Here is a 267,824-nt window from a genome sequence, read left to right as displayed (position 1 = left end):
GAAAATTGGAAGAGGAAGGTATGTTAGATATGTTTGCCACCTTGAATTATTTGTAAAAAATAACAAGGAAGGAAGGAAAAGAAGCAAAGAAAGAAAGAAGAAAGGAGAGAGAAAGAAAGAGAAGGAAGGAAAGAAAGAAAGAGAAAAAGAGAGAGGGAGAGAGGAAGACAGGCTTTGACTGAGACAAATTTTTCTTTAGCTCCGGTTTCACACCAGTCAGGAAAAAGGAATTGCTGGCATGTTCAGACTCGCCCTCCCTGGGTGGCTTGAAGATGGCTTACTCTGGAGTAGTTTCCTTCCTTCTCCCCCCCCCCCCTCTTGCTCCTGCAGAAGGAGACAGGAAAGGAGTTTCTGCTGGGAGAGAGGGAGGCAGCAGCTGGGCAGTTGGAAACCAAAGGATGCTGTGCTAAATTTAGCCGAGGAGCTGGAGGCAAGGACACTCGGCCAGGCAGGGACAGGCCATCCTCGGCGCTGGGGAGACTCGGGATCTGCTGTGGCTTGGAAGTGAGGGAGGAGGGGGAGATGCAAGGTGGAGATGAGAGAATCCACTCGGGTTCCCTTGAAGAGTCCATTGGTGGTTTCCCAAGCCAGCGAGAAAAGTCAGTCAGTCTCCACTGAGTGAAGCCGGTGTTATCCAGCACATGTCATTTAATACGTCAATCACGTTTCTAGTCCTCATGAGAATCAGAGGGGTTTGGGAGCATCGTCAAGCATTTCATTGTTACCCGTGTTGGTCGGTCTTCCAGGTGCCTCTGAACTTTCTCGGAGCACCGTTATCCAGCTCTGGCTAAAAGCGCTGGTCCACTGCATGGCCTCAGTCAGGATCAGACTCGAGCTGTTGCTGGTTTTGAATGAAAGGAGAATTTCCAGCAGGCAACCGAGTCTAGTCTTTCCAGGAGACCAAGATAGATAGCCAAAGCTTTTCATAAAAGAGAAAAAAGATTTTCTCCTAGATAAATGCTGTGAAATATTTATCACTGTCTCTTTTCATGTCATCCTACAGTGCTGGCTGTTTTGATGTGTTTCTTAAGGGTATCAGAGAACTGTTTATCTGCCCTCTAAGATTTGCTATGCAAACAGATTCCAGGATAAAATAGGTAATTCACCCAGAACCACAAATGAAGAGAAGAAGCTGAGGTATCCAGGAGAGCTGAATGTAGACGAATGAATATAGACCTGAGGACTGTAAATAGTCAGGAAGATGAGGACTTTGGGAAGTAAGGCTATGGTCTGTTTAAGAGTGAGAACCAAGTTAGACATTTTCTAGGACCTTGGCTACTTTAAGACTGGTGGACCTCAACTCCCAGAATTCTACAGCCAGTATGGTTGGCTGGGGAATTCTGGGAGTTGAAGTCCACAAGTCTTAAAATTGCCAAGGTTGGGCACCCCTGTCTTAGAACGACATCCTCTTGGGATGGCAGTCTCCTAGTTTCCCAGTGTCCATCACCAAGGACATGCCATCCTGTCTTAGAAGGCATTTTGATAGTCACCCTGGATATCTTCAGCTCTCCTGCTCTAAGCAGTCAGTTTTGAACCTCCTAAATTATCCAGCCACCTTCAAGAATTGTTCTTAAAGTTACTGTTTGATGTTCAAAGAGCAAAACCGCAGTAGCTTCTCAAGATCATATCAGCACAACAGGTTCAGAAAACCAGCATCTTCCTGTTTCTTTCTTCAATTGCCAGACTTCCAGATTTGGATTTTGAGACGGGTCCTTCAGAGGCATGGTGCTCCAAACACCCTTGGCTGTTTTCATGGCCACCTTGGCTGACAATTTGTTCTGATATCCTGAGGCTTTATTTCAGAAATTGCCACTGTTTCGTTCTTGTTAATCCATGGCTTCGGAGCCTATTTTTGCTCCTAGTGTTTGTTGCTGCTTTGGTGATCAGCAAGTCAAAAGTGTGATTTTTTCCCCCTTAAAAGATGGGATTATAAATGAATAAGCCATCCATTTAGAGTTTTAATAGTAAGCATCCTGTTGCTAAGCTAATCTATGCAAAGTGGATTGTAGACTTAGTACTTTTATTTGGTGTTTTAATTAAATAAGAGCCAGTAAGGATGAGATTGGGAATTCAAAGACTCTGAGAATCTGAAGTTTGACTTTCTTTCCTAAATTCCCTGACCTTTCAGCGCTGCTGTTTCCCTTTATCCATCACGCAGCAGCTCTTTGAATCTGACCCCACCAAAATTGGTTTGTTCATTGAACATGCAAATAAATTACTTTCCGTGGGCTGAAATTTGAATTGACATTTTGGCTGGGGACAAAGTCTCTTATTAATTATGTAGAAGGGCCAGAAAACTCTCAGTAACCTTGAAAACCAAGTGATGAAAAGTGAAGTTTTCCTTGCAGCAGGAATTATTTTTAATCAGTTTTTCCTAGCTAGGCTTACCTGCATTAATACAGTAAGGAAACGCTGAATAAGGGACCTGTTGTCCCAAACTGCCAAAATTAATTTTGGGGTATAAAATAATTCCCGCAGATAAAAGAAATTTACCACAGCAGTAGCTGTTTCCACACATGTAAACACACACACTCTGCCAGTGGTCAAGGTTGGACTTGTGTAGAACATATCAGAGTAATCAAGGCTAATTATTCTTCTGAGGGATCTTTGCAGTGACTACTGTATAAACCGTATTTGGGGAAATCAAGGGATCCAAAACGGGGAGGGATGAGAGTCATTTTGTAAATATTTTCCTACTCTTTTAACTTATAGCACAAATTTATTATTTATTTGTTTCTTAAATTTATTTGCCGCTTACCTCACCATAGGGCTGTTCTAGGTGGCTTACAAGAATAAAAAGGAAGAAGAGGACAGCGGGGTGGGGGTGGGGGGGGCCTGCCACCAATCCAGAGTCCAAATCCAAATATAAGAATGGCAACATTAATAGCTGGAATTTGCTACTGAAATCCTGTCTTTGTATAAGCAGAAGACATAAACTCTTGGTAGAAGTAAAATACAAAGAGAACAAAACAGTTTAATGTTAAAGGAAATGTCATCTTGTGTAACGGGAGAACTTAGAGTTGATGGAGAAGAAATGAAGGCAGTAGGTAATTTTGCTTTCTTGGGCTGAAGTATGAAAATCAACAATGCCCTGAAAAAGGAAAGAGATTAATTGTAGCAAAGAAAACAGTGCCAAACTTAGACAAAATCAGGAAAGATAAGGACGTTTCAGTGATGGTAGAAATCAGAATAGTTAAAGCAATTTTGTTCCTCAGTGCTATTAGAGAAGGCTCTAGACCAGGAGAAAGAACAGGAAGTAAAAAAAATAGATGTTCTTGAATTAAGATTTTGATGATGGTTGCTAACAGAGTCACAGACTGGGTAAAGGCCAAGGAATCCATTTTGCACCAGATAAAGGCAAGGCCCTCTTGGGGAGGCAATGATCTGCAAGCAAAAATACACACATTTGGGACGTGATGGTCAAAGGACTAGAAAAAGAGGTTATATGTGGGAGGTTGAGTGAAGTTGGGTGGACAGGTCAAAATGCTAGGCAGTTGTCCATGCCATGATCAGAATTTGAAATTCATTTGGAGGCAGGTAACTAATTGGATTCATGAGCTCATCCATGAGCTTATTGGCTAGTCTTAGTTTCTGAACATACTTCAGTCACTTGAGAAATAATTGAAAACCCTCGAGGCTCTCAAAGTGAAGAATGCCTTAAGATTAGTTCCAGAAACCATGCTTCCCATCCCTATCCCAGTTGAGGTCTATGAGTCAATTGCAAGAAGGCAACTTGGACAGAAACTCCACCCTGACAAAATCTGGTTAAGATTGCAGAAGATGTTGACCATTGCTGGTGAAATGTTCTTCTCAAACAAGCTAATTCCAACAAATGACTATTTATTGCAGATCTTGAGGGATTGAGATAACTTGTGCTTCTGATTTACTGTCATTCTTTTAATGTCATCATGAATATTTGATGGTTGACAGTTTTATTCTCCCTTTTCTCCTTTTCCTGTAGGTCAGGGCTGATCTGTTTTGCGTTTTTCATCATCCCTTCCAACTGGGCTGCCTATTGAGATGCTGTCCTCGAAGCCTTTAGCTGGCTGACTCTCTGATTGCTATTTTGGCTTTAGATGAATTTTAATGATTTTGCTTTCACTATGCTTGGATTAAAAACAAGAAATAAAAAATAGGGGCGGCATCTCCTTTAAATGCATGGTGCCCCTCTCGATCTGCAGAGGGAGATTCTGACTTTGGGGGGAGCAGACGGTGGCCTTCTGAACCCGGATTTTGCACCCTTTCCCCCAACCAGTTAAAAAGAAGTGTTTCCAAGAAACCCAGTTCTGCAAAAACATGGAGTTTAATCCCAGAATCTACAAACATAGGCTAATATTCAGGAAAGGGATAGGAAGGCTGATTCTCTCCCCCCCCCCTCGCCCGCCGTCCCCTTGTTCTGCAGAGCGGATAGGATATGCGCAGGTCGTATTGAAGCTGACACATCTTCAGATCCGCCTCTTTCCATTCCCATCTCTTGCAAGGCAGAAGAGTGATAAATGCATCACTGGAGAATGTTTACTTGCTTGCTGATGGTGCCTCTCTGTGACTCCCGTGCATTTTTCACGCTGGGCTCCTTGATGGCTTGCATTCTTCGTATCTATTGGACTGTGAATAGTTCTGTGTCTCTTTTGGAGCTAGAGCTGGTGCTTTTTTTTACGTTTTGGTTGTTGGCTCTGAAGTTTGGGTGATTAATTTTGACAAAGGAACAAGCCAACCCCCCCAATGTCAATCCCTCCCCCAGAATAAACTTGGCTGCAGTTCCCTGCTGATAGGGAAGAGAAATGTTTATCTGGAAGTTTAATTAAGGCTTTCTGTAGTTTTAAGCTGCTGCTCCCTCTTATTAGCGTTTGGGTTGGAGGGGCATGGTGGGACTGGCAGTCCCCAGAATAAGGGATGAGAGCAAGATTTTTAAAAACCCCAAGTTTTATTTAATTTGCATATTAAGCATTCCATTACAGTTAATCTGAATTCTTCCCAGGCATCGGTTCCCATTTCAGTCAGATTCAAAGTGGCAATGGGAAGAAAAGTTTTGAGGGTTCCTGACCAGGAGTTCCTGGCCTCAAACTCCCACCTCCCTTTGTGATTTCGGGGTGTATTAGGCAGAAGGACTACAAATGGTCCTTGACTTAATGACCCAAAATGTGAGCCCAAAATTTCTGTTGCTAAATGTGACAGTTGTTAAGTGAGTTTTGCCCCATTCTACAACTTTTCTTGCCACCGTTGTTAAGTAAATCACTGCAGTTGTTAAGTTGGATGTTAAGTGAATCTGGCTTCTCCATTGTCTTTGCCTGTCATAAGGTCGCAAAAGGGGATCACGTGACCCCAGGACACTGCGCCTGTATCTGAAGAACTTGAAGAACCTCAACTGAAGACGTTTCTTGGATGAGAAGCGCAACATCTTCAAGGAAAAACAAAGTCCAGTTGTCTCTTGAAAAAGCACCTTTGGGACCACCAGAACCTGGAGGACGGAGAACCTCCGTGGACCTTCACATGGTGCTAACTAGGGCTGGTCTTGCCTCAGAAGCAGGCTTAATGTGAGCTTGAGAGAAAGCTGCTTGGCAGGAGAACTAAACTCTCTCATAGCCCATCCCCGGCCCTTTAAAAGCAATCAGCTCTTTTCACCCAGGCATGAAATCTTGCTTTGTTTTTTGTTTCATTTCGTTTTTGAGAAGCTAGAAAATTGCCTTTCCTTGGAGCGTTTTGTAGTCTTCGCATGCTTTGCTTTTGTGTGAATATTTATGATTGTTAAATGTTCACCTCATTTCCAGTCCATTTTGGTTTTTTAAAAAAGAAATGCACCACCCAGGGAGATCCACTGGGAATGATCAAAAAGGGTCAAGACTTATTTATCTGTTTGTCAAATGTAAATGACTGCCCGTCTCACAAGAAGTGAGACTGGGTGCCCTTCAGTGGTGTGACTGAAGCTCAGCCCATGCAATGGACATATGAGCCAGATTTTCATTTCGTTTCGTTTCGTTTCCTTCTTCCTTCCTTCCTTCCTTCCTTCCTTCCTTCCTTCCTTCCTCCCTTCCTTCCTTCCTTCCTTCCTTCCTTTCCTTCCTCCCTTTCCTTCCCTTCCCTTCCCTTCCCTTTCCTTTCCTTTCCTTTCCTTTCCTTTCCTTTCCTTTCCTTTCCTTTCCTTTCCTTTCCTTTCCTTTCCTTTCCTTTCCTTTCCTTTCCTTTCCCTTCCCTTCCCTTCCCTTCCCTTCCCTTCCCTTCCCTTTCCTTTCCCTTCCCTCCTTCCCTCTCTTCTTTTCTTCGTTGGCCACTAAATGCTCTGGGCAGCTTTAAATACACATATATGTTGTGTGTGTGTGGTTGTGCATTTATCTCCTTGCTTGCATGAGGCCACCTTTGCATCTTGGAATTTTTTTCTAGCCTTTTCAGTTGGGAGGGTGGGACGATTGGCTAAATGTGTGTTTAGGGGTTATAAATAAAGCCCCATTTTACTGACGCTTCCCTTTTTTAGAGCACTTGATTACGGAAGGGTGGCAGGCACTGCATCAAAAAGTAGAAGAGTTGAAATAAAATGTTTATGGTCGGGTTCTGACTTCTGCCAGGAAGAGAGCTTGATCAGAATTTTACAAGCAACAGTTCAAGTGGTAGAGATTAAAAAGAAGCCAAGATTTATGCAGGCTGGATACTAACCCATTAACTTATATAGGAGGGAGGGCTGCTGTTCACAGCCGCTTATACTCATGTGGGGGACCACAGGGATGTCCTCTAAGGACATTGACGTTGTGTGTTCCTCGCCTTTCTATTTACGGAATGTTTTCTCAGGATGATTGAAAACGCAGCAGGATTTGACCAACTTTTTTGGGGGGAAATGCGTCTTGCTTTTGAGCCATGTACAGCTTGTCCTTCTTCCAGCGGGATGCAAATGTTCTAATCCCCCCAGGAAGGGTCCGTGTCCAGCCCGGACCCTTCAGGTAGTTCTCCGCATCTTGGCCAAAGGTCTTTTTCAGCCTGATCTAAAACTGTTAGGAATTGTCCTTCCCAACCTAAGGTCTGGCTTCTTCCTTATCTTCTAACTAATCACATACCTCCAGAGGAGCTAAATGGTGGTTGGATGAAAGGCAGGGCAGTTGTTGGCCAAAGACGCAAATTGTTGAGGCTGTAATGACCTTGGAGTCAATAATGCTGTGGGTGAACTTTTTCGTTGTGGTCTGGAAACGGATGTAGGGTGAAGCCACAGGCACAGACCTAGCTATTCTAAACTCTAAAGGTGACACAGTTATGCATATTGTAAGCCAGGCTAGTATGGCTCGTTCAGCAATCCATGATTAGAGCCTGGTTTAGTGCAGTCTGTGTTTAAAGTATGGTTTACTGCAATATGTGAATTGCACTGAACTGTCTATCATTTTGTCAGTTTGAGTCATAATTTTTTCCTATAAAACTGGATAAATTTTAAATCCTTGCTATATTTCATTTGGATCTCCTTGGTTAGGTCTTCTAAATAATAGCAAAATAATACTTTTCAAAATGTTGTTTCCCTTCCCTCCCTCCCTCCCTCCCTCCCTCCCTCCCTCCCTCTCCCTTCCTTCCTTCCTTCCTTCCTTCCTTCCTTCCTTCCTTCCTTCCTTCCTTTCTTTCTTTCTTTCCCCCCCCCCTCTCTTTCTTTCATTCTGGATGGAAGTATGTCTTCCCCCATGAAAACACTGTATGGATAATCCCTCTTAACACAAGCAGGCAAAATAATGCTTGTCTTTGGGAGATGATTCCATCATTTGAGGCCATACTTACAGGAATGAGTAATTGCAGTCTACCATGATGGTGGACAATTCTGTAATTGCTGCTGTGAAGCAAGACGGTCCTTTGATCAAGACAGGCTGAAGCATTAAACATCCTCCACAATTCATAGCATCACCTGCAGGGGGGCAGCCCTCTCCCCACTCTTCTGAGTTCTGCTTTTCGTACATCCTTCATTCTCCGCAAAGTGCGGCGTCTGACATCCGATATTATTACTATTGTTATTATGTTTGCTTTGGATAACATTGGAATAGTGAGATGCTTGAAAATTACCCGCCTTGCTGAGCTCTAATAAATCAGCAGAAAATATATTGAAGTCTCCAGCCAAGCATTGGATACCAGGCAGAAGTAGCAGTTCAACAGTATTATTGTTGGAGAACAAAAGAGCTAAAATTGTGCTGAATTTGGAGCCAAGTGGTGGTTTTATTCCAGTTCTCTCTCTCTCTTTTCTCTTCCTAGCTGTTCTGAAATTAGCCTGAATTTTGCTGCAGATTGAAGGGAATAGGAAGAAGGTCTTGACTTCATCCACCTGGCATGAATTTCATAGGATCCCAGCCTCATGCCTCACCCTGGATTTTTCTGGTTGGCTTTCTTGTGAATGATCCTGGTTAAGGTTCTGTTAGCAGCAGAAGTAGTGTGAATGTTAATCAGGGTATGGTTTTAACCATGTTTAGAGCTCTTGGTTGAGAGAATATTGTATTTAACATTAGACATATTTCATGCCACCGCTAAAATAGCCTAAGCCATGATTATGGCATTCCCTTCTAGCTAGGCAGTATAGTCCCACTTAAGCCAAATGCACACATACCACCGAGTCACACGACCGTGGAAAAAGCTACCGTAGCTGGCTGGGTTCATTACAAAGCGATCAGCTCTACATGCCCATGACTATGTTTACCCATCACTCTAAGCCACAACAGAGCAACCACATTATGGCTTAGCCTGTGATATATAAACCCAATATGTAGCTCAGGGACTATTATTCTTGCTTTGTTTCTGAGCAGAGTCACGAGAGATTTAAGAGCTCCTATCTAAACAAGGAAGGTCAGAGGAGAGCTACATTGAGGACTTGACTACATGTGACGTTGCCAGAAATTACACAGCAAGAAAATATGCCTGGAATCTGGAAACAAGCTGGAGGAAGAGGATAACTCCTGGCTTGGCTTTTTTAGTGCACCAAAGACATGAGCAGACAGGTATCGTGTGCTGTGCTTCGCTGTTCTTTTGAAATGCATCCCTGCAGCTGTTTGGGGTTCACTGGACCTTGGTCCATGGGCATCATCGGAATGGATGAAGCTCCCGTTCTTTGACAAATGTAGTGGAAGAAGGATTCTCAAGTAGGCAAGCCTAGCCTTGGGAGCAGGGCAAAAATTACATTTCTCCTCCCAAGCTAGGAAAAAATAAGGGAGCCTGACGAGAAGACCAGTGGTCTAACCGTATCAGTATTCTGCTTCCATTGAAGTCAGCCAGATGCCTCCAGGGACCCAACCAGAAAGATGCAGGGATAGATAAATTGGATGCGGGTGTTTTGGTTTTTTTTTTAGATGCGGAAAGTTGTTGGTGTGCTGGAGATTCCATATGACTTTGGGTGGGATCAACTCAATTCAACATATGCATCTCATCTTCCCTGAAGCTCGCTTAATAATGAGTTTTCCAAGAGGAAGGGAAATGCTAGCGGGATCCCACTGGTTTTGTTGCCTCAATCAACTTGAATGTCTTCATTATCCTAGGAAGATGGACCTCCAATGCTTGTGGTCCCTGCTGTGTTTAGCCACACTGAGCTAGGGATTGCCAAGTTGAATTCTTAAAATTGCAGCGGGTTTTTTTAACGAAGGAAGAAGAACTGAAATGAGGAAACCACTGCTTTGTTTACCCCTGTTGTTGTGGGCATGAATCTTCTTAAGAGGCACCAAACTATGATTATCTCTCCTGGTTCATAATGATCCATTTGCATAACAACTCTCCATTCAAGCCCTATCCATACCTATGAAGGATTTATGTAGCTGCCTGGAATATCTCTTCCTGGTATACAAACTAAACAATGGAAGTAGAAGCCATCCCAGGGGCCTAGCATTATTTCAGGCAACTTGCATAATTAACCGCTGGGCTAATTGTTCAGCACTAGAAACTCCTTTTCCTTTGTATGGTTTAACTCTAATTCTGCCAGTGTGAGCTTTTCAGTCCCTTCACCCACAGACAAGGGAAGCAGCTCTGCAGTTCAGTTGTCAACAAAGGAGCCTGCTGTGATTGCATCAGGTCTCCTGGGGGGGGGAGTTGAGGCAGGGGACCAGGAAGGACAATAGGTGAAAGATGCCTTCTGATGCGGACCTCATTGTGGTGGGCTTTGATGGATTCCAGTCTGTAGAGGTTTTCACAGTTTCAAGTTTCCACACCAAGCCGGGCTGTGGCTGCAGTGTCTCCTTAAACATCAGAATAGCGCTTCAAGGACATTTTTTATTAGCTTTAGTGACGGAAAATCAATAGTGCCTGTCCTGAACACAATGGCATTTCTGTATGTCCGGAGTGGAAAAATTAGCCTGACCTAGAATCCAATGAAGGTTAGTAGGTCATCTCCCACCCTTGCTCTAATCTTCGTCTGCTGAATAAAATTCCAAATGGTTGGCTTTGCAATCTCAGCATTTCTCAACCTGGGTCTCTTAAAGGGTGGGTGGACTTCAGCTCCCGGAATTCCCCAGCCAGCTTAGCTCATGCAAAGTCCACCTGTCTCCAAGGGGCCAAATGCTACTCTAAGCCCTGAGCAAACATTCCCTCATCAGATGCCTCCAAGATTTGGACAGCTTTTAGAATCCTAGGATCAGGGCTGGCTGGGGATTCTGGGGTTTGGTGTCTAATACATCTGTGGTCAATGAGTTAGGAAAGATGGCTGCAGGTTGGAGAAGATGATGATAATGTTATCCATTCAGTCATGTCCAGCCCTTGGCGATTTCATGGACCCAGTCTCTCCACATCTTCTGATCTTGCACTCCTTTGAGTTGTGCTGTGGCTGGTATCCAGCTATTGTGTTCTTTGGCAGCTTGGTTTCCTTTTACTGCTAAGTCTTCCAAGTTGGAGGAGGCCACCATAAACCATAATGTTCAAGCCACGGTGGCTGTTATCATGTTCAGGGATTTTGGTTGTGGGGAAAATCAGCATCTCCCATGGGGGACCACCTTGCCAGCTGAAAGTCTCAGGAATCTGCAGAGGCACAGCTGTCTCTCCTAGATCTAGATGACTTGGCTTCCTTCTGGTCTCCTATTTCAGGGAACACAGATGGCCCATTTCAGCACAAAACTCTTAAAGCCGAATCAGCAAAAGGGAAAGCTGGGGTGTTTTTAAAGGGGGGGGGAAATCTGAGAACCTTGAAGCGAAGCAACCTCTCTTTCATTTAAGAAACAGATTGATTTAACATCAGATGAGCTGAACATCTATTTAAATGCTTGAGCAGGTTGCAGACGTGCATAAATAATTTTGGGGTTTCAGGCTTGGTGCTGTGAGCATCTTTTCAGCATGACTTTCACCCTCCTAATATAGGAACTATTTAAGGGGATTAACCAACCCTGCTGCCTTGCAATTGGATCGCCCATCCAAGGAATCACCAGGCCTGACCCAGCATAGCTTCTGAGCCAAGCAAGGCCAACTATAGATCAATATCAGTTCAATAAAATAAAATTATAATTCAGAATTAAACAAACCACCAGATACTCCAAATCTATTTATTTCTTCTGTTGAATTAAAAATTGTATTTGACTCCCCCCCCCCTTGCCATACGAGTTTCTAGAGCCTTCTTGTGAAGGCTGGAATGGGGGGGGCTTGAATGTTGACTTCTTTCTCCAAATTGATTCCTTTCATTGGGAAGACCTGGGTCTCCACAAGGGTCTAGAAGAAGCAGCGGATAATTTGGTGCTTGCTGAATGCTTGCCAAACTCCTGTTCCGTGGTCATAAAAAGAAGCAAAAGGCTTCTACAAAGCAGAATGACTCTCCTCGGTTAGATTAAAGGGGCGAAGGGCCGTTCAGCGTACACTTGGCTGAACCTCTGTTCCTTTTGAGTCTCAACATGGTTTCATAATTAAATGAAAAACCAGGGTGGCTGTTAACCTCAGCCATGGTGGTCATCCTCCTTGAGCCGACAGAAAGAAACCTTGCTTAGATGCGGTTGGGAAGGAGGTTTGCCAGAGAGAAATACAGCTTCAAGGTAATGCAAATTTGCTTTCGGTTGCTGTACTTCCTGTGCATCCAGATGATGTATTTTCCTGTTTTATTGGTCTTTGTTGCAATAAATAAACCCAGGAGGTCAAATATATTCTGGGGCCTATAAATATGGATTGGAGTGAAGAAAAATGCTTTCCAAATCCACTGTCCTTGTGGAGAAATTTACGAGGATCACATTTTCTGGAGCTGATTTCATGTGGTCACAGGCTGTGCTAAGGAGTGGCATCTGACATGCAGGGGCAGAGGAGAGATTGAAGGTGCCAGGTGACTCACTGGGTGCCTTAGGCTGAACAAGCTGTGGCTTGCAAACCGGGATCCTTTGCTTGAGATGACGGATCTCTTGTAACACGTGAAGACCTTGGACAGGACTTCCTTGATAAAAAGACCTTTGCCTGGAAGATTTATCTTCTGGAGACGTATTGAGGGCATGTGGTGGGTGGTTCCACAGAACGGTTGGCATGGAAGAAGAGCTTCCAAACGCCCAGTGTGGGGTGGTCATGGTAGGCATGACCAGTATCTAAAAAGGTTAAATCGTGGCAACTGGACCAAAATTTATTAAAACTGAGATGTTTCATTATTCATCCAAGTAACTTCTTCAGTCAAAATGAAAATTTTGGGAGACAGTCAGAAGAGTCTTTAGAATGAACCTGGTCTTGCATACAGACTGCAGGGGGTTTCTCCCCAAATGAAAAGCAACATGTAAACATAGCCATGACCAGTTACCAAAAAAAAAGCAAACTGGGTGAGATGATCTCTATCTTCTCAGCTGCCTTTGAATATATATTTTTCTGTGAGCAGGCACTTTTCAAACAAAGCCACCTGCCATTTTTAATATCAGATAATGTCTTGAGGGCACGTTTGTTGGGGGGAAATCAGGAGGACGGAGAGAGGGGGATGCTGTGCTTTGCAGCACGAGTTTCCTGTTCATATTTTTAATTAAAACTTAGAATCTTTGGGAGAGTCTCTGTTCATTCCAATGTAGCCTCCCCTTGCTCAGAGGACCAGGCTAGGGCAAACTCTTAGCTGGAGCTGTTGCTCCCAAACTGTGGGCCAAGAAAATTAAAGTCAGACAGAGCAGGGCAAGCTGTCCAGGATACCTTATTGCCACCATGTCCTCACTAAGTAAGAAGATTTGGGCATGGTCAGTCTAGAGAAAAGAAGGACCAGGGGTGACCTGACAGTAGTGTTCCAGTATTTGAGAAGCTGCCACAAAGAAGAGGGTGTCAAGCTATTCTACAAAGCAACAGAAAGCTGGAAGGCTCAACTCCAGAAATTGTGGGTTTTTAAGAAGAGATTGGACAGTCACTTGTCTGAAATGTTATAGGGTTTCCTGTTTGAGCAGGGAGCTGGACTAGAAGACCTCCAAGGTCCCTTCCAGCTCTATTCTGATTGATTGATTGATTGAGTCATGATGGTGATCCAACCATCATCCTTGCAGTTGTCAGCCAGAGGTCTCTGGGGCGAAGACCATTTTTGGTGAGGCCGAGGATCATCTCCTGCCATTGCTACACAGCATCTATTAATTCTGCATCCTGTTGCTGATAAATGCGGTTCTGGCAAATTTGTGGAGGGACTTTTCCATAAAGTTGTTTAATTCTCTTTGAACACTGTCTCAGCCAATGGCTCTCTTGAGTTATTTGGTGAGGAATTTTATAAATTAAACAAACGGTTGGTAGATAAATTTGCTCCATGCATACATAAATCCCTGCCAGATTTAGACTCGTAGCTAGGCATTTGTAATTGTGTGCATATATCTGTTTACAGAATAAGGCAAACCAATCATTTATTTTGGCTGTGCTTGTGTGTGAATATATGCTGGGGGAAGGAATTGTCTCTAAATAGACAGTTCCAGAAATGCCATTGGTGTCGAGCAGATTTTTGTGGTTTGTTTTTTTCCAGAAGCAATTAATGAATTAACCAATTACTCATGTCAATCAGTGCCTTCAGCTCGGATCCAGATGTCTGTTTGATGGAGGCACCAAAAGTCCATTCTTGGAAGTACAGGTGGAAATGGGTGTTTTTCACATGCACTTTGTAATTAATGTGGAGTGTGTGTCAGTGGGTTGCGTTCCTCTCTTCACGCAGCTGCAGGAACAGTGGGGGCCTTGCTTGGACAACTAGCCTTTGGGTCTGAGTTGTCCCCTGGCCAGCAGTGGTCCTCCTGTTTCTCCTGCCCATTTTTTGTTGGTGCAAGAGTGTCGAAATTGCATCCACTCCTCATGTTCAACTTCTGTGTTATTTGTGATTCTGCTGTGGGAACCAACTGGGGTGAATCAACAAACCAAGTTGAAAGAAGCCATCACGCCTTACATATCGGAAGGCTCTGCAGTCCCCCACCTGTTAAGTGCTCAGAGCAGAAGGGAAGCATAAAACAGTCGACAGCCATATATTATTCTTCAGAGGAAGATGGAGCATTCTTCTTTCTGGTTTTGTCTCAACTGGGTTGTCAGAAGTGCGAGACAACTGTTCTCCTTTTAATCGTTGTTTTGAAGGACCTTTGGAGGGGAAGCTTTGTCCCTAAAGCTTCTCTGGCTTTCTCTGCCCTGTGTTCGGCCTGGAGAGATTGGGTTCCTCTGAGCACTTTAGAGAGTCCATCATGGCGATCTTGGAAAGTTCTGAAGGGAAACCTTAAGAAAAAAAATCTGGAAGACAAATCCTGAAATGGAGAGCCTGTGTAGGGATAAAAGATCACCTGGTCTCTTCTGATCCAGGTACACCACCAGTTCCTCCCATCTAGATCATGAGGGTGTCAGTAAAGGGCCCCCTTTTAAAAAAATTTCTTTCCTTATTTGATTTTTATAGCTGCCCATCACAATGTGACTCGGGTCCACTTTGACGTGCTAGCTTTCTACCTTTGGGAATTAAGAGCAGGTCGTCTGGTGAGCCTAACGCCTCTGCCTGCCTGCGTGTGCTGTCTGAATGGGGCAACCCAGGTCAGTTTTCTGCTTTTGCTGAGCACCAGGCCCAAGGGCTCAAAACTTCAGGATTAGCCCTACAAAGCTAGCCAACTTCCTTCCTTCCTTCCTTCCTTCCTTCCTTCCTTCCTTCCTTCCTTCCTTCCTTCCTTCCTTCCCTCCCCTTTTCTCTTCTCCTTTCCTTTCTGAAAGAAACATGCTTGAAGGGGGCGAAACTGACAGCTGCAGAGGTGCGCTGGTATTAATTAACTTATCCTGCCAAGAGCATCTATTGATTTGTTTTTACAGCACTGTGATGAGCCTGATTAGGATTGCAGGGGGGAGCCCACCGTCCCAGCCCTCCCTCCGAAGGGAAGGGGTAAGCAGCCCGTCAGGAGGAGAGGAGAGGAGCTGATGGCTGGGCTGCCTTCTGCCTTTGGGAGGGAGGGATGTCTTGTTTGGACATTGCTGACAGCCTCCCCGAGTCTGTGTTTGTCAGCCTTTTATAATTTGCCCCCCCCCCGAACAATGAGTAGCTGTTTTTAATTTTCCATCCACCTTCCTCCTTTTTCCTCCTCCTCCTCCTCCCTCCCTCCCTCCCTCCTTCCTCCTCCTCCTCCTCTGCCTCCAGTGGTTAACCCTAAAGAGAGCCCAGATTGTGAGCTGTCAAGTGCAAGAGTCTGGATAAACAGCACAATAAACTCATGTACTGTACAGCAACAACAGCCATATTTGTGCAGATGCTGCTTCTGCTTGGAGAGAAATTTATGGCAGACATTTAGTGGTTTCTCTCTGCCTCCTGAACGTTTCCACCGGGTTCTCTTAAGGTGCCTGTAATTATGTGGTCTCCTCCTGCCTTTCTCTTAAATTACCCTCTGTCTGGGCAACGGTGCTGAGAACAGGAGGCTGTCTCTGGGTCCACCTTTTCCTTACCCGTCCTCCGCATCAGAAAGTGGGGAGAGAAGCAACCTGACCCCACAGGTACTTTTTCCAAAAGGCAACTGGACTTTGTTGTTTTCCCTCAAAGACTTTCACATCTCATCCAAACCGGAGTTCAGTTTTAACTCTTGCGATTCTGTTGGGAACAGATGAATTTTAGCACCTTGAATGAAATGTACTGACACAATGGAGCATTTTGAGTTAGGGATCAATCATCTTTTTAATAGGGCGACTGATGTGCCCTAGTATGACAACCACTCTGACTTTCCTCCCTGCAGGCTTGAGGATCTTGTGAATTAGAAATCCGCCAAGAGAGCTCTCCCTGATCCAGTAGGGCTTTCTCCAGAGGATCCCTTCGATTTAGTCCCCCGTTCTCTAAAATAGGGAGGACTGGAGGAAAAACCAAGGACTCCGGCATGCAAAAGGAAACGATGGGCTGCTTCGCTGGCTAGCAAAGAACTCCCCCATTTCTAGGGCTCCCCAAAACTCATAGCTTCAGTGGGAAAAAAGAGTCCAATTCTTTTGGCTAAAGCGGTGGGAGCTGAGGGCTCTTGTGCCATGCGGTCAAACCCTGAGGGAGGCTGGCTTTAGATCATTAACACCACAAGCCTCTGCAGTTCTTGCCAAACGGTTTTCTTCACGTGACTTAATCGGTACGGTGGTCGGCTGGCCCTGCTTTAATTTTATGGCGCTGATTAAGTTTCCTTAGCTAATATGGGTTGCTTTTTTGATTCAGTTAAGCGAGAATCCCCTTCCACTATGTGGAAATACCAGAGGGCTGTAGTTATATAGCTATACCAGTCGTGTGTGTGTATTTTTTTCAATTGATACCAACTCCCACGTCACCTACCCAAGCTCCACTAAATGAAATCAATGGAAGCTTAAATTAAAATCACTGGGGGACCCTGCTAGCCCCTGCTCTCGGTCCGAACCAGTAGTGTCCAACCTTGGCAACTTTAAGGCCTGTGGGCTTCAACTCCCAGAATCCCCTAGCCAGCCCTGAGCACTGATCATACGTCCCTTCCTCCAGCACTGTCGTACCTTCGAACAATCATTGAATGACTAGTCGTAACTCAAGGACAACCTCCACAAGGTGGGTCCTCCTTTCTGAGCCAAGGGGGTTAAAGGTCAGCCTTTTCACTAAAAGATTTGACTTTTGTAATGATGTACAGGTATTCTCGACGTACGACCACAATTGAGCCCAATACCTCTGTGGCTAAGTCAAACATTTGCCAAGTGGATTTTGCCAAATTTTCTTTCCACCATTTTTAAGTGAATCACTGCAGTTGTTAAGCGAATCTGGCTTCCCCATTGGCCTTGCTCGTCAAAAGATGAACACGAACGCGGGATGACAGCTGTCATAAATACGAGTCAGTTGCCAAACACCCTAATTTTGATCATGTGGCCCTGGGGATACCGCAAAGGTTGTATGTGTGAAAAATGGTCGCAAGTAACTTCAGTGCCACTGTAGCTTTGAACAGTCACTAAATGAACTGTCGTAAGTCGGGGACTATCTGTATTTCCTGGAACGGCTTTTATGGTTGCCTCTGTGAGGTTTGCAGGTTTTTGGTCTGCTCCTCGTTCTCCTGGTGTTTATTCCTTTTTCCTTTGTTGCAAAGACTTTATGCATCCACCAGTTTAATTTCAAAGGGAAGCTACAATGGGACACCCCCCAGGCATGAATTTGTGGTCCATGTGGGAGGGGCTAAATGCTGTGGCTCCGCCCCATGGCAGTCTCAACCCAGGGGTCACCCGCCACAGATAAATCAAGCGTTGGTTTTATCTGGCTTGGGCTGTGGCAAAGTGATGGAAAAATTGCAGTTTGTGCAAAAATGCAGCACCAGGATGATTAAATGGGGCTCAATGGAGAGTGACAGTTGTGGGATAGCTTTGCTACCGATGGAAAGCGCAATTTTTTATTAAAACACCCGGTGCTTTCACCTGTAATTAACTTTGGAACACTTTGCATTCTTCGGATGTGCTTAGATATTAACTTTTCTCTCTCTTCATTTCCCACCCTCCCCCTTTTTAAAATTTAAACAGGGGAAGGAATACTGCTGCATTGTAGGATCTTAAAATAGCAACCAGCGTTTCAATAAAAATGATCTCCTGCTTTGAATTTGCTCGCACATCCTATTTAAGCACACTAAGCTGCACTTTCTTTATTCCTTTCCTTAATCAAATATTTGAAAAACTTCTAAGACAAACTGTTTTAATGAACATTGCCAAGAGTGTCTGTTTCTGCATGCTAAAGGAGGACTTCAAAAGTTCCTTGCTGTTTTAGGGAAGGGTTGCCTAAGTGAAACGCCCAAGGTCGCCCTGGATGCCCAGAATAATTGGGGATCTTGGCCATCTTAACCTATGGAATGACCTAAGCCAGGGGTCCTCAACCTTGGCAACTTTAAGCCTTGTGGACTTCAGCTCCCAGAATTCCTCAGCCAAGCAAAGCTGGCTGGAGAATTGTCAGAGTTGAAATTCACCCAGCATCAAATGGCCGCGGTTGGGAAATTCTCTTCTAAGGCTAGAGAGAACCTCCGGTGCGGGTGGAGAGTCCAGGGAGCAACGGCAGGACCTTCAACAGATGCAGCTCTCCTACCGTTGCAGTGCTGGACAACAGCAGCATCTTGTTCAACCCTTTGCAGGAAAATTGATTCTAACAACCTCCAGAGATGGATGTCCAGGCTCTTCTTAAACATCTCCAGAGGTGGAGAACCCAACCCACAACCTCCATCGAGAGATTCTTCCCCCCGAGCGTGAAATGACACGAGTGCCTGCAGTGTGTGGCCATTAGGTCCAGGTGGCCACAGTGGCGTGACCAAACTCTGCCTATTTATAGGCATCACATCAAAAACAGGTGGAATTTCAATCACACCATTGCAGCTGCCATCTTGATTTTTTTACTGCCCCCTGCAGGCACCATGCAGTGAAGCATATTGTGTTACAGGTGTGTTGATGCGTAGGAGGGTGCATGGTTGTGTTTCTTAGGTGCCTGTTCGGTACATGCCATTTTACGGATAGCGAGCAGAGTAGATCGGTCAATACAATTTTTATCCATTTTTCTTTCTGCTTCAATGCTGCTTGATTTCTGCCACTCAGAAAGGAATTCTTAAAATCTCTTCAGTCAAAAGGAAAGTGGAATCTGCTACTCTCTGCAGATTTTCAGTCAGTAGAAGGAAAAACAAACCAATTTTGGGGGGATTTGATTTGCGGTTCTCATAAATCTCCATATAGTGATCTGCTTTGGGCACTCTGAAGCCCATCATGTGAAGCTTTTTGTGCATTTCAGCTTCTTTGCTCTTTTAGCGGGGGCTCTGTGAGAAATTTTGCTTTTTTGCTTCAGGTCTTAACTGAAAACTTCATGGAGTTTATTTGTCACCATTTCCTTCTGTTAGAGTTCTGCTTTCTCTCTTTTTGTGGAACAGCGACCTCTTGTGGCGTACCTGCGCCAGCAAAGGGAGCAACGGGGGATTGGAATTAAAGAAGAAATTTCATTTTTGTGAGTTTTGCAGTTATACTTTTGTGATGGGTGAACTTCTTTGGGCCTCGGTCTGGTTGAGGTCTTAGGCAGCGGTTCCTTCAGCCTCTCCTTTTCTGTCCATTGAGTAGCTCAGCTTGGAACTGATAAATAGAGCGAGTCCTCTACTTATAACCACAGCTGAGCCCAAAATTTCCCTTGCTAAGCAAGAGTTGTTAAGTGAGTTTTGTCCCATTTTACGACCTTTCTTGCCACAGTTGTTAAGTGAATCACTGCAGTTGTTAAGTTAGAAACACGGTTGTTAAGTGAACCCGGCTTTGCAAAAGGGGATCCCATGACCCCGAGGGACGCTGCAACCGTCGTAAAGACGAGCCAGTTGCCAAGCGGCCGGATTTGATCACGTCGTCATGGGGATGCTGCAGTGGCCATAAGTGTGAAAAACAGTCGTAAGTCACTTTTTTCAGTGCCGTTACAACTTGGAATGGTCACTAAAGATGAACTTTTGTGAGTCGAAGACTACCTGTAAATTAATGAACTGCATTTGAACTGGGCAGTGACTGACCTCAGTCTTCCCAGCTATGTTGTTCATCAGGGAGCCCCCCTGGGGCCCTTCGCTCCTTAACGGTGCTTTCTTGTTCTTTTCCTCCCTCAGGAATTACTACTACATCACCATCCTGAGGGACCCCGTTTCCCGCTACCTGAGCGAATGGAGGCATGTCCAAAGAGGAGCGACCTGGAAAGCCTCGTTGCACGTCTGTGATGGACGCTCACCCACCTCCGAGGAACTTCCTAGCTGCTACTCGGGGGACGACTGGTCCGGCTGTTCCTTGCAAGAGTTCATGGACTGTCCCTACAACCTGGCCAACAATCGCCAAGTCCGCATGCTGGCAGACCTGAGCCTGGTGGGCTGCTACAATCTGTCCGTAATGCCGGAAGAGCAACGGAACAAGGTCCTCCTGGACAGTGCCAAGGAGAACCTCAAGCGCATGGCCTTCTTTGGCCTGACGGAGTTCCAGCGGAAGACCCAGTACCTCTTCGAGAAGACCTTCAACATGAACTTCATCTCGCCCTTCACCCAGTACAACAGCACAAGGGCTTCCAGCGTCGACATTGACGAGGCCACCCAGCAGCGGATCGAGGCCCTCAATTTTTTAGACATGGACCTCTACGATTATGCAAAAGACCTTTTCCTCCAGCGATACCAGTTCACCAGACAGAAGGAGCACCAGGAAGCCCGCCGGAAGCGGCAGGAGCAGCGGAAGAACTCGCGGGCTAAGCAGGGCCACAGCAGAGAGCAGGACAGCCGAAACGCAACCACGGATTACATTGGAAATGTGGAACAGTGGCGATAATGAGGGCTCAGAGAGGATGGGCAGAGCCAGGCACTTCTCCGGGAGAGGCGGGGAGAGGGGTGGATGTGGGCGGCCTTTGGCATTCAGTGTTGTGCTGTAGGTAGGTGGACCTTTGAATCTCTGTGTTGTCTCGGATCTGTCAAGAAAGAAAGGAAGAAAGCCTGGCCTGTTGGGTGACCTGGCAGGCCGTCAGTCTCACTTGCCAGGGAGAACCCAAGTGGAAATGGCAAAGGCTTCGCTACAAGGACTCTGATTGGGGGGGGAGAAGGGGGGGATTCCTGAGATGGGGATCCATTTCCAGGGGAACCATTTCCAGATTTTATAAGGTGGGCCTGAGATTCTGGTAGTTTTTTATATTCCATTCAGGTCTCAGAGAGGAGAAAAGTCCCGGGCAGGGGATATTAAATTGGGCCATGGGGTGGCTGCAGATCCATTCATTTATTGCTTTCAGCCTTGCGTCTTTAGTTGGAGAAGCCAACCATTCCATTTAATGCTCTTCTTTGCAAAAAATGCCTTTTGGCCGCAGCCTAGGCGCGCTCTATTTCTTCCTGCCTTGGCAGGGTCTTTGCTGAGGGGATGGGGCTTCCCTTAAGCCCTACCCCTGACATCCGGCCAACCCAGGTAGGAGAAGCGTGACCAGCGGTGGCCAAAGTGAGTCCAAAGACAGGACTGCCTGTCCAGGTCAGCATTGCCACTCACTGTCATGTCACGTCAAGTCTCCTCCTGCTTCTAAGGTCTCTTACCCTATTGGGAGGGTGTCAGACCCCTCACTTCCCCAGGGGTGGAAGTTCAAGACCTAATTGTCACCCCTCCCCTCCCCCAGAAGTGATTTTCGAAACTCCAAAAAGAACATTTCAGACCCTTTTAAAAGAGTTTGGCGTTGGCTGCGTCAAGATATTTTGGAAGGCTGCAAACGGCCGCAAAAAAGACAAAGACCGCCTGGCTTGAGGCATAAAGGGGAAGAAGCCGTTGATGAGCGTCTGGTGTAAATTGGCTTTTAGCAAAGAGAGGAAGATTTTGCCTATAAATATTTAATCCCTTTTTAAAAAGAAAAACCTGACTGCCGCTGCTGTTGATGGATCTCAAGCCTGAGAGAGAAAGCCCCAACCGTTTGCCGAAGGTTGGCATCAGAAAACGCAACCATAGGCTTCTCTGAGGCGGCTGAATTTTAATGCATTTTAAAAGTATACGGGAATATTTTAACATTTTTGGAAAGAGAGATGGCCTTCCGTGCCCTCTGTCCATTTTAATAATAATTCTTGCAATGTGTGTATTCTTTTAGAAGGGAGGCGAAGCTTTTATCCTGGAAAAAAAAAATTCTGAATTATTATGGCAGATGCTGTTTCCCAATAGAAGCAGCGTTCACCAGAGGGGGCAACTCCAACGTTTATTTTGCTCTTCAGACACTTTTTATGACCCAGCATGACATTTGAGCATTTGTGGGGTTGGCTTCCAGTTATCATCAGATTTGGCGGGAGGGGGGGATGAGATAACGCTTGTACTTGGAGCCAGCTCCACAAGGCAGAGCTTTGCAGTTACGAACCTGGCTTGCAAGGATAGAGAGGGGCTGCTGTCCTCAGGATGCACTCACAAGGAGAACTGTGGTCTTGAGAAAGTCTCCTCTGCTCTTGGAGGGGTGATTGTTCCGATTTAGGTTGCAAAATCTGGGGAGGGGACAGTTGGGTCTTCTTGCTGCCATGGCGGGGTCCTCCAACCTTGGCAACTTTGTAACTTGTGGACTTCAACTCCCAGAATTCCTCAGCCGGCCATGCTAGCTGAGGAATTCTGGGAGATGAAGTCCACCAATTGTAAAGTTGCCAAGGTAGGAGACCCCTGTGCTGTGGGAATAATTTGCCAAGTAAGGTAGTTGGCTATATCTTGGTCGTACGCAGACACAATCCTGCATTTGTGCACCCAACACCCAATGAGTATGGGGTGCAAGAAATTGCACGTCCCATATATCTGTCAACAAGGGAGAGACAGACACCTGTGTGTGGTGTCCAATGGCACACAGCACTTTTTTGAGTAAAGGAATCCAGTTTTTCTGGTTAAGTCAGTACAGTGATGGCTGTCTTGATGGAAAGGTAGGAAGACGGAACTCCTGGAAAACCAACTAAGCTGATAAACCCAGGAAGGTGTCAGCAGAGCCTTCAGGTACATCGAGGCAAAGCTGTTACTAAATATCACAAAAGATTCTTAAGTGTCCAGCTGCGTCATTTCCAGTGGTCTAAAAGGAGTGGTCATCTTGAATAATGGACTTGTGATTCAGGGTCAGCCTGTGGGTTCGGCAGTTGGGTTGGACGACTCAGAGGAGGAGGAGGAGGGGGGTGTTGAAGAGCTTGCTGAGGGGATTGGACAGCTTGATGAGAGCTCCCAGCCAGGCCCCTCTCATCTGGTCACGACGCAGACCCAGCTGTGTGAGCCTGACAACGTGGATGAAGATGACCCACAGCTGGCCCTGTTCAAGGACGCCCGACGCAGGAGGCAGTCAATCAGGAGTAAACAGAGGAAGGCAATGGGGCTCCTCGGAAGGAGGCAGAGAGAAGCCATGCCCTGAACTGTATTTAAGGGGGAATGCGTGGGAGGGCTGGTTTGCTGAAGGCAACCGCTTGAAAAGCTCCTGTTTCTTCGTTTGTGTCTTGTTCTATTTGTTTTTGTAGCAATAAATTTGGCAGGCATAATTCCAGCCTCTTGCCTTCTTGTTAAAGGGGTTGTCCCTGCCTTTTCTTCAGGGCTGGTAGCAGACTGGTACAGAACAGGACTCATCTGTCTTGAGCTTTCTAGAGTTTGTTCATCTGCTCCACTCTTTATTTTACCATCCCAGGTGGTCGGCCAAAATACATCCGAGGGAGAAAATGCACCAACCTTCCTTGTGTTCTGGCTGAGGATGGTGGGAGTTGTAGTCTTCAGCACTGGAGAGTCGAAGTTTGGAAAGCTTGCCTGATGCTGTGAGGTCCCTCTCGTGGCTCTGCAGTTGTATCATTCAAGGCATCGGGTTTTAGAACTGGATCAAGGATCCCAGGGCCAGGGAGGTTTGCAGCTGACAATTGGCTTGTTTCCCTTCAGCCACGGTCCCTTTCTGAGAAATGGCCCTTCCTGTCCGTTGTGTGTAATGTCTGCTTGGTATTTGCAACAACGGAAACCAGCACACAATTCCCAAGGCAGGAATCCTAGGTCTACACCAGGGGTGTCCAACCTAGGCAACTCTGAGGCTTGTGGACTTCGACTACCAGGATTCCCCAGCCAGTATGGATGGCTGGGGAATTCTGGGACTCGAAGTTCACAGGTCTTAAAGTTGCCAAGGTTGGACATGCTTAGCCTACAGCATTGGCTCTCCATTGGCAGGTGGGTGTCTAGAATAGGGGCAGTAGCTGCAGTGCTCCAGATGTTTTGAAAGGGGTCCGGCATCGATTGAGGCCTTCTGTTCCTTAGTCCCTTCAAGAGAAGCTCCTGTTTGCTGGTTTTTTCCTCTCTCTCTTCCTGATGCTAGAAATAACCGAGAAAGTGGAGAACGGGGCTATTTGATGCACTTGGACAGTGTGAATCTCTATGCAAAACTCTTGTGAAGACTGCAGTGACATGCTCTGTACGTGCTCTGTGCTTTGAAGCATTTCTATCCTGGTGGCCACAATGGTTCATTTCAGTTTTATGAACTTCGTTGCTGTAGTTCCTTCTCATCTCTGGGGAGTGGAGAGACTTGTAGAAGGTTTCCTTGTTTCGGGCATACTGAATATTAACCAGCCCCCACCTTCTCTGGAAGACTTAAATCTTTTAAAATTGGGGACATTACATCATAATAAGCCTTGATGCAAAACACAGAGGATGGCCAGCTGCTCCTTCAGATGTGCTGGGATCAAAGTCCTCAGAATTCTGACCTGTATGACAAATCTGGAGGTCACAAAGTTAGCAAGAAACCAATGTAGAATTTTGGGCTAAGTTATCCGGAGTTTTTTGCAACAGTCATTCCTTTAGAGCAGCGGCTTCGACTCCCAAAATTCCCCAGCCAGCATATCTTAAAGCTGCTAAGATTAAGAAACACTGTTTTAGATCCCTAACTGAAGAGGAGTGGGGTGGGGCACATCTTGCTAAGAAGCACAAAAAGGGGGGATTGCATAGTGTTTTTAAATTGAAATAAATAAAAAGCCATTCTAGCATCTAGCACTGATTTTAACAGAGAGATACTCAGCTCTCAACAAAGAAGGTGGCCCAATTCTGTGCCCTTGAACAGCTCTTTATCAAGAGATGTAATTTTGTCCTTATGCTGTGGTGTGCATGGTTTACAGCAGTGACAACAAAACTTTTCCTTTGTGTATACTGTTTGTTGTATATAGGGGTTGATATGCATATAATTTTGTCATAATCATACAAATTCTTCTGGTTTCTGGTATAGGCCACTGTGCTACTGTATAGGTTTACAACTGGTGAACATGGGAAGTGGGGGGCTAGCCAAATTCAGCTGACCCGGATGGTGTAATTTATCAATAGAGTTGATGAAATAAACTTGAATTACTGTCTTTGACTGTGGGTTGATTATTGGAATTGCTCTGACTGGGTTTTTTCAGGCCCCCACACTGATGTCACAGAACAGATACCCGTTTGCTGAATCAACACCTTCATAGCAAATCCAGGTGGCCAACAAAACGTGAATCATTGTGGCTAAGAACAATTCATCACAACCAAGAGTTTCTAGTGTGCATCTTGAAAAAAACAGCACAACCCACTGCACTCTAAATCTGCGAGCTTGGAAACTGGTAAGACTTGTGGACATCAACTCCCTGAGTTTCCCAGCTAGCATAGTTTAAGTCCACAAGTCTTAAAAGTTGCCAAGTTTGGAGACCCCTGGTTTAGACAAACCAGAATCCCAAATCACGTGGATCCAAGCATTAGGCAGCTTTTTTTTTCTTTTAGTAACGGAAAAATTAGAAAATTAAACCTTGGCCAAATTTCTCTGTCCCATCTTACAGTAGGCAAAATCAAAGTGGAGATATCCTTATGTCCATTTCAGAGTGCCATCAAAGGGACCATCTTAGTCAATCCTCTCTTCGTGACATCCAGAAAGTCTTGCAACCTGGAAACATTCTGGCTCCTGCACATCTGGAGAACAGCTGTTAAATGAAACTGCACACATCTCTGTGGCCACAAGGGGGCAGGACAGCTCCAATCATAGATAAGATTTTATTACATCCTGTGTTTATTTTCTCCAGATGGCTAAATCAGTGGGTGCACTTGCAAAGAGCTGCATTGGGACTTAGAAAATTCATCCATGTGATGCCAGTCTGCATTTTTGTGTGTGTGTGTGTGTGTGTGTGTGTGTGTGTGTTCTGAGCATTACTCATGTTTTTCTCTTTCCAACACTAATATGTAGCCAGGATTTTCCCAAAGGTGCTTTTTGAAAAGGCAACTGGACTTTGTTTTTTCTTGAAGACGTTTCACTTCTCATCCAAGAAGCTTCTTCAGTTCTTCAGCTTCTTCCTCTTCAAGGAAAAACAAAGAAAGTCCAGTGGCCTTTTGAAAAAACACCTTTGGGACAACCGTGACCTGGATGACTGAGAATCTCCATAAACATTCAGCCAGGATTTTATTCCCAGGAAGGGAAGTTGGATATATTAGAATTTCTTTTGAACCCACTTTGATGGAAGCTTGAGGAAAGAATTTGGCAACCCACAAGAGCATTCCAAAGCCAATTCAACAGTGATCTCAGATATTCTCCCTCCCCACAGCAAAGCCCAAAATAAACAGAATTCCAAAGTGTGCAACTGAAAATAGGGGAGATGTTTTTAAGTCTCCAAATAATTTTATTGCTGGTTTCAGTTCATTCGATGAGCTTTAGGAGGGAAAATATATGTAATTATTTAAAACACTTCTTTGGCTTAAGGCGTGTCCTATAAACATATTTTATAAAGTAAAAATGCTTGAGGCATTCACTTTTTTGCATGGAAAGATTTTCTTCCGTTAGCTTTTTTTGGCAAACTGAAAACTCCCAGGTATCTTTCCCTGCTCCAAAGTTGTTGTTTAACAGAAGTGCGTATGTGTGTGACAGACTGTTCCCTGGTTTCAGCAAAGAATACACGCACCCTCATCCCTGAAGCTACATGGAACAGCCTGCAGGGGGCAGTAAAGCAAAGAAAATGTGGTTTACAGTATTTTCATACAGGGCACTTTCCTTCTCCCCCTCCCCGATTTATCTGATTTTAATCTCATTGCCCCAGAGATGCACGGATCCTGCAGCTGCTCCCAGAATTGCCAGCCTTTTACCTGAGGCTCTGACTTTCCTCTGGTCTTTCACAGAATTCTGAAATGCAGAAAAGGGCTGCTGGACCAGGGTTTCTCGACCTTGGCGACTTTAAGATGGGTGGACTTCAACTCCCAGAATTCATGAATTCTGAATTCATGAAATCAACCATGGCTGGCTGGGGAATTCTGGGAATTAAAGCTGCCAAGTCTGAGAAACAGTAGATTCTAAATCCTTGATCCTTACGGGGAGGGACTATAAGGTGTAACCCTTGACTTCCAAGTAGACTTTAGTCCTTCGGGATGCTTCGCAAGAATGACTTGGATTGTCTTCTTCACCCCAAGGGTGGAACTGAGAAGGAACTGCAGATCTAGCAGACGACTGCAGCAGTGTGAAGGAGGAGCAGGGCTTGGCTTGAAATGGGTTCCTTTGCAAGCAAAGGTTTGCTTCCCTACTTTCCAAAGTTCCCATTATTTCTTTTTTCAACCCTGTAGCTCAGTGGTGGGATTCAAATAGGTGAACCACCGGTTCTCTCTGTGGATGTCGCTTCCGGAAGTCCATTCTGGGCCTGGGCAACAAAAAAAGTAGCTACCGGTTTTGCTGAACTGGTGCGAACTGGCTGAATCCCACCGCTGCCGTGGCTTATATGTCACAATTCACCCATTGCAGGATAGTTGAAGCCCTGCTCTTGGAATGGAAAAAAGGAAGCAGCTAACAAGTAAGCGTATCTTAATAATAAACCAAAAGCTACAAAACAAACGGTAAGAAAGCAGTATAACAACCGGCGGCAGGGTTTAAAGCCATTATATGGAAAAGTTGCTCAAAATAACACTCTCTGGCACTGAAAGGACAAGAGGTTGGAAGGGAAGGATCAACGGCTTGTGAGGAACCACCAAGACTCCCCGGATGGGAGATGAATATTCAATGAAATAAATGCGGGAGGAGCCGGCAGTTCCTTAAATGCTGCAGCTGCAAACTCGGAGCAGACTTGGAAGGAGCCTGGGAACCAGTGCTGTCGACAGCAGACGGCAAGATGGAAGACCGGTTTTCAGCGTCCTGCCCCCGCTGCCTTTCCCCGACCGTTTTCCCGGCAGCCCCCACAACAGACGGCATCCTGCAGGCATCTCGCCCAGCCTTTTGCAGAGGCTGCTTTGCTGAGGCTGTGCAGACAGTGGCGTGGATGGAGGGTGCCACGCCTCGCCCTCCCCTCGTGAGCAGAGCAGCAGCAGCAGCAGAACCAGTTGGGCAGCCTCGACCTGCCAAAAGCCCTTCCGTCAGCCAGGCAAACGCACACGTGCAAGGCCAAGGCTGAGCTTCCCTTCCAAGGGAAAATCCTGCACGGTCAGCTCAGTTCCATAAGCTGCAAGTCAAGCTGGAAGTCATCACTAGCTTTGCCGCTTGAAGGCCTCTCTAGCCAGCCCCTAGAGCTTCTCTCTGTTGCCTCATTTCTCTGCCGAAAAGGGGCTAATTGCTTAAATGCTGGGCTTGCCGGCTCCCTGATTGTGCCAGGTCTCAGTCCCTCTCAACTTCAGAAATCCGTCCCCTGCGATCTAATGAAGGGGTTTGGAAGTTTTGCTTTGTTTTCCCATTTGCAAAATAGCCTGAATTATTCCAATAGGCAGCACGGTCCCTGCGGAGCTAAGGCCACCGATGCTTGGATGCTGGATGTCCTCTATCGCCCCTTTCTGCGTGGGCTGCTGAGCCTGGCAGTTTTGGGAATCAGTTTTGGACAGGCGAAGGAAGGCAGTTATTTCCAGAAAACTCATGCTGAGAAAGCAGATGGACAGCACTGACCCTGGAGGAAATGTGTTAGGGAAAGAACAGAAAGAAAGACCATTTTATTTATTGATCCACAGAGTTATTAAAGCTTGTGTGCTATCTGGATTTAATCAGTGTCTTGGTGCTTTCCTTAGTTGGCACCTGTCTAAAACATTGCCCTGAATTTCTGCAGTGACTTCCTGTTTGGAAGAGAGACTTGGGGTGCACAACATGCAAGAGAGGCCAAACTGAATTCCTGCCTTAATGTTGAACCCAGGATCAGTGGTCCAGAGATGCTTGCTAGGTATTCAAGGAGTTCTCTTTGAGCCTATCTCCTGCTTCATTAGGATCGGGACTACCGGAAGTTAATTAGCTGAAGCTGCTGGTTGCTGAATAAAGAAAGGAGAAGCTCCCATTATCTTCAAGCAGGGCTGGGAGGCTCTAGCTGCCCCCCCAAGGCCTGACTGTCTGGATTTTCCATGACTGACAGCTGCTGGTGAGCAGACTTTGCCGCAAGAGGTGGTGGCACCATCCTTAATTTGCCTGTTCCAGGCCACCCTGCAAGCCCTTGTCTCGCACACTCCATTGCTTCTCCTCCTCCTCTGGGTTCGGCCTCTTTTCTTCATCGGGCAGATGCCTTCCAGTTGTTCGTTCCTCTTCTGGCCAAAAGCTTGGCTACCTGTCAGTGGCAGTGAATACTTCTGGGTTTTGCTGAAAAAGTAATTTTTGCCTGCCCCAGAGTTGCTGCTGCCAGTCCATTCAATCCCGCCCCCTCTCTCTCACACACACAGAGTTCTAGAAATGGGAAATTAAATCTCTTCTTTGGCGCTCCCCAGTTGGCCCCGAATGGTCTGGCGTTTGACCATTTAAGCAAGTCTTTTCCATCCAGGGTTTCATCGGCATGTGGCAAAATTGATTTCCTTTTTCTTTCTCTTCTCTCAGCGTGACCCATTTTGCCTCTCTAATGGGTTTGGAATCCAACTGCTCTTTCTACGGATTCAGAAATCTTTTTTCTTCTCTCTGCACTGGTGCGTTTGTGCAGTCAATATTTCTTGGACATATGGAACATTCGCTTACGTTACAGTTTTCAAAACAGCTTCCGTTTAGGCTAAGGGATGCCTGGGAGTACACAGACAAGGCAAGCGCCCTCAAGCCTTCCATCCTTGCAGCAGAGTTTATGCACCACCCTGATCTCCCCAGAGTTGGATTAAGGCTGTACAATTCTATGCAACAGCCGTCTGATTTACAGGTAAACAAAATATTCTCTGGAGCCCTGGATCCCGTTGCTACCAACTCAGGGCCCAAATAACAGTCGGATGCCAAGTTGCCACTATGACAAACTTCCAAGGCTTAGGTGGCATCTTGGGAAGTTGCTTTGTTTGTGTATCCTTTATTCAATGCCCCCATGCTTTATGCAGTGGAGGAGATTCTCTGGTAGTTTATGAGAAAAGAGAAAAATGCCACATGCAGGAAAATCTATCTATCTATCTATCTATCTATCTATCTATCTATCTATCTATCTATCTATCTAATCTAATTAATCTAATCTAATCTATCTAAAGCGGGAATTCCCAGCCATGTCTCTTGTAATCACCACTGGGATTCAAACTTCTTGAACTGCTGTAAAAAAAAGTTCCAACTGATGCTGGATTCATTTTTTGCCCTCAATTAAATCAGTCTGGAAAGCAAATAGGATGTGAGACTGATTTACCTGAGCTCCTGGAATTTGATGACCAGGCGAAATAAATCTCTCCTCGTTGGACAACCAGGAACAGCTGCAGGAGGAGACGCCAGGAAGGCTCTTCCTTTCTTAGGCCCTGAAGAGGGAACAGCTGGCTCTGAAGTGGTCTGTCCTGGGACGACCTCTGCTTCTGTGGACGGGGACAGCCAAGCAGGGGCCAGGTTGGAGGGTACTGAAGGCCATCATGCTGCCGTACAAAGGACTGGCTGACATGCTGGTTTTGTTCAGACTTTTCTGCTGCTGTATTTAAGCCCGGTCTCACTTTTCAAACAAACAAACAAACAAACAAATCCTTTGAAAGGGATCAATTCATCTTCTGGGGGAAAAAACCTCCTGGCAAAAAAATGAGCAGGAGCCACTAAAGCTGGGCAAAGGCATCATACAAAGCTTTTTGGTCAAAGGTTTGGGAGGTTGCCCAATAAGTCAGTACAGTGGGTGGGTTTTTTTGTTTTTTTGCATTGCCGGAGCTGAGGTGGGCGCTGCCTCCATATGATGCAACCGGCCCATGGGCCGGCAGTTTGACACCCCTGGTCTAGGGTCCTTGCAGGGAGTGGTCCCCAAAGCCACGACGGTGCAACTGAGTCCACCTGCAATGCATCTCAAAAACAGGGGCAGTGTCGGTTTCACAGTTGTGGCTGCCATCTTGACCTCACCCGGCATCCTGGGAACTCCAGGCAAAAAAGCTGCCCTTTCCCTTTCACCGACAGAGAAAAAGTGACTCTGCCAACTAGCCACCACCAACCACCTTTCTGTTAACGAGGATCCCCACTTTTGCAGCCCTGCTCAGATGATACCTGCAGCTTCCAGCAGAGCTCCAGGCCAGCATTTTATCAGTGGGGAGAAGGGGGGGGGCGCATCCGTGAACATCTGGACGTGTTTTGCACAGAGGCTACTTCTGGATGGCCTTGGGGTGGGGGGGAGCAGGTGTAACTCCTTTTCCTGCCCCGAAAGGCCGGCAACGTCCGCAGAATCCCGAAGTTGGGGCGTGGCGTCCGTCCCTGGCCACGATGACGTTAAAATGACGCAACGCCCCTCCCAACGCGCGCGTCTCTAAACGAGGTTGCTTGGCAACGCCCCTCTCGACGTGCCTTGGCCTCCACCGGCTTTAGGCCGGGAAGAAGTGTGTGTGTGTGGGGGGGGCATCTTTCTGCTGAGTCTCTGCTGCCCCCCCACGCCACGAAACCTGAGGGGGGCAAATCCACTCCTTGAAGACTAGCCCGCCCCTCCCCGGCCCGCTCCGAAGGTCCGGCCGGGCCTCGCGGGGGAGGGCGGCGTTGCTATGGCAGCCTCTCCGCCGGGCCCTGCTGGGAGGGGGCGGGGCGAGGGAGCGGGCCCGCCCCGCCGCTGGAGTTCCCCGCCCGGCCGCGGGGCGCGCTCTGATTCGCTGCTGCTGCTGCTGAGGCGGCGGCGCGTCGGGCGGGAGGAGGGGGCGGCTCTGCGGCTTCCCCCGTCGCCTCGTTTCGCCTCGCCCGGCCCGGCCTGCCTCGCCTCGCTGCGCCGCGCCTCCTCCGAAGATGGCGGCCCGCACGAGCCCCTCATGCTAGGCGCGCGCCGCAGCCCCAGCCCGCCGCCCGCGCCTCCAGGGGCCGCGGAGAGCTGCTCCCCTGCCGCCGCCGCCTCCGCCGCCGCTTCAGCCGGCAGCAGCAGCAGCATCGGAGCGCCGCGCAAGGTAGAGCGGGCGCTGGCCTGGCGGGAGGCCGCTGACACGCGTCGGGTGGGTCGCTCGGACGCGCCGCCCTTTCCCCGCGGGGAGCCCGGCGAGCGAGGCCCGGCGGCGGCGCCCCGCCGGTCTGCCTGGAGACAAAGGGCGGGCGGGGGGCGGGGGGGGGGGGTCGGGCGCGCGGGCGGGGCGGCGGCGGCGGCGTGCTGAATCATGGCGGGACGGAGGGAGACGCGGCCTTCCCCGGGCGGGGCCTTCCTGCCAGGCGGAGGAAAGGCCGCGCTCTGCACCTGCTCAGAGGCCCGGGCGCCGCCAGCTGGCGGGGAGAGGCCGGGGTGACGCACGGGCGCTTGAAGACTTCAACTCCCAGCATTCCCCGGGCCGCGTGGAACCCTGGGGGGGAAGCCCGCCCCCCCTCGAATTAAGAGACCCGGGTGGGGAAACAGGGAGAGCCCTTCGCGCCCCCCCCCAGCTAGAGGGGTCCAGAGAGGCGGGCCGAAAGAAGCAGCTGCTTCGGCCAAGGTTGCCCCCAGGTGCTTCTGCCTCTCCGGGCCTGAGCTTGGCTCCCTCGGGCTTCCTTGTGGCTGGTCAAGGGGGGAGGAGGAAGAAGAAGAAGAGGAGGCTTTTCTGGGCTTGGTTTGGTGAGGCAGGACTACTCGTGTCCCTCCTTTGGGTTTATTAAACCAGGTGGTTTACTCAAAATATAAATAAAATGTAAAAAACCCGGCAGAATAACAGTGACAAATGCTTTCAGTAGAAACCAAGGTTGGGATGGCAAGATGGTGACTTGTGGGTTTGTTCAGTATATCCCCCGTGGATGGTATAGCAAAGTCAAGCTCTCAAAAAGGTGCCTCTCCACTCTGCACCTTCCAGAAAGCTTAAAATCAGGATTTTATGGAGGAGGCGACTGGCCTCTGTTTAATCACCCTCCCACTCCATTTTGGATGTCGGCATTACTGCTTTCTTAGCATTGCAGTGATGGAACAGGGAGGTGGGATGCCCTCCAGGGTGACTGTTGCAAGGAAAGAGCTGGGGAGCCCCAGAGTGGAAGCTGGTTCTCCCCAGTACAGTTCATTGAGGTTTTTTAATGTACAAAAGTTGTTATAGTGCAAGGATTTCAGCAGCCAAACTTTCCAGTTGAGCATCAATCTATCTGGGAGCCTGTTAAGGCGGAGCTTCCCTGAAGCTTTTTCTCAGAGCTTGGTGATGCCCCAGAGGGCGGGGACGTTTATAGCTGGTTGTTGCCATAACTTAACTTTATCCATCTGTAAACCACTTTTTGCATAGTCCAGGGCCATCCTGAGGTGTCTGGAGGGCATCCCTTGCCATCATTAGACTATATGTTTTCTCATCCAGTATGACCCAATCGAATGCCCCCTGGAATTGTGGGAATTGTAGCCAGCCACATGTGGAAGTTACCATAAGGGGAAGATTAGATCACCCTTGGATTGGGGGTGCCTGCATTTCAGACTTTTGCTAGGCGCTGCCAAGACAAACCCTGAATTTTCTTTCAAGTACTTGTCATTCAGCCCTGATTAAAAATTGAGTGTCATTGGTAGGATTATTCTGCTGTCAAGTTTCTTTCTTGTACCTCGCTTAAAAAAAAAGTTGCAGAAGAGGCTTTTGCCCAGATGCAATTCTAGTAGGTTGAATATCTCTCTGGAAGAAATAGATAAATAATTCTGTCTTCTTACGGATTGCTTTAATAAACTGTAGGAGAAATATTGGAAAAAGGGCAGTTCCAGCTGAATATAAAATTAAGGGGAAGTCATTAGAGGTGACTGGGCTAATTTTCCACATGTTCATTATCAGACATACATTTTTGGGAAGTGCTCCGCTGGATTTGTCTCAACAAAAAAGCGGAGGATAAATCAGCAGATTTTCAGGTGGCCACGTGGACATTAACATGAGGCTTGGGTGTCTGTGAAACTGCTGAAAATGTCACAGTGAGGGTGGGAAGCTTAACCTTCCCTCTGACTTGGCTTTGTGCATTGCCACATAAATCACAGGTGATTGGTTGTAAAGTATTTCAGGAAACTTTGGGAAGTTAAAAACAAGTTAGGCTGCTCTTGAGTTACAAGGCATGATGAGGAAGTTGCATTCTGATTGATCTGGGCCAGGTGTTATTTTCCCTGGGTGAAAGAGCCCTCGAGCACCAGTGCTTGTGGCAGTCAGGCTGGGGTAGACAGATTTCTCCTTGGGCTCCTGTGTCCTTTGCTTTCAGTTTGGACACAGCGGATGGCCATAGCTGCATTACATCTGGGGAGATTGTTACTTGATGCAGTGCAGACAGAATCTAGCGAAAGTTGAATGGGGGCTGTTGCACATGATTCCTAAACTCAGAAGCTTCAGATAGAGAGAGGACCCAAAATTGTGCAGAAAAAGACCATTCCGATCTGTATACATTTAGACAAGACCACACCTAGTCTGGTGTCTAGGATCTAAGAACCATTCTTCTGACATGTTTACAAGTCAGGCACAGATCAACAGCCTGAGATTGGCTTTTAGGGGCATGAATATTAATTTATTAAATTTCAAAACGGATGTAAGCAGTCTTTCTGAGTAAGAAACAATCTGCCATTATGCCAGAAGATTGTTTCACCTTAAGAGTCATTTCCATCCATGAGGGGAAAAGAAAAGGTGGGTTGCATCTTTAAATCCAGACAGTCACATAAATAACTAGTATTTGAATAGTCTTTTGCCAGGATATGTAAAGTAAAGTTGAGAATCAAAAGCCAAAATTGAAAACTAGCTTTGGCATCAGTTGTCTTCCAAAATATTCAAGTTCTGCTGATAACAGTAATACATTTTAAGTTCCTTAGCCTCCATGGTGAACTCTTGCTTACTATGTGAGTTTCTCCCCAAAGTGACCTCCATGAAGTTTGTGACTCTGTAAGGATGAGGGCAGAGTTTGTAAAATTGATATCTGTTACAAGTTCTGCCTTCCCTGTTTAGGTGTGAAGTATTCCTGTGCACCCTTGGCTGTGTATATTATGGGCAAAATATTCAACTGTATCTTCAACACACTTTTCATATTGGCAAGAAAAAAGAAAAAAATGCTTAATAACTCTGGATATAATTGCAAACTATATGTAATAGAGGTTTTTTGTCAGTTAGATGTTCTGGGCCTAGCTTATTAGCATAATTGTGATCATGTATCAACAGCAGGCATTGTTAGAGGCTTTATAGAGCTTTGTAAACAAAGAATTAGGTTGTGTGTATTGTGTTTATATGAGTTAGGGATATGTGAGGGTTGGCTTTAAAGACAGTATTTGAAACTGGTTTAGTTGAATCTCTGAATCAGTCTCCAGAATTCAGAAAAATTAAACAAAACTCCCAAATTGTTATTTGTGAGTCAGTCTATTATAGCAGGAGCTCTTTCAATTGATTTATTTATCAAATTTATATGGCTGTCTATCTCACAAAAAGTGATTATAAACAACACTGCAGTAAAAATTAGCAAATATATAACAATCATGATAAAAATATTAAAAAACATTAAAATAAAAATCAATGCCATACAGCTGGCATGCGATACAAATGTTAAAAAAGGACATATCTCTACTCTTGAGCTGTTTCTGATGGGCAAATTGCAACATCTCCTCTTTGCCTGGCTGTCATTATTTTACCTGACAGGCTATTCGTCTTTTTCCTCCAACATCTTTCAAACACATGAGAGAAGACAAATCTGCTGAGAAAGAGGCAGAACCCATGTTGCAAATCTATAAGGCTTTGCATATTAGGCTTGTCTGAACAGTTTAAGCCTTTCTCAGTGGGAGGGAAAAGAACCTGCAAGTAAAGTTAGGATCTGCCTGGTTGTTTCCAGATCTTTTAGGGATCACCATTCTCCAACACTTGTTGGTCCTTTCTTGATGTGTTGGGATTCCAATTCCCAGCATCCTCAGCTACGGTGGTCGAAGATACCCCTGAAGGGCTCTGTTGGGGAAATCTGCCACAGAACGTGACTCAACTCACCCCTTGAAGAAGGAACTGCCTTGGTGGCACGGGGGGGGGGGGGGAGAGTGGGTTGCTAAACCGAGGCCGAATGCACATTCGGGGGAGAGGGGTGCGATCCAGTGGCTTATCGAGTGCCCTGTGCATCACTTGGAATCCGAATCAGATTTGGATTCCTTTGTGCAAGCAACTGGTGATCAAAGGTTTTCTGTAGGGAGGGCCTTTCCTCCCTCCCCTCCTTGCAAAAGGAGTTGGGAATTTTGGCAGCCCTCCCAAAAGATTCTGGCTGCCGTTTGCACCAGTGCCATTTATTGTTCTGCTTTTGGCATCCCCTTTCCCCCCCAAAGCCAGTTCACCACCCACCGCCAAAGCTGCCAAAGCTGAAACCTTGGGCTGTGTCAAGAGTGAGAGGCCCACGGAGGGTTTGTGGAGATGCAGGCCAGGGAAGAGGAGCAGCTTCTGCTGGGAGGGACGAGGGGGTCAAGTTGGGAAAGACGAGGTGGGGGAGGGGGCATTTCTTTCTCTCTTGGGTGTGTGCCACCATGCACCAGGCAGACCTGGCACTGGAAGAAACTTCTTTCTCTGCGCCGAAAAATAAAGAGGCTCTGCGGGCACCTTTTCTGAGTTGCAGGTGCTAGTAAAATGCCTTTTAATCAAGTTTGTGAGTTGGAGAAAGCGTTCCCAGGATGGTCCTCGTTTTTTGACCACCGTACCTTAACTCAGCTCTCCTCTCCGTTTTTCTGACTTTGGTGCTGTCTGGCTGGGAGCACCAAGCCCTGACCTGGAATGGTGCACCATAGGCCAAATGCCCCCTGTGTGGAGTCACTGTTGGCATGAGCAGATGTGGGGCCGATGGTTGCAGACGTCCCTTCTCTTCCCCCGCTTTCCGCTATTGCTTGGAAGAAATTCATTTTGTCCCTTCTCTGAGAGAAGCCAAAGTCAAATTGCTCTTGTGATTTTTCCTGCATTTGGACGATTAAAAAGAAGAATTAATATGCACACGCAGACACCAAATGCGGCAGCTTCTCTACCCCCATGGGGAACAAAAGCAGCTAGTGACAGGAAATGCTGGCTTGGCGAACTTGTTTGCAACATACATGCAAGAGTGGAGCTGGTTAATTTCTTTTCTCTCTTTTTAAACTTCCTGTTCACAGTCTTGTTTGGATGAGAAGTGGATGTGTTTTTCCATGTAGCCATTCTGTGAATGTTCTACTGTTCAGCTAGCATAAATCTGACCATTTGGTACAGTACGTTCCTTACTATTACTTAACTTTTCTTTTTTAAAAAAATAGATAGCCTCCAACTTTAATTGGGGGAAATAATGTCGACCGCTATTTATGGCCGCAAGTTCTTTCTCTCCCCCCCCCTTTTTTTTCTTTGAAACGCCCTTGCTGTTGGACAACAGGAATTGTACAAAGCGCAGAGTAGAACAATTTGTATTCAGTCATGTGGAATCACATGGGCTTGGGCGCAGGCCTGGGTGAAAGAATCCTTGAGGATTCGTTTTCATTTTTATTTTCATTTCTTTTTTTGCATTCAAGGCTTGGATGAATGGGGCAGTAGAAAATACCCATGGTGGGCACATCAGCCAGTCATAGTTATGCATCAGCTATGCAGGTATGCTTGCATAAAAATACAGTCCTTGACAGAAATAGATTTCAACTTTCAATAGTAGGAGAAACTTACGAAATACCAAGTCTGGGTTTTGTTTCGGCACAATAGACACAGGTTGTTTAATCCCAGTTTGTTAAAGAGCTGTAATGGCTAGCTTGGCTTGCTTATGGCTCAGAAGATCACCAAAGGAATTTCAAATTTCCCTTTGTGGCTCTGGGTGCATGAAAACAACAGCCCAGGTTCCTCTGTCATTTCAGCCCCAGAAAAAGATCTGGCATCTGGGCTGTCTTTCAAGGACAGTATTCCCAAAACTCAACTACTGAACACAAATTATACAGGTTAGACGGTCTGAGAAAATCTAAAGTACAGAATCCCACTTGGTCCTTTCTAAATCAGGGGAGATAGCTTAGACCAATGTTTCTCAGTCTTGGCAACTTTAGTATGTGTGGACTTCAACTTCTAGAATTCCCCAGCCAACATGGCTGACTAGGGAACTGTGGGAGTTGAAGTCCGCACTTCTTAAAGTTGAGAAACACTCGTTTAAAACATTCTCTGAAATCTAGGGGTGAATTTGATCGGGTTCCCTTTTAGAAAACAGGATTGTGGAAATGGTGAGCCACCACACTCACACCTCCCCCCCCCCCCTGCTTTCAGAAGATCGGGAACAAGAGCCCTTACAATTTTTTTTAAAGTGTCAATTTACATAAAAAAATTTAAAGCAGAAAACCTATATTCTGTATTTCTGATTTTTAAGATTTTTAACGTGCTTTTTCTTAGAGGAAGAACTTTGATCGTCTCCAACTTTATCTGAAGATTTATGGACAGCAAACTCTCAGATCATTTCTGTTGGCCTGATTTTAGATTTTTAGGGTCATATGAAGTGGTAACGCACTGGAAGACAGAGTGGCAGTGCACATCTAACTAGCATCTTGCAAGCTCTGAATTCCATCTTGGGCTCCTCCAATGGTTTGATTCCTTCCCATTTTCCTGCACTGTTGTTCTTCCCATCTCCAGCTCTGATTACAGGATATTCACTGAATTATGGTCCAAGTGGGAATTCTGTATAGCTGGAGAAAACATGTGGAAAAATACATCCCTGCACACAAGTTGAAACTTGTGCAGTGTGTCTTCTGCAGCAGATCAAGCAAGGTCTCAGTAACCTTGGCAGCTGCACAAGGCAGCCGTTGCGTAAGAACAAATTGTGTTTAGTATACTGGAGAAATTGCCCAGGAACGTTCCTTCCCTTTTACCCTGCTGTGTTTTATCTGTGGCATGAAACTTGCACGTTGTAAATGCGACCGTGGAGAGAAATCCTGTCAAATGGTGGACCCGCTTCTGTGCTTCTCTCCAAGGGCAGCAGGGCCTAAAGAAAAGAGCAGAAAGAAATGAACTATAGCAAATGATGGGGCAAAAATGCCCCAGGATATAGTGTTGTCTCCTGTTGTGTCAGGCGATGGATTATACATTTTCTGGAAGGGAAACCATTCAAGTTACACTGAGAGACCATAACTAAGGAGAAATTTCCTGACAGTTAGAACAATTTATCAGTGGAACAACCTGCCTCCAGAAGTTGTGGCTGTTCCAACACTGGAGGTTTTTAAGAAGAGACTGGACAGCCATTTGTCCGAAATGGTGTACGGCAATGATGGCGAACCTTTTAGAGATCAAGTGCCCAAACTGCAACCCAAAACCCACTTAGGTATCGTCGGGCGCAAGGTGGGCGGTGCCTATTGGGTGGGCGTGGCCCATTGGGTGGGTGTGGCTGCAGTGGTAACGGCAGACTGGGTGGGACTAAAAAGTTCAATCGATTAATTCCAACTTTGTGAGATCTTTCTTTTTCCTGCAAAAAGTTGAAATTGATTAATTGATTGAATTCCACTTAGGGTTAGGTACCTGTGAAGTCATAGAGCAAAATGGACATCGCCAACAAACTCAGAGTGCTTGGCTATGGTTAGGAGGGCACTGACTTTTCTAGCCTGCCCTATCTATGTTTCCTGGTAAAATACATGGGAAAATCCCATTGGAGGAAAATTCCACTTAGGGTTAGGGTTAGGTCACCATGAACTCATACAGCAAAATGGACATCGCCTTTTTTTTTTTTTTTGCACACGATGGTGGAGGCCGAAAGCAAAAAGATTTTATAAAACCCAGCTGAAGGCCTAGGACTGGGGCGACTGCGCAAGTGCCAACAGAGAGGGCTCTGCGGGCCACCTGTGGCACCCGTCCCATAGGTTGGCCGCTGCGGTTGTAGGGACTCCTGCTTGAGCAGGGGATTGGAGTAAAAGACCTCCAAGAATAACTCTTGTTATTCTATTGCTGCAGAAGCAGTTGTTTAGTGTGAATCACTCACTGCAAGCCCCATCCATATATCAGGACAGGAGTTGATGCAGAAAGATTCTTACGTTTTTCTCCCCATTTCACTGAATAATTTCTGCCTCATCTACACCTAGGGTAGAAATCCCATCCCAAAGACATTTTTCCAAGCTCTGTTCCAGCATTTTTCAGTGCTCAGAAATATTTTTTTCCTTCCCATTATTTTTATAGGCCTGTAAAATGTCATTAGCAGGCTTTCCAAAAGCCCTGTGAAAAACAAATGTTTGGATTTCATCTGATAAGAAAAGGTCTGCATTTTGGGGAGGAAGCGATAAGCGAATGAGCTGATCCAAAAAAGCTGGAGGCTGAAGGACCTCGGCCACATTTTGGAGGATAGTCTGCTATTATTGTGATGGGCCACCTTCATCCAGAAAACCTTAATTTATAGCAATAATGCCATTTTGTGAGGAAAAAAGTACCCTTTGGCTCTTGAGTGAGACATTCTGTCCTAGGGCTGGATAAATTGATTTGCCTAAAAATTCTGGGAATTGGATCAGGGGTGCCAGCGTCCCCCCCCCCGCCCCCCCAAGGCTGCACCCATTCTCAAAGCTCAACTTTCTCCTGGCCACGACAGGCGTTGATGCCCAACATCTGTCCTTGCTCTGTCTTTGCTGGAATCTACTTTCCATGTCTTTCGTCTCTCTTCCCCCACCCCAACCGTTTTTTGGCTTTCCGATGTTCACAGTGTTCGCAACGCTGTGGTCATAAACAAGTGTCGCAATTGTGGCATTTCCTGCAGGATGGAAGTTTGGGCTGGTTGCCGCCCCCTGGCTTGCAGCTTTACCACGGGGGACAGCCTTCTCCCAAGTTCTTGTGTTTGGAGCTTTTAGAAATGGTCGTAATTGGGGTCATTTTTGTTCTGTTGAATATTCCGTTGTCCGGTGATTGTTTCAGTGTTTATGTTAGTGGGAGATTGCTTTCCTCTTATGGCCAGGCCGCAGTTCTTCCTTCATGATGAGCACACCAGACGCTGAGTTTGGTGGGCCAGGAATCTCCTTCAGAATTTGAAATGTGTGGCTTGCCTTTATGGATGGGGGAAAAAAGTTTGAAATTGTTCCTTGGTTAGAGTTGTGCTAGGGACTGTGGGAAGGAGAAGACCACCCCCCTTGTGCTGCTTTGTTTCTGGCAGTGGGGCAAACACGACTCCTCCAGATGGCCTCTGGGGAACCCCTACATTGAAAAACATTTAATTATTTATTACCATGGCCCAAAGTTGCAAAATCGTGACATTTGGGGGCTCTGGTTTGGAATGTTGCAAGATTTTGAAGATTGGGTGAGTTTTTAATTTTCAATTATGACGACTATTTGGTGGTTACACCAGTGGTCACCGATCTGAGGCTGGGAATTCTTGCCCGTAATTTATGGTTATACGCATGGATAGGAATTGATCCTCTTTTTCTTAAGCAGTCAGGAGCGGGGAATGCCAGCATTTTGTTTTGTTTTAGCAGATTGTGGGCTTATTTCATTCAAGGCAGACGGTGGCTGAGAATTGAAGTCAGGTCAGCTTCTAAACAAATGGGCTTTGGAGCCGCGGCTCTGGGGTGGTTTTTATTTTCCAGCCGGGTTCTTGGGCAAGGCTTCTCGACGGGCCAGAAATCTGCTGTATTGAAACGAACGGTGTTGTTTGTCCTCACGGCTGGGCCAGCCACGAAGAGGGTCTGTAGGACAGCCCCTTGCCCTTGGGACTTCCCCCTTGTGGGCGAAACGCTTGGCCAGGCTGGGCACGGTTGCTGGCAGAAGTCGCTGCGGGTGGAACGAATGGCATCTTGTGATCAGAGAGGCAAGAATTTTGAAACCCGGTGAAAAGTCAGCGGCCCTTGCCCAGTTGCCTTGGAACAGATACACATTTGTTGGGGTTCCCCGACCCAATCCAAGCTGATCCCCACATTTCAAATAATCTAAATAATTTATTTTAAAGATTTATAGGGCTGCCCATCTTAAACAACTCTGGACTGCCACATCACCGTAAGACCAGACGGTCTTACTACAGGTGATCCTCGACTTACGACCGCAATTGAGCCCCGGGTTTCTGTTGCTAAGCTGAGACAGTTGTTAAGTGAATTTTGCCCCATTTTGCAGCCTTTCTTGCCACACTTGTTAAGCAAATCACTGAAGTTGTTAAGTTAGCAACACGGTTGTTAAATGAATCCAGCTTCCCCATTGACATGGCTTGTCAGAAGGTTGCAAAAGGGGATCATGTGACCCCGGGACGCTGCAGCCATCATAACTATGAGCCAGTCGCCAAGGGTCTAAATTTGGATCACATGACCACGGAGATGCTGCAACGATTATAAGTGTGAAAAATGGTCATAGGTTACTTTTTTCAGTGCTGTTGTAAGTTCGAATGATGACTAAATGAACTGTCGAATATCTGTATAAAACAACCCTAAAGCAATAAAACTGCTGCATTCTGGACCAGTTGTAACTTCTGAGTGGTGTTCAAGGGCAGATCCATGTAAAACGCATTGCTGGGCGTGGCTTAAGGCATGAATGGCTGTGAGTGAGGCGGTTGACCACTGCCGCTCTGTCCATGCCCTTGACCCCCTTTAGCCGTGTTCTTTGAGCCCTCCTTTCAGGCACATACGGTACATCTTTGGGGCAGGGCCAGGTTAAACAGCCGGGGGGGGGTGCTTTTCATTTTTGTAGGTTGCCCAACTTTACCTTTTAAATTAAGTAAACTTCCTCGGAGAGGGGAAGCGTTCGCGAACGATATGTTCACGGAGAACTATTCCAAGTGTCTAGCCGCCTGGTGAAGTATTTGTGTTAATGGAGTAGCTCCTTCGGTTTTAAGTAGGAATGTGTTTTCTAGCAACGAGGAGAGGAAAGAGGGCTGTTATCTCCAGATGCTTCTACATGATCACTGTTTGCCCCTCGGTTGCTGAGCACTAACCCAACCTCCCCGTTACCCTGCATGCCAGCGGCTTAGATTTGCCCCAAACTGCATCATCCCTGCACTTCATCCTTTCTTGTGGAGATTCCTCAGAACGTAGGAGGTTAATCTGAGACAGAGGGGGAAAGAAAGGTTAACTTGGCACAATGTATTCATTGTTCAGTTAACTTTTTAAATTACCCTTCCTTTGTCGACTCCTGAATGGTGTGCACAGCCAAGGGATGTGACTTGGACCTTCCCCTCCCCTGCAGTCCTGTGAGGTGGGCTGGAGTAGGCAGTGAATGTAGAGATGGCCTTGAAGGACAGAAGATCTGCTACCAAGGCAACAGTCAAGTAAAGGTGTCTTGAGCCCAGCCAAAAAAGTGATTTATGAAAATAAACCAGACAGCCCTCCTGCTAATTCACATTTTTATCTTAATAAGGAAAAGGAAGCACATCTTTCAAAATTGGTGTCAGCCAGATAAGGTAGCCCAGACTAAGAAACAGACACGATTCAGACCTAAAGCTCATTTGTTGTACAGGGAGTCCTTGACTTAACGACCATAATTGAATCCAACATTTCTGTTGCTAAGTGAGACATTTATTAAGTGAATTTTGCCCCATTTTATGACCTTCCTTGCTACAGTTGTTAAGTGAATTACTGCAGTTGTTAAGTTAGTCACATGGTTGTTAAATGAATCTGGCTTCCCCATTGACTCTGCTGTTCAGAAGGTCTCAAAGGGGGAATCACGTGACCCTGGGATACTGCAACCGTCACAAGTATGAGCCAGTTGCCAAGTGTCCCAATTTTGATCACGTAAATGAATTCTTGTAAGTTGAGGACTAACTGTAGTGTGTCCTAGACCTAGAACAGTTGTACACACACAACCTTGCAAGTCCTGAATGTGCCTCTCTTGCTCCCTCTTTTACCTTCATGTGAACTGGGTGGCACACAGTAAAGCCAATGTTGAGATCCTGATGTCCTCCCCATGACTTATGGGTGTACTAGCCCCACTCCGCTGCTGGTCACCCAACCTATTTAGCGTTTATTGGGCTCTTTCCCTCTTATTTCCCTATGTCTTGGTTAATTCAAGCCTTGTGTTTGCTCTGGTTGCTAAGCGGCCCATTTTGACTGCCCAGGTATCGGCCTCCAGCTGCTCAAAGGCTGGGGAATTGAACAGGCCAAATGGCAGCTTAAAAGCAAAGCTCTTCCGCAGGCAATCAGAGAGAAACAAGGCCACGTTTAGGCAGTTACTGCCCAGTGGGTTTCTTAAATATTTTAGTAGCCAGCCATCTAGCGCTAAATTCCTTGCCTTGGGGTCCTCTGGATGAATTGAAGCGACGGCATCCATCATCCTGAGCTAAAGTCGCTAACTGGGAATCCTGAAAGGGCCTGGTGGTTTGTAGAAGGCTGGAAGAGGATCAGCCATGGATCCTGATTCAGCCGAGAAGTCAGTAAAAAGCTGCCCAGTTCTTGCTTGGCTTTAAATGGGTGTGATTCCTAGAAGAATTCCACCTCGTTCCAACCCATACAACAGCCTGTTGTGGCTTGTTTGCAGAGCTGCGCCCGCTTTTTTCCCAACTCTCCACCCCTCTCCCCATGTACTAGATGGAAAGAAGTAGTGCCAGAACCTCTAGGTGATAAAGTGTGCTTTAATGTCCCTCTCCCACAAGAGAGCATCCATCAGGTTGACTGTGCCTGAGTGTCTCTTCAAACCATTCCTGAACCGATTGAAAAGGGCCAGGATAACCATGTGCTCAAGAACATTTTCAGCTGCATAGACTCACCTTCTCTCCCCCACCATCTCAAAATGGAGTGTAATGGGCAGTAATTGGCACAATTCCTCTGGATCCAGTGAGGATTTTTTCGAAAGGAGATTACCTTCTTTAAGGCTGGGGATATCGCTGCATCACATCCATCCCACAGAGATGGATTCATGTCTCCATGGATGCATCCCGTCACCATCCTCAGTTTGCTGGAACGAGCCAAGGTGAGGAAGAGGCTGAAGAGCATAGGATAGGCCAGTCAACTGTAAGCATTTGGTCCAAATCTTGATGGGTTGCTTCCTCTGGTCAGACCGGCCATTTTGTCTTCAAAGATTCTCATAATCTATCACAGCAAGTCTGTGGGAAGGTCGACATAAATGGTGATGGTGGAGAACAGATAACAATAAGTCTTTGACCAGTTGGAAACTGTGGTGGTGGTGGAGTACTTGAGGAGGCAGTGGGGGTCTCGAGTTGTCTTTGCAAGCTTGGCTGTCAGCACTAATGGGCATCTGACTGGCACCATACTGAACTTTCCTCCTGTCTTTTGGCTTCTCACTGTGCTGAGGTCCCCGGGGGATCTGGGAGAAGCTGGGGCTCCAGAGCATTGAATAGGACTCTCGGGGCAGTCGTGTCGATGTTCTCCGCTTGTCCAACGGTGTAAACGTCTCAAGCTTCTGGAAATGGCTCCAGAGCATTGAGCAATTCATCAAATTCCAAAAGGCCCCAAGGGTGGACTTTGCTAATGGTTTCCTCACTCCCAGGGCAGGGGAAAGGAAAGGCACCACAAAACCAAGTGTCACCTTTGGCCACGTCCACCAGGCTTCTGTGAAGTTGTGCTTGGCCGTGATTTGGAACCAGGTCAGGTTGCTGAGAATGAAAGAGAGGAGGGCTAATCTTGCTGGTTTTGTTGATGGGCTTCCTAGAGACGTTTGACAAGGAATAGCAGCGGGTACAAGTGGACTCGCTTCCAGCCAAGGTTGCCATACCTGAGAGTTCGGCACATCCGGATGCTGTTCACGTTTGGGAAGCAGATTGGTCCTTGGGATCGTTCACACAAGCTTTTCTGAAGTCCTCTGCTGGCCGTCGGGGGGGGGGGGGGAAGAATTACCGACAGCAGCCTCCCTCTTTAGAAACAGCACTGTTTCCCCCCCCCTTTCAAAGTTTTGTATGTTGCATTGAGAGAAGAACCTGAACTCACGTTGTGTAGCCCAAAAATACAGCTGGAGGTGAGATGGCTGCTGCAAAATCCAGCTGTTCCAAGAGTTAATTTTTCGACAAGGAAAGAAACAGTTCCCTGAAATTTCAGCTTGCCGTTATGCTGATTTTTCCAGGAAAGTGGCAGGCGGGGGTGGGAATGCCATTTGATGGAGGATGGACCTTGTTACTTCTCCTGAAATTCAGCTTCTGCTTCAGCGGGAAGGTGTTAAATGTGAACTAGAGGACGGCTGGCCTAATGGTTATCCGAGGCTCCCTCCCTATGCCTTTTCCACGCCCGGGCCCTCCATCAACGAACAAGGTTGCAGAAGCCAGCAGCAGCTTCTCTTCACCGAGAAGGGCAGTTGCCCTTTCCTTTGTCTTCGGTGGCATCAGGGCTTCACCGCCCAGGGTTTGTTTGTTTTTTGTTTTGTCTTGCTCCAATCTGACCATTCTTCTCCCCCCCCCCAAGCTTGGATTATGGGGTTGGATGCGATGGGCGACAGGGAGGGGCGGGGTCAGGAAACTGGAGCTGTTCCCAGCTTGTCTGCCCTGGTGATGGCACCCCTTCCGTGTGCCAGGAGCATATTTGGATGGGGGCAGTCTGGAGGCTGCTTGCGGGTGCCCGGGGAGGGTGGCTGTCCATTGGGTCAGCCGGCCGGCGGAGGCATTTTGCATACAGTGGCAGAGAGGACGGAGGGAGGGGGAGGCAAGCACGGAGCCAATGTGTGCCAGGATGAGGTAAATATGGAACAAGGTCCTCTATTGGGCCTCTGCCCAGATATTAGGTTGCAAGGAGAACTGCAATTGGCTGCTTCCTCTTACCATGTGCAGCTTCTGGTAGGAAATGCCCTCCTTTCTCTCCTTTTTTTGCAATTAAAAAAAAATAAGACCGATAATCAGACAATGGCCCACTTCAGTTTCCTGCCATATCGGAGGAGACGGGGAGGCTTTCCCAGATCTGAGGCTCCTTCCTGGCTGAGCTGCTCTTTCTTCTCCTTTTCCCTGCAGGTTGCTGAAAAGTGCCTTCCCTGAAACTGGCATCGCTACAGCTGCTTCGACCCCCGACTTGGGCTTTCCCTCACCTGCACTCCGAAGGGCATCGAGAGCACCCACCTCCCAGCCCCCCCACCTGCCCCCTTCTTGGGAAAGAAGCCCCCCCCCCCCCGTCGCTGTTGGGTGTGCGTGGGGCATCTCGGCCAGCAGTCCAGCCGCCATCACTTTTCTTTTCCCTTTGGTTTGCTCCGTCATCTTTCTGCCCCCCTCCTTCCCGACTATGTAACAAACTCCTCCATTCTGTACAAAAAAGAGAAGAAGAAAGACAAGCACCAAACAAACCCAAGGGAATTTTTTTAAAAAAAGAAGCATTTCGCTCGCAGCTTTTGTAAATGTTTCAGGCGCAGGATGAAAAGATAGAAAGTTGCTGAACGGTTCTTTTCTGCCCAGAAACGAAACCATTCTGCTCAGTCTGGCCCGTTGCCGCTGTGGTTTCTTGGACGGACTTGGTTTTGTGTGAGGGTAGTTGAAACCCGCAACGTGAGAGCACAGAAGCCTGTGAGGACGGAGGACTAGAGGAATGCGAGTTGTTTTGAAATAGTTTTGGCAGTGGCACAAACATTACATAATATACGTATATATAAAAACATATATAAATATATAACATTTCTATTTTAACTTTGACAATTGCACTTTCAGGAGCTGGCCTCTAATTTGATTTTTTAGTTAGTTCTGATGAGATTTCTATTTTATGATTGGCTAAAAGTTTAACCTTTTCTTTTCGACAAGCATAATTTGAGTTCGATGAAACCTAAGTGCTGACGAATAGAAATTTTACCAAAGCAACAAGTTATTTCTTCACATTTTTAACTTGAATTTCCTTTTGATAAAGAAATCCCCTCCCCCCACACACACACGCATTTTCCCTTTCTTCAAAAGAAATCATTAGTATTCACCCGAAGAACATTGTGTTCCCCTTTTCCTCCCTCTTTTACCCCCTTTTGGAGGCAGTTTTTAAAATATGGCTCTGAACGTTTCCTTGGTTCGTGACACAAAATGGCTGACGCTGGAAGTCTGTCGGGAATTCCAGCGAGGAACCTGCTCTCGTTCTGACACAGAGTGCAAGTTTGCCCACCCTTCCCGGAGCTGCCATGTGGAAAACGGACGTGTTATCGCCTGCTTTGATTCCCTGAAGGTAAGGATGGGCTAACGCACCTGTTTTGCTGAAGTGCTTTCGAAACCGGAAAGGGTTTTTGTTTTGTTTTGTTTTAAAAAGCTTTCCTGGTGCACAATCAGTTCTTTCCCCAATTTTGGGAGCTCAGAGGTGAACAATGCAGGTTGTGTATCTGCTCAAATCCTGGCTCAATTTTTATTCTCAACAAGGAGAAGGAAGGACCAAAGGCCTTGGAGGGCAGCCAGTGCAAATATATAGGGTTCGTACAGAGCCAGTTTGGTCTAGTGGTTAGGCGCCAGGGTAGAAAGCAGGAAACTTCAGCTCTAGTCCCATCTTAGCCATGAGAGCCATCTAGGTGACTGGGCCGATCTCCAGGAGACTGGGAGCTCTAGGCATGAAAGCTGGCTAGGTCACCAGGAGATGGTGAATTCTAGGGGCAGGCACGTAGTACAGGCTGTCACAAAGTGGGCATGAACATAGTAAATACTGTTTTAGCAAAAGGGGTCCTCCTAAATGCCCTTGAATTGTCCAGCTGACTTTTGACTGTTGCTTAAAAAAAAGAAAAGCATCTCTTTTCAGAATGAAGCCATGCACTCCTTTTATTTGAGCAACAGATCCTGGTGAGTAGGGGAGTAAAATGTCTGGGCTGAAAAGATTGAAGCAAGCCCACAGTTGCGTCTGGGAAGGAAGGAGATGGGCTGGAGGTTTGTTCTCTTCAGCCAAATAACAACAACAATACAGGTCCCATTCCGCAGAACGGGGGCTGCAGGGACCTTGGCACATTGGCCAGAGCCTTACTTTGCAGAAAAGGAAGCTAGAGTAGAATACTCAGTGGAGGAGGAATTTTCGTCCCAGCTATTTTATGAGTGACAGTTGCCTTTGCCATCAGCCTACATGTTCTATCACCTTGTTACTTGGTACAGCCAATTTTAGCTGGAAACGCAGCTTCTCCTTGTACTTCATCCCAATCCTTCTCCTAAAAAATCTCTGGGAACCGCAGAAAAAACGGAGCTTTAAGTTGATAACTCCAGAAATGGCCTGCTGACTTTCTAGGCTAGCTTCACTGAACATGTCCTTCATCCAAGAATGTAAAAAGGGCCGGAGGTGTCATGTTGTTGATTTGTGTAAAATGGCTTCATGACTCCCCTAGTCCAAAAGAGAGTTCATTTAGTGGAGAAACAGAATGAAGGTGATCCTTTTTTAGCGACTGCCTCATTTAGCAATCATTTACAGCGGTGATGAAAAAACAACTTTACTACCCATCCTGTTAATGACCATTAATTCGTCTTACCTCTGTTGTGATGTATTTGGAAAGCGGAGGAGTTGGAAAGACCTGTCCTTTGCTTTCTCAAGTGGGCATTTCATAGCTGGTTCCCCAATCCTTGAGCAACATTGGGTCAACCTGTTGCTGCTTAAGGGTTTCTGAATATATTTCCCCGTTTTCTTTTGTACTGCTCTGTCCTTGAAAGCTACGAGCTTCAGCAGCCACACAAATACTTTAGATTTCAAGACTAAGGTGTTTACATTGCTTCTCTGTGACTTTATTCAGTAGTTGCATATTTCGTGTAGCAAATCAGTTTGATTTCTGTATTTGAAATGCAGCCAACACAATGACTGAACTAGAGTGGGTTTTTGTTTTTTTTTAAAGACCTGAACATGTTGGGTTTTGGACGCGAAAACAAATTAGCTCAGCTCACAAAGCAGAACTGATCCAGTTCACCTCCAGGAAGACAGCAGGGATTTTCCGTTGTCTCCTGTTAGATTTGGAGTTGCTTTGCCTGCTAGTTCTCTTTCACTCACTTCTGGGGATAAACTGGATTTATACTTACAACTTGGTGTAGAGCACATCTCTTCCTAATTGCATTTTCTGGCTAATGAGAAAAAGGAAGATGAATCTGTGTATCAGGGAAAAAGTCGTGGCAATTAGGATGTTGTAACCAGCCATCTCTTTACAGATCATGTTACATGGAGCCCAGTCATGCAATTAAGGTAATTGAACCGACAGTAATCCTTAAAAATGCACGCAAGGAATTGCAGAGAAATGCTGGAGACTTCTGTGGGAGCAAGCTGTGACAATAATTACAAAAGAAGGCTAAACCATCTGATTCCTGAAATTCATTCTTTCTTTTAAAGAAAAAAAATGGAGATGCCCTTATCTAAATTATGGCTGACTTATTTTGATGGTTCTTAGTTGTTGTTTTTGTTTTCCCCTCTCTGCCTCAAGCAAGTATTTGTCAGTATTTTTCCTTTCTCCCATCATGCAGGTGGGTATGATCAGAAAAGTCAAGATACGTTCATGAGAATGGAAGCTTGGATCATGCTATTGAGGGTGCCATCTTGATTTCTTTGAATAGGCCCTGTAGACGCTCCTGCCAATATTTATTACCATTATCATGATCGCTTAACTAGGTAGCTATGTCTACCCACTTGGGTTATCTATTCCAGGAAGGTAGATAGAAAGGATCTGATAGCTATGTTGGTACATTCTAGGGCAACTTCCTTGGAAGGACCTCCTATTCCTCTAGTCTTGGGGAGTGGAGCTTGTGTTTTAATATTCTGTGGCGATCTGTTCTTTCCAATCCTACATATTTCTCTCTTCTGCACCTCTTTCTGCTGGAAGGGTGTTACGTAGATAACCTTGCAAGCTGAAGAGCAGAGACACTGCCATAGCACTGGGCTTGAAGCCACATAAATATTTCTGAAGCTCTCGATAATTTCAGGCAGCATCTTCATGGCTTGCACATAGGAAGCGAGTGGCACTTTTTTGCTGATTGGTTCCTGTGGACCACCCTGCATGGCCGGAGCCAGCTCGCACCCGGGTCATCGGAAAGAAAAAACAGTGCCAGTGGGCCCCGCGGTTGCTCTCATTTGGCCCAAGCATCTGCAGCAGCCTTATCTGTCCTCTGCCTCCGTGGCCAGCAATAAAATTAGGGAATTTACAGGGTTGATGTGCGAGACGTTTCTTTCAACCATTTATTAACTGGCTGTGATTTTTTTGCAAACTGGGGTTTCCCCTCTCAGTTTGCTGAAAAGATCATTAATCTAAATACCTTTTCCCGGCATAGAAGGGACAAGAGTGAAACTTGCCAGCGGTTGGCCACCTCGCAGTTCCTCCAGCTCTTACTCACTGGGGTCTGCTAGAAGAAAGACCGGCTGAGAGACTTCTGTAATTGGAAAAATTCCCAAACTGTCCTTAAATGCACCAGTTCCTCAGGCCCGGAGAAATGCATTTGAAGGAGAAGAGCTGCCTTGGGACCACCCGTGGAGAAGGAAGTCCGGTGGTTGATTCCCAACTGTGTGGTTTGTTTGTTTTTTAACTTGAGTAGCTGCAAGGCCGAGAGGCGATTTGGCCCTTGTGGGGAACAAGAGAGATAGGTTAGGTTTATGCCTGGTTCTCCTTCAGCTGTTGTTCTTGGGGTCACAGCAAACATGGCAGCTTGCAGGTCACAGCTGGGTTCCCAAAACATTCAGCTAAAGCTCATCAGGTTATGCGGTGGCTTGGTGCAGCACGTGGATCTGACCGTTCTCAACTTCCATCTAAATTTGCCCTGACCTGCTATATTTCTGCTTGCAGGGAGGTTGTCTCCAAGTACAGGCAGTCCCTGGCTTACAGCAGTTTGTGAGATTCAGAGTTACAATGGCCCTGAAATTTTTCACACTTACCACCGTTGCAGCCTCCCCAGGGTCACGTGATCCAAATTTGCATGTTTGGCAACTGGTTCATACTTAAGAGTACTGTTGCTGTGTCCCGGGGTCACGTGATCCCCTTTTGCAGCCTTCTGACCAGCAAAGTCTATGGGGAAGCCAGATTCACTTAAAAACCGTGTTACTAAGTTAACAACTGCAGTGACTCACTTAACAACTGTGGAACGAAAGTTGGTAAAATAGGGCAAAACTCACTTAGCAAATGTCTGAACAGCATAAATTTTGGGCTCAATTGTGGTCGTAAGTCGAGGACTATCTGTAGAGAGGTGGTGGGGTCCAGGGTCCGAAGTTGACTGTGCAGGGTAATCCCCTTTATCTGTGAGTAAGCAAACCCAGGCGGGCCTGATTTCTCCTTTCAGCGGAAGAGGCTGGCCAGCCAGCAGAGGTGGGTGGCCTGCCGTGTTTTGTCCAGGCCAGATTTGGGCACAGCGGCCACCCGGCAATAACGGGCAGCACATTACAGCCTGGGCTGCTCGTGCTTGCTCTCGAAAGGTTAATGAGTTCTTGAGAAATAGAACTCATTTATCACACGTTCCACCGACTTGTTAAGAAATTAGGGTTGGGGTGGAAAACAGTGGGGCGAAATGAGGCAGAGGATATCACAAGGCTCCCCGATTGATACGCATCTTTTGGGTATCACAATGCCATCCTTCCGATTTACATGCCAGTAGAAGGACTGACAGAGGCATTGTATGTGTCTGTACAGTTAATCTTGTTAAGTTGTGATTGCCACTTAATCTGCTTCTTTGTGCTGGGTACAGAAAACGAGATGGGGAGCTTTGCAGGGCTGTGACAGCAGGAGGCGGCCAAGTGTGTTAGCCAGGCATTAGCCACACTCCCTTTGTGCGGCTGGAGTTGCTGGCCAGGGTTTGTGCAGCCTCAGCAAGACAGTTGGATTTGGAGCAAGAGAGGCTTCAGCTAAGAGATACACCCTGGTACAAAGGCTGAGCCAAAGCGGGCTAGATGGCATCGTCCCTGTTGGCATTCGGCACCTTGGGAAATATTTGGGAAGACCAGGCAGTTGTTCCTTTCCAATTCACCTGGCTTAATAGGACGTGATTTCAAGGAGTTGAAAAGTTGTTTACTTTTCATACTGGATGGACCTGTGCTTGCATTGGGGGATAATCTGTGAGCTTTGCAGCCTAGGAATCTTGCTGACATTGAAATTTGAAAGTTTGGCAGTTGGTAATTTTTTTACCCAATGTTGACTTCGTTTGACAGGAGAAGAACATTAGGAGAAGGAGCATCTGTTCTTCTTCTCATAGGAACTGTGATTTTGGCATTTTGTGCTGGAAACAGGTGGGCCCTATAGAAAACAAAAAAGTGTGATGTTTGTAAGCATCGGAGGACACGAAAGGCCAGGAGCCCTCGGTCTTAAAGCATCATTCAGAGAGCAAATGGGGCATTTTGCCATCTCCTTAAGCAATACAGGACAGTGGAGATGGACACGAAAGGCATAATTTCAGATCTTAAACTCCCGCAGGAAAGAATGGCAGCCTGGGCATGTATGGGGTTTGTGTGTTTGTGTGTGCAGAAGTTTGTTTTTATTTTTCAAAAACATCACTTATACAGGCAGTCTACATGTTGGCAAAGCTCATTTCTACAGTCTCATTTCTGCCTCAGGTATAAACCAGATTTTAAACTCGAGGATTTAATTCCTTGCCAGGAGAACTCTCCGATTCTACTTCTAAATCTCCCCGTACAATCCACTTCTTGGCAACCCCTTTTTGCAAGTTAGTTTTTGCATATTAATCTCTATCCCTTTCCTTCCGTCCAGCTGAATCAGCGCGATTAGAAAGTAATTTTAAGTTTAGCTTCCCCCCTGCAGAAAAGTTTCCTTGGCTGATTTTTGTGCAGAATGCCACTTCTTAGACGTTCAGGCTGGGGAAATTCCATTGTTCCCTCTTCTAGTTTGTAAATTCGTTGCTGTGGAGGGCTGTTTTGATTAATATTACAATCCAGATTTCTTTATGGTATTTCCAAAATAATTACTAACCTTCCAGAAGTTTTGTTATCTATTTATTCAGTCGTTTATAGCTATTACCCCAAACCTCCAAAGGAAACAGATTTTGTTCCCCCAAAGGAAGGCCGCTAGCTCTTTCATGCCGTTCTGATTTCTTCGAAGACTGCTTGCAGGCCTGGCTAAAATAAAAGGATTGAGCCACCTTTGTGTCTCTCCTTCTGTAATCTGAGGGAGCTATTTAAAAAATGCAGTACATTTCTTGGCGCTGATTTCTTTCCCACGTTGAAAACAAATTGTCAGCTCAGATGGGTTGTTATTTTTAAGTCCAGGAGCTGTTTGTGTTAATTAAAGCAGTTGATTTTTCTAAATTATGTGACAACACAAACACACATTGGCCCTTACCGCAACCTGTCCCTTCAATGAAATAGGGCTCCTTTGCACGGCCTTTCCTTCTCTTTCCTTTTGTCTGTTTTGGCTGGGCTCTTGATAGCTGAGGGGCTCCACGGGAGCTGAGGAATTAGCACCCCCAATTCTGCACGAGGAGTGAGCTTTCTCTAAGTTACGCCCCTTTGCATGTCCTTCCTCTGCTTTAAAAGATGCATTATCGCTCTCAGCTTAGTGATCATTAATAGGACACTTTCTCCAAAAGCTGAAATCACTAGGGGTCTGCCCTCTGGAAGCCAAAAACCCCCACCCTCAGTCTGTGGTGCACCCTGCCCTCTCCCCTCCAGCCACATGGAACCGCCAAGCCGATTGAATGTTCTGCAGAGTTGCCAGTTAAAACAACGGATGTTCCCAGTAAGATCTTGGCTTAGGAACTCAGTTGCTTGAAAAGTTGATAGCGGATTTTCACACATATCTAACCCCTCCCCCACAAGAGGGTTTATTCTAAATGGTGCTGGGAAGCCTTATTACCTGAGCGCAGGGCCAGGGTGTCCATGAGGTCAACCTTGACCAAATTGTATATTACTACTTAAAAGTTTTAGTTTATTTTTATTACTATTTTATTACTATTATACATTTTTATTACATCCTCCCTTTTGGAGTGTTTTTAATTTTTGTTAAATATATTACATTTTAAAAAAATTAAAAACCATTGCATCCTGTCATGTATTTTCTGTGCTAATATCTTGCATAAAATGCAAAGTAAATGGTGGGACACACTCCATTCTTCCTCGAGGTGCTGAATAATCCATTTTATCTTGGTCTCCCGGGAATTCTGCTTCTGAAGATCTGCTTTTCTTTTTTTCACAAACTCCTCAGGGTCGGTGCACTCGAGAAAACTGCAAATACCTTCACCCTCCACCACACTTAAAAACACAACTTGAAATCAACGGGCGCAACAACCTGATCCAGCAAAAGACAGCCGCTGCCATGTTTGCACAGCAGATGCAGTTCATGGTCCCCGGAGCCCAGCTGCAGCCGATTGTAAGTGGCAGGAATAATTCTCTGGGTAAGGTCCAATCTTGGGGGCTTCTTGGGACAGAAATGTCAGAGGTAAGATAGGGCCACATTTCCACCAAGATGAAGATGAACCGAGGTGATACCATTGAACAGCACAGATCGCATCTATCAGGGAGTCCTCAACATAAGCTCAAAAAATTGTCGATGACTTCAAGGTGGGAAAATGCATTGGAGCAGGTGGAACGTCAGCAGAATCCCTGACCTTCCCCAAAGACCCAACATCAGCATTCAAAATTGGCACTTTAGTGAAGAGATCTAAGGCTATTGTGCTCCGTTCGCCACCTACCCATCCAGGTTATTTCAGGACAGTGGTCCATGCGTTGAAGAAGTGGGACATAGTCCACAAAAGCTTGTGCCCTCATAAATTGGATGGTCCTTTGAGCACCACAAGATTCTTGGCAGATTTTGTTCAAGAGACCCAACATTCTGACTTTGTAGCCTTAGATGTTAATTTTCTGGACTGTGCTTTGTCCATGCAGACAAGACTACTGTGTGTTTCCAGTATGTGGCATCCATAAGAGCAGATGGAGGAAACAAATCCCCCCAAATGTAGGTGTCTGAGTGTTGGGTGTATCTTTTCAAAGCAGCATGGTGTGTCAGCCCTTCTAAAGAACGGGGAAGGAGTGGATGGTGGAGGCCCATTGACGAATATTGAAAGATGGCCATCTGCCCAGTGATAACAGCCTGTCTTTGCTTGCTCTTCCCTTACAGACAACATTTCCTGTGACTCCTTCGCTTGCAACCAGCCCCACCATGGCATTCAGCCCCTACTTAAGCCACGTTTCTCCAGGGATGGGCTTGGTGCCTGCAGAGCTCTTACCAAACACACCTGTTCTGGTGTCCAGCAACCCTGCGGTTTCAGTACCAGGTGGCTCCGCGGGGCAGAAACTCATGAGGACAGATAAATTAGAGGTATTTGCGTTGACTTGGGTTTCATTGCTGTATTTCATAGGGAATTGTTAGGAGAATTTGGGTGTAGATTGCTCTGTTTCTGTCAGCCTTGTGAGGTAGTCCAGACAAGAAGCACACCCGGGAGAATTAACTATAATTTTATTGTAAGGCTACATTAATAGAATTGTGCCATCTGAAAGGACATTTCTTCCCCCTTCCCCTTTGCAGTTCCAAAAACTTAAGAAGGGTCCATTCTGAGATGATTGCCATGCCTCTGTTCTGTCGGCAGGTTCAGCTGCCTCTTGTCCAGCTATTACCCCGTCTCCCAAGGCCATTTCCACATAGCATTATAGTTTCTCTTTCTATCTTGCAAATTGATATGGCCACCCTTTTTAAACAAACTGGGCAGACCAGTTGTCTTGAGCGTTACATCTGGGCCAGCAGGACATCCCAGTTTGAATCCCACTTCTGCCTTTCCAGGTGTGCCGAGAATTTCAGCGTGGAAATTGCACGCGAGGAGAGAACGACTGCCGCTACGCTCACCCGATCGATATTGCCATGATTGACACGAATGAGAACACGGTCACGGTGTGCATGGATTACATCAAAGGCCGATGCTCCAGGGAGAAATGCAAGTACTTTCACCCCCCTGCGCATTTGCAAGCTAAAATCAAGGCAGCTCAGCACCAGGTGAATCAAACAGCTGCAGCCGCAATGGTAAGGGAGCCGCCTCCGGCGATGACTTGGCTGAATGTTGTGTTGTCCCACAAAGTGGGGACGGGGTGGAGGGCTCGGGGGTGCCCCTTCCCCTTTTTAATAGAGTCACCCTCCCACAATCATCAGTTTGGCCCCAGGGTACTCCTTCAGAAGGAAGCGCCACTTCCTTTCTCTCCCTCTGTCAGCATAGAAAGTTTACAAGAAAGAGCCATGGAGAATTTTCTGTTTAAGATCCAACCTGGTCTTTACAAAGCCGATTTATGCCATTGTACCCATATCTGTATCACTCAGTTTCACGTTAAGATGCCAATTGTCCCAAAGGTGCTTTTTCAAGAGGCAGCTGGACTTTGTTTTTTGTTGAAGACGTTTCGTTTCTCATCCAAGAAGCTTCTTCAGTTCTGAATTCCCCACCATCCAGTAGAACTGAAGAAGCTTCTTGGATGAGAAGCGAAACGTCTTCAAAGAAAAACAAGGAAGTCCAGTTGCCTCTTGAAAAAGCACCTTTGGGACAACCAGGACCTGGAGGACGGAGAATCTCCATAGACTTTAAGATGCCAAGCATCAGCTCTGGGTTTTGCATGGGTCTTATCACTAAAAGAGAACACCTTGATGGTCAAGCTTCTCATCGGCGTTTGGAAGAATTGGCTCACACGTTCTTTGTTGATCAGGGCTGATTCCTGACATGCTACCTGTAACATTCGTCACCCCACCTCACCCCAGTTCATGTTGAATTCATGCTGTCCCTAGTCAGCATACACTTTATTAGCAGTGTGCCATTTAACTCCCCCACCCCACCCAGCCTTAAAACATTTTACTGATTGCTTATTTTCAGAGCTGGGTCATCCAAACTGTCTTGTAATATTCACTAACTCCCCACCCCACCCTCTCCCCAAGTCTCCCAACTTCTATCAGACAGTTTCACTTCTGGGAGAAGTTTCAAATGCAGCTGCCGACTGGCGCTGATGAATAGCAAAGCCTGCCCTCCTGCGCCTTTTAAGGTAGCGCAGTAATTGGTTGGTTGGTTGGTTGGTTGGTTGAGGGATCGACTGGTTGATTGATCGTTAGGCAAAACAGAGACAGAGAAAGAAACAGTCCCCGATGGATTTTCAAAAGGCATCTCTGGCTTGTTTCAGCAGCTGTAAGCAAGTGGCGTTCTATAAATCAGGGATTTGGAAGTCAAAGCTGAAAAGAAGGGGAGGCAGGCCTCCTTCACACTGACTTGTGTGGGCGCAGGGTCTTTCAGTCTTGTCTCTCCCCAAGTCACGGCATGGAAAGACTCCAGGAAAGTTGGTTTAGATGGAACACTTTCTTGGATCACGCTTGCGTTGGTCATCTTGAAGAAAGGCAGGGTGTGGTTGGAAACACCTCCAGAATTCCGGCAGGTTGTCTCAAAATTCTTTGAGAATAGATGGCTCCTTCTTAAGTTTGGAAGAAATCTTGAGATTTCAAATATACGCTAATCACCCATTTCTGGACAAGTGCTACTTACGCTATTTATTAATATTTCACACGCCCAGTGCATCCCATTTTTCACAGATATTTACTCAATTTGGCTGCACGCCTCCAATGGCTTGCTTACACAGAAGTAATCCTCACTGAAAACAGTGGAACTTGCTTCTCTGAATTAGATCCAAGAATTCAGCCCTGTTAATGAGCCCTAAAAACGAGAAGCTATCCTCAAAGGGCAGCTAGGCAAATTGGGAGCACAATTTCACACAATCTAGTCTTTATTGCCTAGTGTGCACTTTAAAAATGGAGATTTTTATCGAATAAATGTTTCAACCAGGAGTGCCCAACCTTGACTACTTTCAGAATTCCCCAGCTAGCTATGCTGGCTAGGGAACTCTGGGAGTTGGTCTTAAAAGTTTACAAGGTTGGACCCCCCCCCCCCCGGTTTAAAGAAAGGAGTGGGGGAGCATGGGAATATTTTTTTTGCACATTACAGAGACATTGTGTGAGAACCCAGGGTCTGTTACGCGGAATGGCTTATCCAGAAGGATTTGTGATGGAAGCTTCATCAGGACGGAAGCTCCACCCCTCGTGTTCCACTCACACCGTGATGTCATGCATGCCGTGAAAGGGGCGGAGCTTGTGGCGTGGTGCTGCTTTCATTCCCTCGAGTGAAGGGTCAGATCCTACCGGCCTTTCCCCTGCCGCCTTATTTGTGAAAATGGGAACGGAAAGACTTGTGCCCAAGCTTCACCCTTTTCCAAGGGAGACGGTGCCCCCCTCCCCCAGCTATTCTTTGTCCATTTTAACTGTTGCAGACCTCTCTGTGGTGCATGCATTGTTGTCTGGTTTTTTGTTTTTTCAAAAAAAAATTACTGTGATAATGCATTCATTTTATTTTATTTTTTTCTCTCCGCCTTCTCCACAACGTTGCTCTCCTTTTTGACACATCTCTGCTTGCTGTTTTTTGTGTTGTGCTTCAACCCCCCTTCCTCAATACCGCCATGTACTCGCTGCCTGCTAATTAAGACTCAGCCAGCTCTCCGATCACAGAAGCGACCCCTGGAGGCAAACTTTGACCTGGTACTTGGAGCTTTGCATGTAACCATCCTTTAGATTGCATGGAATACCTTAGTATTCTTTTTTTTCCCCTTTCCCTCCCTCCCTCTCTCTTTCTCCTTTCCTTTTCTTTGTGTCCGGAGACTGCCCATCATATGAGGAAAAACATATTTCCAATCAGATGCTTCGGTCTGTGCTCTTTTGCGCCCCCCTAAGATGGGGGGGGGGGCGGACTGCCACTCTGCTGGAATTGAAAATCCATTTTTGAACTAGCAGGTGTCTCTCCTACCAAAAATGTTTGCCAGGATCTCTCATTGCAGCTTTTTCCAGTCCGTCTGTTTCCAAGCAGTGCAGGATGCCTCTGGAGGGGCCCTGCCAGGCACTTCATGGGCAGGAAGGGGTGATGTCTCAATCAACCAGCCCTATGGCGCTGTTCTCCCACTGGGGCTGCAAAGCGACTGGCAGAGCCTTTAGCTCCTTGCGGAAAGATAGGAGGGCTGGGGCCAACCTCACATCACAAGGGGGCGGGGGGGGGCAAGATGTTCCAGAGGGCAGGAGCCACGGTGGAGAAGGCCCTCCTCCTGGACCCCGCCAGCTGGAATAATTGGGCTGAGGGGACCCTCCGTCTGCCTCCTCTGCCAGCACGGGTGGGTTGACACGGTCCCTCAAGTAACCAATGGGGACGTGTCCCGGTCATCCCCCCAAAAAAGCTCCGGAGTTCGAGTCAGAACTGCGGCAAGGCCCCCAGTTAGCTGTCTCTTTGAGAGCCCAACTCAAATTATTTTCTTCATTTCCCCCCTAAATTCTTAAAACCAGATAAGAATCTGTGCGCAGGGAATGGATTGTGACCTTCGTCTGACGTGCAGACTCCATTCCAAAGTTTGTGTTTGGGGCGGGGGGGATCCTTTTCCACTTCAGCTTTTCAAGTTTCATCCCCTTGTCTCCATTTCCATTGGTCATTTTTCCTTGCCTGTCTTCCCCGGGGGCTTCTGCCCCCCCCCCCCCCCCCCCCGTGCTCAGCTTTCAAGGTGTCCGTTTTCTAAGAAAGAAGATAGGCTGGGTTGCTTTTTGTTTACAGAAATAATAGGTCTTTTTTTAAAAGACAGACCAGACAGAAGGGGGGGGGGGTGGGGTGTTGTAAGAATGTTTGACTTCTGCTTGTCACAGGTCCTCAAGCGATTTGGGGGTAAATATTCTTAAATTGGGGAGGAATTAAGTGGGCAGTTTTCCTAAATAATAAATCCAGTGTAAATAGTCCTTGATTTACAACAGTTCACTTAGTGACTGTTTAAAGTTATAACGGCACTGAAAAAAGTGATTTAGGACTGTTTTTCTCCCGACTGTTGCAGCATCCCCAGGGTCATGTGATCAAAATTCGTATGCTTGGCAACTGCTCGTATTTATGACGGTGGCAGTGTCCCAGGGTCACGGTGATCCCCTTTTGTGACCTTCTGACAAGCAAAGTCAACGGGGAATCCAGATTCACTTAACAACCATGTGACTAAGTTAGCAACTGTGGCAAGAAAAGTCGTAAAATGGGGCAAAACTCGCTTAACAAATGTTTCACTTAGCACCAGAAGTCGATCAATTGTGGTCGTAACTTGAGGACTACCTGTAATACGGTGGCTGTTTTTGCTCAAGAAAGAGAAGCAGCCCTGCGCAGGGGAAAAACAGGAATTTAGAAGTGAATTAAATGCAGCGGGGGTTTTTTATTTTTAATTTTAATTTTAATTCCATTTCCCTGGGTTGAGGTGAAATAAATAAATAAAATAAAATAAAATAAACATGTACAGTAAGGAATATGTTTGCTTAGGGCCTCTGATGCATCTATTCTTGAGGCGTTTGGGGGGGCAATGAGTAACGGGCTGGGTGAAAGCCCCCACGGCAGGTGAGCGCCTTCTCCATTTAAGTGTGATGGTGAGACAGCTGTGAGGATTAGCGCCTTGTGATGCCAGAGGTCTGCCAGACAAGATGAGCTGGTTGGAAAGTTGCCCAGCCAGCCCAGGGGTAGATAATGCCAATGAAAGGAGCCTTTGGGCCAAATTCATCCTGTCGCCACATCCACTAAAAGGCCCACACCTGTGCCTTACGACAGAACGTGAAGGGACTCGGCATCTTTTGAGTTTTGCAACCTGGGAGAGAGTGTTGAGTACCCCTTGGGGCAAAAATATGATCCCTAAAATCATAGAGCAGGAACTAGCTCAGGAGAGGGCAACTACAGCATGGTTGGCTCAGGAATTCTGGGAGTTGAAGTCCACAGGTTGTAAAGGGGCTGTCGTTGCCCACCCTGAGCTAGCTTATACTGTACACCAAGTAGTGGATGTCAACTAGATGTCATATCTAGACAAACATTTGCCAGAAGTCTCCTTCTGGCTTAAGCGAAGGCTTAGCTTACCTTTGGGGTATGTTTTCTCTTTGTGCACCTGTCTTCTCTCAACCACTCGGCCCAGGTTAGCCACGTTTGACTGGCACCTCTCCCTTGCCAAACTCCCCTGCCACCCTTGGCCAGTTTTTAAAGTCCCTCCCCAAAACAAAAACCATCTCTTCCTCTCCTCCTGTTGAAGAAAATTAAGTCTTGCCAATTGTGTGGTTCTTCAGGAACTCAAGTGGGGCAGAGAAGCTGCTGCTACTGCTGTGGCTTGCGTGTGTGTGCGCGCACACACACACACACACACACACCCCAAATTCTGTTTTGTTCTGTCCCAGATGCATTCGCAATTTGGGTGTCAGGGTGAGAGGAAGACATGCCTGCAAACTGAGCACTCTACAAATTCTTTGCATGTTACGAGGAGAGAAGCCTTAAAACCTTACCACGCGGGGAAGTGTTCTTGTTTGTAAGCTGCCCAGAGTTCCTGAGTGAGTAGGCAGCCATATAAATCCTCTAAATAAAAGAAATAAGAGAATTGAACAGAGGCGAAGGTCAGTTGCCCGCAGCGTTGACGCTCACAATGTCCTCCAGCACCACACCGGCCCTAGAACCAGAAGCTGGCCCAGGAAGTGGGGTGACATTTACACCTGTAGCCAGGAGTCTCTGCATTAACACCTGGGCCTCCCCTGCTTCTGCTAACCCTCCCCTGCTAATAGCCGTATCTCTGACTTTAGCCGTCAATGTTCCCTGTGTGTGTGTCTTTCATGCTTGTCGCTTGCACACCTCTGCAACTGCTTCTGGGCAAGTGAAAATTGTTTTTGATTCCTCCCCCTTTTTTAATTCCCTCCCTTCTTTTTTTCCTTTGAAAATTGAACTGTTACCTACCACATTGATATCCGCTGCAGTCTGAGAATTCCAGCAGCATCCTTGATAGTTGAAATTTTGTGTAAAGAACAAGTTAAAATGTCAGCGGGTTTAAAAGTTACTTAGCTGTCAAAAATAACCCAGAGGAGGAGAAGGCAAACAGACCTTCTTCAGTTCTGGGACCTTTGCTTCTTTTCCTTAACTGAGTCTTCCTTGGCCCAGACGTTCTCCAGATGTGTGAACTTCAGCTCCCGGAATCCCCCCTGCCTCTGTGGCCTTTCCCGACCTCTTCGGAATTGAAAGGCCTCAGTTGAGGGAGACCTCAGCCATGGCAGTTAAATTTGCTTTAAAAGTAATCTGGGATTTGTGGCGATGATGATTGCTCGCCCGCTCGTTGATTGGCACAGTTTCACTTCTTTCGGCTGTCAAGGGGTGAATTCTGTCCCAGCTCCCGTTTCTCAGCAGTTGCAGGTGATTTGAAGATCACAGCACCTCTCCTGGTCCAGCCATGCTTCGACTAAACCTGGTTTTCCCTTTTTCCTCCCCCCTCCCCTTTCCACTGGCTGCAGGCATTGCCACCTGGTGCCCTTCAACCTTTACCAAAGAGGCCAGCACTTGAAAAAAACAACGGTGCCACCACAGTCTTCAGCCCGAGCGTTTTTCACTACCAGCAGGCCCTTGCAAACATGCAGCTGCAACAGCCTGCCTTTATCCCAACAGGTAGGTGCCTTGGCTCGGCCTCTTGGCTCTTCTTTCGTTGCGTGAGGCGAGCCCGTCTCTTCCGGGACCACCGTCTGACTCTCCAAGGGGCCTGCTCTCTGCTGAGCTTTTGCCCAGAGCAGCTGTGCGTGACTTCCCTCCCTGCTGTGAGCCTTCGGTTTGCTGGTGCTGCCTGAGCCAGGGGTGTCCAGTGAGGGTGTGGGAAGAGAAGAGGCCCCCTCCCCAGGGCTGGAGGACAGGGCTTCCTCTCTCGCTGCCTTCCCAGGATCTGAGACGGTTTTCCAGTTGAATTAGTTGGGGAGCAGCATGGATTTCTTTGGGAAGCGGATGGCCAGGAATGTCACCTCTCTTTTGAATGTCTTGCTCTTTCTTCCACAAGTAGCGTCTCCAGTGCACATCTAGATGCTCTCTTAGATTTCAAAGAGTAGCAATCTCTCCTGCTGTGAATAACCATCACGGACAGGCCTGTTTCCCTGCCTCCCTGCCAGTGTTTGATAGCAGCCCCTCTCTCCCACCCGGGGGAAGCCTTCCTTGCAGCTGAAAGCCCAGGTGTGAACGCTGCTCTTCACCAAATATTCAGGTGTTCCACCGGTTTTGTGCAGCTAGCATACAACACTAACGTGCGGCCTGTCGGAACTTTCCAAGAGGTTTAAGATCAAACATTGGCCAGTGGGCCGATAACGCCAGCCTGGCTAAGCAGATGGGGCACCCATCCTCCGTCCGGTCTCTCCCTTTGGGACGTGTCTTCCTGCGGAATTGGCAAAACAAGTCTGCAAAATCTGTCCTGAGAGCAGGGGGCTAAATTTTGCTGGGATTCAGAGAGTGGATTCAAAACTCACCCTGAACAAACCCGCTGCGTAAAATCCAAGCATACGTTTCCCCTCTGGCCACAGCGCTGACCTTTAAACGGTTCAATTACTGTCGGACCGAGTCTGTGCGGGCATGGCTGTGGGCACTGCCCCAAAGAGGACACACACCCCCTGTAAAATGATCATGTTACTCAGAATGTGTGCCTGTTAACCCACGAACGGCTTCACTAACTGAATATCCCTTCTGTTCATCTTTTCCACGCTTCACTGCATGACGTGCAGGGTCTGTGCTGTGCATGGCACCCGCAGCAAACGTCGGTAGGTTTTTCTCCACAACCTTTTCCTAATGCAAATGAGGCCTTTGGCTCAGTGGGGTCATTGGTGGGGAGGGAGGGGAGGAGAGTGGGAAGGTTTTTTGTGTGTATGTATGTGTGTAGCAGTGTCCCATGATATGTCGGGCTGAAAATTCACTCTCCCTGTAAAGGCTGAAATGGTTGTGCTCTTCTGTAGTGTGGCAATTGTGATGATGCAATCAGCGGAGCTGAGCTTAGATGAGCGTTAAAAACCAATCCTCTCCCTCGTCGTTTTCCTTCAGCGGTCCCCGTGGCAGCGTTTCCGTGGCCCCTTCTCATCTCCCTTACTTGCCTTTGTTCAGCTCTTAATTTCCTCCTGAGATAACCAAATTATTTTGGCTACAAGCTGGCACGATGTCATCAAATCCATTCCATGATCCTTGCCCTTGGACCCTTGCTGACATCTCCCTGTAGCCCAGTCTGATGGGCTACGTAGTGCTGTGATGTCATCTCTGATGTGATTCCGGCTGGACTACAGCCATCCTGTGTTCTAATCCAGAAAGGAGCAGGAAGTAGAAGGGGAAAATGGGCTAACAAAGGGGGTATCTTAAGAGCAGGGAGCTTTTGTATTTCCCTGCCCGTGGGAGTATTTTGGTATTTAGGATTCCCAGACATATTTCCTCTCCTCTGAAAGTTAACTCTTATTTCACTTGCTTACTGGGAGAACATTGGGTGGTGCTGTAAAAGGATGAAGCTATAGCTTTTCTGCTGGTTCTGTGAGGAGGAGCTTTAATCAAGCTTAGCCTTACGCTTGTGTGCCATCCATTACAACCGCTGTTTCCTTCACGTCCGTCCGTTTGCTTTCAGTGCAGACATTTTTTTTCCCTGGATATTCCCCCCCCCCCCCCTTGACTAACCTTGATGAGGGAGAACAGAAGGCGGGCCGTGGAAGTTGACAAACAAGTTCAACGGAGAATGTAAAATTGGGTCACTGAACGCAGCTTCCTTCCTCCAGACCACAAGGGGGAATGTTAGTCAATTGAGCCAGCAGTGACTTGCCCTACTCTAAACCACTTTGAAACTAGTTCCAGATGGCTTTGGGGCTGTTGATGTCCCTCCAACCTAACCTGGGATAAGTAATTTGGTGAAGATGTGGTTCCAGGACGCCCAAGGTCCTTTTTAGGCTCTGAAGTCTGTGGCGACCTGATTTTTCTACCTGCTTTGCTCCTTGGGGTAGGAGGTGGGCCTTTAAAGGGGGTGCTTGAGTTTTCAGCCAGGGCTTGGCGTTTCTGCAAGGGGCTTCCTGGGATCCAAAAACCAACCCTAGTATTTGTCCTCACCCCTCAGACCCCTCACCCTGTGGGCCAGAGAGAGACTCAAGGTTGGGGCCCTCATCCCTTGCAGACATCTCAGGACACCCCCCCCCTTTCCTTGGTCTTCCCAAATTGCAGCCCTCCTTATGCCTTACCTTGAAAAACCCTCAGAAGCAAAGACCAGAGTCCCGTGTTCCATTCAGATCCCCAGGCCGCTTTTAGTCTTCCTGTTTTGTTATCTTTGAAAGCTGTTACAGGCTTTGGGGTTTTCCCCCTCTCCTGTATTCTACTTCTGGGAGAAATTGGGGTGGGAAGATATACGGAGAGCTGAAATGGGCTGCATCAGCACCCACCACACCACTGGGACAGAACCAGCAGAAGTTTCCCCTGAGGCTTATGGGGTGACTGGAAAGAACGCCAAGGGAGTCACCAGAGGGTGCACAGAGGCAAACGAGGTCCATGAAGACCCTTACTCACAAGTCAAGTGTAGATTGCTGTTTTTCAAGATCGCTTGGGGTCCTGTGTGCCTGTAATTGCTATTTCTCCTTATTAGTTGCGGACAACAGACCCGCTTATATTGCCCCTCCCCCCTCGAGAAAACGTGGTTTGGTTATTCGTTCCTTTTCCACCCATCTCTGGAAATTTTGACCCCCCACCCCCCACCCCGAGTTCTCTATACATCTGCTTATAAATGTTTACTGAGTGTTGAGAATATTTTAGTTTTTTTTCCTTAATTATAATTGTAATTGGCCTTTTCCCCTTTTTTTCTCTTATTATTTTCTTGTTCTCTTCCCCTATCCCCGATGCTGTTTTGCTTTGCTCTGTGGTTGCATGCCGCATCCTGGTGTCTCCCTCCATGACGTCACCACGGCTTGTTGCTGTGACTCCCGACACGCCCCCCACCGCGTTCCATAAACGCTCCACCCTCCTGTTTTGTTGCTTCCATGGTTCCCTACCGAAAAGTTCCCATGATGCACGGTGCTACGCCCACCACTGTTTCTGCAGCAACTACACCCGCCACCAGCGTTCCTTTCGCTGCAACTGCAACAGCCAATCAGGTTTGCCCCCTTTCGATAGCTTTTTTTCATGGGGTCGGAGGGGCCAGGAGCTGGCCCAGGCCCACGTGGGGCCGGGGCTTTTTACCAGTGGTCACAGAGAGGTGGGGACAATAAGGGTGCTGCCCAAACCCAGCTCGGTCAGGGGCTGCCCCTCCTGATGCTCACGTTGAGGCCGCTGGACCGGTCTGGAAACACTCTGCCAACTGGTGTGCAGGGGGTGGGTGGTGTCCATTCACAAGGGCACCTCCCCAAACCCGTCTGCACCCCCACCCTCCCTTTATGAGCCGTGAGGAGAGGCCAGTGCCTGCATCCCATGAAGGAAGACGGGTCCTCGGAGATGCTGTGGATCTGCCATGGGGCAAAGGCCTTCTTCATGGATGTGGGTGGCATCACTTTGAAGCAAGGGATCGGGAAGTGCAGAGGATCCAGCTTTCCCCTCTAGATGTGCTGGGGCAGCGGTTCCCAGACCTGGCAGGCTAGGAGCAGCTGTTCAGGGGGCTCAAGTTTAACGATGAGGAGAAGAGATTTCTGCCAGCTCATCGCATGAAGGTGGCGTCCTTCCTTGGAAGTGGCTCTCTTCCACCGCAGAAGGAATGGAGTCCCCGCAAGGGTCAGAACAGGAAAGAGGACTGCTCTTCCTCTAGCCTTGAACTCTCTGCCTCTGTTCATACCTTTTAAAAAGGGCAGTGGGCTCCTTCCCTGGCGCAGCCTTTCCCAGCCAGTTGCTCTGCCCTTGGGGTGCCAGTCTTACAAGGGGGGGGCTCTTCCCAGGCTTTTGCTGGCACAGGGAAGCTAACCATCCTGTAAGAATTAGCCAGAGACAAGATGCCAAGCACTGAACTTGGGGCCATGCAAAATATATTGATTAGGAAAGATCAGCTCACAACCCATAACCAGCTTTCCTGGCAGTCTGCCAAAGCTTGTTGCTATGATGCAATGTTTTCGTGGAAGTGAAAGGGAACGAGGATAAATCTGAAATCTCCCCAGTGTGTTTTTAGCTCATTTAAATTACACTTTAAGATGAAGGTTTCTCCCCCCCCCACACACACACTTCTGGCCCTGGTCGTGCCCTGGAGGTGTGAGCAAAGCTCCTTGATCTTTCCTAGGGATCAGTAGCTGTCTGGAGGGACCCAGTGCCCGGGCAGGGGCAAGGACCAGTTTCAATCTGCTAAGATGATGGTGGTTTCGCACTTAATATTCCTGAAATTACTTGATGGCTCCCTTGCACCATTAATGTTATAGCCAGGGCAGGGTTTCTCCACTTCAACCACTTTAAGAGGTGAAGACCTCAACTCTCAGAATCCCCCAGCCAGCATGGCTAGCTGGTGAATTCTGGGAGATAAAGTCCCCACATCGTAAAGTTGATACAGTTGGGAAAGGCTGCATTAAAAGGGACGCCCAGCAACTGTAAAGCGATGCTTCCTTCAAGGGTTGTGATCCGAAAAGGCCCCCGGCCCTCTCTTTCCCCACCATCTAAGCCAGCCGGCTGTGCGTGAACCGTGGAGAGTGGAGGAAGAAGGGGCCATGAGGTCAGAGCAACATCACGTGCATTGTGATGTCACTGCACAAACGGTGCCGTGGTGTAATGGCAGCCGAGAGGATTAGCAGTGTGGCGCCCAGAGGGCGGCTTACCTCCCCTGCCGTAGAATTCCTGAGGGCTCTGGAACTTAGCGGAGAGCATTAACCGTCGAGGGCCTGTTTTAACGGGACTCCCTTCCTTCCCCCTTTGTTTTACTGCAGATCTCCCAGTTATCGGTCGATGAACTGAACAGCAGCATGTTTGTGTCACAGATGTAGAAGCAACACAACAGTAAGTGACGCTTCAGCTGTTTTTCACATGGCTTGCTTGTCTTTGCCAAATGTCCCTGTTGTCACTCTTTTCTTTTCTCCCCTTTTCCCAGCGTGCTGTTGGCCTCCTGAAGCAAAAACGGCGGAATTCCCTGTGCATTTTGTTTCCCCTCCTCTCTTGGTGGGAAGCTGGAGTGGGCTGTCTGTGCTTTCTGCCCCCGCTTCTCCTCCTCTCCAGCGTCGACCGTAATCCTACGGCAGCATCCATGTTAACCAAAAACTGATCTGTGGGAATGTCAAAACATTTTTTTAAAAAAAGCACTATATAAAAAGAAACAAGTAAGAAAACAGTACTCTGTTATATGAGACATAGAAGTAGAGAACTATAAAATAGACTTTTATAACACCTTACTTTAACACACTTTTCAAAAAGTGGGGTTTTTTTTCCTGTCTACCATCAAGACAAAGTGCTCTTGCACAGTGGACTTAACTAGGTTAATTGTTCTATTGTCAATGGATAAATGTTTGTCTGTTTTTCAAAGTGTTATCTTAATGTTTTGTTTACATCCTACTCTATATTGACTTTATTTGGAGAGACAAAAAGTTGTACATCCTTATCAAGTATATTCCACACCATTTTTTCATGATCATGATATCTTTTCATAGATGACAGTTATTTCAATTTCCCTTTCCCTCCCCCTTTTTTAAACGATATGCTAAAAAGGTTACAATGGGAAACAGGAAGGAGCTGCTTTCAAAAAAGACAACAGAAGATCTGAAGAAATTCAGACAGGCTGCAGATGATTTCTAATCCATTTCTGATTAGATTGATTTCTAAACATTGTAAATAATGCAAAAAACAACAACAAACTTGTCCAGAAAGAGACCATAAAGTAAAATGGACCAGGGACTCAATGCTGAAGAATTTTCACTGGAGCACAGAAAATACTGGCCAAAAAAAATCACTTTTCAGTTACAATTTTCTGCAGTATGTGGCCCTCAGCTTCTTAATCCTTTAGTGACCAGGTTTTAAAGAAATCATGTTGAAGAAGATTGATTCTTTTTTTAAAAAAAGGGGGGGGGGCTTTTTTACCCTCAAAACCAAAAGTTAATTGTAATATATACAGAACAAAAGAAAGAAAGAAAAGAAACTTTTCAAACATGCATAACCCAGCTCCATATCTTAGATCAGATAAGCAGCACCAAGCAGATGCCTCAGTTCTCCATTAGCTACTTCTCTTGCCAATAATAGTGTTCATTAATTAAAGGGCACTTCGAAAGTCTGCACATTTCTATCTGTCCATAGCAAAAGGCCACCCTGCTTGGGACCGCATGTGTACATGATGACATCCCAGCTCCTTGGGAAGATCTTGAAGGCCAGCATCAGCTAAAGAGCTGGCAGCTGAGATTTCACATCGCTGTGTATATAATAATGCATTTCCTTGCCTCCAATCATGTAGAGAAGCAAAACAAGTGTTAACAGCTTTCCCCCCAAAAAATCATTTTTTAAAATAGGTTAACGCTTTCCTGTCTAAGCTACTGATTTACAATTTAGGATTTAGGCTCAGGAAGTAATTCTGGATGCATTAGCCCTCAGAGCTTGCTTGGTTGATTGGTGCTCAGTTCTGAAGCATGAGAGACTTTGGCCGTTTTTACTTTCAGGTGTAAATCGGGGATATCCAATCTTGGCAACTTTAAGTTTTGTGGACTTCAATTCCCAGAATTCCCAAACTCCCAGGCTGGGGAATTCTGGTGGTTGAAGTCCAGAGGTCTTAAAGTTGCCATGACTGGACACCCCTGGTGTAAGTTGAGATGTCTTTCCAAAGTTGGAACCACATAAAATCCAAAAACAAGGACAGCCCATCTTGGATGACACCCTTAATTGATGGAAACATGGAGATAAGCTTCCAGAGAACTAAGATCTCTGGTGCTACTTTGAAGGCTTATCGAAATATTTATCCAGCCCCTTGAATTTGGCATCCTTGCCCGTCTGAATGTCCTTCAGTCCTGGTTGCAGACTTTCTGTTTCCCGGCTTTGTAACTGTTAATGGAGAAAAACAGGATTTGAATTACTCCTTAGGTGCAGATAGTTGTATATTTAAAAGATGGTGGCGGTGGTGATGATGGTGATGATATGGGATTTGCACAACCTGTGGCAGTGCCTCTACAGAGAATATCCCTGATCTCTAGTTGGAAAGATTAGACACATGCACACACACACACACATGCACACACACACACACACACACACACACACACACACTTGTGTACACACACCGGTGTTAGCTTTATGGTCTTCAAGCAAGGAGGTGGAGCATCTGTTTTCAGTCCTATCTGTGTAAATGGAGATTTGTGTAATCTTGTCACTTTGATGTAACTCTCTCTCTCCGGTTTTCTCTGAACGATGTTGAGAAAAAAAGAATTCTTGCGTAGATGTGCACAGAATGTAAGCCTAACACACTTCCACAGCATTCAATTTCACAGCTTTTAAAGTGTGCAAAAAACCGAATATCGGGGGTGCAATTTTTTCTTCTTCTTTTTTTTGGCAAAATGTAGGAGCCAACACACACACACATACACACACACACACACACACACACACACACACACACACACACGTAGGAAAACGTGACTCCTAGCTGTCATACGTTGTACTCCTGCAACAGACCACATTGAAACTGATTATATGGCCACACACATAGCACATCACACACACACACGCACACACACTCTTTATATGGCGATCCAGTGATAGGTGTGTCAGGGTAACTTTTCTAGGTGCCACAAGAATTTTTTTCTTCTTGTTTTTTAATATCAACTTTGCAAATTTAGTGTTTGTTTGTAAGAGAAAAAAAGTTTTGAGGGGGGAAAAAGAGCAAAGCTTGAAGCTTTGGAAACTTCACCAAATTTCAACCTGAGGGTGGGAATAGAAATTTCATTTGTGAGGGTAGCACTATTAAAGATTGTTGTGCAATGACTTCTTTATTCAAGAAAGAAAGAAAGATAACACAGTCGGCAGACTATAAATTCCTTAGGAGGAGCTGCATTCTGTCTACAAAGTCGCTGAGCTATTATTGGTGACTCTAAATCAAATCTCCCAAACCCGGATTCAGGTGTGAACTTGATTCCAGAGTTGTCTATAAAGATTGTTCAAATCTGTGTAAGTTTTAACGACTTTTTACAAGCCGGTGCAGGTTGATCCAAACCTGTGTGTTCCTTTTAATTTATCCAAAGTTCTTTCTCTCAAAAGTATGCATGTGGTGTACGTGTGCCCATTTTCTCTCAGCCTTATGCAAATAATATGCAAGAAATGCAGAAACTTGAATAAAACGGGTCATTGCAGAGGGAAAACGGAAAAGCTGATTGGTCGTTTTTGAGGGGGGAAATTTGTTAGCCATTCCATTAAAAAAAAAGACCTAAACCTTTGAACATACATGCACAAAAACAGAGAGGGATTTAGAAGTCGGTGGATCTGTAAAATTATGATTCTTATCTTAAAGTACAGTGTTCTGATGGATTAGATTATTTTTTCATAATCAACCCCGTTCGGTTTCTTTGTTTTTACAAAAATTGTTTAGCATAAAGGGATTTTTTTTGTAAAGTGGTGTAATTTGCAATACTGTGTGAAATTCTCTTTCCCCCCCCCCGTTCTCCCCCCCCCCTTTCCCAGAGCCAGCCCATCCCTGAACAGCCTTTCAGGGTCAACGGGCGCATTCTGCGCTTGAGGAATGTCTTGCTAAGCAGTTTCCACTCTTTGCAAAAGAGATCCCGAGTCTTGGCCTGACCAGGATGGCTCCAGATCCCCCCCCCCTTTCTATTTTTCAGTCTTGCTAGTCAGCCTGCTGTTATCCTGGCAAAGCCAGCAAACAGATTTGATAAGTGAGCCAAGAAATCACAAGAAATGTGATTTATTTTATTCTCTATTCCTTCCCCCGTGCATTGCCCCTTCCTCATACAGGCAGTCCTTGATAACCTCAATCGACCCCAAATTTCGGTTCCTAAGTGAGCCAGTTGTTAAGTGAACGTTGGCCCATTTGACGACTTTTCTTGCCACAGTTGTTAAGTGAGTCTGGTTGCTGCATTGACTTTGCTTGACGGAAGGTCACAAAAGGGGGTCACGTGACCCCCGGGATGCTGTGCAACCGTCATAACTATGAGTCAGTTGCCAAGTGTCTGGATTTTGATCACATGACCAGGGGGATGCTGCAATGGTCATAAGTGTGAAAAACGGTCCTAAGCCACTTCGTTCACTGCCATTGTAACTTTGAACAAACTGTTGCAAGTCGAGGACTGCATGTCTAATGTCAGGAGAGGACTTGAAAAGTCCATTTCTGAATTTGCAGCCAGGTTGAAACGCTGTGTGGAGTAAGGTAGTTTTCCAACAGGGGCAGATGCAATTTATTTTTTTAACTGTAGCCTGTCCTTGCTTGTAAGCTGCCTAGACCCGCTGTAGTGAGGATACGGCCGTATAAATTTCCTAAATAAATTCCAAAATGGCTTCCTCCCAAATTTTTTTTTTCCTCCGAAGGGGACAAACTGTTTGTCCCCCAGGAGCTCTGCAGACTGACTTCTCAACCCTGTTTACTTGGAGAGCAAGCAGCTGTTGCCTTAGCAAGATATTTGAGCCGTGATGTTTTTTTCATCCCGTCAGGCACTGGGGGAAAAGTACGTGGGAGCTAGTTATTGCTAGGGGAGGAAGAAAAACCTTAGAAATTAGGTTTATACCCTCTCTTGAAGGGGGCTTGCAGAGAAGCCACACCTGCAATCCTGGCCTTTCAAAGTGAGACCGGGGGCCTCCAAACCTGGCAACTTTAAGAATGGTAGACTTCAACGCTCGGAATTCTGGGAGTTGAAGTCTATAAGTCTTAAAGTTGCCAAGTTTGGAGACCCCTGCACTAGATAGTTAGAGAAACAGAGTGAAGCAATCTCCTGTATTAATACACAAAGTTTTAAAAACTGGAGTTTCTTTCCCCCCCCCTTTTTTTAAAAAAAAATCCAAAATACATTTCACTTACAACGGGAAAAAAAGTGAAACATATGAGGAAAAGTCTTAAATTTCCCCTGAAAGGACGTCCCGAAATTATTTTTACCATGTTGCCTGATCAAGGCCTTAGAATATATTGTATGTTTAAGACTGTAGTAATTTTTTAAAGGAAAAAATACCTATTATTAGTTGATAGCCTAAAAATAATTGTAAATAGAATTTAAAAGACATTGTTAATAGGCTACAACAAGTTAATTCATGTTGCATTACTTTCATTTATTTTATTGTTCGTTTTAACAGATTTTATTATTGCTTTCATATATATATATATATATATATATATATATATATATATATATATATATATATATATATATGTATGTATATATATGCACACAAACGTGCATGTATACATATATAAATATATAACCTTTAGTAACTAATGGATTTAATTTTTGAAGGAGAGTTAGAGAATGTTAAGATTTTTAAATACATGTATTCAACTCTTTTAGTTATCTTCTAAAAACAACAACACTGAAGCGCATGCCAAGATATAGAAAACAGAAAAATACAGTCCATAATTAGTTTGTATAGTTTACAGTTTAAGAACAAACAGAAGAATTAACTTTGTATGTAACTCCTTACAATGATAGATTCATTGTTAACTAATTATAATTAAGTTGTTGTTGCTATGGCAACAAAACTACAACATGGCTACCTTTGTATACATTATTTGTGAAATTTTCACATGTAAATTAAAAAAAAAGTAATGTGTAACAGTATGGGTTTGTTTAAGGTACAGTTCAATACTGTCGGAGAAATATATGACTGAATATTTTTAAAATCCCAAAGTCCCATGTGAATGCTGGATTTGTGTCTTTGATGTCACTTTTTCAGTCAAAAGTTTACAACACATGGATTTAGAGTCAGGTTTTATAGCTTGTAGAAATTGTTGTGTGGGTTGGGTTATTCCACAGTATTTTTCTCTTGGTGATCAAAATTAGAGAAAGGGTTGCCACGCTGTAGCGTTCGAAATGTTAGTTTCATTTCCAAATAGTAGATATTTTGGAAAGGTGAATACAGGATTTGGTCAACAGATTCCCAGAAGGTCCGAGCAAAATCAAGGGAATTCTGCAAAATTGAGTCCTTTGCTTTCAGTTGGACTTAATATCATTAAGTCTGCATTGAATTTTGCAAGCAGTCGCCTTTTTTGTCCCTTTGTGAGGGATTTTCCTAAGGAGAAACCCAACAGCTTTTCCCATTCTTGATGTTTTAAACCTCATCTGTCAATGTTCTAAGCCTATGAAGTAATGATGTCCAAATCAGGACCAGGGAAGAAAGAGAAATCTATATTTTTGTTTATAAGCAGAAAGAGGAAGAGTAAAATATGTATGAGAGACCACAAAAAAATACCGTGGAATAACTCTGTGACAGTGTTGAAGAAACCAATATGCTGCAGTTAAACTGATTCAGTTGGTGTACGAATGTGTGAGACATGTCTTTTTGCACTTATGTACATAGTCCACGAAAGAAATCCTTGGAACTTATTTTGAATATATTAAAAAAAAGTCTGTAATAATACAAGGTAAAGTTTGTAAAAGAGATTACTAAGGCTTTGAAAAGGAAGAGATTTTTTGCTATAAAACCTATCTGAACGCATGAAGTTGCTTTGCTGTTCTCCAAGCTTTGTAGTTTGCCATATAGTTTATAACCCAGCGGACTGGTCACTTCAACCTGCAGCTCAGAAGAAAGGTCAACATGGGAAACAAAGGCTTGACATCAAAATCAGGGTCACCAGCAAAAGTTCTTCAAAGATTTTCTAGCCAGCCCTTTGGGCCTCCCAAGAGAAGAACCTGCTCCAAAGCTGAGCCTTTTCCTAATTCATTCCAGGCCAGAGTTTGAAATAGCAGATCTTGCTGCTGGATAGATCTGTCCCAGCCTATCCAGGCTGCCTCTCCTGCTTCACCCTTAGCCAAGTCCAAATTGTGGGCCTGGCTCACTTGACCCTCTCAACTAAGGCCTCCGAAGGTCCAGTAGGGTCGTGCCAGCTGAGGAATTCTGAGAGTTGAAGTCCACAAGTCTTAAAAGTTGCCAAATTTGGAGACCTCTGGCCTAGAGCGGGGAGGTTCTCCTCCTAACCCCAAAGTCCTAAGAATGGCTTTGCACAGAATGTGGAGGGGAGGGAGTTGAACCCACGAGCCAGGTCCAGTTTTTAAGAAAAGGGAACTTGTGCATAGGCATGTAACAATCTCAGAGATAGATACCACATGCGTGGATGTGCGCAATGTTTACTTAAGAATCTGGAAAGATGCGCAGATGAGTATGAATGCATGTGCTAGCCAAAAATTGATAGATCACAGTGGGCTTAATACAGTTTTAAAATGAAAAGGCCCTCTAAACTAGGGATTGGGGGGAAAATAAATCTTGTTTCAAGCTGAGATGTGAGGTAAGGCTTTATGTGTGAGTTGGGCAGCTATCTAACTTTATTTAATAAATAATGAAATAAATAAAACGTGCCATTGAGCCCTCACCACCAGTGCCCGATATTAACCTCAGCATCGGGCTTTAAAAGTAAAAGAAACTTTGGCCAACTTAACACCCTCCAGTTGGGTTGACTTTCAACATTCAGAAGCGGAAACCCGGCTGGTTGGGGATTAATGTAGAAGAGCTGAAGTCCCACCTAATCAAAGGAGGACAGGCATCTCTTTAAGGTCTCTTCCCACAGCCAAAGGCCCATCTGAAGGTCCCACAGTTGGGGAAAGAGGCCTGCCTTGGGGGTGGGTGTTCTTTGATTGTAAATGGAGGGAGAGAAGCTGAACTTGTAGCCCAGGAAACCTTTGCTGGTGACCCTCGTAGTCACGTGTCCTACAATCAGAAACTTCATGCCTTCCAAAGAAGGCAATTGGAAACGCAAAATAATCCCCCAAACTGCCAACAGATAATAACAATTGAAATGTCAAAAAGTGGTCTTTTCCAAACACACAACAGAGAGAAATCACCTGACGTAGAATTTACATGGTTTCAGATCTTTGTTACTGTACACAGATGCTATTTGATAGTTGTGGAAGCCAAATGATTTTGTTGCCATGGCTCTTGGTATCCAAACAGCTGAGGGGGTGACTTGTTCTCTTGTCTAATATGGGAAGGGGGGAAGACTGGGGAGGGGAGGATATTCCTGTTAAATTTTGCTTTGTTTTGCAGTTACCGGGACCAAAAATAAAATCTTCCAAAATTCAGAATGCCAAATTAACCTATTAACATGGTGAGGGTGATTTTTTAGGAAGGCCCTTTAGCAGAAGAAGAAAAAAAAATGGAAAGCAGAATTGAAGATTTTAGTGCAGAAATGTGAATTCTGCTCTAAGGAAATCCATAATCAACAGATTTTTTTCAAGCCAGAAAAAAATCTTTGCCCTGGTTTCAGACTTTTGCACTAAATCAAGGGGGGGGAATTGGATCCTAAAGTGTAACTTTGTAATGATTGTATTTGAATTTATTTGACTTGGGTCTTCCCCCCCCAAAAAAAAACACCCCCAACCCTCCAATTTTGAATATTTGAAAATCCATAGTTAATAAAGAAAAGGCTAAAGCGGTTGAGTAAAAATATAATCTTGCAGGGACCAAAAGGAAACTCAGTAGAAACCAGTTCATTCACTTTCAATCTGGTTCCATCGTGATGCAAATCCCGATTAGTCCAGTCTGTTAGTTCAAGGCCAACAAGAGATCACTCACTCCCTCAGTTGCTATGGAGGAAATATATGCTTTGATGTTTTTTCCCCTTTTTGCCACATTTATATCGCTAGAGTTGCTTGTTTGTGCTTTCTAGAAACTTGCATAATGCAACTCATTTTACTATGTTACTTCTATATTGTTATTGTTTATTTTTTTCCCGGATCTTTTAATAAAGTGTATAAAATTCTCTCTTTATGTTTTTTTATGAATCTATATAAACACATTTAATAAATAGGACTTTACTTTTTAAGTGTCTGGTTGATTAGTCACAACCTCGAAATGGCTGTTCAATCATTTCATGTTGTAGAAGATTTTTTATTTTTTTGTTTTGAAAAAAAAAGACTAATGCTGTTTGGTGGTTGCCATGTAAATTAAATAGGACAGCTAAGCTCCATTACTCTCCTCTTTGTGAAGGGAGGAAAAATATTATTCAGTGCTTTGGCTTTTAATCTGGTACATTTTTTTATTTTAACTGGGTTTTTTATTATTGATGGAGGGTTTTGCATTTCAATTGTATAAATGGAAAAACGAAAGAATTTTGAGCATATTAAATTTCAGTGGGGTGTGACAGCAAAGAGACCATTTAGCTGATGGGCTTGATATCCATCTGACAAAGGAAAAACCCTCCCGCATTGTCCTTTGTGTACAAATTAGATTTTGAGACAGTGATATTATTATGTTTCCTTCTTCATGTGCAAAGCCCTGTTTTGAGTAAGGTCTTCCAATCAGGCTAATTGGCCTGTTCTAACCACCCACTTTTTAACTTTTTTTTTTTGCTAAAAGGATGCTCTAACCATATTGCACATTGAACAAAATGCAAGGTCACAGTCTAAAATGGTGAATCTGTTTACTTGACAAGCTAGAGTTTTTCTCCAGAAGATTCCATTTAATGTTACAAAGTGCTAGCAAGAGCTTTCATTGAGGAAAACCAAGAGAATCTTGCAAGTAAATAGAGCAAGAAAAGAAGGATAAAGTGATGCTAGAAGAATGTTGAGTAAACCCTTGGAACTGTTGACAGACTCCTAGAACCTTTAAATTTGTTGAATGGTCTTAATAAAAGGGAGCTTCAGTTTTATTTCAGTTTTTCAACCGAAGCATCTGCAGGACCTCGGAAAAAGTACAGGATCAGCTACTGCAGCATAATGGTGTCTGGCTCCAATTTCTGAATTGTGCAGCCAGAAAGTTACTGCACCAGTGGCTCCAGAAAAAATACTTCTGCTGCTGACGTTTTCCTCCTAACAATCTGAAAAGAGCAGCCGAGAAAATGCACCATTATCTCGTTTCCTCTTTGGGGTGGGAAAAAAACTGCCCATTAATTGATCCTGTTCTGCGGACCTTTTCTTGGGGATGAATCTGCCAAATGCAAGCTAAAATCAGCCCAAAAACTGAATTGAAATGCCGAGGTGTATCGTTGCGATCCTTTATTCATGCCTTAGATTTTAGACGAGAGTGCTGGAGATTGGAAGGAGATTTAGACTTCCGGTTGCTGACAGTACCATTAGAAAATTCAGCGCCCCCTTCTCCACATCTTCATCTCTGAGAAGGGCGGGATATAAATGGAATTAAAAATAAAATAAATCTCTGATGGCCAGTTCCAGAGTTCTGTAGAGGTTTTTCCACCATAGACTTCTAGGTAAGGATTGGTTGTTTCCTCTCACACTGGACCGTGACTGGAAAGTGACAGGATTGTAGGAGAAACAGACCAGGCCAACTTTCCCAACTTCTTCACACCCCAATTTGCCTTGGAGGGGGAATGTTTTTGCTCAGGGTTGCTGGAAAGGCTCTGCTTGTTCCAGAGTCACAAATTGCAACCTATTTTTTACCTCTTGAAATCTTACAGGGCCCAGTCTGCCTGCAGGGTCACAAACGTGGCACTCCTCGACACAGCTGCTTGGAGGTGTTGAGACTTTGGAACCAACCTTGACCCGAAGATGGAGAAGAAACGCTGGCATTGTTCACACCAAACAATCCTAATTCTTGCAGTGCAGTGGGGTGAAATTGTAGGTTGATTTAGATCAACTGTTGGCTGAATCAAACCACGTCTGAACCCAGGGCAGAGACTGTCACAGAACATCTGTAAGGATTGATCCATGGAATCGAGGTCAATCAGAGTTTATCTGTTTCTGTTTTTGGGCTGGCCAGTGACCGTCCCTTCTGCCAGCAGGGCTCAGTTACAAGAAATCCTATAAGCTTCCTGCGTTCGTGCATTATTTAAACTCGACTGTGTCAGGATTTGGCAGGGCACAATAAGCAAGGTGTCTTGTTCAATCAAGGTAGCCTTCAAGGCAGGGAATTGGACAATGGCTGCCAGGGAAGAAATGTAACTAACCACAAGGCCCCAGACATGCTCAGAAGGCTTAGAGGGAAAGTTGAAAAATTAGTTGGGTCAGGAAACCTCCCCATGTCATTCTCCAGGGAGGGATTCTTTCTGAGCAAAACATCCCCCCCCAGGTTCCCAGGGTGGGATCTGCAGGAGAGAAGGCTCCCCCCACTTGTGTGCAATGCCCTCTACCAGAGGGGCCCCTGTACTGGATTTTTTTTATTTTTTGCAGAAGAGAAGGGGGAAATTATTAAAAATATGGAGAGCAACTATTTTACTTAGGAAAGCCAATAAACGGCTGGGTCTTGTGATTTAGTGTTATTCAGGTATGGAAGAGATTCTGCAGCTGTGTCTCTCGTAAACTTGCTCTGCTTGTTTGGTGGCTTTTCTGCTTTCTGTGATCTGTAAATCCAACCTGCTTAGCTTATGATTCGCTGTGATGAAGATTTGTAGAAAATGCATCCGATCAATACAGTAACTGGGTTAAGTGAAATTGTGTGAACCCAGCTCTAGAACAGCCCTAATAAAGAGCAAGTCATCTGAAATTTGAACATAATCAAATCTAGAAATCAGCACATTTGGCCTCTGGGATTAGGACTCCTGTCAAGTAGTAGCCAAATTCAATTTAAACTGCATCCTAAACAAAATTTGCTATAGTCTTGGCCCCAGTCGCTGCTTCACCCTGACCAGTATGACAGGCTCTGATCTGTTCTTGGAGAAAAACGGTCTCTTCCCTGAGCAGAGAAGCTGGGCTGGTGACACTGCTCTGAGTAATTCCAGCCACTCCCGGCTAAAAATTGATTCATCCACGCCCTGCAACTCTCTGCCAGCCATTCTGTTTTGACAAGCTGATGGATGCCTTTGCAAGGGGGGGGGGGTAACGGCTTCACTTTGCACACCAGTCCCCTAAAGAAAAAAATCCCTGATTGTTTTTAGTCCAACAGAGGGGTGGGTGGGGTTGGAGATAAACAATGCATGACCCGACATCCGCATTGGGTCACCGGCTTCCAAAATAACTCCAAGCCTGCCCCGAAAGCCTGCAACCCTTGCTCGTCTGCTCCATTACTTTGCTTTGCTTGCATAGTTAAGCAGTCATTAGAGGATGAACTGAAGTGACCCCCCCACAATCTGTTAGCATAACCTTTCTCGGAAGTGCTCCTTCCTCCCCCCTCAACTTTGCTGGTCACTATCATTCATGCTTGCGTCAGGGCTAAAATTATATGATAAGCTTGTCCAGATGGGACTCAGGACAATCATTTCCTTGGCCTCCTTGAAGCTTATTTGTCCTGCTAATGTTCTCCCTGTACATGCTTCAGGCTCAGTTGTGTGGCTGTTGGAAAGAATAAAAGTTTTCCAGGAGCTTAGCAGTGACCAAGTCCCCTTAAGGAAAAATTAGGAATGATTTAACAATATCATGGTATAGCTACTAAGAAAAGCACCTTGTGCGTGCGTGCAGAACATGCTCTTAATTTCACTGTTTTCAAGTGAATCTCTTGCTGTGTTTCCATGTTCCTAGTGGAACTCCTGTACCTTTTATAAATGTATTTATAGCACATAAGAGTGAATCGTTTGTACCATTTCTACTTTGGCCTCATCCTTGGAGGAACACCCGGTAACATTCAATGAGTCCCAGGTATGGAACAGTAATAGGCTTATTGCAGTAATTTACAAACACCCCTAAAGCTCTGTCCTGCCTAAAGAGGTTTTTAGTATTATTTTGGAGGGTGTGTGTGAAAGCAGTCTTCTTCCCACCAAGTGACAAAAAGGTTTATTATGCCCTTAGAGCAAAGCTGAGCACACAAACCAGAATGGAGAGAAAAAGGAGTCACATATTTTCAGAAATTCACCAGCTTAACAAAAAATCTGGCCAGAGGCATTTAAGGTCATGACGGAGGCAGGTCTTGAGGCCAGGAGGAAACGGTGCGTGGACCCAGGTAGGAAGCAGGACTGTCAGGTATGCTTATTGTCATGACCATGTTTTTTTAAAAGGAATAACAATATAGTAATAATAATACAGTTATAGAAGGTCAGCAGGAAGGAGGGGGCAAAGCAAAGAGAAACACGGGGAACCATTAAATGGATTTTCAGGAGCAAGAGCTCTCGGTCCGTTGCCGCACAGCGCTCCCAGGGACATCACAATCCCAGGATGTGCTGCTGCCTCGCGGGGCGATGGGAGAATCGGCTTAACCCCCTCACGGCCTGTCGCAGAGCGGTCCAGCCACTGGATGAGCAGCCTGACTCAGTTTCCCTTCTGGGAAGGGCAGCAAAGGACCAGCGATGCGGAGGAAGGGGAGAGGGGACTCTTCATGGAATGGCCAGGCTCCACGGTTGCTGCGGGGAGGGAAAACGAGGAAAGGCTCTTCGTTCCAGAGGACTGCCCTGGGATCTCCTCTTGGCCTCCCATCCCTCAGCCTTCCTCCTGCGTCTGCGTCCGCAGTCCCTCTGGGCCTGCGCAGCGGCCTCTCCCTGCCAGGGCACCGCTTCTCCTCAAACGGGGCGGCGGAAAGCCGGACGGTCCGAGCCGCCCGGAGATGATGCGCTCCGCCTCGCGTGACGCTTTTCCCCTCCGCCCGTCCCACCCCCCGTTTTGAAAGTGCCCCCCCATCGGTCAAGCATTTCCGGGAGAGATCGAAATGCCGCTCTGGCCGTAGCGACTTCATGGTCGTCGAAGTCGTCGCTCTGTCCCCATCCCTCCCCGCTCCCAGTCCCACTTCCTTTCATCGGAAGCTCTTCGATCCCATCCCGGAAGGAGCGACCGCCTGCCCGCGTCTCCGGCCCCGCCCCCGTCGGCCAACGGCCGCGCACCCTTTGTTCGAGCTTGTGGCCTCGAGAGGCGTAGAGAAACCCCGCGGAGGGCTAGAGCGGCCCAGCGGGGACGAGCCCTGCGCGATCCGCGGCCTCGCCGGGTGGCGGGGCGCAGGCGCCGCGCGGCCCTCCCGATTGGGCGCCCTTCCCCCACGCCCGGAAGTGGCGTCAGCGGGGCCGCTGCCGCACTCTTCCGGGCGGGCGGTTCCCCAGCCCGGCCGTGGAGCGAGGCGGCGGCGGCGGCGGCGGGCGGGGCCGGGCGAGGGTCGGTCGGGGGGGCGCGCGAGGCCGGTCGGGGGGGCGCGGGAGGGGCCCGGTCGAGCCCCCCTCCGCCCCCCGCCGCCGCGCGGCCATGCGGGAGTACAAGGTGGTGGTGCTGGGCTCGGGCGGGGTGGGCAAGTCGGCGCTGACGGTGCAGTTCGTGACGGGCACCTTCATCGAGAAGTACGACCCCACCATCGAGGACTTCTACCGCAAGGAGATCGAGGTGGACTGCTCGCCCTCCGTGCTGGAGATCCTGGACACGGCCGGCACCGAGCAGTTCGCCTCCATGCGCGACCTCTACATCAAGAACGGGCAGGGCTTCATCCTGGTCTACAGCCTGGTCAACCAGCAGTCCTTCCAGGTGAGCCTCCCTGGCGGGGCTGCCGGGGAGGGGGAGCTGCAGCCGCCCGGGGCCTCTGGGGGAGGCAGGGGAGCTCCCCGGGCCGAGGAGGGCCCCCCCGCTTGCCTTTGAGCCCCCCCCCCGCCCTGTCTGTACCGGCCCTGACGATGCTGCCTAGCTGGGCTGTGGAACTCGGAGAGCGCCCGGGACCCCGCAGTCCAACCCTGAGCTACAAATCTTCCCTTTCAGCTAGAATGTCTTATAGCAAGTGTGGCTGCCTTAAACTGCCCTTTGGGACCTATTGAGCCTGGCCGGCTTTCAGTAAGATGCTCTGCGGGGCCCTCTGGGGAAAAAGACACGTTCTTTGGCCCAGTGTGTTAGCCTTGCAGACGTGGTGAGCCCCGCTCTGCTCTTGCGCCGCCCCTCGAAGTATGGAGAGCATTCACCGCTTTTGATTTCTTCCCCAGGACATCAAGCCGATGAGGGACCAAATTGTCCGTGTGAAGCGATACGAAAAGGTTCCTCTCATCCTGGTGGGGAATAAGGTCGACCTGGAATCGGAGAGGGAAGTTTTGTCAGCGGAAGGCCGAGCGCTGGCCCAGGAGTGGGGCTGCCCCTTCATGGAGACCTCTGCGAAGAGCAAGACCATGGTGGATGAACTCTTTGCCGAGATTGTGCGACAAATGAACTATGCATCCCTGCCTGAAAAGCAAGAGCAGTGTTGTACAACTTGTGTTGTCCAGTGAGGGAGAAAGCAAACTCTCCATCATGGCCATGCAGAGCAAGTAAGTGCCCCCCCCCCCCGAGAGACACAGACAGAAGAGCCTCTCGGCTAGGGATTGGGCTTGCAGCAGCGCCCAGAGTCTGTGCTTGAAGAGCAGCCCTTGGGCTCCCTGGCTGAGTTGGGGGCTGATGGGCGCTGCACTTGGGTTCCTCAAGGACAGTCTCCCACCCCCCCTTTGGTTCTTGCTGCCTGAATAGAGAGAACCAGAATCTGCCAGCTGTCCTGCTGGCTTAACTTTGGCGGACGCCTCCAAAACATGTCAGGCCGGAAGCCTTTTGTGAATTGGTTGCAATTGAGCTGGCAACAGCTCTCTTGAGTTCTTAGACTTTTCTTCTACCCTTCTGCCAAAATAATCTGAATCCAGGACCTGTTGCATTGTGGTGCTTGGTCCCAAAAAAACATGGTGGATTTGCCAAGTAGCAGGGCAAACAGTTAAACCTGCCTTAAATCCTCCTGGCTCAACATGTGATGCCCACAAGCCAGCTTCTCCAGTCTTTGGTAGAGAAAGTTCTATCGTGAGATAAAAAAGGGGTCTTCCTCTTGGCCATCTCTTCTCAGATTCTACTGCAAATCTAAGTAGGCCTGCTATAGTCGATCCTTCCCTGACGCCTTGTAGATAAATGTTGATTTTCTTGCAAGGGCAATTTCCTATTCTGAAACAGGCAAACTGCTTTGTTTCTTGAATCATTTGAAGAAGGGGGAAAGCTAACGGTTGATGACAAGCCTTGCTTCTTAATCTGAAACGGCCTATTGGCTCTAATGGAGCGGGAGGTTGTGAAAGTGTGGTTGTGTGTGTCAGCTGTCATTGAATTTTCCAGGCGCTGCAAACATGTTCAGCACACGGGTTGCATGAAATGAAAATAAAATGGAAGCAATGAAGTTTTTTCCCCAATTATTTTCAGCCTTCCCTCTTTTGAGAGGCTGAAAAGCTTCAATCTCAGTTTTTCCCAGTTCCTCTACCACGTAGCTGCCATCTTTTGAATTGCCTGCTTCAGTCACCAAGGTGGAGAACTTCATCAACTCATCAAAGCATTAAATTGTTGAGGAGTAACAGGAGAGGGAAAAAATCCCTTTCTGTAATAGACTGAGTCACAAGCTGTTCCCCCCCCCCCCAGCTGCATTACGTAATAAATCTTGTTCGGGGTCTACTGGATTTAATTTTAAAAAACAAAAAACAACCCCTGCTACTTCACTCTGTTCTGCTTGTATTTTCATAAAACAGGATCTCTGTGTGGCTTGGAATAATTTGTTTTCTCTAGCAGGTCCCCAGGAAAATCTGTAAAAAAATCTGCAGGTCAAAAATAAAACACTGTTGGGGTTTTGGGGTGATGGGAAAGTGGGTCCTCGTATTTGGTGATGCCATCGAAACAGCTTCTTGTGCCCCAGGAGGACCTGAGGCTCCCTGACAGATTCTTTGTCTTGCTTGCAGATAAAACTCAGAGGAAATTTGCACAGATGCTGCGTTGGAGAACCCTTTTAAGCCCAGGTTGCCGAACAGAGCCTTGTTCAGTCTCGTCTCTGTCTTCAGAGCACGTTTTCCAGGCATCCGGTGTGAAACAGGCAAGGAGCAGCCAGAGAGAGAGGCAGGGCCTGCTACAAACACTTAGCATGTTTACCATTTGATTTGGGAATCTGTTCTTGATCTCTTTGGGTGTTTTTTTATAGCTTTCTAAGTTCCTATTAATGGCTAATATGCAAAAGTTCATTTTAAACTATTTTATTTCTTTAATTGATTTCTAAATCTTGTATTTATTAAACTTTAAACTCAGTATTACCTACTCAATGCCTTTTTTAAGAGAAAAAAAAATAATGGAGAATAAAAGTGAGCCTTAAACACAAATGGTTACTTCTGTATATTACCTCACATTCGTGCTTGATTTGCAAAAAGAGAGTGAGAGAGAGAGAGAAAGAGAATGAAAACAAGGTTTCTTCTCCTCTAAAACGTCATTGATGGGAACTTTGAAACATTCTGTTTACATGTGATGGTGTCATAGAAGGATGTTTTAAGAATTGCCTGATACGTGAGGACATGGCATCCCTTTATCTCAGCAGCTGTGATTGGCCTGATGGGAAAGCTTGTTGGGAGGGGACTGGAGGCATCCAGCAATTTGTACGTGTGTTCTCTGTTGTTATATGGTATTTGGGTTTGGTTTTTTGAAAGACAAGGCTGTGTTGAAAATCACTTGTTCATCTTCTTATTGCATTCATCTTCCAAATGCTGAAAAATCTTTTCTTGGGAAACGGGCAGCGTGTCTTCTTAGGTTGTGTTCCAAAGCAAACGGGAACTTGAGATTCCCTGACAGGATTTAAGGTGACTTTGGCAAAGAAAAGAAAAAAAAACACTTTATGCTACTGTTTAACTATTGTCTCTGTCCAAGAACATTGAAACGATATATGAGCTGGCCTGGCCTGCTGCTCCGTTGCTTGCCTGTCATTTTCTCTGGGATGCAGCCGTGGTTGGCTTACTAAGCCAAGAGACAAAGCAACAGGAGCCTTGTCGCCCTGGCCTTCCACGGCCTGCGTCTCACCGAAACGGCAGTTTAGCTAATTGTGGTCTTTGAAGAGCAACACAGATTTTGAGCAGAACGAAGAGTGCATGAGTGGAAATGTTAGCACCATAACTGCTGTAGGCATTGGAGACCTTTTCCTAGCACTGATGTAAAAAGTGTCTTTTTTTCCCCCTCCAGGGAGGGAATGAACCTGCACCAGGTTTAAAAGCCCACCTGGAGTCATTTGACCATACATCTAATAAATGTTGACTTCCCTAGCAGCCCAAAACTTAGTGTTGACCAAATTTCATCCTTAAATCATCTGGGTTGGCAGATGGCACTAGCATGCTGTGCCTGAGCCTTCCCAGCGTTTTGATCTCTAAATTCAAAATTTGCAGTGAAGTAAAGGTTAGGCTTGCACTTTAATAGAAGTCTCCAAATGTAAAACCCCGTTTTGCAGTGCTTTTTACATTGGCCAAGTATCAGATGTGCCAAGGGAATGCAGAATTCACACAGTGACTGTACCTTATTTCTTCAGTGGTAGACATGTTGTGTTAACTTCTAAACTTCTCTGTTGGTTGACCTTTTTTAAAAAAAAAAAATTAAATCCATTCTTTCTCAATTGGAGTTGGGAACGGCAAAGAGTTTGCCATCTGACCTGCTTCAGCGCAACTTGGAACAAGGAGCTGGCCGTTTAAAAGAGGTGGCCTTCCAAGGTTCAGATTCAGGCAGCCTTTGCGCTGTAGGCCTTCCCGCCTGCTTGCCTGCTTCAGAAGGACTCTGGAGCTGCACAAGGCCTCTTCTGGTCCAGCTGAGAAGGTGCTGGTACACTTGTCCCACTGACCTGAATCATGCAGCCCTTGGGCCACCTTGCCAGGTGATTAATCAGGAAGAGGGAGGGCCTGGTTCTGGGACAAACCCCACTCCAAATGCCTCTTTCTCCACATTGCACAATGGGAAGCCAGACGGTGCTCCAGGGGGGTGGGGGTGGCCATCCAGGTGCACAATCCCAGCCATTGTCAGGAGTAATTACTTTCCAGGGCTACTCGTGGCATCTCCTTCCTGGATGTGGCACCACAGCCCCGTTCTGCCTGAATGTTCTCGCAATTTAGTTCAGTGTATCAAATGTACTGTACCTCTTTCTTGGGGAAAAGTAAAAAAAAAGTCTGGAAATTTGGCAAGTGCAAAACTAGGACAATGATCAAATGCTTTGTAAAGGTGAACCACCATTTTTTTTCTCTCCAGTTTCATTCATTCTTATTTTGTAAGACAGCCCTTACAGTCCAGCTGTTTGTAACTTTTTTAATAAAATAGATACTGTATTACCAAAAGTGCTTTCCTCTCTTTCCTGACTTATCTACTGTGGAAGAGTGGTTTTGTGGCTTTTGCTGTAATGTGTGTTAGCTTCCGTGCAGTATAATACAGCTGTGGGGAACACGCCCATGTTGTCCTTCAGCTAATGCAGCAATTGCTTGCGTCCCTGTTGCACAATTTCAGCTTCTTGAATTGTGTGAACCCCTCAGAAGTTGTCACAAATTTTACTTTAGGGAAAAGAAGGGGAAATGATGAAATAATCTGGGAGTAATTAGATTAAATGTTAATCAAGTCTTTAACTCACCTTCTTTTCCCTGGCCCTGTCTACTTTGGGGATGTGACCCACGAGAATGACACAAAAATCTTCTGTTGCCTGATTATTATTTGCAAAGAAGACGAGGGTAGAGATAAATATGGTTTGGGCCTCGTCCTGAAGGGATTCTGCAGTCTAGACCTCCCCTTCTAAGGCTTCCCAGCTACACTGTTCTGACACCCCAAGACAGCGTGGTGGCCAAGCTTTATCCCTCCATTGTGACGAGAGGAGGAACCGAGCAGCTTGGCTGTGGCTGTATGATCTTTACTTTAGATCTGCAAAAGATGAAGAGAGGAATCAGGCTGACTACCAAACGGAAATGTCATTTCCTTTGTCGCTTCTAAAAAAAACCCCATCTTCAACTTGTTCTTTTTCCGAGATCTCACACAAGCTCTGTGCCTTCATCCGGCTTAGCTTCACACCGGTCCTGTGAGATTGCCAGTGATCCACCCGAGTTTCTCCATCGTGAGTGAAATGGGGAGAAAAGACCTGCAAATGAGGAAAAAAAGATCTGAAAGGAATAGAATCTTTGATAGGATCCTTGCACTTAATCTCCCCATTGTACCAGAACTGACAAGGCCTTCCTGTCATGTCTACCACCCGGTGTCAAAACACAGATTATAGCAAACCATAATCCTTTTGCAAGCAAGCAGGAATTCCCTCGCACCACCAACAAAATTGTACTGAGCTGCTGTTGCAAACTGGCAGCTGGGACAATCCTAGCCTTGCAGCCGAGAGGCCCGTAGCTTAGGCTCTGGGCCACAAGGACCACGCGTGTCACTTTTCACGTGCTCGAAGGATTATGAAAAATGTAATCATTCTATGTACTGCATTACTTATTCTCAATTAGGTTAGAGGATGCTTATTTCTGCTCTTTGCTTCTGAAGTGGCGGGGCCCCTGCTTGGCCACCCAAACCCCCTCAAAGGCTGCAGGGCTCTTAGAGGTCAGTGGCAGCTCACATGGCCTGGGTGGGGAGGAGTGATCTGTAAACCCCCCCCCCCCCCCGTGGTTGCTACAAGAGAGAGAAGCGGCCTCCTGGGTTGTCTCCCGTCTTATCTGGATTGTGGTTTCTCTCCGACCTGCCAGGAAATGGGCACTGGCTGCCTTTGCTCCCTGGTGGGGCAGGGCCCAGGGTGGCCTGCCTCCTGCAGAGCAGAGAAAGTGGCATGCAAGGCTTCCTCTTCTATCAAGTGAACTTTAGATCTGCAAAGAGGAGGCAGAGTGGGCGCGACCTGCCTGCAAAACAGTAACGTGATTTCCTTTATTGCTTCTTCTAAAAAAGCCATCTTCAGCTAGTTCTTCTTCCAGACCACAGGCCAGCTCTGGGCGTAGATCCAGCTCATCCTCACAACCGCCCTGTGAGATAGCAAGGGCCCCACCTGATGGGTTTCGTGGCTGATTTAAGGCCTGATTCTGAAACTTCCTCTGGTAGGGCCAGGAAGCCAGGGCTGTGTTATTCTGATTCTTGAGATGGAAGCGGTGGAAATGGTGCTCACCTGTCCGTAAGAAAGAAGCAGAGATCTCTGCCAGTCGATCCAAAAATTGCCCTGCTTTCTTGAACTTTGATATCGTTGAGTGACATCCATAGAATTACTTCAGCAGAGATAACAAATCTGCCAGCTGAACTTGATGGACACATTCATGAGGAGTTCTTAGCAAGGATAAGAAAATGGTTTGCTAGTGATTTTTTTAAAAAATTCTTGGCCTCACCAATAACCCCAATCCCCAGCAGGCCCAGTAACTCCCCTCCATGTGCTAACTGGGACAGGTCCTGTTGAGCTTCTGAGGACCCTCAAGGGTGATCGCATGTTGCCCCCTGAACTGCCAAAGGTATCCGACACCTTGGCGTTAGCTCAGTTCCTGGTGAGACAAGGAGATCCCTCTGGGCCACAGTGCAGAAGTGGTTTGCCATTGCCTTCTTCCAGTCTAGCCTTCAGCTCTCGCATCCCCCCTGGTTTGTTACTCAGGGACCAACAACTTCACTGTGGAGCTGTTGTAATAAAGAACATGGTTGGTGTTCAAGCTCTGGAGGAGGAATTTGCCTCGTTACAGTTGGGTCAACCCTGTGAACTTGGTGCTATTAATAAACGCGGGTAGGGAAAATATTTCTTCCCAAAGTTTCCTTGAATGTAGGAAAAGCCACATCAGAATGAAAGCCCTTCGGACTTTTCAGGACTGGCTCGTTCTTCTACAAACTGCCCTTTTCCTCAGTCAATGGCTGGCTGCCTTTCCCTGGCATATAATAACAGGAGACCAAGCCGGTGAGGTACAAGTGTTGTCCCAGCCAGCACGCAACTCAATCACTGTTCAACACGACTGAAATGGAAAGGCCACCAGGAGATGGCGCTGTTTCCAAGCCAACGTGGGCCGTTCCGCCTCCAGGTGAACCGAGTGGGGGGATCTTGGCCTCCTCGTCCGCCAGAAAAGAAAAAAGCATTCTGGGAAGGAATTGATGAATGTTACGATTTTCGATTGATAAAAGCAAAACCTTTCCAGGAAAGACGTGGACCCGCTTTCAGGTAAGGAAGACACCTTTGCACGACATCTGGCTTTCTGTAGGTGTGTATACAGGTAGTCCTCAACTTACCACCACAATTGAGCCAACATTTTTGTGGCTAAGTAAGACATTTGTGAATTTTGCCCCATTTTACAACCTTTCTTGCCACAATTGTTAAGTGAATCACTGCAGTTGTTAAGTTAGTAAGATGATCCTTAGTGAATCTGCCTTCCCCATTGACTTTGCTTGTCAGAAGGTCGCAAAAGGGAGGCACTGCGACCGTCATAAATATGAGTCAGTGGCCAAGTGTCTGAATTTAGATCAAGCGACCAGGGGGATGCTGCAATGGTTATAAGTGTAAAAAACGCTTTTTCACTTTTTCCCAAGCCGTTATAACTTTGAATGGTCACTAAATGAACTGTTATAAGTTGGGGACTGCAAGAGAAAAGGCACATTTCCATAATCTTTTTGTAAAGATGCTTCGATCCTCCTGACTGATCTAATCACGAGGTTCAAGGATGTAACGGCAGGCCAGGCTGAAGTTTGGCCAAAATGATGACCCAATTTTGTGACCCAAAATTATTTCAAAAAACATTTTTCAGCTTAGGAGCAATATCTCAGAGCAATACTAGATCCTTGGACCTTCTGCATACATGGTTTTCTCTTTTTCTGGGGAAGTGAAATTAGATTTTGTACAGCTAAGGGTTTTGAGATTCCTCCCCCCCCCCAAAAAAAAAAAATTGTTAAAACCATGAAGTGAAATGCACCGCAGATATTGGGAGCGGATCCATTCCAACCACCAGCTGGATTGCAGGCATTGGTAGGCCCAATTGAGGGATAGGTTTTAAGGGGGAAACCAAAAGCGAATAAGAAAGGAAGAACGCCTCTTACTAAGAACCCATTTGGATACGTAGAGATGGTTCTCCAAGGGGATTCCTACACTCGGCCCTGCCCTATTTGACCACACACTGACCTAAATTTCTGGGGGACCCTTTTAAGACAGTGAAAATGCAGAAACCCTGAACCTTCTGAACCAAGAGCCCTGTACTTTAAAAATGGAGAGAGAAGGTCATTCCTGTCCCTTGCCATTGCTTGAGCAAAGTCTTTTCATCTTGAGTACCGATGGAGCAGGGCAGACCAGCTCTGGAGAAAACCTGGGTCTGGGTCTCGCGCAAAGCAATTTTTATTTCTTTGTTCTGGGGAGAATTTTAGCCTCTCCGCAAGGAGGAACTTGGAAAAGAGGTGAACACGGAAAAAGGCATGAACAAAAGAGAACTTTTTCCGGTTTTGTGATGGTTGACAGGGACACGTATCTGCTCCATCTTCCCTGTCGGTCTTATGCGCCTTTGCAAAAATCTGCACTCGAGGCTCCTGTTCTTATCCAACCAAGAATAAAATTCTGTCTGATTCGTAAGACGCCCTCCTTCTCTTCAGACTGCACAGAGCCTCATCCTGCCTGGCTGCTGAGCCACTCACCTAAGGATGCTACATCTCAAAGTCCAGTTTTTGGATGACTCTCAGAAGATCTTTGTGGTTGATGTAAGTATATTCACGGCTTCTTGTCTATTATTTTGCCTGCTGGAATATGTTTGACCTTCTTGGAGAGGGTGATGTTTTAATTTCAGTATTGTTCTGTTTCTTTTTAATCTAATTAGATGCCTGCATCTCCCCACATTTTGAACAATTGCTAATTCACAGTGAGGACTTGACTGTTTCTAAATATTCCTTGAACGAGACGCTTTCTGAGAGGTTTTATCTGACAAGAAGAGAAGTCATTTAAATGTTTAAAGAGCGTGTCCACAACCAAGTCTTCATCTTGAATTGTAATCACCAAATTGTTAAGAATTTTAAAAATAATTATTTTATAAATTAGCCCCTGCATCATTTGTTCTATGAAATTAATGTTCCAAAGAATGAATTAGATGCAGGTGCTGAAAAAACAGGCTTCCTGACAGCTAAAATCACAGAATTGTAGTGAGTCAAAATGATAGTTACCATTGAGACAACTTATCATTTTGGTAAATTTAGCCTTGCTGCACTTTGTATACATCGTATTTGCCTTATAGTTAAAAGTGGATTACCCAATATCTTTATCTAAAGGACAGATGTTTCTGTCAGAGAGAAATATCTATCAGAAGATAAAGGTGTCTGTTTCAAAATGAAATCTTCCAGGCAACAAAAACATACATTTTGGAATCAGAGTGCAGCTGAATTTTTGCTACATCCACGTGGATGTGTCTTTGTTTTTTAAGAAGCAACATAGTAAAAACAGCACAACAATATGGATGGTTTCAGTTGTAAAAGTACCCAGGATGGAGCATAGGTGCAACATTTAGCTTTTTTAAAAAAAAACAACCCTCATTGTTTAATTTCCATCTTGATAGGCTGTTCTTGATGCCAGATTTATAGTTCAGAAGCAGAGACAGAGACACATTAAGTCTACCTTGAAACTAGGATTTCTGGTTTGTAATCACGAAGCCCTTCTTTTGTGGAATTATCTCCAGCGCTGAGTTTCCCCCTTTTTTATTTTTTTTATTTTTATTTCCTTCCTTTCCAAGCCCCCCCCCCCCCGCCTCTTCGCTTCTCCGCTGTAGCTTTATAGGCCATCCTGCTTGCAAGAAAGGAGTGCATTAGAGCCCAGGGAGGGGCTTCCTTTTCAAAACCTCCAGAAAGCCTTCGGGGCATAGGGTGCATTTGATGTCCAATAGTCACAATAATGTCCTGGAATTAAAAAAAGAAGAGGGGGGGGAGAAAGAGAAAGAGAGACAGCCTGGGGGTCCTTTTCCAATGGCTTCTCTTAAACGGGGGGGGGGGGGGCTCTTGCTAGTAGAAGCAGAGGGATGAGCTGGAAGTCTTCTAGATGGATTTCAGGGTCAGTAAGCAGAAGGGAGTCTAATGAATTCTGCACGGAGAGGGCGAAAAGCAGAGGGACAATTGTGCCCCTTTTTTACCTTAATGATACGAAGGGGTTCAGGTATAGCTCCACGAGGAGGTCTGGGTGCTTCAAACACTCGTGCACAAAATACAAAAAAATAAGTTGCATGAAGGCAGGTTTGGATCTGAATGGCAGGAAAAACGTCCTAAAGTTGCAGGACAAGAATGGAACCAGAGAAGAGCAGGGTCCCCTCTGGTTAGAGTGGAAGATGGGTGGACTTCAACTCCCAGAATTCCCCAGCGTCCCTCAACCTTGGCGACTTGAAGATGGGTGGATTTCTGGGAGTTGAAGTCCTCCCATCTTCAAGCTGCCAAGACTGAGAACCCCCCCCCCCCGAGCACTCAGGAGCCACAAACATTAATGCATAATAATAATAATAATAATAATAATAATAAATAAATAATAATAATAATAATAATAATAATAATAATAATAATAATAATAATAATAATAATAATAATAATAATAATAATAATAATAATAATAATAATAATAATTTTATTTGTATACCGCCCTTCTCCCGAAGGACTCAGGGTGGTGAACAGGGCAAACATATAAAAAATACAAGAATACAAACATTAAAAGAGATTAAACAGGTGCCCAGAAACTAAGAACAATGAATTAAAATACATTAAAACAATATTAAAATCTAAACCCATCACCCATCAGGCCAGGCCGGCTTGTTCGAACAAGTAGGTCTTCAGATTGCGTTGGAAGGAGCGAAGGTCGGGCACCGTCCGGAGCTCAACCGGCAAACGATTCCACAATTCCGGCGCACCCACAGAGAAGGACCTCCCCCTGGGGGCCACCAGGCGACATTGTCTAACCGGTGGCACCCTGAGGAGGCCCTCTGTGGGAGCGCACAGGGCGGAGGGAAGTTGATGCCGGCAGCAGGTGTTCCCTAAGGTACTCCGGACCCATGCCATGAAGGGCTTTAAAGACCATTACCATCACCTTGAATCTCACCTGGAAGACAACTGGTAGCCAATGCAGCTCACGGAGCAAAGGTGTAACGTGGGAGTATCGGGAGACTCCCAACACGACTCTCGCGGCTGCATTCTGTACCAGTTGGAGCCTCCGAGTGGTCCTCAAGGGCAGCCCCATGTAGAGAGCGTTGCAGTAGTCTAAACGAGAGGTCACAAGCGCATGAGTGACCGTACGTAGGGCATCCCGGTCTAGATAGGGCCGCAACTGCATGCCTTGGATGGTGCAAACAATCAGGAGGAACAGCTGCAGTTTGTGCACTTTCCTCTCTTCAAATAAAGTGTGTTAATCAGAAAGGTGCTTCCAGACTCTGCCTCCTGATTTGGGGCTACCCTCACCTGACACCTGCAACACCTTGAATGGTGGCAGCACCAAGAAAAGAGCATCCTTCCCAGGCAAGGAAGCACCATCGCCTTAATTCAGGCTGTTTCTTTCCTCTGGGAAAAAGTCCCTGGCTCCCAAAACCTGCAGCAGGAGGAATAAACAGCGATAATTGCTTTAATTGCTGTTGCCACTCAGCTGTTTGTAAGGAAATAGGAGGCCCCCCCTTCCCCCCTGCAGAAAAGGCAATGATTACCCTGTCATTTCCCTAGTTGCCTCTTTGGTACCAGGGTAGCAATTTAAGCCTCCGTGACTGCAACAAGGGATTATCTGTAAGATGTTAGCATGCACGCTTCACACCGAGCACAATGCGCCGCGTGTCAGCAACCCCTCAATTTCCTTGGCAGACCAAAGTCAGAGGACAGGTGCCTCTGGATGGATGCCAGGAGCAATTTGCCCACCAGCCGGTCCAGCCAGAAACTCCGCTGGCTTTTCAAGAGTTGCTGGGGCTTAGTTTCCTGAATCTGGCTCAGCCCTGCAGAGGAGTTTAATCTTTATAAAACATCATTTCTAGTTCTAGTGTGGAACAGAAATGTGCAGATCTATTTTGATTCCACTCAGATTTTTATTTTTTTTTTGCAACTCTGACAATTTCAGGGTATCAATTTTGCAAATTTCCCAGTGGTTGGCTCTCCTCTCTCCTTTGTGAGTCTGAGATATTTTTAAAAAGTTTGCATTAAAATGCATAATGTACTGCACACTTCTTTCAACCTTTTAATTTTATTTAAAACCTTTATATAGCTGCCCCTCTTACAACCACTGAATATCGTCTCATACCGCAAGATGCACAGCACATAAATTCGATAAATAGAATAACCAACTGGGCAGCTCCCAATTATTTATTTACTTATTTAAAGTGTTTATGTTTGTTATCAATTTTGTATAATGTACACAATCTTTGGAAATAAGCTTCTTCAATAGAATACCTCGCTTATACTTTTCCCAAACAGTACCTTTGTACAGTATAGACTTTTGCCTAAGATACTTAGGTGTATTTTTTTATTTTATATTTTCTCCCATTTGAAATCTGGAAACAGAAATGAGTAGCATGAAACTAATTAAAGTGAGATGCCAATATAATTTAATAAGTGTTTAAAAGTGGACAGCATTGGCTTGGGGAGGGGCTGCAAGCATGCAACTCCAGTATAAACAGGAATTCTTGTATCTAAATAAAACCTACTCCAACTTGGGGGACTTTAGGTATGTGCTAAGCATTCCCACCTTTGCAATTTTGGAAGCTGCAACATGCCTGGAAAACAGGGTTGGGAAGATGGTGCCACTGGTTTATCAAGGATTGAAATGTTTATAGTTCTGAAATTGCTCCCAAATTTCAAAAACTCAAGAACAATTGAGTATTTAACTTTGTCACTTTTCCAGCTTATTGCTGTTTAATTAGCTTTAATTACTAATGGGTTTGTGTTGCTTAATTAAGATTGCCCTGGCTTTTTCCCACACTGGCTCATGTCATCTGAGAGGCCAGGACTGAATGCAAGATGGCAGAACTGAGTTAACAAAGACTTCTTGGTCAATTTTGGGCATCTGGCAATTCAGCAAATAAACTGGTTGAATCCAGGCTTGTTTCAAAAATCCAACTCTTGCAAGTATCTCTCAAGTTTAAAGACACAACTCACGCTATAATTAGCTCACTCTTGATGAAGTCACTTGGGAATGCTCTCTGCCCCACCACCAATCTTTAAGAGCTCCATAAGGAGACATCTGCTAGGAGTTTGGGTTCCCTCCCAGGGATTTCATACACCTGTTCATATCATTTTCTGGGCATCCCCTTTTCACCCCAACCCTTCTCAAACTCAAGACCCTGAGCACACTGAACAATGCAGAGCCTGTGGAAATAGGAGACATGATGCTTGTGCCTTTTTCTTTGGCAAAGAGCTCTGTTTATCTCTCTGCCTCTCTCTCTCTCTCTCTCCATTATTCCTTCCTTCTGTCAAGTTTCCGACGTTCTAATGTTATTGCTTGACACCTTCCTTCCTTCCTTCCTTCCTTCCTTCCTTCCTTCCTTCCTTCCTTCCTTCCTTCCTTCCTTCCTTCCTTCTCTTCCTTCTCTTCCTTCCCCTTTTTGGCCCTTTAGCAAAAGTCCTCTGGGAAAACATTATTTAACCTGAGCTGCCACCACTTGAACCTGGCAGAAAAGGAATATTTTGGACTGGAGTTCTGGAGCCCTGCAGGGCATGCTGTAAGTTTAGGAGGGGGAATGGCCACCTCTGGGGGTGGGGGTGGGGGTTGTATAAGAATGCCACATGGACTAGGCTGTGGGGAGTGAAAGTGCATTAAACTTGCTTTAGACACAGCTGTTTCCACGGGTCTCCCCCTCTGCAAGGGGTCAGAAGCTGAACTCCGGCAATGTCGCTCAGGTGGGCAGAAGCTAAAGGCTCGGGGAGGGGGGGGGTCTCCTGGCTTTCAGCGGGCTTTGTCTTCCCCAAAGGACCCAATCCAGTTTTTTGGGTGTGTGTGTGTGTGGGGGGGGGGCTCCTGGCTCAGTCAAGGTTCTGCAAGAGAAATTCTGAGAAGTTCCTGGTTCAGTCAAGGTTGCGCAGAAGGGGGTGTCTTCTGTTAGGTGGGCAAGAGGCCCCAAATTGACCTCTTTATCTCCCGCAGACCCTCCCGGCCTTTTGCTAGCGTCCCTCCGATACATTAGGCTGCCCTTGCTCTCTTTGCAGGCCTGGCTGGAACTTCTCAAGCCCATCTCCAAGCAGATTAAAAGTAAGTACCTTGGAGAAGGCGGCGGGGGGGGGGGGAGGTCCCATCCCCTTTTATGCCCCTCTGTAGAAAGCAAGGAGGGTAAGAAGCTGCTTTCCGGCCTGGGAACCAACCAGTCTTCCTGGCTGCTGGTTGAGGGGGTGATGCCCCCCCACCCCTCGTAGGGCAGGAGGGGCTCCTGAAGACTGGCTGGGGGATTCTGGGAGGTGAAGCCTTCAAGTCTTAAAGTTGCCGAGTTTGGAGATCCCTGCAATAAAGGATCCAGAGAAGGATGGGTGGAAACGGCTGGTCTGGTCTCTAGCACAAGGGCCGTTTTCCAAATGAAAAGATGTGTGTAAATGTTCCCGACAGACTTTTGAAACCAAACTTATGAAGATGTTGTGTTTTAAGATCCTAAGGACATTCTTTTCAAATTTATGGTGAAATTTTTCCCAGTGGATCCGGGTCATCTGAAAGAAGAGTTGACGAGGTAGGCTGCACGTTACTTTTCATTTCATTTCATTGTTTTTATGCACTTTTTTGCTCATCTTCTAAGGCGTTCCTTTTAAAATAAATGATTATCTTTTTTTGAATATCTGTTTAAAAAGAAGGCTAACGAGATAAAATGCAGCTCTCTCTGCTGAAATTGTTTGTATACAACTCAGCATCCATGCAAAGAAGTTTATTATTCTTACTGCTGTGTCAACAACAGGAGGCAGGAAGTATTTAAAGGCATTAAGTATATCTAACAGGGCATATATAAACAAACGAATAATACAATAAAAACAAGGGGACATTTTTGATACAGAATCCATGTCCTTAGAGAACAAACAATGCAGGACTCAGACTGGATTCAGGAATTTCAAGAAGCTGTTTCTCTCCCATTCATACCAGTCCTTTTAAATTCAAGTTTCTAGCCCTTAAAGCTGGCAATGATCAGAGAGGAGCAGAAAGAAGCATGTTTGTAAGTCCTTGACTTACAGCTGTTTGTTCAGTGACCATTCAAAGTCACAATGGCACTGGAAAAGCGACTTACAACCGGAATTCACACTTACAACCGTCACACCATCCCCACGGTCAGGTGCATTTGCCACAGTTGATACGGCCACTCGGGATCTTCCCAGCCGGTGTCCAACAAGCAAAGTGGGAAGCTGTATTCCCTTAGCAACTGTGGCAAAACTGCTGCAAAATTGGGGGCAACTCAGTTAATGACTGCTTGCTCGGCAGTGGAAATTCCAGTCCCAATTGTGGTCGTAAACCTAGGACTCCCTGTGTTGCTTCTCCAGAGGGAGGGGAGCCCGGTGAGAGTCCTGACAATGTCTTTCAGGTACCTCTTCACCCTTCAGATCAAGAAGGACCTGGCCGGCGGGAAGCTCCCTTGCAGCAGCAACAGTGCGGCTCTGATGGTGTCGCATCTCCTCCAATGTACGTCCCCCGTCCTGCGACTCGGAGCTTCCTTCGGCAGGAGAGGAAGAGGATGGCCACCCACGGGGCAAGGACGTGGCTGGGTCTCAGGGAGGGTAACACAGCTGCACCGCGCCATGTGGTGGGAAAAGACATTTCTTGCCCCCTCCGTGGCAATCCTTCCTGCCACGGGATCTGTGCTGGCCCTGATTTTGCTCCTGGCTTTTGTTGGTGGACCGGGCTATGTGTGCCCCAAAGGAAGCTGATTCCATTGACCAGAAGCATCTTAATTGTGTCGCTTGTTCCTGCAGCTGCACTTGGCGATTTCCACGAAGAAATGGACGGAAAACACTTGGAAACACACAAATACTTGCTGAACCAAGAGGATCTGAGGAACAGCATCATGTGCTATCATAAGAAGCACATGTAAGTCGCCGATCCTCTCCACGTGGCTCTTTTTAATTTTTTTAGGGCTACTTGGTGCTCTCTGAGCTTGGCTGTTTTCTTGCAGACGTTTCATTACCCAACTAGGTAACATCACCAGTGCTAAACTTTTTACTTTTGCTCAGGATCCCTTGGAGTGAGAGCTTAAATGAAATTAAAACTTCCGTGCGCGGAAAGTTCCATTTCACATGACTTTCTGAACTTGAAATCAGAAAGTTGAGAAGAGACAGTTTTCCAGTTTCCAAACTGGGAGCAACAGAACTGAGAGGGACACATACTGGTTGAGTGCAAAGGCAGGGGTCCGCAGCCTAGCCCTTCTCTCTACCTCAGTTGCTGACACCCCCCCCCCCCGTTTTCTTTCAGGGGCAAAACTCCTGCTGAATCCGATGCGCAGCTCCTGGACATAGCAAGGAAGCTGGAGATGTACGGCATCCGCCCCCACCCTGCGAGTGACGGAGAAGGCACCCAGATTAACTTGGCGGTCACCCACATGGGAGTCCTGGTGCTGCGGGTAAAATGATTTTTTCTTATGACACCTTTCCAAGGAAGATACCCAGGAGGTGAAGGCGTCAATGTGACCTCACAAGCATGAATTCTTTGGGCGGGCAGCACCCTGGTGCCCTCAGCATTAAAGCAGAGTTGTGTAGAGCCCTTTTGGCAGCTGTCAATCATTCTAGATGGACCTCTTTGATAATCGAATGGAGCCTTTGGAAGATCAGCAAAAGTCCTTTCTAATGTTAATTAAAAGCTTCCTGCTTTAAGTACAGCCTGGGGAATTGCCTCAGGGGAAACCAGGCTGGGTATTTGAGAAAAATCTCCATGGGGACTGTTAGGTCCTTTGCCGTTTGTGGTTTCGCCCAGCACCCTCTGATGTGGGCGCCTCAACTCCTGTCTTTCCTTGCTAAACCAAACTGCTGCCATGTCAGATCGCGGCGTTGCACAGTAGGGAGACAACTCTTGACCGTATAATTTTCTGCCGAGAATAGCAGTCTCAGTTTTGTGGCAATTACATGGTTCTGCAGCTCCCCGGCTTTGGTGAGCCTGTGCTGGGAAACGTGGGCGACGTGCTCCTCAACAGCCTTACCCTTCAGCTGGGGAAGAAGCGAGGGGAAAAGGGGTGGGACGCTGTGTTTTCTGGGTGCAAAAATGAGGCTTTTCTCCAGCAAAACTGTAGGGGGAAAGTGGAACGAGACAATAGATTTAACTCTGCGAGCACTAAGCAGTTGGTTAAAAAGGACCTCTAATTTTCACGTTCCACTGCTGCAAAAGAGGCAGTTAAGAAGAGGACTAAGCAGCAGTCAGGAGATCCCTAAAATGAAAAGAATATTTTATTTAAAAATTATAATCCCCGCTTGGTGCTGGACGTCGAGAGGCCTCATGCCAAGCAACTGAAAATGGCTCTCCATGAGCCACCTTCCACAGCTTGTCGTGTTCCTGGTGGTGTGTCTTCATTTACCTTGGTCGCTTTAAGATCTGTGGACTTCAACTCCCAGAATTCCCCAGCCAGCATGGCTGGCTCAGGCATTCTGGGAGCTGAAGTCCACAAGGCTTAAAGTGGCCAAGATTAGAGATCCCTGATCTATTTGCTTATTGGCTCTTAATTTTGCAGGGCAACACCAAGATTAATACCTTCAACTGGTCCAAAATCCGGAAACTGAGTTTCAAACGGAAGCATTTCTTGATCAAGCTCCATGCCAACGTTTCGGTACCTGGGGGTGGGGGAATTGGGATGTATGCGTTTGTGTCTGTGTGTGTCAGTGTCAGTGTGGGGGTTGGGTTGGGTGATATTTCTCTGGTCTAAGGCACACTCCTTGCAGTAATGATCCATCGAGGCAGCAGGCTAGCTGGCAGACCATCGCTGCAAGCAAGGCTTCGAAGTTCCAAATTGTTTGGGTGGATTTCAGGAAGAAAAAGGAAGGGTTTGCGGGGCCCTCCTGCATTCAGAGAAGAGCCACAAGCAAAGATGATTAGGGGGCTGGAGGCTAGAGCATACGAAGAAGGGTTGCTGGGATAGGGGATGCCGAGTTTAATGAAAAGAAGGACTAGTGGAGACAGGATAGCAGTGTTCAGATATCTCAGGGGCTGCCCCAAAGAAGAGGAGAATCAATTTATTCTCCAAAGCACCAGAAGGCAGGACAAAAAGCAACGGGTAGAAATTAATCAAGGAGAGAAGCACCCTAGAACTAAGGAGAAACTTCCTAACAGCGAGAGCAATTAATCAGGGGAACGGCTCATCTCCAGAAATTGTGGGTGCTCCATTACTGGAGCTTTTAAAGAAGAAATTGGACAGGCATTTGTCTGAAATCTTATTTGGTCTCCTGCTTGAGCAGCGGGTTGGACTAGAAGACCTCCAAGGTCCCTTCCAACTCTGTTAACAACATTCTGCTATTCCCTAGCCTCATTTTCCAGAAATATTGGATGCTGGCTGACCTTGAAAAGTTAAGCAGAGCATGGATGAGTGTCAGTGATGAAATTCCAGGCTGTAGGCTAGACTGAAAATGAAGAATTCTGAGAATGGCAGTCTACCTGTCTTAAAGCTGCCAAGGTTGAGAGACACTGGACTGGACCAATGCATCTTCCTTCTCCATCCCCAACAGGCTCTCTGCAAAGATACCCTGGAGTTCGCCATGGCGAGTCGCGACACCTGTAAGGCTTTTTGGAAGACCTGCGTGGAGTATCATGCCTTCTTCCGCCTCTCCGCCGAGCCAAAGTCAAAACCCAAAGCTTTTCTCTGCAGCAAAGGCTCCAGTTTCCGTTACAGGTAACTTAGGGGGAGCAAGCCAGCCAGCCACCTTCTCTAGTCTGGTGGCCTGCAGTTGGCTCTGTCCAGCACAAGTTCTTCCTCTTGATTTCCTGTCTTTTCCGGGTGTGAACTATTAAGCTGGGGACCGTTTCTCCCCAAGGGACAGCCTCAAACGTTTTGGTGGGTGCAGTTTGGGGTGCCTTTGGTGGGTACTGCAGAGGCAACCCTCTTTAACCACCTCTCTCTCTTTGCAACCACAGTGGGAGAACTCAGAGGCAGCTGCTGGAACATGGGACCAAAGGGAAGCAGAAGAGTCTGCCGTTCGAGAGGTATTACTTGTTGAAAGCACAGGCGATTCTCCCTGTCCCAGGATAATGTTGCAGGATCCCATCTGGGTCAATCGCCAGGACTAGAGGTTTGGTCTTCCAAGCTTCCAGACTTTCCATTCTTTCTCACCAGAATGTGTTCTTTGGGCTGTTCTGTACACCCTCATATTGATGTGGTGGCTGGTTGGGTGTGGCTTTTTATTTGTTGATTGGGGTGTCGATGGCCGGCAATTAAGTCATTAACATTTTTCCTCCAGTCATCCCTGCTTGCAGCTTCCTTCACAGGTTGCTGAGGCCTCCTCTGTCTTCTCCAAAAAAGCCTTGCAAGCTACTCTCAGGTACTCTGAGATTTTTCAAGTGAAAGGGCAAGACACAAATAGATTACCTGGTTGAAGGAACAGCTAAGCTTTCTCCAGAATTAACTGCATGAACAGCCCAGCAGAAATGTGCTCCCCTGCTCACTAATGAAGTCCCCAATCTTTGGTGTCGAGTCACAACTTGCTGGGCTAATAATCCCGCTGCAAACGTCTCTTTGCAGGATATAGAAGGAGAAGTCGCTGACCAGAATGTTGGAGAAGCTTCAGAAATGGAAAAGAGTTTAAAATACGGGCCACAAGATTTTTGGTTTTCTCTTTCAGGAAACACTATTCCTCTCGCTACCACGACAGGCAATGCCGATCGTCCCCGGATCTGCTGACGGATGTTTCCAAACAAGTACGTAATTTGAGTCAGGGGGATCTGTTGGGGAGGGGTGATGGAATTGTATGAAATAAAGACCAGGGATGATGTAGTCACAAATGAGTCTCACCTTTGTGCACCCATGTATTTTCCCATGCCTCTGCTCTTGGCCTACGTTGGACCTCAGGTCCCATAATTGCCATTGAGCATGGCTGGGGATTGTGGGCTTCGAAGTCAAAAACATCCGGACGTCTCCCATTATGAGGAGAGGTGCTCCAACTGCGTGACAAAGGACAGGATCTTCACACGATGTCCTTAAATTCTGTCCTTCTTTGAAAGAATTACTTCATCAAATTGAACAATTTCAGCCCATTTTCCTGGATCTGGTGTGGTTGAAAGGATGGAGCAAGTGGAGTTTGCATGGATTCCTCCTTAAGATCCAGCCCAAACAAGCCTAAAATTAGTTATTTGTCACCTCTGGGTGAAAAAGCACCATCATAAATGGCCTCCTGAGGCCTCAAGAAGGCAGGCTAAACCTAACTATACATTCAAGCATCTTAGCTTAAGCATTGATGCCTCACTTTTCCCACAGATGGAGGACCTGCGGCTTGTCTACGGCACCATGGGCGGCGGCTACTATGGCGCAAATGGCATCCACACTTCTGAACCCACACTAGACAATCGACGGAGGAACTCGGCAGTGGAAGTCATCTTTGCTGACGAACTGGAGCGGTCGAAACCAGAAGCAGACCCAACGTTGCTGCTGCTCCATTCCCAAAGCAGCTCTGCCTTCCCAGTTGTCTACACGGAGCTGGGCCATGAGTGGGAACCAGCCAGCATCTACGGGCCAAGAAGCCCCCTGACCTCTTTCCAGCCCAGCTCCAAGCTTGATGTCACCGGCAAGAGCCCCCCTCTGAGCAACGTGAGAGAGAGGAATCCAAGGCAGCAGCTGACGTACACAGATGTCCCCTACATGGCAGCATCCAGTCAGCCATTGGAGGTGGCTTCTCCTCCAGTTTTCTTCTACGTGGACCGGCCACCTCAGTACCCCAAAAGCCCTACCACTGACCGTGCTGAGGAAAGAGTTCTGGAGGTCAGCACCTGCGAGGCACCCATGAAGCCACAAAGGAATCCAGGCGCAGCCTACTCCAAGCTGATGGAGCCCCCGGCCACCTACGTGACCCACCTTAGTATGGAGGAAGAGGACGACGAGAGCGTCTTTGACTACGGTGTTCAGGAGGTCCCCAAAAGGTCTTGGAGCCAATCGGACGTCAAAGCCACCAGATTCCCTTGTGGCTCAGAGTTCCGCCCTCTTGGGCCTTGTCCTGTCTTGACCAGCAGAAAGATTGACCTCTTGCAGTGCGTGTTCACCCAGCCACCCTTCCCAGAACCTCCGCAAGTCCAGCGAACCACAGAGCACTACGTGGGCAGTGGGACCGAATCCAGTGACTCCGATTCAGACCTCCTCCCGGACTACTATGCCCTCTATGGGCGGGTTCTCAAAAGACCCCGGGTGCGAATTCACCTCTCCTCAGGGAGCCTCCAGCTGGAGGGAGAGGAAGCTCTGGTTCCTGCCCCCATTGATGATCCCAATTATTTTATGTAGGCAGCAGAACGACGGCACCGGTCAAAAGTAGGTGGCCCATTGCCGATTTGTGACTTGCCTCCTGGTCTGATCCCTGGCTCAGGTGTTTGGTGGGACACAATCACACAATGACCACAGAAGATTATAGAACTTAAATATTTATTTCTTTTTTTTTCAAACCATTTGACTTTTTGGGTCCCCCTTCCTCAAAAGTGTGTGAAAGAAGCTTAATCTATAAACAGATTTACAGAACTAAGAGACGCTGGGAAGAAGGAGCGCGACGGTTCTGCTCGGATGATATGGTTATTTTGTAAAGCTTCGGATCAACTCTATTTACAACTTGTACGGCTTCTACATTTATAAAAATATTTTATTTAATCCGTAACATTATTGTTTTCAAAAACTATGTCCAGACGTTCCCCACCCCCCTCAGATATAAATTTCTAATGGTGTTTCAGGTATATAAGCAATGAAACATTTTTTTTAAACAAACATTTCTTTAAAATTAAAACAAAGGAGTTAAAATTTCTTTGTGATTTTTTTTTACAGTGTAGGCACCATTGAAACTAATTGCCCTTGGCATTTCTATCCACCATCTCTTGCCAGTGTCTTTATATCATTTTGTTTTTTTCCTTAAAAAGAAAAGGTTGTAATGGCAACTATTAATCACAATGACAGCAAAAAAATCACTGCTTGTTTGCACTCTTATATAATAATTCAGTTCAATATTTGGCTGATATCCTCAAATTCTTTAAAATGAATGTTGTGCAAAACCAAAAAAAATGTGCAGATCTGAACTATAAAATTAAACATATCCAGACTTCTTATCAAAAATAAATTTACACCCACACTTCCACAACTAAAGACTGAAATACAATAAACTTCAGTAGCATAATATACATACTGGGTTGAAAAGGAAAAGGGAGAGAACCCATCTCAACAGTACCATAAATATATAATCGAAAGCAAGTTTATAATTTCTTCTACCTTTTCTGGGGGAAAAAATAACTCTGTACTGCACAGTACTATCTTTTTCGTGAAAGAATATCTATAACTCAATTATTTGCATATTAACTGGTAAATAGATATTTAAAAAATACACTTTGGGATGGAAGGGGAAATTAAACAGTTGTGGATTGCCTGTAAAGGACTTCAAGAACGTAAGTCTTATCAATAACTTACAAGGAAAAAAACACCCCCCCACACAAAAGGCTGGTGTCACAATTTCAACCTGCCTGGGAGGTACTGATCAGAAGCCCCCCAAGACCGAACAGGTTCTCCTTTTTCTCCAAAAGAAACAACTCGGTCGAATTGGGCCCATTATTGCCAAACCCCACCCCCACCCCAACACCTTTTAACAATATTGCTTTGAAATTTCTTACCACGGTGAAAGTTTCTTTTATATGGGGGCATAAGGGGATCAAGAGAACCGAAATGGCAGCTGCGTCCATCCAACTGCAGCCCACCCCTTCGTGTGCAATGCTGTATGTTTGAAGGAGGAAAAAAAAGAGGAGTGGGCTTCAGAGAGAATGGCCCCGGCTGCCATCTTGGCTTTCTTTGACACCCAGCCCCCTTCCCCTCTTGCTGCGGCTGCGACAGGTTGCTCTACAAAGGAATCCACAGAAGCCGCACACGGAGTTACAGGACAACTCGCCAAGCCATCGACGTATTGCTTTCAGACGGAGGTGACCCCAAGTGCCCAATTTCAAGCCGGCCGGTTCCTCCCGCTCAACACGGGCCGAAAGAGGCGACGGGGCCCAATCGGCGCCAGAGCGGCGTCCTACGGGCGAAGCGCTTCCGCACAGCCTCCGTTTCTAAAAGGGATTTGCCAAGTCTGACTTTTAGGGACGTCAGGAGACCTGCGACAAAGTGCTCCTGAAACGCCTTTTCTACGAACTCGAGTAGAAAGGCTGCCCATCCACTGATTTGTGGAGGAGGCCGATCCACCCTTGGCAACTGCTTCTAGAAGGAAACAGCACAAACTTTTTTTGTCTCATTTGAGCTGGGTTAAAGAAGTGGGAGCTAAAATATTAAAAGTCGCTCTGTACAAAAAGAAGGAGGAGGAGGAAAAAAAGCAAGTCCCGAAGTTACAAAAAGAAAAGCAAAAAGCACGTCTGCCGTTTACAAAAGGGTGGAGTTGAATCCTTTCCGATCCGCGATCACCAAAATCTATTGCGATGATCCCAAAAGGCACCAGGAACTCAGGAAAACGAGCACAGCCGAGCCAGAGGAGGGTGGGTGGACTGCGGGGAGGTCCATGCGGGGCAGCACCCGGGCACCTTCCTCAGGACTCACCGGCAGAGAACCTGGAAGGGGGGGGGAGAGAAAGGCCGGGAGGAGAGGCTCCGTCAGGGCATCAGAGCGGACGCTGATCCTAAGTGAAGGACCCCCAGTAATTGAAAACCAAATAATAATAATCCCACAGCCTACTTCTGAAATTTCTCCATCAGCTTCTTCACCATCTTGTCCGTGATGCCCGGGCTGGCAGCTTCAGCCAGGCTGATGCTCTTCTCCAGCTCTTCGATGGCCTGCCTCTTGCCGGCGCTGTTGGCGTCTTGCTGCTTCAGCTGAGCAGGAGGAGGCGAAGGGGAGAGGGTGAGGGGCTGCAGCCGCAGCTGCGCAGGGCTTTGAAGGGGTCTGAAGGGGCCAAGAGACTCACCTCTGCAAACACGGGATTGATTATCAGGGTTAAACAGCCCAAGGTTTTCATGAGATCTTGGTCCTGGAAAGTTAGAAGGGAGGTTTTCAGACATGCTTTGAACCTCAAGGGAATGTCGATCCAAAGCATCACCAGGTGAGTAATTCCAGCTGGGAAAGCAGGTAAGTCGAGGCTGTTTCTTTGGAGACCTCGTGCCCACAAACGACTGGCAAGTCTGTCTTAATTTGGGTATATTTTAATGGGAATGGTGGCATGGTTTTAAGGGTTATTTGAATATATTCTTTGGACTGAGGTGCAAATAATTTGGAGATGTATAACTGACAGTATGCAATAAATAAACCTCAGAGGCTCGTTCTCTCATCTAATAAAATTCAAATAAATCCCTTTCATCACAGCCCCTTTTGAAGTATACATGCTGACTAAACCTACTGTCCCATTCTGCACTTTCTTGGCGTCCGGCTTCTTCCGCACGGTGGTAAAACTCCATTCGGGGTGGGAATTGTTCTCCTTGTTGCTAGACTCGCTAAGAGGCAAGAGGAGGGAAAAGGCAAAATCAGCCAATAAATTAGAGAAGCCGGCTAGGTGGGCTTGTTAAAAGGTTTACAAGAGTGCCCAGGCCTTTCTGATCTGGACCACCTTGGTGCATTGAGACCCTCTGGGTCCATCTGCCCTCACAGCCCCCTCCCCACCATCTGGACTCACGAATCCGAGCCGTCCGAGTCCGTTTCATCGCTGCTGTGTCCTTCTGCTTTCCATCTTTTGAACCTGTCGATCAGCTCCGTCAGGTACGAAGTCTTCTTGGCGTTTTTCAGGATGAATTTGTGCTTCAGCAGCTCCTTGGCCGTGGGACGCTGGAAAAGATAGCAAGCGTCAATTCATTTTCCAGAAGAACCTCAAAGCGCTGGAGATGATGAGGGCAGGAGATCAAAACGATGGCCTCCTTCCACTAAGATCTGCTTATCAAATTCTCTTCCTCATCAACCATGGAAGGAAAGGCCTCCCTCTGGAGAAGAGGAGCTCTCCAGAACCCATTCAAGACATGGCATCTTGGGCAGCCTTCTAGTTGACTCCTGATCTTCCAAGCCCACCTTACTTTTCCTGCAGTTGTTTACCTTTCATTCTGCAAAATTCATTCAGCATCCCAAATAACATACAAAAATTAAAAGTTGATGCTAACCACTATTCCAGAAGTTCAGATCCCAACCTTAGAATGCCTTGAGATCTAAACAAGTCTACTGTTCGCGCACTTCAGAGCAATGACCCAATCTTTTTTGGCCTGAACAGTAAATTCTCCAACAGCAACGATTAGAATAAACTTCGTAATGTTCTTTCGCTGGCATTCATGAGTCAACACATGTTTTCTTGTGATCTTCAACAGCCGTCCACCTACATTAGCTTCCGAGTAATACTTGAGCTTTACAAATCCAACCACAGTCACTACAAAACTTCTACTACGTGTTTCATCTAGAATCTGACTCAAAGTTAAGCTTCAACCACCTCTGATTCATTCTTTGGCATGCTCCAAACATCCTGTGTGGTTTGAAACATCCTAGGTCAAGCCACAAAAATAACAAAATGCCTAAAAGTTATCCTGCTGTGTTTTGGGTGCAGAGAAGACTACATCCTTCAAAATCCTGCAAGCATAATGAGGCATCATGATCCATTTCCCTTTTTTTTTAAGAAGGCTGGCCACAAGATGGGCCTCCCTCCAGATCCAAGGGCTGGGAATAGCCAAAAGCACACTCACAAACGTCGGGTCCTTGTTCAGACAGGCGTCAATAAACTCTTTGAAGGGTTTGCTGAAGTCTCCGGCCAGGGTGGGGGGGTTGTTTTTAGGGATGAGGAAGAGGACTCGCATTGGGTGCATGTCTGAATTCGGAGGTTCCCCTTTGGCTAGTTCGATGGTGGTGATTCCAAGAGACCAGATATCAGCCTGCAGAGAAGAGAAAGGACAGAGAACCTGCCTGGCTATTTTGAACGAGGTCAAGAGTTCCCTCCACACAAACTGTGGGTTTTAACCTGAACTGGGTGATGTGGGTCAATGCTCTTTCAGGTTTCAGGAGCACCTTTATATTCTTACTACTCTTTCAGTTCTACCCTTGTCAGTCAGGCTTATGAGAAACTCTGGCAACGTTTGCTCCCGGGGAAGAACAAGCCGAGCTGATGGACGCCAAGGAGGTTATGGGAAAATGAGATCAACAGGAGGCCTGGAAAATGCACTATTACGACTCTGCTCTGGAGGAGGAGGAGGAGGAGGAGGAGGAGGAGGAGGAGGAGGAGGAGGAGGAGGAGGAAGGCCTCGCTCACTGCACGGGGAGAACTGCAAACCATCCTCTTGGTTCTATACCAGACTGGCTTTTCGAGAGGAGATCCAGTTCTTCTTCTTCTAAAAGCTTTAAGGCATGGATGGCAGAAGACAACAGCCAGAAGATGGAATGGGCATCTGGGCTTCCTTCCTGTTAGTCAGTCCCATCAACCATTTATTTATTATTTGTGTAACAATCACTAGGATGGGCAATTTCCTCTTAAGATTTAAGAGATATACAGGTAGTCCTCGGCTGACGACCACAACTGAGTCCAAAATTTCTGTTGTCAAGTGTGACGTTTGTTAAGTGAGTTTTGCCTCATTTTACCACCTTTCCTGCAACCGTTGTTAAGTGAATCACTGCAGTTGATAAGTCAGTAACACAGTTGTTAAATGAACCCGGCCTTCCCCATGAGCTTTGCTTGTGGGAAGGTCGCAAAAGGGGATCACGCGACCCCAGGACACTGCGACCGTCATAAATACGAAGCAGTTGCCAAGCGTCTCAATTCTGATCACCTGACCCTGGGGAAAACAGTCCTGAGTCACTTTTTCCCAGTGCCACTTTAACTCTGAACTAAATGAACTGTTGTTAAGTCGAGGACTATCCTATTAAAAAAAAATCTCACTACGAAATGAACTAGGATTCTGGACTGCAGCCACCAAGCTCTCCCCTTGTTCCTGCATGAATTGAAGCAACCCTTCAAGGCCTACAAAGGACCTTACTTTTGAGTCGTAGGCCGACTGCTGGATGACTTCGGGGGCCATCCAGAAGGGTGTCCCCACGAAAGTGTTCCTCTTGATCTGGGTATCAGTCAGTTGCCCAGCCACTCCAAAATCCGCAAGCTTCACGTCTCCTTGCTCAGACAGCAACACGTTGGCAGCTGGTTGGGGGAGGGGGGGGGGGAAAGAGAAGAAAAACTTCATTTGACAACAAAAGGAACTTGGGCTCCGAGAGAAGCATCTTCCCCCCCTCTTTGTACCCACCTTTGATATCTCTGTGGATTTTCTTTTCAGAGTGCAGGTAATCCAGCCCTTTGAGGATCTCCTTGAGCATCGTAGCAATCTGGAATTCGTCAAAGGGGCCAGCACGGAGCTTGAGAGGAAATAAGCAGAGTTTATACGCTTTAACGAAACCCCAAGTGCCTTGGAAGGCACTCACGTTGAAACACCCCTTTCGTTTTCTTTTTAAAGATCTTCGGACAATAGAAAGATTCAAGCTGTATTTCTATTTCACCAGAAACGGCTCTTCATCAAAAGTTCTAAAGATACCTGGAAAGGGAGCCAGGCCATTGTCACAAATACATCTGGGTGTTGTAACATGCTAGTTTCCTCAACTCATATCTTATCTCTTATCTTACTTTGTTACCAAGAAAACCTCTGAACTTGTCAAGATCAGGGGAAGCACTCAACATACAGTTGGTGTGCAAGACTTGGGAACCAGATCAGACTTCAAGGCAAGAATCTGTTGTCCACAAGCCACGTCTGTCCCCAGGTGAGCTTCTCTTGGCACTGAAGCCTATCAGAAGCTCCAGATTCAGAGCAAAACACACCAGGAAACATTCTCAGGATTCAGGGATTACTCTGTGGTGCATGCCGGATCCTGCCCATAGGAGAAATGAGTCCTTGGGGCTACAGTCTTCGGCTCTCTTCACATCAGTTCCTCCAGCTCAGGGCTCTCCAAGCTCGACAACTGAAGACTTGTGGACTTCAACTCCCAGAATTCTTCAACCAGCCATTTCTCAACTTCAGCTATTGTAAGAGGGGTGGACTTCAACTCCCAGAATCCTCCATGCTGGCTGAGGAATTCTGGGAGTTGAAGTCCAGAAGTCTTAAAAGTTGCAAAGTTTGGAGACTCCTGCCAGCCCAATGTTTCTCAACCTGTGGACTTCAACTCCCAGAATTCCCTAGCCAGCAAGGAGGATTCTGGAAGTTGAAGTCCACATCTCTTAAAGCTGCTGATGTTGAGAAACGCTGCTCTAGTCTACGTGAGCAGGTCTCTGCTTTCCTGGGTGCCAACCAAGAGCTGAACTGGGCTGCAACAGCAACGCCAAGCGTAAGCAGATGCTGACGTCCTCAGGAGACACAAGCAGGCTTCAAACCCCACATTTCAGGACCTCCTAGATGTAACTACTCTAGCAGAATTATCTCAGAGGAAAAGGGTGGGGATAAGGGAAAACCAGACATCCCATTCATGGCCCTCTGCTTTCTCAGCCCCTCCTAAGCTGCATCAGCAACGGGCCCTTTCAGGTTTTAAGTTTACAGGAACTCAAAATGAAAATGCCAGCTCAGTTTTAGCACTAAATATTAGCTGTGTTTGCTTCCACAGCAAGCTCTCCGAATCTCCTTCCAACAGAAACAACTCTGTGTGTTGAAAGTTTTTTTTTAAAGTCCACTTTTCAATTTATTAACTGCAGTGGATAGTTTTTCATAACTGCAAAGCTTCCTTTTCCTAAAAAGCGAAGCAACACACTCTTTATTCGAATAGATGTTTTTTACGGCCTTTCACGAGACTCAAAGGGAGCCACTGAGGTCCCTGCAGAAAAACCTGCGCTAACACAAAACATCTTTGACTTGGGCAAAGGAATTCCGCTCACTGCCGAAGGACTGAGTCACAAAGGAAGCTCAGTCAAGATTTTCACACCCTCCCTCTGGGCCTCAGTGGCAAAGAGAAGCCAGCCTTATTTGTTTCTGCAAGAGGTGAGCACTTATTGGCCCGGGGCTTTGTGATGGACCGCAACCACGACAAGGCCTCTCCCCGGAGGTCCTGCAGTCTGGAGAAAGTGGCAGCGAAAGCCTGTTACAATCTGCCATGAACAGAGCTTGAAAGACATCAGGTGTTTCCAAAATGCAAATAACCAGATGTATCTTTTAGTGCAGCACACATTTCGAAATGACCTCTTCACTCAAACATGAATTATATTTAGACTGCCTGAAATCAAAAGCATCTTCACCAAAAAGGCCTCATAGAGTGACTCGGGCTGACTAGCAATTCCAAAATTACGAAATGACACCACCCATAAAAATGGGAAAGCTTACAATGCAAATCAACACAATTCATACTGTAACTGGAATACTTACCAAGTCCAGGGCTGATCCCCCACCTAAATATTCCATTATAATCCACAACTTTGTGCCCTAAAAGGAAACGCAGGCGAAGAGTTAGCTTTTTCCTCTTGATTTCTCTGGATCAGGGAAAGGGGTAGGAACAGTGTGGAATTTGGGGAGCTACAGTGGTAATATATCTGGAAGCAGCATTAAGCTGGGGAACAATGGAACAAATGATCCACTGTGACCACAAAAAGAACAATCTGTGGGGTCTTTGGGGCTCTCTGAGCTGGACTGTTTGCTTGCAGACGTTTCATTACCCAACTAGGTAACCTCATCAGGGCTAGTGAGAGAGGAACCACACTAAGCCTGGCAGAGTATAAACAGGGACTAAACCCTGCACTCCCTTGCACTGGTGATGTTACCTAGTCTGGTCATGAAATATCTGCAAGCAAGCAAGCAAACAACCAACCAGAGTCGGAAGAGATCCTGGAGGTCTTCTAGTCCAACCCCCTGCTTAAGCATGACACCCTGCGCCATTCCAGACAAGTGGCTGTCCCTGCAGTGATGGAGCACCCACAACCTCTGGAGGAAAGCCGTTCCACTGATTAATTGTAACCGAGCTTGAGACCAGGTGTGTGCAACCTTGGGAGATCCAGGGATTTCTCCTCTGAAATTGCCTGCCAGCTAAAACAGGTTTGGGCTCCTGTTTGGGCCACATCACCAAGGCCTTTTATTTGCACGTTAGTTTTGCTACCCCACTTTGGCTCTCACCACTCTTGTTAACACTTTAAATGGCAGTTACGTGTTCTAAGCTGCCAGTTTTAGAAAGTGGTGCTTATTTGTACTGGGACGTTTTATTGGTTATATTGTATGATTTTTATAATTATATCTGGTGTTTTCAGAAGAACCACATGAAGCACCGACACGATAATTTTTGAGCCCTCTGTCGTTTGAACCAACTTGAAGAAAACCTTTGTGTACATTCCAGAAAGCTGCTCTGTGACTGGGGGTTATTTGTATTAAAAAGGTACTTTCATCTTTCCAAACAATGCGGTGATCCCAAGAAAGAGTTTCACCACTCAAGTATTTAGATCAGCAGCCAACCATGATATTTATAGCTGGGAACTTATCAGCCTCCCACTTTCCATTTAGAGATGAAGACAGCCGAGTTTCAGAAAAGGGGACTTCGGTCGTAAGCTAAACACCAATCCAAACATCTGGGTAAACAGTCCATGGGGGCTGTTACGCTTCCCCTAGTCAAGAGGCTGCCAATCAAGGCCTTACAACAGGGATGGGGAACTACTGTATGGCCCCCTTTATAACCTGTGGACTTCAACTCCCAGAATTCTGGGAGTTGAAGTCTAAAAGTCATAAAGGGGCCATAGTTCTCCACCTCTGCCTTTGAAGGAGAGGCCTCTGGGTGGAGGGGCTTGTAAGGCCTCCTACAGACAAGATGTCTTCCCCCCCGCCCCCATTAACAGAAAGCCCACCCTTCCTTTGTACCGTTTGCTCCCTGAAGCCAACAAATAATGCCAATTGGAAGATTTGAGTCAGTTTTCAACCCAGAGCCTCCATTACAGATGAGTTTTAACCCAACAGCATTTCCTCATGACGGATCAAAATCCAGGCACCGCCAAATGAGGCATGTTGTGGCAGACTGAAGACCAGCTCCTGAACAGAGCACACTTTGTTAGACAAACACACACTGCATTTACAAGTCAGAGGTTGGAAACTGAGATGTGAGGTATGTGTGCTACTTCTAGCACCTTCCATAAAGCTCATCTGTGCTAGTAGGGAAAACTGGAAACAGACACTCATTCTTTCACCTGGCTGTTGGCTTCACGGAGGCCTTTGGTGGCTCCAGGCTGACTTAGAAGGCCTGCACGGAAAATGCCACTGAGAATTTGCCAGTGTAAACCGTAACTGGGTGTGGACCATTTGCCCCTTGGCACCCAACAAGCCACTTGGCTAACCGTTACAGACCAAGTTTGTTTAATGCAGGCAGAAAGTAGGACATGCTTAGTCTTTGGAGGAGGAGGAGGAGGAGATGCGTTAGTCTATCATTCAGAAGCCTCTGAACAATTTCTGTTGGTCAGAAAATGTGCAAAAATGGCTTATCCTCCTGATTTTTTCCATCACAGTCTTGAATCCACAGCAGAACTCAGATGCAGTTCTGATTATGTTTTGGCGAGCATGACAAAACTTAGGCGTTAAACTCTTTGTATTGCAATTCCTGTGGAATCTGGAGACTGATAATCTAGACTGGAAGCTCATACATAAACTCTTCCATACAGGGTTTTGGATGGGTCATGTCTGGACTGAAACGTGCATGTTTAGACCATACCTGGAATAAAACAGGGCGAGAAAAAACGCTTGCCAGCTTCCGAGTTAGAAGGTAAAGTATTCGTGCTCACTCCTAACACAACCAACCGAAGGTGAACGGGGTGTACCACGTTCCACACTATCCATGGCTCCCATGTGCGCCTGGACCCCCCAACTTCACCCCTCCCTTGCAAAACCATCCATGTTCAACGGTCTCTGTTACCTTCAAATAGGAGCCGTAGTACTTGGTGACGTAAGGGCTGTCGCACTGGCTGAGCACCGTGATCTCCTGCTGGATGTCTTCAATCTCATCCTCGGCCTCTTCAAGGTCGATGATTTTAATGGCCACCACGTGCTGCGTCCGGTTATCAATGCCTTTAAAGACTTCTCCGAAGGAGCCTTTCCCGATGCGCTCCAGTTTGGTGAAAAGCTCCTCGGGATCTGCTCGGTGGTTCTGAAAGGGGCCAAGAGGACAAGCTCGGCTGAAGAGGTCAGGGACACCACTTCAAGGGGGATGTCACCGGAAATAAGGAGGTCTCTTCCTGAAAATTTGCAGGGGAGCTACTCCTAATCCTGGGGAAAATTGCGTGGCCAATCTCGTAATTTGTATCCAAGTGTGCAACTGCACATTTTTTAGTATGTTGAGTTTTATTTTACTCCTTAGAAGTTCGGAAGATAGACATACCCTGGGGTGGAGGAGAACAGGTCAGGTAAGATATGCTTTCAGTTTCTCTTTCTAGGTGTCACCACACAAATTACTCTTTTAATTGGCTCTCCCTAATTAGCCACGGGGCGATTGGTAGCTCTGGATCCCAGCCACAGCCCTGAGGGCACCGCACGCCTGCAACTTCCTTGACACCCACTGCAATGGTGGTTCCACCTGACATTTTCAGCATTCAGAAAGTAGGTTGTCATTAACCAGAGGTGACCTTAGTCAACGGCAAAGTCGGGCACAAAGGACCATCCGTAAGACTGAGCTCCAGGCAGTCCTCAACTTACAAGAGTTCATTTAGTGACTGTTTGAAGTTACAACACCACTGGAAAAAGTGACTTATGAACGTTTTTCACGCTTATGACTGTTGCAGCATCCCTAGGGTCACTTGATCAAAATTCAGATACCTGGCAACTCATATTTATGGTGGCTGCAGTGTCCCCAAGGTCATGCAATCCCCTTTTGTGACCTTCTGAAAAGAAAAGTCAACGGGAAAGACCAACTCAGTTAACAACCATGTGCCTAACTTAACAACTGCAGTGATTCACTTACCAACTGCGGCAAGAAAGGTCATAAAATGGAGCAAAACTCACTTAATAAATACCTCACTTAGCAATGTAAATTTTGGGCTCAATTGTGGCCATAGGCTGAGGACTCCCTGAGTAGATGATTTGTTCAAGCCTATGTACAAGAATGTGACCCATTAAAGTTCAACACCAGATAAGGGTCAATGGAATTCAAGAGGGGTTGTGGGAATGCAACAAATGGCTTATATCGCTGGCCTTTGCCAACATGTCCGTTTCCAAGCATGCCTCAAAACAGAAATGGTGGATGGTGGCAATTAAGACTCGCTTGCCCAGAAAAAGGACAAAAGAAAGCAAGGATCTTGATAAGGACTTTAAGGTCACAGGTCTGGGGATACCGAGTTGGGGGCTCAGTCTGAGATCACGTTCCAAATCGCAGAAAAAGATGGCTGGGCTAGAAGAACAGAATGGCCCACCAGGCAGTCCAGAGGAATTCAGAAGCTGCTATGTTAGTTAAACCTACTTCCAAGTAAGTTTTAAGTTGCTGTTTGAGTCTAAGGCAGGGCACTCCAACCTTGGCTGGCTGAGGAATTCTGGGAGTTGAAGTCTACAAGTCTTAAAGTTGCCAAGGCTGGAGACTCCTGGTCTAAGGTACTAGCCAAGGACCATGAGGTTTGTGGTCTACTCTATCCAGCTCTATTCTGGCTGACGACTGGGGGTCTACTGGTGATCCCACAGTGTTTGCAGAAGATGGATGGGCCTTGATGTTCTGCAGCTCAGGGCTTCTACAAAGCCTCAGGGATCCAGCCTTGCCGAAAAGAGCCGCTTTCCCAGAACAAGTTCTAAATTGTCCTTTTTGTGCACAAGCACCAATGGTTGTGCAACATTTCCCGCTTGCCTAATTGTCTCTCTTAAGAAACCAGCCAATAATTACATAGGCAGCAGCCTTCCTTTCTCGCTGGAAAAGCCCAATATCCTCATGGAAACTTCCATTTCTACATCTTGGGCTTTGGCTCCGCACTACTGGCCAAGGCTACTCACTGGACACAAACAGGCCATTGCAAGATGTTCTTACAGAGCACCTCAAACATCTGAGAAACAAGCACATTCTTCCAAGGCAACATCATCCCCCTTCTTTCTTTCCTTTCTTCTGAAGCAAGTCAGGAGGTGTCAATGCCCTGGGTTCCAGGCATTTGGAAGTCAAGCAGGAATTTCCAGAACCTGGTGTATTTTTAGAACAGCTGTCCCTGAAAATCCTGTTTAAAAGCGCAACAGCAGCTCTATGCAAAGATCGCTCCAGCTGAAAGAAACCTAAGCACATGAACTAATCCAGCATTCAGACCAGACCGATCTTGAAAGCATTTACAACCCACATTTGCATTTCTAAAGCTCTCCCAAGGCCCTTGGGACTCTGAGAAAAGAGTCAAACTGAGAGAGAAAGCAAGAGGAGTGATGGTGCTCTTGTTCTACAACAGGGGTGCCCAATCTTGGCGACTTTAAGACCTGTGGACTTCAAGTCCCAGAATTCCCCAGCCAGTCAGCCAAAACTTATCCTCTACCATTCTACACCCATGATGTCTGAATTGATGGTTTGGTTCATGCAATGTATTGATTACCCCGTATGATGAACCAGTTATTACCAAACCCTGGGTTAACCTTCTTTAGCATACTGTGTGAACCAGTTCTTGAATTTCACTGCCGTGCACCGTCTGAGTCACCTATAAAATCTTCAGGATTAATTAGATCGTTTATCGTTACCTCTGGCCCTGCAGAGAAACAACTGAACAATTTCATTAAGTCGCATCACTTGTTTAAAACTCTCCGGTTTAAAAACAGAAGTCTGACATGCACAGAAGTTCCTCCTCTGTTTTGGGTCTTCAAAACAGAAGGATTGTTAGCTGTAACTGCGCAGCCTACGCAAAATCAAGTTGGGCTCTGAAATTTAACATGCTAACAAGTCTCAGGATTACAGTGCCATCCATCAAACTAACATCAGACTGGCTGCTTCAGAGGCCAAACCGGAGCATAAAGCTGCTTTTCAGGGCTTGAAGTCAAGAACAAGGCGTTGTGTTTTCCAAGCTCTCTCTGTCTTTTGTAAAGACACACTTTAATCAACAGTGTTTGATCCTCCCAGTTATAAACGCAAAGTAATCTGGAACTCAAGAGGAAAAGTGCCTTTTTTTCCTGACAAAGCTTCATCGAGATGACAACAAAGCAAGCACAACAAGAAGAATCTTGTTCTTATAAAATGTACAACAAATCGTTGCCCATTAAAACAGCGCCCAGAGACTGCAAACTTAGATAAACAGGGATCTCTCCGCCAGTTAAGATTCTTGAGAAACTGTTAAAACACTATTTGGCTTTCCACTGTTAGTGGATTTTAGTGGGATCCATTTCTGAGTACTACTTTGTTTGTCAATGAAATGTCTTGGAATCTCAACAACAGAGACAAGAAAGGAAAGTGCTGAATGCAACTAATGGTCTCTGCAAACTGAAAATAGAAATGTTTACAATCAACTTGTGTGAAAGGAATGAATCAGCGGCTTGTTTTGCCATCATTTCTGCCTGAAGGTGCACGGTGGTGCAGGCTGAAAGTCCTAATGTCTTCTCATTCACATTTTTCCCACAGGGGAACTATTAAGGGATCTTGAATTTCAGATCAGTTTACGCTTCCTGAAAACAAGCCACAGGGACTTCAACACCATCCAGCACAAAGTAACAGGATAAGCAAACAAGCTTCAATAATGGTAATAATTAGAAGTGGCCAAATCCTTTCCTATCTTTTAATCATATAATGGTCCCTTTCTTTATTAGGAGCGTGGAGGAAGAAAGAGGGCATAAGGAACAATTTAAAAGCTTGGAAGAAGGGATTATCATCTGCCTTCCTTTTAATTAATAATCCAATCTACGTTAAGGATCTAATGACAACAAACAAGGAGATGTTTCATTAATAGTATTTTGTTATCTTGTTAGTTATGGCAGAATGCTTTGAAGGAAACCACCAAGTTATTCCAGAAATTCAGAAGAGCGCAAAAATAAAAATAATTCGAAAAGGGAAAGTTTGGGCAAAACAGATCAGATTTTAAAATCTGAACATCAAAGGGGTGCCCTGAAACTGTATTTATGCACTGGCAAATCCAGGAGGTAAACAGGAAAATGGGGTTTTTTCCCCCCTTCACCCATTCTTTTTTCATGTTGCTATACTGCCACAATCTTTTAAGCTAAAAGAATTTGTAATGAGCTATTCATTTTCTCGCACATTAAACATTAATTGAATTACACATCTCATTTTATATAAATGTAAATGTACATATACATATACATATACACACATATATATGTATATATATATATATAATGCTTTTTTGGGAAAGGGGAGAGAAATTTCAAGGAGAATATGAGCTTAATATCAGCCTGATCAAGTGACCTTGTCTGTGTCAAGTTCCCATATTCCTCAGTGTACATTTTAAGATTACAAAAACGTATTTTAACTGAATTACCTGGCTAACGCCGAACGATGCACACACAGAAAAGAGCTTTATACAGCACCAACATAAGACGGACTGAGCCTCAGCAGAGCTGATAATCAAGTTAGACTTCATCTGAGATGTCACACCATACATTACTCATATGTTAGTACATTCTTCCTAAAAAGGTACATAGTTCTAAGGAACTGGTGGGGGAAACCTGGGGGAGAAACATCGTGGCTCGCCAATCAATCTTGGTTATAATTAAAAGGGGCCGTATAATTGCTGTCTACACGTCAGAAAGCTCTACACCGCTCTCCATTTGTCCAACTTTGATAACCCAAGCTTTGCAATTCCAGACTCTAATCCATCAGCACGGCCAAGTGGAACTGCAGAACTGGGCAGAAGCAGGCCACAAATCTATGGGGCACCTGGTAGCTTCACCTTGGGGGACAGGTGGTGTGTAGAAGGCAAAGCTAAGTTGTGCAAAACTCAACATGCACAACCAAGATTAACCCTGATAAGACAAGTGGAAGCACAGAGATCAGCCTGCCCCGACTTGAACCGAAACGTCTACAAGTTAAAACAGGGATGTAAATATAGCCATGACATAAACCACCGCTCTCTCCCTGAAGGATCACGGAGCCCTACGAAATGAAGGCTTTAATGTTCCACAGAAAGCAACTAAGAAAATGTCTGTTTCAACACCTAATTCTCTGTGGTTGTTCCAGATCCTCCTGGTGGATCTCATGTCAGACGTTGCCCGCTGGAAAAGTTCTTGAGTGCTCAACGTTTGTGGCATCTGAGCAGGGCTGGGCACTCGGCACAATCGCTTCTAATCAGCAGCTTCAAAGGCCCTAATTCTCGGCAGAGAAGTAAACCAACGGGCCTTTTCTCAGTATTTGGCGCTTATGGCGTGGTACTTTGAACAAACAGAGAGCCGAATTGAGCTACACTTCCTGCACGCAGGGCTGTGATAAACTTGTGGCCAGCTCACAGGAGCCAGGAACATGGGGGGAGATACTGTAAGGCATAGATAACCTTCATTAAATACACGGTGGCTAATGGAGTAGAGAAGTATCCCATTCACCAGGAAGGCAGGGCGATTAATTTTATACATAACTTCAAAAATACTGGAAACACTCTTTTCAAAACAACATTAGGCTATGGAAAACAGGAGCCACAAACCAAGATTGGAAAACTGGCAAGTCACTCCCTAAAGTTCACATCTATTCAAAGAAGAGCAAGTACACTGATGTTTGGTGAATTCACATGAAAAACCAAACCAGACTGGGTTTCACTCATCCACTTCCTGCATTCGGATGAGACACTTTTGCTTTGTGTTGTGTTGGAGACATCTTTGCCTTTAGAAGAGGGATCCTGAAACATGCACCAATTCCTAAGAAGAGTGGAGCAGATCAGCCAATGATCTACCAAACTAAGAAGCAGCTTGCAAACTTTAACAGGGGTTTGTTTAGAGCAGATCCTGACAGGATCTGAACTTTATTTCAAGTCTTGATTCAGTAACTGAGCCATAGTAGATTGTTCCACATTTCTTAGACCTGATGCATATCTTCATCGGAGCAAAACCTCTGGCAAAACATACTGCATCGCTGGATTTATCAAACTAGATAAGCATTGGCTGGGTGGTATGCAAATTAAGTGAACAGTTAGGTCAAAAAGCACTCTTCATTAATCCTTCTTCCTCAGACCAGAAGGAAATACCATGTGAGATACCAAAAGGTTAAGTCTCAGGCTGTGCGCATTCTTATTAATCGCATGAAGGAACTGGAGGGAGAATACTTATCATATTTTTGATAACACAAAATTGAGGGAAGTAAGTAGTATCTTATTAGACCATAGCAATAAAATTCAGAATGATCTTGACAGATAAGAGAAAGGGCCTCAAGATGCAAACATGAAATTTAACAAAGACCCTGCTCCAAGTTAAGAAAATTGAAAATCAAAAGCACAGGTAGAGAAAAAGCGACACCGTACTGGATGTCACTTGTGGAAAATGTCTAGGAAAAGGGGTGGTTTACAGACTTGAGTATGAGGAAGTGATGTGGTATGGCTACAAAAAAGGCAGATGGAATTTTAGACGGCCTCAACAGAAGAACAGTTTTGAAAACACAGGAAGTCACTCTTTACGCTGCATTAATCAGACTCCATGTTGATCACTGTGTTCAGTTTTCAGCGACACACATAGGAAGGGTTCGGATCAACTGGAGTAGATCCAGAAACGGCCAAGAGAATAACCACGGAACTGGGAAATAAGACAGAAGAAGGGAGGCCCTAGAAATGTTTAACCTTGAGAGGAGAAGAACAAAGAGCAATTTAGCAGCAGCTATCAGGGTGTCACAAAGGGTATCAAATCATCTCCCCAAAGGAAATCAAAGCCTGTTCTCGGATCATCCCAGAACGCAGAACCCAGAATAACGGCCCGAAGAGACAGGTAAGCAGATCCCAAGTAAATATCCTGGAAAACAGTAGCGACTTCCCAAGAGACTGACAGTGGAGCCAACTATCAAGAAAGATCACGGACTTCCCTTCACTGGATGAGCTCAAGCAGAAGGAGGCCAACCATCTGTCAGAGGTGGTTTAATCTGAATTTCTGCACAGAGCAGGTCCTTGGCCTAGGTGGTTAAAGCTCCCAGTAGCAAATTATTATTTATAGGATGAAGAAATGATCTGGAACCTAAAGGCTGAAGAAGGGGAAGAGGAGGAAAGAAAATGTGACTTGAGGCCTCATCATGGCATGCCATGTATAGTGAAGAGTCCCTGACCTGGAAATGTCTAAATGCACTCCCTTAATTCTACCCCAGGCTAGCCGGGATAATGATAGTTTCTTTCCTGCCTTATTATAAACAATGGTTAATTCAGCTGTCCATCCCTTAAGAATCCTGTGGATTAAAGATGTATAAAAGGCTCCTAAACAAACTAATAAATACATTTCTGGTGCTGGGTTGCATGCAAAAACTAAAAAGCATGAGGAAAAATCCCTGTTCTTTCCTGCCTAAGCATCTGATCCTGTTTCATAATAATAGGATGCAAAACAAGATGGAATTAAGCGAGGATGAGAAGAACGAAACGTGACATTAAATGATTTAAACAACCTTTAACACCCAAGTTTAGAAATTAGCCTTGGGAGAATGTAATGTCTGGTTAAAAACAAATTCTGCAGGAGATCCAAAACAATCTGGAAAAGTACCAAAGTCTGAACTGCATCAAAACACTTTTGGGAGAGTTTCCAGCTATATTTCCAGGGTCCTTTTTGCTCATCAGCCCTTTTTTGGGGTGGGGGATGGGGTGAGGTGGGGCAATGGAGAAAATAAAACTCACCTGAAGGTTTATTGTGCTTTTGAGCAAGGGCAGATTTGGAAGTCAGGAAGGACCCAAGGCGGCCTTTGGCTTGGCTTTCCAAGAAGCCCCCAATTCTTTCCAGGGGAGAAAGAACACCCCCCCCCACTCCCAAAAGCACCAGCTGGATTTGGGCCCTTCCCCGGGCACCTGGCCTTTGCCCAGCGCGCCCCGAGGAAGCGGGGGCGGGCCATTTGTGACCTCTCAAGGAAGGGGGAGGGAGTCCGGCCCCGGGGTCCCCTCGCCCACCTGCCAGTCCCGCGGGGGTCCCGCCGGCGCCCAGCAGCCCCCCCCGGTCCGTGGGGACCCCAGCCCCCCCCAGGCAACACAGGCCCCGACAGGGCAGGCGACCCCCGCGGGTGGGCCCAGACCCCGGCCAGCCCCCCTCCGGCCCCGCTCACCTGCATGCCGGGCACCTGCAGGGCCACGGGCGAGAGGGCCATGGCGGCTCCGGGGCGGCGGCGGAGGAAGGCGGCTCAGCTGCAACGGGGCCTGCGGGGGAGGCGGCGGGAGAAGCAGGCTGGGGGGGCTCCGCGGAGGCCCCGCCCGCCCAGGCCCACCCCGGGCCCGCCCTCCGCCACTCCAGAGCCCATCCTCCTCGCCCGGCGGGCCCGCCGCCCGCCCTGCCCGGCGGGGCGGCGGCTCCGAGGCAAGGAGGGCCTCGCCGGGCCCCGGGCCTGCTCCCAGGGCGGGGGGCGCCGAGGCCGACCCCCGCCGTCCTCGGGGGGCGCCCGCCCGCCGCCGCCGCCCCCGCCCCGGCCCGCCCGCCCGCTCGCGCTCACCTTTCCGCCGCGCAGGGGAGCCGGCTCCCGCCGAACTACATCTCCCAGCGGCCCCCGCGCGGGCGCCGCCGTCTTTGCCGCAGGGGCTGCCGGGAGTTGTGGTGCGGACGAGGCAGCCGGCACTCGCAAGCATCGCCCGGAGGGCTCGCCAAGCGGACTCAGCGGCTCTCCGCCCCGCCGCCCCCTGCTGGGCATCCCCCCCCCCTCCTGTACTGAGCAAGGCTCCCGGGGGGCGGCGGGGCTCGCTTCTTTCCCCCCCCGCCTCGAAGGAGCAGCCGGAGCCGGGCTTCGGGCTCTTCCTCCGGGATAAACGGGGAAGGGGGAAGTTGGGCGGGGGGGAAGCTAAGCGAAGACTCTGCTCCCCCCTCCTCCGCCTTGGTTGCTGCCCTTTGGGGGCGCGTTTTGGGCCGCCCTGAGTCCGGGATGTGCAGTGGAGAGAAAACCACTTTTAAAAAAGAAAGAAAAGGGGGGGGGAGTTATAAAATCAACGAGAGAGAGAGTGAAAAAGAAGCTGTTTTCATTGAAATCAACTTTTGTGACACGCTCTGTATCTCAGCAATGGGCCTTGCAAGAAGGAAATGTAAAAAAAAGAAACAAATAGAGAATTCCCGAGAACTGCCTGGTCAATTCCAGGCCCCGATACCTGGCACGAACCCAGGCAGAGCCAGCTTTCTCCCCTGAGCCCAAAAGGAGAATGACAAGGATGCCAGCCTGGCTAAAAAATAGCATGAAAAGTTCTAATTGGTTCTGCCGACTTCGGGGGGGGGGGGTTTAGCACTTAACAACTGCCCACAGTAAAGGTGGGGCGACCGTCACAAGTACGAGTCAGTTGCCAAGCATCAGAATTTTGATCAGGTGACCATGGGGACGCTGCAAGGGTCGTAAGTGTGAAAAACAGTCATATGTAACTTTGAACAGTCGATAAATGAACTGTTGTAAGTTGAGGACTACCTGGGTTTATGAAGACAGAATGTTTCAAGTTTCAAATTCTGGAAACCTGAGAAGATCCGAGGTGCAGAAAGAGTCCATCTTAAAAGTGAAACGGGAGTTTCTCTGCAAGGCTCCACCAGGACAGTGATGGTAGACCTATGACACACGTGTGATAGACCATAACGTGTTGGGTGACATGTCAGCGTTCACCAACACCCAACATTATCAGTGGCTGTGAACATGTATGGAATTGTTTCCCTTTTGCTGTGTGTGTGTATGTGTGTGAGACACAGCAGCACAGTCAAGCGTTTCCTGAATTTTTGACATGCGGAGCCCAGAAGGTTCGCTGTCCGTGCTCCAGGACGTTTCCTCCTGCTCTCTCCAGCGCCCAGAGGTCTCCGCGGAAGGGTCTTCGTAGTAGCCTCATTTTCCCTGGAAAAAGATTGGGCCGCTCTGCTTATGCCCCTGGGGTTGGTCACATAATGGAAATAATGCCGTAAACTTGGATTTGGGCATCTGTGCATCAACAGCTGTGGTGGCTACTCAGCTGGCTGCTTTGAATTAAGGCTTCATCAGAACAGAACGGGGCAACCCACCACGGTCAACTGGCCATGGTCAACTCGCTCCAGGATGACTTCTTCCTGGCCAACTCATTGTGGGAAAACTCGCCATGGGATTCATCTGGTTTCTTTCTGTTTTGTTGACCATGTTTTGGTCAGAATTATTTTATCTTTTATATCAAAGGAAGACACTCCTATGACTACCAGATTTTGTGATGCTCTGATGAATAATAAAAGGAACTAATCCCGCATTGAATTGTCCTGCGGTGAGCTGGCCATGGTGAATTGGCTGCGGTGAGTTGCCAGCAGTCTCTGCAACTCAACAGAGTGTAATTCAGGGCAGTGATTGATCCAAGGGTACCTGAGGCCCAGGTGTTTCTTCCCTGTTTATCAGGCAGAAATCCAACAGGGAGTGTCTTTGCCTATCTGAACTTGTCTTGCTAGAAAACATAGCATGCTGGTCGCTTTTCAAACAACTTCCTGAATCCTCCCCCCCCCCCCCCCCCGCACAAGAGGTTTCTAAGTATGTGTAAGAGAGAGATTGGTTTAGTCATATGGGACTTCCTGCCTGCTTTCTCTGCTTCCTTTCATGAAAGCTTCACCTTCGTTCATCCGCTGCCTTTTGACCATCAGGGCATTTCTGAGTCACAGTAGTTATACTGACTTCCCTCTCCGCAGAGCAGATCACGAGAGATGCTTGTGAGGAATAATCCACCCTGTCTGGGATCCAGTTTGATGCTTAAAAAAATTAGCCTTTTGTGAACTGATTGGCAACATCAGCTGCCCTTTGGAACTCTTCCCATGCCAGTTTTTATAATATGCTCTCCCTCCTCTGTTAGTTCAATTTCTTATAGATTATGACAACGTCTGCTCTCATAATTGTTGAGAATTCCTCTTTTCGGCCCAATGTCCATCATAAAAATAGTTTCTGAAGGCGGGATTGTTTTTGTCATATGCACGCAAGATTTTTTTTTAAAAAAAATCATTAACAGGCAAGATATGTTTCACATGCAAGATAAAGTTTGCAAGATCTTAAAAAGATGCTGTAGCACTTTGCATCGCCCTTGCTAAACATTCTTTCGTTTGGAAGTTCTCCACTCATAATAAGTATGGGTTGGTGGGGAAGCAGTGTCCATTACTAATGGCTCCGTTCTGCCCCCTGGCGTCTGATGTTATTCCTATAAAATTTATATTTTAGGCCATGAATCTCTGCTGCTGGCTTCTCACAGTTAGCTAACAGGTAGTAAGTGGCGACTTTCCAACTTCATCACTTGTACAAAGCTAACAACATACAATATTGTAGCTCTTTCACAGAGATGGTTCAAAAGGGTTGAGAAATTACCTCTTTTTGACACCCTTATTCAACCAATCAGATTTTAGGTTGTCCTTCATTTTTTGCACAAGATGCTGTTTTTATTATCTGCAATCCATCCTGTGCAGATCTCCCAAAATTGCACATACGTTTTGGAATTAAAAAGAAAAAAGCCCTTCCAAAGTCTTCTTGAGGTTTCAACATCTCAGGATTCCCCAACATTTTTCATTTATCTGTTGTTTAGGATTGGAGCAATTAGTTGATCCTGTGCCAGATGCTGCTATTCCATTGGTATGTGACAGACTGCCTTGTTACCATATTTGGAAGCTGGATACAGATGGAAAACAGACTCCAAAAATAAATGAATAAATAAATAAATGGGATCATGTGGGAATGCACTGTGGCCAGTCTGAGGCACGACACCTCTTTCTTATAAAAACCCCCTTTGGGTTAGAAGTGGTGTGGGGAAAGATATAAGCTGCTCCAGTTCCTGGCAAGTAGGAATCACTAGCTTCTCGAAAGAAAAAAAGAGAAAGAAACCATAATGTGATTTGTACAGTTTTTGACTTTGCCAGCTCTGTGAACCAGCCATGTTTACACCATGGTTTATGGCTGAGTATGTGATAGAGGTAATTACCTGTAGCTCGGGTATAGGATGAGGGTGGAGGTTGTGGGTTGGTTTCCGAACATTTTGTTACCAGGCTAGGTAACGTTTTCGGTGGGAATTTAGGAAATACATTCCCTAAATTTATTCCCTAAATTCTGCTGAAGATGTTACCTAGCCCGGTAATGAAACATTTGGAAACCAACCCAGAAGCTCGGAGAATGAACCTCCACCCTCATGCTGAGCGTGTTAGGGAAATCCAGCCTATTGTGATATATTCAGCAAATCATGGTCAAGAAAACCAGGACATCATATGACTTGTGACCCAACCTGCATATCGCTCTGTGCGTAACTATGTTAAAGATGGGGATGTACACTGAACAATTTAGCAACCCCGTGGTGTTTCCATCTTCATCCACCTCAAAACACAACGCCTGAAAGAAGAAGAAGTATCAGGCGTAAATTCAGCCTGGCAGGTTTATGAAACAGGAAGGGGTCTAAAAGAAGCAGCAAGCAGAAATCAGAAAGAGGAAGTTACAGGAAATAGGTGAGTTTTGAGCTGGTGTTTCAACACTTGCTAAGCTATGGAGCAAACCTGTTGTAGGAGAGCTGGATTAGCCAATCTACAGCAGCCAAAAACCAAAGTCCGGTAGTAAAAGGCTTTGTTTTTAGATTTTTCTCCTGCCTTTTTAAAAAATAAATATCCCAAGATGGTAAACATACCTGACACATACCTGGTACGTGTTCTTCCTCTTCCTCTTCCCGCAACCAACCCTGAGAGATAAGTTGGGTCAAGAGGGAGCACAAAGTCACCCAGCCAGTTTTTCAAGCCTCTGGTGAGACTAGAAAGATGATAAGAAGGTGGATAAAGTACATCGGCTGGCAAAACAGCTACTTGGCTCCTCCTGATTTTGAGCAGTGCCAAGAATCCTGTTTCAGACTGAAAATCATAACACTAAGCCATTTGATTACAGATAGTCCTCGACTTATAGCTGTTCCTTTAGTGACAATTTGAAATTATGACCATGTTGAAGACAGTGACTTACAATCGGGCCTCCTGCTGATAATTGCCAATGTCACGTAATCAAAATTTGGGTGTTTGGCATCCGCCTATATTTCGGATGCTTGCAGGAACCCAAGGTCAGGTGGTCCCCATTGTGACCTTCCCTTTCAACAAGCACCTGTCATCATACAGATCTGAAGCCCAAACTGGAATCAGGGAGTGGGCCTTGAAGACCCTTGGAAAGCGAGAGACGTCAGAATTGCCTTGAGCCACAAGATGGGCAGCAAATAAATTTGATAAATAAAATAAAGCCAAAAAGGGAGAAATCTAACCATCTTGGGACTTTCCAGAATCCTTTCCTGAGTGTTCCTGCCACGTTCTGGATCAACAGCCGCTTGGTGCCTACGTCTTTATCCATCAAGGCCCTGAACTACCGTTGATGGCTGTTCAGCAGACTATCGTTTGCGAATGTGTTAAAAGAAAAGCGAGGGAGGGCACCACTTTGTTTACTGAGACACATTAGATAACTATTGTCAAAACCCACCACAAAAACCAACCCTTGCTGGCTGGCCTATGAACTCGAGAACAAATCAATGGAAAAAAGGCTCACCAACCACTAAGAACGTTGGCCCTGGGGGCCGTAACACAAGTGCTAACCCGCAAAGTATATCAGAAAATGAAAGTAGTTTCTTTTATTAGAAAAAAGTATTGTAAATACTTTACATAAAATGGTTCACGCATAACAAACTTTTTATAGAACCTGAAAAACATACATAAAAAACATAGTCTCAAGCCTTTTCAGAGTTTTCTAGGAAAAGAAAAGTTTTCTGGCAAAGATACATTCAGCAGTCAAAACCACCACTGTAAACATGGATTTGGACACGCACGCAAGTCCTTTAGCGTAATTTGCTGGCTTGGGCAATTCCTCAGCATTTGGGTTCCAGCCAAGCTGACAATGACCTTGTTCAGCTTCAGATTTGTGGTGTCATCTTATCATTTCCAGTGGTCTGAGTGGGCTTATCACTGCTATGGCATCAAAACCTAACTTAGGCAATTAAGATACTGTATGCATGAACCCCTTCCTAAACTTTCATGTACTTGTAACAAGCAAGTGACACGAAAACCAGAGAAAAAGGATGATAATAATAACAATGGATGCAAGCATCAACAGTTTTGTCTGCTATTTTGTCTCCTCTTGAGAAATTCTGGATTTATCCTGACGGGGCTAAGTTGCTACCACACCGTTTGTGTAAGGCTAAAAGAGAAGTCAAGCTTTGCCAGTTGGATTGCAGACAACCGTGTGGCTGTTGAACTGACACATTTGTATAAAACCACCAGTCCTTTAGAGCCAATGTTACTTCACAGAAGCTACCGTGTGGCTTGAAATTCAGTTTTTGATAACGTTGGTGACAAAGAGGAAGTTGACGGTGAAGATTGAATTTCCACTTCTCCTTTCTTTAAGTGAAGGCGTGCAAAGGTGCTTCTCCAAAGATGCTGTCCGTCACCTCTAAGATCAGTCCCTGCCCTGCAGTGTGGGGCTTGCTTGGTTTACATTCAAAAGTCATTTAATATAAAGACAGCAACCCGATTTTCTCGTTTCCTGTAGGCATTGCGAGTAGAAGCACACGGTTTTCCTTGGCTAGCTCATCTTGTGGTCTGTTTCTAGAACAAGAGACAAACACAAGGCCGATGAATGGGACAAGAGGTCCTGGCAGCAGGCAGAAGGACAACGGAAGATTCCTTAACTGCCCTCAAGTGCATGATAGCCCAACCACAGCCTTGAGGAACTAATTTCTGCTTAGGAGTAAACCTGATTAGATTCCCTCAAAGGTTGTTCTTGAAGATACTGGGTGGGACAGGCTGGGTCATGAAACAGACTCCATAAGGACCACTCTATTTATTACACTCTCTTAACTCTACTGTTAAGGGATAATTATTAAACAGTTTTGAAAGCCTAACAGAGTTTCTTCTTCTCTCCTCTTATACTTGAGAAAATGAAGGGGGTGGTCAACCTTGTGTTTCTTTCTTCTCTTTCAGGGCTAAGCTGGTGTTGATGTAACCGCTCTTGCATACTGTATTCAAGGTTATCTCTGTGTTTCTATACACTAACAGTTATAATTACACAAAGTACTAAGCTTGCCTAATATTACTTCAGTTTTGTGTTTCTGTGGCTTAGCACATTGAATGAAACCAGCCCTTAGGCTTCATTTCTGGGCCAGTGTCTTCTGTGAAATGGATTAATTGAGGGACCAGTTGTTCAACTTTCAAAGGTCAGTGTATTCCACAAAGAAACCCAGACCATCATCCCTACTGATACCCCTCGCCATTTTTTTTAGTCTACCTACTGATGGTATCGGGTTTAATGAGTTCAGTTGAATAGTCAGCGGGCAAATACTCCTCTCTTTGTTCTTCAAACATTCGTTTTAGAACTTTTTCAGGGTCAGGAATTTTTGGGAAGATCAACAGCTGAATTCTGCAGAGTGGAGAGAACAGAATAATTAGAATGTTCCAGAATGGAAGGTTTGGGTTTTTCCATCTCTTTTCCATGGGCTGGGCAAAGTGATGTAGGTCTTTAACAAAAGCCTTCATTTTTTCCGGCTTCATCACAAACGCCCAGCAACAATGCAGATTCAGCAGAAGGAAAGTCTCTAAATGTCCGCAGTAAGTTTCTTACCTCTTCAGATAAACGAGGAGAATGATAGTCAAGATTGCAGCACATAATGGAATCATGACAAACAAAACAATGTTCAATGTTTCAGACTTGTCCCGGTCATCTAAAAAGGCAAGGACAGCAACACTGTTTCTAAATGAAGCTAGAATGATGCGAGAACAGCCCCCTGTTGCTCCCCTCCTGTGCTAAACCATTTCCTTCACAACAGTCAAGGAAGACTGTGGAAACTTCACCGGGAACTCCAATTGAGAGTTCTGGTCAAGAAAACAGAGATGTCCTCAAAGGATGTGGTTGATGCTTCGCAGAGCTAGAAAAGGACACCTGGCAACATCCTGGGTTTGGAGGATGGACGCTCAGCGGATCCCTCAGTGGATCCTGGGGGTGGGGTGGGGTGTTTGCCACAGCAGCTCTCCCTGCTGACAATCCAAATAATCAGTTGGGTGTGTCCAAGCAGCCATGTGCATATATGCAGCTCTGATTTGCAAAGGACAAACTATAGTGAAAGAAGACAAGATTCTTATGCTGAAAGCATTTCCAATTAGAAAAGCTGGGAAGTAGTTAACGTGGAAAAACCTGTTTCCACCCAGTGACAGATTACAGGGAGGAGTAAACCAGATCAGAATCTACAAGCTCAGAGATGCGATGCCCAGTTCCTCGCTCTCATCCTAACAACCACTCCAAGGTCAGATTCCTTTGAGGAACCAACTGCTTTCATCGTAGGTGACCTCAGCAAAGACAGCACAGGTGAGGACCAAAGAAAACAAACTCACCCCAGGACACCGGCTTGCTCCATTCACTCCAGAGACCTCGTACGTTTTTGCACTGAGTGCTGATCTCGCCCAGCACAGCCCTCACTCTGAGAACGTGATACTTCTTGGGCTCAAGGGGGATGGTTACGTTGGTGCTGTCTTCTTTAGGCTTTAGAAGAAACGTGTACAGGTTTTCATTGTCTACCCATCAATCACTAGTATGTTGTTTCTCAAACTCAGCAGCTTTAAAATGGGTGGATCTCAACTCCCAGAATTACCCACCCAGCCATGGCTGCTGGGGAATTCTGGGAGTTGAGGCCCGCTCATCTTAAAGTTGCTGAGCTTGAGAAACGCTGCCCTAGAAGTTTAAATGGATTTGACAGAAAAGGGTCTTCGCATCTGTCATTGAGGAAGAGGCGGAAGAATGAACGCCACAAATCCGTAACCTGACTCCTTTGTGTGAAATAGGACTTTTGTCAAGGAACAGGATTAGGCTGCTTGAAAAAGAGACATTCACCATCTCTCAGGCCATCTTTTTCTTTAAAGGAGAAGAGATCTTTTCCCTCATGAATAGTTAGAGTAGGGTCCCATTAGGTCCCATTTTATAAACCAAGAGCTTTATGGTGCAGGGACCCCTTCCCTGGATCAGGGCAGAAGGTCTTCTCCACCTGAATCAAACCTGGTTCTCTCCATTTCTGTTGGGGATATTGACACCAAGAATTCCTTAACCAGAATAGCCCAAAGGAATTCTGGAAATTTCAGAGAGGATTAGAAGAAACCACCATGCATGATCCACGTTCCCCACGGTCTTCAGGGAGGATATTCCACCAAGGCTCTATTTTCAGTCTTCCTGAGTGGGATCTCCCTGGATGAGGTTGGTGATCAGACTGTTGTGGTCATTATCATCGTCACATCATCTAATCTATGTTTATATTGCTTCCTACAGAAACCACAACATCACCACCTACAATTTGCCTCCCAATGTTCTTAATTTCTTGCAGCATAAACCAATCTAAGGTGGCAGAAATTTTCTATCCAGGATAAATGTTATCCTCGCTTTTGCCATCCTGACTGGGAATTGTGGGGATTGGAGTCCCAACCCCTCTGGAGTGGTCACGATTAAATCCTTGTGGTTTAATTGTACCAGAGATGGTGCCTTAAAGCAGTTTGTAGACAACTCAAATGCCAAGATAATTACATGCAAGATATTTCAATGCTGCTTTAAAAAAGAAAAGAAATAAACACAAAGGCAACTTACCTCTTGTTTAATGCCATTGATTTCTACCTGATAGCATATGCCATTCCAGCTGCTCGGACGATGCCATGTTAGGAAATAAACGTTGCTGCTCTGCATGACGTTCAGATTTATTGGTGGGTCAAGTTTTACTGGATAATCTGAAGGAAAACAGACAACCAGGTGCTGCAGTCTTGTTTAAATGCCATATTTATCATTCCTACAAATACATGGAGATCAATCAGCTGTAATTTCCATTTCACTCTCTTCTAATTTTCTGCTGACCTGAAGTTTCATGGGTCTGTTTCTGTTCAATTATCCATTTGAATGTGCATCTCTCCTAAGATAAGGGGTTAATACACATTTATGCATCTCACCTAGAAATGCTCAGCTTTGTGTGGGCTCTCCTCAGAAGATACGTGTTTTTGTGCCTTCAAACACAGGGCCACCTTGGCAAACAGCAAGCACTCGGTGCCCAAATTCAGAAGAGTTTGCAAACCGTGACAGGAATGAACTCATCTCCCAGTCCCATGTAGTTTCGGTTTTCGGTAAAACTTCACCGGTAATGAAGCATTGATTGGCTTAACGATCACCGCAAGAAAGGTAATAAAATCCTGTTGGCCAACCTCTTTTTAGGACAATTACAGAATGCAGCCATAATGAGCAGGCTTCATTACTATGTTGAAGACTACCTGTAAAATGTACATCACAGGGTCTTCCAAGGGGTCCTGCACACCTTGTAAAGTGTAAAGATTTCCTCATGTTGTGGTGGGACACTTCAAAGGTTAAAGAAGGGGGGTGAGGACGGTCCTCTGCCGGATGGCCCCAGTTCTGAAGGAATGTCTCCTTCAAGCTCATCTTTATGGTTCTAACTCTAAAGGTTAGAATTGGGACCGTCAGGATGGGCTAGAAGGAGACCTTCCTTTAGAACTGGGAGCCTCCAGCAGAAGACCGTCCTCACCTCCCTTCGTTTCCTTACAGAGGCTGGACCACACCAACCTACCAGACTCTTCTCTACCTTCTTTCGTAAACATGCACACTGGCTGGACGTCTTCAGAATCACTACGGACAGAGAGAACGATGGTGCGTAATCCGGAACAGTTGATCGGAAAGATGCATCGGAAGGTGTCTCCATTGATGCTGTGATTTGTGCACGGCTGCCTTTTTCCCATGTCCTCGTGCCTGAGGGTAGCAGGAAAAACAGAAGTGAGCAAGTTGATCTGTTCTTGCTGATCAGAGAGGATAGACAGAAGCAACGACAAAGTGCAACGGGAGGAACTGAGAAAGGAGATGCTCACTCCATGGGGTTTTCCCCAATTTTTGGACCAGCAGATGTAGCCACAGAGTGTTAGCTTGGGTGATGCAGAGAGTCAGGAAGATGATCTTGACAGAGACATGTGGGAATTCTTGCCTAGACAAAGGGGACTGAACCTTCTTCTTAAGACCAAAGCGACAAGATAATATCCAGAAGCCTTTGTAATAGAGCTGTAGCAATATTTGTCAGCACTGTTTCTTTAAAATCTGCGGAATTCTGGAAGTTGAAGTCCACCCATCATAAGGTTGCCAAGATTGAGAAACATTGAACTACTACAAGGAGGAGGAGGAGAGCAGCACAGTCAGACTTGCAAGATTGTGCGAATACAGTCAGTCTAAACCAAAAGAGTTTATTAGCCTTCTAACACCAGGCATTTGTCTTTTACAGCTAAAAATCTATCACAACATCAAACATAAATAATATTCTAATATCCCCATTTTCTCCAGTATGGTTCAAAAATAAGATAAATCTTTGAGAAATATTATGAACTACTAAAACATCTGGAACGCAGATGTTCTATTAGAGGCAATTCTTCAGAAATGCTATTCTGAAATCTAGCAACTCGCACTTTGGACAAGCTGTGGAGATTGGCTGTCTGTTTGAAGACATACAAACAAAATTTTGACACATCATTAACTTTCCCTTAAATAAATAATGTCATCATTTCATTTAAATTTATCCAAGAGATTAATCTGCAGCATAATTTTAAGGACTGGGACAGGGCAGAAAACAAAGCAAAAATTTAAACCAGATTTTTAAAAAAACTTGAAGATGAAGCTGGCCGCCTCTGGCAGATGTGAAGTGTTGTGTTGGGAATCAGCTTGGAGGGAGTCACTAACAGTCCCAAGCTGCAGAAAGAGAGGACGTGTTTTTCTGCAATCTCTCCCTTGATTTAATCTGCCTCTTAATGGTGAAAAGCTTGGCTACTCCTGGGTCTTCTTTCAGTTTCCACTCGAGCATCCAAACGGATTTCAAGAGCGATAAACACTAGATTAAAACCTTTTTCAGTTCTGTCCTGGAACTCTGGAGTGTGGAAAAAAAGCAAAAGCCTATCGAGTACAGGTAGTCCTTGATTTACAGCAGTTCATTTAGTGACTGTTTGAAGTTGTAAGAGCACTGGAAAAAGTGATCAAAATTTGAACACTTGGCAACTGACTCACATTTATGACGGTCGCAGCGTCCTGAGGTCAGGTGATCACTTTTTGCAACCCTCTGACAAAGAAGGTCAATGGGGAAGCCGGGTTTACTTAACAACCGTGTTACTAACAACTGCAGCGATTCACTTAACAACTCTGGCAAGAAAGGTCATAAAGTGGGGCAAAATTTACTTAACAGCCATCTCTCTTAGCAACTGAAATTTTCACCCCAATTACAGTTGTAAGTCAAGGACTCCCTGTGGATTAAGATGGCTCCCTGTAGGGCTAAGAGAAGAACAGGAATTTGAAATACAAACCCGAAGTACAGGCGGTAGTTGGTGTCACGAGGCGCTTTCCTTCCTCGCTTCCAGGAACAGGACATCCATTTCAGGTTATGACAAACGCAACTGATATTCGTGGCTCCCGTCTCGGCGGTGCCTGCAAAGGGCAAACCGAGAAGAACGGTCTATCCCTCTGCTTATAAATTCCCACCTGCCCAAAAGCAAGGAGGAAAAGCCTTAACGTTCCCCGGTTCTGAGATTCCCAGCTTAAGCCCAGATTAAATTCACCTGCCCAAATGGCCTTTGCTCTATTCATTCATTCTAAGGCAGGGGTCTCCAACCTTGGCAACCTTATGCCTTGTGGGCTTCAGGTAGGGAAACAGCAATTCCCCAAATCCCCACTCCCACCCCCGGAGTTTTCTACTAGCAGAGACCGGATCTGTGCAGGGCAAAGCATTTGCACCAGCATCCAAGTACGTGTGGGGGTCTTGCTTGTGCTCCTGTCAAGGCAGCGTGCAAAAGGAACCTGGTCTCTGATCCCTTGAAGCAAGCCCACTTTTCCCGGGGGGGGGGGCTGCAGTTGCTTTAAGGAGGCTCCCAGACTCTTCCCCACCCCCACCCCAGGCTCTCATCCGGCACCCTCCCAAACTCCCTCGTGCCTTTGACCCTCAGGAGCTGCCCAGCCCAGTTCAAAGGCCCCCAGCCTCGCAGCAGCTCCTTTCTCGGAAAGTGGTCTGGGATGTTTACATCTGAGGAGGCTGGTGCGATTGCTGGAGACATCAATCTTACAGGGACATCTGCGTAAACCCAGCCGCTGAAGATTTACCATTTTGTGCCAGTGGGATCTTAAACCATTCTCCTTTGTACTTGTCATTGTCACAAGACGTCTGTAGCCCGAAAAACATATTTCTCCCTAGAAAAACCGCCATTTTCCTGGACAGCTCTTGGTTCCAACACTAAAGATGGGAAAAGAACATTCAGTTGTAACAGGATGATCCCAACTCAGGAGTCCCCTGCCCCGTTATGCCTCTTCTTTTCTTTCTTTCCCTCTCAGCTTCAACAGGAACCGCTAGATTAGGGGTGCTGTATGTGGGGTACTGGTGGTCCTTGACTCACAGCCATTGAAAGCCAGGCGCAGCCCTTCCCTGTGGCAGCATCCCCAGGGTCAGGGGACCAACCTCTGGGCCTTGGCAGCCGGCTGGGCTTACGGCCAGTTGTGAAATCAAGCGCAACTCACTTAGAAAGGGAAATTGTGGTCCTGATTGTGGTCATAAAGTGAGGACCGGTGTAAGCTATTCACCAGAGAGGGGCCACTCTGAAGAAGGCCCTGCTGGGGGGGACCTGGGGAGCTCCTCGTTCCCCTCAGGAAATTCCTTCTCGGATCTTACCAGAGGGGCCCACTCCCTCCCTCCCACCCCAGTAGCCGGGCCTCTTGTGGACCCTCAGCCTCTGCCCCACTGACCCGATTTCCCCCGAGACCCGAGGAACGAGAAGGCTCACCTCTTCGACCCACGTTGTGCCATTGAACAGACCAGTGTGATATTCCATCTCCTTAGAGCAATTCCCGCGGGAAATGGCTGGGTCCCACTGGACGCTTAAGATGCAGCTGCTCTCATCCAAGATGTAACTGATGTTTTCCGGGGGAGGAAGGTTTGGCTGAACTCCTAGACCTAGAACAGGGGTGTCAAACTCAATTTCATTGAGGGCCGCATCAGCATTGCGGTTGCCCTCAGGGGGCCGGGTGGGTATGGTCTGGGTGGGCGTGGCCTAATGGGTGGGCGTGGCTAGAGTGAGTATGGCCTACTGGGTGGGCGTGGCCAGCTCTACATCGTTTGCATCAAGGGTGCCTATGGGGGCCTGGGCAGGAGTGGGACAGATCTGAGGGTCTCTGGCAGAAGGAGGGTCTCTGGGCCAGGGCCAAGGCAGTGGGGGCCGTTCCCTCACTCTTTCCAGGATGGCTTCGCGGGCCGCATGAAACCACTTCGCGGGCCGGATCTGGCCCCCGGGCCTTGTGTTTGACATGTCTGACCTAGAAGAAAGGGGAAGTGAGAAGGAAAGACATGCCAGGACTCGCTTGCCACGGGGACCCTCTCTTCCCCTTCCTTCCTTCCTTCCTTCCTTCCTTCCTTCCTTCCTTCCTTCCTTCCTTCCTTCCTTCCTTCCTTCCTTCCTTCCTCCCTTTGCCTTTGCCTTTGCCTTTGCCTCCCCGCCCCCATTAAAAGGCAAGGCAGGGACCGTGACTCAGAGCAGAGTGATTCAGAGGCTTTGGTTTACCAGAAATCTCCATGAGGATCAACTTCAGAGACCTGATCTTAGAGGATTCTGCCACAGGATGGGTGGCAGGAAGGGCTGAATCCTCCAAGCTGAGGGGTGGGAGTGTCAATCCAGAAAAGCTCAGCAGAGCTGGGTGGGTGGGCTCTGGAATTGGGGAAGGGAGTGGGGTGAGGGGAAGTCCCCTTTCTGCTTACCTACATGGAACCAGGAAAATTAACCACCTTGAAAATATCCCCCCCACACACACAAACCACCATTAAAATAAGTTTAGTTTAGCAAGCTAGGTGAGTTTGTCCTATGAATCTCTCTGGTGACCACTTTCTAAGGTTAGGATCAAATAGCATCCAAGCCTAATTATAACTCTGTAATAAAAATTTACCTCCTGCCTTTCTGCCCAGGTCCTCTACACTCTGCATGCAAGAGAGCTGCTCTCCGCGTAAACCCCAAGATAACTGGCGGCTGGGTGAGCCCCAGAGTTGTGCCCTTGGCCAGAGCGGAGGCCGCCCATGACAGGAGCCAGGCCGATGCCAGAAAGGATGGGCAGGGGGCCTGGCAGGGATACCCAGCTCCTGCATCGCCTCCGGGACCCCCGACGGGCTCCAGCCCTGCCTTTCCCATTCTGAGCCAGAGGAGGACCCTTCTTATACAGGCAGTCCTCAACTTGCGTCCACAAGGGAGATGAAAATTCCTGTTGTTAAGTGAGACATTTGTTTAAGTGAGTTTTGCCCCATTTTACAACCTTAAGTGAATCGCTGCAGTTGACAAGTTAGTAACCCCATTGTTAAGTGAATCTGGCTGCCCCATTTGCTTGGCAGAAGGTCACAAAAAGGGACACAGCAACCGTCATAAATATGAACCAGTTGCCAAGCGGCTGAATTTTGATTGTGTGACCAAAAGGGGAGGCTGCAACAGTTGTAACCGTGAAAAAGGATCACGTCTCTTTTTTCCTGTGCTGTTTGAACGGTCACTAAACGAGCTGCTGTAAGTTGAGAACTACCTGCCGTTGCTGTCGGGTGAAGCTGAAGCCCCTTTGGGGGCGGCTCCTGCAGGGGCACCACTTGGGAAGGTCTTCCGCCCGTCCACAGCCAGGTGAAGCCTTTGCAAGAGCCAACTTGGGCACCAGCAACGAAAGGCTTTGCCCGGTGGCACCAAGGCAAGGGGGCCGTGTTTGGTCACTGCTGGAGGGGAGGGTCCTTCCCTCCCCCGCTTCTGGGAAAGAAGGGCAGGGAAGAACTGGGTGCCCTCCACGTCCCATCACCCCCATCAGGGCATCCGGGGACAGAGACTCCAACACACCCAGACGGCATCAAATTGGAGATGCCTCCCTCGCTCCCTCCCTTCCTTCCTTCCTTCCTTCCTCAATAATTAGGCGTTTTTTGATAGCCAGTATTTGCAGGATCCTCCCCACAAACGAAGCAAGAAGGGGGAGAGAGGAGCCCCCAAGGGTTCTCCGGGATGGGGGAGAGTCGCAGCCCTGCTCAGGAGCTGCTTCTTGTCTTTATTAATTTCCTCAATTTATTTGTCCTATTTCTGTAGCTCCCCCCCATCCCATTGCTTCAGGTTGGCAAACAGGATCACAATAATTAATGCCATAAAACCAGCTACAGCCCATCAAAATGAGTCTGCTCAGGGAAAGACACCTTTGCACTCTGGTCCCTCCCATCCCCGTCAGCCGGACATTGGACTACACCACCCATCATTTGGGAGAGTGGCCAGAGGCTAGCTTCCCTGGGGCTGTTTAGAGGGTGGGGTGGGGGGTTCTCCGGGGAGGGGTGGTTAACTCTTCTGTACTGCTCTAAACTGATTTGCCATGATATTGTTATTGTCATTACTATTATATTACTTATATTATTACTACTACTATTACTACCACCGTAGTACTGGAATTACGTCCTAGGGCAGCACTGAAACACACCCCTAGTAAATAAAATTACAGTAAGCTAAACCAGTCTTTGAGCGCCTTGGTTTTACTTCTGGGAAGCAGCGCACTTCAAGTGGACGCCTGGCGAGAAAAGGATGGGCTTTGTAGTCTAACCTCCAGCCCCGAGGACGGTAAGCTGAGCAAGGCTGAGCTGGACGCTAATTCAGGGAAGGCAGGGGATTATGGGAGATGCGCTCTCTCCCCGCGAGGCAGGCGGAGCCCGGAGGCGCCCCCCCCCCCGCCCTCCAAGCCCCTCACCTGCGGCCAGCATCACCCCGGCCAGGTGAGCCAGCAGCTGCGGCTGCCACGGGACCCCCATCGGCGCGCCCGGAGCTCCTGCCGGATGGCTCGTTCGCTCTGGGCTTTCGGGGCGGGTTCAGACGGGAAGGCTGCGGAGATGGGGCCGCCCCGGCCCGCCCCAGCCGAGGTGGGGCTTCGTTGCTCGGGGCGGCTTCCCCAGGAAGGGCCGCGAAGCCTCTGAGGGCGCGCAGAGCGCCGCCCCCTCCCTCCCCCCCCGGCAAGTCCGCCCTTGGGGCGCCCCAGGACAAGCGGCGGGGCCGGGCCGGGGACCCCTCCCGGGCCGGGTCTGCGGGGGACGGAGACTGCAGAGCGAGGCAGCCCCGAAGCCTGGAGCCGCCGGCCGGGTCCCTGGCCCACCTCTTTCTTCGTGGTAATTTTGTTTAAAATTGCAATTAAAAAGCTACAAACGAATGCAAACTAATCGAAAACAAACGAATCAAGAGAAAAACACAAACGGTAGAAAAGAAAAAAAAACATTATAATAAAGAGAAATAAACATGTATAGAATGTTATTCTCCTTCCTCTGGAGCATAAACAATTTTAGTAATTTATCAGCTTTCCTTGAAATACAGCAAAGGGCCTCTTCTTCCAATATCCCATCTTTGCTTTTATATAAAAGCAAATCTTTCAATCCCGATCAGTGAAAGTCCACTAGGAATTACCAGAGACAACCTGCTTTAACCTTGATCTAATAAACCAACTTTACGTTCCTTCTTTTTTACTTTTAACTATTATCTTTGATCCCTTCAAATAATTTCTTTTTCTTTGTCTCTTCTCACAAAATTCTTCAAAGCTTTAACAAGTCTCTTTTGTAAACCCAATTAGAAGAGTTATCCAGATCACACTTTTGATTTATCTGTGCATCACTTTTAATTATTAAGACTTCCGCTGGTTTCACTTGTGCATCCAGTATTGCATCTGTTGCCTGTCATTTTAAATTTACTTTTGCATAAATCTTAGACTTGTCCAGCGAAATTTGTTCCTCTTCCTTAATATCTTTGAAGCTTAGTCTATCTATAGAGGCAGAAATTTAAATTTTGGGTCTGTTGTTTAAACATAACCTTCAAGATGTCCATTGTTAAGGTGTTTTGCTCTACTCTGCATTTGTCAATCAAACTTAAGCATTCTTCTCCTTTAATTGTACTGTGTAGTTCCTTCTGTTTCCCTCTGTGTTCAAAGTCCCATCCTCCTATTTTATTTTTTAAAAAAGAATTCAAAACATGCTTATAACTAATTCCAGAATCTTATTTCAAATTCATCTGGTCTGTTTGTAATTTTCCAAAAGGAAAGTTCTGATCACCCTTTGGCTGCTTATTTCAAAAGAAAACAACTTTCCAATCCTTAAATTTGCGTTTATAACTTCTTTTGTTAAGGATTGAAAGAAACTCACCTGGTGTCAAACCTATTGATTGAAGGGCTCCCCATAGTTGTAAAGCAATTAAGTAATTTCCGAAAATCATTAGAAAAAGAAGAGTTATTTACTAACTCTTTATTCTGCTGTGGTCATCAGCTCCACTTTTACTGATCGGTCTTCACCAATTTCTCTACCTGGGGTGCCCTTGAAGACCCCCCCAAGGAGCATCTGCCAGACCAGACTGCAATGGCAGGGCAGTGATGGTCAGGTTGCACCCCTGCGGCCCAGTTGCTGGTTGGCCTCCAGGTGCCATCGAGGAGGTGTTTTATCAAGCAGAGTTGGCACGTCCTGGGTTCTGTCTCTAAACTTGTGCCATCTGATGGTACTCCAAAATGGGCTTCTCCAGAACAGCATCCCTCCAGGAATCTGTGCAGCTCCCACCTGCCTTCATAGTAAAGGTCCTTTAAAAAACAGCTTTTCCCCAGGTCATGGATTAAGATGGCTGATGAGCCTCTTCAGAGGACTTTTTCTGCTCAATGGGTTGGTTTTCTATGCTGAAAACCGTTCTGCTTTTACAGGCCTCCTTTCATGTTGATTGCTGTTAATGGGGCAGGCATCCTTACGAAGCTTACGAACCCATATGTGCCTCCATATGACCAAAGGGAAACATGGAAAGGACAAATGGCCAGGCCCCGCTGGTTGCTGAAGCACCCATGAATCATCTAAGGGGTTTTGCGGAAGTGAAGCTCTTCAGGAAACCCACCCACACACTTCAACAAAAACAACTCTTGTTACAGAGCTGTCACGAAATGTCAGGATAAACCCCCCCCCCCCAAATGGTGGTGTCTTCTGCATAACAGTCCTGGAAAACTCTTTCTGTGTGGCCTTTGGGAAAGGCTGCTTCAGGGGCATTTTCCCACACAGGACACGGCAGGTTGCACCGACTTCAGTGGGTGAAGTGTTCCACTGCAGAATAACTTCTGCCTACCTCACAGCTTAGCTGGAGGCCCCTCTTTCTTTCCCAGAAACCCCCACCCACCTTAGATTGCAACCAGAAGGCAAACACATCATTGTTATCAACTTAAAAACAAAGGTCAGCACATTGAAGTGCCAAAGGAAACTAGAGAGGGACAACTTCCCGAAAGACAATATATTCTTGGCAGCACATTGCGTCGCTGATCCTAAATGCAAACTCAGGACCTCGTCTACAGCCGGACAAACCCTGGCTCCCCAATTTCAGTTGGGCCTGTACTGACTTTGGCAGAATTGGGAACAACAGGCAAGGAGAAAAGAAAGCATGGGAATAAGAGAAGACCTGGAAAAACCATAAGCTAATTAGTAATGACACTTCGAGGAATCTCCAAACTCGTTTGGCCTGCAAGAAAACCACACATTTCAGGATACCTCCCTAGCTTACTGGTGTTCTGTAAAACCTCAAAAGTATCTGTCTTGTACTGATACACTTTCCCATAACAGTTCTCCCCTCTTGAGTTGCTCTGCTGTGTAGGAAGAGAGGGGCCAGTCTGCTCCTTTGGGGCTAGGAAATTTCTCTCTGTTCTGCTTCTCTCTTCCTAATCTCGATAGCTGGGAATTCCCAGCCTCGCAGGCAAAAAGTACTCTGCACGTGCTCAGAAGCTGCTTGTTTTTCCCCCCAGGACCACTCTGGCAGGGAGAAGTTGCTGTAAATTAAGTCAGATGTGGCTCTACCCTTTTGTACCTGCTGGCCCTGAACTTCTCAATCTCTTTATGTTCTGTGGCAGGGGTCTCCAAAGTAGGCAACTTTGAGACGTGTGGAATTCAACTCCCAGCATTCCTCAGCCACAAGTCTTTAAGTTGCCGAGGTTGGAGACCCCTGTGCTATGGCATAATAAGCTTGTTTGCCATCACGCTACTCTTTCAACTGCAATAGAGATATTATTATTATTATTATCATCATCATCATCATCGTCATCATCATCATCATCATCACCATTACAATCTTCATCTCTTCATGAAAGTGAATCCAGGCACCCTTGTGCAAGACCAGTGTGGGCTTTCCAACATTGGCTTAGCTGGCTGGGCACGCCTCATCATTGGGGTTTAGGACTCCGTCCAAAGTGTAAGCCAGCCAACTCTGACCTGCGATAAACCTTGGTTAAACAATTAGGTAAACCAAGCAGGGTGTAAATATCGTAGCTGTGGTTTTGCCCAGTACTTTTTATTTTTCATAATGACGATGTTATCTTCATCCCAACTGTGATAACACTTCCTGCATTTGACAACATACGGCCTCTGTGAGTTTACATAATACCACATAAGCTGTTTTAAAGATGTCACGAATGATCTTTGCTGCTTTGGGGACAAATTGTGTGATATTTCTTACTTCAATCGTGCAGAACGGGAAGGAGAAAAAATTAGTGTAGATTTCACATATTCTAGGCTGATTTCAGAGCATGGACGTGACCTGGGGACGTTTCCCTCTGTCTTGATGAAGGATACCTGGGCACTGGTGCAACAGGTGCCAGGAGTAAATCTTTCCTCTCTTTTAGCCTTTTAAAACTTTCCTTTCCCATTTTAAAACCGGTGAGGAAAAAAGTCGGAGAGCCCAACAAATGGCTGAGCTAGCCCAATATTTTTCAAACTTGGCAACTTTAAAATGTGTGGGCTTCCAATCCCAGAATCCTGGCTTTGGCTGAGTTGAAATCTTCATATCTCAAAGTTGGCAAGTTTGAAAAACATTGAATAGCTGCTAGGCAAAAGGTTCAAAGCCAAACATGGCAAGGAAGGAGTTTGGTGAGCTATTCTTGGGCAAGAATTCCACCCCACCTTACAAACATGTTTTGCTGCCTTTGTTTTTCTCATTTTTGACTTAAATTTTATTTCGCAGGAAGGTCCTCCCCGAAAGCAGGACTTTTTAATATGTTCATGATTTTAACATGTTAAAATCAAGAGTGCCCACAATCTCAGAGAGGGTGAGGCCAATTTCCCCCAATGTTCCTGGATTGAGCACAGTCACCTCTTGTTATTCGTGTGCTGGGTTTTGACAAGGTGTTTGATACAACCCAGGGCTGCCCCCCCCCCCCCGGGCTGCAGAGGCCTTCTTAGGCATTAAAAAGGAACTGATTCATTTGTACCAGGAAGTGAAGTCCCTCTGCCCCTTTATTTGAATAATCAGCTTTGGAACAAAAGAGCAGAAGAAAAAAGAATGCCCTGTTGACTTGACAGAAAGCGCAAGACTTTTGTATTCAGCAAGTTGTGGAAAAGCAGGGAGGTGCGATAGATCCAGCAACCCAGGAGGAGAGAACTTGGCAAGGCTTCTGAATTAAAATGTGGGTTGTCAGGCTAAAACTTCTCAAGAGCCACCTTCTCCTAGGGAAAAAATGCGTCTCCCTGGGTGGGCGTCTTTCTCTGATTATTTCTGGAGGGTTTTGTTTTTCTGAGCTGAGTTTTGAAGGCGAGGAGAGGAGGCTCATTCTGCTGCATCGCTCTTTCTGCATCGCTCTTTCTAAGGCACAAAGCCTTCTTAGATGCCCTTTTCCTAACCTTTTAAGGACCAAGTCATTCCTAAAAGGAGACCCTTCCCAATGTCTTTTTTGGGAACTGGACAGCAATGGGGACACTCACACAGGCTGCAAATTTTGGAAGGTTGCTCTGGTGAAAGATGGGATGTGCAAGGCTGCACCATCGTCCATCCCCAATCTCTGGTCCTTTGAAGCATGTTTCAAAAGCAAACAGAGGAGAAGTAGAGGAGGAAAGCCAGAGATGTTTTCAGCCCAGGGTTGTTTATTCAGGTTGGCTGAAGGAGTCACAATGGCTGGATCCATGGAGGGAGGGGAGGCTACCAAGATGCTCCCCTCTCTGGCCTGGGAAAGCCTTGGACCTGACAGCCAGGAAGACGTGCTGAAGTCCAGTAAAGAGGCACCGACCAACCTTGCCGCAAGCTAAATCTTCCACCTGTTCTTGGAGTCATAGTAGGTTTTCTGTAGAACTGCTAACTGTTTGACAGTTTGACCTAAGCACACCGTCAAGGCATGGCATTTCACAACCGGTGCTGGCTTTGCTGGTGCAAACAACTTTCAGCTGCAAAAACACCATGAAGTATAACAGGCAGCAATTGTGCTTTGCAACACATCCATGTTGGAAAACAAAAAGGCTGACCTTTAGAGCAGAGGTCCCCAACCTTTTGGGCACCAGGGACCAGTTCTGTGGAGAGAGGTTTTTCTGGAATGGAGGGTGTGTGGTTTTGTGCGCTGCCTGCATCTCATGGATGGGGCTTTGCTTGTTTGTGCGGCCTGGTTGCTGGCATGCCGCGGCCAGGTGCCGGTCCGCAGACCAGGGGTTGAGGACCCCTGCTTTAGAGGAATGCATGCACTAGCGTACCCTGAAGAGGATTGGTTTGGGGGACAGAATTTGATGTCCTCCAGTTGGTCAAGAAATGCCCCCTTTGCAGAACTGAAGGAGGGGAACGGGTTTGAGCAACTGTGGGACTAAAGGAAGAGGAGAGGAATGCAAAGCCGTGGCACAAAGACTTCTAAAAGGGGACTTCCTAAAACAAACTGCACAAATTGTTGGCTTAATACAGCAGTTGATCTTCAGAGACAATTCTGCTCATTGAAAAGTAGGAGAAATGAAGCCAGACATTTATTTTCTTGGTTGTTTTTCTAATCAATTTAGATAATTTTTGAATTCTGGGGTGATGAGGTCACAGCTGCAGGTCTGTACTCATCTCATTCTCTCATGCATATTAAAATGAAATTGCAGTTGGCAGCATTTGGAAGCCACTGGCATAGTTGAAGTATGACGACTTCACTTGTGCGTGTACACACCTAGCAGTGGCAGTTGTGCAACGGGGCAGGTTTGATTTAGTCTTTCTGCTTAGTTTATGGGCCAGTCTTGGATGCGAAACCAGGACATGAGCTAAGCAAGGAAAAGGTGAAATGCACTGAGTCATCCCAAAATAATTGGATTTCCTGGAAATAATTAACAAGGAATTAATTGCAGAGTAAGATCCGTCAAGGTTGGATAGATGTGGACGATGATTCCACATTGAAGAAGCGTCAGAGAGAACTAAGAGCCGTTAGTCACAGACTCTCCTGGCCCAAAATACCTGGCGCTGCGATGCCCACGGAGCAGCTTTGCGTGGGATGGGCAGAAGAGAGGAGGAAGAGGCACTATCTGGCCTTCATTTGGTTTGGAATGCTTTTGCACAGTTCAAAAGTCCCAAAACACACACACACACACACACCTTCCTGTTTTTTTGCAGCTACAACTTGGTTTAGTTGAAGACGCTGGCCTACAAATCAGGCGACGGCAAGTTCTAGTCATGCCTTAGGCATGAAAGCCAGGTGGGTATCTTTGGACCAGGTGCCCTCTTAGCCCCCAGTGCCAGGCTCTGGCAACAAGCCAGCTTGTCAAGGTTGGACACCCCTGCCTTAAGGCAATTGGGTGGTTTTGCCTTTGTGTGTTTTCCTTTTCAAACAGGAGGTTACGGATTCAGGCCTGATGCGAACCTAATTAACCAAGGCTTATTAAAAAAAAGTTAACTAACCTGGATAAGGAAACCACAGCTCAATGGCAGCCAGGCTAGGCAAACTGCCAGGAGGTTTGTGCCCAGCCTTTCCTTGCCTTGCGGCACCATCCAATTCCCTCTGAAGGAAAAGGCTGGTTTTGTGGGGGCTTCTCTGGCTGAGCTTTCTCTCCTTTGTGGGCTAATCCCCCATTTCAGGGCTCCAGCCCGGAGAGCAGACAGCAAGGCAGCCTCACCACTCTGGCTGGAAACCAAATTGGCGGCTTCAGCATTCCTGGCTGTGTGGGTTCGATTCTGTGGCTGCACAACACTCGAGTCGAGACAAGAGCCCGGTTCCTCCCCAGCCTCCCCCCCTCCAGGATTCATCTAAAGGAATCGTCCAAGAAAGAGGAGACAAATAGTCAAGCTGCCTGGGCTGACATCCAGGGCCAGATGCTGCTTGGGGGGTAAACAGAACAGCAGAATTCCCCTTGCTGGCGTCTCCCTCTCACTTCGAGATTAAAAAGCACACTTTTCATAACCAGGCATGTATGCGGAGAGGGGAATCCCTTGCCTGCTGCATCCAGTCCTGCAAATATCCAGAAATTTTGCTGAGTGGATTAAAGTCTCTCCAAAGCCGCCATCTACGGAGCAGCAAGCATGCCAGCAAAAGTTACTTTCATTTCTCAATTTTTTCTCTCTTTCATTTTCTCTTCCTCCTTAAAGTCAGGGAGGCTGAGCAGGGAATGGGGCCAAAGCAATTCAGGGCAAGCAACCAGGAACGTGGGTGGCCATAGGTGCATTTGCAGATGTTTTAAAACTGGCTCTTGCTAAATAAACCCCAAACCTGCTTAGTTCCAGGCCATACTTTGTTCTCAAGCACAACCACAAAAAAAATACTGTTTAACCTCACGAACAGACAGTTACGTTCCAACATCTCCTCCCCCCCCCCCTTTTAAGCAACCAGAGTAGGCAGGTTGAGCAAACGCAGGAAACGGCGAGAAACCTACTCAGGGCCACGTTCTGTGAGATCCTCTCTAGGTTTGGGGACCATCACGGTTTCTGCTTTCTCCAGAAGTGGAGGCTTCCAACTCCAAGAGCTGATTACAAAAACAGCTTCCCACTTTATTATATTCCATTGTACAGCTTTACAGGGCAGGAGGATCTGGAGTGGGACAGGGTCTGATCCATGCTTTCGAGGCATGTTGAGCACAATGCAACGAAGGACGGTACAAAAGAGAAGCAGGAGGCACTTTCCCGGTTCAAGTAAGTACCCTGTGAGGAAGAGGGGTGGAGAGGCCCCCGGTTAGGCATTGGAGGTTCCCCGGTTTCAGAATATTCCTGAGAAAGGTCTGGCAAGGGTCGAGAAGTTCTCTGGGCCCCTCCTGAAGCTCCAGGCGGGCTCAGAAGGAGCCGTATCTTTCTCCGGAAGTCCCGCTAATGGCACAGAAGACATGTAGGGTGTTCGGCAACCAGGATGGATGCCCGGAGTCTTCTTGGTAGATCTGAAAAGGGGAGCTGAGTTAGCACAGGCGTCTGCATCTCCGAAAAGGAGAAAAACATTTGCTTAACCGAAATGAAAACAGCGTGCTGTTACCCCACCTGGTCTTCAGAGCTGTTATGGCAAGGGCAGCATGGAGAAGGAAAGAAAGAGAAGGGAAGGGAAGTTATTGAAGGCATGAGACAGACTCTTCAAGGCCTGGGAGGTGGATTTCTAAATCCAGAAGGAGAAAAGAGAAAAGTTTCCGCTGGGGTCGCTTTGGGATCAAAAGGAAGGAAAGCAGCCAAACGGAGGCGTCTCCATGAAAAGCAACCCAGAAGGAACAGCTACGTTTCAGCCATGAAGAAGCAGCTTCTCCAAGGCTGGTTGGCTCCTTCTGGAGGACGTGGCTTGAAAACACATTTCTGAACACAGTCCGCTCTCTGATTCATCATGCATATGCACACACATAAACACACACATGGACATTGTTTGCTACTTGACTTTGTGTTGGCTTTCCTACTGCTTCTTTGTTCTTCACGGGGTGGATATTTTGCAAGGCCAGGAGAAGAAATCTGGAGGGTTTACAGCAGAGGTGTCCAATCGTGGCCACTTTGAGTCCTGTGGACTTCAACTCCCAAATTCCCCAGCGAGCTATGCATTGGACCACAAGTCTTAAAGTGGCCAAGGTTGGACACCCAAATTCGCAGCTTCCCAGCCCTTAATCAGACAGATCACCCTAAATTCTCACTAAGGCCATGATCTGCAACCCACTTCCTTGGCGCTCTGTCTCCTGGGTGTCTGCTCCTGCACAATTGACCGTCAACCACCTTTTCTGTCTCATTTCACAGGTGGGTCCTTGCTCAAATTGCACCCCGAACCTCCTTCAGAATTTCATCCAAGCCTTCTCTGGGCTGCTGCTCTGCTAGTTATTACCCTGGCCATCCTGTTCCCACTCCAGAGACACGTGAGGATGGTGTGCAGAGCAGTGCCTGACGGGGAATTATGGGAGGGGGTGCCTGCTCTAAAGGCCCCTCATCGAAACATCTGCACAGGACAGCAGTCAGTCTAACCGTGTCCCATTTGGCACCAACTGGCTTTTTCCAGGGATTGTGGGGCTTGATTCCCTGGCAGACTGCCACACTCTGGAGTTCAGTTGTGAAAAACGAGCTCCTGCAGAACAAAGGTTTCTTTAAAAGATAGTTTCACGAAGACCAAAAAATGCTAACTTGCTGGAGGGTCAAAATCATTGCTGATTTCTGTAGTGGGTAATCCCCTGTGCGGTTTTACCCTCATTCTGTTTTTGCTTTTAATAAGGTTCCGCTCCTTCTGTTCGCTCCGAGGGACGGCAGATCCCTCCTAATTTTACAATCGAGATTTTAGAGGTGAACTCCACCCGTCTCACTTGAACAGCTGCAGATGGCAAAGCGGTGGTGGTGGGGGGGCGGCTAGGAGAATATTGGGAGGCTGCCTGCAAAGCAGATAAGGCCCAGCCATTTCTGAGTAGCTTTTTCATAGCTAGGAGTTCTGGTTGGCTTTAGGAGGGTTTGAAAATAAAAACTCTGTGTGGTGGGACTTCTCCTGCACTCATCCCCAGTCAAAAACCAGATTCTCTCTGCCAGATTTCTTCTGGATTTCAGCCCTAGCATTAATCTTGCAGATTTTCACAAACTCCGAGAGAGATTCCTGCTACATGGGAGGGGGGGAATGAGGCTTTCAGGATTCCATGGCCTGGTAATCTTTTATTGAGGAATACTGCTGAATTGTTTGGACTACTACTACTACTACTACTACTACTACTACTACTACTACTACTCATCTAGTCCACCCCCCTGCTCAGGCAGGAAACCCTATACCATTCTGGACAAATGGCTGTCCAGTCTCTTCTTAAAAACTTCCAATGTTGGAGCATTCGCCGCTTCTGAAGGCAGCTTGTCCCATTCTTTGGCTCTTTAAATCTAGTTGGCGTAGGGTAGGATTGTAAGAGACTGACAATCAGTGGAGCTATAAATAGATAATGACTTAAAGGGCCTTGAAGAGGCTCCATCCTATAGCAGTGTTTTTAAAACTTAAAACCGGTGGACTTCGACTCCCAAAATTCTCCAGCCAGCTAAGCTGGTGGGGGAATTCTGGGAGTTGAAGTCTGCCTGTCTTAAAGTTGCCTGACTTCAGAAACATTCTCTGGAGAATTCCATCATCAACATAATGTTGTATAACTTATTTTTCTAAGCCCTGGAGAGTCACTGAAAGTGAGTGGGCAGCCATATAAATTTTCTTAAATAAATAAACATTATGGGATGTCCAGGCAACCCCGCCCTCCTCCCTCTGTCCCCTCCCATGACTTCATCCCACGGTTTCTGACTCAGATTACCAAAAGTCTTCTAAAAAGTGGACGGATCAAAGGAAGCGATTCTGGCCATCTGGGGCTTGGTCAACCCTGGAGAAGGCCCGTTGAGCCAGCCCAGCTTCCCCCCACCCCCAGAGCAAAAAGCAGGCGAGGAAGAAGAGCAGAACTGAAAAACTCTCAACCAGACCAGATCTTTCCCATTTGAATGGGAAGCTGCTGCAGTGGGGCCTTTGCCCCGTCTATGCAAATCCAGCCACAAGGGGGGAGGGCATGTAAATTGGAAGGGTTTGGAGGTCCTCCCCCCATTGCAACAGAGAGATAAGCTTGTTTTGATCCTATTTCCAATGACCTCAAACCTGAGAGTTGTCTGCACAACACTAAGCTCTGAATCCCAGTTTCGTAAGCAGCCGCGTACAGGGAACCCGACTTACAACCGGGCATATAATACTGTAAGCTGCTCAGAGTTACCGTGTGGTAAGACGGGTGGTTAATAAATTTTATAAGCAAACAAATAAATGCATTTAGCGACTTTAAACACCTGCGTCTTACCTGTTCGTGCAGGATTTCCGAGAGCTCTTTCACCATCTCCCTGAAGTTGGACTTCAGCTCCTCGTGATATTCTAGTTGGTCCTCCTTTATCAGCCGTTCATTGAACTCCAGGGCGATTCCGCAGGCTTGGATAAATTTCCTGGGGGAAGTGGAGAGGGGGGTGGAAGTGAAGTTGAAAAGCCAGGCTTTTAAATTCAGGGTGGAAGAGCAGATTTGGCAAGGCAAGCAGGACATTGTAGCTGGCCAGATCCTTCTCTGTTCCTTCAGACAATTGAGACAGTTGCAAAACTGCCAGTTTTTTGGGGAAAGGAGGAAGAGCATCCCTGTGCCAGGGAGGGCACTCCTAAAGGTGGTAGGCCTTCCTGAAATTGACGGCTGTTCTCTTGGCCATCCCTCTGTTCCTTGGAGCAGACAGAGCAGGACTTGGAGAGAAGAGATGAATTCCCATCTCTGATTCAGGATGAACTGCCCCCAAAAGCCTCTGGGGTTGAAATCCCAGCTGTCCCAACTCCTAGTTCAGCCACTTCCCTCTTACTGGTCCCTCTAATTTAGAAAGAATCCACATCTTTTGGGTTATCAGTGACATTCTAGGCCCTAGTTGGTCTAGTGCAGTATTTTTCAACCTTGGGAACTTGAAGATGGGTGGACTTCAACTCCCAGAATTCTCCAGCTAGCCATGTCCGTTTTCTCTCTCTGGAGTGGAGAGATTGCAGAAGGAGGGATTAGAAAAGAATAAGCAGGCATGCAACATCAAAAGGTATGCATTAATACCAGGGAATTCTGGGAGTTCAACTCCACCCATCTCCAAGCTGCCATGGGCGAGAAACACTGCTCTAGTGAGAGGATGGCAGTCCAAGGGTCTTGGGGAGGTGACTCGCAGGATTCTTCACACTTGGGTATGTGCACCTGGCATTTCCCTTTGACAAACACAGTTCTGGGAAGAATGTGGTTCCTTATTTGCCTACTTTGCTTGAACAAATGCAAAAGGGCACCAATCTAGCTGGGCTAATGAAAAGAAAAGGAGAATGGGTTTGCTCAGCTGGATGTTGAGCTTCTTAAGCTTTCTACTTTTAATTTTCCCTTCCCATTTTCAAAAATTATGGAGGACCCCAAAAGAGATTATATTTGTATGGGTTTTATCTATCAACATTATTGTATTAAAAATTTAAATGGATTGTTAAAATAATCATATGAACACCATTAGTAAAGTAAAGGTAAAGGTTCCCCCGCATCATTTTAAAATGTTTAAAATGAGTCCAGATGCTTCCATAAATCCTCTCCCCTTGATCTGCCACCATTAAAGGTAAAGGTAAAGGTTCCCCCGCACACGCGTGCTAGTCGTTTTCAACTCTAGGGGCCGGTGCTCATCTCCGTTTTAAAGCCGAGGAGCCAGCACTTGTCCGAGGACGTCTCCGTGGTCATGTGGCCGGCATGACTAGACGCCAAAGGCGCACAGAACGCTGTTACCTTCCCACCGTAGTGGTCCCTATTTTTCTACTTGCATTTTTACGTTCTTTCGAACTGCTAGGTTGGCAGAAGCTGGGACGAGTAACAGGCGCTCACTCTGCTACGCGGCACTCGGAATTCGACCCGCCAAACTGCCGACCTTCTAATCGACAAGCTCAGCGTCCTAACCCACTGAGCCACTGCGTCCCATGAACGCCATTAGATATTAACATAAAATAGGTTTTGTGGAAAAAAACCCTGTATTTTTAACAAATAAAAAATAATGAGAAGACAGACAGGGTTTTTAAATTTGGCAAGTCTCTTCAAAATCTGTCAAATAATTTCAATTTTGTAGACCCCGTGAGAGGGTCTTGGGGAGATCTCCAGAGGTCCTGAGATACACTTGAAGCAATACTGAACTTGAGAAAAATGTGAACTCTGTTGGGCTCCTGTAGCGAAGTTGTGTTAATTTCCTTATCACAAATAGTTCTGGAACAATCATAAAATTCTAACTGGCTTATACAAATAATCAACTACAGCCCACTGTTAAAAGACGTCAAAGGAAGACAGCCAATAAACCTCAGACCAAGAGATGATAAAGCCTGGCGATGATAAGGAATGTTTCGCCACCTTTCCGTGAGTGCTAACAGGAAGTGGGAAGCAGCCATTATTACCTGGGGAAGGGGCTGCTTCTAGGGGCAGGGCTCAGAAGCACCCTTCCCAAATCCAGCTGCAGGAGAGATGACTTCAACCTGGAGCGGATGGTTCCTGAGGTAACCTAACCAGGGCCTTGAAGGACTTCATTGATAAAGTCCAGCATTTTGAACGGTACCCAGAAATTCAGGGATCTCCGGTGCAGCTGGTCTGGTTTTGGTCGGTGCCTGGGTGGGAGACCACCTGGAGTTCCATCGCCCAAGAAAGGTGCCAAAGTCCACGATACCAACCTGAACATGTCCTTGAGTTCGGTCACCTTCTTCATGGGATATTTGCTGGGAAGCTTGTCATCCAAGAATGCCCGGGCGTATGCCAGGGGACCAGCATTGACCTAATGCCATGTCCCCCACAACAGAGGTACAGTGACAGAGAGATCAGGCGAAGAGAAAGAGACAAATGAAGAAGCTGGACCACAGCACAAAACCCAGGTACTCTGCAGTGCTGGGGATGCTTCAAGGAACGCCTCAGTGATCTTCAAAGCAACCGTGTCCCTCAGTGTCTTTATCCAGCAGCCCTAAGGGCAGGAAGCAAAGATTCCTCTTTCTACCCCCAGGAACTGGAGGAGCACCAGAGCTTAAAGATAAGCGACTGGGAGAAGAATGCTTAACTTTGAAAGGCTACATCTAGCCTTTTTTAGGCCCGACCCTGAAAGGGCAGGAATTGGTACCCCTGATTTTAAGCAGCCAAGGAATTCTAGGAGCTTCCTGTCCATCCCAAGGAGATTTGGGGTCTTCAGCTAATCCCCTTGCATTAAATCCATGAACACATACACATGGGGCAAACAGCGACACCTCAACAGATCTGCTATGATTCATGGAACAGCTGGGGAGGAATCCTAGGCCTTTTAGAGGAGTGAAAATTATAGGGTGGGCTTCTTGCCCATGAAAAACGTAAAGGAACTGGTTGTAACCCATGATTTATGGCTTATCTGTCATGTGAATCCTTTGTGGCTTATTCAGCAAACAATGTTTAAACTATTGGTAGTTTGCAGTGGAAAGACACCGAGGGCAGAACTAGAAGGAGCCTTCCAGCTAAAAGCTGTCAAATTTCCCTCCCCATTTCCAGCCAGGAAAATATTGACTTCCAGGGCAGATGTGCCCAGATGCTTACTTGCACTGAAACCGCCCCCTGCAGTTTCAACTGCAGCTGGATCATGTCCACCTCTGGCGAAGCACAAAGCTGCTGCAATTCGGAGGTCTTTCCTTTGATTTCATCCGTGGCCACGTCAATCGGCTTCAGGCTGACCTGCTGCTCGCTGCTGACGGGGATTCTTTTCTTAACATACGGGAAAGAGTTGCAAGCTAGGAGAAAGAAGCAAGTCACAGAAGCGCTGAGCAGGAGAATTACCAGTTCCCCACCTGCAAGCTCTAGCTCAAAAATAAATCTCTGCTTCTGAGAAAGGCAGCCCGGGAAGACCTAATCAGCCCCTTTGCTCTAACTTAATCTCATCTATCTTGAGGCAAAGAAAGAAAAGATGTCTCAACAGACCACAAACTTTACAATAATGCTGACAAGGAAACTCAAAGTCCATGCAAACTTTTCTATAGAGTGAATAAAATGCCCAGAGGTCATGATTAGGCAACTTTTTGAGTGATGACTCCCTCTGATTGTGCAAGACAGCTAAATCTCCTAATTTGGGGGCATCTCACTCTCCAGTGTCCAAGATGATGGAAGCCTTGAGAAACAGTGTGAGGGCTTCCTGGGCGTTCACACAAAGGTTTGTGACTTGACCTCAGTCATGGTTCAAAAGGTCTGTAAGAAGAACTGTTAGTGGTTAGGGTGCCTCTTCCCACATGTAGTCAGAATACTTGGGGGCAAATCAAGACAGAGTTCTCATTTGAGCAGAAATGACCAGGCTATAATTGTCCTCCTTGGGAGACATTATAGGAAGGCCCAGCTCTGTGGGACAGACTCCAATGCTGGAAAAGGTGGAAGGAAAGAGCAGAGGATGATCAGGAGATGAAGATTGCACTGCCAATGGATACATCATTGGAAGACCAGATTAGGGACAGATGTTCCTGGAGAAAACCTCTGTAGTACCACCTTAGTAGTCAGGTAACAACTTGACTTGACGGGCTATAATCAATTACTGGATTTCTGGCTTAGGGGACATTGAGATCAAATAAGGACCACCTCCTCTGAAGAAGAGATTGTCTTCTCCTAGTTCTGAGTGGTTTGCTCTTGAGATAATTCATTTATTTATTGGCCTCCATTTCAGCAATGGTAGGTGGTCTTTCCTTTGAGTTTCAGCAGTTGCAAAGCCTATTTTCATATTTGTATAACTAGATGGAGTCTTTATTTTTCAAACAAAGAATTAGGGAGAGGCGCAATCAGTCTCTGAATTACTTAACATAAAAAACCCATATACACCTATGCACCAAGACACACTCACTAGTGAGGATGGTCCGCCTCTTGCACTGCTCCTCCACATTTCCATGCTTCTTCCCAGACAAGGTGTACGGGGTCTCGAAGACAAACTGGTTGATGTTGTGGTTCCTTTCAAACTCCGTCTTCCTCTCTGAAAGCTCCTTCTCGTCAAAAAACGGCTTCAGGTAAGTCACCTGAATGTGAGCGTACTTGGCATCTAGATCTTTGGGGTTCACCTGCAGTAAGAAAATGGAAAGTTCAGAAAGGAACCAAAAGAAGATCAACCTAGTTGGATATTCAGGGATCTCTGGCCAAGAGACCAACCTTTCTGGATCCCAAGCCCATGACGACCACTGGGGAACCTCTTGAGATGATGACAACTGGAAGGAAGTTCCCCACCATGACCCTGCAGCAAGGAGGGGTGTATGGGGCACCCCAAATTTCCCTCACTTGTCTCTTTGACTCAACACAGGCAGGCACCCCAAAGCCAGCCCAATGTTCAGCAGCGTCCTTTGAGCAAGTCAAGTCTTCCTTGGCAAAACTGCTCTAAGTCAACCAGTTCACCCAGCAAACACTTAGGTGAGACTCACCAAAATTGGCCATTCACCTGAATAAGTCAGAACTCAGAAGCCCTGAGTTGGAAATGCCGCCTGAGGCCATCTAGTCCAGCCCCTTGCTTGGGGTAGGAGCCCTAATTAAAGCCTCCCAGGCCAATGACTGTCCAGCTTTTCTTCGAATATACGCAGCAAAAGGAAGTCCAGGAAGCCGCTTGGTAATGCGGTTCTACTCTGCCAGAATCCGAGCCATCCTTTCAGATTACCTTGTTGGAATCCTGGATAATTTTGACACTTTCAGCTCCAAATTTCTCTCCGTAGAGTTTCAGCAGCCGGAAGGATATCTCCGAGAGGCCGGTTAATTTGGGCTCCTTGTAGATATATTCTTTCCCATCCTCTTCTTCAAAGAAAGCCTGCAATGATTTTTAGAAAGGATTTGGGAGGGGGGGACGAGAATAGGGTTTCCTGCCTGAGCAGGGGGTTGGACTAGATGACCTCCAAGTTCCCTTCCAACTTATTATTATTATTACTTCCACAGGGACACATCAGAAGGGATGAACAAGGAACCCAGTTCAAGAGATTGGCTTTTCTCTTGTTCAGGTTGATAGTCCTCATGGTTCTCTTGCTAGCCTCCAAAGACGCTGAATTTGCAGAGGTCAGAGCAAGAACTGAGTAAGAGAGAGGTGGAAAACGATGGCCCCCTTATGACTTGTGGGTTTTAACTCCCAGAATTCCTGAGCTAGCCATGGAATAAGGTGTGTACTGGATGAGGAAGGGAGGCAGACAGACAGACAGACAGTGAAAAACAGATATAGACCGGAGTTCTATTTGGTATTATTGGAAGAGCTGTGGTGGCACAGTGGTTAGAATGAATATTGCAGGCTAACTCTGCCCACTGTCAGGAGTTCGATCCTGACCGAATCATAACTATGAACCAGCTGCCAAGCGTCGGAGTTCTGACCACATGACCATGGGGGATGCTGCAATGGACGTAAGTGTGAAAACAGCCACAAGTCACTTTTTCCTATGCCCTTGTAATTTTGAACGGTCACTAAATTGTTGTAAGTCAAGGACTGCCTGCATAGGTCTAAGTGCCAGTGCTACTCTAATAAAGGAGCAACAGCCAGGTGTCGGCCTTTGAGTCCCGTCGTCCGATTCTGCTTCCGGGACCTGGGCGCCCTTCCCACCCGCCGGGCACCCCCTGGGGCTGCTCTGGCTCTGCTGGGCTCTCCGCGCAGCCGGACCCGCAAGGCCTCTCTGGCCTGAACCTGGTGCTCAGCTGCCCTGCCTACGTCCCTTCTCTTTTACTGGCTTCTTTCGAGAGTGGGCGAGTCGTTTATTTTATGGGAGATCGTTTTATGTTGCTTTCATGCACTGCGCTGGACTCCTTCAGGAGGAAGGCCGGCATAAAGAAAGGAAACAGTAAAAAATGAATCATTGGTTACACAAATAAAGTCAAATATAGAATATGGAAGGAGGTTCTAGCCCAGGCAGGAAACCCTGTACCACTTTAGACAGATGGTTGCGCAATCTCTTCTTAAAAACCTGCAGGGAAAGGAAAGAGAAGGAAGAAGGCGAAGGAGGAAGGGAAGGAAAGGATAAAATAAATATAAAGGGAAGTAAAGTAAAAATAGTAATAACAATAAATGCAGGCCGTATTTTAAGACCAAGAAAACACAAAACACCCTCAAGGGAAAAGGGCCCTTGAAAATAAAACATCGATCAATGATGCTTCTCGAGAAAATCATAGATTTGTGTCTGTCTTGCTTGCTCAGTCTCAGAAGATGGGAAACAGCTGGAGAACTAAGAGAGAGACAGAAATTGCCAGGAAACTGAAGAATTGGAATGTCCTAACCTCAAGCGAAATGGATTTAATGCTAAGAATTACATCTGGTCCAATGTCATTTATAATTATGAAACGTGAATAGCATCCAAGGAGGCTGAGAATGTGGAGTTTTGAGGTGAATCTGGAGAGTCCTTTGGGGCCTCAAAAGATCAAAACTTGATAACTTCTCCAAAGTCTGGGAAAGCCTCTCCTAGAGGTGTCCAAAAGAAAAACCTCATGTCAGTGTTTTTCAGGATTGACCACTATAAGACCTGTGGACTACAGCTCCCACAATTCTCCAGGCAGCAGGAATTTTGGGCATTGAAGTTCACATGTCTTAAACTTGCCATGTTTGAAAAACACTGCTTTAGACAGTCCCCCCAACAAAGAAAATGGAACTGATTGAGCCACACATCCCAGACAGCTGCTTCAGAGGAAGGATTCTTGAAAGCATTGGGGGGGGGGAGGAAGGAGAAACTGGAGGTGCCAAAAACGCCCTTGGAGGAGCAGCAGACAAAGCAGTGCCTGGTAAGGGTGGCAAGGAAGTGGATGCCAACTGAAGTGAATCGAAGAAGAAACCAGGATACACAAAAAGGCTACTTTAAGGTCAGGACCCCATGATGGATTCACTCTCTGTGTCCATCATCCAAGCAATCCATGGGCTCACCTGTCCATAGAACGCGACTCGGAAGTAGGTGCCCAGAAGCCTCCTTTTGCTCTGCATCACCTCCAGGATTTTACTGTACGCCCCATGGAGAGTTCGGTACACCTGGGTCAATTTCTGTAATGGGCAGAGGGAGTAATCTTGAGGAACAGGAGGAAGAGCAGCGAGCAAGGCAACAATCAGATAAAAGAAAGCTGAGTCCAGAGCAGCACTGTAATCCGAGGAAGCGTCTCGGAGCAGACCTGCCCTAGCACTGATGTTGTTACCTAGTTTGGGTAATGCAAACTAGGTAATGCAAATACCTAGTCTGCAAGAAAACAAGCAAACTCAGAGCACCCCAAGGACCCCTCATTTTGATCCTGAACTAAAAATATTCGCTTTTATTGAGACCTGCCCTAAGACAGGGAGGAGGGGGAGGACATTCAGGCTGCAAAATTCTGTTATTATAATCTTATAAAAGTAGGGTTAGCATGCATAACTTGGGTTTTCTAGCCTGGTCTACCTTAAAATGCTGACCGTAAGGCTGACCGTTTCTGAAAATATAAAGAAGGCCAGAATGCTTTGGGGGAGCTGGAGGCCAAGGGTCAATCCACAAGACCCTCCCCGGCTGCCCCCAAGCCCCTGGGCTGTGCTTCAGTCTCTGGATCAACCACTTTTCTCCTACTGGCTAATTAGGTTTTCCTCTTTCTCCCTGCAGGGTGGGGCAGAAATGCTCAGGCCAGCTTTCAATGGGCTACCTCAAACTCGCGCCGTTTCTCGTAGATCGGGATGATCATCTTGGCGACCTCGGCGATGACCTCGTATCTCTCGGCTTTCCACAAGCCGTCGACACACTGCTCCAACAACTCCACCAGCACCTCCTGTGAGTTGCACGAGAAAACAGTGGATCACGAGAGAGCCAGTTGGGTCTTGCGGTTGAAGCACCCGGCTAGAGAGCGGAAGACTCTAAGCCCGGATGATCCGCTGAAGTGGGTTGCAAGCAAAACATGTTTTGGTGATCTGAGTCATGAGTAACTTCTGGGACAAGACAAGAACGAGACATGGCAGGCAGTCCAGAAAGTTCCTTGTTGCAGTGACGGAGAATAAAAAACTCTGGAAAGTCTGTCCCCGTTTCTCTCTGTCCCATGTTACACCAAACAAAAGAGAGGATTCTCTTTCTGTCTCCAACTTCATCTTCAGGCCCACCCTTAAGGTCATATTCACGCCTCTTGCAAAATCCGGTCTACTTTTCTTTACAGCAGCTGAGATCAAAACTGCAAAGATTTAGAGAATCCAACTTTCTCCATCTGACACCTTGCCCTGGGCCACTCTGACTACAGCTCTCAGCATTCCCAGCCTCCTTTAGCTACAGTAGCTGGGAATTCTGAGGGCTAGAGTCCCAATCGTGGGTGCCAAAGGGGAAGAAGGCTGCCCAAAACAGTGAAGGAGCACATGTGAGAAGCAGTTGCAGGTGTTGGGAAGGGAGGGAGGGAGGGAGGGATAGTGGAGAGCCCACCCCTTCAGGATCTGCAAAAGTGACTCCTGGCCCTTTTATCTCCTCTTTGGACCACCTGAACAGCCTTGGGACCCACAAAAGCAGCTGGGCTGGGCTGCCCTGGCTGGGCGATCCATGAGCTTGCAAAAGAAAAACCGGTTAGGCCGGCTGAGCCCTTTCACCATATTTGTTTACCTACTAAAACCTTGGTGCAGGGCTTTCCCAGCTGCTCAGTGCAGCTTATCACAATGGGAAAGCACTCAAGGAAGTGAGGCCTTGGCTTGAATAATGAGTCTGGAGAGATGCAGAAGAACTCAAGCAAATGCCAGTTTAAAAAAACAGTTGATATTTCCTGTCTCAAAGGAAATCAAAAAGTAGCTTTCCATTTTCAGAGCCTGTCTTGTCCTGACATGGTTTGGTAGAATTCCACTCTCCAAGGGTCATGCTTCAGACATCTGGCCCTTCAGGAGCTTCCCTTACCTCAGTGTAATGGACATCCATCATCCCAGCATCTTCCTTCATCGCACCTTCTTCGTCAATGTTGGGTGTAATTTTCCTGAAAGATGAACATCCGGTAGGAAATAACTCTACAGACAGGAGGCAAGAAAGAGAGAAGGCCTTGGAGATCAGTGGGAGGTTGAAACGGTTACAAGCTTTCATTTTTAATTCCTGACAGGTTGGACCCCTTCATGTCTGTCACCTTATTCCTTGGGACAGCAAGGATTTTACATTCCAAAACTGAGTTCTAATCCTTATTAGAATGGAAAATAGGACCTAAAACAAGAAGTAGGCATCAGCCTAGGGTTTTGGAGACTAGAGGGGCGGGCTAAGCTTTGGCTGAGCAACTCTGCCTTTTGAATTTCAGCAAGTAGGTTCCCCTTTTGTGGAAACTGTAGCATGCTTATATTTTTGAGGTGGAAAAGAGGACAAGTGTCTGTAGAAGCAGAAAAGGTGGAAAGGAGAAGGAAGGAGGAGAACATCAACCTGAGCGTAAAATTCATCTCCATCTGCTGAACTTCCACGGAGATTATCTCCAGCTGATAAACAGCCAGTCTTGCCTCAGATTGACACCCCAATTCAGGATCCCCACTTCCTGAGAAAATAACCTGATGTTCAAGAATCCCTGGCTAATGACCGGATACAACCCAATGATTTGATGCAATCAGATTTCAGCTTATCGGAAAGCTTGTAGGAAGGCAGGCAGGCAGGCAAATTAATGCATAAAACCCAGATGATCAGAGGGTGAAAATCTGGGTTTCTCTGAACAAAAGTAAGCTCTGTTGAAATGAAGCCAGGCTCTGACTTTCTAAGAGTGGGTTGAAGCATTTTTATCTGCCATCAAAAATTTGCTGTCCAATTAAACTACCCTTGGAAGTCCATCTTAACTCAGCACAGCAACCAGCCACAAACCACAGCAGGATTTAGTTCCTTTTTTAGTTCAAATACATAACAAGTTTGGCCAGGTCAGCTGATACCAACAAATTCCACTTCTTGGTTTTAAAAAACTAAAAGATGCAAAAGATGTAAACACCACTCCAAAACAGAAGTCCTAAGCAAGCAACTGGAATAGCCTCATAAATCTTGTAGCAAGTTCACATTTCACTGGTTTCTCTTGCTCCTTCTTCTGTCCATAAGGCTTAACCTGCCTCACACACACACACACACACACCCCACAAATGTATCAGAACTGTAACTCCCAGTATTCCCATTCATCCAGTGACCATATGGACTGGGAATTCTGGTTGTTGAAGAACTTCTGAAGAACTTTTGCCAGGAAAAGACTGCTGGTTTTCTTCTGCTTTCATGCTGCTCTTTGCAGATAAATTAATGGATGCAGTTAAATTATTTCCTAAACCCTCTGCCTAAGTTGCTGCTTCCAAGTCCCCCAACAAGTTTATTTGGGGGAAAACCCCCCCTGCGGAGGAATACTTGTCAACTCAACACAAAAATGCCAATCAGCAGAATCCCTGACAATGCGGGCGTCAACAATTCTTCCCAGGCTGAGAGCTAGAGAGTCCGGGAAGGGACTTGTCCAGCCTCTGCTTCCTGGTTCATCTGGGGAGAAAGTTCTTGGGAGTCCTGCTAGGCGGGGGAGGGCATTTTATGACAGCCTTGACTTGGCTTTTGTGGTTGAGGTTGAGCTTTCACCAGGTTTTCCATATAAAGGTTTTCTTCAAACGTACCACCATTTCTTTAGTGGTCCTTCAAAGTTACAACAACACCGAAAAAAGGGCTTATGAATGTTTTTCACACACTTAGCAGCATCCCGTGGCCATGTGATCAAAACTTGGCTGCTTGGCAACTGGCGTGTACTTAAGATGGTTTCAGTGTCCTCTTTAGCAACCTTCCGACAAACAAAGTCAGTGGGGAAACCAGATTCACTTAACAACCATTTTACTAACTTAACAACTGCGGCGATTCACAACGACTGTGGCAAGAAAGGTTGTTTTTGCTTAACAACCGTCTGGTTACAATTTTGGCCTCAGTAGTCGTTGTGAGTCAAGGACCATCTGTGCCCCTGCTCGGGGCTGCCAAGAGCGCCAGAAGCACAGAAACGGACCGACTTTTCTGGACAGCTACCCAGAGCCCTTAGGAAGGCCTGAAGGGTTGTTGCACCAGGCCAGCAAGGCACCATCTCTGCTTTCAGGGGCGAAAACGAGACATTTCCCATCAGAGAAGCTTTGCAGAACAGGAAGGAAGGCTTTCAAAATGAGTTCCCTGCCCCTCCCCACCCCCGGGCCTTCCCCAAATCAAACACTCACTTTTTCTGTGAAGAAACTCTGCCACCAAGGCTGCGACGTGAACGTGGCACATGGCTGCCTGTGGGACGAGAGCAAAGGTGAGCGCGAGGCCCTCAGCACTTCCCGGATGGGGTCAAAGCGCCTGGCGCTGGCCAAGTTCATTACCTCCGAGAAGTCCCCATTTTTGACGTGGATCTTGGCCATGCTGTCCAGCCAGGTCTTCCGCAGCTCCGGAGTGCTGGCGTAAGACTTGGCCAAGCTGAAGTGCAGGTCAACCAGCATTTCAGGATCCTTCTCATGTTCTTTCATCTGCGCAGTGGCCATTAGCACCGTGCGGATCCTCTTGGTCAGATCTTTGACTTCGGAAGGGAACGTGGTCGCCTGTCACAGAAGAGGACAGCCCTTGAAAGGGACCCATCTCCCATCTCCCTTCACCAGGAGGTTCCTCCAGCAGCTGAAGCCCAGAGGAGGGACAACTGGGTGAAGAGGAGGCCTGGGGACTCTTCCCCACGAGCCCTGGTTGGGTGGGCTTCTCTCCTCCCCCCATGTGAAATCTTCCTCCACTAAACTAAGCCCACCTTCACCGGCCGGTCACTGTTGGCGAAGTTATTGATAATTGAGAGCGATTCCTGGAAGCGTGAGCTGCCACCCAGCGCCACATCGGCTATCTGCTGGCTCACCGCAATAATGATCTAGCAGAGAAACAGAGACATTTTTCAAAGTTAGGGAAGTGACAAGCTGACTAGCTGGATTCTGGAACTCCAAAGAGTCCCACTTGACCCCTACAGTAACGACTTCGGATATCAAACTTCCTGGGAACCTAAATATTCGTCCACTACGACTTGTCTGCTAATTGCATCACGCTACGAACAGCCTCCAATGGAAATCCGATGATCTGACTGGGTTTTGATTCCACAGGGAAGAATCATTCTTTTGTCTCAAAGGAGTCTCACTTATTTGTGAATATCTCTGCGTGAGTCGCTGTTCTGGGCTGAACTTGCATTTAGTAAACATCCCCCAAACACTGGCTTAGTGAAAACTGGCAGTTAAATTTGTTCCCAGACAAGAGATGGAAATTCCCATGGACCCACGACATTTCCTTGGTGATCCAAGCCACCAGTTTCCCACAAATCACAAATGTGTCAACCAAGGAAGGCATGAAACATGGCAACTAACACAGCCCTCAACTCTGGAGAAACATCGGGATGAATTCTCAGATCTAGGACATCATGGAAGATGTTTTCAAAAAAGGAGCCACATTTCTCCAGAGGATGCAGTTTTGGTGAGATCATAGAGACACCACAGGAACACAGAACAAATTGTCCAATTTCCCCTCTTGCTTATTTCAAAAGGTACTGTGGATTCTGGTGTGTTTTCCCACCAAAAGTGGGGGGCGGAGATCACGGGCCTGCTTTTCAGCTTTTAAAAAGGCTGCAAACTGAGTTCAGAGGACCAGCTTCAGCCCTGGAGTCTTGTCCTGCACTGAAACGGCATGTGAGAATGACTTTGGGAGACTTTGGCCGCCTAGAAGAGAATGGTCAGATAAGAGAGACAGCCTGGCCCACGGCTGCTGAGCGGGTGGGGGAGAGACTCAGAAGGGACCCTCCCTACTTTCTCAGGGTGTATAGGAGACAGGAGGAGGTCTGTTCCTTAGCCGTAGAAGAAGGTAGAATTAGCTCATCTGCTCACGTGTCCTGTCTGGTCCGCCAGGTAAGGCTGACCTACAGCTTCTGGGGTCAAGCAGGGGATCGAAGTGAAATACAGACAATGCAGCGATCAAGAAAGAAATGAGTCCTCCTGCGTTTCTTCTTCCTCACTGTTTCAACCTTCCTCACGTTACCCCGTGGAGGTAACACATCCGGCATCTCTTGAAACAGCCTGCTCTATCCATCAGGCTGGTCTGATGTGATGTTTATAAAATCTTTAAGGTAATAAGAGACCACGTCCCCCACTTTCCTTCCCTGCGCAAGGGAGAGATACTTCTAAGCGCCCCTTTCCTCACCCTCTTAGAGTGAGGAAGGAGCTTGTGAAGAAACAACCGCCAAGAGAGCCAGCAAAGGTGATTGCGCAAGGCCAGCTTGTTTTCTTCCTCTTTCACTGACCTGGAGGTGAGTCCTTAAGAAGGTCTTCCGCTTGGTGAACTCAAAGTTGTTCCTCATGAGGAGGTAGAGGAGGGCAGAGGCCTCGCTCCGCGTGGAGCTGAGCTTGGACGTGCAGCACTTCAGGACCTCGTAGCAGAAGGCAGAGCACATGTTCACCCTCCCCTTGAAGAAGGCGGCGGGGAACTGGAGGAGAAAGAGGAGGAGGAGGAGGAGGAGGAGGAGGAGGAAGAGGGGGTGCCACCTGGTAAGGGCCTCTCCTTCAAACCTCCACCAGTGCCACCTTCTTGCCATCGTGCAGGAGGAGGCTGGGAGCCGGCAGACCCCGAGAAGCTTCAGGCTTGCAGGATCCCATCTGGGTCGGTCACCGGGACCAGAGCTTTCGGATTCGTGCTGGAGCCCATTCCCAGGGGGAACTCTGCCGGAGAGAGGTTCCCGGTGGATGGGCTCCAGTCCGACAGTGACCGACCTAGACGGGATCCTGCAACGTTATCCTGGGACCTGTAGAACGGCCTTTGTTCACGAGCTTCAGGCTTCACTAAACTGACATACAAAAGGCAGACGTTGTGAACAAGGACACCCTCCCTCCCCCCCCCCTGAAAGCACCGAAAGGAGCTCAAGCAAAATCGGCTTGGCTGAAATTAGTATTTTGCATAGTACACTGAATAGTACATTATGAGGCCGTGCCCCAAACAGAAATTTTTCCACCCCTGTAAATAGAGCAGAACAGAGCGTCTTTGTGGGGGGGCTTGGAGACTTCTTGCCCTTTTTTCCTACCCTCCAACATGCTTGGTAAAAATCCAGGACATTTTTTAAAAAATAAATAAATAAACCTGACCATGAAGAGGAAGCAGATGCCTCTTGGATCACTGCCTAGAATTGGGGAAGTTATCTATTTTCATCCGAGCAGCAAGGGAAGCGAGAGACCAGAAAGATGAATGGGGCAGCCGTGAAGGACTCCAAATTATTCCGCATCTCTAATTCGCTCACCTTGTTGATAAAAGCTCTCAGAGAGGCGAAGATGTGCTTCAGGGCCGCCTCTGACTGCCCGTTTTTGAGGAAGGCCAGATGGACATCAAACACCTTTTTCATCAGCGGGTTATGCCCGTCATTGTTCGAAAGCTGATTCTAGGGAGAAGGGGGTCCAGGTGACTTTGGGTGCAAAATCCCCAAAGGGGCTCAAGATACAGAGAATTTGCTGGGTTTTTTTTTTTTTAATGCCGGGCAAATCGCCAAGCTGGAATGGCCCCATCAAAGCAGCCCCAAACAACTGCAGAATGTTTGGGACAGGTAGTTCTTGTTTAGTGACCACACCTGGGACTGGCAACTTGATTGTTAAGTGAGACAGTCCCTCAGTGAAACCCTGATAGGGCTTATGGTCTGACTTCAGCTCTTCTTTCCTTTACAGACCGACAAACATTGTAAATGCAAGGATTGGTCGCAAAGTTATTTTTTGATCACCAAAAGTAGCTGCAAATGGTTGTTAAATGAGGCAGTTGCTAAATGGGAACTAAGACCTCAAGAGTAGGAGAGTAAATTCAAATGAGGATCACAAAAGTTGGTCTGAGGAAAAGTCAAAGCTGAAGGCTCAGTCAACCCAGAGCCCAGAAGTGTCCGAGTTCAGCTCTTAAAGGGAGGACCTTCAACAGAAAGACGAGGGGCCGAGACGGACCTTGAAGCACTGGGTGAAGAAGGCGATGGTGTCCAGCACCGTCAGGGTCACTTCTGTGGCCAGGTTGCCTTCCAGCAGGGCCTGGTGGACAATGTCTGCCTCCGACGTGCTGGCACCTGAGATCAGAAAGCAAAGACTGACCTTTCTCGCCCTCAGATTACCTGGTGAGGAACGGCCGCGCAGAGCTCCTTCGGGGGCTGCAAAGCTGCAGGCCATCCTTGCTTGGTCGGCCTTGAGGAGCAGAAGACGACCCCCCAGGAGGTCCCCAGGGCCTCCTGACCTTCTGCCGGCCACCTACTGTGGTTCAGGGTGAAGGAGCTGTCCAGGCTGCTCAGGTGCTGAAGCCGGGCCTGCATGGTGCTTGCCCGACTGCGGAGGGCGGGCATCGTCTGGGATTTCCGGTCAACGCTCGCATGTTTGGACAGCCACCCGTCCTGGACCCTGCAGTGGAGAGATTTGCAGCTCTGCCCTCCACGCATGGGTCCAAACGCACCCCAAACTGCACTGGGGCAACTGCAGAACCCGCCGTGGTCAGCAACTCAGCGGCAGGCAGCACAGCCTCTCTGGGCTGGCCTGGGGCCCCTAAGGAGAAGCTGTGGCTGGAGGGGGTTGGTACCCTAACAGAGAAGGCGCCCCACCTTTCCCCTCCAAACCCTGGGGGTTTTGTTCTGCTTTTTGTAATTTTAATCCATCTTTATGTTTATAATTGTTGAATGTTTGTTTTACCTTGAGGTAAGCTGTTAAAGAGTCACCTGAACCATCAGATGGGCAGTAAATAAATTTCATAAATAGGCCTGCACTGTCCACAGGACCCAGATGGTATATACATCGAATGAACAGCCCTTCCACCCACCCCCCACAATACCTGGCAATGTTCCTTTTCCCCACATATCGGAAGTGGAATAGACAGACTCTGCAGCGGGAGAGAGAAAGAAATTAATCAAGGCTAGGATCCAGCGTGGCTTCTGTGGCACCACTCACACTGGTTCCTCTGACACCCTGGGTCGTATCTTTGGATTGTGACCTAAGTGGTTGTGAAGCCACAGGCAGATTTCCATGACAGGTGAGGCCAAAAGATGTTGACAGGTGCCAAATTAGAAGATACAAAGGAGACTACTTTTAAGAGACTTCTTTTATAAAGAAGCTCAAAAGCAGCTCTGGAAAAATGTGCATTTAACAGTGCAGGAAGACATAGCTGTTTTCACTTTCCCCCCTTTTGAAAAGTGTATTCTGTAAGCTATTTTACCTCTACAGGGGGACCGACACACGGATCTTTTTCCAGGAAAGAAAAATGCAGATTGGGACACCTGCTAGTTGCCTCCCTGCAAGGAACTCGCTTTTCAGTACTAGAAAAACATCGTCCAGTGTTTCTCAACCTTGGCAACTTGAAAATGGGTAGACTTCAATTCCCAGAATTCCCCAGCCAGCTATGCTATGGAATTCTGAGAGTTGAAGTCCACTCATCTTCACGTTGTCAAGGTTGAAGAACACTGAGATCTGGAATCTTTCAGAACCTTTGGGCTGTGACCAGCCCGTGAACTGTTGAAAGCCTTGTCCATGGGCAAAATGTGGCCATCGTGAATTTTTCTTCCTAGAAGTTTCAACACGTGATCCTTCTTCCTCCCTTGAATCTCTTAAAAAAGGGTGGATGTAAACTTACTCTAGGAGAACCAAGACGTTCATCAGCTCCTGGGGAGATATTTTGTTCCAGTAGGACAACAAGGTGTCTGCAATTGAAAGAAATCTGCTTAAGACGCCTCCCGTCATCCCTCCAGCTCCCCCAGCCCAGGAAATGGGAAGGGAGATGGCTGACCTTCGGACAGCATCTTGACGACGTAAAGGTAGCAGACAAGGAGGCTGCGGATCTCGTACTGGTCCAGCCGCCCAAAGTGGGAAAGGCTGCTACGCGTGGAACTTTTCCGTATCTGCGTTGACCGAGAGGAGCCAAAAAAAAAAGAAAAGAAAAGGAGGTGGGAAGGGTAAGGAGGGGAGGAATCCAGGAAAATAAGGATATTAGCTTAATCTTTAAATATGGCCAGCCAGTTCTTTCCCCAGTCTAGCACAGTCCGACTTATGACTGATCACTTAGAGATTGTTCAAAATTCTGACAGACCCCACCCTCCCAAAGATACCTATGACCCGATTCCGAAGTTCTGATGGCTGCCCCCTCCCTGTGGTCAAAGGATCACATGTTGGGTGCTCAGCAACTGGCCATGTATGGCATCCTGTAGTTGTGTAACCATGTTTTATCATGTCTTTGCAGAAAACCAGGATTTGCTGCCAGTTTTTGACAAAATGCCCCATGGTGAATGACAGGACTCTCAAGAGCTTATGGAGCCAAGCAGTCTGTTCCCCAACTTCTCTGGAAATCTGAAAGAGCAACTTTACATTTTCAGTGGAGGAAGGCTGATCGGGGGAGCCAGCAGTTCCTTCGGAAGCAAGGGACCCTCGCGAGTCTTCCCTTTTCAAAAAAAGTCCATTCTGGAAGCCAGCGCCAGAAACTGCAAGAAAAGAGCCGAGGGCTTGCAACCAGTTGCACCAGAATGGGGGTCCCTGGCTGCAACTTGACCCAGAACGAGGATCGCCCCAATAGGGCTGTCCATGGGATTCCCTGCTAGTCAGTGGGGTCAGCCTTGAGATCCACAAGCTCTGAATCCCAGCAAGGTCTCCTTCCAGACTCAAAACTCTTCCACTAAGGTCTCGTCCCACTCTGTCGTTCTGTTATTCACCCCTAACCCGTGGCCAAGATTAGGGAGTGGGGGAAGGGTTCAAACCCAGCACTCCTTACGTGAGTCTTTGTCGACAATGAGGCTCGACCTGTTGGAAGGGGAGGTGAAGCTGGTCAGGAAGTCATCGCGCGAGGCCTGCTCAGAAGACAAAGAAAAGGGTTCAGGGAAGGGGGCAACTTGGCTCAAAGTCAAGCTCATGAGAATAGCTAGAAGACGAGACAAGCTGGAAATCTTGCAACAGTTTGCCTCTGGATGCTGGGAAGAGTTAAAATCCACCCAGCTTAAAGTTTCTCAGCTTGGGAAACATTGGACTAGAATCAGGGACCTCTAAGCCTGGCAACCTTAAGACTTGTGGACTTCAGAATTCTGGGAGTTGAAGTCCACAAGCCTTAAAAGATGCCAAGTTTGGAGACCCCCGGACTAGACCAGATGACCTTTCTGGTCCTACTGGCCTCATGGGTAAACAAGATAGGAATCACAACTTGATCAACCAATTCTGTTTTATTGTGAGGCTACCTTGACAGAACCTTGCAAACCTGAAAGCACAGAAGGACTCCTTGTCTCCTTCACCATCCGAGAGAGACGGTTCCTTCCGAGCCCCCTGCCCCGCCTAGTAGAAATCTGTGGTCTCTGTCCTCTCTCATCCGACCGTTCCCTTGGCTGCACCTCTTGACTCCGTGCCCCAAGCTCTTCCCCACATATCATCACAGGCGCCCTCCAACTTTATGTTTCAAGGCTCACCATTTTTCTAACCTTTTCCCTCCCAGCAGACTCTGTACGCCTGAACTGGGGAGCCTGTCCCACATCTGGAACGATGCAACTTCCTGCTTCAAAATTACTCACAGAGGTGGACATTGGGGCGCACAAGTACAGGTTGTCCGGGCTGGCCAACCTCTGGACGTTTTCCAAAAGGATCCCGGCAAGCGGTAAATACAGCTGGGCTATTTTGGCTTGCTGGTTCTGCAAGAGAGGAGGGGTGAATGAACCCCCAGATAGGAGGTGGTAAGATGAAAAGAAAGCTTTGGATCCGAAAGCAAAGAAGGAGAGATCTGGTGCTTTTCTTCTGCCAGAAGAAGCATCAGCTTTGGGGGTTATTCTTCACTCTGGCCACGGAAGGACGTAATCAACAGGAGTGCTGATTTACCCCCAGCCTAACAAGTACTTTGGGGGGGGGGGGGCTTGGCAGCACAAGGAAACAACAGCCAATGACTTCATAGACAGCCATCAACACCCCAATCAACAACTAAAAAGCCACACACAACCAGGCACCACATAAATACTACACACAGAACAGCCCAAAGCACATGCTCTGCTGGAGAGAAGTTTCCCGAGGATGGGGGCTCCAGCAGAGTCTGAAACCTCGGAAGACAAAAACTCGGTGACCCACCCAGAATGGATCCTGCCACGTCCCTTTATCTCCAGCCCTCCACGCAAATCTGCACACAGTTGTTCTTGTTATTTGTTAGATTCCTAGCTCGTCTTTCCTGCAGGGATTCAAGGATTCCCCACCTCCACCACTTGGGAAGGTGGACTTCCCAGGCTGGGGTCCTGGGCCTCTCAGCCCCCCACTCCTTCACTGCAGCTCTAACATCGCAGTGGCCAGATGCAAAGATGTATCCTGTCACCATTTTTAAAGCAGAAATGGTAGCTACTGCCTGTGTAGTCTGTGTCCCAACTGAAAACCAGGGGAAGATGCCTTTGTCTTCCATTCCAATATTTTTAGAAATTTATGCTGCAATCAAGCGAGTCATTCCAGAAGATCAGGGTTACTTGCAAACTCCAAGCCTCTATCCTCACAACAGCCCTAACTTGCTTGGGAGGAGACAGACAGAGAGACCCCTCCCCAGCTGTCTCTTTGCAGCTGAGGGCAGAGCTTCAGAGTAGCCTCCTTTATTCTTTACTTAAGGCATCAAACCCCTTCTGGGTTGGCACAGCCAATAGCTGCAAAAATAGCACAAAGGAAAAAAGCGCACGGTACAGAAGAGCACGCCTCAAAAGAGAGAAGAGCGAGCCACAGTTTTCAAAGCTCCAGCCCTGCTTGGCACCTCGCCAGCTCTCGGACAGTGGAAGCAGGAGCCCCTTCAAAGGCCAAGCAGGGGAGAGCCAGGCTCTGGAACGTGGGCAGAGGGAGGAGGGGGGCAGAGAAGTTCCCAGAAGTTCAGCTCCAGCCGAATGACGAGTTGGATACGTGCAGAACTGCAGAAAGGCCCGCGGAGCCTCAAGGGAGGCAGCCTGGCCAGCAGCCGCTTTGTCTTGGCTGGCTCCCAACTCTGGTAGTCATGAAAAGGGATCCCAGAACACATGAAAGAATCAGATGAAGAGGATGCTGCAGCTGACCGAGAGGAAGGCCAGATGTTGGCTAAGCAACCAGCCAGCAGAAAGAAGGTCCAGAGCATGCAAGATCCCGCTTATTTTGGCCCTCTCATCAGCCACAGTCAGCGATTCCACGGCATTAACCACTCCTGGCAGAGCAAAGTCAATCAATGTACATCCTATGACTTCTGACAATTGGTTGAGAGGCAGTTTGCACCTCATTTTGAACCAAACCCACATCTGTGGCCACGGCAGTTGGGTCCAGGTGAGCTAACCCACCACGCCGTCTGTTTAGTTTTGGCTCAGTGTGTGATGTGAGCTATCCAGCAAGCAAACCCAGAGCAGTCACGCAGTCTATGAACCAAGTCAAGGCTGCCTCAAGCCCTTCTACCTTATGCTGGTATCTGTTGTCAAAGGCGTGCTTGATGAGGAGGCTTTTCAAGATGCTGATGGCCACGTATCGGGCGTCAGAGTTGTCCTTTAGCGCGGCGGCGGTCTCTCGCAGGAGCACTCCCACCAAGAAGTGGTGGCGGCAATACTCATCGCTTAGACTGTACTCCAGGTTGATGTCTGTGGGGAAAAGGTTGGACAGGACTATTCTGACATTACCACAGTGACTCCGGTGACGAAGTCTTGGAGTCTCCCGCAGGTTCACTGAAGAGAAGGGGATGCCGAAGAACGGGCCCACCCCACCGGCTGAACCGTTTGGTCCTGCTAAGCTGGAGTTGGAGGCTGGGGGTCCAGGGAAATGAAAGAGACGGGGAAGAGCTGGGGGGAGATCTGCGGGGGGGGGGGAGGAATCTGAAGATACTGAAATAAAGCAGAACTCCTAGCATCATAGCCCGGATTATTTATAGCAACCATTCAAGACGGTCAACTAAAATTTACTGCTGAGACTAAATTTCTGCTTCTGGAAATGCGAAACTGTAGCTGCATAAACAGATTGAGATCTTTTAATGTCAACGCAGACATTTTTACAAAGAGAAGGTTTGCAGGTGTCTCGGTTGGCTGTTCCAACTCTGTCTGCCTTTTCTGATGAAACAATTGCTAGCCTCTGCTGGTCTCAGAGGCAAATTCAGATCGGGACCCTGGGTGCTGAATGCGAGGGAGCAAATAAGGAAGCCTTATAAGAAGCGGTTGGATGAACATTTCCTGAGCCCAAATCCTGGCTTATCTTAAGAGCATTTGATCTGGCAGAAAACATTTTCCAGCCTTTATTTCTACCCTCCATCTAGCAAACCTTGCAGAGATGAAGGGGCCCAGAAAACAGGAAACAGAAAAGAATAGAATTAAATTAGTTGGATTACGTTAGGAGGGCACAAGTAATGGAAACAACTGATGGGCACCAGAAGAGGCACATTTATGAATATTTGAAGAGGCCCAGAGTTTTCTCATTTTATCTTCAGAGCTAAAACTTTCTGTTTCTGTCCATGGCAGTGAATGTGCTCCACTCTGTGGGTGTGTATATTTTATCCCTTTGCTCTGACTGGGGGGCAAACAGGAAAGACATTTTTAAAAGTGCTTTTTAAAGTAGGTATTATCTCCCAAGTTAACTGATTTCTCACCACAATGGTGCCAGTTCCGTTTTTAGCGAAGCCAACTCCTAACTATCAAAATACCTGCTGTTACTTAACCCTGCAAATTTTATTTGCAGCTTTGCTGAATTTCTCAGGAAGTTTTAAAATGGAGATTCCCTGTCTGAGCTCCCAGGCCAATACTGGCTTAAGAAACAGGCAGAGGAATAATCTGTTGTTAGCCACGGCCTACTGGGAGTGTGAATCGCACAGCATTTCACAGACCTTGCGTTCGCTGAAACTTTGGCTTGGCAAAATTCATTGGTAAATTCAGCGGAATATAGTGCTCATGGTTACAGATGGTCTGCAGAAACTCAAACTTATATTCCACCAAGAGCTGTAGAGAAGAGAAAAAAAAATAGGATTATACAGGCGGCCTCTGCTTTCTATCCTCTGCAATGGCTCTGGGAAGCTGAGTATTTTACCTTCGGGTCTTTGGGGCTGAACCCAGAAACGTAATCGTTGATCAAGTTGAAGATAAATCCTCGGTCCATGAAGGTCAAACATCGCTGTGGAAGGGGATAAAAGGTGAACCTCCTGCTTCACCTTGACTGAAGGTGCATTCAGTGGGTATGAATGCTATTGATGGGGTAACCCTTGGGTATTTGGGGGCTCCCATCGACAGAGTTTCAATCCTAGAAGCGGTTCTCAATGTCGGCAGGCTGAGTCAGTCCAAGGGGAAGAAACATTTGGCCCTCTCTTTTGCTTTTAAACTAAAGATGGGGAAGGAAGGAGAGGAAGACTACACCACCTTCAAGAAGTTGGCCAAGGAGAAGTTGACATTTCTCGACTCTTCTGGGATTTCGCTGTAACGAATGTTCACATGTGGAATAATGGAGAGCAGCAAAGAATGCAGCGCATGACCGTAGGACTCCGGGAACCGCTGTGGCCTGGGAAGCTGAAGGGGCAAGGTGTGAAGTCCGGCCCAAGCTCCTTGCATTCACACAAGACCCATGTGGCTTGCCATGAAAGTCGCCTAAGGTGTGCTTCTGCCCTTACCTTAATCTTGTTTTCATCCAGAAGATAAAGAGCCATCGACTTCACCAGAATTTCAAAGAAAAACCACGAATACTGGAAGCCAGAGGAAGAGAAAAGAGAGGTGTTCCAGCCAGGTCAGGTCCCCACCTGTTCCCACAATGCAGGAGAAGCCACGATGTGCGTGAGGCCACCAAACGAGCAGTGTGTAGCCTTCCTCCATACCCTTGGCCTGATGGGCTTCAAACTTTGCAAGGGAGAGAGGTGGCCTTGAAGGGCTTCCCTTTCCATCTTTGGTCTCACCTTCAGCATCTTATTGATGGCCAAGAAATCTGCAGACTGCTTGAGAATTGTTGATATGGCTGCTGCCAAGATTTCGTGCGTCATTTTAGCCTGGGGCTGGCCGGGCTTCTCGGGCTGAAAGCAGTACTGTGGGGGAGAAGAGATGTTGGACGCCCTGGACAGAGCCTATGGCCTAGAACGGAGTCTTTTCTCCAACTCACCTTGACGAATGTCCGCAAATAGTGGTCAAGACTCCCCTCGTGGCATCTGGATACGATGTAGAGAAGAACCCTGCAGGAAGGGGTGGAAAAGAAGATCAGAGGAGAGCACATCTCGCTGTTACACGGAAGAGTAGCCCCATCTCCACGATCACAACTCGCTTTCCTATCAAGGCCCGGCTGTCTCGGCAGACGTAGAACAATGCTCAGTGTCCTCCTGCCCATCTTGAGTCGTTTCACTCCAGGGCAGCCCTCTGGCCCGGTCATGACAGAGTCACACAAAGTTACGACGGCTGAAAAAATTGGCTGAGGACCCTTGCTCTCAGGACCGAGGCAGCATCCCCGTGGTCATGGGATTGCAATCATGTGCTTAGCAACCAGCCCGCATTTATGACAGTTGCAGCATCCCTTGGTCGGTCGGTCACCATTTGTGACCTTGATGTCCAGCAAGCAAAATCAGGGAGGGAAGCTGGATTCGCTTAATGGCAAAAAAGGGCTGTAAACTCAGGCATGGTCACGTGATGACTTGTTGACCACAACCTCACTTACTGACGGAGGTTTTGGTGCCAACTGAGGTCATACGGCGAGGACTAGCAGTGTTTGGTTTTTCGCAGGGAGCAACTCTTTTGGAATTGCCCTGGGATAAATTTCTGTCTGAAAATCTCTCCTGCTTGAGCAGGGGGCTGGACCAGAAGACCTGCAAGCCCCTTCCAACTCCGTTATTCTGCTCTTCCGAGCTCACCAGGCGGGTGAGCTTCTGCAACTGACCCGGTCGTGCCACTGGGCTGCATCAGGTCGCCTGCGTGCTGAGAACATTCCCAAGGCAGAAAGGAAGTCAACCCGAAACAGGTCCATTGTCTGTGGCCAAACTCACATAGTGCTGTTGACGGCCACCTCTTCCTCTGCTGGGTGGCTGGTGAGGACCCGGAAGAGTTGCGTAAGAATCACAGGCAGAAACTGTATCATGACCTGGATCTCCATGGCGTGCAAACACTGAAACCAAGATCCGTGGTTAGACTTCAAGAAGGGGCAAAGAAGAAGGTGGTCTTGGGATCTTGGAGCCTTCGCTCGGTCCTTGTTTCCATGAAGGGGACCGCATTTGCACTCCTCCTCCTCCTCCTCCCCCACCCACCGTCCAGTCTCAGCTCACCTTCAGATACTTCACAAGTTCTCCTGGCACTTCTTTGGCACCCCCCTGAATCGTCTGGCAATAGTGGAAGAATTTATGCAGGTGACGATCCTGGCGTGACAGAACAACCAAACCTTAAGAACAGAGCGAGCCGTTTCCACTCCTGCCTCACCTGAGCTCACTGCAATCTGGTAGATTCTTAGCTTGGGGGTGTCTTCTCCTTCAGGCCGGGCAACACACCTCCCTCCTCACCTGGGTTTTGTTTTCCTGAGGAGTGGTTGGGAGTGGGGTGGGGATGGTCATGGCCGCCCTGTTTGAAAGGCTTATTGCTATGGGGTTGCAAAAGGGCCCCTGTGAAGGCCGGTCTTCCTTCCATGTTCCTTTATTTAAGAAAACGTACATGGTCGCCAAATTATGCTCAATGACTCCAGGTGACTTACAAGAATAAAAGTCCAATGCAAGAACAATAGAAAAGCAATCACACACACACACACACACACAAACACACAGACAGTGACAACAATCAAAGGAGCCACTTGATGGTCTCCATCCCACTCTAGGGTCTCCAGGCCTGTTGGCAGAACCAGATCTTCAGGGCCTTTTGAAAGAGCGTTGAAGTGGGAGCCGGTCTTATCTCCATGGGGATGATGTTCCACAGGGAGGGAGCTGCCACGGACAAGGCCCTTCTTCTTGGTCCCACCAGGTTGGACCTACTTGGGAGAGGGGACCCGTAACATACCTGGGTATATATGGTGGACTCCAAGTGTAGCCTCAGCTTGAAGAGGGCCTTGGCTCCATCCACCCACTTGAGGTCGGCATTTGGCTGGAGATCCAAAAGAAGAAAGAGACATCTTTGAAGCTTGGGGTTTGCCTAAACTAGTCTGGGGTACCTGACCAGGCAGTTTGGCCCATCTGGGGATGAAGAGAGCCATTTAATCGGCCCTCGCATGAGAGAGAAAATGTTTCTGTTTTATGTGGAAAGAAAAGTATTTCTAAGTATACCAAAATCCCAGTTCCTCCAATTCTTCAGCCAAGAAGCCATCCGAACAACACAAACAAAGCTGTCCAGTTGTTTGTGGGGTTTGCAGAGCACATCTTGCTTACACGAACACAGTTTTCCAGGAACTGGGACAAATGCTTGGCAGCCTGGGCATTTGCAACAGGGGGGATAAGTTGTACTCCTTGGCAATGCGCCAATGGCACAGGGGCTTGGAACTGGCTAAGAAACCAGGGGTACCTGCCTGGTTGGGTGAAACCTCTGTGGATGTGCTCGGCTTGAAGGGTGAAAAATGGCGTATCCAAAACCACATGTGGGTTGTCCTTCTTATGACGAATCCATCTCACAGCAGCCTTACCTTTCGTGCCTCGGTATCTCCGGCGCCCAGGTAGCCAGCGGGCAGGTTGGCTGAGACTGGGAGCTGCTGCTCAGAGGTGACAATCAGCCCATCTTTCAGCAAAGGAAGCCAGGCAAAGCCGACTGTGGGGACAGAAGAGAGACTGGTCTGCAGAGCGGCAAAAGGTTCAAGTGGCACCTGCGGATCAGATCCTGCAATCCCAGCTGGTTCTGCAAGGACCTTCAGCTAGGACCCCAGAGGACAATTCCCAGCCTGTGCTGTTCATTTAGGAACCTGGGCAGTCGGGCAAGTCCAGAACCGGGGGAAGGAGGGGGTTGGGATACCTGTGGTCTCCACGGCGTCCTGTTTCTTCGCTGTCCCCTTTGTGTTAATTTCGCAGCTGATGTGATAGAAGGTGAACAGCAAGTGATGCTTCTGGTGGAGCTGGATCGGAAGCTGGATTTTGATCTGTGCAAGAGGAGGAAAAGGGAGGCTGAATTCTCGCATGATTTCATTTCTTTAAAAAGATGATCAGTATTTTGTTTTGTCTGGCTGGGGAATTCTGGGAATAGAAATCCACCCATCTTAAAGTTGCCAAGTTTGAAAACATTAAAAGGAGGATCCTAAGCAAACTTGAGTTCCGTAAACAGAAAATAATCTATCTTCTCTCTAATGGAGCGGCTGGTTATTCTTTTCTCACCTCATCGTAAAAGTCGGGGCTCTGATTGTGGTGCAAGACACAGGCGTAGGCGTGCGAGGTGAACAGTGGCCCTCCGGGTTTGCCGTAGAAGCACTGCAGGATGAACAAGATCACAGTGAGGTTGAGAGGAAGAAGACTAAGAAGGCGCGATTATCTCCTTGGACCATCAAAGGTCCTTCCCTCACTTCCCCTGCAACCCTGCTCAGTTCAGCCTCATCGGAATTAGAAGGGGAGATGTTATCACACCGAATCCCACTGCCAGGATTCAGATGAGGGTGGAACAGATCTCCTGATTCCCGGCTGGCCAGGTTTAGGAGCCCAAGATTGAAGGGTTCCAACCTGGTCAACTGGCTCCCTCTAGTGGGAATTCTGGACAAGCTGATGGACCTTCTGTCTTCGTTCATATGGAACGGAGGCCCAATTGGGCCTCTTGGCCCAGATCTAAGCCCCCTCTGTGCCAAGCACTTGCAAAATGCAGTAAGCCCACCAATCAGCTGGCAGGTGGACAGAACCTCCCAAGGGGAAGGAGATCATTCATCTGGCCCAGAGTTTGGAACATAAAGGACAGGGAAGTTTTGGAGATGGAAACATCTCCAGAACGAGCCCCAGACGGCAGCAGAAACTCGACCTGGGGCCCCAGGAGGCCACCAGCCGCCTCAGTGCTAGGGGCCACAAGAGGCCAGAGGATTAGGACCGCCTTCTTGCGAGACGACCCTCTTCCTTGGGCCCGGCTCTGGAGTACCTTTAAGGCTTTGGCGTCTCCTTCATCCGAGTCCTTGAATTCCACCCGGATGGCGATGTTTCTTGCCTGGAAGAGTGACCCACGGTGGGGACAAGGGAATGTTGAGGCCCCCGTTTTTGCCAAGGAAGCTCTCCTCACCCTCCCGTGCGTCTCTGGCAGGAGAGGTCTCCCTGCTCACCTTGGCAAAAGTCTTCTGGCCGTCATACTTCAGGTGCAGAGGGTAGATGTAGAGCCGGTTTCTGTAGGTGGTGAACGGGCAGCAGTACTTGGCCACCTCGGGCACAAATTCGTCGACCTCGAGAGCCAGGCCGTCTCGCTGCTCCCATCCCTCAAAGGGTTTGATGGGGATGAAGGCCGCCGTGACGCAGTCTGGCAGAGGAGGAGAGCCAAAGGCACCCGTGGAGACGGCGCTCCCTCTTTGGACAAGCCGAGCCAACGGGGGAGGCCAGACTCCCGCAACAACTGGAGCGGCAACATTGTAAAATCTGACACAACTCACTTAACAACCGTATCGCTTGGTGAAAGAAGTTCTGGCTGCAACTGTGGTCATAACATGAGGACTACCTGTACATTGGATTGGCAGCCTGAAGGGGATCGACATTTGTCCCATCTCCAGAATATGCCAAGTGGACTTTCAAACCATGGTTTTTGTTACTAGCCATGGTTAAGGCCAAAGTGATGGGTTACTCAGTAGCTCTCTCTCTTTCTCTGGAAGCAACTAATCGATCAACCGATCCATCATTTTGTGCAGGGGTCGGCAACCTTGGCTCTTTTATGACTCGTGTACTTCAACTCCTGAGCGAGCATAGCTGAAGTTGAAGTCCACGAGTCATAAAAGAGCCAAGGTTGCCGACCCCTGATTTTGTGGCTTAGAAACAAGGTTAAACAAGGGGAACTCAAGCCGATGGGTGCCAGAAAAAATGACAGTCTCGCGTTCCTCCATCTTTGTGCCCTGCCCTTACTTGAGAGCTCCAGGGGGACACACTCCAGCGTCACATTCAGTTGACCAGGGATCACTTGCAGCTTTGTCTTCTCCGGTCTGCACAGGAAACAAACAACAACTCAGAAGACCAAACCAGGCAGTCCAACTCAACAACTCTGGGATGAAAAAAATTGGGGCATCTATTTTCTCTCCACTCTCGGCAGCCCAAGGCCCTCTCCCGACCCCGTTGTGCAGAAGGACACTCGTGTCCCAGCAGCCTTACTTCTTATACTCTGCCAAGAACTTCAGCAGGTCCTCCGTGGAGAGTTTGCTGCTCTCTTGCTTATAAAGAGGAGAGAACTTCCCATCCAGGTCCAAGGTGCCTTGGGTGTCTTTGAAGACAGACCTGGAAAGAGAAAAGGGTGTACATTTGGGCAACGTTCCCACCTGCTCATGGAAACCTCACAGCCTCCCAGGTAAATACCCAAACATGGAATTTATGGAGCTCCAGGAATTTAGGCCAGGAAGCAGGTGCTGAAACACAACCAGGAAACAGAATGCAAAGAGTTGGCTTGCTGCTCTTCACATATAAGCCATCTTCCACCCTTCTTAGCCAGATTTCTTTCATTTTAACAGTTCAAGTCAAGAGATCAAATCAAGTTTGGAAGACCTGCAGGCCAAGGAATGGCATTTTCCATACAACTGCCCTGACAAAATGAATCAAAGAAGAATCAAAGTCTGAGACAATGTCAAGGTCAATGTGCATTCAACCTTCTGGAGAATGTAAGCTAAAAAGGGAGACATGTTTCCTGGGGAAGTTGCTGGTGTTTCTTAGATGTGCTGACCAAAGAAAGTTGGTTTATCAAATACCAGTCACAGAGAAAATATTTCTCCAGCATTGTTCAGGGCTATCTGACATCTGGAGAGGTGTTTGGATGGCAAAGGAAGCACTCTGAAAGGCCAGTAAACTTCCAGGGATGGAGATTTCAACCAGGAAATGTCTGAGGAAGAGTAGTAGCAGCAGACTCCTGGAAGAGCAAGGTCAAAATAGGTGGTCTTCTATTTGAAGGTCCTTTGGAAAACCTTCAAATGCCATCTTCAAATGGCAGTTTGATCTGGTAGCTATGGGCAAACGACTTTAGAATAGAATAGAACTGGAAGGGACCTTGGAGGCCTTCTAGTCCAGCCTCCTGCTCATTTCAGACAATGGACTGTCTAGTCTCCTCTTAAAAATCTCCACTGATGGAGCGCCCACGATTTCTGAAGGCAACTTCTGTTCCACTGGTTAATTGTCTCCACTGTTAGGAAGTTTCTCCTCCTGGCATCTTCCACTCATGTGAAGGACAACATGTTGGCATTGGCCTCAGCACACAGAAGTAGCCTCACCTGACCGCCCAAGCAAAGGGCATCCGGTACTGTCCAAGACGGCTGCACACCACCTTCGCCAGCTTGTGGACCTTCTGCGCTGTCTGTGAAGGAAGGAAACAGATCAGATGTGGACAGCTGGTTGAAGTTGGAAGATGAATGTCATCTAAGAGTGGCGGTGGGCAGGCCAGGCGGAGCACCAATCTCAGATGTCAGCTAAGGCAAGTTCCTAAAACCAGAGGAGTGAGGTTCCCCCAAGATAGGCCCATAAATGTTCTAGGTGAGCACCGAGAACAATCACCAATTGTTGCTCAGCATCATTTTGCTCCTTTCCCTACCCAGGAAGAGAACAGGTGGGCAAAAGGGGGTATATGCAGCTCAGTAAGTAAATTCTGCCCCCTCTACACATCTCTATCCCCAATCCAAGATATGCTGCATGTCTTGTCCATGTTCAACTCTCAATCTCTTAATAACTTGATGGGAACATTCATAAAATACCTTCACACATTGTGCTAAGATATGGCTCATTTGATTTGGGTACGTAAGTTCAATCTTTCTTATTTGCCAGCCATTAATGCCTCTTATGTGCTCAACCACCGTTGTTATCTCAACAGGATGTTTCCTGCCTTCCATGGTGTAACACAAACTGAAGGAGCTTTGTGGGATGGGAGGTCCCGCCTTAAGACCCCTCATCGCCTTCTTTCCCATCCCAATGCAAGGCGAGTCCATCCCGTGGGATCTGCTGTACCTTTGCAGGATCTGAATTCTTGATGTACGGCTCCACACTGTGGGCAATGCTTCCTTGAAGCACCTTCTCCACCCGGGCAACGAGAAAAATTTCTGGGTGGGGGTTGGTCACAGAGAAGACCCCCTTTGTGTAAAAGAGAAGCAGAGCATCAGAACTTGCAAAGCTCCTAAAGATGGACAAGACAACGTGAAGGCCATCATTTGAGAGAGTCTCAGCTAGAAGCTCAGGCCTACACAAAAAGGAGAAGTGCAAAATATTTTAGGCCCTGTGGGTCTGTCCTTAGTTAAGAGAGAGTCCCAACTCCACCAACTCTCTCTTAAGCAAGGACGGAAGGCTCCTAGCAGGCGGGTGAGCTCACCTACAAAACGGGTGGGCTGTAAAATAGTTCCTCATCTCTGACTGACATAATCTGTATTTCCAGGATGTAACTCAAAATCTGATTCCTGCTGGCCAACCAGGTGTAGGAGTATCCACTGTAAGAAACGTCCCTGCCCTGGCTTTGCAATAGGATGCCATTTTTGTAAGAAGCTCCGCATTTGGATCCCCCCCCAAAACACAGACCAGTTGTTGGGAAGAAAGAATAAATCTGTGTTCCACTGTGTTTCCTCCAGCACGCAGTTGTTTACTGAGAACTAAATAGTACATTGCTGCAGGTTAGGTTTAATTTAGCTCTTATTTCCTTCGGAGGCTTCGTCCCTGTTAAATCTGAGATCTGGTGGAATCCACAGAGCTTCTCACCTGCTTTATGTAGCGCAAGCTGGACTCCGCCATGCTGTGGAGGGAACGGCTGTTGTCGGGGCTGCTTCCAGGCGCTTGGTCGGAAGAGTCAGGCAGCATCTCCCGCACAGGGCCAGGATTTAAGTCCACGTGGAAATCTGCTGAGATCTTGCAACAGCTTTTCAGATCAAAGAGAGCCAGGCTGAGGAAGAACGGTTCTACCTGGGAGCACAAAAGAAGACCCTTAGGTTAACATTAACTTGACATTCTACAGAAGGGAATAATGGATTTTGAAGAAGAAGAAGAAGAAGAAGAAGAAGAAGAAGAAGAAGAAGAAGAAGAAGAAGAAGAAGAAGAAGAAGAAGAAGAAGAAGAAGAAGAAGAAGAAGAAGAAGAAGAAGAAGAAGAAGAAGAAGAAGAAGAAGAAGAAGAAGAAGAATGGGTTACTTCAAACTTTGGCATTGGAAAAAGCAGGGTTCTCACTTGAGGCACAAATGACCAAATTATCCTACTTTGGACACGTGATGTGAAGACCCAGCTCGGTGGAGAAGGCTGTTAGGCTGGGAAAGGTGGAAGGAAAGAGGAGAAAAAGATGACTAGCAGTAAGGTGGAGGGACTGAGTTGCAGCAGTGATGAGTGTATTGGAAGGACCAGGTTGGGGACAGATCATCTGGGTGAAAATCTATCTCTATGGTTGTTAAGAGTGTCAACAATGACTTGTTGGCATACAGTTAATGCCAAAGTGGGACTGCCTTGGGGGAGGCATCTTCTGGGAGACTGGTGGGCTTCCACGTGCTGCTGGTTGGCTGCCAGGAGAACATCTGCTGGACCAGAGAGCCAGGGGCCTGATCCAGCAGGACACGGCTGATGTTCTTACGACACATTGTAAGGACCAGGAAGCCCTTTGGGAGTGAGTAAATAAAAATGTGGGGAAGGCTCTGGCAACAAAAACACATAATGGGTGGGGGCCTACATTTGAAGGGGGGTCCTTGGCGCTGTCATTCAGTTGGGCCAGGAGGTTGAAGGTCAGGGAATGGCAGTTCAGCAGGAAGCGTGGCTGTCCCCTTTCCTCAAAGGGACCGATGTCCACCTCTAGTCCGGAGAAATCAAGTCTCTAGGAGAGAAAAAGGCAAAGGGGATTCTTTTCCCACCTGCATCAGGCGGAGAGAGGCTGAAGATCTTCGTATTTGCAAAGGAGGGGCAAATGGCACATATTTCAAAAATATCTCCCTTTTCTCTTTCTTCTTTTCTTTTCTTTCTTTCTTTCTCTTTCTTTCATTCCTTTCTTTTTCCTTTCTCTTTTCTTTTTTTCTCTTTCTCTTTCCTTCATTTCTTTCTTTTCTTCCTTCCTTCCTTCCTTCCTTCCTTCCTTCCTTCCTTCCTTCCTTCCTTCCTTCCTACCTACCTACCTACCTGCCAGCCATGCTTTTTCACTGAGCCAAGAACCTCCAGCCCCAAAGGATCACCTGCACTTCTGGATCAAAGGAGAAGAGATTTTGCCTGCCTTCACTGCGGCTGAGTTTGCTGAGCTGCTCCGTTTCTCGGCCGTACTGAAAGAGAACAGACCCTGCGTGAGGCTGTGATCGATGGAAACTGGGGGAAGCAAAATAGTGAAAACTTTGATAGAGAGAAGCTGGGAAGGGGGGGGGGCTCTGTGTGGCAGGACTGCCAAACCCATAGGTAACCACCTATGCTGAAACAATTCTCCCTCCTTGCAGTTTGAGCCTAAAACAGACTCAGATCTGGCTCTCAATGCTCAAGTATGGGTAGGCGAAGATCTCCCGGAAGGGCTTTGCAAAGAGTGAGGTGGGCCGATCCAGCTGTTTCCCTGCTTCCTGGCAGAGAACGCCGAAGCCAAGGTTACCTTCATCAGCTCTGGATGCAGGCTTCTTCCTAAGCTTTCCAAGATGTTCTCCAACTTTCCATGGCTGCTGGAGTCATCATCTGCAAAGTCACAAAAAGCAGATGTTGCAGAGGTACCTGGCCAGAAGAGACAATGGCTTCCTCCGGAAGACCTGGGAAATTGGGACGAAGGGCCGGGAAGCTGGCCGGGAATTTCCTCTCCCACCAGCAGGGTCACGATCCGGCGGCTCACCGATGCCAGGGCGCAACCTGGCCTTTCTCTTCAGCTTCACCCTCCTCTCTTCTGGGAACTGCCTTGGATGCATCCCAGCAACCGCAACCCCCGAAGAGGCCGGGGAGGGAGGGAGGGAACGGATGCTGAACCAAACCAGTTTCAGTCAGGGAGGGGGACCTGTGCAGTTTTGGGCACGGTGACTCTGCTAAACCTGAAAGGATCCTGGGAAAAGCTTATCTTAAGCAAGCCTTGGAGGTGGGTGATTGAAAATAGAACGGGTGTACAAACAGTGCCAGATCTGAAGCAGCAACGGTGCAGCAAGAGATCCATCCACCCTCTTCTTCCTCTCTGTGTGTGCGTGTGTGCGTGTTTGTTTGTGTGCCTGCATGTGGTTGCATCAGGATCTGTCTCCATGGCGGGTCCTCACCAGGCACGAACTCCTCCTTCTTCTCTGGCCCCAAGCCCTCCGTGCTGGCCTGGAGGACCTTCCGCAGAGTGGCTAGCCAGTCTCCCATCTCCGACTCCGTTTCCGCGGCCAGGTAGTGGCTGTACTTGTCCAGCATCTTGAGCTCAAAGGCATTTCGACGCATCTTGGGGCACTGGGGGAGAAAGGCAGGGGACCTTTTGAGGCTGGGGGTGACACCACCCTGGACCCCCACTTTTCCTCCTAAAGCGCTCAAGCGGGGACAAAAGTTCCTTCCGAGACCGAGCGGGTGGCCTTTGACTTCCGGCCGCAGCTGAGCCCAACATTTCTGCTGCTAAGCGAAACAGCCGTTAAGTGAGTTTTGCCCAATTTTACAACTTTTCTCTCCACCGTCGTTAAGTGAATCACTAGTTGTTAAATTAGTCACACGGTCGCTAAGTGAATCCAGCTTCCCCCTTGACTTTGCTCGTCCGAACGTCACAAAAGGGGAATCACGTGACCCTGGGTTGCTGCAACCGTCACAAATACAAGCCAGTTGCTAAACGGCTGAATTTTGACCACGTGATGGGGGGGCCCTGCAACGGTTGTAAGTGTGAAAAATGGCCCTAAGTCGCTTTTTTTCAGTGCCGTTGCAGCTTCGAAGGGTGACTAAATGAAGCGTTGTGAGCCGAGGGCTGCCTGCACTCTGCCACTTCCCTCCTGGAAAGTCTGGGGCCCCCGGGGGTGCAGAGGCGGCCTCGGCCAGGCTGCGAGCCTGAATGCTGGAAGGGCCGTCAGAAGAAGGTGGCCCCCGATTCCCCCAGCAAGCAGCCCTCCTTCCGCTTCCCTCTCGGAGCGGCTCCCGAAGAGCCAGGCTGGCTGCAAAGCTGCAAGGTTTCCTCGCAGATTAATGTGGAAGGAAAAAAATATCTGAGATGTTCACTTGGAGTTTTGGTCGAGAGGTTCATTTTTCAAAATATAAACTAACCAACAAAACCCTTTGGTGGTTCGCAGTCCAAAGTAAAATAAGAAAAAATTAAGGAAGGAGAAAAGAGTAGTTGCACTCCGGCGAAGCTGAGAATCTATATGATTCTGGTTCATAAAACCAGCTGAGCGTTGCCAGTATTTTGTTCTTGCTTTCCTTTGCTTGAACTTTGGTTGAAAGTATTTCCCAATAACCAGTGAGAAATAAATTGACAGAAGACAGACAGACAAAGAGTAGATCCATACTAGATCCTCTCCAGCAAGAATCTGCCTATGGGCTTGCAAATTCTCTAGCAAAACCTTTTGCAAATCCTCACCTGCACAACGTCTATGCAAGAATCCAGGAAGATGCATCCTTTGGATTCCTTGGAAATCTTCTCATCTTTGTAGGAATTGAGGATGTAAGAGCCATCTGGAAGCTGCGTCAGGTAGAAGTACCTTTTCTTGAACACCTGCTCAGAAAAAGAAAAAAAAGCTCACCGTTAGAGATGGTTGATCTCCCGGTATGAATTCTGCTCCATTCTGCTCATTTCAACTTGAGACAGAATTCCAAAATCTTGAACTTTACGCAAAGTAGGTTGAAACCAGCAATTGTGGCATTTTCTATGCAGGGGGTGTATAGAAGCGAAACAGCCACGGCTGAGACACAGCATCTGTGGCAATGATTCTCAGTGTGGTCCACAGACCATCAACGATCCGTGTTCTGGGCCTCTAACTTCATCCATTCTCAAGCAGGCAAGCTCTTCCAGAAATTACAGAGGCATCTTTTCCACCCAAACAAACCTAGTTTGTTTTTCTCGGCTCCCTGCAAAATGAAATCAAAGTGCTCCGAGGAGTCTCTTACTTTCATGGTCACAGTGATGGTACTGTTGACGTTGGCCTTGTACAACCAGCCTTGCCTGATCACACCACCCTTTTGGGAGCACAGCGAGGAAGCGTCCTGGAAGAGAGGAGTATTCTGAGAGCGAAAATTATTGCAAGGAAAGGGGACCCAGTGATAGCTCGATTAAAGTTTCCATCCACAAATGTCTCCTATTTCAGTCGGGCAGGTGTGGCAATGATGGGATATTTGTGTTGATAATCCTTATCCTCTCCACCAACCGGCTCTGCTCCTTTGCCCAAGGGCTTGTAGACCACAGAGGAACCCTTGGCCACACAGGGCAAGAATCCCAAGCTCCAAAGGATGAGAAAGCAGCCCCTTTGTGATCCTGTAGGTGCTTCAGATCCTCTATTCTGTGTGAGCCCTTCTAATGAAACAGCTCCCTTTCAAACGCTGCAAGAGGATTTTCTGTTGTGTGGGTGTGGCGGGTGCCTTTTGCTCCTGCACATCGACCCTGCCTAAGGCTGGGTTGGCAACCAGCACACGGCTCAAGCTGAAAATTACATTATAAAGGCCGCTGGGCGGACACCCGCCAGAGGCAGGCCAGAGGCAGTGTTCTTCTCAAGAATGTTAAAACTAAAATCATAAAGACAAAACAGCAGTGCTATTTTCAGGTTTGGCCAACCGTCTGGCCTTCTTTCACCATCTCTGCAGGTGAGCTCTGTCTTCTAAACGAGGCTCAATATTTATTCTATGCTACAAACTTCTAGAAAGAAGGCAGGAGGATCCTGAAAATTAAGTGAACTTTGTGCATTGCGTGAAGGAGGCTGCGCTTTATTTCCTTGTGGCACCCAGTGGGAGCTCTTGTTGCACTTGGTGGGAACCTCTAGCGTGTGCTCTCACCTCATCTTTATCAAAGTCTTCATCAATTTCAAAGACGTGGCTTGGGACCTTCTCTGGCCTGAAGGATTTGCTAAGTGAAGACAACACGTTTTACTCAAGTTACATCATATTTTTTTAAAAAAACCATAATACTAATAATTAGCAAACAAAAAGGGTCCTTGAAGACTATTTTGGGGGCCAACTCACCCACAGGGCACCACAACTTTAAGGAATCCTGCCCAAGGATTCCTCCCCCAAGCTCAGTTGTTGGGTGGTCCATGGATTATACTAAACCCTTAATTGTTTCATTAAATCACTAAGATTCTTGGAGGCCGAGGAAAACACCCTGGCCTGGCCCTGCAAAACGCAGTGTTGTAAGATCCCGTCCGACACACAAGCCTGGGCATGCAAGAAACACCCACCCTTGGAGAAAGAAATGCTTACCATGGTAACATTCGGAAATCACCAGAATATTCGTCATATTTGTAGTTCACAACGTACCAGTCTGAGCTGTATGCTTTAATGCACTGAAAAGAAAATTAAACCTGGCTTGTTCAAATCCGCGCAGAACGAATCAGAGCAGCAGCTGCAAAACTCAGCCTGAGTGGAACTGCAGACTGAAAACTCACTGAGGAGCAGCTAAGAAATTAGATGTATAAAGATGTGTGTGTGTGTGTGTGTGTGTGGGTGTGTTGGCATTCTCCACTGCTCAAAGCCCCCCTGCTCCCTTGTTTGCTCAGTTGTGGCTGCCTCGCAGACAATGGCTAGACCTCTGGGGAAGGGGAGGCAGCTGCCTTGTGTCCCCTACTGAGATGGGGGATTCAGCTGGAAGACTTCGCCAAGGGGATGGTCCTTGACTTGCAATGGTTCATTTAACGACCGAAGTTATGACACTGAAAAAAAGTGACTTGTGACCGTTTCCCACACTTACAAGTGTTGCAGCATCCCGGGGTCACAGGATAAAAATTCGGACTCTTGGTAACCGGCTCGTATTTAAGATGGTCACAGTGTGTCCCGGGGTGACGCGATCCCCTTTTATGACCTTCTGGCAAGCAAAGTCCACGGGGGAGCCGGATTCACTTAACAACCGTGTGACTAAGTTAACAACTGTGGCAAGGAAGGTCATCCAATAGGGCAAAACTCACTTAACAACTGACTCGCTTAGCAACAGAAATTTTGGGCTCAGTTGTGGTCGTAAGTTGAGGACTCCCTGTCCTCCCCTGGGACTTGCAGAAATGATTTAAAGCTGCGGATCCCTCCCTTTGGACAAGGCAGGGCTATTTACGGACAGGATTTCCTCTGGAATTTCAATATTCAGGGTCTCCTAAGTGGGGCAGGTCATGGGGCCGCTTAAAACAGTAAAAAGGACAAGATGCCTTTAAAAGTAGCACAGGAAAGATAGCACACAATGTTGTAAATGCTGCCACGCAGAAAAATTGCGGTTTATTTGGATTTGTTTTTGCCTTGAGAGTTACGCAAGCGAGGGAGTTTTTAAAGAAATGAAACGTGTGACTTGCTTCCTCTTTTGAAAATGCTGAAGAATCGAAGCTGCCTTGCCAAAGCTGGTGCTTCCTCTAGAAAGACTAACTACAACTCCCATCCTCCTCCTCTAATGACCAATGGTCCAATCTAGGAGAAGAGAGTCGGGGGTCTCACCTCTTGGACAAAGAGACTCTGGGCCTTCTTCAAAGCATCTCCTGGCACGGAGGAATGGACAGTTCTCCTCTGGCGACTGATAACGGAGAGCTGGAAGGAAAGTGGGTTGGGGGTTCCAAAATGATTGAAGACCCTCCGGGTGGAAGGAAAGTTAGGGAGGGGTCTTCCCTTCCTGCCTGAGCAGGATCTTTCAGAAGCATCTAACTAGGCTTGGGGGGAGAGTAAATCCACCTTCTGAAGTTGTCTTATGGTTGGACTGGACAGGACCTCGCTTGGGGTGGCCCCAGGGCATGGGGACACCTTCTAAAGGAAGGCTGTTGAAAAAATCCCTGCCCCAAGAGCCTCCTGGGGTTTATCTGTGGGATCCTTCTGAGCTATCTCCACGGCCAAACACGGAACCAAACATGGTTCCAGAACAGCCACGTTTCTCCTGGCCCATTTCTTTGGTGTAGGAGGCCAGGTGAGCAGGTCGCAGCCTGAGAGGCCTCCCAGAAGGGAACTGGGTGGGGAGCGCCCGCCTGACACCCCCCTCCCCCAGTGATGGAGAGCAACTCACTGAGGCATCTTCCATGGGAAACATGAGCAGGTCTCGGAAGGGATCGCTGTAGATCTGCGCTTTCCGTTGGCTGATCACATTCTCGTAGTCCAAGGGTTGGCTCACCTTCGTTTTTTCCTGACGAGACACAGGGAAGAAGGCCTGGTCAGATCCACCGGAAGGGCCCCTGGGTTGGGTGGCACCAACGCCACGCAGAGGAGAAAGCAGGAGAGGAACAGACCCAAACTATGTTCCTGAGAGGAAATACGGGCTGCTCCCAAATGCCACCACGGATGTAGGAGATGGGAGTTGTAGTCCAGACCTTGGGCCAGGAGGCTACAATGGTGGCCACATTTTCTTTCATCCAATACATGAAGCCCCTTTGTGTCTACTCCAAATAAATACATATTCTGTCTATAGTTGCCCTGCCTCCATCTGCTTTCGTTTCCTCCGTTTTCAGCAACTGGGTCCTCCTTGGGGCAGGGAATTGTGCCCTATTTTTTTGTTTTTGCAAAGTGCCAGGCACTCTGATTAAGCCATGTTAAACCAACAAAGTGCATAGCAAGAATACTACGCCCTGATGCCGACAATTAGAATAATCTCCCATGGAAAAAGGAGCGGGTTCCTTGGTGAAGCAGGCTGAAGATTTTTATGCCAGGCACAAGGCAGGAAAAGGCCACCCCTTTGCCACCCGGCTGGTGCCCCTTCTGCTTTCCCCTTCTTAGATGAAACGTGATGCTTGCATTTCTTAAGGATAATAAATTTGCCAAAAAGCACTGGATTTGCCCATCCCATGCCAACTGTGGGCCAATCCTCTTTCCCTGTTTTTGGACAGGTGCCAATGCCCTGGCTGCTGTCCACTCCTGGCAAAAGAACAGAGCTGACCATGAGATAAACAGCTGCTATTTTAGCCAGAACGCCTTAGATGTGAATTAGCAGGACAAAGCAAAGGGAAAATTAGAGATAAACAAGAAGGGTGGAAGATAATTTGCTGAAAACCACCCTTTTCCAGCTGGGAGGTTTTTGAAAGTCTAGACCGGTATTTCTCAACCTTGGCGACTTTAAGAGATGTGGACTTCAACTCCCAGAATTCCCCAGCTACCAGCTGCTTGGCTGCTGGCTGGAGAATTCTGGGAGTTGAAGTCCACATATGGTCCCACCATTGCCAGCTAGAATGACTACTGGTGAAGTTCAAGGTCATCTGTTCAATATTCAGAAAATGATAGTAAGCAGATCCCTGGGAATTGCAGGGATAATCCTTGCCAGATGACAATTATACAGATGTTTTGAAAAGGCTCCATCAAGTGTCGGTCCTGGAACCTTTCACCATGAGGACTTTGGGGCTCGCCCTGGAGAACTGTCAGCCTGCGGTGGCCTCTGCCAGGATCACCTGTGCAGTTGCCTGCTTTCCGTTCTCCCCACAGCTCTTTGGAAGCCCTCAGGCCCTTCACAGGACATTGTTGGTCTAAACCCGTGTGTTTTTCAACCTCGGCAGCCTTCGGATGGGTGGATTTCAGCTCCCAGAATCCAATTAAAGTGGGCAAGGCTCCACTAAATGGAAATGATCATAATTCTTCCAATCTTCATTTTTCTTTTTCATTTTTTTTGCTCACGACGCTCGAAGCGGAAATGCTTCAGGAAGTGGCCAATGACAAAGCATCTTCTGTGCCACAGGAACCGATTTCAAAAGTGCAGCTGCTCGTCTTTTCAGCTGCAGCTTTCCCTGCCTCTGAAGCCCTGGGCCTGCCTCTGCCTCGTCAGGACCGCCCTTCTGACAGCATCAGCACCAGAGGCATTTTTAGTTCTCCACCACAAGCTTTCCAGCAGCCAATTAGTTCCTCTGGTCTGGAGCACAACCGAAAGATCCAGTTGCAGACCTCTGGGAGAAGAATGCTTTTACCGATCCATACCTGCATTTTTTTGCTTTAAGGAAAGGAGATGAGCTCATGCCTATCTTGGATCCAATGAGGGCACCTTCCATTTAATTCAGCCATGATGGGAAGGCTGATCTGCGGCCATTAAGGTGACCTGGATCTCCTTAATTAGCCCTTGTGCTATGATGGAAATCAACCTCGCCTCTCCCCCTGCATCAAACGAGGCATCCATCAAAACTCTTAAGTGGCGCTTTAGCTGCAGCACCTGAAAAGGTTCCTTTTTGATGCTTTTTGAGGCCGTGCAAGCTTTAAAAAAACAAAGCAGGTTGCATCGCAAAATCTCACTTCCATATCCTGCAAAGTTGCTTGAGCTCTGAGGAAAAAAAATGTGGAGGAAATGCAATGCAGAAATAATAAACATCTCAATAAATAGGGAGGCACTTTTAGCAGCCAACTATTCTCCACAAAAAGGATGCAACTCTGGTTCTTGAGGGAGGGAGGGAGGAAATGTATGAGCAAATCTAGAGGAGAGGAGCGTGGATCCCATTTCTTTATGATCCATTCACAGACATCTCTTAAATTCCCACCTCGAGACCTCGCAAATACAAGCAGTCCTCAGCTTACAACCACTTGTTTAGTGACCAAAGTTACAACAGCACTAAAGAACTTAAGACCATTTTTCACAATTATGACTGTTGCGGCACCGCCCCCGCCCCCCAGGGTCACGTGATTAAAATTCAGATGCTTGGCAGCTGGCCCATAGTTATGGCGGTTGCAGCATCCGGGGTCATGTGATCCCCTTTTGCGACAAGCAAAGTCGCTGGGGAAGCCGGATCCTCTTAACCACTGTGTGACGGTGGCAAGAACGGTAGTGAAATGGGGCAAAACACACTTAACAACCATCTCGTTTAGCAATTTTGGGCTCAGCTGCGGTTGTAAGTCAAGGACAACTATAGACTGAACCTAGCTGCCCCCCCCCCCAAGAGGAGGTCCCACCAGTGGATCCCCCACTGTGGGTCAAAAGAACTGCATCCAGGCAATAGGCACTCCCCTCCCCCCAAATCCTGGGTGGGTGGGTCTCCAGAGCCCCTCCAAACCATGATATTTGGCATGACCCAAGAAGCCACTTCTTCAATTCCGCTGAGCACGGCCCAGCAAGTGCATCTCATTAACTCAGTTTCACTTCGGTCTAAATTAACACCTGCTTTGCCATCCCTGTTCAGAACAATTATCTTCAAAGAACATCAAAGGGAATTCCACCCCAAAGTCATCGTGCAGCACACAGATCCCACCCCCCCTTCCTCCTCCCCACAGCGCTGCCCAGACTTTGATTAAAGCAGAGACCAGCTGAAATTAAAGCAGCAATGGATTTCTCCCCAGAAACGGGGTGGGGAAGGATATTTGAACCAAGGATGAGCAAAAAGGAAACCAGGATCCACCAAACATCCATAACAGTCTCAGCCATCCGGTCTTCCCCTTCTCAATAAGCGTTATGGGTCACAGCCAAGATAGGATGGATCGGGAGCAGTTTTGTAAACAGAAAGTCTTGGAGGGCTCAAAAAAGTGGCAGACCAGGTATTTCTTCCAAACCTGGAGGTGCAAAAGGGGGGCCTCAATTTCCCAGGCCAAAAAAAAAAATACAAAAAGAGGTTCTTTGTGTTGGACACACCAGAAAAGTTTTTATCCTCTGCTCCCGTCTCCGGGGGCAGCCACGTGCAAGGGAGGAAAGCTTTTCATTCAGAAGGCCAATTCTAGGTCAAAAGAGAAAGTTGGAAAGGGATATTAAGTGCGGGCTCTGGGCCAGAGAAAAGGAGTCATGGAACGGAAACGTGGGCGTTTTCTTCCTGTTCTAGAAATATGGTAATGCCAGAAAATATATTTATTATTTCTGATTTATATAGCTGCTTCTCGCAATGGAACGACTCTTGGTGGCTTACAAGAGTTAAAAACTGCAAAAAAGGACCAAAATCTTAAAACACATAAAGCCATATAAAAAAGCTAGCAATAAAACCCACAGCTGAGTAACCACATTCCACACAACTGTTGTATAAGCTTAACTACACATTCAGATCCTCCAAACTCTGTCTATATACGTTTTATGCGTGTTGTGTGTGTAAGCTCATCCTAATGTTAAGTGTGGCTAATACACAGTGCAAGCATCTGCTTTCAAACTCAGCCACATCTGTTTCATAAGCGGTCATGGGAAAGCAAGACAAACTGCACCCCACATACCGTAGGAACTCTCTCTCAAACAAAGAAGTTCTCCCCTCCAGCTGCTGGTTGTTTCCAAAGGACTTCAAAGCCCATCATTTAGGCAGAGAAAAGAGCCTAAGGACCTCCCATATCATTCTAGCTGGGGAATTCTGGGAGTTGAAGTCTACAATTCTTAAAGTTGTCAGGTTTGAAACACGCTGTTTTAGACCGTGCTTTGATCTGATTTCAACTGACCGGCATACATTCTAAAAAGACCCAATTTAAATGAAAGCGTTTTATTTCACACTGGTGCAAGCAAACCTCTCATTTCAGTTGCTTTCAGTTTACATAAACAATGTTCAAAACCTGTCCTCTCTTTTAGGACTGTGCTAGACAGTTTATCTAAAAATACTTGATGCTGTCTGGAATAGTCGCCAAAGGCAGACTTATTGATTACAAATCTTAAGCAGGTAACTTGCTTGCTTGGCTAAGTTCTTGGCAAGCCATCTGTTGTTTTCAAGTGATTTTATCGGAAAGCAGGGGGGGGGGGAAGATGACTGAGTGCAAGGCCAAAGAAACACCATCTGGTCCCCAAGTCAAGTTTGCAAGCATCTGCCCCATCAAGACAAGAGCTGGATTGAAACTTAAGTTTAGCTTTACTTAAATCCCACTAAGCGAAGCCTAGATTTATATAAGCATCCCTCAAGAGGAGTTTCTTTCATAGCATCTGCTTGGCACCCCAGGGGCATGTTGCCATCTGCCTCTCTGTTCCTCAGAGCCGAGCCGGGCCCTGACTCTGACTAAGATGCTAAATGCTCTCTGCACGTGGACGTAGGCTCTCTTGCCCTGACTTTGCAGGATCAGAAAAGCTGGTTCTTTCAGAGAAGAAAGGCTGGGGGAGTACCCAATCCTTGCACCCACCCACTGTAAAAGCAGAAGCTTCTCTTCCCTGGTCCTGCTGGCAAAGGACAACAACCACCACCACAGCTAAAAAGTGCCAAGACTTCCCCACCCACCTCCTGGCATCTCTGCAGGAAACATTTTCCTGCTGCTTCTGGTCTGAATTCTTGTTTCTGGATGCTTTGGAAAAAAGAACCTGCTTCAGAAGATGGCCGTGGTGATGCCAGCACTACCAACGCCCCCCCACCCCGGACAGCTGTGGCTACGTGATTCACTTCCTGCCTGGCAGAGCTGCAAGGGGACCTTTCGCAGGAACTCGGCCTAAAGGGAGCCCTGGGACTGGGCCTCCCCTGCCTGCCTGGCAGCCTTGTCCTCTCTGCTCTCAAGGCTCTCCCAGACACCCCGCTTAATTAGCTATTTGTGGGCTGGGGGTTGCCTCCCCTCCCCAAACCTGCCACGTGTCAGTGAGGAGCAGATGCTCTTCCGGGGCTGAGATGGTGCCCAAGGGGGGGGGCATGGAGGAGGCCGGGCATCCTTGGAAGCTGCAGCAGCATCCTCAGCCTCACCTGAGCACCTCCCTGGCCTGACTGCCTCCCAAGTTCCCTTTTCCCCCTTGGAGAGGAAGGCCGGGAGGGCTCCGAAGCAGCACCAGATGCTGCAGGTAGGGGCGAAGGGGGGCGGTGGAGGGATTAGCAGGTGCATGAGGGGAGAGAGAGAGAGAGACCACCTCCCCGCCCACTACGAGTCCAGGTTGCTGCAGATCGCAACAGCTTCCAGGAAGTGCGCGGGGAGGGGGGTGTCTTCCTGCATCCCTTTGGCTCCGGGATGCTCAGCGCCTCCAACTGCTCGGATCCGGAGACGGGCCGGGGGGGGGAGGCGCTCCGGGGAAGGAGGCTCCCAGGGAACGCGGCAGGCGGGGCGGGGGGCGAGAGCTTCCAAGGGAGGGGGCCGGGAGAGGCGGGTTGTGGGTTTTTTTTGAGCTTTCCCACCCGCAGCGCCCGTGGGGGGGTCTCGGGGCATCCGCGGCGCTGCCCCTTCCCCTCCCGGGCGCGGCGGCGCCTTCTTCGGCGGGCAGGGCGTCCGGCAGCGCGCTTCCTCCCTGCCTCCCGCCCGCCGTCCAGGGCGCGTCCAGAGCGCCGGCTCTCCTCCCCGCCCGGTCCCGCCTCACCTGCGCCGGGGAGCCGCGCACCGCCTCGGAGACGCTGTGCCGCAGCTCGGCCGCCGTGCCCGGCTTGCTCAGCCGCTTGGTGAACTTGCGCACCTCCGCCGCGGCCATGGCCGGGCAGCCCGCGGGGACAAAGGCAGCGGCGGGCGGGGCGCAGCGGGGCCGGGAAGCGCCGCGGCTGCTCCGGGCGGAGGGCTCTGAGCGCCCCCTGCCTGCCCGCCCGACCGCCCGACCGACGCCCGCCCGGAGCCCCGCCGCCGACCCCGCCCCGCCTGGCAGCCGGGCTCCGCGGGGCGGGGACGAGGAGGGGCGGCGCAGTCCGGCGCTGCCTTGAGCCGGGCCGCCCGGCAGCGCCGCGGGTCTCCAAGCGGGCCGGCGGAGGCTGCGAGTCGGCCCGCGGCGCCCCTCCCCGCCCCAACGCCGGGACTGCCCGCGAGGCTGCCGAGGGGGAGGTGGGGAGAGAGACCCCCCAACCCCGGCAGGTGTTTGCGCGGTGCGGCTATTGGGCGTTTCCCCGAAAGCAGCCGGGACCCCGAATCCGGACGTGGGCCGAGGCCGGGCCAGTTGAGGCTTTGGGGGAAAGCCGCCCCTCCGAAGTCGGGGATGGAAAAGACGGAAGACCGCGGACCGACCGGGGCCAAGCGAAAACCTTCCCGCCGCTCCGCGTGTTGTGCGATTAAAAAGCAATAACACCAACAGCGACGTTTTTCTCAGCGTGACCCATTTTTAATAAGACATCCTCTGTTTTCTTAAGCAGCAGCCACCGTCAACAGCCTTCCTGCAGGTTTTGCCCCTGCAAAACGGTTGCGTCATTGGTATTATTTTACAAATATTTACAAAGCCTTTTAAATTCAGTTTTAACTCTAAACAAGGATAACAAAAACAAAACTTAAAACTACAATATTTTAAAAATATGTAAACAGTTTTATTTTACATCGTTGTAAAATATAAGAATTGTTCCTAATGCAGCTTAAGTTGCTTTAAAGTGAGCGTAGTATCCCTGTGCCTGGGATTAAGGAATGAGAAACTCTTTCGTAGAAATATTGTGCTCCAGTGTGCAAAAAGGGAACAGGACAGAATCGAGAGTGCACAACAGTGAGAAGACCACGTTATAAAACACCGAAACGAGGTTGCCGCTAATCCATCTGCGGGGTTAGGAGTCAACGAAGGAGCCATCTCACAGAACTTAACGGGTCTGGCCAGAAATGCAGCTCGGTGAAGAGAAATTAAAAGACAGATCAGCTTTGCAGGGGCCTCTGGGCAGAGGGCCTTTAACTTTGTGCAACTGCAAGGAATTACAGGCCTGCCCCTATTTGGGCACCACTGAATCGACTAAATTTTCACCTGTGCAAAACTGTTCCTAGGCGACCCCCGGAGGAGCATCTCTGCGCATAAATATCTCGCTACGCTTTTTGTGCAGGCTTGTTCTGCGTCCGGCGCATTACGCAGCAGCAGAATTATCCAGAAATTGCAAGGGTCATTTTTCTTCTTCTGAGCGCGGCTGCCGGCGGTCTGCCCTTTCTAATCTAAAAAGCGGAGGGGGGGGGCTTAAGAGGTTGGGAGCGGTGCTGCTTTTTCGGGAGCTCCAGGACAGCAGCCTTAAAGGAAGGAGTTCAACGCTAAGCCGACCTCCAGCGCGAGATTATGCTCTGCGTCACCAAGCACAAGATTCACACCCGGGTACCATGATTGCGATGCTGCTGAGTTACTGGCGACTCTTCAACAGAGATTTTTCTTTTTGTTGATAAAGACTTTGATGGCTCCGGTGAAATCGGCAGAGAGAAGCACCTCGGCATGGTCCGCCTTCAAGGCTCCTTAAAAGACAGAAGCCGCAGCTTTAGAAAAAAAGGGCCAGGAAGTGGGGGGAGAAGAGGGGCGGCTTGCAAAAGACCCCCAGTCAGAAGCCTCTACCCGAGTGGCTGATTCTGCTTGGGATCAGACTAGGAACGGAGAGCGAGCGAGCGAGTGATCCCCCTTCCACACACTTTGCCAACCCAGAGACTGCTGGGGGGGGGGGAAGGGACACGTGTGGCCAGATTTTCGATTTTTTTCCCTGGACTTTGGAGAAGTATTTTGGTCACAACTAGCGGCCTCCCATACCATCAACCATGGTCTCCCTCTGGACCAAATTTGGGAATTGGGGATGGGTGGCCCTGAGCTGTGCTGGTTCTCCTCCTTCCTTCGGAGTCGTTCTTGGTGTGGGGGGGAATAGGTTCAGGCTGGGGGTTCTTCCCTTGGGGGGGACTTGGAGGTCTTCCAGTCCAACCCCCTGCTCAGGCAGGAAGCCCTATACCATTCCAGACAGATGGCTGTCCAGTCTCTTCTTAAAACCTCCAGTGATGGAGCACCCACAACTTCTGGAGGCAAGTTGTTCCACTGGTTAATTGTTCTCACTGGAAATTCCTCCCTTAGTTCCAGGTTGTTTCTCTCATTGATTAGTTTCCATCCATGCTTCTTCTCCTGCCTTTGGGTGCTTTGGAGCAGAGGTCTCCAATCTAGACCACTTTAAAACTTGTGGACTTCAACTCCCAGAATTCCCCAGCCAGCACGAGTTGAACTCCATAAGTCTTAAAGTGTTCAAGTTTGGAGACCGCTGCTTTGGAGAACAGGTTGGCCCTCAAATATTGGAACATTGTTATCATGTCACCTCTAGTCCTTCTTTTCATTAAACCCGACATATCCAATTCTAGCATTATTATTATTTAGTATTTCCAGAAGGTCAGAAGCTGCAGGGGCTGGAAAATTGGGGCTCCGTGGCCTTGTAGGTCCAGATCATGTTTGTGGGGCCTTCAGGGAAACTCTTCTGGCGCTGCTGAGAATTTGGGGAGCTGGACCCCCACCCCTGCAGAGGACCCCGGGCCAGAGAAGGCCATCCTGGACACCTACCAGACGGAATGGGGTCTGCCGCCACCGACTCTTCACTTCTGCTTTCTCCCGGGGGCTTCTCGGCTGCTTCGGAGACCATCAGGCTGGGGTTCGGGGCAAAGATGGCGGAGGTGACCACAGCATTGTGTGCTAGAAGGGGAAGGAAGCCTGTGAGGAGACGCAGGAGAAGAGAGTTCTGCGCAGTTGTGTGTCTTTGTGGACCGGATCCGAGGCAGAGAATCGGCAGCAGCAATTACGAGGGAGAGTTTTTGGCTGTGTTACTGTTGTGTACGGGGGTTTTATTGTGTGTATCCTTTAGGGAGGGCATCTCAGAGGTATTTTGGGTGGCTATTAAGCTTCTGCAGAAAACTTGCATTTATGGAAAAACGCTGCAGCTCCCCTTTCCCCAAACACGTCCCCCACCAGCTGGTTCCATGGCTGGGTTTTTACAAGCCGATGGTTGCAAACTGTTTCTTGAGGCCCCTGGACGGTGATCAGCCAGCTGTCTCCCCCCCCCCCGGCCCTACACCAAAACCCACCCTCCCCAGAGCAAATTCAGGGGGCCAAGGGGGGGTGCACGTCTGCTTTACCTTTGACCCCCTCCCAGAAGTCATTGCGATCTCTCCTGACGGAGGAGAATTTGCTCAGGTCGTGGTACGTGCTCCAGATGTACACATACTTGTCTTCGGAGCCACTGACGATGTAGGTGAAGTCGTGGCTGAGGAGGGAAAGAGGGGACCCCTTTGCTTCAAGATGACGTCTGCCTCCCCTGCCCCATCGAGGTCGCAAATCCCGAATTTAGGAGATACTTCTTCCTGCCCTTCAACCAGGAGTTCTGAACCAGCCCCGTTGCCTCCCGCCGGTTCACTTTCCTGGGCCTTGAGCCCCCTTCCTCACCTGAAGCTGGCTTTGATTTGGCTGCTGCTGTTGACGTAGCCCTTGTACTTCATCGAAAGAGACAGGTCCCGCAGATCGTAGAGCCTGATGCGCGAGTCGTTGGAGGTTACGAGGATCTAGCAAGGCAAGGAGGCGTTTTCCTTCGTATTTTGACCCAGACTGGCAGATGCTCCCGTGCCACACCTGGGATTAGCCGTCATAGCTGTTATTCCGCTGCTCCCTGCCTACGGCATGCTTTGCCAGCTTGACATCAGCAAAGGCGAAAGGGGGAGAGATTGGAATGTGGGGGGCTGGGGGGGTGTTGAAGCAGAGCCGGCCCCGATTGTGGGGAGCACCAATCAAGCGCAAGCTCAGCAAAAGGAATGTGGAGATGGGAAAGGCGCGAATGCAAGGTCCCTTTCCAAAACAACCCGAGGACTTTCAATTGGACATTGAGTGATAATGGGGGAGTGGGGGGGGGGCAGGGGAAAAGGGGAAAAGAACTCCATCATTTTGGAGCCAGGCCAACACTGCCTGCTCTAATCTGTAACCACTCTGTTCTCAGTAAAGTATACTCGGGGCTGGGGGGGGGGGGAGAGAAATGAACCAGGGGCTTTTCTTTGAGATGGATGACATTAGCTTCAAAAAAAGGAGCCAGGTGCCTTCAGATTGGCCTGGGTTTTAAATGTTGTCATGGGTGTCCTCAGATTTATGGCCCAAATTCCGCTGGGAAGTCGTGGGGTCTGGAGGCTGAGGCTCCTGCGTCTGGCGGTGGGCAAAGGCCCTGAAATCTCCTGCCTTCACTGCACGTAAAGCCACCCCATCCTCAGGAGGTCACCCCCCGAGAGTCAGCCCGGCCTGCTGCTACCTTGTTTTCACCCGGCAGGGGCTCGATCCCCGTGATCTTCCTCCCCACTCGATTCCGTCCTCTGGTCGACCGCACGTGGATCTGAGTGTGGTACTTGAGATGCTGAAGAGAAAGGTGGGAGAAGGGAGGAGACCCCCCTGAGACACAGAAGGCGGCCGGGGGGGGGGGGGCGGGGGGCCCCTGCGGAGATCGGCAGGGGGAGCCGGAAGAGGCCGGCTTCTGGGGGCTGAAAGGTGGGGGGGGTCCCAGGGGCTCACCTCAGTGTCGTAGAAGATACACCGGCCGTCGTAGGTACCAATCACGGCGTATTTGCCATTCTGGCAAAAGTTTGCCGCGGTGATCAGCTTGGTCTGCCCATCCACCTCATTCCAGAGGGCCACCTTTTTGTCAGGAATGTTCCAGAGCCGAAGTTTGCCGTCCAGCGAGCCGCTTAAGAAGTACCTGTCATCCTAAAAGGGGCCGGAAGAGCCCTTTTACCTCAGAACTGGGAGAGGCGTCTTGGCAGCCACCCTTGGCACCTGCCGGAGGACAATCCTGGGCCCGTCTGCTCCAAGGCCACGCCCGAGATGTCCTCAGCCACGTCTGGGCATGCTGGATCTCTCCTTCCCTCTCAGGACATGCAAACCCACTTCCCGTGCAAACTGGGTTGAAAATGCAGCACAGAATTTAAGGAAGGGGCCACCGGCACTGACCCTGGGATGGAAGGCGATCGCCGTGACAAAGTCGATATGCTGGAAACAGCACAAGCATTCCCGCCGGGATATGTGCCAGAGCCGGACGGTCTTATCCATGGATGAGGAGAGCAGGAAGTAATTCTGCGGAACACGAACCAAAGGGAAGAAATGGCACTTCTGGTGCACTAACTGAGAAGGGAGGATTCAAACCTGGTTTTGGAATCCCCAAAGTAATCAGGGCTGGAGTTAAACCACAACAGAACATTTTTGATGTCTCCCCCCTTTGGTTGGCGAAAAGGGAGGGTGCCTTGTCAGAATTTTATGGTGGTCCAGGTGTTTGCTGGTTATTTTCAGGAAGGACCACACAATACCCAAGTGCAATTCCCCAGCACCCGGGCATTGTAACTAGCTTAAAAGATAAACAGCCGGAGGAAATGAGGCCCTTACTTTAGACCAGGACAAATCCAGGAGGTCGGCCGTGTGCCCTTTGTACTTGCAGAATGGCCGCTGCCGAAACGGCGTGCTCTTGTCGTCGGGGTCTTCATCGGTCCCGCTACAAACCTGAAAAGCAGATGTAAAAGAATGACAGTCCCAACCTCTTCCTGGATGCAGGCAGAGAAAGCAGTGCCCCCCCCCCCAGGTGTTTTCACATTTGGGGGACATCAAGACCCTCCCCCGCTCCTGGCCATTCCCACTAAGGAAAACTGATTTGAGGCCCTGCAACTAGATGAGGGAAGTGTGGTGCACACTGAAGCCATTCCTCTAGGAAACCCTGTGTTGCTCGGCCGTGGCAACTCGCAGAGGCAGGGGTTTCAACCCCAGAATTCCCCAGCCGGCAGAGCAAAGCTGAGCAACCTGCTGGCGACTGTGGGGGGCTGCAAAGAGCTATTTCAGGGGTGGACAGATAAGGATAGAAAACTCCAGGGGGACCCCCAGCCTCGTGGGCACAGCCTCCTGACTCACCCCCATATCGTTATCTGACTTGGCCGAGTTCAAACTCTCCTGAGATGGGGAGGGGGAGACGCGGCCTGCAAGGCAAGAGAGGAAAGCAGCTGAAGGGGGCTTCTCCGGAGAACTGCCCACTTCCTGCTCCAGCTGAGCAGGCCGTCTGCCCCACTGCCCAGGCCCAGAAGCTGGAGGTACCTTCCGAGTTGTACTTCATCCGCATGTTGTTGAAATAATCAAAAGCCGTCTTCAGCACCCAGATCCGCACGAGGTTGTCCTGGCCCGCAGAGGCCAGTAGCCGGCCGCAGTGAGAAAACTTCATGGTCCAGACAGCTCCCTGTCCGGAACGGCAATCCTGGTTAACGAGCCCTGCGCTAAAGGCCTGCATGCGCCGCCCCTCCAGCCAGGCCACAGGGAGGCAGCTCACCATGTGCTCTCCGCTGAGATCCTGCACGACTTTCACTTGCTCAAAGTCGTAGGGCCCCTTGAAGCCGTGGGCGGCTTTGAATTTCACCGGCCGGGTATACGGCATGCCTTCGTCATCGCTGGACGACGGATCGTCTTGATCGGTGTGGAAGACTGAGAAGGGAGAGCAGGCGAGGATCAGAGGCGTTTCCTTTTGGGCTTCTCACAATTACAGCCTCCAGAGGTAGCCAGAAGGCCAGCAAGAATGAAAACCTTCCACTCCCCTCCCCCCATCCGTAATCCTGCCGTTTATACAGCACTTTTTTGGAGAGCTAAATGCAATGGAGTGTAATTTTAACGTATGCTGATTAAAATAGAATGAAGATTCTATTCCATTTCGTTCCATTCACTTTGGATGCAAAGAAATGGTGAGAAGCTGTTCTTTCCCCGTATCGACTCCCGTTTTGACCCAGGAATGCCAAGGGTGGAACACTGGGGTGGAGGTGGGGGGTGGGCTTGCAAAATCAGGGGCGGACACTTTTAGCAATATTTCAGTCATTGCTACAGACTTTGGGCAGGATGGTTTTGTCTGTGCGGCAGTGGTCTGGATTGGAGGGAGCAAAGGCAGCAGAGCTCGTAAATTCAAGCCTTTTGGATCAGAGCCCTCCGCCTCACCCACCTTCGTCTCGCACGCTCTTCACTTTGTTGACGGCACGTTCTCCGTACTCTTCGGCCAGATGCCGAGCCCTCTTGACTGATTTGCCCAAGAATTTTTTCAGCTGCGTCCTTCAGAAGGCAGAGAAACAGCAAACGGTTTTCCTCAGCAAAGATCTCCGACAGTTACACTGATTTCAGAGGCGCCTCCCCAACATTTCCCACCCTACCAATGCCTGTTCAAACGTTTGATGGACAGGCAAGGCTAACTCTGGGGCGATTCGGACTGAAAACCTCGGTGTCCAACTTCTCTGCAATGGGATGAGTCCACGACTGCTTCGAAACCCTGTCCTGTTCGGCTGCTCTGGGAAAGGTGGGGGGCAGGGCTTGCAGGGTTTGGGGGGAGCTCTGGCTGGAAGGCCAGACAGGTCTCCTTGCATCCTTGAGACAAGTGGGGGACCTTCCAGAAATCTCCGAGAAAGAGGACAAGACAGGGGGAGCAAAACGGATCCCTAAAAACAGATATCCTGGTTTGTCTGCTGAAACCGTTTCTATCAGTCCTGACTTCCCCCCAAGCCCCACTAAAGAAGAGCAGCCCCCCCTTCACCCTAAGAAGCAGCAGCCTCACGTTTTCTGCTTCAAGCGCCCTCCGTCGGTGTCGCTTTGCTGCAGCTGCATCTTGTCTTCATCGTCCGACTGGGCCCCGTCGTTACTGTGCAAGGCAACCAGGAGGGTTCAGTGTCAGGGACTGAGGGCATCAAAGAGGAAGGCCGCCCTGTCTGTGGTGTGCCAGGCTCGGCCTTTGGAGGCACAGATGGCGCTAGTGGCCCAGACGTGGCCCCTCTTGGCTGCAGTGAGTGGTACCAGGAGCTCCGAAGAGCCTCTCTGTGGCTCAGGCGCCTACGGCCATGCTCGGGGGCAGCCAGAGAAATTGGCAGGGCAGCACAGAAGCGACGCAGTGGATCCCCGCCTGGCTCCGTACCTGACATATTCCTTCGTCCGCCGCATGATGTGCAGCGTCAGGGGATTGATGCCCGTGGGCAGCTTTTCCTCCGCCAAGCTCAGGGGTATCTCCTCGCCCGTGTCCAGGTTCTTGATCATGACGCTGGCCAAGATCTCCTGCAAGGAAGGGCAGGAGAGACAACGGCGAGCGTCAGCTTTCTGGATCCTTCCAGGGCTGCAGTCGAGGACCAGAGACGGACTCGGGTCAAGATGCAGCAAAGGGGCAAACTGGAGGGGCAGCTTTGTCAGAGAAGGGCCCCTTCTGCAGCCAGAGCCGCCCTCTTTCGCCTGGAGGGGCTCCCAGCCGCTCCGGTGGGACAAAGCCACAGCTCAGCTCTGCAGAAGGACCGCTGGGAAGGGGCCTGCCTAAAGCCCAGCGCCAGCCACCTCCGAGGGGACAAGAAGGGGTACCTCATCTGTGAGTTCTCTGCCCGAATTAGACCGGGGTCTCTGGGGTCCAATCACTTCACCTGACACCACCTGGCCATCAGCCGATTTCCCGTTCTCCTGCAACAACAGGGTGTGTGTGTGTGTGTTTAAATACAAAACCGAAAGAGGCGGGAGACCCCAACCCACCTATTCTGCGGTGCTGCGCAGAGGATTGAGCCGGGGCCCAGACTAGAAAAGCTGTTTCCTGGGAGCAACAATTAATGCCTGCAATATGGTTGCTACCCTCGCAGAGGGGCTGCAATTCTCCCCAGGCCAGGGAGCGAGCACCCCTAACCACCGAAGGTCTGACCTCTGACCCCAAGAGAGCATGCACAGGATTGCAAGATATGACTCTAGATTAGAGCACTTTGTGTGTGGGGAGGGCGAGCCTGCTGGCATTCTCAGCTCAGTGCCCATAACGTGCAGCGTTCTCCAAAGACGCGCCTGGATCCAGCTGAGCACAGCAACAGCCTCAGCTATACTAGGGCCAGCTCCCTCCCCGGAATGCTGGCTTGGCACACGCAAAGAACTCCTAGTCACTCCTAAGGGGAAAATGGGCTCTTGGTGACCCCCAGCTCGCTCTCCGAGGCAGCCGGTGCGCTCTGGCCAAACTCACCTGAGCAGTGACAACTTTGTCGCCGCTCGTGGCACTCGCCAAGTCCAAGGAAGGCTGAGAGTCTTTGGCGACGGAGTCGAGGGAGGCGTTGGGCGTCAGGAGGCCCCCCAGGGAAAAAGGCTCCCCAGGAACTGTGGAAGAAACACGGGGGTTGAAGGGGACCGGACTGACAGGGACACCTCCGCGAGGATTTGGCTAGGAATTGAAAACTTGCCTTCCAGGCCAGGAATTTTGCTGGTCTCGATTTCCGAGTCGCTTTTTTTCTTCCTCGGTGGGGGGGCGGGCCGGGCAGGGGGGGGTGGCCTGGGGGGTGGGAGTCCCATGGGAGGCGGGGGCCGCGCTGGGCCAGATTTCTTTGTGCTGGCCACGATATCTGGCTCCATGGTCAGCTGTCGGGGGGGCTTAGCCGGAGGTGGCTCATCGGCAGCCGAGCAGCCTTGAGGGAGTGAGGGATCCGAGGACGGTGCCTGGTCCAATCCATCGGCGGTCTGGTGGCCTCCCTCCTCTGGCTGGTCTCCTCCGGCTGCTTTGCGCCCTCGGCTCTCACTTGGGCTTCCTGGAGAGACCGCAGCCTCTGCCCCCTCGTTGCTGGGAGGTGCCAAGGCCTCCTGGGGCGCCACCCCATTGGCCAGACCCGCAGGGGCTTCCGCGATTAAGAGTTCGGGAATGTGATGGAGGAGGTCTGCTCCGGAGACCCAAGCGTTTGCGTGTGATGAGGGGCTGGTCAGTTCCTTTGGGGAAGGAGCCAAGGGGTCATCCTCAAGCCGATGGGCTTTCTGGCTTTCTTCTATGATGTTGTCAATGATCTGGAGAGCAAATAAAGGCACAACTGCAATCAGACTGGTGAGTTCGCTTAATAACCACTGCAAAAAAGATCATATAATCAAGCTGGTCACATGAGTGATCCACTTTATGACTGTCATGACTTATGATGATAATGAGCAGGCTCTAAAATGACTGTAAGATGAGGACTGCGTGTATTGGTTTATAGTAGGTGGTTTCCAAACTTGGCAACTTTAAGACTTGTGGACTTTTAACTCCCAGAATTCCTGAGCCAGCTGGTCGGGGATTTCTGGGAGTTGAAGTCCACAAGTCTTAAAAGTCTATCCTGAAAAAAGTACTGCAAAACAAAACATAAACCATATCAACATCCGGGATTAAGAGGTGGTGAAACAGCCGTCCCGTATGTGGCTGAGAAAGGCTACTCAACAGTGCTCTGACATCTGCTCATCAGCAGTTTTAGGCCTGCAGAACAAACCTCTTTGGGGTCATCTTGCTTGATGTCCAGGTCTTTCCCTCCTTCACGGTCATCCACCAGAGAACCTCTGCCCGGCTCCTGGAAAACAGGATCACAGGTAACCAGGCCTCACCATAAGAAGTCGGGAGAGCTGAAGTCCAGTGGTGGCTGCCACAAACGATGGGAACTGCTGCCTCCAGCCGGATGGAGGGACTAACTGGAGAAAATGAACGCTGATAATGCGGATATCCTAGAAGCAACTAAACACCTTGGCAGCGGCTGCAGCTTCTCAGAAAGTTAAAAGCAGAGAGTGGCATCTGGGATCCATAACAACAGCGGCTCTACACCAATGTTTCTTAATCTTGGCAACTTTGCGTCAGGTGGATTTTAACTTCTGGGAGCTGAAGTCCACTGCTCTTAAAGTTGCTGAGGTTGAGAAACCCTGATCTAAGGCAGCACTGAAGGGGCTGAACCAGAGACAGACAACGCAGCCCCCCACCCCCTCTCACCCCACCCTGCCAGTCAGCAGGTTAGAGGACATCGGGTTGGGGAAGTTGAATTATGTGCTTTCAGAGAGGGAAGGAAGCACAGGCCGTTTCCTCTCTGCCTGTTGCCCTAGCTGGGTCGCAAACGGAGAGGACTGGCTGCCCTCAAGAGGTGGCTGCTGCACGGCACAAATATTGACACAAAGGGACACACCTTCAGTACTGATGGCTCCGTGACTTTGGTTGGCGACCTAGTGGAGAAAAACAAAGACACGGACCAGATAAGACCAGCAGTAAACCCCCACCAGCTATTTAAGAATTAAGCTTGCAAGATCCCTTCTCTCCTTCTTCTGGTCATGGCTCTTGCTTGTCCAGCCTATGCCGGGCCCTGTGGAAGATTACTGGAGTGTCCAGTCCATGACACGCCCCCCTCTGTGGTGACCACAAGCCCAAACGTCTCCCCTTCTTCCTTGGATCTTTTTCGGTAAGGTTCTGAAGGCCATTTTATTGGCTTCCATTTTGCTTTCACGTATTTTGTGAGCATAAGCCCCTGCCTTTCCCAAGTCCCTTGCCGTATGCATCCCAGCTGGCTGTCACCTCCGAGGCTCACAAAGAGAGCCAGCCCCACTGCTTCCTTGCCCTGTTCGGGATAGAGCTGGGGGGACACCTTGCAGGTCTCCTAGTCCAAGCCCCTGCTCAAGCAGGAGACCCTACACCATTTCAGACAAGTGGTTGTCCAGTCTCTTCTTAAAGGCCTCCAGTGATGAAGAAACTACAACTTCTGGAGGCTAATTGTTCTCGCTGTCAGGAAGTTTCCCCTTAATTCCAAGTTGCTTCTCTCCTTGATTACTTTCCATCCATTGCTTCTCGTCTTGCCTTCTGGAGCTTTGGAAAATAAGTTCTGGCAGCCCCTCCTTTACTGGAATTTCCCTGCACTGCATTAGGAGGACACGAGAGTCCAGACTGACTTCTGACTGCCCAATGCTGCTGGACCCAAGATCCTGAAGTCTACGATAAGGAAAGGCTCAGGAAAGAACCAGCCAGAGCAACAGCTTGCTGCAGAAAAGGGTTTGCCTTTTTTTTTTAGAAAGTGCATTTAGCTGCTGCTCTAATTTGGTTTAAGAGCTCTTTGAGAGATTAAAAAAAATGCTGATTTCAAATCTGCTGATTTCAAATATGAATCATCCCTCCTCTCCTGCACCCTGGAATTTTTGAGGCTGAAAGCAACAATTGTGTGTGGAAGAGGCTTATTCAGCACCACGCGACTTTCCATCGGACAGTCTAGTGCAGGGGTCTGCAACCTTGACAAATTTAAGACTTGTGGACTTCAGCTATGCTGGCTGAGGAATTCTGGGAGCTGAAGTCCACAAGTCACCCCTGGTCTAATGATAGACAAGGGCCCATCTTTGAGCTACCCACAGCTAATCCCTCCACATCCCCATCAGCAGCAGAGACTCTAATTCACTGATCCTGAGCAGCTCAACATCTTGCTCTGAGCAGTTGATCAAAAGTATCGGGCTGTTTTCCAATCACCCGCCAGAAGAAACTGACTTAACACAGAACAAAACACAGTGGGTATGGCGGGTTTGTTTATTTGCCCTTCTTGGGGGAAAATCTCTGGGTCGGAGAAAACATGAGTGCAACCAGGAAAAGGATAAAAAAGGAGGGTGGGATGGGAGCCTGGCTGAGGGATTCTGGGGATGGGCTCGTGTCCAGAGGTGTAACATGGAAAAGCAGAGAAAAAGGCAGAGGAAGAAGGGAAGCAGAAATGTAAGGAACGAAAAAGAGGGCTTGTGGAGCAAAAGCAGGTGCTGGGAAGTCTCAGGGTGTGTCTGCCCTGCCACAAGGAGTCCTGAAGGGACAGGAGGGAGGGGACACCTAAGGGCAACTGGAGCTCTGCTGGTAAAATGGAAGACGAAGGAACAGTCAGATCTCAGTAACTAAGATGTGTGGACATAACACCCCAGTTTTACCCAGCCAGCTTGGGAATTCTGGGAGTTAAAATTCCACATTTCTTAGATTATGTTAGGTTTGGAATCAAAGTCCACGTCCCTTCAAACTTGTTGCTCCCGAATTCTGGGAATTGAAATCCACTCTCTTAAAGCACGCCAGCTGGGAAATTCTGGGAAATCCTTTTAAAGCTGCTGAGGCTGGTCGGGGAGTGACTCGGCCAAGGGAAGAAGGGTGCAAAGGGGGAAAGCGGGAGCCAGGAGGCCAGACCCCAAAAGGCAAACGAGGGCTGCGGCTGGCGGCAACTGGCCTCTCTGCAGGGGCGAAGGTGCCGTCCAGCTGGCGATAGCGGGGCTGGGACCAAGAGGTGACCAAGGCTGCCAAGGGGGGAGGCCAGAGGTGCCGCAGGGGCACAGAGCGGGGGAGGGGGGTCCTGGGGGCCGCTGCCCAGGTGGAGACCTTCGGGGAGGAGGGGGGGGAGAAGCAGGAAGGCCAGTCGGCAGGGTCGGTCCCGGGGACCAGGGCTTTGGTCTTCCCAGCCTTCGGACTCGTGCTGGGAACCTCTCGGGCGGGGGAAAGACGGGATACGGGTGGGAGCATCTCCCCCGCCAGGGGTTGGGGGGCCCCACCCGCCCCCTTCGGCCGGGGTCTGCAGTGGGGAATTCCTGCCCGGGGGGGGCAGCCTGGAAGGAGATGCGGGGCCAGGAAAGCGGCTCCGCTCGGCGCCGATCCGAAGCGAGGCTCCCGCGGGGCTGGGCAGGCCGGCCGCCCCAGAGGCGGGTCCGCGTTCGCCCTCCTTGCCGGAGCCGAGAGACGCCGGGCGCCCCGCTCCCTCCCGCCCCCCCCCAGCCGCGAGGAGGAGCGAGCGGCGCCCCCGGCTCCTGCCCCCCCCGGCCCTAGGGGCGGCCGACTCACGGCGCCGGGCTCCCGCCGTGCTGGGCCACGTCTTCGGGCGCGTCGTAGAAGAGCTCCTCGGTATCCGAGTCGGACGCCATCGCGGAAGCGACAGCGGCGGACCGGGCTGGGCCGCGCGGAGATCTCGCGAGAGCCGGCGAGGAGGCGTGGCCGGAATCAGCCGGGCGAGACCGAGGCGCGGGAGCGGAAACGCCCGCCCACTAACTTCCGGCGAGGGCTGGGCCGCCGTTTGCGCTCTTGCCCACGCGAGAACTCGGCCCGAGGCAGATGGGGGATGGGAAGAGAAATTGGCAGCGTGACGCGAAGCTGAACGGAAAGCCAACTGAAGGGGCCGAGCGCCAGTCTCGCGGCTCATGTCGCTCGAGTTCCCCCGATATTATTTCCAGCTCTCCCGAGCTTTTCGTTTCATGACACGGTTACAGGGTCCGTCCGTTTGAATTCCCCCCCCCGCTCTATCTTGTTACAGCGCTCCGTGGCGTCACGCTGGCCACGTGACTGCGAAAACGGCCTTGAAACGGAGAGGAGCAGCGCCCCCTGGAGTCGGCAACGGCTAGCGGAGCAAAATCCGCGGAGGCTCCTTTTCCTTCTCCTCTGACTGAAATTCTGATCTCCTTTGAATCCCGCGATTTGACTGCATTTGAATTCGAACCCGCAACCCCGCACCGGCGCTCCTCCTCCCTCCCCCTGCTTTCTCTGAGCCGCGCACGCGCAGTGCTGCATCCGAGCTCGCCATCTTGGTGACGCAAGGGGGCGGGGACCTGGAGAAGGGGGCGGGGCTCCTAATTCCGGCCTCGGGAGGACTTTTGAAAAGCTCCCGCAGCCGCCGCCGCTGAGCAAAAGAGCGGCTGGCGGGTGTCCTGCCTTCGGGTCGCGCCACTCCGGGGGCCTCGGACAGGAACGCCGGCGCGGCGGCTGCAGGTGAGGGGCGGCCGAAGGGGCCCCGGGGCGGCGGCGGGGGGCGCCTGTGGGGGGGGGCGGCGGCGGCGGCTTTGTGCTCCCTCAGTGACCGTCTGGGGGCGGGATCGCTGGCGCGGAGGGAGGAGCGCACGAGCGCGCCTCGCTGATTGGGCGCCGGGAGCGCGGCGGCGACGCCATTGGCTGGCGCGGGAGCATCGGGCGGGGTCAGGGGTGATGTGGAGCGAGGGTGCTCGCGCGCCTCTGCTTCGGCGCCGGGACGACTACAAAGCCCAGCACTCACAGCCCAGGCAGACTTGGCAGTTTAGGACATGGCGTAGGGGCCCAGGTAGGGATTCCCCAGGGGCTGGGCTTCGTTGGGGTGGGGGCTGCTCTGCTTGCCCGTTATAACCGATACCTCGTGGGGGGGGCTTCGTGAGTCCTGGGGCGGGCAGGGGGAAGAGGGAGGCTGGTTCCAAGGGACTTGGTGGACCATAGTGCTGTGCCCGGAGTCCGAGTGTCGTTGAGAGGCAGGAACGGAAAGTTTGCCCCCCCATCGCCCCCGCCCCAAAATAGGCTGCAGTTTCAAACGGGGTTTCTCAACCGAGGAGGAGGAGGAGGAGAAGCCCCCCAGCTGAATACGGGGAGTCCTCCACTTACGACCTCAGCTGAGCCACAAAATTTAAGTGAGAAATTTGTTGAGTTTTGCCCCATTTTACGCCTTGTCTCACCCCGTTTGTTAAGTGAATCACTGCAATTCTTCAATTAGTCACACGGTTGTTAAGTGAATCTGGCTTCCCCATTGACTTTGCATGGCGGAAGGTCGCAAAATGGTCCTGGGACACTGCAACCGTCATAAATGTGAGTCAGTTGTCAAGCATCGAAACATAAATCACAGGACCATGGGGATGCTGCAAGTGTGAAAAACAGTCCTAAGTCACTTTTTAGTGCCGTTGTAACTTTGAACAGTCACTAAGTAAACTTGTAAGTCGTGGACTACCTTTATTATGGGACGAAGCATGCTTGTCCTTCCTCTTCCAGCCGACCCCAAATAAAGTTAAAATGCAAATGAAAAATTCAGCCGGGAAGGTGGTGGTTATTTTCCAGCCTTTATCCACATTTAAAAACCTCCTGTAAAGATAATGAATGTAAATAAAGGGATGGTGATTGTAAGCAAACTTCAGCAGCTGGATATGACTAAAGCCTGTTGCAAAGTTTGTATGTTAAATTTATTTGATCCTTTGGAGAAAGGAGAAAAGGGCTTTACTGTTATTAAAGAAGTTACTGTTGCCATGATTAATTGTGATTAATTGTCTTACTTTATAATCTCTGCACTACATTCTGGATTTGGGGTGGCGGGATTATGGCTGAGAGAATGATTTCCAAAAAGCCAGGCTGTAGCTGAATTGCATATTTGATAAGAGATTTCTTGGGATAACCAAAGGTCAGTTTTGTTTATAAACTTTAGTTGGTTTAACTGTATCAGGCAGTCCATTCTGACTTATTCAATAAATTAAGGTAAAAACAAACTAACTTTAACATGTTAATGGAAGCTTATTCCGTTAAACCGAGCTAGCCACTTCTCTGTGCTGAGGAAGTTTTCTTCCTTTAAAGTGTGTCTGTGTCTACACACACACACACACACACACACACACACACACACACACACACATCCATCCATTAAGAAGCTGAGCAAAACCAGAATTGTGCATAGTAATTAAGCAAGCACTTGGAAAAGTAAGAATTGTGCATAGTAATTAAGCAAGCACTTGGAAAAGTATTAAATGGAGCTGCAGCCCTTTTGCCAAGTTCTAAAAAGTTGCTCAGCAACTTCACTTTCTCTTTGCCCCCCTCCTTCCCCCCTTCGAGGGTGGAGACAGAACTTTCCCATTCAGTCTGTACTGGGGAATGTAATTCATTCCTTGACAGTCAGTTTACCTATGGGAGGTGGGGAAAGAACTGCGTTTTGAACTTTCTTTCGCGAGAGAAAATCAGGAGGCTCTGTTGAATTCTTTCAGGGAATACTGCTCTGCTAGCCAGGATTTACTTCCTTACAGAGTTCACACACACACACACCTTCCCACGGATGGACTCTATATGCAGCCACAAATAAATAAAGTAGTAAATAAGGCAAGTAAATAAATATATAAGTGTAAAAGCTGTTGCCAAAGGGAGATAATGAAATGAACAAGCACACACTGTACCAAAATGAAAACAAAGAGAAGCTATTTTGCTGTCTTCCTGATTTTACATGCTGCCCTAGAGATTGTTGCCACATGATATGTTATGTCTTGTCAGACAGTAGAAGCAGCATGTAGAAATGCATGGGGTGACCTGGGAAATCTACTAGCAAGGGTGTGATATAATTGCTGCATGCATGGTTATAATATTGGCAAATCAGAAGTACATGGTAATTATAAACCTCTCCCCATCTCCAGGAGGGCACAATTGTACTGAATGGCGGGAGGGATTTAGTATCTCCTTCCTGGCACCGCTACAGAAGGGCCCCAACTTTTGTCAGAGTAAAAGCTTTTCTATGACCCACATAAACGAGTTATGTAAGGTCCTAGCAAACACCAGCATAGCATAGGAATGGTATAAAGGAAGCTTCTCAATAGCCACGATTGAGGTAGTGGGCACCAGCACTGCAAGTGGGCTTTTAATATTTAAGAGGAAATAGTTGGCTTGTGGTTAATTACAGATGATGACTGTATTGCCTCATGATTGCTCAGTGTATTTGGTAGATTCCATAATGCAGTAATTTCTTAGAATCACCAGTTCCTCCTCCTCCTCCTCCTCCTCCCCCTTCTAAAGCAGAAGACTTGTGCAATTAAAAGACTCTTTTATAAGAGGTACATTGGCTTTTTCTGATGGTATTGCACATGTCACTTTCTGAGTGGGGGCAGGTACTTGGGGCCCAGGAGGAAGACTCTCAAATACAGGTCTTTTTTGACATCCTAGCAACACAGAGCAGTTCTACTAGAGCTGATGCCAGCTGGCTGGTAGATCTTTCACTGCCAGAAATCGGAGCTTAAGTGTTCTGGCTGGAGTGCCCAATTTTCTCTTCCTAAATCGCCATTAATTTTTCTCTCTCGCTTCCCTTCTTTCATTTATTAGTGGATATTTTTTTCCTCCTCTTCCAGCACAGACCCCTACAGACATTTGCTTTGAAGATCCAAGGAGCAATTTGATGAGCCACAGTATGAGGGTGATTTTGTCAGCACAGCAAGTTGTGGGTGCAAAGGTCTAATATCACTTGAAGGGAATTGGAGGAAATGTGGTCTCACGTGCTAGAGTGAAGTGATCCTACAATGTAATAGTTGGAAAGGAGCAGCTGCTCCACCCTCTGCCCAGTGTAGCTGATAAGGTGACAGAACCTTGATGAATTGTCTGGTCTGGTCAGCGCTGCACCATAGTGCCCACTTGGACATCCAGCTGCAAGATCCTTGCATGGATAATTGTGTGTTGCGCGAGGAGCCAGGAGAGATTCTGTGCATCGTGCAGCAAGATCTGGCATCCTGGCGTTTCCGACATTGAGAGCTCCAGCCACCAAGGTTCCACTCCAAGACTCTGATTCTCTGGTGGCAGAGAATTCCTTTCCAAGTTTACTCCTCTCTTGCTGGCATCCTTCACTGCTTGCTACATGCAGCTCCTTTGAGGTACATTGTTCCTTTTAAAATGAGTGATGGTAAATCAATTGGCGGCATCCCCTTACAAGCTCTAAGCACGCTTGGAGGAAAGAGTTACGGCTTGAAATAAGAGGCTGGAGGTTTCCCGGGGATCTCAGTGGAGACTTGTATCTCTTCCGCTGATACGGCAGGTGGCCGTTGTTTTTTGGTGTGTTTATTGCCATCATGTGTGGGGAAGAGGCAAGATTGGAAAAGAGAAGGCGAGGTGCCTGAGATGATAAAATATTGGTCTCAAGCCCCGTTTTGGGATTCCAGGAGTTCTGCCTCTCTTTTCTTCCTGAACCTCTGCAAGGTCAAATCATCTCACTGTTTGACTGGGGAGCATAACCGGCGTATACATAATGCACATTGCTTTGCAGTATTTTGGGACTACGTTTGTGGATATCTAGCCAGCTTGTTCAGTCCTTATTTTGGAAATATATGGCAGAATATTGTTTATTTAACTCCTTTATGGTAGAATCTATTCCTCAAGGGCCTTTCCTGCAAAATCTGTCACCTTTTGAGAAACAGCTACGTTTTTAGCTGCAATGGGTTTCTCTGGGTGTTTTCCTCTCCTGTATGCAGTACTTCCAGTATTAAAGGGGTCCTTTAATTGGCACACCAGCTGGCCTCTGCTGCTGTGAGGCAGCTTGGGAGCTGGGCCTGTAACACAGCTCATAAACAGTTAGGGGGAAGGTACAGTAATGTTTGTAGCAGGAGACATTTGTTTGGGGCCAAGGGGAGGATCTCCTCTCTAGCCAAATAACAATAAGTATTGGAGGGGTGGGGTATTAGTGTTATATCCGAGTAATCTTTAAAGAGCAACCGGCAGTTGGTTGGCATTAAGCTGTGCGTCTGGCAATGGTAAAGCATTGCCTGTTACTCCAAAGCCTGTAATAATCTTCTGCCTTGGCATGAAGCTAGCTAGACTTGGGTAAAATCCTCGATTCTTTACACACGTAGTGTTAATCTTTCTCTCTTCCCCTGTGGATCTTTTCATAGTAGAAAAGATGGTCTGTGTTTGAACTCAAGTCTAATGCCTGATTTTGCGGATAGCGTTTTCGGGTGTCTTATTAAGATACTTGGAAGTTCATAGCTCAAAAATCTAAATTATGCCAACATGTTCTGATTAGGAGGAACGATTGCAGCAAAAGTATAAAGGACCCATTCCTGTCCTGATTGCAAGAAGAGCAGTGAAAAATGTCTTTGTTGTGGGAAATTAATAAATCGGCCACTGATTCTTTCGAAAGCCGTTGAGTGTTCTTTAAAGATCAGCAAATATGCATCACTCCTCTTCAGTTTTCTCACCCAGTTTGTGGAGGGTAGAGAATTTGAGAGGGAAGCCATGTTCAGCAGGACAGTGATTAAATAACACTGTATTTGAAGTGTGCTTCTCTTTGTGGTTTCTGGACCTTCTTGGCTTATATGTAAGGACCATCTCTGAATGATACCCCAGAAAGGGTTCCTACTAAGAAGGAAACGTAAACCAGCTGGCTTAAGGTATTGACTAGCTCCAGTTTTCCAGAAAAATAGCTAACTGGACAAATAAAATTCTCAGAGTGGAGTTTGATTGAACTTGAACAGCTGAGAAAGGTGGAGTGGTGAACACTTCAGTTTGTGATATTCCAAGGCTGTAGGTTGCACTGGGTGGTAGAAAAGATCTCTTAAAAGAAAACACTGTGATGGGGAGAACAACCTCTGCTCCATTGACAAGGAAATCCTCAAGGACGTGTCTCCAGAGTGTCACCAACAAACTATCCCCTTTTGTGAACACTGGAAGCCCAGGGCTCGATCATTTTTGGCAAACGGGGGCAGCCAACTTTCACAAAATTGGATCATCTGAAGCTGCCCTAGAGTCTTTTTTCCTATATTTCTTTCTAGTATCCCATTATGTATAAATTAACCATATTAAAAGGCACACAGTCACTTAGGTAAATGGAGGGTATTTTAGCAGATCCAATGTGATTGTAGAGTGTGGCACACTTGTTTTTCAAAGTGCCTGCAGCTAACTTGTTTCAGGAACAAGTGCTCGTGAAATAATTGAAATGGCTGGCTGGGGATTAAGTTATCAAGCTAAAACTGTCCAGACCTGTTTTCTTTTGCCTTCCCACTTGACTGTAACAACTTGCTGTGCATGGAAGAGTTTGTTTCAGTGTTAAGATGACGCAGTTGGTGTCCTCCCAAGTGGGCTGCTTGGGGAGTTTCACGCAAGCTCTTCATGCAGAGAAACCCACCAAGCTGGCCAAAGTGGCTCTCTGTGCATTCAACATTGGTGGCGCATTTGTGAAATGTGCCACTCATCCCATAGTTAATGGCTCAATCGAGCCCTTAAAAGAGAGATCCAGATTCGTCCTCTGGCAGCTCATTTGGCTAGAAAATATTCAAGGAATACTTGCAAGAAACCTTTAAATTGCCCAGAAGGATCAGCTTAGAAGAAGCTGTGCGCACAACTCAGCTAGCATGTTCAGTATCTGTGCTCGTAGTTAGTGTGGTCCGAGACACCAAGAGGGGTTTTTAAGGTAGGAAAACCTGATTTCGGCTCCTGGTGAACTCTCCGTTTCTACCAGTGTGGATAATATCTTTTGATCTTCTGTGTTTTGGGTGCTTTCTAGTCAATCTGGATTCCTGTCAAATCCATGGAGATTTGTTGGCAACTTTTGGGGAAATGGCTTGCCCTTGCCTTCTTAATCTAGGGCTTAAGAGACTGTGACTAGTCACCCAGGTGACTTCCACACTTAAGGCAGAACTAGAACTGGCAGTCTCCCAACTTCTAGTCAGCTGCCTTCAACCATAGTGCTGGACTGGCTTCCTTTTTCTCCCATCTCTTAATTGAGGGTGTAGCAGAAGTAGCTTTGAAAAGATCAGCCTGAAAAGGAAGCTCCTTTAGCTCAGACTCCAGTGATGCACGCAGAGACCCTTCTGGGTACAGGTTTATTTGGACTTGGGTGAAAATGTAGAAGGGGGTTCCATGCTTGCCAATCTTGGCTCAAGGGGAAAAAGCTCCATATGACGGAAGGGGGCTGGGGAGGTGAAGTGGCTCTTAGCAGAGCAGTCTGATTCCAAAGAGCCTGAACCGCCTACAACTTCCCAGTGGGATTGCTTGATGCCCTTTATATTCCTGCTGGCTCCAGCCTCCCCCTGGAGATGTCTCTCCAAAGGGTTAAACGCTGCTGGAGGCACCCAGGAGTTGAGATTGGGCACTCTGGGAGGAGGGCAGATTCAGAAAAGCCAAGAGAGGCCTCCAGGCGGTTTTCCAAAGAAAGTCATTAATGAGAGTTTCTATTTCTTGGTGTGTTTTTTTTCTTCCAACTTGCAGGTGCTCAGAGAGCCGAGAAGGCATTGTATTGTGTCAAAGATGATGTGGAGAGACAGTCTGTGAGTATTACATAAAATGGTGACTGTGTGAAACTGAAGTGCTTGGCTTTATCCTTATATTGCTAAGAAATTGCATGCATGGATTTTATTTATTTACAAAATTTATGTGCTGCCTGCTCTCAACAGCTTTAAGCTAAGGGCAGAGCAAGCCTGGATTGGATTATATAAAATAGTGGGCTTTAGTTCTGCCTGTCTCATTCCAGCGTAACGCATTTTAAGATGAAGATGGAACCTTTTGACATTAGATTCATTTTATATAATGCTGTGCAGCAAACTGCTCAACCCAGTTCAAAATACCCACAATACATTTCATTCCATATCAGCACATTAGTAAGATATTTTCAGTTACAAAACATTTCAGCAGAGTTTTGAATGAACTCGAGCAGTAGGTCAGCAGAAGATTTTCAAGTTTAGTGTTAAAGGTATTCAATTAAGTGTTCCTCTAGGGTAATTTTCTCAGCACAAACACAAGCTCAGCCCAGCGGTAGTGACCCCATGGCTTGTTTTGTGTATCCTTACTGTTTTTAATGACACATAATATGGTTTTCTGTTTTTATTGTCTGTTCTCACCATCCACAATATCCTTTTTTGGTAACCGCTGTTTGGGGTGATTTTCAGTAACAAAGCAACAATTGGAATTTGGTAACATTTACTGATAACTCTAAAAAAAATCTGCTAAGTGCTCTCTGAGCTTGGTTGTTTGCTCACAGACATTTTATTACCCAACTAAGGAACATCATCAGTGTGAGAGTGTGGGGTTTTCTCCCTGTTTATCTACAGTCGCTTGCCCTGCCAGTGTTGTGAGCGTATATTTTTCTCCTGGGCGGTTCCTTGATTAGGGCATTGTTTTCTGTCTGATTGTTTGTCTGCTGTTAATCCTTGCTTATCTGGGTGTTGGTTGCTGGAGGGGATGTCTTCTGGTCTTAAACAGAGCAAACCTGACATTCACCAGCACTCATGATTTCCCTACTGCAAGCAAACAACGAAGCTCAGATGGCAGCAAGGGCTTCACAGTTCAGCTCTGAGCTACAGATACCCCCTTTTCTTTAAACTCTCGAGTGAAGCCAACAGTAGCTCTGAAGATGAAAGAAAAGCAGCAGCCAGATAAAGGAATTTGAGAATGACTGCACTTAGAAAATCTAACTTTTATCATTCCAGCACATCTTGCACTTCACAAAATACAACCGCAGCCAGCCCAGAGGCAAATCCCATTGAACTCAGTGGAACTTCCTCTGAAGAGCTGTGCCTTGGTTTGTTCACTAAATAAATGGCTCTCTGCAACACGGTCTCCTTCTGTGTGTCTTCCTCACTGAATTGCTTTTCCTTTACATCAGATGGATTGTTTGGGGGATTGATTATGTCAATGAAATCAGCGAAGTTTTTGGCCAGTGAACTGCCCTGGTAAGGTCTGTGGCTGAAACACGTGGAAGGGCCTCTGCCCATAAGAGGGCAGATCTCTTGTGTTTAGGCAGTGAAATGACCCTATTTTAGCTCAGCCCTGGAAATGTTATGGCAGACTGAATGCAAATTGCTCTGCAGCAGCTGGGTTTGTCCAGAGCAGTTTTGAGATTAGAAGTTCCAGGGGGAGGAGAGGGCAGCATTCTCCTCTTCCTTCTTTGTTCGCCTTAAAAAGCTTCTGAATATTCTCTGTTGCCGGAAGCATTCACTTACTTCACACACACACACACACACACACTTTTTACAAACAGGGCTAGTAGAGTTGCCCTGGAAAGGGCGTTGGTGGCAGACCTTGAAGGGCATTGTTTTACAAGCAGCACAAAAGCTCCTAGGAGCAAAGGAACTGCATTTCTGGTGCTTTTCCTGCAGTTTGTACTGGCCCTCAAAAGCCTTTTCTGTAACAGTTTCTTCTTCTTCTTCGAATGAGACGGGAAGATGGAGAGGCAGGGACACCCTCGTCTCCCTCCTCTTTGAAATTCAGATCCACTCGCTAATCAGATTAGCAGCCAGCTATGAAAAGCAGCTTCAGTTCTGCCTGGACGGCCTCCAAATTGCCGGTGGATAAAAATGGGGTTCTTGGGTTTGGGGCAGAATGCATAGCCAGTCCGAGAAGGGATGCGTCCCGTCCTAAAGAACCAGCGTGGTGCTGGAGGGGCTCTGTTCACAAGGCCTTTCCAGAAACAAAGCCGGCGATCATCCCAGGGGTCACCGCAGCAGACAGGGAGCCTAAGCAAAGCTCCTTAAGCTGCTTTGACGCGGGGATGTTGGGTGCTGCCCAGGGATGACAGTTTTTCCCCTAAGTGGCTCCCCCACCCCACCCGCAGGGACATCTCCTCTTGGAAGTCCGCTCATGTGCCGGGCTGCCATAATGCAGAGGGAGCCCTCTGCCCTTTTAGTGGCCAGAGCCCGTGCGAGCATGTCAGGAGGAGGAGGAGGAGGAGGAGGAGGAGCAGAGAACGAGATACAGTCGTGGCTTCCCAGCATCCTCCCAGTGAATAGGGCACTTTCCGCCCTGCACCGCCTTGTCCAGAAACAAAGGCCGCCTCTTCCATCACGGAGAGGAGGGTGACTGGCCCCACTGGTGAACCATTATCCTCTTCCAATCAGCTCTGCTCGTGTGATCGGTTAAAATGCGGTGGTGCTGTGGGGTACCAGGCTTCCTAAATTTTGTGTAAAAGAGGGCAAGCTTTGTAGTCTTCCTTTGATTGAGAGGGGAGTCGTTCCATAGCAGCATGGATCATTCTGTTCTCAGAAGGGAGAGGCCTCCAGTGCTTCACGACAGGTATGTGTGTCCCCCCCCCCCGCATTGCTTTTCAAGCCTTCCTCCTCCTGTTGCAGGCCAGCTGACCTAGAGCAGATCAGTAGAGTTATTTTCCCTTTAGCCACAGTAGAAGTGGCAGAAGAATTTGGCCACTAACTTTATCAGGCTGTTTGGCTATAGCTGAAATCCGGAGGTTTAGGTCTGATGCGACCTTAACACAACTGGACCAAATAGAAATTAGTTTATGGGTTTGAAAGGCCTTAAAGGCGTGATTTCAGAAAGTCTGGCATTTGTTTACTGGCCTCTAGCAGAGGGAGAGACCTAAGAGACACTTTGGGCAGGAGTGTAGGGTGGTGTTTTGTATGCCAACCAGCACTGAGTCAGTCGCTGGCATGTTTGATCCCTAATCTGTTGTGATTTTCTTGCCAAATCAATTATGGTCGGTGTGATGTTTGTTAAAGCCTGATCTTGAAAGGGGAGGTGAAGTGGGGTGAGCCGGTGAGGGGCTCACGGATGTGAGAACCAAGGCACATGCCTGTGATTCATATAGGTCAGTAGAGGCTGAAGGCTGCCCATCTATCCCTTTTGGCCTTTTTTGTCCATGTTGCCATAGTACTTAATATCAGTAATTTTGGCAGCCTTGTTGGGAAAGGTTCCACTTTCTCCCTTGATTGCATTTTGATTGTCTTTGTTGAAAATACAGCTCCTATTTGCCAATTATTTCAACTTAGAATGTCACTGGAATTGCAGCTGCCCCTGATTATAAAATGGTTAAAAGTCCTCTAAATGGCCTCATTTGTTTTAATCGTGCTCTGCAGAGGCCCATGTGTCTTATCTTTACTTCCTGCTCTTTTCTTTGGCCCCTGCCTAGAAAATCAGAGCCTCCAGCCACATGGCCATCAGGTTGCTTCTGTGTAAAATGCAAGAATTTTAAAAGAGGTTTTCTTAACAAAGGAGTCACATGAGCTGATCAATTGCACCTTTGAATACTGTTTTCTCCGCAAAGCAAAATCTGTCCGTTATTTGCACCGATGCAGTGTGTGCCCATTGGAGCTTCCTGCATTGGTGGCAGGGGCAGCTCCACAATGATAGCCACGCAGACTGTCCATTCGTCATGTTCCTGGACATGATGCTGGTTGAACTTTCCAATGTGGTGGTGGCGGGTATAAAGTCAGCCAGGAGACAATGCGTGAATTAGTTTCTGGGGTCAAGTTTCAAAGCATCATCAGTATAACTGTCCCTCAAACCCTACGTTTACCATGAATCTCTAATCCAGTGCTTCTCAACCTTAGCAACTTTAAGATGAGTGGACGTTAGTTAACTCCCAGAATTCCCCAGCCAACCAACCATGTCTTGGGTCTTCTTCCTTCTTTGATTTCAAAGTAAGGCGATTGTGGCTTCCCTGTAGTTATCTGTGCAGCTAATCAGGTTACGTTTTTCCCAGTTACAGTTTAATAAGAAATTGGGATTTATTTCTCCTACTTATTAGATTTGCAGCACTCCTTGCTTCTATGCATAGCTTAACCTTCTTTAGTTTTCTCCCTCCCGTTGAAGTATCTTGTCCTGTAAAGAAGAGAATGGGCCATGTGTCCTAGCCAGCTTTCAGGGTTGTAGATGACTTGAATTCTGAGTCTTGAAATTAACCAAGATGAATTGGGAGGCCGGTCACTGGGCTAGGCAGAAGCTGTATGGTCCAGTGCTTCTTTGCAGGTTGTTATGATAGGCCAGTGTTTCTCAACCTTGGCTAGTTTAAGATGGGTAGACTTCAACTCCCAGAAATCCCCAGCTGCCCATGCTGGCTGGGAAATTGTGGGAGCCCATCTGTAATAAACTTGCCAACATTGATAAACACAGCATTAGGCTGGGATAATTGAGTGTGAATTGGCAAATAAGACATTAAACTTAACCGTGGTCTTGTGTTTGCATTGAACCCACAAGTCCAGAAGATAATTTCAAATTCATCCTGTCGAAAATAACATTTTCAGACGAGGTGCATAGTTCCTAATCTTCTGTGTAGTAAGAGAAAACATTGGAAGCTTTCCTTTGTTTGGAAAACCAACAGCTTTTAAGACCCGGCGGTTATAAGGCAATAGATGAAAAGCAGGAACAGATCCATGCAAAACACAACAAAACAGAAGCTGCTTGGAAAAAGAGAATTTATCCCCCCTGCACTGTTAGGAATGCAAATATTAGGGTTAAAACCGTTGTCTCCGGAAAAATGGGAAAAGGCAGTGGAAGGAAGTTGCTCTTTTGCAACTCCAAGCGAATCCGCTTTGCGATTGGCCTTGTTCCTCTCTTTCAGTGAGAGTTTGGAGACCCTCTTTCTTACAGGAACACGTGCTGCTGTGGCGACGGCCTCATTCTCTGTTGCCCTGTTGATTTCATAAAGTATTTATATCCCATCACTTCACTGCATGCGCCCTGGGCACAGTTCTTAGAAATGTTTGAGCGACAAATGTTTAAACAGCCAAAATTCAACCTGAGGTGCTGCGAATAGATCGAATCCCAAGCCAGTTTGCTGCAAGTTGAACCACCAGGTAACCCTCCCCTCCCCGGGCCTTTTGGGGGGAGAAGATTGCACCGTCTTGTCTAGATTGGTAGCTGAAAGGTCTCTGGCTGGGTTGATATTTTGCTAAATTCGAGTTTGCATTGCCCTGGTTTGTTGAACTAGTCACAACTAGTTCACGACATGCGCTCTTTACCCCCCCCCTGCCTTGAAAAGGAGGGGTGCATATAAATGTAGCTGCCTGGAGGCTTCCAGATGTAATTTTTCCTTTCTTATTTATCAAGTTTGGGTACCACCCATCTCTGTCTCAGAATGAGGCTGCTTCCTGGCGTGGCTGCCCTCTGCGGTTGGGTTCTTTTAAAGTGGTTGGCATTTTTATTTACCATACTTTAAGAAGCAGCATTGAACTACCCTGGGAGAAATGTTGTTCTCTCTTGGAAGGGGGATCTCTCTGGATGTTTGAAACTTTCTAGGAAGGCTTTGTTGAACAGAGGGATTTAAGCTTATTGGTGGTTGGCTGGTTTTAGTGTAAGGATTTTAAAGGCAAGGTGTGAAGTCTTCAGAACACTTCTGACACTAGTGACTAGTGTTGTGCGATTGATGCTCAGTGTTATAGTGACAAAAGGTATCAAATGAAGTATGTTGAATTGTTTTCATAATAAAAAGGGTACTTTGAGCTTAGTTACAAAGTTAGTTCTTCTGTGTTGTCCACTATTTTATTGTTTATAAATATATATACTTTTTTTAAAAAAAACTTCCCTGGGAACAGCACAGATAAAGATTTCATTGTTGACTTGCCCCTTCTTTGTTTTTCACTGCTTTGCATTATCTATTGGGGTAATAACTTCCAGCTCATTTGATTATTGCATTAGTGTTTAATATATGGAAATGCCAGTCTGTCGAAATTAAGTCTATACTTAGCAGCTTTGAAGGTTTTCTTAAACTGAAAGTACCTGCTGTTCTCTTCCATGGGGGCTGGCTGAACAGCTTTGCTTCCCCCCCCCCCCCCGGCCCAGGAAAACAGTTTCTGAATGCTTCCTCAAATAATTGGGAAGAGGAGGAGGCAGCGGTGCCCTCGCCTGTTCCCGATGAACGGGCTTAATCCAGGCGCCACGTCTTGCTCCTTTTGTCCTCCTGCTGTGCCAGGGCCGAAGCCCGGCCGCTGCCTCTTGCAGCCTTCCTGTGAAAAGGGAGCCCGGGAAACATCCGTTTCAAGTTCCTCCAGTTAATCTCTTCGCATCATCGCCAGAAGGTGGCATGACTGATTCTGAATAAGCATTAGCTCGCTTTTAAGTCTTTCAGAAACTTCATTGTGTAATAAACGCCCCCGTGGGTGTTTCAGGGCTCCTGGCTGGCACGGAGTGAGCAGCCAGATTGATGAGTTTTAATTCAAGTTGCCATGTTATTAATTAGTACTCAACGTGTAGTCTTCAACAGAAGTACATCTGCAGGGAGGGAAGTAAGCAGTGGGGTACCCCAAGGTTCTGTCTTGGGCCCAGGACTCTTCAATATCTTCATAAATGACTGGGATGAGGGAATTGAAGGGGAACTCATCAAATTTGCAGGCAACACTAATCTGGCAGGCATAGCCAGCACCCCAGAAGACAAGCTCAGGATCCAAAAGGATTTTGACAGACTTGAACAACGGGCCCTATCCAACAAAATGAAAATTAATGTGGAGAAAAGCAAGGTTTTACACTTAGCAGGAAAAACCAACTGTATAGGTACGGGCTAGCTAGGTGAAACTTGGCTTAATGCCAGTAACTGTGAGAGGGATCTCGGAGTCCTAGTGGACAATCGCTTAAATATGAGCCAACAGTGTGCTGCAGCAGCCAAAAAGCCTTAGTAAGACCACACTTGGAATACTGCATCCAGTTCTGGTCATCACAATATAAAAAAGTTGTTGAGACAAGGAAAAGGGGACAGCAAAAAGAACGATTAGGGGGCTGGAGGCTAAAACATATGAAGAACAGTTCCAGGAATTGGGTATCTAAGCTAATAAGGAGAGAAGCAGCCTAGAACTAAGGAGAAATTTCTCAAGACTGGGAACAATCCACTAATGGAACTTTGCCTCTAGAAGTTATGGGTGCTCCGTCACTGGAGGCTTCCAAAAAGAGACCGGGCAGCCATCTGTCTGAAGTGGTACAGGCCAGGGTTTCCTGCTGAAGCAGGGGGTCGGACTAGAAGACCCCACCAAGGTCCCTTCCACCTCTATTATTCTATGTTCTGCATTCTAAATCCTATGATCTCATCAGGAATGTTTCCTAGTTTTTTAAAATGCAAAAGTGGTAGCTAGCTCAGTGAGGGCTGGGCTAAGAGGCACCCCTTTCTTTTGGAAAGCTGGAGTTCTGGGGTTAGTAAAGATTGATAATGGACTACCAGATTGCTGTCAACTCCTAGAGAGATTCTCTCTGGGATGATCTGGCCCTAACCTGGTCCTTCAGGTCCCCCAAGGGTGCACCCATCGCCCCCGTGCAGTTGTCCGTCCTCCTTGCTGCTTGTCCTCCTCTTTCCTTTCAGTCCCGCAGTCAGTTCTGCGCGTGGTAGAAGAGGACGTGGTGCCGTGTGGGACATGCAGCCCACCGTCTCCCTGTTGCAATCGCTTCCTAAAGAAAGATGAGCCAGCAGCTGTCTGAACTGAGGCGGGTTTCGGTTGAGAGCTGTAGAAGGGAGAGGAAAGGGGAGGCTGCCTAGACTGCCCCCCTCCAGAAGACAGGGCCCAGTGACATTTCCTTCACACATACCCTGTGAATGGCTGTTTTTCAGGGGTAGAACACGCTACCCCAAGCCGTAATGTGCTTGCGTTGGCTCTTCCCGTGATATGACCCTCGAAACAAGAAAGCCCAAGGTACTTTGATAATTCATTTTAGATAGCTGGGACAAATATCTGCTGAGTTTCTTTGGTCACAACTTTTGGCTAATTGTCTGGCAAAATAATTTGAATGGCTCAGAGGACCGAGCCAGATGTCCTACCAAATTATCTCTGATAGTCCAAACTCAAGAAATTGTCTTCAGCCTCCCGATGCCTAAGATCTCGATCCTCCACAGTTGAATGTTCAGTATTATAAGCTTCTTTCTTATTGAAAAATACAGTTGAGAAACTGCTGTTCCAGAAATGCCAGATAAATGTCTTTCCTTGATTACTTCTAGAGTAGCAAGAAAGATGACTGGCCCTCTTCCACCCTTGGTGATTTTCAACATCGGTTATTTATCTTTGGTTCTTCCGAAGCTCTATCCAAATCACTTTGCTGTACAGATTTATTCAGTGGTAGTTTTCAAAAGTTAATGTTCATTTTCTGAATTCTTTCCGTTATGTATTGAAGATGGACAGTGATTAATATGTATGTTACTTATATGTAAGGGTGTAGGTCTATACATATGTTGTACATAGTACGTTTAAATGTGTGTTATGTATGTATACACTTTGAGAGCAAGCAACTAAATTACATTTTTAATGTGTGCCATTGTGCCCACAGTAAAAAAACGACAATAAAGGTTACCTATCTATGTAGAGCGGTGAGATCTGTAATGCTCTTGCTGGTCAGATTGAAGGATTTGGCAGATATTTAAGTCTACAGCGGTGGAGACGCATGAAGAGAAAAGACACCTTGAAATCCAGCTTGATTCCTGGTGGACTTCATGGACAGTTTGTGGCAAGAATAGAAAAGAGGTTGGATGTTGACCTCTTGGGCTTAGGAGCTTCTGAGACCAGAAGAAACTCGCCCTTGAGGGCTCAGCCGTGCCTTCAAGGATTCAGAACTGATAAACACAGCCCCCAGTCCGTAATCTGGGTTTTCCCAGCCGTTTCTCGTAGCAAAGAGTCAGCTGGGAGCTTTGACTGACCTAAGTTGGCTCCAACATGGGTGGAGGCTTGAATGCTGCTCCTTGCACCCCTCTCCCTGCAAGCTGATCCTTGGTAGAACTAGCTTGTTCTCTTTGCCCCTAAGCAGGCCGTCCAGGGTCTGCCGTGAGGGGCAGGCAGTGCATTAAGCTTGAACAGCTGATGACCCCATTGTCCTTCAGCCTCTGTGGTGTGTGCTGTGGGAGCGGAGGCACCCATTGACTATTAATGACGCTCATTCGCTCTGATTGTTCTGAGGCTAAAGCAGGATAGGGGGTGGGGGTGTTGCTGAGCCCACGTCTCCCCAGGACCTGAGGTGGCTCCTGGAAGGCGGCAGCCTCCATCCTTTGTCAGCAGCCCGCCTCTTTCAAAGTAGGCGAGAGAAACCCAGTTCCCCGCAAAGACTCTCCTGGGGGTCTCAGGCAGAACTGGTCTTGGCAAGGAAGCCAGCCGTATCACGGTCTTCAGCCGGATTTGTCCACTTCTTCTTCTTCACGCTTAAAGGCCAGAAACAAATGATTCGGTGCCGTCCGTATTAGCTGCTTCTGCTCTCGTTTTCCTACTCCCCCCGCCAGGCCATTGGCATGGAATATATGGCTAAGTCTGGGTCAACTTGCCTCCGGCATCAAGCCATTGTTCTCCCATCCTCAGTGGCCGGAAGAGAGCTTCTTGGATGCTGAGCAGAGCCCTCCCCAAGTTAGGATGCTTTTATTTGCGTGACTTATCTCCTCAGTCTGGAGGGACTTTGGGCAACGATTAGGTGAATGGCCAGGCATTTTGGGGGGTAGTGCTGAATATTTTCCTATTCTGTGACCGTAGACTTTTCAGCACAACTGGGAACTTGAAAGCAGAAAATTTAGAAGCTGCTGCTTCTCCTGGTGTTCCTCCTTGCCTGAATTACAAATGAAGAAACTGCAAAAATTCAATAAAAAGTGCTCCATTTGTTTTGCCTTTAAAGATATGGTCATTCTGGGGGTCCAGAGCCACAGGGAAGGAGGGTGTGCGTCGAAGTCCCTGGAAATCCTCCGATCTCCCTCCCTCCCTCCCTCCCTCCTTTTCCGGCAGGAGAAGCTTTGTTCTGCCACATGGCAGCTGTGCCTCGGTGCTCCTTCACACGGATCGAGGCGCCTCCTGGCTTGGGATTAAACTGTCGGAACAACATTTCCATAAAGTGTCGCCGTCCTTAAATTGGCCCACCGTGTGCTGCTTCAAGGGCGCTTTGCAAAAGGGGCGCCTGCCCCTCGGTCACCCCCAGATAGGCCAGAGAATTGTGTGACACCTGCAAGCCGGCTGCTTCCTCAAGATTTCAGGCAATTTATGAGCCGGGGAGGGGGAGGTTGCTCTGTCTGAGTGTTGATTGCATCCCTGTGCAAGGACAGATATTAGCAGCACGTTGCTCTCCAATTCCCAGCTGCAAACCAAAGGCGAAGGACGATATTGGTGTTTGCAGAACGTGTTGTAAAATGCATGAGGCTTTTTTTCTCACCACATCCTGGAAGCCGAGGGTAGGGGAAACCGAGAGCGCCTTGAATCCCAAGCAGCCTGGAAAAGCAGGCAGGAATCTGCCCTCCCGCGTTCCTTGGGTCCCTCTGATTATTATGGATTAGTAAAAGCTGGCCCCTTCTTTCCCTCTCTCTTTCAAAACCTCCTTCCCCCCCTTCTTTTTCTTGCTTGCAAGTAGCCTTTTTGCCATAATGGCCTTCTTGCCTTGTTTGATTTGCACGGAAGGAGAAGCGGTTCCTCCTGCTGCTGCGTTTGGTCACTGATCTCCCTCCTTCCAAGCCGTCTGGCCTAAGGCTATGCTGAGGTTTCTCGCCCGCTTGTACTGTTGCAGCTCCGGCGAAGAATACTCCGAGGATGACAAATGCATTCTGAGTCGGTACGTGGCTTTGTTTTCTTTGTGGCGTCCATCTCGTCGCCCCCCTCCGCACACCCCTTTCCTCGGTGGTTTCGGGTTTTTTGTCCTGCTGCTATTGGCCAGAAATCAGGTTAATAGGTATTGAATGTAGCTGGGTGCTGCAGTGTGACTGGGAAGGTGGAACAATAGTAGTGCCAGCTCGGTCTTGGGGTGGGGAAGACCGAGGCGGTCTTTTTATAGACCAAGGAAGGCTGCCTGGTGGCGCCTGGCGGTGTGCAGCCTCTCCCCCTTCCTCCCTCGCCCTCATGCCTTTTCTAATGTAGGCTGCAGTCAGCCCTTCTCTAATGAGGCAGTGGCACGGTCTGCCAGCCCGAGGAGGATCGCCCGCCTGCCCGCGTTAGGGGACGGCAGGGGTCAGGAGGAGAAGCCAGGCAGCCCCCTAGGCAGCTTGGAAACGCCGGTTTAAGATCCCTGGCAAGCTGGCTTGGCGGGTTCCCAGCCGGAGGAGCAGCAGCCGCACCGGCAGCCACCCTCCTGCCTGGGAGGGTGCGTGCGTCTGGAATGGAAGCCCGAGTTGGCCGTCTGTTACGGAAACGCTGTTTGCTGTTATTGTAGCATCGCGGTGACCAACATGCCATTGAAATGGAAAACGACCTCGCCAGCTAGCTGGAAGTTCCCCGTGCCAGTGCTTAAAACCTCCCGGTCGTCGCCACTTTCTCCAGCGTACATGTAAGTGAGAGAAGGGAGGAGGGCCTCTTGAGGTGGGCATGCCTTTGCAAGATCCCATCCCCCCTCCTGGCCCCTGGCCGGGCTTGGTTCTGTGCAGTCTTAACGCCCATCTCCCCCACCCCCCACCCCCACCCCCAATTCTCTATTTGTGGTGCTGTATTCCTTAATGTGACATTGGTCTCAGAATTAACATTGCTAACATTGCATCTCTCTCCTACCCTGCAACGTCTCTTGTCAGTCGTGTTTCTTCTCCGCCACCACCCTGCTGATAGGTGTTGTGTTTCAGTCCTTCCTTTGTTGGGCAAAGCAGGGGAGAAGGTGCAGATTTGCACCCTTCCTTTTGTGTAGCCCCGTCTGGAGTTTGTGTGGGTCATTGGTCTAGAATGCAGATCTTAGGCGAGTAACTCCAGAGTTCTGGGCTCTTCCTTTTTCTAGTTGCTTTTCCTCATGAGATACACTCAGAACGCCCACCAAGGTGTCTTTTTCGGTCCTGGGTGGGTGGGTTTTCCGTGGTGAAATACTAGCTGTCAAAAATTCATTCTTTAAAATCCAAGTAATTGTTCCTCTGGTTAGATTCCTTTTCGTCTCTCAGAGTCAAAATTTAAATGTTGGCTTTGCAAGACCTGCAGGCTGCAGCCCAAGATTTTAGATTTGTAAAGAACAGGTTCCCGTTTTTCATAGACGAGGGATGTGTTTATGGCTAAGGCTGAGCAAGCCACATGGTATGATAAAGTGAAAAGAAAGAAAGAAAGTAAACTTGATCTTGGTGATGCTCCTTATTTCCACGAATACAGGTCTGAATGCCTTTTATAGCTTTTATGTCTGAAAAATATGATTTCACAGCCTTGAAATGGGGTATCTCAATGTTTTGAATTTTTATATTAGCTTGCTCATAGGCAAGTCATCCCTTCATCTAAGATTTTGGTAGAGACATCTACTTATCTGTCTGTTTCTGTTTTCATTTTACATTTTACACTATGAGACATAACAGTATCTATTGGCTGCAAATGGCTTTTATTTTTTTTTAAAGCATCTCATAAACTTTCAGCATTTAACAGTTGAGAGCATTTTTCCTAGATCTGAAACATGAAAGGAAATTTTACACTAGTGTGTTGAAATAGGAAGGACAGAAGCATTGTCAATTTCATCTGAATTAGGAGTAGAACATTTCATTTAATTCATTTAATATATATGTTAGATCAGGAACTAGAAGAAGTGTTGGAAACAAGATAGTACAGAAATATATGACTTAAAAAATCTTAGCTAAATGAGTGAATCGATTTTTTAAAAAGCCCTTTCGTGTGCAGTTCAGGACATATATTTCATCGTGATTTATGTAATTGCAGAGCTAAAACATACTCATCAAGTTCATTTGTTTTCTTTAGTAAAATATATGTTGTGCTTGATGTTTAAACCAGAAAGGCTTTAAAATCTTAAGGAAGAGAACTGTATTGGTAATGATAGGTTTATCCTTAAGAAGGCTCAGAAATATTTTTGGCCTTTATGAATATGAAATGCTGGTGCTTTATGAGCCATTGTCCAGGCACTGCAGGTCCTATTTTCTATTGCTCCTTCTCTACACACATACACATACGCACACATGCATGCGCTCATGCATGTTTCGCCCAGTTTGCCTCAAGCAGGTGAATTTCTCTCCCAGACTTGCTTCCGTGCGTCTTGAAATCTAGAAGTCAAGAAATAAGCCAGCTGAAGTTTTTACATTATATATTTTGAGTAAATATTACTGCAAGATGTGTAATTTTTCTGACTAAGAACAAAAAGTTTCCCACATCTGTTTTGTTGGTCAGTTGTACGGTGCCCACATATAGGTGGAAGGGCAGCAATTGATGATTGATTCGTGTGCATCGGAGCGAAGGCTTGGATTGAAAGATGGATCGCCCTCAAGATATCCAATATTGAGAATTGCACTTAATAAGACCCATATTTCACTAACATCCAGAATAAAATTCCTGATCTGCACACAGCAAATTATGTATTTTGTAGGAAATTGGGGAGGGGATTTGAGATCCCCCTGAATTAAAGTGTAGCGTAGAGAAGAGGCAGGGTCCAGCTGTAATTCAACAGATCTGCATGCTTGTGTGATGTGGTGATTGGATGCAGATTGGATGTTATTTCCTACATGAAAGCGTTATTGATTGGAGGAAGGGGGGTAAAAGGTTCAGGTCTTCTCCTTGCACCTAGCATCATAACGAAGGAGCTCGGTCATTACAGGTGGTCCTTGACGTATGACCAAAATTAAGCCCAACTTTGCCCCATTTTACGATTGTTCTTTCCACAGTCATTAAGTGAATCACTGTAGTTGTTAAACTAGTCACTGGTTGTTAAGTGAATCTGGCTTCCCCATTGACTTTGCTTGTTGGAAGGTTGCAACAGGGGATCACGTGACCCCGGGACACTGTGACCATCATAAATATGAATCAGTTGTCCAGTGTCTGAATTTGGATCACTTGATCACAGGGAGGCTGCAGTGGCCGTAGGTGTGAAAAACATAAGTCACATTTTTCGGTGCCATTGTAACTTTGAACAGTCACTAAACGAACTGTTGTAAGTCAAGGACTGCCTGTAGCTGAATGGGTGTCCCTGAAGTCCCTTGAGCAGGGCAAGTGGCACTTGTGGCTCTCTGAAAGTGGCCTTGCCCCTCTCTTGGTCTGTCATTGCTTCAGACTTCAGCTGTGGGGTTGAAGGCTGTGCATTCAGGCCCTTGGTGTGTGCAAAGATCAGGGCTGCATTAATGGCAATATTCCACCCCATATTGTCACCTGGTGCAATTCACCTGTAATTTAGGCCCCAGCGAACATAAGAATCCACTGCAGTTTGAGCCAGAGGGGGTGACCCGACTACCTAGTATGCGAAGGGAATTTGCTTCTAAGATTTTATACTAGAGCTGTGAGGTGCACATGGAGGCTGAAGAGTGCCTGGCTCCTGTCTACTCTCTATCTACAGAGATGACTGTTCCCTTTCTGGACATCTGCTACAAGGTCAAGACTTTTTCAGATAATTCCTGTTTTGGCCAGAACCATGCTATCCACATTGCCTTAGTCAAGGCTTGACTCTCTTGGTTTGCACCAAGTCAAGGAGTCGATTGGGTGTGCTCCCAGTAGGAGTAAGGCAGCAGGAGCAGCCCTGCTATTTTGGGGTTCTGCCAAGGCAGGGGAGTCTTTTCCACAGTCCAGCCTGTTTCTTGGGGTCAACATTGCTCCTCCTCCTCCTCCCAGTGCAGTCTTGGTGCAGCGTATCAAAGATAGTCCCAATCCCATTATCAGAGTAATCATTTCTTCTCTTCAAGCTAAAGTAAGCAAAAAAAATTGGTCAGTATAAATCTTGGAACTGAGTCTTGCATAACATGCTCTTATTTATTTTTTTTTTAGATTTTTATTGCTCAGCAGAGTCCCTAAAGAATAAGGCTGCTTGTCAGCATGCTTCAGACCATAGCAGAACCTCATCTAAAAAGTTGCCACTTTCTTTCTCACTCCAGTTTAGCAGATATTTCTTTTATTCTTGACAAGCTTTCTTTTTTTCCTTTTCCCCCCCTTTACAACTAGTTTATCTTTGGACACTAAATACCAGCTGAACCTCTTGGATTTTGCAAACCTTTGGAATTGGGTTCCAAGCCATGGGACTACACTGAGTTGTATCCTCACCCTGCAGTTTGATGGGTGTAGTTGCACATTCACTTTTTTTTTTTTGAAAAACGAAGTAGACTCTGCCCTACAATCGAAATTCAGATGCTCAGGAGCAGCAGAGTTTTGGGGCTATCAGAGGAAGCTTTGGTTCTTTCTAGGATGCCAGGTTATCTAAAGACCCCCTCTTTCATTAGCTGTGCCAAAGAGGTTAAGCAGAGGTTGCTTTTCTATCTGTTTTCTTAAAACAGTTTTTATGTTTTTTGTTCACTGTTTGGAAGGATAATGTTTTCATTTGTAAGTGGCTTGTTGTGTCTACAGATTGAAAATTAGGCTAGAAACAATAAGTGATTAAAAGGAAGGTTGCTCTTAATTCCTTTCTTTGGCTGAGGCAATTGGTGGGGACATAGGAGAAGGTGCGGTGGAATTCCCAAGGAAGTGACCCCTCGTGCCATCCTAGGCGGCTTTTTCCTTCAGGTGAGGCGGTTCTCCTTCAGCCATCTTTTGTCCCCCTAGGTCAGGGGTCGGCAACCTAAAAAAGAAAAAGAGCCACTGGGAACCGGTTCCATCACAAATTAAAAAAAGAGGGAGCCGCGTGCGTGTGTCCATGCACGCGCATGCGCAAAAAGGTTTTTTGCGCATGCGCGGACGCACGCGGCTGCCATTTTTTTAAAAATGAGATGGAACCGGTTCCCGGTTGCCCGATGGCGACGGCCCGTCTGCAAAGCTGCCGCTTTCGGCAGCTTTGCAGACGGGCCGCGGCAGCTTCCGCAAAGCGAAAGCGGCAGCTTCCTGAAAGAGCGGCACCGCTGCCCGTTCGCGCGGAGGTACGCGCGCACCTCCGGTCGTTCGGAGAGGTGCGCGCGCACCTCTCGGAATGGGCAGGGGCGCCGCTCTTTGCGGAAGCTGCCGCGGCCCGTCTGCTAAGCTGCCGCTTTCGGCAGCTTCACAGACGGGCCGCGGCGGGCTTCCTGAAAGAGCGGCACCGCTGCCCGTTCGCGCGGAGGTACGCGCGCACCTCCCCAAAGGTTTGGGGAGGTGCGCGCGCACCTCCGGTCGTTCGGAGAGGTGCGCGCGCACCTCTCGGAATGGGCAGGGGCGCCGCTCTTTGCGGAAGCTGCCGCGGCCCGTCTGCTAAGCTGCCGCTTTCGGCAGCTTCACAGACGGGCCACGGCGGGCTTCCTGAAAGAGCGGCACCGCTGCCCGTTCGCACGGAGGTACGCGCGCACCTCCCCAAAGGTTTGGGGAGGTGCGCGCGCACCTCCGGTCGTTCGGAGAGGTGCGCGCGCACCTCTCGGAATGGGCAGGGGCGCCGCTCTTTGCGGAAGCTGCCGCGGCCCGTCTGCTAAGCTGCCGCTTTCGGCAGCTTCACAGACGGGCCGCGGCGGGCTTCCTGAAAGAGCGGCACCGCTGCCCATTCGCGCGGAGGTACGCGCGCACCTCCGCCCATTCGGGGAGGTGCGCGTGCACCTCTCCAAACGGGCGGTGCCACTCTCCATTTGGAGAGGTGCGCGCGCACCACTGCCCGTTGGAAGAGGTGCGCGCGCACCGGGCGGCTGGGAGCCGCAAGAGACCTGTGCCCTAGGTGAAGGCATTTTCGTGCATCTCTTGATTCTTATTCTTCCTAGTTTCCATCGGCATCTCAGTTTTGGAGATTGCTACTAGATTTGGAGGCTGCTCTTAGAAAGAGGTGGTGGTCAAAGCTGCTCTGAATATTAATGAAATTGAAAACACAGCAGACGACTATTTTGGAGGGGGTGACAACCGCTCCCTGATAACCCAGAGTGCCTTTGGTGGGTTCCTGAGCACGTGGAGGCCAGCTCTCTGAACGAGGCCCGGATCTGTTCCTCCGCCTTCGTAGTGCGTTCCCAAGGGCAACTCGGACCTCTTCCGTAGGGAGTGCCAGGGGTCTCCTCCTCACCCACCTCATCTTTCTGAAAAGCATGGAGGGTACCTGACGCATCAGAAGAAGATAGTTTTGTCACTGTTTAAACATCTGATATGTAGCTTTGGGAAATAAAGCCGACAGAGGCTTGTGGCACTTGAGTATGAAATGGGTGGACTAAAGAGCAGCCAACCAGTCCATCCAGCAGGCTCAGACAGGAGGAGGAGCTTAGGTTGCCCCCATACAGTAGTGGGGGGCTAGATGAGGTGGGGGCCTGAATCTTTTACGGGCACTTGAAAGCTTTATGAATTATTGGGGGGATCAATTGTGGGCCTTGGATTACCTGGTGATGCTACAAGGTGGCCTATTAACATTTTTTCAGCCAGGCAAAAAGAACAGAAACACAGATGTCAGTTCAAGATAGGACTAAAATACCTATCTGGGGTTTTTGCAGTTGGAACAAAGGAAGCCACTTTCTTAATTCCATTGATAGTGAAAAGCAAACTTCGGATTAAGCGGGTAGCTTGAGCTGACACGGAGTGCTTCTAAAAAGGACTTGGGTAACTTTTATTATCCACCTGAAACTGGGATGTACAAAAATAACCTGAGTGTTTCGTATTTCAGACAAAGGGAAAAAAACAGGGCAGGGGAGGGCAGAACAGAGCAGTGAAATATAGGTTCACTAAGCTGAACACTGGTTTTATTTATATAAAAAAATTGGATCAGCAAGATAAAGAGACATGCAGTTGCTAAAAAAAGTTTCAAGGAGTCAGAAATGTATACTCAAGCTTTTATGCAGCTTTGGAGTTGGAATATTTGTGATGAATTGCTTTTTGAGAGTTCCCAAAATATTTGTGAGAGTGATTTATCTTAAAAAGGAAAAGAAAACGCATGCATGCTTGTTCTCCACCCTCTCCCTGCCCAAGCAGTTATTTGGATCCTTGTTTCTTTGCTGGTTTGTCTTCCCCCCGCCCCCCCACCGATTCTTTGTAAAGGGTAGTCCTGATTCTTACAGAATTTAACGCGGCTATTGTCTTTTTTAATATAATGCCTTCTATTGGTCATAGCTAGGGGAATAATCATAAGGTTAATTAAATTTATGATGAATTCTTGGAAGCAATAGCGATTCAGCATTATCACCAGAAAAGCCTAATCAATATATTTACTCTCCTTATTAACTAATTATTTATAAGGGTTGGTGTGTTAGCTTTAATGAGTGTATATAAAACACCCTTGGTAAATATGTCTAAACTGAATATCCCTTCATTAAAACCTTGGGAGGTGGGGGCGTGGGGTGCATAGTTGATGTAATGAGATGTCTCAGATACTGGAGGAGACGTGCTGTTGTGAAGTTTGGGACTTTGGGTTCCACAGCTCATCAAGGGTGAGTTGCTGGCATTGGAAAAACTAGATAAGTTGACTAGGATAGACATTTTTTCCCAGAAGTGTAAACTTTTTGTGTACTGGATAAAGAAGCCTTCAAATTTTCAAACCCTACTTGTGGTCTGAAACTGTTTATCGCAGGTGTGTCCAACCTTGGCAACATTAAGATTTGTGGACTTAAAGTTGCCAAGATTGGACATCCCTGGTTTATCAGATCTGATCTAGTCCAATATTCTATTCCGTGGCCCAATAATATATATCTTCATGACCTAATGAAACTGGTCTTCAATAGTAACTTCTTGCAGTGCACTCAGACCCATCATGTTCTGCTCCTTCCTCTCTCCGCGTTTTATCTTTAGCCGTAATTGGGTGAAGAAGATGGGACTGAACCTTCCTGAGAGCTCAGGTTCAACCTGTCGACGAGAACGCGGATGATTCTGTCCAACTTGAAGCACAAGAACGCAATCTGATTTTATGCTACATAGCCCACGGTGTTTTGTATAGTTTCTAACCAAAACGTGATTTAATCTATCAGAAATTCTTTGTTGTTGCTGCTGGTATCAGAGTCAAGTCTGAGCACTGCACTAAAATAACAGGCATCCATCATGTATGGAAGACCTTCTTGGACAACCTCAGCTTCACTTGTTGTACCAACATCTGCCATCTGTGATTTAATTTTTTTCCAACCTCTGGTGGTTTGAATGCACTAAAAGAAACAGATTTCGGGTTTAGGGCTGTGTAAAGGTTTGTGCAATTAATCAGGATGTAACATGAGATATTTATGGGTTACTAATTGTAGTGCACAGCAGCATATTCAGAAAGAAGCTTTAATCTTCACAAATCCTTGTGGTGAGGAACCACCTGGTCACATTTGAAATAAAAATTTGCTAAATGTGTTCTCCATTTCCACCCTGCATGTTCCATGTATTTCACACCCATGTATCAAAGCACCATTTCTGTGTAGTCCAATTTTTATGGCTGATCTCCAGACAATTTGTGTTTTCAGCTACCACACCACTACCACCCCCAAATGCTCAGGTTTCAGAAATTCCTTTAAATAACCCTAGTTTTCCTACTCAGTGCAAATAAATAGCAGCTGCAAGCATAACTTGACGGAATTATTTTAAACCAACTCTGTTTTTAATTATGATATTTTTTTAAAAATGTAGGCATGAAGCAATTGTTTTGCTCATATTTGGGGGACCAGTTATCCTGCTGAAGTCATTTCTGAAACTCCTTTTGAGGCCAGAGATTAGATCTTTTAGAAAGAGGCTGGGAGTTATATTTAAACATTATGAAGAGGAGCGGATACCTTAAGGTCAGCACCTGCACAGAAGGCTCACAAACTACTCCACGTAATGCGATATCCCTGAGCTTTTTATGGGCACAGGTGCTGTAAAGGCATCAGCACGTCATGCATAGAGCACTTAAGATCTGGACAGACAGAACTGCTTGTAAACTCTGCCCCCCCTCCCCAGTTTCCTATGCAGCTGCAATGGAGGTTTTTAAATTTCTAAAAGGTGGAAGGCTTTTGAACCCCCAAATCTTGAAAACGGGATCAAAAATTGCAAATCAACTCAGTTATGGGAAAAATGGAAGAAAGTTGTTAGCTTCTTGCAACGAAGCCTGAATTCAGAAGGAGAAATTGCCCCGTCACTTTTTAACATTTAATAACATTTGCAATAGCAATAAAAATTGGGTTAGGTTCCCTTTGAGATTGGCTTACGGGTTCCTGCAGGCTCCTGCATTGGGGGTGGTGGCGCAGGTGGCAGAACCAAGCTCTGACCCGAGGCCGTCGCCTCTTCTCCTTTCTTTCCCCTAGATCTTTGGTTGAAGAGGAAGACCCTCACATGAAAGTGACTCTGGGGAGCAGCGATATGGGCTTGTCTGCACACCTGCAGGCATCCAAGGCAGGAACCACCCGATTCTTTACCAGCAACACTCACAGTTCTGTGGTCCTTCAGGTGAGTGAAGGGCCTGGACAGAGCCACCCGCCAGGTCTTCTTCGTTTCATGGCAGAGAGTTTCCTCCAAGGACCAGTTTGCTTGGCGGTATCATTGCAGCCCAAGTCACCAAGAGGAAGCGCAGAACGGGGTCCCCTTCTTGCCTTCGGAGGACTTTCTCTCCCTTGCTAATTAGACATGGCAGCCACACTGCCAAAGGGCGGGGCTGCTTTTCCCTGTGATTGAAGGAGAGCCAAGCTTGACATTGCCCAGGCTGGTGGGGGAGGGAGGAGGACGTTGGCCTGCGAATTATGTCTGAACGCCTTTAAGGGAATTTATTAGGTGAAACTGCCTTTCCGTGTCCATGTTCTTCTTATCTTTTTTGCTTCCATTGGCCTGGAGCGTGAAAATTCAGTTCCGTTACCTAGCAGCATGCTGTGCAGAAATCCAGGCCCCTTCTCTGACTTTGGCTCTAGAAAGCAGCTTCGTTGCCCCTCTTACTGACGCTTTGCGTTTGCAGTGGCTGTGAAATGAGGCTCAACCCTGTGCCTGGCATTGTTTGCTGCCGCCACGTAGGTGGCAAACTAGACTAACCCGGCTCTCTTCCTGGAACGTTCTTAAAGAGTGGGAAAATGCCGGATGGGCAGGAGTGAGGAAGAGTTGCAGCCGGTATAAAAACCAGCCGGAAAGCTTTCCGAAGTGGATGGCCAGGCAGAGCTGATGCTCCAGGACCGTGCCTGTATTCTGAGAACATCAGAAGCCTTTTGTTCAGTGGAGTAACCTAACCCTCCTCCTCCTCCTCCTCCTCCTCTGGCTGGCTGGAGCAGAGCAGCTCCCCCCCTCTGCCTCCCCCCCCCCCGCCCCGGTTTCCCAGCATTGGAGTAGCGATGCTGAGCCTGGACTGCTCCTGCAGCCCCGGGAACAGGAGCTCCGATTGTGTGGGGCTTCCTCCTTCCGGGGGAGAGCGAAGCTGACGTCGCCGGTTCTTTCTTGCAGGGTTTTGACCAGCTCCGTGTGGAAGGCTTGCTTTGTGACGTGACGTTAGTGCCAGGCGATGGAGACGAAGTGTTCCCTGTGCACAGGGCGATGATGGCGTCCGCTAGTGATTACTTCAAGGCCATGTTCACAGGTAGGGCTCGCAGCTGGTGGTGGATGACCTGCCAGGCAGAAGCCGTGGAGGCCGGTGGACACCCCCTCTCGGGTTTTCTTTTGGGGGTTCAGTTACCGTTCGGGATGAAGTGCCCTTGTCCCTGGTTTGGAGGAAGCTTTCTAAGGAGGCCGTGACTGGTTGTAACCATATTGTCTCTAAATTTTGTTCCCAGGTGGGATGAAAGAACAAGACTTAATGTGCATTAAGCTCCACGGCGTGAACAAAATAGGTTTGAAGAAGATCATTGATTTTATTTATACGGCGAAACTTTCCCTCAACATGGACAACCTGCAGGATACTCTAGAAGCGGCCAGCTTTTTGCAGATCTTGCCTGTGCTGGACTTCTGTAAAGTGTTTCTTATATCTGGGGTAAGGGAAACGTAGGTTATAGCTTAGAGACTCGTCTCTTCAGTTAACCTGCAGGGGGTTGATCTTGCAAAGGGTTTTACCAAAAGAACTGGTCCACGTTGCTCTAATTAGAACGGGAGTAGTTCTGCAAGGCAGCTCCCCACAAAACTCTTATGCACTAAACAAAACTAGTCCTCGATCTGTCTGCATGCCATATCACCCAGGTAAATTAACCTTTAGGCCAATGCGTCTAATAGGAAAAATGGTGAACGCAGTCTATAAACTGTTTTGGAATAGTTCTGCAAATGGGACTCCCGGAGGCAAAACGATTTATTAAAATAAATCTGCTGTGCCAAGCGGGAGGTACTCAGCTGTGAGAAAGCAGAAGGTGCACGTTGTAAATTGCTTTTGACTGCAAAGGAGAACTATGTTCAGTTTCGTGTATAACAGCTGGGTTCTTCTGGAGAAGGTGCTGTGCAGGCCTCAAGGGTTAAAGTGGTGATTGAAAAGACAGAAATGGCGGAGGTATTTGGCAACCTGCATGTAAATAGATTTTTTTAAAAAAATATGGGACCTCTAATGTGCAGCTTTTCAGAAACTGGTGAGTTTTAAAACATGGTACCATCCAAGTTACAAATAATGAAAATACCAACCATTTATACCAACGGGGGAGGGGAAAAGGAAAGTTTCTAAGCATTGTTGGACTTTCAAGATCCAGCGATTTTAGCTACCGTGGCCAAGAGCTGGGGAAGATGGGACCAAGCCATTAACTTAGAGGGGAAGATGTTCCCCACACTTCTTCTAATAAACATGTCCATTTTCTTTCTCAGATATGCGATCCTAGAATCTGTGTTAAGTTCTGGTGAAATACTAGTTGTGACTATACAGAGTTGTCTTGCTCAGCCTTAACAGCTTTAAGACATCTAGCATGCTGACTGGAGGATTCTGGGAGTTGAAGGCCACACATCTTAAAGCTGCCAAGGTTGAGAATCCCTGATATAGAGTAAGAAAATTCAGATCCCCAAAGTAATCTAGGATGTCTAAATTATGGGCATCTGGAAGATCCGTATCTTTTGTCCCTGGATTTAGCAACAGGGCTGCAGGACCAGCAGTCTGTGAGTCCTGCTGGCAAACCTATTAACTGCTGGTGCCTTGTAAATCCTCTCCGTTCTCATTTCTGCTGCTGCTGTTTTAGTTTCCTGTCTTCGGCTGTGGTATATGCAGTTGATGTCATCTTCGGTTGCTTCCACCGCTTGCTTTTCAATTTTAGCTGCATCCGACGCTTCCTGCCGCCCCTTCACCGCTTTTCTAAATTTTGCCACTGAGAATTTTCAACCTCCTTTCAAGGAAACCCCGTTTAGATTTTTCTGATCTTTTATTTTCCTCCTGCAACTTCAATATTAAGAGTGAAAATCTTAAAAGAGTCTGCTATCTTGGTCTAATCCACCCCAAATGTGTGGCTCCTCAGGGTAACCCAAAATTTCCATTGTTAAGTGAGACATTTTTAAAGTGAGTTTTGCTCAGTTTTACGACTTCTTGCCGCAGTTAAGTGAATCACTGCAGTTGATAAGTTAGTAACGCAGTTGTTAAGTGAATCAGGCTTCCCCATTGACTTTGCTTGTCAAAAGGTTGCCAAAGATGATCACATGACCTTGGGACACGCAATGGTTATAAATGCAGTTACTTTTTTGCAAAGGATTTTATTGACTTTTCTGCGTTGCCGCAGTTAAGTGAATCACTGCAGTTGATAAGTTAGTAACGCAGTTGTTAAGTGAATCAGGCTTCCCCATTGACTTTGCTTGTCAAAAGGTTGCCAAAGATGATCACATGACCTTGGGACACGCAATGGTTATAAATGCAGTTACTTTTTTGCAAAGGATTTTATTGACTTTTCTGCGGTGAAAGTGTGTTTCTTGGTATTTTTTTTTAAAAAGACTGTTAATGTTTTTGGTTGCTTTTGGAAGACCAAAATCTGCCTATCAGAACTATACCTCGTTATTAAAGGTAATCTGATAATTAAATAATCCCATAAATTCTGTGCTACAGCTGTAACTGAGCAGGGATTCAGAAGAGTGTCCGGTAGAAAAAGTGGGCTCAAGGGTTTCATAAAAGAATTCGTCTTCCTGTCTTTATCTCCAGCCTGCCTCCCTCTGAGGAGGTGCTGCACGCAGCGCTTGCTTGCCGCTGGTCATCCCCGTCCTTGTCGTCCCTTTCTTCTTCCTTCATGGCGTTCCCTGTCTCCCCACAGGCTTTATAGCCACTCCCACGTGTCATAATGAACAAGATGTGTCCCAGTTTGACAGCCACGTAGCCAGCCTGTTTATAAGGCAGCAAATGTTTCAACCAGACACCCCAAATAGATGCCCTGGATCTGCCTTGGATTTACGCCTCTAGCAGGGCCAACCATTCGGTGACATTTTGTCTGCTTCGCTGTTTCTTTTCCGAGTGCCACGATTGGAACAGGAAGGCTGACGTTGTGCTCTAACGTAGCAGCATGGCCTAAAATAATTCTCCATGTGGTTGCATGCTCTGCAGGGCTCCGTTCGGTTGGTCTATCCAACAAAATGGAGCATAAGGAAACAAATTCACTGTTTTGAGATAAATCACTTGGGAGGCTTCTGAGACTGGAGTGGAATCACTCAGAGGACACCGAGACAGATTGCAAGGTTTTGAGAAGGATTCCTTTTTTCCTTGTGCAGCCAGATAGCCCCATCCCTGACCTGCTCCTGGACCATCGTTGGAGCTTCTGCTGGCTCCCTGGAGCTGCGGTGCCGAGAGCTTCAGACAGCTGGCTGAGGAAGGGGAATTCTAGCAGCAGAGAAGCGATGAGCCAGTGGTGGTTGGCCCTTTCTGATCCAGGCAGGGCCACCAAAGCTGTAGGGCAGCTGAGGAACGTTTCTGAAAGCCAAGCCCAGCTTCAGGGCTCTGCCTTAGGACAAGAGAAGAAGAGGGAGGCCGAAAGCAAGGGCACCTGGGGTGCACCAGCTGGCATATTGCTTCCTGTCCAAGGAAGCCTCACTTAGAAGCCTGTCCTAAAAAATTACAGAATAGAATGCAGAATAACAGAGTTGGAAGGGACCTTGGAGGTCTTCTAGTCCGACCCCCTCCTCAGGCAAGAAACCCTATACCATTTCAGACAAAGGGCTGTCCAGTCTCTTCTTAAAAACCTCCGGTGATGGAGCATCCACAACTTCTGGAGACTACTTCTGTTCCACTGATAAATTGTTCTCACTGTCAGAAAATTCCTGCTTAGTTCTAGATTAGTTCTCTTCTTGGATAGTTTCCATCCGTTACTGCTTCTCCTGCCTCCGGGTGCCTTGGAGAACAGGTTGACTCCCTCTTCTTTGTGGCATCCCTTTAGATCAGGGGGTGTCAAACTCAATTTCATGGAGGGCCGCATCAGCATTGTGGTTGCTCTCAGGGGGCCGGGTGGGTATGGCCAGGGTGGGTGTGGCCTACTGGGTGGGCGTGGCTAGAGTGCATATGGCCTACTGGGTGGGCGTGGCCAGCTCTGCATCGTTCGCATCAAGGCTGCCTATGGGGGCCTGGGCAGGAGTGGGACAGATCTGAGGGTCTCTGGCAGAAGGAGGGTCTCTGGGCCAGGGCCAAGGCAGTGGGGGCCGTTCCCTCACTGTTTCCAGGATGGCTTCGCGGGCCACATGAAACCACTTCGTGGGCCGGATCCGGCCCCCGGGCCTTGTGTTTGACATGTCTGCTTTAGATATTGGAACGCTGCTATCACGTAACCCCTAGTTTGTTGTGTTTTGCTCTTGTGTTCATTGGACTAAAGACGTGTTGGGGGTGGTAGCGTTGAATGACCCTGCCGTTAAGCTCCTCCTTGCCAGTATGTCCTCTCTTGCCTTCACAGGTGTCCTTGGAGAACTGTGTTGAGGTGGGGCGGATTGCCAACACATACAACCTCACCGAAGTGGATAAATACGTGAACAATTTCATCCTCAAAAACTTCCCAGCCCTGCTAAGTACAGGGGAGTTTGTGAAGCTCCCTTTTGAGCGCCTCGCCTTTGTCCTCTCAAGTAATAGCCTTAAGCACTGCACCGAGCTGGAACTCTTTAAAGCCGCCTGCCGGTGGCTGCGGTACGAGGAGCCACGCATGGAATGCGCCGCGAAGCTCATGAAAAACATCCGTTTCCCTCTGATGACGCCCCAGGATCTAATCAACTATGTCCAGACCGTGGATTTCATGAGGACTGATAATACTTGTGTCAATTTGCTCTTGGAAGCCAGTAACTATCAAATGATGCCCTACATGCAGCCGGTGATGCAGTCGGAGAGGACGGCCATCCGTTCGGACAGCACCCACCTGGTGACCTTGGGAGGGGTCCTCCGGCAGCAGCTGGTCGTGAGTAAGGAACTGCGGATGTACGATGAGAAAGCACACGAGTGGAGGTCCCTGGCCCCCATGGACGCCCCCCGGTACCAGCACGGCATCGCCGTGATTGGGAACTTCCTCTATGTGGTTGGTGGGCAGAGCAATTACGACACAAAAGGGAAGACGGCTGTCGACACGGTTTTCAGGTTTGATCCTCGCTACAACAAGTGGATGCAAGTGGCCTCTTTAAACGAAAAGCGGACTTTCTTCCACCTAAGCGCCCTCAAAGGACATTTGTATGCAGTTGGGGGTCGAAATGCAGCTGGAGAGTTAGGTAAGTCCCGTCTCACGCAGGGAAGCTCAATAGCCGGCTGATCAGAACGTCTCGATTCATTCTCGAACGGTTTTCTGGCATCAAGACATATTATGCCAGAACATTTCCCCAATCTACGAAGGCACTGGGCCCCTTCGGGAAACGAGCGAAGCTTAGTCAGGCTGTCGCTTGCTCTGTGGGGATTTAGTAACAATGGCACTGAATGCTAACCTGTATCGTGTTTTTAAAAGGAGGGTTTTGAAATAATAATGGTGCTGCTATATATTGTTATGGTAATTAATTGTCTATCTTCCCACATGTCAAGAGGAATAATGAATGGCACTGTTTTCTTCTGAACAAATGAATTCTGTATTGATTTTATGCAGGTAGCGCTGATTTGAATTTATTTTAAACTTCTTTTGTCTGACGTGTGAAGAATTAAGGGCCGGTGGCCGGCCCTCTTAGTCTGGTCTGAGCATACGGGCTCACCTCCTGGCCCCCCTTGTGAGCCAGACCGTGAACAAAGTGAGTGCGAAAGACATTCCCTGTGCATTTTCCACTCAGCTCGCGGAGGGATAGGACCATCTTCAGGGCCGCTTTGAAGAGTCCTCGTTCTGATAATTTAACACCTTCCTCTGTAATAAATACCGAATGCAGGCAGCCATATTTGCGTTGAAACTCTGTAGGCGAGCACCTCCGTTGCTACCTGACAATCCTTCTCTAATTTCTCCCCACTTGATATGATCTGTCGCTTCTTAGTACTTGTCATCTTCAGGGTTACCTTGAACAATCTGTGGGCTGTTAAGTAGTTGATTTCCATAATGAGCTCGATCCATTTGTATGAAAGTCCGTGCCTGGCTGGCGGTCCTGTTGATTCTGAGATCGAAGAATTCCCCCTCCCTTTTCATTAGCTGCATTGCGAGTCATTTTTTCACTTTGCAGCTTTCGAAGCTTTTTTTCTTTGCAGCAAAAAGGAGAAGAATCCTTGTAACTTTTCCTTATTCTCTTTATTGTGAAAGGCTAGCCAGAAAGAAAGATAAATAATGTTTATTTTTAATTAATAATGTTTAGATTGCAGGAAATCGGACGTAGAGTTCTTGGTGCAAAAACATACCAAACAAATACTCCTGTGGCTCTCTGACCCTGCCAGACTGCCACACCGAGCATTTGGCAAGCAGCACCTTCGGTGGCCGTGGGCAAGCGCGGCGTTTACCACGGGTGACGTGCAAGTATCATTGGCTTAAAGTTGAAATAATAAGAAACATGGATGTGGCTGCCTGCCATTAGTGCAGGTTCGCATCCCACCAGGCTCAAGGTTGACTCAGCCTTCCATCCTTCCGAGGTAGGTAAAATGAGGACCCAGATTGTTGGGGGCAATAAGCTGACTTTGTAATAATGCCGCTTGGGTGTGTGTGTGTGTGAAAGCCCTAATAAGCAGGCATATCCATAGAATGAAGGCTACTGCTAAGCTTGTAAGCCGCCCTGAGTCTTCGGAGAAGGGCGGGGTATAAATGGAATTAAAAAAAAATAAAAAATCCAACAGACAATTCTACAAAAGTTGATGCTTGGAAATAATCCCCAAAGGCGAGAATGATTAAGGCTACTAAGAGAAGAAACAGAAATGAAATGCTGAAGTTTGCTGTTGTCCCGAAAAATTATCTGCTGTTGCCCAGTGGATCTTGTTTTAACATGGAAAAATCACAGCCCCATAAAAAATGGTATAAAAAGCACTCTAATAACAAGCCTTGTAACTCTAAAGATCTGCCCGACCTGTGGAATACAGAGACATTCTTTCTAGAGTTTGTTGTGCTAAGGATGGTAGTTGATGATGGCCGAGATCTTCTCTAATGCTTATGCTGTAATTAATAGGATCGTTCCTAAACGAAGTAGGGATCTCTTGGGAGAGCTGACAGTAATAAAGTGAGGGAATGGTCAGCTAAGGGGCAAATGGGGAGATTTCAGAGTGGGTCAGAAGTCTTGGTGATAATGGTGGTGATGTCGTCCATTCAGTCAGGTCTGACTCTTGGTGCTTCTACCGGCCGAGTCTCTCCACATCTTCCGATCTTGCACTCCTTCTTTGAGTTTTCCTGCGGTCTGGTCTCTAAGCTCCGGCTGGTCTCAGCTCTGATGCTCTCACTGATGTCTTAGTCTGGAGCAGTGAAAGAACTTTGTTCCCGGCCATGGAGAAATTCGTCCAGTTTTTGGCCAGTTTTGCCTGTGCTGAGAAGGATGGTCAGAGAGCCTTACATCTCCAGACCCAGTTTGATGTCCTGATTATGTGGATCTCTCTCAACTAGAGTTTTGGATAGGATATCGGACAGAGGTGGCTTTTGGTAGCCTTGGATTAGCCTTGGAGTATGACCTGTATCAGAGCCTGAATGGGGAAACTGAGGCCCAGTCAGAACATTACAGTGGAGGCCCTTTTCTGTTTCCCAGCTCGATGGAGATCTTTGAGTCCTGTCTTTCCCCACACCATAAGCTTGGTGTTGTGTGTCTTCATATGTTTATTTTTAGAAGCTTGGAAGGTGTGAAGTCACAGCGTCTGACTGCATCAAAGGCCTCGGGCCAACTCTGGTTCCAGTGGATGCTGTGCTGGGGAGGAAGCAGATCGAAAGGGGGGGCAAAGGAGGGTTTCCAACCATCATGGCTGCCCTGAGCAGTTTGGGGAAACAGCCAGAAGAATACTTGTGGGATGGAGAAGCTGCCTCTGCTTCTAGGAGTGGAGAGCCTGCTTGTACATTCAGACCTCTGGTGGCCAGGTCACTCTGAGCAGCAAATAGAAGGAATTCCCGTAAAACCTTTGCCTTAGAACAGCTCATTTGGAATCCTTTTAAAGTCCTTTTTTTACACACAGGATTTATTTTAATGCCAGTTAATGTTTTATGTGCTAGAGACTTGATGTTTTTCTGCTCTGCACCTGAATAGCCTTGCTTCATCTGCGGTGTGCGGAAAGGTTAATACCGTTGCCCCTTCTTGGAAAGCTTTAATTCTTGCTGAATATCGAATGGGTGTTTCTGAGAAGGCAAGCAAGGAAGATCATTTGCAGAGGTGTGTGTGTGTAAAAAACAAAACAAAGAAAAAACTTACCTTTAAAAAGGGACGGAGCTTTGATCACTCGGTCACAGCTGCTGTGATGACTTTTTTGACCTCTGCAGCCACCCCACAGGTGCCCTGATCCTAGGGCTGGTCCGCAGGCAGGTGCTTTCTTTAAAAAGAGGCTCCGGGTCTCTCTTCGCGTCAGCAGTCTGGAAATAGAACGGGCCCCTGGCCAGAAACATGGGACCAGCAGAGAGAGAGTCTGTTTCCGAGGCTGATGGCCAAATCATCTGTGAGACAGTTTCCTCCATTAGGTGGAAGAAAGAAATCCGTGAGAGCGGAGAATCACGTTCACTGCCCTTTCTGAAGCGCTGGCTGGTGAGGGAGCCTCCTCTGCCCCAAAGAAACGTCCGAGGGAGGGAGGGAGGGAGGCTGCCCCAGAGCAAAAGCCCCCGGAGCCCGACAGGTCGGCACTTAGCTGGGGCCCACCTTTCAAGGCCGGCCTTCCTTGCTTCCTTCGCATGTGGGGCCATTTGTGGGATTCAGAGATTGCAGGCCTGGATTCACGACCACAATTGAGCCCGAGATTCCTGTTGTTAAGTGAGACATTTGTTAAGTGGCTCTTGCCCCGTTTTACGACCTTTCTTGCCACAGTTATTAAGTGAATCGCTGCAGACGATCAGTCACCTGGTTGTTAAGTGAATCTGGCCTCCCCACTGACCTTGCTTGCCAGAAGGTCACTTAAGGGCACCGCCTGACCTCGGGACACGGCAGCGGTCATAAGTATGAACAGTTGCCAGGCATCTCAGTTGCGATCACACGACCCTGGCCGTGCTGCAAAGGTCGTAACTCTGAAAAATGGTCCGAAATCCCTTTTTTCAGTGCCATTGTAAATGAACGGTCGCTAAACGGACTGTTGTAAGTCGAGGACCGCCTGTACAATGAGTTGCCTCACGTTGCTTCTTGCTGGTTTTTTTGAACAGCTACGGTGGAGTGTTACAATCCCAGAATGAACGAGTGGAACTACGTGGCGAAGATGAACGAGCCCCACTACGGACACGCGGGGACGGTGTACGGGGGGCTGATGTACATTTCAGGTGAGCCAGTCTGCAACACCTCCCAGACCGCACCTGCAAGCCCCCAGGGCCAGGGGTTTCCCCATCCTCAAAGAGACCAGGATTCTCCCTCACTCCTCTCGCTTTCTCCCCAGGCAGTTCATACGGGACACGAACTTGGTTATTTCAGCCAGCAGGCCGCCTTGAAAAAGGGGTCCGTTTGTAGGGAAGTCCAGTTTTGTTTAGGATGCACATTCCTGATGAGATGTAGGCTTAGAATAACAGAGTTGGAAGGGAGCTTGTGGGTCCCTATTTGGAGAAGCGGCTCCTTTTCCCTGGGATAAGAGCTGCCTCTGTCGCCTAGCGAATCCCACCAATATTTGAACCTTACGCACAGAGCTGGGGGTCTCTGGGATCCAATCCCGTGTACCTAGAGGGAGAGTGGGGGGCAGTGGGGGAAGGGGGGAAGAGGAGCCAGAGAAGCCGCCTGGGAGACCTGGGGCTGCCCCCCCCCCAGCCTCAGAGCGCCCAGGGCAGTGAGGAAGGTGCTGGATCGGGAGCAGGCAGAGGCAGATTCTGGGCCCTCCTTGGCCACAGAGGCTGCCCAGCCCACCCAACAGGCCGGTTGGGGGAAGGATGGTGGGAGGAGGGCGGCCGCCGCTGCCTTGAGCTGCTGGAACTCTTAGAAGCAGACAAAGGAGCCGTTTTCCCCAGGGGAGGAGAGCCACATCCAGCCACAGAATCTGTCGGTTCTCTTGGTCTGGTTGAAAGCCCGGGGACCTCTGAGCCAGGGAGATGGCCCTCCCCTCAGCGATGCTGGCTGGCGGGGTGGAGGGCGGACAGGGAGGGGGCAGGTGGCCTCCCCCCTCCAGTCCTTCGCCAGCCTGGCTCGGCTGGGACCAGTGTCCGGAGGGCTTCGGCCATCGGGGTGGGTGGGTGGGGGGAGGCCCTGGCAGCCTGACCCAGCACCCACCCTGAGCTGGCAGGCTGCCAGAATGATACGGCACGGCCAGACTGGGAGATGGGTGGCACCTAGAGGCAGTCCTCGACTTGCAACAGTTCATTTGGTGACTTCAAAGTTACAACAGCACTGAAAAAAGCGACTTAGGGCCATTTTTCACAGTTACAACCTTTGCAGCATCCCCAGGGTCACATGATCAGCATTCAGGCGCTTGGCAACTTGACTCACGTTTGTGACGGTCGCAGCGTCCCGGGGTCCCGGGATCCCCTTTTGCGACCTTCTGACAAGCAGAGACACCGTGTTGCTAACTTATCAACTGCAGTGATTCACTTAACGACTGTGGCAAGAAAGGTTGTAAAATGGGGCAAAGTCACTTAACAAATGTCTCACTTAACAACAGAAATTTTGGGTTCAATTGTTGTAAGTCGAGAACTACCTGTACACTCAATCAATCAATCAATCAGCTGTCAGCCTTTGGGCTCCTGTTCCTGGGGCCTCCCCCTTTGCCGCTCACGCCGTGTCTGGCTTTCCCCTCCCCTCAGGTGGCATCACCCACGACACTTTCCAGAAGGAGCTCATGTGCTTCGACCCCGACACGGACAAATGGACGCAGAAGGCCCCCATGACCACCGTGCGGGGCCTCCACTGCATGTGCACGGTGGGCGACAAGCTCTACGTCATCGGGGGCAACCATTTCCGAGGCACCAGCGATTACGACGACGTGCTCAGCTGCGAATATTACTCCCCGACGCTGGACCAGTGGACTCCGATTGCGGCCATGCTCCGGGGCCAGAGCGACGTCGGGGTGGCTGTTTTTGAGAATAAGATCTACGTGGTGGGAGGCTATTCGTGGAACAACCGCTGTATGGTGGAAATCGTTCAGAAGTACGACCCGGAGAAGGATGAGTGGCACAAGGTCTTTGACCTCCCGGAGTCCCTGGGGGGCATCCGGGCCTGCACGCTGACAGTCTTCCCCCCTGAGGACAACCTAGCTTCGCCATCGCGCGAGTCGCCTCTTTCGGCGCCTTGAGAGCGGTCCCGGGGCTTGCCGGGCCCTTCCGCTCCTGCTGCCCGGGGCTCCTCTCCTCATCTTCAGCAGTTGCCGTGGGGCTCGCCCCGAAGCTGTTGGCAAATAATGGGTGGGGTGGGGTGGGGGGCTCCAAGGAAAGCCACGAAGCTCCCCCTGCTGTTTGGTCCAAGGTGTTTCTCGCAGTAGGCCTGGTCTCCGTGTCTCTGGGGGCCAAAAGCTTAACGAATGAGGAAAAAACGCTTTAGGCACCTTGCGTCTCACTCTTGGGGCACCGTAGCTTGCAGGAGAGGGGAAGAAGAAGACGGGGCGAATGGCTAAGCCTGGAGGAGAGCTTCCTGGTGGGTGGGGAGAGGGCCCCCCGGCCGCCTCCCCCTCTGAAGAGCGTTTTAGACTTCTGGACCGCGGCTCAGCACGGAAAGGCCTTGCAGGAGTTTGGAAGCAGTGAAGGAGGGCGCCTGCGGTGACCTTGCGTCTGTACATGGGGGGGCTTATCCTCCCCTGCCCCCCCCACATTAAAAAAAGTGAAGCATTAACTGAGGGTTTTTGTTCTTTTTCTCCTTGCCTTCCCTCCCCCTCTCCCGCTCCTCCTGTGATTCGGGGACCCAGTTAGGTCCCTGCACTGGATTTCAAAAGAGAGAAGGGCTAGAACTCTCCCTGGCGAAGCTGCTCAACTTTTGACCAAGCAGTTCCCTCCGGATGGAATCGCATCTGTCCGTCTTGCGCCCCCCCCACCCCGTGGGTCCCCCCACTGCCTCTGAGCCCTCCCTCTAAAACCTCACTTCAGACGGTTATTTAGCACAAACACAGCTTGGACAGAGCTGCTTTTGCTCAGAGAACTCAGACTACCCTGTTCCTTTTGTTCAATAAAATCTTTAACTGCAATTAGTTGGGAGTTTGTTCTTGAAAGAAAGGACTCCTTTCTCTTCTTGTGGCACCCTCGCCTCCCGTTGCCAGGGGACACTTTTGTGTATGTTGTGTGCTGTGTGGGAAGCACAACCGGCTGGGCTTCCAAAGGGGAGGCTCGACCTACTTTTCCCCAAGCTCCTGGCACGCCTAGGCAGGGCCTGTGGGGGATCCAGTCTTTGCCTGGGACAGGCCCCGCCACGGGGGGGCCTGCCTTGCAGGGGGGCTCTCTCGGAGGACTGGTGCCCCGGGATCACCCAGAAGACCCTGCTGAAAGCTCTGCTCACAGCCACAGACTCTACTCACGCCTCACGGTGTGGTGGGTGAAAAACACATTTAATCATTACCGTTATCCCATCCTTGCTAGTTTCTTTCAGACCCAGCCTGCCTTCTCTGAATACGGAAGCTTTTTTTTTTTTAAGGCTGGCCTTGTTCAGGTTTTGTTACGTGCAATGCAGAACCGTGTCGGCCGGCCCTCTGGTCCAAAGGGGTCCGGCATGGCAGATTTAACTGCTGTGAGTGCTCTTGGGTGGTGCTGATGGCGCTGAGCTTCCTCATCCAGTTCAGAAGCAGAGTCTGGAACGATGGCCAAAGCCAGGGGAGCGCTGGTCCTCTAGAGGCGAAATGCGATCCTTAGCAGCTCTGACCACCCTGGCCCTTCGTGAAGGACGCTGCTAATTGTAGCTTGCCAGCATTAGGAATCATTTCTAACCTGTGGAATTAATGGCAGCCGTTTGTCCCTGCATCTTTTCAGACCCGGTTAGGTGGGGATATCCTAAGCCTCCGGTCACCTTTAGGTAGTTGGAAGGCTCAGCTTTTTGCAGACGTTTAGACCAGGGAGGTCCAACCTTGGCAACTTTTAAGACCAGGTTGCCAAGGCTGGAGACCCCTGGCTTGGACCCAGGGCTTGCTTGGAGGCTGGAGACCCCTGGCTTGGACCCAGGGTTTGCTTGGAGGTAGTCTTCCTTTCTCTTCCAAAGTTGCTCTGCCTTATCTTTCTCCTCCCTTCCTGGCATACTCAGCTGCTCTGGGAGGATCCCGTGTTGAGGAAGGGGCTTCTGCACTCCTTATATATTTAAGCCCTTCCAGTGGCAGCTGTTTCACTGGGGGGGGACTGAGCGCAGCTGCAGGAAGCGGCTGGTCCAGCTGTCGACACCCGATCTCTTGGCACTCTGCAGGAACTGGCAGGGAGGGTTTCTGAGTCTCCCTTGGGTCTGCTCTGATTCGGTACATTCGAGCGTTCCTGGGCCAAGGTTTTATTTACTTCGCAAATTGGGCTTGCCAGACTTTCGTTCTCCCGAAAAATCCCCCCTGGACCCTTTGCTTGATGCTCCTTGGTTTCCCAGCCTGGTGTTGACTGGTGCCCACCATCTGACCACCCCCTCCTCGGATTCTCGGTCCTGTCAGTCGGGAGCCAAAAACAGCCGGATGCCGAGAGGGAATTCTGCATTCCCTCCGCGACAGGAGCCAGAAATGTTGCACAAAGTCATCAAGGCAGAGAGAGTTGGGATCTAATTTAAACACAAGTATGTGGGGGTGGGGTGGGGAAAACAACGCTGGTGGAAGAGGAGAAAGGATCTGGAAACAAGGACTCGTTTCTTTTAAATGTCAGTCGAATTTTCTGCTTTGTGGAAGCAAGGAGTCAGCTCCTACCAACCACACCACTCCCCCCCCCCCCCCGTTTGCAGGAAAAGCAGCAAATGGTTTGGGGGGGGTTGTCGCTCTCCCCATAATTTGGACTGTGTGCTTTGCTGGGAACTTTGCAGCCACAAGAAAGTGACGGTCATTTCAAATACTTAATGCAGCAAAGGGGAACCGATTTCCTAGTTGGCCAGCCGGTATTTCAGAAAGAGAAAGAACTGGCATTTAACAGCCAGCAAGTTTAGGAGTTAAAACTAGATTTATGAGAGAAAGTTGCATTCGGTAAGGTAGGCAGGGCTTTTAAAGTCTCTCTCAAAAGATGGCACAGCAGAATGAATGATAAATCCACGCGGGACCCACAGGAACTGGGCTGAGTCCAACCCAGGAATCTCCAGCCATCATTTTGCGGAGTCCAAATAAGCTGCATAGCGATTCGTGGGAATGGCAGCTGGCATTTTCCTCCAACCCTGCCTAGCTTCTTATCCAGCTGCCGAGAGATCTTTTTGTGCAAGACAATTTTTCATCCTGAACAGATTGTACCAAGTTTTATTTCAGGTTACAGGTCTTGGAAGGGCCCCCAAGGGCGTTCTGCCTGCTTCCACCACTGAACCCCTCACGATGAGTTTGCCTCCATCTCTCCAACCCTTGTCAGATCATCCCTTCTCTCTGCGAATAGCCCTTCCGGCCCTCCTCCTCAGTTGTTCTTCCTAAAGCATCTAAGAATTCCTAAAGCATCTGAAGAAGGACCACATTCTTTGCGGGAGCATCTGCATTTCCAGGAGTTGGGATCCAAGTTATAGGATTAGTTGGACGGCCTTCGAAGGGAAGATCGGTGATGTTCCAATGTAAGCCGATCATTGTGTTTCAGAAGAGCTTTCCTTCTATTGAGGATGAAGGTCCAGGACTCTGTAGTGGTGGGACAGCCTCCAGGGACCATCTGCTGGGAGACTGGTGGGCTTCCTTGTGCAGCTGGTGGCCACTAGGGAACCAACTGCTGGGCTAGAGGAACTGGGCTCCAAACCAGCATGGCACGGCCTGTCTTCCTATATTCTTTGGTTGTGACCGGCTAACCTGGCTGCCCAAAAAGGCTGTTGGGAGCCAGTGCTGATTCATGGGGCTGATTCCCGAACAAGCCTTCGTTCCTCGTTGCTTCTTCCTGCTTGGGGCTAATGCCAACGTCTGAGCTTGGGCTTCCGAAGAAAAACCAGCCATTCGATTAATAATCTTCATTTCCTGTAGCCTTTATTTATACTCCAGAGGTCTAAAAGGCGACAACATTCTGTTAAAATGTATTCCGAGCGATGCCAAGTCAGGCTCTGCGGGTATTTGCATAGTCCTTAATGCCAGTTTATTATTAAAAGGCTGGAACAGCTGATAATCATCATCCTGATGCTGGGATGATTTAATACACTTAGTGGAGCCTCATTGCCACCAAAAAATGCGAACTAAAACAAGGTTTCAGGAAGGGGTTGCTTAGAAGAGATGCTGTGAGCTCCGCCTGCGAAAGACTTTGGAGATTAAATTCCTGTAGGATATTTGGGGAAGCTGAGCTGAGCTCAGTGTGGAGGTGCCCAGGTTAAGGGAGGGGGGCGTGGAAAGGCGAGGGACAGTTGGGCTTCCGTTGCTGGAAAGAAGCATCAGTTGCAATTCAATTTCTTTCCATCTCTGTTCTGTGGGATAAATAAAAATTGAACACTAAATGGCCTAACGACAATAAAGGGGTGGTGATGGAATCTATGGGCCTGCGTAGTTTTGGCGCCCTGTCCTTTGGGCTGGGACACGCATGGCAGCATCTATGCCTTTCCTGGACCTCCATCACTTCCAGCTTGTATCAAAAGCCTTCAGGGCCCATTAGGGTATTTTGGGATAGATGGGGCTGGGGGCTGTCTTTAAAAGGCAACCGGAGGTGAGTTCCTCTCTTTGTTTTTTGTAATTCTCCTACCAAGATTGCAGGGAGAGGTGGAGAGAGGCCTTACCAGCTTGTCCTATGCCAGACGCTGTAGTAGATGGCAGCATTTAGCTGACTTGGCTGAGCCCAGAGCTAAGCAGTGCCAGGTCTGGTTAACAAGCGGAAGGGACACCACTAGGAAATCCCAGGATTTTAGGATTGCTGGAGGTCCCTGCTGGAAGAAGACAGGGGCAAAATGACGAAGCCTATTGCCAAAATCTAAGTCCTGGAGCCCAAGGCGAGTCCACAATCCAGAGCCTGCAAGTTGCCCACCGCAATGAAACAGGAGAAGATTTTGTCCCTGGCTCTGCTCAGCTTGGCTCTGCTCCATCCATTCCCCTCTTCCTCCCCCCCATGCTCTGAAATTCAGAGGAGTGGGGAAAAAGCCCCACCGTCTTTCCGGCAGATCCAGCTCTCCAGCCCTTCTGGGTCACAGGTTAATAGGATCACCGATCCTGACGTCATTCTCCACCAGTTTCAAATGTCAGCTTTTATGGCTCAGGCTGCAGAGGCCAAAAGAGAGGAAGGAGAAAGGGAAGAGGAGTTTGGGGGTGACTCCTGGCCCTCCGGCAAGGGGTGGAAAAGGGCCCACCTTTCCGGGAATGGCTTGGCTGGCCTTTGCTGACGTGGGTTTGCGTCATGAATGAATGAAAAACCCGCTGGGAGATCGGAAGACCCCCCAGGGCTTTGTTGGGCAGAGGGGGGAGGCTGTGTGCTTGTGGGTATGTGTGTATCTCCCTCCCTCCCTCCCTCCCTCCCTCCCTCCTCCTTGTTCTCGCTCTGGAAGGGTGCCTGTCTCTGAAGAGAAGGAATGAATGATGAATCCTGGAACCGGAGCCCGCATTGTCTCATTAAAAGTGTGAAGCTGCTGCCCGTTGCATCAAAACATCATGGCACGAAAAGCAAACGCCACCATTGTTCAGTGTGCGTGCCAGTTAACTGCTGAAAATCACGCTTGCTCCCTCACACGCCCCCTCCGTGCACTATTGACATAGATTTCATGCGATGGCAACCCGAAAATTAGCCCCCATGTTACTCCAGCATCTCCGTGAGATGAAGGCGGTCTTGGCAGATGGTTTGCTAACCAGGCAGTCGCCTCCATGGTGTGGCGACTGGCCTGGCCTTGGGCAGCGATTGCACATTGGAAGGACACAAATGTCCCCTTACTGCCTCCTATTTCTGTGCAATGCTCTCCCAGTTTGGTCAAAGGTGAGGATGGACTGAAGGACGTGTCGTATTAAAGGAACGGGATCTGGGAATGTTTTTATATAAATGTTGGCTGTGTGATTTGAGGTGTATGCTGCAGGGCTGGGAGAGGGTAGGAAAGAGATTTCATGTCTCCCTTTGCCTGTTGTGTTGTCTGGGTAGCTGCTTGATATTTAAGATGTTCTGATTTTCAGCTCAATTTTCCTTTTGTCGGGTACTTGAGCTAGCAAGATCTGACATTTACTTCGGCATTGGCATTTATCATGTGATTAGAGACCCATATCAGCACGATGGGATAAAATACAACATGTGTTTCATGATGTCTTCATCACCCTCTTAGTCTGTGCAGGGTCAGCCAAAGGCCACATTTGGAAGCAACTCGGAGCAAACTCACCGACTTTTCCAAGCCGGCAGTTCTGTGATGACGCAGGAGTTACTCAGTCAGAAGCAAGACCCCGGCTGGCAGCCTTGGGAAAAACAGGGTTGTGACAAACTCTGTTACATAACTGCAGCGTGAAGACACTTTTGGTTGTGAAGCTTTCCGCAAGGCCAATTGTGGTTTGGAGATAAGGCACAGGACTTAAAAGGGCTTTTGGCAGCTTGGATCAAAGGAGACTTTCTGGAGGTTTAGGCCCCCACTGCCTTCTCCTCATGTAGGGCTGAACCTGAGAAGCCCTTAATGTGTTGCAGCCAAAGTGCAGCTTCCGATGGGCTGTGCAAGTGAGTTCAGCTTCTCTGCAACCCGATTGCCCAAATGGGCCATCCACAGTCCCATCATCCCAGGATGTTCTTGACCAACAGGACCATCAGTGTGGCCCGACCGTCCCAAGGTGTGAATTCCAGCTACTTTTCGGGAGCTCTCGGGGGTCTCCTTTCAGGTTAAGAGAACAAGGGCCTGTCCTTCCTCCGTGGAGCTTCCTGCTTATTAAAGAGCAACAAAGCGCAGAAGATTTCAAGACGTACCTCCATCCTTTCTTTCATTAGCGACACCACCTGCCTGACATTTCATGGGAATGATGGCCTGTTTACTTTATGCAAATAAGGCCTAAATTATGCATGGGCAATGATGAATTTGCACATCTATCTCCTGGCTTGACATAAACCCATCTAGAATTAGCTTCATTGTGGCAGGAGCACAAAGCTCACGAAGGGGGGAAGAGAGGGATGCTCAGTGGGAAATGGTGACCTCTGCCCTGGGGGCAAATCTGCCCACCGGAGACCGCCTGATGGGAGCAAATGTTGAGTGAATGGATTCTTAATTCTTTCTTTTTGCTGCTGGAATATTGTGCCGTATTATGCAATGCCTGAGAGAAACAATGAGACGCGCGAGTGAAAAAAGAGGAATATGCAATGGGGACACACTCTGGTTCTCCTCTCAGAGGAGGCATCATTTCTGGTGTGGGGAACTAGAAGCAGAGGAGCCTTGGAGGAAAATGGAAATGAGCCAAGGATGGTTCTCAGATTTTGATCATCTTCAGGCTCAAATGAAAATTAGAGTAAGCCACAGACATTACTCAAGCCATAGTGGCCTCTTCAAAGTTCTACAAATGCCACAAATGAAACCTTTGGAGTTCACTCAAGATGCTATGCCAAAAACTGAAGTGCCACTTGACAGTGGAGACAAGGCATGAACCTACCAGTCCTGGAGGCTCCTGTTAAGCAGAGAAGATGAGTCTTCTGGATGAGTCAGTTGATAATAAAAACTGTCCAAAAATTAGGGGGGGGGGGTGTAACTGTGAGATTTGCAACCACATTTGGACTCCCATCTCCCTCTTGAGGCTGACTTTGAACTGCAGACTAGCCTGGTCATTTTTTAAGACTTTCTTGCTTCTCTGATGAAGAGTTGGGAGCCTGCCTGCTGCTGCTTTATTCCTACTGGAGATGTTACTGATCTACAGAGGTTGGGCTTGCTTTTGTTTCCTTCAACCATTAAGTCAAAGAAAGTCTTGCTGAAAGGAAAGGCGCTGAGAGGAGACTGGAGATGGATGGATGGAAGGAAAGGAAAGGAAAAGAAAGGGGTAAACAGAGGCATAGGGAGAACAAAAGCCATAAGCCCTCTGCAGTGACCAGGACAGTTACGAGCTAGAAGTACTTTTCCACAGCAGCTGAAGAATGTGGGTGGCTTCTATTAAATTTAATTATGCAGTTGCTGTGTGTGGTGGGCAAAATCTTCTGGGGGCTGGAAAGAGAGGGGGAAGGGTATTTTTAATTACAATCTGCACTGAGAAAGATGAGATTCTTCAGACAAGGGTCAAGTTCTCATTCTCCACTCCTGTGAATGCTCTAAGACTTTTTGTCTCTGTCCCAGCAGAGCCGCGCCCCGTCTCTGCTTCTGCACTGGGCAGCACTGGGGAGGGTGGGCAATTGTCAAGGTTGCAGTGCTCAGGAGAGTTCCTGAGAGATGAGGGGCAAGCCAGAGGCTGCTCAGGAATTGGCCGGTCATTACTGCTGAATTAATTTATGACGTGTTCAACGCTGCCCAGATTCACCCACCGAGATTGGCCTGGGTTCCTGGCTCTGAGGTTTGCTGACAGGACACCAGGCCTGCACACTTGTGTGTTGAAAGGGACAGGGAAATGGCACCCAAACCAACGTTAAAAAGATAAAGGGAGCAGATGCGTCCTTTCTACAGCTTCCAGTCCAGTCCCTGTTGTTCTGACATGATTTTAACGCTACCTATCCTACTTGGAAGGATCTTATGTCTGAGCTCTAGTTTCAACCTCACTCTAGCTCTATGAGGCTGGTTAGATGAAGATCATGCCACCATTTGTGGGATCAGAGGACTAAATGTCTCCAGGAGGAGGTTACCTTTGCCTAAGCTAACTCGCCTGTTGAAAATGTTGGCCAGGTATGCACCAAAACATTCCACATGAGTTTTGTGACTGCTGCGGAGCTGGACCAGGTTCTTCTGGACTCTTCACCCCTGTTTGTTGGCTGGTGGGCCGGTGGGCTCCCCTTGCTTGAGAGCCAAAAGGGGGTCTCCAGTTTTGTCCCAAGGCTTGGGATTCAGGCGGACAACCTTGTGTTTTTCTTCAAGCCCTACAGATTCCCAACATGTACAAAAGATCAACTTCTCCACTGAACCGTGGCAGACTGAGAGCCAGAAAGAAGTTTTCTGTCATACTTTGAAAGGAAGCTCATCTTTCATTCTTCCCTTGGGCTGCACAGTTTTTGATCTGTGCCCAAATTGGTTAACAGAGACATTTCATGCATCATAAGGACGAACCCAGAACAAATCAGAAACCTGGTAATGAACAAGATGAGCTTGCTAATTGCCCGAGTTTCGCTTGGCCACATCCCCAGGTGTCTACTGCAGGATATTCTGCAATTGAAGGGAGTGGGGGATTTGGAGAGACAGGAGGGGCTCACAAAAGTCGAGTTGGCTTGCAACACACGTGAAAAGGCACAGAGTGTTGATTACATGGTCACAGCCACCATCTTTACTTCTCTGACCCTCCAGCTCTGCCCTGATGTCTCTGCAAGGGTCTGCCCCTGGCGGGAGGGAAGGCACGGACTGCAGTTATGGAGAAGTGGGATCCTTATCTCAAAGGAAAAAGTCGATCTAATTGAGGATGATGGTAGATTTTGGTAAAAGAAAAGTACTTAATGTTCATTACTTTGCCCATTAAGGAGCCAGGAAAGACCAACAACTTTATCCCAAGGTATTAGACCACAAATTTGTCCCGGTTGTATCTGTCCTGAGCATCTTCCTTATCTCCTTTGCAATCTCAACTTTAATTTCAACTCAGTGGGCTGGCAGCTAAAATTTCATTTGCTGGGTTGACCCTGACTTCATTGTGGGACGTTGAAGTCTCTATCATTTTCTCACTTAGGAAAGGCTCTGATCCACTTTGGCGCAGGCATTAAAAGCATAAAGCTACATGGTGTGTGTGTGTGTTTGTGTGTGCTGTCAACTGGTGACCATTTCTGCATTTTTGTTCCATTTGCCTTCCACACAGATTGCAGTAGCCCTTTCCCACCAAGGCCAGCAGTGCAAATTGAATTTGTCAGGCTGTATTCATCAGATTATGGGGAATGGAAGCACACACTAATATACAGGCTGTGGTAAAGTGGATGTTTGCAAACCCGGCATTATTAAATGATTTATTTTCTATTATTATGAATAGAGCAGTGTTTATATTTTAAGAAGGGTGAGAGGCAACCAATTGGAACTTGGAACAAGCTGTGTGATTTTATAAAAATGGGAAAGATTAAGATAAGCGAAAGCCTCTAAACCAAGTTTTCTCAACCTCAGCAAACTTAAGAAGGGTGGACTTCAATTGCCAGAATTCTCCAGCCAGCATTCCAAATCCTCTGAGCATGCTCACTTGATGCTTTAGCTTCTTTTTTATGCTGTAAACCAGGGCTCTCCAAACTTAGCAACTTTAAGACTTGTAAACTTCAACTCCCAGAATTCTCCAGCCAGGTGGCTGGGGAATTCTGGGAGTTGAAGTCCATAAGACTTCAAGTTGCTAAGTTTGGAGACCCTTGCTCTAAGCTACTCTATCAAGGAAGATGTGTTGATGAGGAGAAGAATCCTGACTGTTGGTAGCATCAATGCCTCCATTTTTTGGAGTCCATTGTGCCAAAAATGACAGAAAGAGATGAACCTTGTTGGCTTGGAAGGGGGCAGGGTGTGGAAAACAGCTGGTGCAGTGACCCACTGCCTTATGCTGTGAATGACAGTCGATCCCCTTGATTGGTCTTTAAAGGGTCATTTGCATGAGTCTCTCCTGCAGTTTTTCACTCCAAGGCACCAATCATTTATCTCCACCCAACCCCATTGTAATCGCTGTGACCTCCCCCCTTCTATCTCTCCCCCCTCCTTCCCTATGTGGGAAGTCACTAAGGGCATCCAAATACTGCACCTATTTTGGGGCCAAGATAAACTCGGTAAAGTAAAGTATATTTATTTAATTATTCATTTAATTGATTTGTATAGCCACCCATTTGCAATCAGCAATGATAGGATCAACAAGAACTAGTAGTCGTCATAAAAACTGAGAAAATAATAGCTAAATGGCCCCTGAGGACAAACTAACTGAAGCCACACAATCGCAGGCGTGGCTTGGTGTTACGAGAAGCAACCTGGAATTAAGGAGAAACTTCCTGATGGGGAGAGCATCAGAAGTTGTGGGTGCTCCAACACCGGAGGTTTTTAAGAAGGGACTGGACAGCCCCTTGTCTGAAATGGGTCTCCTGCTTAATCAGGGGGTTGGACTAGAAGACCTCCAAGGTCCCTTCCAGCTCTATTCTGACACATATCTTTACAAACCTGGGTTTGTTACCTGTTATGTGTGAATGGCCTGTTTTCCATAATCAGAGCAAGGAGCAACTGTCCAAGACAAGGACAGTCGGACTTTTGATGCACAGCTAAAAGAAGGAAAAACAGGAGGAGACATAGTGAAACACAACTTCAAAAGAGAGCATAGGGGCTGAACAAATTCTGACTTAGCCCAAAGTCCCCAGTGTGAAGTCTCAGAGTGCCACAAATGATTTCCTTTTGGTATCTTCCTTCAGTGCCTTTGTGGATATGCAAGCAGTTTGAATTTTTCAGCTTGTCACATTTTGATCTAAGACATCATTGATTGAATTGTTGAGATATATTTGACCCTTTTACACTTTGGGATGCTGCAGCGTTAGGTGTGTGTTGATTTTCCAGGTGTGCTGACCCAGTTCCTGTTGTGGGGTAAGAACTATTGTTCCAGTCAGAGATATGAACAGAACAAGACTGGATTCAAGCCAAACCAAAGAAAACCAGAATCAAAATGCAATTACCGAAAGAGCAAAGGGCTTTGCTAGTATTCTCCGGTGTATTAGAAAATACTATTGTATTTTCTTTGTGGTTCTTTCTGCATGCAGGCAGTGCAAATTCTTTGGACTTGAAAAAGAGAAATCAAATCAACATTTGGCTGTGCTTGCAATGTAAATAACAAGTTTGCAATGTAAACATGTTGAAGCAAAGCACTGTTATTTCTGCAAACGTTGCTAAAGCAGGCCATTATTTTGAGGTTCTGATGTGGCCTGAAGCTTCGTGATCGCTTGTCAGTTGGAATATGTTAAAAGAGAGCTGTTATTGGTTTGATCAAGTATCGTCCTTAACCCGCCCCTTCCCCCCTTCACTAGGAAGAGCCGAACTTTCTCCTCTCTATCCTGATTTCTCTACATCTACCCTGCAGTTGTATTTCTCTTCCTTTGTGAAAGCCAACTGCTTTTTAAAAGGCAAAAGTTGAGGCTGGGCACAGAGACCACTTAATGCTTTTAATAAGTGGTTGCCAGCTTCTGTTGTCACATAAATAAATCACTCTTTTGTTCTTGCTTCAAGGTGATTTGAAGGAGAGCAGTTTTATTGATTTTTCCCCCCCTAACATTTGCAAAGCTTTCACCTTTAAGACTGCTTTGAACAATGCATCACTCACTCCACATGTTTTATTTTAACCATCTTATGACCAATCTGAATGAAAGGCCAACAACATTTTTGGGAGGACAGGAGTTAGGGTATTATTGTATTTGTTTGGCCATTAGGCATTTGATTCATGAGATCTGTAGAAATTGATAAAGTTCATTTGGAATGTTGTTAAATAAAGAGTTCTCCCACCACAGAACCACAACAGAATGATCTAGCAGGGAACAATATGATTCTCCTTTTGCAAAAATGTTCTGATCTAATGTTCTAAAAGTATCCACTTTTAAGACAAAACTGTAGCTTTTCTGTCTTTTTTGCTCAGCAAAACATCATTGCTCCCATCCTGAGCTGTTTCAGCAAGAGAATTATATTCTCCCTCAGGGTTTCTTTGCACTTGGAAATCACCCAGCCTCCCAGCAGTGTGATTATTCAGGTACCAGGTCCTGTCCTGGTGTAGTACATGCACTGAAAGGCCAAATGGCTTCCTTCGTAGCTCAGTTGATTCTGGATCGTGGGATGGGCGGCATCAACAGCAGATGGGCCACACTTGGGCTCCACATTGCATTGGCTCAAATTTGGGACCACGTCCTCTGAAGCGAGATGAGCTGGGGAATTGTAACTCTGGAGGAACAAATCAACTGCTGCTCAATGCAGTCACTTGGGAAGCTTTCAAAGGACAAAACACCCCATGTGTAAAACAGTGTGCAAGCAGAGTGAGAAAGCCTTCCTTTTGCACGGTTCTTCTGTTCTGTACCCACTGGAAAACTTTGTGCTGGTTTAGGCTACATCCTGCAACATGTTTTACACAGAAAACGTGCCCTGGGCATAGTGGCGCACCATGCCTGGCATTTTGAAAAGTTAAGGGCATTTGAAGGCAGCAACAGCCAAGTATCCGAGGACCTCATTAGGAGATCTGACTAGCAATGAGGAGGATCAGAGTGGAGCTTTGGACAAGCAGCTGATCTTCATTGCAGGTCTGAGTTCCAGGCATCAACTGGGAGGAAACTGCTGCTAGCTGGAGGGTCAGATGCTGAGTGATCTAAATCTGAGCTGCTTTTTCTCCCTAGAACAAGGAAGGAGAATGATAAATAAACGAACAAATCAATCAATAAATGGACCCCGTCTCCCCCTCCGAGCTCTGCCACTTTTACTTGATCAATGCACAATAAAGAGTGTGCCAGCAAGGAGGCTGGAAGAGCTGTGAAGATCTGAAGCAAACCCGCTGCCAAGCTGTACTCTCACTGGGATAATGAAACATAATGGCTGGCTTTGCAAAATTCATCTAACCGGGTTACTGAATGAACCCGTTTCCTGGGTTTCCCCAATGCGGAAACTATGAACAATTCAGGTGGGCTCAGATCTCGGGTGCTAAAGCAACAAGATGCACAGCCCAGGTGGGAAATGGCCGGCTTTCGCATATCCGGTGACTTCCATATCAGAATTTTTACATACCTGGTTAAGTCACTGACATGAACCCAAAGCAATTCTGGGTGGTTTACCCTATGATTAAGTTATAAACTTTGGAGTTCTTATAATGTTAAAATTAAGAATCGGATTAAACACCAGAATCCAGCAGACTAAAGCAGGTGCACAGCCCCTTTTGGTCCACCCCTTTCAATCCAAAACCGAAGCTCCCCGTCTCCTCCAAGAACCAGTTGGGGTTCCCTCCGCTTCCATAAGTGGTGACCCTGGGGCTGTGGTGCTCCTCTGTGGGTCTGCAGGATGGAAACTGGGAAGGAAAGAAGCAGAAGGTTGGCTGGGGTTGAGATGTTGGTCTGTTCCTGCTCCCATGCGATGGAGAACTTAGCTGCAGTAGTAGCCACCATCCCCACCACCCTGGGGCCGTCTCTTCCCCTCCTCTCCTGGGTCTCCCCACCCCGAGAGGTGCTTGGGGGGGTCTTTCCTGACATTTGAGAGGGTGAGAACTGCCTTGGTTAATTACAAAGGTTTAGGTTGCCAACCATTTAGTTCCTTTGGGTACAGGCTAAGAAACCGTAAAAAGAGATTCTCCAAACCCGGTGCCCAGTTGCATGCTCTGGAAGTCATGAATGCTAATAACTCATTTACCGTACTTATAACACTAATAATTAATTGGGCTGCGATCGGCCCCTGCCAAACCTTGCAAAGAAGGAGGGCATGGCGAGGTCACTGCTGTGTCGCACTCTCTGTTAACAGCCCTAATGGGGCAATGATACATCTTAGATATCAATTAGCACAGTCCCAATTACCCATTTAGTTATCCGCTGTTGTCAGTTGTCATCTGCGCAGCGTAGCCGGCCTGCCTGCCTGCTGGTTGTGTGTGTTCCTCTTCCATTAAAGCCACAGGCCTCTAACAGCCAAACCATTTTTGAGTCCTGAGACTTTGCTGGGAAGAACGGCATCACAGCATTGGCAACAATCCTGAGGGAGCTTCTCTAAATTAGGAGAACAGTTGTTTTATAGCTGACTGTTATGTGCAGTTTAATAAGAAGGAATACAATTGGTACTGACTTTTAATTCATCCCTTCTTCCAACAGAGAGAAGTTATCCGAGGGAAAATTTCCACCGAGCTGGTAAAATGCTACGTAACCAAAGAAAATATCCACCTAGCTCAGATGTCAAATGTCAAGACTCAGGAGCAGAGAATCCTAGGACTGGAAGGGACCATGGAGGAGTCCTTATGCCATCCCAGATAAATGGCTGTCCAATCTCTTCTTGAAATCCTCCAATGATGGAGCACCCACAACCTTCAGGAGGCAAATTGTTCCACTGATTAATTGTTCTCATTGTCAGGAAATTCCTCCTTAGTTCCAAGTTGGATGCCTCTTTAATGAACTTCCACCCATTGCTTCTTGTCCTGTCCTCAGGTGCTATGGAGAATAAGTCAACCCCTCTTTTCTGTGACAGCCCATCAAGTACTGGAAGACAGTTATCAGGTCTCCCCTAATCCTTCTCTTTGATAGACTAGACATACCTAGTTCCCTTAACTGTTCATCATATGGTTTAGCCTCCAGACCCCTGATCATCTCGGTTGCTCTCCTCTGTATTCTTTGACATATGCCAAAAAAGGTGAGCAGAGCCACTGTGATGGTGAAGTCACAACCACACCTTGACTTTTGGGGTCCTCCCCCCGCCTTTGTTGGACCTCTCCAGTGAGATCATCCTTGTTCCATAATGGAGAAGCCTTGTAAATACGGCTGGCTTCGTGTTCCCAGCGCAGTTCCCACTGTTCTCTGCCAGTAATTAAGAACGCTAATTCTCATGATGCTAATTTCTGTCAGATGCTTATGAAAAATGCATTTCCTTCTCCCCAGGAGTTGACAACAAGCAAGAACTTATCTGGGTGACAAGGCATTAAAAGGAAGGAAAGCAGGACTGGTTACCATGGTTTTGCCCCCGCAGTCTTAAGCCTGCTAGATGAAATCATGCTCCCTTTGTGAAAGAAAAAGCAAAGAATGAAAGAGAGCGCAACAACAACATCATGTCTGCCCCCGTGTGTGAGAACGGCTGTCTTCTGCAAATGTCCTCCGTTGTCTTGCATGGGATCACAAGAGAGCTTCACACACACACACACACACACACCACGCGACTCCTTAATTATCCGCAGGGTGAGCCAGAGTGATCCATCCAGGTTGAGCCATCTTGCGTCCCATCCCAAAACAGCCTTAAAAGGACAAGGGTTCATTGTGGATACTCTATTGTCATGGCAACCTTATCCTTTATCAAAATCTGTGACTTCAGATTTTGATTTGAGGCCAAGAGTGCAAAATGAATGAATGAAAGGAAGAGAAAGGCGAACGGGTGTTGATGCTTATTGACTGACAGTTATATAAAATGTTTCTATCCTGTCCTGAAGGGCGACGGGAGAACGTAGCCATGAAGAAAAGTCCCCAGAATGTGAGGGGAATCTTTTTTTAAAAAATGTTTTCTGATTAAAACCGTTCACAAGATTTCAAATGTAGGCTGCAAAGGTCTGGAATGCCTCTGGATAGAGACAAAGTGTTTTCTCTGCTGGTCACTGGATGCCAGAGTCCCTCCATGGGTCAGTTGAAGGCTGGCCCAGCGACTTTGCATGCCGGTGCCCCAGTTAATAGAGGGTGTTGCCTTAATGCTTTGCCAACACGTTGAAATCTGAGCCTTGACAAATGCTCCTGCCTTTTTTTTAAAAAAAAAGGATGTGGGAGTTTGTATTTTTAGACTTTGGTGAACAATTTATAGATGATCGGATATGCTATTAAATCTTGGGCTTTGGAAAATGAAGATAGACCAGAATCGAGTGGAGAAAGTAAACATAAGCAAGAAATATTTCAGAGAAGTGGAAAACTGAACCTTTCCTTTTGCTTTTCCCTTCCCTTCCCTATCCCTTTTCCCTTCCTTTCTCTTTTCCCCTACTTCTGAAATGCCTTCAAAGAACAGAGTTTCAAAGAAATTCTCCTGAGCAAAGTGCGGTGCTAGCACGCAGCAGGAATGGTAAACCCCCCCCCCCCGACTCTTTCAAAATGCAAGCTTGAAAACACAACAAGTCATTTAATATCTGCTGCTCTTTCGTGGATGCCGTCCTTCTTCTTCTCCTCTCCCTTGCTTTGATGCGGAAGATCACAAGACGTTGTGGCAGACGTCACCCTTTAATGCCGCTGTGCTGCCCCCACTGCTGGCGGCTGCCCAGAGATCTTGCAGGGGGTCCCTTTTACCAATTAATCCCCATTTGAAGGCGCTTCAGGGGTGAAGAAGCAGGGCCAAGAGGGGACTGAACTGGAAATGAACCCCAACAGCGCAGGAGAGAGCCGCTTCTCCCGGCCGTGTTGCATGCAGATAAATCCATTTTCTTTCACTTGGGATGGGCTGCGCATTAACGTACTACCAATAGCTCGGAGCAAGTGGCCCTTTCAGCAGGGAGGGCTGACCAGTTCTGAAGAACTGAATTCTTGAATGAGAAATTACATTAAAAAAAAAAAGAAATAAGAAAGTCCAGTTGCCTTTTGGAAAAAAGCGCCTTTGGGACAACCATGACCCGGATTATTGAGAATCTCCAGCTTTGCTTTACTCCCCCTTCCCCAACTCTCTCCTTGCTGTCCGTGCTACCATCAAAAACAAGACTCTTCCCCTCTCTACTATGGAGATGTTCTCCTTGGAAATTCTTCATTGTGCACTCACTACATTTCCCAAATGGAAGTCACCTCTAAGCCAGAAAATCTTGGGCTGTGCAGGATTGAAGGCTCATTTCATCAAAACATGCCCTCCCGGCTAGA

The 267,824-nt window shown here is 47.7% G+C and overlaps 9 protein-coding genes and 1 long non-coding RNA gene across 24 annotated transcripts in view; 5 read left to right on the top strand and 5 right to left on the bottom strand.

Annotated features, from left to right (window-relative positions):
* Positions 1 to 20,805, top strand: part of HS6ST2 (heparan sulfate 6-O-sulfotransferase 2) — a gene marked incomplete at its 5' end in the record, with an annotated part of 55,495 nt that extends 34,690 nt beyond the window's left edge. The window contains one exon of the mRNA XM_081336319.1: positions 19,920 to 20,805. Coding sequence (XP_081192445.1) covers positions 19,920 to 20,619 — 700 coding nt within the window. The 3' untranslated portion in view covers positions 20,620 to 20,805. The remainder of the gene's footprint in view (positions 1 to 19,919) is intronic.
* A 10,968-nt stretch (positions 20,806 to 31,773) lies between these two features.
* MBNL3 (muscleblind like splicing regulator 3) lies at positions 31,774 to 80,986 on the top strand. Of its 4 annotated transcripts, none has more exons than XM_081336559.1 (10): positions 31,774 to 32,019; positions 46,793 to 47,972; positions 54,883 to 55,047; positions 55,795 to 55,995; positions 56,455 to 56,691; positions 63,001 to 63,151; positions 64,243 to 64,278; positions 66,530 to 66,624; positions 68,365 to 68,434; positions 78,966 to 80,986. In XM_081336559.1, the coding sequence occupies exons 2-9, from the start codon at positions 47,799 to 47,801 to the stop codon at positions 68,419 to 68,421; spliced, it is 1,116 nt and encodes a 371-aa protein (XP_081192685.1). In that variant the 5' UTR covers positions 31,774 to 32,019; positions 46,793 to 47,798; the 3' UTR covers positions 68,422 to 68,434; positions 78,966 to 80,986. The 4 variants fall into 4 exon arrangements, with proteins under 4 accessions (XP_081192685.1, XP_081192684.1, XP_081192686.1 ...); XM_081336558.1 differs by lacking the exon at positions 78,966 to 80,986 and adding an exon at positions 68,526 to 77,312; XM_081336561.1 differs by lacking the exons at positions 31,774 to 32,019; positions 78,966 to 80,986 and adding exons at positions 49,907 to 49,940; positions 68,526 to 77,312 and having other exon boundaries at positions 47,854 to 47,972.
* Positions 80,987 to 82,554: 1,568 nt separating this feature from the next.
* Positions 82,555 to 87,458, top strand: RAP2C (RAP2C, member of RAS oncogene family). The gene is made up of 3 exons (XM_081336754.1): positions 82,555 to 82,875; positions 83,322 to 83,639; positions 85,068 to 87,458. Exons 1-2 carry the CDS (start codon positions 82,603 to 82,605, stop codon positions 83,598 to 83,600), a joined length of 552 nt encoding a protein of 183 aa, XP_081192880.1. The 5' UTR covers positions 82,555 to 82,602; the 3' UTR covers positions 83,601 to 83,639; positions 85,068 to 87,458.
* Positions 87,459 to 91,734: 4,276 nt separating this feature from the next.
* Positions 91,735 to 104,807, top strand: FRMD7 (FERM domain containing 7; the record flags this gene model as incomplete). 2 transcript variants are annotated; one of them, XM_081336597.1, is made up of 12 exons in its annotated part: positions 91,735 to 91,791; positions 96,642 to 96,746; positions 97,231 to 97,273; positions 97,706 to 97,739; positions 98,577 to 98,674; positions 98,965 to 99,079; positions 99,461 to 99,608; positions 100,707 to 100,802; positions 101,695 to 101,858; positions 102,101 to 102,169; positions 102,805 to 102,880; positions 103,437 to 104,807. In XM_081336597.1, 12 exons carry the CDS (start codon positions 91,735 to 91,737, stop codon positions 104,448 to 104,450), a joined length of 2,019 nt encoding a protein of 672 aa, XP_081192723.1. In that variant the 3' UTR covers positions 104,451 to 104,807. The 2 variants fall into 2 exon arrangements, with proteins under 2 accessions (XP_081192723.1, XP_081192722.1); XM_081336596.1 differs by lacking the exons at positions 91,735 to 91,791; positions 96,642 to 96,746 and having other exon boundaries at positions 97,114 to 97,273; positions 97,661 to 97,739.
* LOC308673142 lies at positions 92,530 to 95,291 on the bottom strand. Its single transcript, XR_014027583.1, has 3 exons — positions 94,510 to 95,291; positions 93,204 to 93,379; positions 92,530 to 92,973 (listed from the first exon to the last, which is right to left on the bottom strand). It is a non-coding gene; the product is annotated as an uncharacterized lncRNA (long non-coding RNA).
* A 222-nt stretch (positions 104,808 to 105,029) lies between the features above and the next one.
* On the bottom strand, positions 105,030 to 123,689 carry STK26 (serine/threonine kinase 26; the record flags this gene model as incomplete). 3 transcript variants are annotated; one of them, XM_081336599.1, is made up of 12 exons in its annotated part: positions 123,609 to 123,689; positions 123,228 to 123,318; positions 114,987 to 115,217; positions 112,472 to 112,528; positions 110,378 to 110,486; positions 110,117 to 110,274; positions 108,836 to 109,021; positions 107,791 to 107,939; positions 107,518 to 107,611; positions 107,089 to 107,151; positions 106,860 to 106,996; positions 105,030 to 106,735 (listed from the first exon to the last, which is right to left on the bottom strand). In XM_081336599.1, the coding sequence occupies exons 2-12, from the start codon at positions 123,267 to 123,269 to the stop codon at positions 106,714 to 106,716; spliced, it is 1,248 nt and encodes a 415-aa protein (XP_081192725.1). In that variant the 5' UTR covers positions 123,270 to 123,318; positions 123,609 to 123,689. The 3 variants fall into 3 exon arrangements, with proteins under 3 accessions (XP_081192725.1, XP_081192724.1, XP_081192726.1); XM_081336598.1 differs by lacking the exon at positions 123,609 to 123,689 and having other exon boundaries at positions 123,228 to 123,510; XM_081336600.1 differs by lacking the exons at positions 105,030 to 106,735; positions 123,609 to 123,689 and having other exon boundaries at positions 106,856 to 106,996; positions 123,228 to 123,515.
* Positions 123,690 to 128,694: 5,005 nt separating this feature from the next.
* On the bottom strand, positions 128,695 to 141,454 carry IL13RA1 (interleukin 13 receptor subunit alpha 1). 3 transcript variants are annotated; one of them, XM_081336807.1, is made up of 10 exons: positions 141,289 to 141,454; positions 136,904 to 137,073; positions 136,230 to 136,359; positions 135,440 to 135,560; positions 133,675 to 133,853; positions 132,696 to 132,832; positions 131,459 to 131,606; positions 130,692 to 130,791; positions 130,363 to 130,490; positions 128,695 to 129,679 (listed from the first exon to the last, which is right to left on the bottom strand). In XM_081336807.1, the coding sequence occupies exons 1-10, from the start codon at positions 141,356 to 141,358 to the stop codon at positions 129,657 to 129,659; spliced, it is 1,206 nt and encodes a 401-aa protein (XP_081192933.1). In that variant the 5' UTR covers positions 141,359 to 141,454; the 3' UTR covers positions 128,695 to 129,656. The 3 variants fall into 3 exon arrangements, with proteins under 3 accessions (XP_081192933.1, XP_081192935.1, XP_081192934.1); XM_081336809.1 differs by having other exon boundaries at positions 133,690 to 133,853; XM_081336808.1 differs by lacking the exon at positions 141,289 to 141,454 and adding an exon at positions 139,857 to 140,062.
* A 6,384-nt stretch (positions 141,455 to 147,838) lies between these two features.
* DOCK11 (dedicator of cytokinesis 11) lies at positions 147,839 to 196,159 on the bottom strand. Of its 3 annotated transcripts, XM_081336350.1 has the most exons (53): positions 195,910 to 196,159; positions 189,796 to 189,912; positions 189,240 to 189,329; positions 188,028 to 188,110; positions 187,605 to 187,674; positions 186,726 to 186,821; positions 186,199 to 186,333; positions 184,922 to 185,093; positions 184,282 to 184,361; positions 183,884 to 183,967; positions 183,391 to 183,531; positions 182,439 to 182,639; positions 181,701 to 181,823; positions 180,974 to 181,056; positions 179,871 to 179,993; positions 179,628 to 179,704; positions 178,844 to 179,034; positions 178,666 to 178,731; positions 177,924 to 178,016; positions 177,568 to 177,691; positions 177,245 to 177,366; positions 176,629 to 176,712; positions 175,911 to 176,000; positions 175,635 to 175,753; positions 174,764 to 174,833; positions 174,564 to 174,689; positions 174,285 to 174,356; positions 174,037 to 174,183; positions 173,711 to 173,794; positions 173,511 to 173,622; positions 172,103 to 172,281; positions 170,242 to 170,358; positions 169,458 to 169,533; positions 169,058 to 169,170; positions 168,483 to 168,594; positions 168,330 to 168,396; positions 167,535 to 167,582; positions 166,968 to 167,110; positions 166,670 to 166,785; positions 165,988 to 166,125; positions 165,001 to 165,183; positions 163,477 to 163,590; positions 163,064 to 163,279; positions 162,920 to 162,977; positions 160,638 to 160,744; positions 159,421 to 159,543; positions 158,687 to 158,800; positions 156,461 to 156,607; positions 155,666 to 155,876; positions 154,384 to 154,574; positions 153,504 to 153,604; positions 151,114 to 151,252; positions 147,839 to 148,242 (listed from the first exon to the last, which is right to left on the bottom strand). In XM_081336350.1, the coding sequence occupies exons 1-53, from the start codon at positions 196,015 to 196,017 to the stop codon at positions 148,141 to 148,143; spliced, it is 6,198 nt and encodes a 2,065-aa protein (XP_081192476.1). In that variant the 5' UTR covers positions 196,018 to 196,159; the 3' UTR covers positions 147,839 to 148,140. The 3 variants fall into 3 exon arrangements, with proteins under 3 accessions (XP_081192476.1, XP_081192478.1, XP_081192477.1); XM_081336352.1 differs by lacking the exon at positions 181,701 to 181,823; XM_081336351.1 differs by lacking the exon at positions 183,884 to 183,967.
* A 648-nt stretch (positions 196,160 to 196,807) lies between these two features.
* WDR44 (WD repeat domain 44) lies at positions 196,808 to 209,949 on the bottom strand. The gene is made up of 20 exons (XM_081336284.1): positions 209,828 to 209,949; positions 207,177 to 207,213; positions 206,499 to 206,576; positions 205,455 to 206,046; positions 205,241 to 205,371; positions 204,607 to 204,702; positions 204,176 to 204,312; positions 203,822 to 203,905; positions 203,219 to 203,325; positions 202,562 to 202,713; positions 202,333 to 202,471; positions 202,153 to 202,217; positions 201,637 to 201,750; positions 201,208 to 201,330; positions 200,773 to 200,964; positions 200,516 to 200,617; positions 199,669 to 199,784; positions 199,362 to 199,489; positions 198,793 to 198,921; positions 196,808 to 197,720 (listed from the first exon to the last, which is right to left on the bottom strand). Exons 1-20 carry the CDS (start codon positions 209,905 to 209,907, stop codon positions 197,626 to 197,628), a joined length of 2,697 nt encoding a protein of 898 aa, XP_081192410.1. The 5' UTR covers positions 209,908 to 209,949; the 3' UTR covers positions 196,808 to 197,625.
* Positions 209,950 to 210,612: 663 nt separating this feature from the next.
* On the top strand, positions 210,613 to 251,363 carry KLHL13 (kelch like family member 13). 5 transcript variants are annotated; one of them, XM_081336408.1, is made up of 8 exons: positions 210,613 to 210,745; positions 217,706 to 217,764; positions 238,149 to 238,290; positions 239,266 to 239,398; positions 239,592 to 239,788; positions 243,636 to 244,431; positions 248,430 to 248,543; positions 250,005 to 251,363. In XM_081336408.1, exons 2-8 carry the CDS (start codon positions 217,745 to 217,747, stop codon positions 250,490 to 250,492), a joined length of 1,890 nt encoding a protein of 629 aa, XP_081192534.1. In that variant the 5' UTR covers positions 210,613 to 210,745; positions 217,706 to 217,744; the 3' UTR covers positions 250,493 to 251,363. The 5 variants fall into 5 exon arrangements, with proteins under 5 accessions (XP_081192534.1, XP_081192537.1, XP_081192535.1 ...); XM_081336409.1 differs by lacking the exon at positions 210,613 to 210,745 and adding an exon at positions 210,970 to 211,070; XM_081336410.1 differs by lacking the exon at positions 210,613 to 210,745 and adding an exon at positions 214,028 to 214,380.
* The last annotated feature ends 16,461 nt before the right edge of the window (positions 251,364 to 267,824 follow it).

Source organism: Vipera berus (assembly GCF_964194415.1).
Source record: "Vipera berus genome assembly, chromosome: 11".
In the NCBI taxonomy this organism is placed as follows: Eukaryota; Metazoa; Chordata; class Lepidosauria; order Squamata; family Viperidae; genus Vipera; species Vipera berus.
The sequence above is the reverse complement of the archived record's forward strand: the minus strand, read 5'-3'. Positions and strand labels throughout refer to the sequence as shown.

Excerpts from the sequence above, each read along its gene's own strand:
- DOCK11 (XM_081336350.1), bottom strand. The coding sequence starts at position 196,017 with ATGGCCGCGGCGGAGGTGCGCAAGTTCACCAAGCGGCTGAGCAAGCCG. Across the intron at positions 188,111-189,239 it reads AGAGTCTCTTTGTCCAAGAG|TGCATTAAAGCATACAGCTC; the intron begins GTGAGACCCCCG and ends TTTTCTTTTCAG. Across the intron at positions 181,824-182,438 it reads GCTTGCGCTACATAAAGCAG|GGGGTCTTCTCTGTGACCAA; the intron begins GTGAGAAGCTCT and ends TTTTACACAAAG.
- MBNL3 (XM_081336559.1), top strand. The coding sequence starts at position 47,799 with ATGGCTCTGAACGTTTCCTTGGTTCGTGACACAAAATGGCTGACGCTG. Across the intron at positions 63,152-64,242 it reads GCCTGCCTTTATCCCAACAG|GGTCTGTGCTGTGCATGGCA; the intron begins GTAGGTGCCTTG and ends CATGACGTGCAG. Across the intron at positions 64,279-66,529 it reads GGCACCCGCAGCAAACGTCG|TTCCCATGATGCACGGTGCT; the intron begins GTAGGTTTTTCT and ends CCTACCGAAAAG.
- WDR44 (XM_081336284.1), bottom strand. The coding sequence starts at position 209,907 with ATGGCGTCCGACTCGGATACCGAGGAGCTCTTCTACGACGCGCCCGAA. Across the intron at positions 205,372-205,454 it reads CAAAATTCCTGGCCTGGAAG|TTCCTGGGGAGCCTTTTTCC; the intron begins GCAAGTTTTCAA and ends TTTCTTCCACAG. Across the intron at positions 204,313-204,606 it reads GCAGAGAACTCACAGATGAG|GAGATCTTGGCCAGCGTCAT; the intron begins GTACCCCTTCTT and ends CCTTCCTTGCAG.
- RAP2C (XM_081336754.1), top strand. The coding sequence starts at position 82,603 with ATGCGGGAGTACAAGGTGGTGGTGCTGGGCTCGGGCGGGGTGGGCAAG. Across the intron at positions 82,876-83,321 it reads TCAACCAGCAGTCCTTCCAG|GACATCAAGCCGATGAGGGA; the intron begins GTGAGCCTCCCT and ends TTTCTTCCCCAG.
- IL13RA1 (XM_081336807.1), bottom strand. The coding sequence starts at position 141,358 with ATGATTTTCGGAAATTACTTAATTGCTTTACAACTATGGGGAGCCCTT. Across the intron at positions 136,360-136,903 it reads GCACAACGTGGGTCGAAGAG|TGTTGGAACCAAGAGCTGTC; the intron begins GTGAGCCTTCTC and ends TCCCATCTTTAG. Across the intron at positions 130,792-131,458 it reads GAGCAAGCCGGTGTCCTGGG|ATGACCGGGACAAGTCTGAA; the intron begins GTGAGTTTGTTT and ends TTGCCTTTTTAG.
- KLHL13 (XM_081336407.1), top strand. The coding sequence starts at position 229,320 with ATGCCATTGAAATGGAAAACGACCTCGCCAGCTAGCTGGAAGTTCCCC. Across the intron at positions 238,291-239,265 it reads ACAGTTCTGTGGTCCTTCAG|GGTTTTGACCAGCTCCGTGT; the intron begins GTGAGTGAAGGG and ends TCTTTCTTGCAG. Across the intron at positions 248,544-250,004 it reads GGGGCTGATGTACATTTCAG|GTGGCATCACCCACGACACT; the intron begins GTGAGCCAGTCT and ends CCCTCCCCTCAG.